We start from the raw sequence: 250,746 nt of genomic DNA, 5'->3' as shown, positions 1-250,746 counted from the left end.
TAAAGAGTGCAGGAGACATAAGAGAATCCCTGGGTTGGGCAGATCCCCTGGAGAAAGGAATGGCAACCTACTCCAGTATTCTTGCCTGGAGAATTCCATGGACAGAGGAGCCTGGTGGGTACACTCCATGGGGTTGCACAGAGTCTGACATGACTGAAGAGGCTTAGCATGCACGAGGCAATTTCACATGAAGCCAGAAAAGGGTATTTCCTGTTCTTAGGGGTGGCTAGGGATCATAGAGGCAGCAGAGAATGATGAAGTGGAGGGAAAGTTAAATACAGATTGAGTTGTTGTTCAGTCGCCCAGTTGTTTGCGACCTCATGGATTGCAGCAGCACACCATGCCTCCTTGTCCCTCACCATCTCCTAAAGTTTGCCCAAGTTCATGTCCATTGTATCAGTGATTCCATCCGGCCATCTCATCCTCTAGCACCCTCTTCTCCTCCTGCCCTCGGTCTTTCCTGGCATCAGGGACTTTTTCAGTAGGTCAGCTGTTTGCATCAGGTGACCGAAATACTGGAGCTTCAGCCTCAGCATCAGTCCTCCTTCCAGTGAGTATTCAGGGTTGATTTCCCGTAAGATTGACTGGTTTGATCTCCTTGCTATCCAAGGGACTTTCAGGAGTCTTCTCCAGCACCACAGTTCGAAGGCATCGATTCATTAGTGTTCTGCTTCCTCACGGTCCAGCTCTCACAGCTGAACGTGATTGCTGGCAAGACCATAGCCTTGACTATACGAATCTTGTCAGCTTACTCTGCTTTTCAGCACATACTGAGTTAGGTGGTAATAATTTATTTTATCAGATAAGGTACAATCAAATGATCTAACTTTGTAAAGAATTAGGAAGACCCCTTCTGAGATAGCAAAGAAAGGCTTTTGAAAATATACACATTTGGATGAAGGGAGGAAAAGTTGAGAAGCAAAGTTGGGAGTTGCACACAATGGTCTTTATTACAGCATTAGCACACATCAGAGAAATAATTACCTATATGGTCCAACTTCTAAGAGTCTTTAACAAAATGGATGGAAAGATTCCTATTGAGAATAAAACAGTTGTGGAAATTAAAGGAAAAACCATATTATCATAAAGTTAAAATGTAACTTTAATGCCATCTAATGCATATAAATATAGACATTATTTCCCTGACTTCCCTGGTGGCTCAGGTGGTAAAGAATCTGCCTGCAATGTGGGAGACCCGGGTTCATTTCCTGGGTCTGGAAGATCCCCTAGAGAAGGGAATGGCCATCCATTTCAGTATTCTGGCCTGAAGAATCCCACAGACGGGAGACTGGTGGGCTACAGTTCACGGGGTCACAAAGAGGCAGACCCAGCTGAGTGACTAGCATTCAGTGAAACCGAATGCAAAAGGTTCCCCCAAATGTAATTTTTTTTTTTAGTAAATCCATCATATTTACCCATTTTCTTTTTTGGGTTAAAATTAGCAGAGGAAGTACAAATAGTATTTAAGATGTTTGAATAAAAAGATTCATACTTCTTTTTTTAACTCAAATCCACCAGGTGGCAGTAGTTTTTATATGTAAGCACAGTTCATGAAAACTTAAACATCTGTAAAATTCATAAAATTATAGCGTAATAGAGGTGGCTGGTTTTGATTCCAGCCTCAGCCTTTTTCAAATAAGGCAGACAAACACACTCTTCTAGCAAGTACTCATGCTTGCCAGTGTAGATCAGTACTACTTCATATCCTACTTCATTTATGCATTCTCATTTAAGTGGGGTATAAGTATTTGTTAGAATGTGGGGAAATTATTTAATAATGTGTTTCACATTTTATTGAATGAATTTTTGTGATTTTTTGGGAAATTTTAAATATTCAAATGTTTTTGATCTACAAAAATGGGTATTTCATATAACCTTCGTAATATTTTTCTCTATTCCTTTCTGCCAACCATTGAAACTCCCTCTCCTGCTTTATAGTGCCTATTTTGTCAAAGTATGATCCTAGAATCAGCAGCATCCCCAGGGAGCTTGTTAGAAATGCAGTCTCTGGCCTCATCCCAGACTAGCTGAACAGCAATTTTTGTTTTAATGAGATCCTTAGGTGATTAAGCAGCACTGGTAGCAAGTCCCCTAAAGACATCTTGAGCATATTCTTTAACTCTTCTTTCACACTTTTGGTTATTAAAAGTCTGTCTAGTTTCAAGCTCCAATATCAGTTCCCAGGCAAACGTTCTCTGGCTGAACTTGTGATTCAGGAACTCAAGAGGGAAGGTGGAGTTGTTTTTAGCCAATTATTTCCTTCTCTTTTCAAGACCCATCCTCTGTGGTGTTGGGGACTGGAAGGGAGATTAGGGAAGAAAGGCATACAGTTCTCTTAACTAGGTAAGTACTCTCCGTATTGCATCAAAGTGTTAGCTCTTTAATGGGCACATTGAGTTCTCCTAGAAACTCGGAGGCAGCCTCTCCACCACACAGTTCCTTGACATGGAGATCAGTCTGCGGCTCTCTCTCTTGATCTCTCTCAGTTCCCACTCCTTGAAGTATATCCTGCCTCTTGTTGCTAGAATTTCTTTTCCCAGTAGGTGTCAAAATGGTTCAAACCTGGACAGTACTTTCTACCAGCATGGATAGACTCTGTAGAAACTTCCTTGCCATGCCAAACTGTAGGAGTACGCTTTAGCCCACTTCCTCCAGTTGTTTCTCCCCAAGTCCCTATCTTCCTGTTCACACAGGTAGATAGATGCAGGGCGGATCAACAAATCTGAAAGGGAAGAGACACCACCAGTCTCTCCTTAGTCACTCCAGTTTCTCTAGCCGATTCTGTTGGAGCCTTGTTTACTTAACTTGGAGTGAGCTGTGCTTAGTTGCTCAGCTGTGTCTGACTCTCTGTAACCCCACGGACGCCAGGCTCCTCCATGGAATTCTCCAGGCAAGAATACTGGAGTGGGTTGCCTGCCCTCCTCCAGGGATCGAACCCAGGTCTCCCTCATTGCAAGCAGATTCTTTACCATCTGACCCACCAAGGAAGCCCAACTTGGAGTGGGGTGGGGGAATAAAAAGGAAAGGAAAAGCCACAGGACACTCCAGGAGCTTTTAAAGTTGTGACTCCAATGATTCTCTCACCCTCCTCTTCCCTTCTGTTTTACTTATATGGCCTGAAAGTAGGGGTTGGAGGTTTTGACCATGTTAAGTCCAGTTTTGTCCAGCTTTTGGTCCTGACTGAAGGAATGTGCGTGTGTGTCATTCGTATCCGACTCTTTACAACCCCATGGACTGTAGCCTGCCAGGCTCCTCTGTACATGGGATTTCCCAGGCAAGAATACTGGAGTGGGTTGCCATTTTCTTTTCCAGGGGATCTTCCCCACCCAGGGATTGAAACCATATCTCTTGCGTCTCCTGCATTGCAGGCAGATTCTTTACTGTCTGAGCCACCAGGAAAGCCGGGCTGAAGGAATATCTGCTTCAAATGTAGGCAGCTGTTTAGAGGGTGAGTGCTGCATGCTCTTGTTCCCTATTGTGGACCTCACTCAGCAGTCTCATACTGCTGCTGCTAAGTCACTTCAGTTGTGTCCAACTCTGTGCGACCCCATGGACGGCAGCCCACCAGTGTTTCACTATTTTCAGTTTATCTCTCCTTTGTACTTTAAAACACATTGCTAAGTTTACCTCCTGACAAGACTACAATCTGCTTACAATCACAACTTGGAATATAAGAGTGATCCTAAAAATCTTCTGGCACGTTTTACCTTTCAGTTCATTCATTCTTTCGTTTAACTCGAGCATTGAAATGAACGCTGCAAAAAAAAAAAAAAAAAAAAGAAATGAACGCTGCATGTACAGTGAAGAAGAAAACACATGGTTCTTGACTCTTGGGATTTACCATGTGGTGGCAGTGGGGCGGGGTTGGGGGGGAAGATAGTTAAGAAATATTAAAAAACCACCCACAGTAATAGAGAATAATTGTGGGCACCGTGTTGGTGGATGGCAGGTGAGAGGCAGGAGGGAAACATCTTAAATAGGGTAGTTAGATCTTTGAGACATGAAGACTGAAGAGGAACCAGCCAGGAGAAAAGGTAGGAGGGTGGCCCAGGTAAGTGCACAGCATGTATCAAAGCTTGAGAATACAGAGATTAGCAAGAAACTTGGGGAAGTTTCTGGGTGGAAGTGTTATGGGAAAAGAGAAAAATGGTAGGACATGAAGTTGGAGAAATAGAGGGAGCTAGATCAAAGAGGTATTATGGCCACAACTAGGAATTTAGATATAAATGGGAAATAATAGGGATTTTAAGTAGGAACACGTGGTTTCATTTATATTTCCAAAAGAATATTCTTGCTGCTTTGTGGAGAACAGATTGAAGGGAGCATCCAAGGTATTCGAGATATTCAAGAGGAGACATTGGTGAGACAATTGGAGATGTGTGTTAGGAACCCAAAGGTTAGGTGTAGGCTGTAGTTACAAATTTGTGAGTCATTTCAACCATTCCTAGAGTTCCAACCACAAAGCATAAAAATCTAAAGCCGCCATCCTTTTCAGCTAACCTTTCTGTAGTGGTTATAATTTACATTTGATCATCACAATTCTGAGATGGCTTTTTCTCACTTTACAGATAAATACCCCAATGCTCAAATAAATAATTTAACTTGCTCAGTGTGTCTTAGTATTAGTTAGGATTGAAGCCTAGACCTTTGATTACAAAGCCTTCAATATCACATCATACTATTGACTTCTTTCTATTTTAAAGGATCTAGAAAGGATAAGAATAATTGACTAAAACTTGAAGAATTCTTAAAAAAAAAAACCGTGACAACATATTCCCTATTATGCATACCAAGCTTCCCATGTTCCTATTTACCTTAAACTGTAGTAGTAAAAGTAGAAACGTCAAGGAAAGGGTGGATAAGAGTGGTATTATGAAAAAACAGAAAGGACATAGGGTCTAAGAGAACTAGGGAAAGAAACTGAGCAAGAGATGTAAGAACTACACAAAAAGCAATATCATTAATAGCCACTACTAATATGGGATTTTTTTATGTACCAGGTACTATCACACACACACACATTCCATCTACCTGTTCTATCTTTTCTCAATTATCCTGAGACATGATTGTTATTACCCTCATTTGACAGATGTGGAAACTGAAGAACAGACTCAAAGCCATGCAGATATTAAGTAGTGGGGCCGGGATAAATCCTGGCAGTAAGTTTCCAATTCTGTTTTTTAGCCACTATGCTATATTGCTTCCATCAAGACATCAACTGTGGAAACCAGTTAGGAATGGAGTTGGAAATGTTCCTTTTAAATTATAGCAAGGCAGACAAGAAGAAGTGAGCAGAATATTTGAGTTAGATAAATTGTGTTCAAGGAGAGGATTTAGGCTAGGGGACAAACTGAGGCAGGGTTTTTGTTTTAGGGAAAAGTGGAATCTGGAAGTTGGAAATGTGATTAAAAATATGTGGTACAGTTTTCTTCTTGGAGAGTATGGGGAGAAGGATAAGTTGTGAATTGAATCATGGGAAATGTTTGAGTAGTGGCAGAAGACTGAGCAGAAAAACGGGACTATCAACAGGTGTTGGTAAATGATTAAATACAGAAAATGAGAGAGGAAGGAGTCAAAGATGAACATGATGTGTTTCTAGTGACTAAGAGGACCATGGAACCATTAAAAGGGGCAAAGGTATTTTTGAAGATACGATACAGAATATGAAGAGAGATCACTTTCTCTAGAAAATCCAAACATCCACATCCTAGGAAAAGCATTCAAAGCCTCTTGTCTAACTGAAACCTTCCTCCTCTCTTGCTACCACTGTGAGAATTCATGATTGCAAGTGACAGACAATCTCTCACTGGTTTAAGCAATGAATACGTTAAGAATTTATTGACTAATTTAACTGAAATTTCCAGTTATCTAGTCCACAACGGATTCCATGCATCCAATGTGTCTCCAGGCCAAATCTCCATTTTTGAACCTGCCTTATTCCACTTTGACTTCTTTCTCAGAATCTGTGAGTAGGAAGATGTGTTCAGGCTTCCATTTTTGCAGACTTAACTTCATTGGAAAGGAGATCATCCTTCTTAGTTAAATCCAAACTAAGGTAGAGGATTAACTCAAATGTGTTTTCCTCTGGAGTCCTGCCCCAGCCAAATAATCTGAAAGTGAAGAATGGATTGTTCTCCAAAGGAAATGATCAGAATAGGGAATGAATGATAAGCAGGAAAAAAATGTCTACTAAAATCTTGTCTGCTATATGGTGACTCTTATCACGCTCTCCCATTCGGGGCAGAATCTTCTGGGGAATGATCAGGGATCTGAATAGTTCAATTTCGATGTTTTTTTTTCTCTTGAGTACACAGTAAGAATCTGAAGTGTTCACTGAAATGAATGTTACCTTTGAGGATTTTATAGTCACAACAGTTTATTTTTTGAAAGAAGCGAAAACGGTTTCTATTTCAAATTCAAAGAACAATCATTAAAATATGAAAACTACTAGGAATTAGGACTGTAGACTTTTTCCCAATAATTTTTAGCTACTGAAAGGTGCTTTCCCTTGTGGACCAACTGTCTTAACCGTCAAGGAAAGTAATTTCCCCCCAAGGTAAGGGGGAAAACATTCACACGTTTTTCTACAAGGGAAGAGGTACAAGCTAGGGTTCTGGTTTATGACCAGTGCTTCATCTCCCATCTTCCTTAAGGCTAGATAAAAAAAACTCCAAAGGAGCACGTCCGTTATCTTCTTCGGCCTCGGCCCTGCAGCCAAGGACTCACGTCCGGTCTCCCCAGGCCCACTCTCCAAAAAGAAGCGACTAAACCAGTGCACTTCCAGGAGAAGAGAGGGGAGGAGTCTGGAGTGCCAGTCACCTTCACAAACGCCCTCTTCCCGTCCCAAGAGACGAAACGCAAGAGATGCCACTGGATGGGGGGTAAAAAGTCTTTTCGCCCGCCCGATTTTTTTTCCCTGGCATTGGCAAAGTGATTTGCATTTCGAGAAAGAGAAGGTCCCCTTTTTTGGCTTCGGGATCCCTCATACAAGAGACTCTCCTCTGTCCTTGCTTCCCGCATCCAGGGTAAAAGCCAAAGCCACCCTGATCTAAACTCCCGGGACCGGCCGCACCCTCCGCAGCTAACCAGGCCCCGCCTCCCTTGCTTTCCAGTAACCGGTGCGAGGAAGGGGGCGCCGAGGAGATCTCGGCTTTCCTGCACGCCCGGCGGCAGCCGCGGATCGCGCAGACGCGTAGCCCTAGGGAGCAGGAGTCTCCTCCCGCGGCCCGGGATCCCCATCGCAGCTCCGAACTGCCTAACGGGGCACATCGCATGCGCACCGAGACGCAACGGGGAAAGGGAGAGTGAGGGGAGGGAAGAACGAAAAGCGCCGGCAGTCGGAGCCCGCAGGGGGTCACTGACTACGCATGCGCCGGGCGGGAGCGCAATCACAGACTCGTCTTGCGGCTACCGGCTTAAAAAAGGAAACCCCCGAGACCGAGCGCGCGAAGGAAATCTGGCCGCCGACGCGTGCGCGCTCCCGGTGAGTGGCGCCCCGCCGGGTGGGCCTGGGGCCTGACGTCCGCCGGCTGGCTTGCCGGAGCGGCGCATGCGTGGTCCCGGTGCCGGTGGAGGAGGGGAAGGGAAGGGAGGGGGAGGAGTTGAGGGCGGCTGTAGCGGTGAATTTTTGGGGGGTGGGTTGGGGGCGCCACTCAGCCCCAGGTGCTGCTAGAGCTGGGAGCCGCAGCGCCTTCAGGACGCTGCAAGGCCAGTGGTTCCGAGTCGCCGCAGCTGGACTCCAGGGTGGGGGAGGGAAGAAGCCGGAGCCGCCGCGAGCCGCACGGTGAGGGCGCCGGGAAGTGGGGGGAGCAGGAGGGCGGTGTGAGTGGGGCCGGGGGGCGGCGGCCAGGGGAGGGGCTGGCTGGCGCTGAAGCCCAAGTTTTGCTTATCGCTCGAGTGCGTCTTTCCCCGGGAGTTGGGGTGGAGGCCCGCCCCGTTTGAAGGGCCTTTCGGGACAGCTGGGGTTACCTGCGGGGCAGGGGCGGGATTGGGGTGCGCGGCGGGGCCGGGTGGCCGGAGCGCGCCCTTGGGTTGAGGCCGATTCGAGCGGCAGAGCGGCGGGGAGAGCCCAAGAGCCGGTGCGGAGAGGGCTTTCGCTGGGGACCCGCTAGGCCTTGTGACCCACTTTATTCCTGTCACAACTCGGGCACGTTTGGAGCGGCGCCCAATGGGGCGCCGGGACGGCCAGCTCCTCCGGGGAACCCCCGCGCTCCCGGCACCCGGCCCGCGCGCCGCGGCCCGCAGTCCGAGTGGCGGCCGCCGCCGCCCGCGGGCTGGTTCCGTTAGTGGTCGCGGTTCCGGGGCTGGGTCCCCGGGGAGCGCGCTACTCCTGGCGTCCGACTCGAACCGCTGCGCGGGTTCGAACGCTCCCGGGGCGGCGCCGCTCTTCCTTCCGTGAGTCCACCCGCGCCCGCCCGCGCCAGGTCACCGCGGCGGCGGATTCTTAGGGAAACCTTTTCGCCTGCGAAGCTGGACTCTAGCTGGTCCTGGCGTGCTGGTCCTGGGAGTGCAATTTCCGACGCGTAGCGCCGCAGAGCTTACATTCTTGAGTGCGTTTTCGCTGGTGTACAAGTCCTGTTGCTAATAGCAGAATCCTGAAAGGTAAAAACCTCGGCCTCTGACTTGGGGAATGAAAGATCGAATCAGGTGGCGGTTGCTTCCTATTAGAATGCCACGCTATACGACTTGAAGGCTTTCTAACCTTAAAAAAGAAAAGCAACAACAACGTTTTCTTTTACAGTGAAAGAAAAGCGCTAGAAGGAACTTTTAGTCATTGTTGATTTGGCTGTTAACGCTGATGCCCCCATCAAAAAAAGGTAATTTCACTTGAAGTCTGCATTCTAATTTGTACCTTCATTTTAAGTGATAAAATTGTGCGACGTTTTCCGTCTACCTGGTTGGAAAATAAACGTTCTAAAAAGGATGTAATTTAAATAATGAGTTGCTTTGTTTTTAGATCTTGGAGGGAGAAACTTAACTCAGGTGTTAAGTAGTTAACTGTATATAATGTCATTAAAGTTTAGCCTGAAGAAGATAGATGAAAGTTGTGGTAGTCATAATCAGCTGTGAAAAAAATGAGGAAACTTTGTGTGTAATGACATGGAAAGATCTCCAAAGTACGTTATAAAGTGAAAAAAACAGGATATAGGACAGCGAGAATAATGTGCTACTTTGTGTGATAACGAGGCACCCATGGAATAGGAATATAAATTTGTGTTTGTTTTTATAAGTATAAAGAAATTGGCGGGGGAGGATAGTGGAGAATTGATAATGGTTGGGTAGACGGAGGAGTAACCAGATGAGGGGATGGTGGGAAATGACACGTACACTGTACCCCTTTATAAAGTATTTGTGACTATATTATGAATTCATAAACTAGATTAAACAAAAATCCTTCTTTCCAAAATAATTTGCTCAAAATAATTTATTTCCTAATTTGTAGTAATTTTGGCCATTTTTAATATGGTTTCTCTTAGTTTTTTTTTTAAGGGAAAACGACCTAAACTTGACAGAAAGTTTTAAGTATGGCTATCTAGGCTCCAGTTTTTAAGATGCTAATGTTACAAATTTAACTTTTAGAAATGTTTAGTCATATTTTGCTTTGCTGAAATACATGACATTATTTACGTTTGACATTTTGACTCATGCTGTGTTCAGAGCATAGTTTTTGCTGCTGCTTTTTTCCCAGAAATCCTAGTTGTATAAAATTTTACTTTTACTCTTTTTAACCCCAAAGTTGTGATGACAAATAGTTGGAGAATATGAACTCTCCATTAAAATGTAATGAAATTGATTGTCTAGATAGTTCACTTTTCAAATGGGGAAATACTTTCTCAAGGCAGTCAGACATGAACTACATGTAAATTTATATGTGTGTGTGTTTAGAGAGAGCGATATATATACTGTATATAGATACAGTACTTACAGAGAATTAAAATTGAGAGTCAATGTTCTGTTGGTGCAAACGCTAACATTTTTTTATGACTTAATGGATTGCTGAAAACAGTATGTAATTTCATGGGGGAGGGTACTCAAAATTCCTCTAGTGGCTAATATCGTATAATCAGAGAAGTGAATGTTGAGTAGGGGGTGACAGTTGCTGTGGGCATTTTTGTTGTGTTACCAGCATTCCTTTTTATTTTGGAGGATAGGATAATTTTGTTATTTCTCTTTAATCTGTAGGTCTTTGGTAGTCAGATTTCTGCAAATGGCATTTAATTTTCATTTAAATTCCATTTAGGTCTGTTCATTCTTTTTGAAAAACATTAGAGAAGTAAGTCAATGTTCAGGAAAAATTTAAACAATGCAATGTATTTATAATAGTTGAAAACGCTTTTTACATACTTCACTTCTATCTCACATCTCTCCCCAGAGATAACTACTGTTACATTGTTATAGAACCTTTGAGTTCTTTTCCTGTGTATTTACATAGATTTTTAATCTCAAACATTAAGTTGTCTTGATTGTCTGCTTTGCTAGTTTGTCTCTACTGTGAGAGCTCTGTTACTACTCACAGGACAGGGAAATGACCTGGTTTGGATATGTCAGAAAGTTAAGCAACTGAGTCTCTCCTGGTCCTCTGACGTGAACCTAAGCATGCTTTTTCTTTAACTAAGAGACGTTGATTTACTTGGAAGGAATCCAGCAGGGGAAGCAGGAGAAGAAGCATTTTCATCTGGTTTTTGCTCTAATGACAGCAGACAAGTTGTGTACATACTTCTTCTCAGAACATTACCTTTCTAATAGTTCCAGAGATGCTTTTTGGTTGTTGTTTTGTTTCATTTTGTTTTTAAACTGAGCTGAGGTTAAACTAAGACTTCATTCTTTTTAGGTGATAGAGAGTTGGCTATTAGTCAGGACTCTTTACTAACCTGTGAGATACATAGAAGGATGCAGTACAGTTGACTCTTCCCTGAAGAGTTGGACATGACTGAGTGCACACACACCCTTAAAAAGAGCATGTGTGTAATGATTGTAACACGAGATAGGAAATGATAGATTCCAGAAGAAAAACGTACCCAGGTTTGTAAGAGTAAGACTGTTTCCAGCTTTTTATTTTTGTGGGCATGGAGATTGAATGGAGAGTAGAGATATATCGTGACATTTAAAATAGTTAGGAAAGGATAGAGCAAATTTAGCTTGTCTTAGCTCTTAAGGGGTAAGAAAGTAAGGAGGTAAGTTGTGTCCTCATAGCAGGCACTAATTGATAGCTTATTTTTGTTTTTTTACTCTCTCCCACTAGAAAGAACCATTTGATGTTTTACTTGATAATTATAATACAACCTGTCTGAGATTTCAGGATTTGGAGAAGTAATAGGAGATGTAATTCTGCCGGTTAACTGTGGTCTGCCATCTAATGTTTCAGGCAGTGTTAGTATTAAAAGTAAATTGTTTTTTCCTATCATTTTATTCCTCAAAGCACATATTTAATGTACCTGCTCCCCCATATTTTTACTTCTTGTGCTGTGTCAAATAAAATACTTATTTTCTGGGATATTTTAAACTATGAAAGCAGACAGCATTATGATGAAAAATCTGTTAAAGTTCCTCATTACAGCAAAATTCCCTTCTATTGTTTGTATTTCTTTCCAGTTCTTTGAAGATGCATAAAGTTAAAAAAAAAAAAAGAGAGAAACTTTCATAATTTCTTGTAGGCATTGTCCCAGTATTGTCCTTTGTATTTTATCCTTTTCTGAGTCTAAAATTCCAGGTGGAATTGAATGAATTATAGAAAACTTTTTAGTGTCAGTACAATTTAATCTTACTAATTGACTGTAATTGTTAAAATGGCATTTATATTTATAGGTTACTTTACAACCATCTGTTAGTCATTTTTATAGCTCTGTTGGGTGTAACTCCTGTGAATTAGGTGGGTAAGAGATTTATGTTGTTGTCTATGTTTTTGATTATATGAATATTGGATTACCTATGCTCATCCTTGTAAATATAATGTCATCTTTGAGTTATTACTTGTTTTAGGTGTATATTTCACAAAGATGTAATTCTAGTTACTATTTTAAGTGTTAGAAGTTTACAGAAAAATCATTTTTAAAAAATAAATTTTTAATGTATTATTTTTAACCTTTATAAGATAGTGTTTAGAATGTGATTTACCTTTTATTTTTCAGAAATATTTATGAAAAACAGGGTTGGTACCTATGAAGCAGTTTGAACACACTCCATTAAAATTTAAGCTATAATATTTTTTACAGAGAGTTTGTTTGATAGCTTCAAAACTTCCTTAAAAGGAAAATCTTAATATTAGGAAAGAATACTTTCACCCAAAGAATTGACATTACCTTTCTGTAGGATTTCTTTGGCATTTTATACAGCTCTTAGGGATCTGTATCCTCTAGATTAAGTCAGGGAGAAAAACTGCTTAACCTATTTTCAATAGAAAATAGATATGATGTTAAAGCTCAGTGCAGTTGTTTTAATATGTCTACTGTTGTCATTTTTTTTGGAAGTTACATGTTTTCTCAGGTTTCTGTGACTATTCTGATAGCAACTGCTTTTTACTTTTTTGTCACAAAAATAGGAGGTTTTTAGGTTTTTATTTCTTTCGTTCATTTATTTTCAGTGACATGATCAGATCATTAAAATATCTGGTCTTATGTTGAATAAAGATTACTTATTCCCTGAAATTTAATAACAGCAAACTATTTTAACAAGATCTCCATTACTTAGGTTTGTAGCTTAGTGTACTGATTAAGAGTGCAGGGCTCTACAGCTCGCCTGCTTGGCATTCACATTCTGGCTTTGCTACTAGTGATTGGACAAATGTTACCTCAATTTCTCATCTATTAAATGACAGTAATGCTAGTTCATAATATTATGTGAGGATTAAACAGTACATGCAAATTACTTAGAACAATGAGTATCATATAGTTAATTGTTTAATAAAAAATGTTAGCTGTTATTATTTCTGTTGTTTTGTCACTTTCATAGTGTGTACCGAACATGGCTCTTATTTTTTGGGAGGGGAATCCTAATTTCCGTAAGTTGCTTAGAGTTTTGTTTCTAGGTAGAGAATTTGAGAGAGAGTGTGTTAAGTCACTTCAGTTGTATCCGACTCCTTGCGACCCATGGACCCCATACCTCCCAGACTCCTCTGTTCATGGGATTCTCCAGGCAAGAATACGGGAGTGGGTTGCCATTTCCTTCTCCAGAATTTGAGAGTACTTGACCTTTTTATGTAACTTAGAACAATGAAAATGTTATTAGAAAATGTTGCCAAGATGCTTGGTATTGCATATTTCTCTGAAATCCCTTTGCCAAGTAGTTTTGAAAGACTGGTGATTTGTTTTTCCTATGTTGAAACTTAAATTTTAGTTGAAATAATATTAGAGGTTACTTTGGAAAAAACCCACGAATTAAAATGCAGAATGTTAGAACTCAGATTTTATTTTATAACTTATATAGTTCTATAGAAATTTCACAGATTTTTATTAGAAGCAGGAACAGAAATGAGACTAACATTAATTAATGGAAAAAGCTGTTTTCTTACCTGATAATTTTTGTCTCCATCAGAAGGGGTTGATGATGTAATGTATTTGTCATTATAAAGGTGCCTGTTTCACGTAGTTTGTGTGAGACAAATTTATATTGTTTAGCCTCTTTTTAGACTTTATCACATTATTATATATTTTTTTGAGTCTTTTACTTGTCAGAGATGATCATTGTTAAGATTTTTAGTTTGTTTTTTTTGCTTTCAAAATAGTTTTGTGGTTTTTATAAAAATGAATCTTGTTTCTTAGAAAAGAGTTTAAAGTATTAAAAACTACAAAGAAAATCTATGATTAAAAAAAAATTACCCCAAATCCCAGGGATGAAGCTCTCTGTTAATTTTTTTTTTCCAGCATTTTCTAAGGTAGTTGGGGTGTGTTTGTGTCTATACATGTATGTGTTAAAATTTTATAGCAAGTGGAATAAAATGCATTTTTATAAACTATTTTTTTCCTCTCATCATGTTTTCTGGATATTTTTTAGTTGTAAAGTCATATTTTCATTATTTTTTACCTTTGTTGTTGTGTAGTCACTGAATTGTGTTTTCTCTTGCAACCCCATGGACTGTAGCTGCCAGGCTCCTCTGTCCATGGGATTTCCCAGGCAAGAGTACTAGAATGGGTTGCCATTTCTTTCTCCACGAGATCTTCCTGATCCAAGGATCAAACCCAAAGTCTCCTGCATTGCAGGCAGATTCTTTTACCACTGAGCCACCTGGGAAGGCCTTTTTTTTTTTTTAATTTAGTTTTAGGTTTTTACTTTGTTTTCAGTTGCCCTTTGAGCAATGTGGCAGTTAGGGGCGCTGACTCTCTGCATGATTGGAAAAGTAAAAAATCCATGTATAACTTATAGTTGGCCCCTTTTGTGGTTCCTCAGTATTCAGTGTTCCCCATTCTTTGATTCAAGCAATCACAGTTCATATGTTACTCAAGTATTTATTTACTGTTGGGAAAAAATCTGGGCACAGGTGGACCTAGGGAGTTTAAACCTGTGTTACTCAGGGGTCAATTATAGTTGCTGCTGCTAAGTCACTTCAGTCGTGTCCGACTCTGTGCGACCCCACAGACGGCAGCCGACCAGGCTCCGCTGTCCCTGGGATTCTCCAGGCAAGAACACTGGAGTGGGTTGCCATTTCCTTCTCCACAATTATAGTTACATTTTTGCTAATCATAGCTGAGTTTGAGTTCTCTTTGAGTCATCTGTTTTGCATTCCTTTTTATCACTCCTGTTTTGCTCTTTCTTGTGTGTTAATCTAATTTTTTCCCCATTTTTCCTATTAATTCGTTAGTTATATATTACCATTAAGGGTTATTCTTGAGGTTGCATACAATAAGCATACTTGACTTACAATGCAAATTATTTATAATACAGATAGTTCAAATTATTACTTTTACCATTCTCCAATAATGACTGTTTCTTACACATTAAGTCATCAGATCAGATCAGATCAGTCGCTCAGTCGTGTCCGACTCTCCACGACCCCATGAATCACAGCACGCCAGGCCTCCCTGTCCATCACCAACTCCCGGAGTACACTCAAATTCATGTCCACAGAATCGGTGATGCCATCCAGCCATCTCATTCTCGGTCGTCCCCTTCTCCTCCCGCCCCCAACCTTTCCCAGCATCAGAGTCTTTTCCAGTGAGTCAACTCGTCGCATGAGGTGGCCAAAGTATTGCAGTTTCAGCTTTAGCATCAGTCCCTCCTTTTTGCATTATTACCATTCTATATTTTATTTATACTTATTTTAAATGCCAGAGAACAGTATGGTTTTGGACAATCAATTTTTGTTCATATTTACCCTTTCCAGGGTTCTCCTTTCTTGCATTTTCTGTGTTTTTGTCTGGGTTCTTTTTCCTTCTGTCTGAATAGCTTCCTTTATTAGTATGTGTTTTAATACTGGTCTTCCTACTGACAGTGAATTTTTCCGTTTAGTTTGTCCAAAAACATCTTAATTTCACTTTTTTAAAATAATATTTTTACAGGGTATAGAACTCTACGCTGGTAGTTATTTTATTGTCTTCTGGCTTTCTGTTAAAGTTTTATTGAAGGTAATGTATCAGTGTATGTCTTGCTAATAATAATGTCTTCTATTTTTCTCAAAGAACTTCTCAGACTGCTTTTTCTTCTCTTATTTTTTTAGCAGTTTGACTGTGATGTGTTGAGGTGTGGTTTTCTTTGTATTTTGCTTAATGTTCCTAGAGCTTTGTTGAATATGTAGCTTGGTGCCTTTTAGTTTTGAAAAGTTCTCTGTCATTACATCTTCAAATATTGCTTCTGCCTGTCTCATCCATAATGGATTCTAATTTAAACATTTATTACACCTTATCTTCGTGTTTCAAATGTCTCTTAAAATTTTTTTTTCTCTCCGTACTTCAGGTGGATATCTTATAGTGAACTACCTTATTTTTCTCCAAGTGAAATGTTAATTTTACATTATAACTTTGAGTTCTAAAACATCCATTTGATCCTATTTTATAGATTTTTTAAATAAACTCCAGTTCTCTTGAACATATTGATTATAATTGTGTACATACTTGTCTATTAAATCATTTCAGTATCTGCATCATCCATTCATCTACATACATTGTTTTTCTGTTGATTGTTTTTCATGTAGTGTGGGGTTCTTTCTCTCTGTAGGTTGACAGGTTTTTCAAAGAACTTGCCCATTTCGTCTCAGTTGTTGAATTAGTAAAGTTGTTCATATCTTAAGTAAGTGAAGTCACTCAGTTGTGTCTGACTCTTTGCGACCCCATGGACTGTAGCCTACCAGGCTCCTCCATCCATGGGATTTTCCAGGCAAGAGTACTGAAGTGGGTTGTCCTTTAAATAACTGTAGAATATATTATGAGTATAATATCAGTATAATCTACAGAGATTTGGTGTCATTTCTGATGTTGATAATTTGTATCTTCTGTCTTTTTTCTCTGATCTTGAGATTTATTAACTTTTATTAAGATTCTTGAAGAGCCAGCTTTGTTTTAACTGATTTCCTCTAGTTCTCCTGTTTTTTGTTTCCTTATTTCTTCTCTGATCTTAATTCCTTTCTTTAACTTACTTTGAACTTAGTTTGTTTTCTTTTTCTAGTTTCTTAAGGTAGAAGCTGAGGTCATTAATTTGTGATCTTTTCCCCCTAATATATGCGTGGTATAAATTTCCCTTAAATATTGTTTACCAGTTTTAATATATTTTTATATTTGTTATTTTCATTCAGTTCAGAATATTTTTAAATTTAATTTTGATGTCTTCTTTGGCCTATAGATTATTTATAAGTTTATTATTTAGTCTCCAAAACTTTGAGGGTTTTCCAGAGATCTGTTATTTTTAAGTTAACTCTAAAACAAAGATCATGGCATCTGGTCCCATCACTTCATGGGAAATAGATGGGGAAACAGTGGAAATAGTGGCAGACTTTATTTTTTTGGGCTCCAAAATCACTGCAGATGCTGATTGCAGCCATGAAATTAAAAGACGCTTACTCCTTGGAAGGAAAGTTATGACCAACCTAGATAGTATATTAAAAAGCAGAGACATTACTTTGCCAACAAAGGTCCGTCTAGTCAAGGCTATGGTTTTTCCAGTGGTCACTTACGGATGTGAGAGTTGGACTGTGAAGAAAGCTGATCACCGAAGAATTGATGCTTTTGAACTGTGGTGTTGGAGAAGACTCTTGAGAGTCCCTTGGACTGCAAGGAGATCCAACCAGTCCATTCTAAAGGAGATCAATCCTGGGTGTTCATTGGAAGGACTGATGCTAAAGCTGAAACTCCAATACTTTGGCCACCTCATGCGACGGGTTGACTCACTGGAAAAGACTCTGATGCTGGGAAAGATTGGGGGCAGGAGGAGACGGGGACGACAGAGAATGAGATGGCTGGATGGCATCACTGACTCTATGGACATGAGTTTGAGTGAACTCCGGGAGTTGGTGATGGACAGGGAGGCCTGGCGTGCTGTGATTCATGGGGTCGCAAAGAGTCGGACACGACTGAGCAATTGAACTGAACTGATTGTGAGGAAAGAATATACTTTTATGACTTGGATCTTTTTAAATTTGTTGAGATTTGTTTTATGGCCCAGAATATGATCTTAGTAAATGCTCCATGTGTACTTGAAAAGAATTTGTATTCTGTTGTTGGGTGGAGTGTTCTATAAATATCAGTTAGGTCAAGTTGGTTGATTATTTTTGTGTATGTCCTGTAATTTTTGATTGAATGCCAGACATTGTGAATTAAAAAACAAAGTAAAGCAAGCATTACCAAGTATATTCTGCCAGAGGGTGTTTACCTTTTCTTTCAGGCAGATAGAATAGGGAGCCAGTCACTTTAATTTATGTGAAGGCTGGGTTGCTATTTGAGTAGTTTGGTGATACTCTTCTTTATGTTATTTGTAGGGTGTGGTTTTCTAAGACTTTCATTTCAAAGCCTGGTAGTCTTTATCCCCTTGGTAGGGCCAAAGATGGGAAATTTCGCTTTGATTCTCAAGTTTTTCAGTTATTATTTAGCTTTTTAACCTTGCATTGTTTAAAATTAAGCGAATATCCTTGAGTTTGAGGTCCCTACAGTTTCCATTTTTGTTACATCAGCCTTGTGTGAACACCACAAGCTATCCTGACTTCTTGGTTCCTTAGTAGCAGCATTTCATACAGGCCAAATCTCAAGTTTTTCAGCGTTCACCCCATCCTATAATCTGGAAATACCCGCTGGGGAAAGACAACTGCAGATCATCTAAATACCTTGAAAAAATTTCCCCTTCTCTGGAGTTGTAGACCTTCTTGTCTCCCATGCTTTAAGGACAACTCTGTACTGCCTTTAAAAATATGATTTTGTAATTTATTAGCTTTTCTAGTTGTTCTCAAGAAATATATTGGCCTGCTGCGAACTGTCGCATCCTACTCGAATGCAGACAACTTGTTGTTGTTGTTGTTTTAATATTTTGGCTGTGGCTTGTGGGGTCTCAGTTCCACAACCAGAGGTCAAACTGAGGCCATGGCAGCAGTAGTGCCAAATCCCAACACTAAGCCACCAGGAAACTCCTTCCCTGTTGGTGTTTTTCTTTAAATTTATTTATTTTATTTGGAGGCTAATTACTTTACATTATTGTTTTGGTTTTGCCATACATTGACATGCATCTGCCCCAGGTATACATATGTTCCCCATCCTGGTCCCTGTTGGTTTTTAAAGCTTCACAGAAGAACTCAGTTTTCATGAGTTGTATTAAACATTCTTCTACAAGGCTTTAGATAGTGGGGTTTTAGTTTCAGACCTAGTAAAAAAGCCAAATTTATTTTAAGAAAAGAAAGCAGATTTATTGGGATATAATTTTTATATGTTAAAATTCACTCAGTGTGAGTATACACGTTGAGTTTTCATCGATGTGTACGCTTTGTAACCGCTGCCACAGTCAACATACAGAAGGTGCTGTCAGCCTGAAAAGTTCTCTCCCCCTTGTTGCTCAGTCGCTAAGTTGCGTGACTCCATGAGCTGCAGCATGCCAGGCTTCTGTGTCCTTCACTGTCTCCTGGAGTTTGCTCAGAACTCACGCCCACTGAATCAGTGATGCCATGTAACTGTCTCATCCTCTGTCACCCCGTTCTCATCTTTTCCTCAGTCTTTCCCAGCAACCACCTCTCCCCCTGGGAACCACCAGTCTGTTGTCTCTTAATACAGTTTCCTTTCACACAATGTAGTATAATTGAGATTAATACAATATATGGTCTTCTGGGTCTAGCTTGCACTTGGCATAATGCTTTTGATATTCTTCTGTGTCAATAGTTTCTCTTTTTTTTCCTGAATACTTTTACATTGTATGAGATATGACATAATTTGTTTATAACTATTAGTTGTCGAACTTTTAGATTGCTTCCTGTTTTTGGCTATTATAAACAAAACTGCTAAGTATTTTGGACACATATTTTTATTTCACTTCAGCAAATGTAGGAATAGAATTGCTGGGTTATGTGATAATAAGCATATAGTTTAACTTTGTAAGGCACTGAGGATCTGTTTTCTAAAGTGGTCATACTATTTTACATTCCCTTCAGCAATGTGAGATTTTCAGTTGCTATACATTCTTGCTAACACTTGGTATTGTCAGCATTTTGAATTTTTGCAGTTCTAGTGGATGTGTAATATTATATCTCATTGTCATTTTAATTTACATTTTCCTAGTGACTAACATATTACATATGTTTACATGTGCTTGTTGATCATTCATATATTTTCTTTTGTGAGATGTCACCTCACATCTTTTGCCCATTTAAAAAACTAGGTTGCTTGTTCATGACTGAGTTTTTTTTTTTTGTTGTTTTTTGTATTCTGATATGAGACTTTTATCAGATATTAGAATTGTGAAAGATCATCATGGCTGCCCTTTATATCTTCTTAATGGTATCTGAAGAATAAAATTTTAAATTTTGATGAAATCTGATTTATTAATTCTTTAATGCATCATTTTTTTGTGTCCTATCTAAGAAATATGTCTATGTCTATCTTGAAGATTTTCTCTCCTGTGTTCTTGTAGGCATTTTATAGTTTAGCTTTTAAGTTTATGATTCATTTCAGTTGATTTTTACATATGAAATGACGAAAGTGTTGTGAGGTTCTTTTTCCAGTTTTTTAAATTTAATTTAAAATGATCTATTTATTTATTTTTGGCTGTGCTGGATCTTTGTTGCTGTGTGGGCCTGTCTCTAGTTGGGTGAGTAGGGGCTACTCTCCAGTTGCAGTGCAAGGGCCTCTCATTGTAGTTACTTCTCTTGCTGTGGAGCGCGGGCTCTAGGTGCTCATGCTTCTGTAGTTGTGGCACGTGGGCCCAGTAGTTGTAGTTCTAGGCTCTAGAGCACAGGCTCAGTAGTTGTGGTGCACGGGCTTAGTTGCTTTGCAGCATGTGGGATCTTCCCAGCCCAGGGATCGAACCGCTGAATTGTGTCCTCTGAATTGGCAGACAGATTCTTTACCATGAAGCTGCCAGTGGGGGAAGCCCTATGGTAGAGATTCTTACAAAAATTGTTTTTGCCACATAAATGCAGTTTTTCTGCACCATTAATTGAGAGACTATTCTCTCTACTGAATTACTGTGTTACTTTTGTCAAAAATCAATCACTTGTGTGTGGGTCTTTTTAAAAACTATTTTATGTAATGAACATATGTCTATCCTAACATCAGCACCTTCAAGTCTTGATTACTGTAGCTTTAAACCTGGTGATGGAAGTTCTTCAGTACCATACGCACAGTATAATTCTGCATTTACTCAGGCCTTTAATTTTTGAATATACTTTCAGTAGTGGACTTACCCTGTTTGTTCAGCAAATTCCTCGTGAGCATCTGCTGTGTGCTGGGCTCTGTTTTGTTGCTGGTTGTTGCAACAGTGAACAAAGAATGCAAAAAGGCCTCCCCTTGGGGAGCTTATATTCCAACTGGGGTAAACCAGATGAGAGACATATGTTGGATGGTGATTAGTACTATGGAGGAAAACAAATCAGGGTGTAGGAGGTTTCAGTATGGGGTTGGGGAGGGAGGGTTGTGTAATTTTAAGGTGTGTGGATAGAGAAATTTCTTCGGTGAGAAATTGATATTTGAGCAGACTTCAGCCTGCTGTATATCGTGTAATGAAACAGTGAATAGTTTCAGAAAGAAAGGGGGAAAGAAGGTAGGAGCTTGAATGTGTGCTAAGTAAGCTAGTTGCCTCCTAGGAGTACAAAGCATTTAAAATCAACAGGTGTTGTAATAGAAGTATACCTAACAGCAGAAAGGTAGACAGTAAAAAAAAAAAAAATCATGTTTTTGGTGATGAATCTGCTGATGAGAAAGTGTATCTTAATATATTAACATAGCTTATGGTAGAGAGCTAACAGATAACATGAATTGGAAGACTAACTTCATTACATGTGGATATGATTATAAAAACATTTTAATAAAAACCTCATTAAAATAACTATTGGTAAAGAGTAGCTTCCCTGATGGCTGAGTGAAAAAGAATCTGCCTGCCAATGCAAGAGGTGTGGGTTTGATCCCTGGGAGGGGAAGATTCCCTGGAGAAGGGACTGACAACCCACTCCAGTATTCTTGCCTGGGAAGTCCCATGGACAGAGGAGCATGGTGGGCTGTGGTCCGTGGGGTTGCAAGGAATTGGACATGACTTAGCTCTAAATGGCAGCAGTCGGTAAAGTGTAAATATAAAGAGAAGATGAAATTAAATAAGACAAAGATGGGTATTTTGACTGTGAAGTTTATAATTTACAATGAAGAAATACCAAATACATGTGCAAAAATAGTATAACGTTAATATTCAAAAAGTAAAAGTGATCCTGGAAAGTTATTCAGATCAACTTTACTGGTAGACTTTATAGTGACTCTTGGACTGAAGTTAGCAAGTGAACAAAAAATTAAGGCTATGGAACAGCTAAATGTCCTAATAAGCAAAATTTGATAGATAAGCTGAATCCTACTGTCAAAAATAGAGACTATACCTTATTTTCAAGCACTTATAGAACGTATACAAAAATTGATTGAGTGCTAGATCATAAAGAAAACTTTTGTACATTTCTAAAGATAGTCATATCTGAATGGTCTAGTCGTTTGCCCTACTTTCTTCAATGTAAGTCTGAATTTGGCAATAAGGAGTTCATGATCTGAGCCACAGTCAGCTCCTGGTCTTGTTTTTGCTAACTGTATAGAGCTTCTCCATCTTTGGCTGCAAAGAATATAATCAATCTGATTTCGGTGTTGACCATCTGGTGATATACATGTGTAGAGTCTTCTCTTGTGTTGTTGGAAGCAAGGAGGTCAAACCAGTCCATTCTAAAGGAGATCAATCCTGGGTGTTCATTGGAAGGACTGATGCTAAAGCTGAAACTCCAATACTTTGGTCACCTCATGCGATGAGTTGACTCACTGGAAAAGAGTCTGATGCTGGGAGGGATTGGGGGCGGGAGGAGATGGGGACGACAGAGAATGAGATGGCTGGATGGCATCACCGACTCGATGGACATGAGTTTGAGTGAGCTCTGGGAGTTGGTGATGGACAGGGAGGCCTGGTGTGCTGTGATTCATGGGTTCGCAAAGAGTCGGACACGACTGAGTGACTGAACTGAACTGAACTGAAAGATAGGAATAATTTAGAACTACCTAATGAACTCCGGAAGTTGGTGATGGACAGGGAGGCCTGGCGTGCTGTGATTCATGGGGTCACGGAGAGTCGGACACGACTGAGCGACTGAACTGAACTGATCTAGTATGATAGCCACTAGCCACGTCTAGCAATTTAAATGCATTAAAATTGAGTAAAATTTAAAATTTAGCTTCTCAGTCTTACTAATTACGTATCATATGCTCAAATAGGATTGATTGCTCTTTGAGTGAGGAGAGAAGAAAGCAGACTGAAGATAGTACATGTGAACTAAATCCTTCTCTTCAATAGTAAGAAGTCAGTAGACAAAATTTGAAATTAATCAAGGAATACAGACAGACATGTTATCTATAGTTATTGAGATAAATGTAAAAACTATAACACATAAGTGAAAGTGATTGCTTATAGGGAACAGGACTACAGTTTTTTACTCTTTGTTTTAATATGCAAGTTTTAAGAGACTAGGATACACATACAGAATAAAAGCAGCTTATAAACTCTTCTGCATAATAGCTTCTTATTCAATAAATGTTATGTGTAACTTTATTCCTTTGCATAAAGTGAAAAGCATCCTAATTTTTAAAAAATTTGACTATAGTTAATTTATACTGAACGTAGTCATTTTTTTCAGGCATCAGTTGCCAGTCTTCTCTTCCATTTACAAATGTGGATAGCAAGCCAAAGTATGTGACTTTGGGCGTATACTATTTATCTTTAATTGATAAAAATAGTTAATTTGATTTCAGTAGTTAGTAAAAGATTCATATAAAATATTTGGAGTACTTTAAGATTTTAATCTAAACATCTTTCAGACAACAAAAGGGCACAGGTCAGGAAATAAAAATCAAAGCTTATACTCACAGAAAGTGAAGAGAAACGAAAGGTCCTCTTGATGAGGGTGATGGAAGAGGGTGAGAGAGCTGGCTTAAGACTAAATGTTAGAAAAACTAAGATCATGGCATCCAGCCCCTGTTACTGCGTGGTAAATAGAAGGGGAAGGGGTGGAAGTAGTGACAAATTTCCTCTTATTGGGCTCCTAAATCACTGTGGACAGTGATTGCAGCCACGAAATCAGAAGACGATTGCTTCTTGGCAGTAAAGTGATGACAGACCTAGACAGTGTGTTGTAAAGCAGAGACATTACTCTGCTGACAAAGGTCTGTGTAGTCAAGGCTATGGTCTTCCCAGGGGTCAGGTATGGTTTTGAGACCTGGATTGTAAAGAAGGCAGAGCGCCAAAGAATTGATGCCTTCGAACTGTGGTGCTGGAGAAGACCCCTGAAAGTCCTTTGGACAGCAAGGAGATCAAACTAATCAATCTTAAAGGAGATCAACCCTGAATATTCCCTGGAAGGACTGATGCTGAAGCTGAAACTCCAGTATTTTTGGTCATTTGATGTGAACAACTCATTGAAAAAGTCCCTGATACTGGGAAAGATTGAGGGCAGAAGCAGAAGAGGGCTCCAGAGGATGAGATGTCTGGATGCCATCACTGATGCAATGGACATGAACTTGGGCAAACTTCAGGAGATGGTGAGGGACAGGGAGTCCTGGTGTGCTGCAGTCCATGGTGTTGCAAAGAGTCCGACATGACTGGGTGACTGGACGACAACAACAGAAGATTCATACGAAATATTTGGAGTATTTTAAGATTTTAATCTAAATAAACATCTTTCAGAGCAGCAGCAGCAGACAACAAAAGAGGACTTACATGGGTCAAGAAATAAAAATCAAAGCCTATACTCTCATCTCCTGAGAACTGATGATATATTTCAAAGGTAATTTCTCTGTAATTTCTAGGAAGTATAATAAATGTAAGTGAAGAATGACATCTGTAACAAGGATTTATGACAAATAATTATATGAAAATTTTACTGCTTATGTAGTGAAGGTATTGGCTATTATTTAAGATGCCAGTTAATATTGTATTATTTGCTCACAATGTATTACCATAATTATTATCTCTTTTCAGATTACTACATCTTTTTGCAGATTCACTATGGAAGAGGGACTATAGATAAGGGTTGGAGAAAAGAGAAGTTTTGCCTTGTGATTTAATATTACTTGAAAGCATATATTAGGCAGAGTAGTTCACAGTGTCATTTGTTGAATGTGTATAATGTTTGTTCTCAAGTTTTCCAAACAGACTGGCCAAGCCAGTTTTTATAACTTGACACTCTGATACTGTCAGTATATTGTAGTTTCATAATTTACATAACCTTACACATAAATAAAATTAAAATAGGAATTAAATCTAAATACTTAGAGGAACAGTATTACATAGCAAATCATCAAAAAGAGTGAAAATCGCTACCCATTGTAGTGAAAAATTTAGAGAATATGCCATTACTAATTTATCTTTATTACAGTCTAAAAGTCTGGGTCTCCAAAAGCTTTTCCAGCATTTAAAAATTCAATATTTTAGAAATAATGTTAGGTGTTTTTTTTCCTGCCTTGGAGTGTAGTTTAAATGATTTTAATGACTAAAGCTCTTTATGATTATACTTAAACCAATTACAAAGTGCTTGCTGAAGGTGTAGCAGATTGGGGACTTCTCTCCTGACTTTAAGACACAGTGTGAAACTTTGCTTTTCAATACATCTTTGATATTTTGTCTGTCTTAAAAAAAATTAGTGCATGTTTATAAAAATCAGTAATGAAATGTTCTATAAATGTGTTTTATTAGCACGTTTATAGATTGTACTACTTTGATTACCAGCCTTAAAATAATTACTACAGTGATATGGTTTACAGTATGCAGCAAAAGTCTGATGGCATCACTGAAACAATACCCAGCCTGAAACTAGTGCTTATTCTGTTCTTTCAGCTTCCATCAAGCCGTGTGCCTGTATATGTTTGGAGGAGAGTGTCTTTTCATCCCTAAGCTAGGCTCTTTCTGTCTCTCACTACAGGGCTTTTGGAAAGCCTTGATATTTTAAAATTCTTTAAGATGTTGCTAGTGAATGCTTTCTGTAGATTTTATAAGAATGAAAATGAAAATATTATGTTGCTAACATAAACCACAGTTTCTAACAGTAGAGACTTCGTCTTGTTCACTCATATAGCCGTAGACTAAAATGCCTGGCCGTAATATATACCCAATAATTTTTTTAACATAAGTAAATGCAGAAACTACATATTTAGGGAATATGCTATTATTAATTTGTCCTTAAATACTAAACTGTAAATTGGAGTGTTCAGTTCAGTCGCTCAGTCGTGTCCGACTCTTTGCGACCCCATGAATCGCAGCACGCCAGGCCTCATGTCCATCACCAACTCCCGGAGTTCACTCAAACTCATGTCTACCGAGTTGGTGATGCCATCCAGCCATCTCATTCTCTGTCGTCCCCTTCTCCTCCTGCCCCCAGTCCCTCCCAGCATCAGAGTCTTTTCCAGTGAGTCAACTCGTCTCATGAGGTGGCCATAGTATTGGAGTTTCAGCTTCAACATCAGTCCTTCCACTGAACACCCAGAACTGATCTCCTTAAGAATGGACTGGTTGGATCTCCTTGCAGTCCAAGGGACTCTCAAGAGTCTTCTCCAATACCACAGTTCAAAAGCATCAATTCTTTGGCAATCAGCTTTCTTCACAGTCCCAACTCTCACATCCATACATGACCACTGGAAAAACCATAGCCTTGACTAGACAGACCTTTGTTGGCAAAGTAATGTCTCTGCTTTTTAACATGCTATCTAGTTGGTCAGAACTTTCCTTCCAAGGAGTAAGCGTCTTTTAATTTCATGGCTGCAATCAGCATCCTCAGTGATTTTGGAGCCCCCCAAAAATAAAGTCTGACACTGTTTCCTCTGTTTCCCCATCTATTTCCCATGAAGTGATGGGACCAGATGCCACAATCTTACTAGTTTTCTGAATGTTGAGCTTCAAGCCAACTTTTTCACTCTCCTCTTTCACTTTCATCAAGAGGCTTTTGAGTTCCTCTTCACTTTCTGCCATAAGGGTGGTGTCATGTGCATATCTGAGATTATTGATATTTCTCCCGGCAATCTTGGTTCCAGCTTGTGCTTCTTCCAGCCCAGCATTCCTCATGATGTACTCTGCATATAAGTTAAATAAGCAGGGTGACAATATGCAACTTTGACGTACTTCTTTGCCTATTTAGAACCAGTCTGTTGTTCCATGTCTGGTTCTAACTGTTGCTTCCTGACCTGCATACAGGTTTCTCAAGAGGCAGGTCAGGTGGTCTGGTATTCCCATCTCTTGAAGATTTTTCCACAGTTTATTGTGATCCACACAGTCAAAGGTTTCGGCATAGTCAATGAAGCAGAAATAGATGTTTTTCTGGAACTCTCTTGCTTTTTCGATGATCCCGCGGATGTTGGCAATTTGATCTCTAGTTCTCTGCCTTTTCTAAAACCAGCTTGAACATCTGGAAGTTCACGGTTCACGTATTACTGAAGCCTGGCTTGGAGAATTTTGAGCATGACTTTACTAGCGTGTGCAATTGTGTGGTAGTTTGAGCATTCTTTGGCATTGCCTTTCTGTGGGATTGGAATGAAAATTGGGGTATTACTCCACATTATAACTTAGTTGCCCCAGTGCAGATTGTCTAGATTGTGCCAGTTGAGAGTTTTCACTCATACTAGCCTACTAATTAGCCACTTAAAATTAATCCTCTGATAACTTTAGTTGGTCAGACATCAATTCACAAAGAAAGACAACAAAAGATGAAGAAAAGAAGTGAGGGAACTACAGAATGGGTAGAAAACATTTAGTAAAACGTCATATCCTGGAAAGCATTGCCAAGTTCAATGTCCTGAATTTTCCTCTATGTTTTCTTTTGGGGCTTTTATAGTTCTATATCTTATGTTTAAATCTTTAATCCATCTTGAGTTAATTTTTGTGTGAATATTCAGGTTTTCTATCACCATTTGTTGAGGAGACTGTCCTTTTTCCCTTGTGTAGTCTTGGTACCCTTGTTGAAGATCATTTGGTCATATGTGCAACAGTTTGTTTCTGGGCTCTGTATTTTGTTTCAGTGGTGTTACATATCTGTCATTGTACCAACACCACACTGTCTTATCACTTATTGCTTTGTAGTATGTTTTGAAATTTGGACGTGTGAATCATCCAGTATTTGTTTTTTTCAACATACTTTTTGGGCTATTTGGTATTACTTTGGGAAACTTTGAGACTCCATATGAATCATATGAGTGGTTTTTTTTCATTTCTGCAAAAAATGCTAGTGAGATTGTAATAGAAATTACATTGAATCTATAGAGCACTTTGTATAGTATGAACATTTTTAGTTCAGTTCTGTCACTCGGTTGTGTCTGACTCTTTGTGACCCCGTGGACTGCAGCATGCCAGGCTTCCCTGTCCATCATCAACTACCAGAGCTTACTCAGACTCATGTCCATTGAGTTGGTGATGCCATCCAACATCCTTATCCTCTGCTGTCCCCTTCTCCTCCCGCCTTCAATCTTTCCCAGCATCAGGATCTTTTCCAGTGAGTCGGTTCTTAGCATCAGGTGGCCAGAGTATTGGAGTTTCAGCTTTTGCATCAGTCCTTCCAATGAATATTCAGTACTGATTTCCTTTAGGATGAACTGGTTGGATCTCCTTGCAGTCCAAGAGACTCTCAAGGGTCTTCTCCAGCACCACAGTTCAAAAGCATTAATTCTTCGGCACTCAGCTTTCTTTATAGTCCAACTCTCATATCCATATGTGACTACTGAAAAAACCACAACTTTGACCAGATGGACCTTTGTTGGCAAAGTAAATTCTCTATGGGGTTGCAGAGAGTCGGACACAACTGAGCGACTGAAGTGAACTGAACTGAACTGAACTAGGTTGGTTATAACTTTTCTTCCAAGGAGTAAGCGTCTTTTAATTTCATGGCTACAGTCACCATCTGCAGTGATTTTGGAGCCCCCCAAAATAAAGTCTGTCACTGTTTCCATTGTTTCCCCATTTATTTCCCATGAAGTGATGGGACCAGATGCCATGATCTTAGTTTTCTGAATGTTGAGTTTTAAGCCAACTTTTTCACGCTCTTTCACTTTTATCAAGAGACTCTTTAGTTCTTCTTTGCTTTCTGCCATAAGGGTGACGTCATCTGCACATCTGAGGTTATTGATATTTCTCCCAGCAATCTTGATTCTAGCTTATGCTTCATCCAGTCCTGTATTTCTTATGACATACTCTGCATAGAAGTTAAATAAGCAGGGTGACAGTATACCACCTTCACGTACTCATTTCCAAATTTGGAACCAGTCTGTTGTTCCATGTCCAGTTCTAACTGTTGCCTCTTGACCTGAATACAGATTTCTTAGGAGGCAGGTCAGGTGGTCTGGTATTCCCATCTCTTTAAGACTTTTCCACATGTCTTCCAATCCACAAACATAGATTGTCTTTTGATTTCTTTTAGCTATATTTTATAGTTTTCATTGTACACTCTCTTGTTAACTTTATTCCTACATTTTTTTTGGGGGGGTGCTATTGTAAATGTAGTTGTCTACTTAAATTTCCGTTTTGGATTTTTCGTTATTAATGTTTAGCAACAGAACTGATTTTTGAGTGTTGAGTTTGTATTGGGCTGCTGCTGCTACTGCTGCTAAGTCACTTCAGTCGTGTCCAACTCTGTGTGACCCCATAGATGGAAGCCCACCAGGCTCCCCCATCCCTGGGATTCTCCAGGCAAGAACACTGGAGTGGGTTGCCTTTTCCTTCTCCATTGTATTGGGCAACTTTGCTAAAATAATTTATTTGTTTTAACCATCTTTTTATGTGTGAAATCTTTAGGGTTTTCTGCATATATGATCATATGATCTGTAAACAGAGGTAATTTTTTGGTTCATCCTTCCGTATTTGAATGACTTTTGTTTCTTTTCTTGCCTAATTGCTTTAGCTAGGATTTCCAGCTCTATGTTGGATACAAGTGATGCAAATAGGCATCCTTGCTTTGTCCATAATTTTTCAGTTTTCTTTCAGTCCAAAAGCTTTTATTTTTTATTATCGAATATGATGTTAGCTATGACTATTTCATATATGGCTGTTGTTATTTTGAGGTGGTTTGCTTCTGTTTCTAGTTTGTTTGTTGTTTTTATTGTGAAAGAATGTTTGATGTTGTCAAATGCCTTCATTACTTGAAGTCATCTTCCCCACCATCTTCATTCGGTTGATATGGTATGTGACAGTGGTTGATTTTCATGGTTTAAATCATCCTTGCATTCTGGTATTTAATGTGCTATTGAATTTGTATGTTAGTATTTGGCTGAGGATTTTTGCATCAGTATTCATCAGGAATATTGGTCTGTATTTTTTTTGTTGTTGTGTTTTTTATGCTTTTGGTATCAGGGTAGTGCTGGCATCATGAAATGAGGTGGAAATGTTCCTTCCTGTTTAATTATTTGGAAACTTTTGAGGAGGATTGGCATATTATTTTTTAAATGTTTTGGAGAATTTTTTCCTGTGCAGCCACCTGGTCCTTGGCTTTTTCTTCATTGAGATCTGCTTTTATTTCTTGATTTGTTGTTGTTTTTCAGTCACTCAGTTGTGTCCAACTCTTTGCGACTCCATGGACTGCAGCATGCCAGGCTTCCCTGTCCTTCACCACCTCCTGAAGCTTGCTCAAACTCATGTCCATTGATTCAGTGATGCCATCCAACCATCTCATCCTCTGTCATGCCCTTTTCCTCCTGCTTTCAATCTTAGCATCACGGTCTTTTCTAATGAGTCAGCTCTTCACATTAGGTGGTATTGAAGCTTCAACTTTAGCATCAGTCCTTCCAATGAATATTTAGGATTGATTTCCTTTAGGATTGACTGATTTGATCTCCTTGCTGTCTAAGATTACTCTCAAGAGTCTTCTCCAGCACCACAGTTCAAAAGCATCAGTTCTTCAGCGCTCAGCCTTCTTTATGGTCCAACTCTCACATCCATACATGACCACAGGAAAAACCATAGCTTTCACTATATGGACTTTTGTCTGCAAAGTAATGTTTCTGCTTTTCATTATGCTGTGGTAGGTGTGTCATAGCCTTTCTTCCAAGGAGCAAATGTCTTTTAATTTCATGGCTGCAGTCACCATCTGCAGTGATTTTGAAGCACAAGAAAATAAAGTCTGTTTCCATTTTTTCCCCATCTATTTGCCATGAAGTTATGGGACCAGATGCCATTATGTTAGTTTTTTGAATGTTGAGTTTTAAGCCAGCTTTTTCACTCTCCTCTTTCACCTTCATCAAGAGGCCCTTTAGTCCCTGTTCACTTTCTGCCATAAGGGTGGTGTCATCTGCATATCTGAGGTTATTGATATGTCTCCTGGCAATCTTGATTCCAGCCCAGCCTTTCTCATGATGTACTCTGCATATAAGTTAAATAAGCAGGGCGACAGTTTATAGCCTTGATGTACTCCTTTTTCAATTTTGAACTGGTCCATTGTTCCATGTCCAGTTCTAACTGTTGCTTCTTGACCTGCATACAGGTTTCTCATGAGGCAGGTAGGGTTTATTTCTTGATTAATTCACTTTAAATTAGTCTCTTGATTTTGCTGAGAGCGATGAGGATTTAGCTTACTTTTGCTGTCCTTAATCACTCGTCTCTCTTCATCCCAAAGTTTGAAACGGTATAATTAGTTGTTTCATTTGGTACCTGTGCAGTTGTAAATAAAATGTTTCTTAGACATTATATTTTAAATCCCTACTGTGTAAGATAAGGATAGTAGGGCCTTTAGGACAGTAGGGCCTTTATCCATTTCTCTCTCTTGTCTTTTCTGCTCCTTCACTTTCATTTCTACCTTTTCTTTTGTGTTTGACCAGATTGATCACATAACATTTTTATTCTTTTGTGTAATGAGATTTAAGACATTGCAGTGGTTAAGACTCCACGCTGCCATTGCAGAGGGCACAGGTTTGATCCCTGGTTGGGGAACTGAGACCCTGCATACTGCATGGTATGGCCAAAACAAAACAGAAACATTCAGGCTTTTCAGTAGGTTGATTCTAAAAGCTGAACACAATAAATTACAGTTACTCATTGAGCTGTTTGTTTTTCATGAGTACAAAGTTATAACAGAACTCAAAAAATATGATATCAAGGTAAGTTTGGTTATCTTAGGGCAAATTTTTTCACAATCATGCCACTAGTTTATCTTATATTCTGACTTGTTTGTTTAATCTTGTTCATCTTCCCCCCCGCAGTCTGTAATTACCTTGGTAGAAATGTTTGCTGCTTGAATCACAGTATCTTATTTGTTGGAAGGAATCCCTGGTTTTCCTAGAGACATCCCTTTTAGAGTTTTCCTACTTCTTGCTTCAGTCTTCTTAAGAAGGAAGCCTGCTGAGTATCTGACATTCTGAGATTTTTTTCACTGCATTTCTGGGTTAGATTTACTGTTCCTTAGATGTCACATCTTCCTGTTTCATGGCATTCTCCTTCTTTTTGCTGGAATATGTTCCAAATTACCTTCAATATATAGGATACTTAAGATGTAGACATTCTTGAGTGCCTAAACATGGCTTTCACCTGGTTCATAATTGCTTGATAGTTTTAGTGTAGAAATTTAGATTCAGAGTGAATTTCCTTTTGAACTTACGAGCTTTTCTCTGTTCTGTTTAGATCAAGATGGTAGGAAATCTGATGCTACTCTGAGTCTTGTTACATTTTAATAACCCTTTCCCTCTCTCTCTTTGGAAACTTTAGTATCTTACTGTTGTCTTTGTAGTTCTGGAATTTTATAGTTACATATCTAGGTATATGCCCAGTAGTTCACTTGTGTCTGACTCTCTATGCGACCCCATGGGCTGTAGCCTGCCAGGCTCCTCTGTGCATGGAATTTTCCAGGCAAGAATACTAGAGTGGTTGTCATTTCTTCCTGCAGGGGATCTTCCCAGCCCAGGGATTGAACCCACATTGCCTGTGTCTGCGGCATTGGCAGGCGGATTCTTTGCCATTGTGCCCTCAGTGAAGCCCTGTGTCTCAGTGTGAGTTGTTATTCTGTCCGAACTCTCTGAAGTTGATAGACCTTTTCCGTTGAAATGCAGGTGTTTCTGTTCAGGTATGGGAAATGTTCTCACTGTTTTTTGGTAATATTTCCTGGTTTTCTATGTTCTTTCACTTTGGAATGCTCATCAGCAGAATATTGGCTTTCTGGTTTGATCTTTATGTCATATCTCTTATATAAGTGTTCTGTCATTGCCTTTTTATTCCTTATTCTTACAGATTTCTTTAGCTATATGTTCCTGCTTTTCTGTGAATGTCTGTAAGCAGATTGTAAGTATTCCAGTATCTTTACTTATTTTCTGTTTGTATTATTTCAAGAGGCAACATGGTATAGTTGTTAAAAGCATATACAATGGAATTAGACTTCTAGACTGTGTCTGTTAAGATCCCAGCTCCACTACTTAATAATCATATGACCTTCAGTTCAGTTCAGTCGCTCAGTCATGTCCAACTCCTTGCGACCCCATGAATCACAGCACGCCAGGCCTCCCTGTCCATCATCAACTCCCGGAGTTCACTCAAACTCATGTCCATCGAGTCGGTGATACCATCCAGCCATCTCATTCTCTGTCGTCCCCTTCTCCTCCTGCCCCCAATCTTTTTAACCTTTCTGTGCTCTGTTTCTGAACTGTGAAATGAGGATAACTACTTTGTGGGCAAAGGAGCTCATATTTTTAAAATATTTACAATAATTCTTGGTGTTGTAAAATCTGTATCGTTGTAGCATTCTGTTTTTGTTTTATTGAATGCAGTTTCTTTGGGAGTGTCTTAAGGATATTTTGATTGTTTAATCCTTTTCTTCTGTACCTGAAAACTTTGTGAGACTTCAGGGTTAATTTATTATTTACCTTTGACTTTTTCTAGCTGTGGTTAGCTGTGTGTAATTTCCACATATGAAATTACATAGTTGACTCATGTATATTGCTACAGGAATGTCTTGATTACTTTCTGTAGCTACAGTGGGGTGTTTTTTTCTTGTTGGATAGGTGGATTTTTTTCCTAATTGCTTTCTCTGTTTGAAAAGACTGGTTGGTAATTCTTAGTACATAGATGGAGTGTCTTGTCTGCTGGCAAGTTTAGGTTTAGGGCAGAAGAGCAGGGAACCTGTTGTGATTCTCAGGAGCTTTTTATTTGTCGTATTGACAACAGACTTGCTGGACATTTAACATTCCTCTGGTTTCTTTATGAGCAGTTTGCCAGATTTCTGCTAGATTTCTTTAGAGAAGAGTGGCACAGTTTTTGGCTTAGGGGTGCCACTGGGCCTTACCTAGCCAAGGAATGGGTGCAGAGAAAGGAGACAGGTACTTTTTCCTAGGTCACCAGTATTCAGCCTCTTTATCTGCTAACTTGAGTCTAGAGTCTCATAACTATTGACTCAGGCCTCCACGTAGTTCTTCTGTGTGTGAATTTTGCACTGTGTTTTCCCTAGTTTTGGTTAACCTGTTAACCTACTTTGGATCTTTCTATTTTCTGGAAATCTACTGTGTCATTTCATCTCTTCATAACTTCCTACTCCATTCTTTTCATTGTTTTATAGATCTTAAACTTTTTGTACTTCTGTACTGTCTTACCAGTAGGCATTCCAAAGGGGAAAGTGAGACAAAACTGTCACCATTATCTTTCATTCTCCAGGTTTTCTTTTTTTAAGAAAAAAAAAAAAAAAGAATGAAAAGAATTGTCACTTCACTTCTAAATACTTCTGTAGGTAAAAAGTCTGATTCAAAGAATATAAAAAGGTATTTTTTTTAATACCTCTACGTGCTAGCTGCTCGGTCGTGTCCAACTCTCTTGTGATCCCACAGACTCTGTCCATGGGATTTCCCAGGCAAGAATACTGGAGTGGGTAGCGATATCCTTTTCCAGGGGATCTTCTCAACCCAGGGATCAGACCTAGGTCTCTCGCGTTGTGGGCGGATTCTTTACCGCCTCAGCCACCAGGGAGGGTAAAATACTTCCATATGTTTTTTTAAAAAGTAAAGATATTTTCTTATATAAACTCTATCATATCTAACCAAATTAACCATAGTTTCTTAGTATTATATAATACCTAGTTCTTATTCAGATCTTCTCCAGTTTGAAAAATACCGTTTTATATTGTTTGAATCAGAATTCAGATGGGATATTAGCATTTAGCTGTTATGTTTCTACAGTCCTTTTTTTCTTAAGAGTACAGTTTATTCAGGAGAAGAGTGATACCGGTTTGTCGATCACCTTTGATAGAAGATGTTTGTGCCAGCTATATATTGCACAGTTCTGCTCCAGTTTCTTAAGAATTCAAAATCTTCCTCAAATAGCACACGCATTTGTTTTAATGGAATACATATGCAACGGTAGTGCAGAATGATGAACTCTCAGCTTTAATAACTATCAGCTCAGGACCTGTCTTGTTTCATCTGTACCTTCAGCTGTGTACCTTCTCCTGAATCTGTTCGAAGCATATTCCACATGTAATTCATCCGCAAATATTTCTAAATATATATATATATATATATATATGTATAAGAAACTAGGTCAGTTCTATAGAATATTTCTCATTCTGAATTTATCTGGTTGCTGCTTCTTGATGTCATTTTACTCCTTTTCTATATTGATTTAAATTGAAAGTTTGATCTAAAGCAGTGTTTCTCAAGCTTTCTTTTATTATTATTACTCCTTTAAAGGCCCTTTTTAGATAATTTTTTTTTTCTTTACTGTCTACTCCATGAGACCCAAGAGTAGAGCATTATGCTTTGGAAGGCAAGTATCCATTTTAATTTCTATTAAAGATTTTTTTCACCCCTGGATGTGACAGTGCAGCTGTTGCTGCTGCTGCTGCTAAGTCGCTTCAGTCGTGTCCAACTCTGTGTGACTCCATAGACAGCAGCCCACCAGGCTCCCCCGTCCCTGGGATTCTCCAGGCAAAGAATATACAATATAAAGATTTGATTCTGTAGTTTGACACTTTGTTGTTGTTGTTTAGTCTCTAAGTTGTGTCTGATTCTTTGTGATCCCATGGACTGCAGCATGCCAGGCTTCCCTGTCCTTCACTATCTCCTGCAGTTTGCTCAAACTCATGTTCATTGAGTTGGTGATGCCATCCAGTGGTCTCATCCTCTGTTGCCCCCTTCTCCTCCTGCCCTCAATCTTGCCCAGCATCAGGGTCTTTACAGTGAATTGGCTTTTAACATCAGGTGACCAAAGTATTGGAGCTTCAGCTTCAACATCAGTCTTTCCAATGAATATTCAGTGTTGATATCCTTTAGGATTGACTGGTTGGGTCTCCTTGCAGTCCAAGAGACCCTCAAGAGTCTTCTCCAGCACCACAATTCGAAAGCATCAGTTCTTTATCTCTCAACTTTATTATGGTCCCATTCTCACATTTGGACATGATTACTGGAAACACCATAGAAAAACTGGAGAATGCAAAGAGTTTGACTCTGTCCATAAGAACATTTTATAAGTAGGATATGTTATAAAAACATAATTGCTAGGGGGTATCAGTTTTCACTTCAGTGAGTAAAACTCCATGAGGGCAGGAATTTGGTGCTTTCCCCGCCTTATCATTGGATATGTAGAACCTATCGTAGTAAGTGAATGAATGAGCAAGGAACAGAATTTCCGACTCCTTGTCTAACGGAACTGCTAGTTAAAAGAGAAATAGCCCAATTAATGTTGTGAAATCTTTCATTTTTGTTAATCCATCTTTAAAATAGTACTTTTCCCATTGAAGGGTAATTAAAATTCTTTTCAGTTCAGTTCAGTCGCTCAGTCGTGTCCGACTCTCCGCGACCCCATGAGTCACAGCACGCCAGGCCTCCCTGTCCATCACCAACTCCCGGAGTGCACTCAAACTCATGTCCATCGAGTCGATGATGCCGTCCAGCCATCTCATTCTGTCATCGCCTTCTCCTCCCGCCCCCAATCCTTCCCAGCATCAGAGTCTTTTCCAGTGAGTCAACTCGTCGCATGAGGTGGCCAAAGTATTGGAGTTTCAGCTTTAGTATCAGTCCTTCCAATAAGCATCATTAACATTTCTAATAATTTTCATTTCAGTTGTTAATAAAAATTAATGATGATCATTTGACTGTTCATAAAACCATACTGGAAATAGAGAAGAATAAAAAGCACCTATCTCATAGGGATGTTGTGAGGATTAAATTAGTTAATACATGTAAAGCACTTACAGCTAGACTTCACACATAATAAAATGCTTGACAACTATTCATTAGTAATTGAGGATGGTGCTGGCATTCTTCTTTCCCTTCATTTTGCAAGAGGGCTCCTGATGGTTAGTTGATCAATTCTTCCATTCATAGTGAGGTTGGCAGTTTTCTCTCAGGCCTTTGCAAAAGCTCCATGAAAGGATCATCCTCCTTAAGACTTTTCATCAAGTTTCTTTCCAGGGATCCTTTTCTAAGACCCTTGATGATAGAGGACTGAAATGAGCTGCAGAATGGTTATTATATTGCAGTCAAGTGGTGAGGGCTTAAAATGAACCTTGCCTGTTAGCTCTGTGTGACTGAGTGATGCAGGGCAAATTGTTTTAACTCCTTACTTTCTTCCTTTGCCCATATCTCATCTCAGAGAATGACCTTCTCATCTCTTTTCTTACTCTGAGCAGCCACACTTGACTTCTTTTACTTTCGCACAGATGCCATATCCTCTCCTACATCTGCCTCTTTGAACATGCTGTTCCCTTTAATGCAACATATTCTTTCTCTCCCCTCCCCAGTTGCTTTATTTGGTCAGATCCTACTCATGCTTGCATTAATTGCCTCTTTTTTAGGAGACATTTTCTAACAAATTCCCACCAGACTAGTTTGCATCTCTGCCATGCTCCCTTTCACACCATCATGGTTTTAAAACCTTTCATCCCATTTGGATTAACCCTACAGACTGAGCTCCAGAGGGATTGATAGAATCTGACATGTTCATTGCTGGATCCCCAATTCCTGGCACATAAGAAACCTCAATTAATGTGGTATATGTGGATGGAAAAAAAATACTGGCAGTATTGTTACTTAGAATTTGGTTACCATTATTTCCACAGCTGCCCTTGTTTCATGGATTTTTTATTTATTTATTTATTTTTCCTGTAAAGCTGCTGAAACTTAGAAGCTGATTTTGTCACAGTGTAAGATGCCTTTGGAAAATTCTGCATTCCTTTTAGATGAATCTTTACAACTTGGTGAGTTTCACTAGATATTTTCAGTCTTCATTTTGAGCTCAGAAGTATGCCTTCTCTTCTTTTTTTTTTTTGACATAAATATTGGGTACAGTGAGGTTTGCAGTTTCCTTGCAAGGAGCGTAGGACAGATTATTAGAAAAGCATTTAGAGCATAGCCTGATGGCTTCTTTGATAGCTTTTATTTATCTTTAGAATTTTTATTCTCAAGAGAAGTGAAAATTATTTATTGAAAGATAATTGATATCCAGATGTATTTCAGCAATTCTTGAAATTCTTCAAAATTACCATCTGAAAGTAAGAACTACAGCTTGTTTTTTTTTTGAGAGAGAGAGAGAAAGGTGATTTGCAAATGAATGAAAAGTAGAATAAGAATTATTTCATGTCAGGTTATAGGTTTAGAGATCAGTTGACTGAGGTAAAGATGGGCTAGTCACCTACTACAACTCCAGCTTATAAGCAGGTCTGTCTATCCAGGGTTTGAACGCTACCAAATCCAGTCTACTGCCTGTTTTGTGTGACCTGTGAACTAAGAATAGTCTTTACATTTTTAAATGGTTGGTGGAAAAAAATCCTGGAAGAATACTACTTTGCAATATGTTGAAATTGTGTGAAACTCAGGTTTACTGTTTATGAATAAAGGTTTATTGAAATACAGCCAATCTTATTTTTTTACATATTGTGTATGGCTGTTTTCAGGCTATAGAGGCAGAGTTAGGGAGTTGTATCAGAGACCTTAGGGCCCAGAAAGCCAAAAATATTTACTTTATGACCCTTTATAGAGTAAGTTGGAGAAGGAAATGGCAGCCCACTCCAGTATTCTTGCCTGGAGAATCCCAGGGATGGAGGAGCCTGGTGGGCTGCCCTCTATGGGGTTGCACAGAGCCAGATACGACTGAAGCGACTTAGCAGCAGCATAGAGTAAGTAAGCTGACCTCTGCTCTATCTAGTTGGAAAAGTATTTATAGATTGAGTGCTAAGATAAGAAATGAGTTGGGAAAATTAGAGGGAGATCACTGGAAAAGACTCTGATGCTTGGAGGGATTGGGGGCGGGAGAAGAAGGGGACGACAGAGAATGAGATGGCTGGATGGCATCACCGACTCGATGGACATGAGTTTGAGTGAACTCCGGGAGTTGGTGATGGACAGGGAGGCCTGGCGTGCTGTGATTCATGGGGTCGCAAAGAGTCGGACACGACTGAGTGACTGAACTGAACTGAAGAGTTCATAACCAATTCTCAGTGACTGAACTTACACTTTTTTTCTATCCTGGAAAGTGTAATCCATATTCTCATTAGACCTGTGTTGCTGTTTTCAAGCAGGCAATAAGTTGATTCTGGTATGACTTTTCTTCTAAAGTGAATGTAAATGGGCATATTAGGAAGAAAATTAAAATAGTACTCTCAGTTTTTTTACTAGGTTTTAGTGTTACCATAATGTCTTAAGCAGTGCATGCGTGCAAGTCGCTTCAGTTGTGTCCAGCTTAGCAACCCAGTGGACTATAGCCCGCCTGGTTCCTCTGTCCATGGGATTCTCCAGGCAAGAAGACTGGAGTGGGTTGCCATGCCCTCCTCCAGGGGATCTTCCCAACTCAGGGATCGAACCCATGTCTCATGTCTCCTGAATTGGCAGGCAGGTTCTTTACCACTAGCACCAGCTGGGAATCCTGCTTAAACAGACTGTCCTCTAAATTATGATTAAAAGAAGCAGATATCAAGCACACAAAAATAGTAGGTCATATTGCCTTGCTTAAGCCACACCCTCATGGGAAAGAGCAGTGATAAAAATTAAGCCATGAATGAAAATTGGACTTAGTTATGTTATTTAGGGTTGGTAAATTTTGTGCCAGTCACCGCGGTCATATGATTAACTCAAATTAATAGAAAACCAGTGTAAATTGTGTTAAAGAATAATAAAAAAGTTCTAGCTATAGCTAAAATTAAAATAAACTACCAAAGTGACTTTAACAGTTCTTGATCACACGACAGCTAAGACTCAAACCAGGATTAGATAACCCATTATGCTTAGCCCTAAACTCAGATAATTACACTAACAAAATTATTTGCCAGAGTTCTATTAGCAACAGCTTAAAACTCAAGAAACTTGATGGTGCTTCATACCCCTCTAGAGGAGCCTGCTCTGTAATTGATAAACCCTGATAAACCTCACCAACATTTGCTAATTCAGTCTGTATACTGCTGTTTTCAGCAAACTCTAAAAAGGAATAATAGAAAGTGTAATTATTACACATAAAAATATTAGGTCAAAATGTGACTTGTGGGATGGGAGGAAATGGACTATATTTTCTATTTCAAGAACATATTTCTTATTATACGAAAGTTTTTATGAAACTAAAAACCAGAGGCGGCTATGGCAATAAATTAAGAATAGAGTGCCTAGTTGAATCAGGCCATCAAGCACCCTTGACTTGACTCCACCCGTCACCCTCCTCAATTATTAATTACCTTTATAACCTCTTAGCAAGTACCAAACACGTGTGAGGAGATAAAGTCTTAATGAGGGAAGCATACTAGAAAGTGTGCTTGGATAAATCAAAGGATAGCGTAAATAAAAGCACCTAGTTTATTTTACCCTCAGGAGTTTCATAATTTATGGATACTTTAAATCTGTCCCAAATCTCCCACAAATTCAGCTGTTATAAGCAGATTAAATAAATTGCTCACTCAGTGTTTAAAGTATAAGAGATGGAAATTTAAAAATTTGGGGTGCTATGTAGACAATACTGTAAGGGCATGATAAAAAAAAGCATTAAAAGTAATTAAAAAAACCTTTCCCCTTTTATCTTTTGTATAATGATTTAACTAGGAAGTTTTTAACAAAGAGAACCTAAATCCCCAGAAGCCAGATGAGCTCCTTACAAACAGTTTATTAGAACAAACTCATCTATACAGCAAAATTCTGAGAAGATTTATAAGTCGAGGTGAAAAGATTAACAAGCCTGATGAGAGCTGGTTGTCCAAAAATAAAGAATCTTAGATCTTAGTTCAACTGTACAAACTATTAAAAAATCAGAAATTTTAATGTATTTTTAAATGTTAATCTAAAAAGTTTCAAATCCTTAGAAACAGGGTACAACCATACCTGGAGAGTAAAAATAACACCATAGTTCCCTTAAAAAACAGCCATCGATAAAACATTCAAGCTTGGCAACACATTTACCTTAATACCTACAATAAGTCGAGTCCTAGTTTAATACTGGACTAATCTATTAATTAAAAGAAACAATAATGTTATTATGACTAACAGGAAATATTTCTTCTTGCATAAGCTTATATAAGTAATGGAATCACTGGTAGTTAACAAATCTAAGTCAATGTTAAATTATTTATTAAAATTACTCTTAACCTGACAGAGGTATGCACCTCCCAAAAGATTTTAAAAAAGTAAAAGGAACTCAACAAGTACAAACCTTGCCTATTTACCGAGAGTATCACGTTTAGCCTGACTAGTATTAGAGGCACTGCTTGCCCAGTGACATCTATTATCCTACCATGCAAAGGTAGCATAATCGCTTGTTTTCTGAGTGAAGACTTGTGTGAGTGGCCACACAAGGGTTTTCCTATCTCTTAATCAGTGAAATTGACCTTCCTGTGAAGAGGTGGGAATAACAAAATAAGACCAGAAGACTGTATGGAGCTTTATTTAATTAGTGCCCCCCCCAATGAACTAAATCATCATGGGATAATAAAACTTTTATATGGGTTAGCGGTTTTGTTTGGGGTGATCTCAGAGAGCAAAAAAGTCTCTGAATGATTAAAATTTAGACCAAATAGTCAAAATGTTTGATCCCTTACTGATCCAAAAAATTGATCAATGGAGCAAGTTACACTACAGATGACAGCATAGTCCTACTCTAGAGTTCATATCGACAGTAGGGTTTAGAATCTTGATGTTGGGTCAGGACATCCCAATGGCATAACCAGTATTAAATATTCATTTATTCAATAGTTAAGGTCCTATGTAATATGAGTTTACACCAGAGTAATCCAAGTCAGTTTCTATTATATATTTCTCCCAGTACAAAAAGACAGAAATAAGGCCTACTTTTCAAAAGCACCTTAAAACTAATTAATGATATAATCTTAATTCATGAAAACACCCTTCCAGAGAACATGGGTTAGACTGGAGAGCCTAGTAATTGTATAAAAAAATCGTTATTATTAGAGGTTCAATTCTCCTCCTAACAGAATGTTTAAAATTAACATTCTAACACTCTTCATCCTGTTTCTTCTAGCCGTGGCATTCCTCACGCTAATTGAATGAAAAGGTATTAGGTTACATACAGCTTTGAAAAGAACCAAACTTCACGGACTCATTTGGCCTACTATAGCCTATCACCGACACAGTTAAATTATTAAAGAACCACTATGCAGAACCAGCCAGTCTTCAATTTGCATATTTATTATCACATCCATTCTAAAAGTATCTAGTAGTATATACCTTTTGTGCAGTTTCTGCTTTTTTCTATGTAAGGAGTATCTGTAAAGGACATTATCTGTTTCTATGTAAGGAGATATATCTGTTATCATATTTTTATGTAAAAGTACTAATATATTATTTGGAAAGTAGTTGGTGACTGACTCAGTGGAACAAGTCTAGTATGTACATTGGGGATTAAGGAACATGGTCCCTTTTGGAGTCAATGGGATAGATTGGAGGATATTTTTAAGGAGTCTTCCGCAGCTTGACAGAGGCAAATTAAGTCCTCTATTAGGAGATTTAAGACCACAATTTTAGGATCTACCTTTCTTATGCTCTTCTTTTCTGTGGTTTCCCTGGTGGCTCAGATGGTAAAGAGTCCGCCTGCCATGTGGGAGACCCAGGTTCTTTCCCTGGGTTGAGAAGATCCCCTGGACAAGGAAATGACAACCCATTCCAGTATTCTTGCCTGGAGAATTCCATGGACAGAGGAGCCTGGCAGGCTACTGTCCTTGGGCTTGCAAGGAGTCAGACATGACTGAGAAACTTGTGTCTAGAACATTTCACAGTTCTGTGCAGTTTGACACATTTACCACTCTGCATCCTCGTTGCTTTATTTTCAGAATAGAGAAAAATAATTCCTGTCTGAAAGCAGGAATCTTAGGTTTGCTAAATTATAAGTTTCTTAAGGGTGAGTACCATGCCTAATTTTTTTAAAATTATTGATCTCTTTGTAGCTATCATAGATCTTGCACATAGTTGGCACACAGTCAGTGTTTGCTGAGTAAAAGTACACGATATCTTGTATCTCAAATAGCTATTATTTCTATGCATGATCACAATAATTCCAGTTCATTTAAAGATTTGCATACTGGGATTAGGTGTCTTTTTGTTACTTTAGGAGAGAATTTTGATGAAAACAGTAATTTTTTCTGAATCCATTTCTGAATTCATTCCTTACAGATAGCTATCAAATCATTGGCCAGATTTGTCTGTTAATTAATAATTTTTAATTTGTCTAAGTTATAATAATTTTTTGGCATCTTGAGGGATAAGATTTAACAGTATCAGATCTAGAAACCTGTTGATAATAAAGCTTTAAAAAATATATATATATACTAAAGTGACTCTTGAGTAGGAAGTTTTATATATTCTCATCTAAGTCTTCTGAAACTTTTCCCAACTCTTCAGTTGAATCTCTTTTTTAATGAAACTTCCCTGTTTGATTTGCTCAAGAACCTGTGTTTAAAATCGTGTCTTGCAGAATACCTTATAAAGACAAGACGGTTTAAAAGGTGTTTCAGTTCAGTCGCTCATTTGTGTCCAACTCTTTGCGACCCCATAAACTGCAGCACACCAGGCCTCTCTGTCCATCACCAACTCCTGGAGTTTACCCAAACTCATGTCCATTGAGTCGGTGATGCCATCTAACCATCCATTCTCCGTCGTCCCCTTCTCCTCCTGCCTTCACTCTTTCCCAACATAAGAGTCTTTTCCAATGAGTCAGCTCTTCGTATCAGGTGACCAAAATATTGGAGTTTCAGCTTCAACATCATTCCTTCCAATGAACACCCAGGACTGATTTCCTTTAGGATGGACTGGTTGGATCTCTTTGCAGTCCAAGGGACTCTCAAGAGTCTTCTCCAACACCACAGTTCAAAAGCATCAATTCTTCGGCACTCAGCTTTTTTATAGTCCAACTCTCACATCCATACATGACCACTGGAAAAACCATAGCCTTGACTAGATGGACCTTTGTTGACAAAAATATTCTGTCTAGGTTGGTTATAACTTTTCTTCCAAGGAGTAAGCATCTTTTAATTTCGTGGCTGCAGTCACCATCTGCAGTGATTTTGGAGCCACAAAAAATAAAGTCAGCCACTGTTTCCACTGTTTCCTCGTCTATTTGCCATGAAGTGATGGGACCGGATGCCATGATCTTAGTTTTCTGAATGTTGAGCTTTAAGCCAACTTTTTCACTTTCCTCTTTCACTTTCATCAAGAGGCTTTTTAGTTCCTTGTCACTTTCTGCCATAAGGGTGGTGTCATCTGCATATCTGAGGTTATTGATATTTCTCCCAGCAATCTTGATTCCAGCTTGTGCTTCCTCCAGCCCAGTGTTTCTCATGATGTACTCTGCGTATAAGTTAAATAAGCAGGGTAACAATATACAGCCTTGATGTATTCCTTTTCCTGTTTGGAACCATTCTGTTGTTCCATGTCCAGTTCTAACTGTTGTTTCCTGACTTGCATTCAGGTTTCTCAAGAGGCAGGTCAAGTAGTCTGGTATTCCCATCTCTCAGAATTTTCCACAGTTTATTGTGATCCACACAGTCAAAGGCTTTGGCATAGTCAGTAAAGCAGAGATAGATGTTTTTCTGGAACGCTTGCTTTTTTGATGATCCAGCGAATGCTGGCAATTTGATCTCTGGTTCCTCTGTCTTTTCTAAAACCAGCTTGAACATCTGTAAGTTCATGGTTCACGTATTACTGAAGCCTGGCTTGGAGAATTTTGAGCATTACTTTACTAGTGTGTTGGAGAAGGCAGTGGCAAGCCACTCCAGTACTATTGCCTAGAAAATCCCATGGATGGAGGAGCCTGGTAGGCTGCAGTCCTTGGGGTCGCTAAGGGTCGGACACGACTGAGCGACTTCACTTTACTAGTGTGTGAGATGAGTGCAATTGTGCGGTAGTTTGAGCATTCTTCGGCATTGCCTTTCTTTGGGATTGGAATGAAAACTGACCTTTTCCAGTCCAGTCACCACTGCTGAGTTTTCCAAATTTGCTGGCATATTGAGTGCAGCACTTTCACAGCATCATCTTTTAGGATTTGAAATAGCTCAACTGGAATTCCATCACCTCCACTAGCTTTGTTCGTAGTAATGCTTCCTAAGGCCCACTTGACTTCACATTCCAGGATGTCTGGCTCTAGGTGAGTGATCACACTATTCGTGATTATCTGAGTCGTGAAGATCTTTTTTGTATAGTTCTTCTGTGTATTCTTGCCACCACTTTTATATCTTCTGCTCAGGAGATACAATGGCTAAATCTAATACATGACTAAACTGAATCCTAAACTGGAGGAAGAGGGAAGCCCCAACGGACTTTATTTACTCCTTTTAAAAAATAGACATTAGATTATAAAAGGATATCTTTTAAAAAATAGACATTAGATTATAAAAGAATATCTTTGTTCTTAGGAGGTACACATTTAAGTATTTGGGAGTTAAAGGGCATGGTATATGCACCTTACTCTCAAATGTTTCAGAAAATATGTTTATTTGTATGTGAAGATGATGATACAATTGTTAAAATTTGGCAGACTGGATAAAGTATATATAGGAGTTCTCCTAACATAGTTAAATAGTAGTATAATTTAGAACTTTAAAAAAAATCTTTAGTATAGTTTATTAAAGTTTCATCTGTCGTGTACTTTTGTTCACTTCAGCTTGTCTCAATAAAAATCTATTTAAGTTTTCCCTTAGATCCATAAATATTTTTTAAAAATATATCTATTTTTTATTATCTTAAATATTTTGAAGGAAATTCAAGAGTAAGGATCTGTCATAATGTTTTTTAAACTGTGTATAAAGAATTGCAGACTTTTTGGTGGGCATTTACATTGTGATATGCATTATTTTTAAAGCACTTTACATTTAATAATTCATTTTATTTCAGAGCAGCGTTATGCTTACACCTTGTTTTGATATGCTTTTTTCAAGTTTGGCTTCCCTTGTGGCTCAGCTGGTAAAGAATCCACCTGCAATGCAGGAGACATGGGTTTGATCCCTGGTTTGGGAAAAACCCCTGGAGAAGGGAAAGGCTACCCACTCCAGTATTCTGGCCCGGAGAATTGAATGTATAGTCTTGGGGTCGCAAAGAGTCGGAGACGACTGAGAGACATTGACTTTTCAAATTTAGCTAGACCAGAGCTTATATGCTAAGCCTCAGAAGCTTTGCATTTTCTTACCTCCTTTTTTCCAGATACAGACTGTGGGAACTGGTGATTTGGAGCTCAATATAGAAAATTGATTCTATATATATTGAGAAAAAATACTATCTTAGAATTATCTAGTTTGTACATATAAGTCTAACTTCAGGGTAGACTTTTGTTGCCCTCATAATGTGGGAAGGATCCACAGATAAGACTATTCTTCAGTAATTGTCCAGAAAAAGAAAGTAAATAAGACTTTTAGTACCCAAGTAGGAGGCAGACTGTTAATAGAAACCTAGTTCTACTAGACTTCAGTTTCACCAAGTAAAATAACCAAAAAATTAAAAATAGAAAGATCAAGGGACTGATGTAGTATTGCTAACTTTTAAATGCTTTTATTGAATTAAAACATGCATATTATACAGTGCATAAATACTGAGTGTCATTTTGATGAAATTTTGTGAAGTGAACACTTGTTTAACCAATACCAAGGTCAAGATATAGAACATTTTCATCAATCCTGGAGCCTCCTTCATGCGCCTTGACAGTCATCATGCTTTCCCAGAGGTAACTATTATTCTGGCTTGATTCAGTATTCATTGGTATTTGCATGGTGTGTGGTAGGATTCATGGTTTATTTTGTTTTCTAGTTGGAAATTCATTTGGTTCAGCATTATTTATTGAAAGGACTATACTTTCCTACAGAATTCAGTAGTTAGGGTGACTGTTTATTTGTGGGTCTATTTTTGGACGCTGTTTCTGTTCCATTGGTCTCTGTTGTTTTGCCAGATCCATACTCTCTCAATTATAGCAGCTTTAAATTCTCCAACCTTTGTTATTCAAAATTGCTTTGGTGGTTCTTGCCCTTCTGAATTTCAGTTAGGATTTTATACTCAGCCTGTCAGTTTCCTAAAGAAGTAAATAAAGAATAAATCCCTATTTAATATTAAGCATATTAAGTATTTTTTATTTCTTATTATTATTGTCCAGTTTAATGTTGAATCTGTAGATGGATTGGAAATATTAAATATCTTTCCATATTGAGACTTCCAATACATTAATCATAGTTTATCTCCCATATATTTAGATCTTTTAAAATTACTCTCAGAAATGTTTTGTTTTGTGTGTAGAGGTCTTCCACATCTTCTAACTTTTAAAGTTAGTGATATTGTGATTATGTTTTTTTTAAAGTCCTTACTGTTTATAAATTCATACTAGAGTATTTACAGATGAAATAATATAGTTTGGGGGATTTGATTCAAATAATACAGAGGAAGATGGGAAGGAATGGGGAAGGGACAGAATAGGTGAAACAAGATTGACCATGATTTGATAATTATTGAAAATAGGTGATGGATACATGAGTTAATCATTATTCTTTTTTACTTTTGTGTGTATTTGAAATTTTCCATAACAATAGGTTTAAAAATACGTGTTAACTAAAGACTGAAACCCAAGAATTCAAAAGTTTATAATAATTATTTAAAATAATTCTTATTTCATTACTCTGGAATCATTGGGAAGTAAAAGATCATTTATTTTTTATTTTCTGCACAGACTTTATTCCAGGATAACCAAATAGTTCAGAGGGAAATTGACTGTTATAGAAGAATCAGAGGTAGTAAGAAATGCTAGGAGAATGATAGGATTAGAAACGCACTGCAGTGCAATTTCTAATAGAATTGTGTTCTAGATAATGACCCGTTGTGTGGATGCATGCTTAGTTGATCAGTCATGTCTGACTCTTTGCAGTGCTGTAGACTGTAGCCCACCAGACTCCTCTGTTCATGGCGTTCTCCAGGCAAGAATACTGGAGTGGGTTGCCATTTCCTCCTCCAGAGGATGGAATCTTCCTGAGCTGGGGATTGAATCTGCATCTCCTGCATTGGCAGGTGAACTCTTTACTGCTGAGCCACCTTTAAGTACTAAAGCCATGTGGTGAAAGTCTGTTGGGAAATAGATATAATACAATGAGTAGGCCAAAGTGGAGTAAGCCTCTGTCTGACTGATAAGAAGGAAATACTCAATAGAATACCAAAAGCAGCTAGCTCTCTAAGGACTCTGAAAATTAATAATAGGCAAATTGAGAAGTCATAACTTGAAAGATAGCCTGTATATTGGTGAATATGCCTTTTCTCTCTTTCTGTGACTCAGCTTTGACCAAATAGGGGGCTGAACTAGGGAACTGCACAGTGGGTATGGAAGTTTACAAAAACCCCAAGAGAGGACCCTTAATTCTTACCAGAAGACAAGGAAAAGGAAATCACCTTCCCTTTTTTTTGCTTTTTCTCTGCTCTGAGACCATCTCTGCCTGTAAAGTGCCATATTGGCACAAACACTAAAACTGAGAGAAAACCGTTTTTCTTGTCAGAGGATTTGGGGAAAAGGACTCTGGAAATTGGTGCATGCTGGATAAATCTCACAGGGAAGAGGGCTAATGTGAAAGGAGACTCACAAAGGTCCCACCTTACTCATGAACTACACATGCATGGACAGACCCAAAGAAACACAGAAAAGACAGAGAACTGACCTACGATGTAAACCACTGTTCAAATCCTAAGCTTGCTGGAGTGATGCATGCAGAGGATGAACCCAAATAACATAGTAAAGACTTTGAAAACTGAGCTGACAGTAGTACTACCACCCTTAGAAGGCAATATATAACTTGTAGTATAAACTTAGGCAAAAAAAAAAAGATTGTCCAGAAGATGTTAACAGAATCTAATTTCATAAACCAATATTCAGAATGCCTAGGATATAATACAGAATTATTTTACATACAAAGAAACAGGAAAACCTGACTATTTTTTAACAAGAAAAGAGAGTAAATAGATGCCAACCCTGAGATGATTCAGATGATGGAATTATCAGTAAAAGACTTTAAAGTAACTGCTATGTTATATCCCTGGGCAGTGAGGCAAAAGTGAACATTTTTGAAATGAATAGAAAGATAGTTCTCCTCTGATATAGAACCATATAAAAGAATCAAGTGGTAATTTCAGAACTGAAAATATATGAAACGCAAATTTACTACATGGACACAATAGCAGACTTGAAGATAATCATCAGTGGAAATCTCAAATCATGTTTCTTCTGTATCAAGGGTATGTCTCTCTTCTATAATGCTTGTTATGTCTAGGTTGCATCCTGTGAAGCCTGGTCATAGGCCTTCTAGCTGTGAATTAGCATCCATTTACATATCCTCTTTTATCCTTAATTATTCTTACATGAAGGGCTTCCCTGGTGGCTCAGCAGTAAAGAATCTTGCCTGCAATGCAGAAGATGTGGGTTCCATCCCTGGGTCAGGAAGATCCCCTGAAGAAGAAAATGGCAACCCAGTATTCTTGGCTGGAAAACCCCATGGACAGAGGAGTCTGGTGGGCTACAGTCCGTGGGATTGCAGAAAAGTCGGACATGATTTAGGTACTAAACAACTCTTACTTGAATACTGAAAATGTGTCTCTATCAAGGGAGTTCCAACTCCCTTGGAGTATCAAGGGAACAGATTCAGATAGGGTCTTGGCCTGTGATTTTCCCAGACCATGTCATTTCAGGTAAGGTTCAAGCGGCCAGTCAGTGGATTGAAAAAATAATAGTCAGCTAAGGTACTTAATATATCCATGTAGTTTTGTTTATTTGAAAGCTTTAAAAGTAAATAGGTATAGAAAAGTGGAAACGGACAACATATACATAAATCATGCACTGTAAAATCTTGCGATTTAAAGGAAATTAATTTTATCTTGTTGTGTCTGACTCTTTGCGACCCCGTGGACTATAGCCTACCAGACTTCTCTGTCCATGGGATTCTCCAGGCAAGAATACTGGAGTGGGTTACCATTTCCTTCTGCAGGGGATCTTCCCGACCCAGGGATCAAACCCGGGTCTCCCGCATTGGAGGCAGACGCTTTAACCTGTGAGCCACCAGGGAAGCCCGAAAATAAATGTAGATAAAATAATTTTAGTGAAGAAGAAATACATTGATGATGACAGCTTTCTGAATAATCAGTGGTTCAGAATGGATCGAAACTTATTTGACATAGTTTTCAGATGATTGTGAACTTGCTTGACCTACTTGGCTGCACAAAAGCAGCTTGGTAGTTTACCAAAATTTTAATAGTTCAAAACAACTGTCTTTTTTGTGAAGTGATTGCACTGCAAAAAGAGGAACATTTGTGGCCTTGACAGTATAAGTTTTGGTAGTATTTATGTGCATCTGGTGGCCTCATTGATGAAGTATATGTCAAAACGTTGTTATAAGATTTATACATATTAGTTGTAAGTCATGAGCTGACCGTAAACCTATTATTTTTGTAGTATTACTTAATCAAATTTCTTGACAAGTCCCTGTAGTTTTATAGCACTGATAAAATTCTGTACTTCTTTTGAGTTGATATAATTTACTCTCTCTTCTTCTGGAGACCCATCTCATAAATTTACATAAAGTGCCTTTTAAAAATAAAACATTCCAGAAAGGGTGGAATCTATCAATCCTGTTAGACATCTGTTTGATAGTTACAGATTATGCCATTTTATATGGTGTAGCCCATTAAATAATTGTCCAAAAGGGAAATCTGCTGTCATATTCATTTGGATATTAAACTAAGACTTTGGCCATTGAGAAAAGCTTGCCTTGAGCCTTTTGCATATAGCGGTAAAGTTAGATATTTGGTTGCATTTGAACTCATGCAACTGGGATTCTCATCTATAGTGTTTCTTGGTTCCTTTCAAGAAAGACAAAAGGAAAAGAGTTCAGGTAGTTACAAAGTTCTGAATGGTGATACAGTCTTATCTATTGGTGGATCAGATTATTTAATGTTTACCCCAGAAGATATTTTGTATTCACCAGAGAGTTTTCTTGGGTCATAGTATGTGGTAGGCAGAAAAATGGTCCTTCAATGATGTCCATGTCCTAAGTTCCCAGAAACTGTGACTGTTAGGTTTGATGACAAAGAGGAGTAAAGATTGCTAATCAGCTGACCTTATAATGGGATCATTATCTTGGATTACCTGTGTGGGCCCAGTGTAATTACAAGTGTCCTGATAAGGTAGTTCTGTTCAGTCGCTCAGTCGTGTCCGTGTCCATGTCTGACTCTTTGCGACCCCATGATTCACAGCATGCCAGGCCTCCCTGTCCCATCACCAACTCCCGGAGTTCACTCAAACTCACGTCCATCGAGTCGGTGATGCCATCCAGCCATCTCAATTTCTGTCGTCCCCTTCTCCTCCTGTCCCCAATCCCTCCCAGCATCAGAGTCTTTTCCACTGAGTCAACTCTTCACATCAGGTGGCCAAAGTATTGGAGATTCAGCTTTAGCATCAGTCCTTCCACTGAACACCCAGGACTGATCTCCTTTAGAATGGACTGGTTGGATCTCCTTGCAGTCCAAGAGACTCTCAAGAGTCTTCTCCAACACCACAGTTCAAAAGCATCAATTCTTCAGTGATCAGCTTTCTTCACAGTCCAACTCTCACATCCGTATGTGACCACTGGAAAAACCATAGCCTTGACTAGACGGACCTCTGTTGGCAAAGTAATGTCTCTGCTTTTTAACATGCTATCTAGGTTGGTCATAACTTTCCTTCCAAGGAGTAAGCTTCTTTTAATTTCATGGCTGCAATCAGCATCTGCAGTGATTTTGGAGCCCAAAAAAATAAAGTCTGCCACTGTTTCCACTGTTTCCCCATCTATTTCCCATGAAGTGATGGGACCAGATGCCATGATCTTAGTTTTCTGAATGTTGAGCTTTAAGCCAACTTTTTCACTCTCCTCTTTCACTTTCATCAAGAGGCTTTTGAGTTCCTCTTCACTTTCTGCCATATTGGTGTCATCTGCATATCTGAGGTTATTGATACTTCTCCTAGCAATCTTGATTCCAGCTTGTGCTTCTTCCAGCCCAGCGTTCCTCATGATGTACTCTGCATATAAGTTAAATAAGCAGGGTGACAATATATAGCCTTGATGTACTCCTTTTTCTATTTGGAACCAGTCTGTTGTTCCATGTCCAGTTCTAACTGTTGCTTCCTGACCTGCATACAGGTTTCTCAAGAGGCAGGTCAGGTGGTCTGGTATTCCCATCTCTTGAAGATTTTTCCACAGTTTATTGTGATCCACACAAAGGCTTTGGCATAGTCAATGAAGCAGAAATAGATGTTTTTCTGGAACTCCCTTGCTTTTTCCATGATCCAGCAGATGTTGGCAATTTGATCTCTGGTTCCTCTGCCTTTTCTAAAACCAGCTTGAACATCTGGAAGTTCACGGTTCACATATTGCTGAAGCCTGGCTTGGAGAATTTTGAGCATGACTTTACTAGCGTGTGAGATGAGTGCAATTGTGTGGTAGTTTGAGCATTCTTTGGCATTGCCTTTCTTTGGGATGGGAATGAAAACTGACCTTTTCTAGTCCTGTGTCCACTGCTGAGTTTTCCAGATTTGCTGGCATATTGAGTGCAGCACTTTCACAGCATTATCTTTCAGGATTTGAAATAGAGGGAAGCAAAAGAGATGATAATCTGAGAAGGATGTGGCCCGCTCCTGACTTTAATCATTGGGGAGGGGATCCCTGAGCCAAAGATTGCAGGCAGCCTTTAGAAGCTTGTAAAGACTGGGAAACAGATTTTCCTGTTCAAATTTCCAGAAAGAAATGTAGCCCAGCTGACGCCTTGAGTTCCGCCCAGTGGTAAATGGTAAGGCCTGGAGCGAGAGAACTCCTGGCGAAGAGAGATCTGTTGGGGTGGGAAATTGGAAGAGAGTGTGCAAAAATAATATTGAGGAAATAGGATGTTTTGCTAATGATAATATGTCTAGAGGACACAATCAAAGGATTTTGAGAATTGGGAAAAGTCTAGGTGGTGTGGGGTGACCTGAGTCTTGATCCTCTCCTGGTGACTGATCTGAAGGAAAGTAGGGCATAATGGGATTAGTCCCTGTGGTTTCCTAGGTAGATTATTGTGACTATGGAGGGAGAAAGGGTTTGGGAAAGGCAGATTTATCAAGAGCAGCCAGAGATTTTAGACCTGTATTAAGTTTCTATTACTGCCATAGAATGACAAACTTAGAAAGTACTGCAAACTTAATGGTTTAAAACAGAAGAAATTTATTATTACTATCTTACAGTCATGCAGCTCAGAAGTTTCAAAGGAGTCGCACTGGGCTAAAGGCAAGAGGTGTCAGTAGGGCTGCATTCTTCCTGGGAGCCTCAGAGGAGAGTAAATGTTTCCTTGTATGTTCAAGGTTCCAGAAGCTGCCTATATTCCTTGACTTGTGGCTGTCTTCTTTCACCTTCAAAACCAGCCATATTGCCTGTTTCTCTTTGTCTCACATCGCTCTGACCATGGACAGGAAAGGTCCTCTGCTTTTAAAGACTTGTGTGATTACAACGGATCACCCAGATAATCTGGCATAAACGCATCTCAAAATCTTTAACCTTATTGCATCTATGTAGTCCCTTTTTGAAATGTATTTGCTCATTTTGGGGGTTAGGGGATGGTCCTTTTAGTGGGGCCTTATTCTGCCTACCACAGGGTCCCCTCTTTCTTCCTGTGAATACTAATGTAGGGCTTGGTGCAGGATGGTATCCAGGTTTAGGGTATGGTACCTGGTTCAGTATGTAGTTGATGCTGAGTCTTGGGCTTGAACTCTTGCTGCACTTCATATCTTCTGTGAGACGCATTTGAGGCTGAGGACAGTCTCTGGCCTCACTCTCATCTCAAAAAAGGGTTAAGGTGCTCATGTATTCTCTGGACCAGATCAGTCTATCACATGAAGAAGGAAAATGAAAGTGAAAGTTGCCCAGTTTGTCCGACTGTTTGCAACCCCTTGGACTTTCCATACAGTCCATGGAATTCTCCAGGCCAGAATACTGGAGTGGGGAGCCTTTCCCTTTTCTGGGTGATCTTCCCAACCCAGGGATTGAACCCAGGTCTCCCACATTGCAGGCAGATTCTTTTTTTTTTTTAATTTATTTTATTTTTTTTTCTCTCTCTCTTTTTTTTTTTTTTAATTGGAGGCTAATTATTTTACAATATTATATTGGTTGGTTTTGCCATCCATTGACATGAATCCGCCCCGGGTGCACATGAGTTCCCCCTCTTGAACCCACCTCCCACCTCCCTCCTCCCTTTATCCTCCCTCTGGGTCATCCCCGCACACCAGCCCCGAGCATCCTGTAACATGCATCGACCCTAAACTAGTGATTCATTTCACATATGACAACATACATGTTTCAGTGCCATTCTCCCAAATCATCCCACCCTCACCCTCTCCCACAGAGTCCCAAAGACTGTTCTATACATCTGTGTCTCTTTTGCTGTCTCGTATACAGGGTTATCATTTGCATCTTTCTAAATTCCATATATATGCGTTAGTATACTGTATTGGTGTTTTTCTTTCTGACTTACTTCACTCTGTATAATAGGCTCCAGTTTCATCCATCTCATTAGAACTGATTCAAATGCATTCTTTTTAATGGCTGAGTAATACTCCATTGTGTATATGTACTACAGCTTTCTTATCCATTCGTCTGCAGATAGACATCTAGGTTGCTTCCATGTCCTGGCTATTATAAACAGTGCTGCAATGAACATTGGAGTACATGTGTCTCTTTCAATTCTGGTTTCCTCGGTGTGTATGCCCGGGAGTGCGATTGCTGGATCATATGGCAGTTCTATTTCCAGTTTTTTGAGGAATCTCCACACTGTTCTCCATAGTGGCTGTACTAGTTTGCATTCCCACCAACAGTGTAAGAGGGTTCCCTTCTCTCCACACCCTCTCCAGCATTTATTGCATGTAGACTTTTGGATAGCAGCCATTCTGACTGGTGTGAAATGGTATCTCCTTGTGGTTTTGATTTGCATTTCTCTGATTATGAGGGATGTTGAGCATTTTTTCATGTGTTTGTTAGCCATCTTTATGTCTTCTTTGGAGAAATGTCTGTTTAGTTCTTTGGCCCATTTTTTGATTGGGTCATTTGTTTTTCTGGAATTGAGCTGCAGGCAGATTCTTTACCGGCTGAGTCACAAGGGAACTCAGACATTATTTGAAGAAATAAATTTGTTGAATAATTGCAGTAGTCTTGTGTGCTACCAAGAGAGCTGTATTAATCTTTCAGTTTTTGTTTACTTAATGAGGCTTCAAAAATGCTTCACATCTAGATATTGACAGGGTAGAATTTTGATAGCATTTGATGTTTGTCTTGAACCGGATTGATTATTCTTTGGTTCTAAGAGGTCTGGATCGTGACTCTGATTTAGGGTGTGTTTCTTGTTTTTGCTGTCAATTTTAGATTTAAATTGGTGTTACAAACTACTGTAGAATCAAGAATTTTTTATCATGCTAATGTTTCATATCCACTGTGGAAGTGAACTAATGTTCCCATTCAGTACTGAATAAATTGAGAACTTTATTTCATTGAGAACTTAAATTTCATCTTTACTCATTCATTAAATAATTTTAAAAGTATTTCAGCCTTTCTTTATAAGTTAAAATTGTTCTCTTAGAAATAATTATCTTTTTAACTATAATACAAACAGTAATCTGCAGAAGCAAGTTTGACTTTTTCATAAATGATGATAAACATAGTTAAGGATTGTTGGGTTTTGTATTATATCAATTAAATTTCAGCACTACTTTTAATTAATGTTTATATCAATAGATCCCTCAGTCCCAGAAAGGTCTGTGATATCAGATTTAACTAACCTAAATTCCAAAGTAGGTCAGTAGGTCAATAGGTTATTAGGTTAGAAAAGGATTTATTGTAGTTTCCATTTTTTAAACCGAGGTTCTTGAGTTAAACCTTTTAAATTAGTAATTTAATATTAATAATTAGATGAAATAAAATGCTCCTTCTTTAAGTTACAGGAGCAAGTACATAGGAGGATGGTCTCTTTTACTCATGTTTGGTAATAGTAGCGTGTTACTTGGTTAATCATGTTTTTTTCCCCTTAGCTCAGGCTCTAATGTTGGACAGTTAAAAGGAAATAAACAAGAAAAGGGAAGCAGTTAAGGTTTCCTTGTTATAAAATAATACATGTTCTTAGAAAAATTTTAGAAAATGCTAAAAAAAAAGTAAAAATGGAAAAAATCCATAAGCTAATTACTCAAATAACAACAGTTGATATTTTGACATATTTTGGATTTATGTTCAATATATTGTTACTGTTACTGCTGTTGGATGTTTAAATCTTTCTAGCTTTACTGTTTTAAATAATAAGGCATTCACTGTCAAACTTTGGATACATCTCTGATTATTTCCTTTTTTTTCCCCCAAAATGAGATTACTAGGTCAAAGGACTTAAGCATTTCAAGTTATTGACATTTCTCACCAAACTTTAAGAAAGGGTGTCCTCATTTACTCTCTTAAAGCATCGTTGAGTGTCTATTTCATTTCTCTGTCACAGACTTCTCAGACTGTTCTTAAATACGATAGAAACTTGAGAGTCATTTTCTTGTCCTCAGTGCACTGTTGACATTGTCAACTTTTCTTTTAATTTTAGTGACAAATAATCCTTCATGGCTTCCTTGTTTATCTTTGATTGGTCCTTTTCCATCTAGTTGATGGTCTTATTAACATTAATTATACTTTATCACTCATTTGTTGGGTTTTGTACATGCTTTTTCAAACATGTATTGTAGCTGATCCTCAGAACAGTTTTATGGGCTAGGTACTTCTGTTATCTCCATGATCCATAATTCACGTTCAGGAACTGTCTCCGAAGCTCATTTCTTTACATTTTTTTGCTCTGCCTTCTCCCCATTTTATTGTCTACTCTTCTGCTTGTCTCTGAAATGTTACTCTTTACATCAGATTTCAGCCTTAGCCTTTTTTCTCCTTTTGTATGTTTTTTTTTCTAGAGAAGTCCATCTAATCATTATCTTTAATGTGCATATTTACTTTGATGGCTCCGACTTTACATCTTCACCCAATTCTTTCCTGAAAGCCACAACCATATTTCCAGCAGCCTGCACGACTGAAGAGACTTAGCATGCATGTATGCATTGGAGAAGGAAATGGCAATCCACTCCAGTGTTCTTGCCTGGAGAAGCCCAGGGACGGAGCAGCCTGGTGGGCTGCCATCTATGGGGTCGCACAGAGTCGGACACGACTGAAGCGACTTAGCAGCAGCAGCTTGACATTTTTCCTCTTCCATGTCCCGTAGATATCTTAAGCATAACGTGTATAAAACTGTATCCATCATTAGAAGTATTTGTGAGGTGTTTGTTTCACAGTGATAAGAGCATGCTGCTGTGTGCTGTGCTTAGTCACTCAGTCGTGTCTGATTCTTTGTGACCCCATGGACTGTAACCTGCCAGGCTTCTTTGTCCATGGCAATTCTGCAGGCAAGAATACTGGTGGGTTGGCATGCCCTCCTCCAGGGGAACTTCCCAACCCAGGGATTGAACCCAGGTCTTTTGCATTGCAGGTGGATTCTTTACTGTCTAGCTACCCAGGGAAGCCCAAGAATACTGCAGTGGATAGCCTATCCGTTCTGCAGGGGATCTTCCTGACCAGGAATCGAACCAGGGTCTCCTGGATTGCAGGCGGATTCTTTACCAGCTGAGCTACCAGGGAAGCCTGATTAAGAGCATAGTTCAAGCTAAATAATTGGGTTTTATATCTTAGCCTTACTGCTCATCTTGGCCAGCTAGCTTACATATTCTCTTTGTGTTTCAGTTTCTGCGTATGTAAAATGGATATAATAATAGAGCCTACTTCATGTGATTGTTGAGTCTTAAATGAGAGAAAACTTTGAAGAATGCCTGGCATGTAGTAAATGTTCAATAAATGTTAGCCAGTGCTTTCAACATCATTCCCTCCCTCTCTTCTCCAGTTTACTCCTCCAGTATTACTCGTCTACCCCACAGATGTGTCCAAGTCAAAATCTGAGTGATACTCTTGACTTCTACCTGCCCCCAGCTTCTGTTAATCAGTCACCAAATTCTGTCTAGTCATCTCAGTATCTATTAAAATTCCCATTTTTTAAAATGATCTCTGCTTCTGTATTGATTACCTGAACTGTTACAATACTATACTTCTACCATTCTAATTCTAGTCCTGGCTCCTTATATTCTGTTTTCTGTGTTGTAACCAGATGATGGCTCAAAAGAACAAGTGTCTTTTAATGTCAGTTTCCTGCTTAAAACTTTTCAATGTCTTAATTGGGGAGAGTGGGGTCGGGAGTTACCTTCATGTGACCTTTCATGATCCACTTACCTCATCATTATCATCTCTTACTGCAATCTGTGTTACCCCTGGTCCCTAGGTTTTTGCTCCAGTGAATAAAGTACTTGGTAGCATTCTAAAATCACAGTTCCTTCTCATGTCTCCAGACCTTTGTGTACATTTTCTCTTACATTGATGAAATTTCTCTCTTTGCTGAGTGAAATCTTATTTTATTCTTAAGATCTCAGTTTATGTGTCGCTTCTTCAGGAGACTTCTGTAACTTCTGTGTCACTCCCAGAGTGTTCAGAGAGCATTTTGTGCCTTCTCTGGGAAGCACCTCAAATGCAGTGGCTGTGTCTATTTCACCATTTCAAAACTACAATCATTGTACTATTGGACACTTGTATTAGCACTCAGTAAATATTTGCTGAATGATAAATATATGAAGTAGAATTTTTAAGGAATCACTAATATTTAACTATGTTTTTACTTTGCTTCTTTGATTTCTGTTGAAAGAAAGCGAAAGTCGCTCAGTTGTGTCAACTTTTTTCCGACCCCGTGGCATACAGTCTATGGAATCCTCCAGGCCAGAAACTGGAGTGGGTTGCTGTTCCATTCTCCATGGGATCTTCTCAACCCAGGGGTTGAACTGAGGTCTCCTGCATTACAGGCAGATTCTTTACCAGCTGAGCTACCAGAGAAAGCTCCTTGCCAGAAATAATTTTTACATTTATTAGCTGTTTGTTTTCTTCATGGCTCCTTATTTAGTCATACTTTTTGTTGTTGTTAGTTTTGTTTGGGTTTTAAACTCTTTTGAATAACTTTTAGGGATATACTTAATACGGTAAAAAATACTATTTGTCATACTGCAGATGTTTAAGCCTTTTATGTTGGTTTTAAAGGGGGAGTTTCTATTTGTGTTTATTTTGTTAATTGGTATCCCTACATATCCTTTAGACTTCACAACAGCTGCCTTAGGTAAGAATTCCAAGGCTTAGGATAAGTAAGTTAATTGTCCTAAAGATTTTCATCCATGCCTTTCTGACTCTAAACTCATGGTCTTAACCTCTACTTTCACTCCTCCAGTATGCTGGGTTTATTAGGTGCTTTAATTATGACTGACTCTATCCCAAAATACTTAAAACCAAATGGGACACTAGGAACTGGCTTCTGAATTTGTTTCATGCACATTTTAGGAATTCAGTTCTATTGCTCTGGTGCTTTTGATTCAGACCTTTTATATTTATTCGAGTCCCTAATCTCCAGGGATATCTTTTGTTGTTGATATAAAAAAAGAGTCTCTTTTTGTGCTCAAAAATACCCCATCTTTTTCTGCTGTCATATTACATACATAGCATATTCTTGGTTTTTTAAAAATTATGTAAAATGGACATTGCATATTTCGGATGCAAACTATAACTGTAAAGTTTTGCATTAACTTTGGCACAGTTGGATTGGTCTTGGTTAATTCAGTTATTTATTATTGAGTTTTTGTTGTTGTAAAGTTGCTAAGTTGTGTCCAACTCTTTGTGACCTCATGGATTGCAGCATGCCAGGCTTCCCAGTCTTTCACTATTTCCTGGAGTTTGCTCAAAACTCCTGTCCATTGAGTCAGTGATGCTATTCAGTCTTTCCCAGCATCAGGGTTTTTTTCCAGTGGGTTGGCTCTTCGCATCAGGTGGCCAAACTGTTGGAGCTTCAGCTTCAGTATCAGTAATGAATAGTCAAGGTTGATTTCCTTTAAAAGTGACTGGTTTGATCTCCTCGCTGTCCAAGGGACTCCCAAGAGTCTTCTCCAGCACCACAGTTTGAAAGCATCAATTCTTCTGTGCTCAGCCTTCTTTATGATCCAGCACTCATATCTGTAAATGACTACTGGAAAAACCATAGCTTTGACTGTACGGATCTTTGTTGGCAAAGTGATGTGTCTGCTTTTTAATATGCTGTCTAGGTTGGTCATTGCTTTTCTTCCAAGGAGCAAGTGTCTTTTAATTTCATGGCTGTAGTCACCATCTGCAGTGATTTTTGGAGCCCCCCAAAATAAAATCTGCCACTGTTTCCATTGTTTCCCCATATATTTGCCATGAAGTGGTGGGACTGGATGCCATGTCTTTAGTTTTTTGAATATTGAGTTTTAAGCCAGCTTTTTCACTCTCCTCTTTCACTTTCATCAAGAGGCTCTTTGGTTCCTCTTCATTTTCTGCCATTAGGATGGTATCATCTGCATATCTGAGGTTGTTGATATTTCTCCTGGCAGTCTTGATTCCAACCTGTGCTTCATCCAGCCTAGCATTTCACATTAAGTACTCTGCATAGAAGTTAAATAAATAAGCAGGGTGACAATATACAGCCTTGACATAACTCCTTTCCCAAGTTGGAACCAGTCCGTTGTTCCATGTCCAGTTTATCTCTTGACCTGCGTACAGATTTCTCTGGAGGCAATTAAGGTGGTAGGGTACTCCCAGCTCTTTAAGAATTTTGCAGTTTGTTGTGATCCACACAGTCAAAGTATAGTCAGTTAAGTCCACGCAGTCAAAGTATAGTCAGTTAAGCAGATATAGGTGTTTTTCTGGGATTCTCTTACTTTTTTTTATGATCCAGTGAATGTTTTCAGTTTTGATCTCTGGTTTTTCTAAATCCAGCTTGCACATCTGGAAATTCTCAGTTCAATTACTGTTGAAGCCTAGCTTGAAGGATTTTGAGCATTACCTTGCTAGCATGTGAAATGGGTGTAATTGTACCTGTATTTGTTTTATCTTCCTGATAAATTTGATGCTTTTATTTTTATATAATGTCTTTTTAATCTCTTGTGACAGTTATTTACTTAAAGTCTGTTTTGTCTGATACAAGTATGGCTATTCTTGCTTTCTTGGTTACCGTATGCATGGAATATCTTTTTCCAGTCTTTTACTTTCAGTCTCTGCTGCTACTGCTGCTAAGTCACTTCAGTCATGTTCGACTCTGTGCGACGCCATAGATGGCAGCCCACCAGGCTCCCCTGTCCCTGGGATTTTCCAGGCAAGAACACTGGAGTGGGTTGCCATTTCCTTCTCCAATGCGTGAAAGTGAAGTTGCTCAGTTGTGTCCAGACTCCTAGCGATCCCATGGACTGCAGCCTACCAGGCTCCTCCGTCCATGGGATTTTCCAGGCAAGAGCACTGGAGTGGGTTGCCATTTCCTTCTCCATCAGTCTCTGTGTATCCTTAAATCTAAAGTGTCTCTCATAGAGAGCATATAGTTGGATCTTGTATTTTTATCCATTTACCTCCTTTCTCTTTTGATTGGCAACTTCAGTTTATTTTCAATTAAAATAATTACTGATAGGCAAAGACTGTTAACTATTTCGTTCATTTTTTGTCTGTCTTGTAGCTTTTTCCACTTTTTTCCTCTGGTCTTCCTTTGTGTTCCATTGATTTAAAAAAATTTTTTTATAGGGTTTGATTCTTTGATTCTGCTTTGATTCTTTTCTCATTTCCTTTTTAGATATCCTCTATAGGTGTTTTCTTTGTGCTTACCATAATGTTAATAATATATTTTAAGCTGATAGCTTTAAAAACTCTACTCTTTTACTTCTCTCCTCCCCACCACATTTGACCTCTGTTACAAATTAGATCTGTTTAAAAGTGTCTGCCTCCAATGCGGGAGACCCGGGTTCGATCCCTGGGTCCGGAAGATCCCCTGGAGAAGGAAACGGTAACCCACTCCAGTATTCTTGCCTGGAGAATCCCATGGACGGAGAAGCCTGGTAGGCTACAGTCCACGGGGTCGCATAGAGTCGGACACGACTGAGCGACTGAACGGAACGGATATTCATCATATATGAGTGTTTTCTAGCACATACATATGTATGTTCATTAACATACTTTATAGTTATACTTATTTTTGTACTTTTGTCTTTTAACTTCTGTAGTAGAATTAAAAGTGGTTGTAGTTTTTTAAGGTTCTTTTAGAAACAATTATTAGTGTTTAGCGTTTCTTATATATTGTTTTGTGACAAAATTCTAAATTTTATGTTTCAAAATTATTTTAAAACTTATTTTATGATAAATGTCTATATAAGTTGAGTAAATCTAACAAAATTTTTTCTTGTTTAAACAGAATTCTGAGACTGATGGTCAGCCATACAGAAGAATATATTGAACTTACAGTTTTCTGAAGAATCAGTTCAAAGATCTCAGAAATAAAAAAGGTAATGAAATGATTGTGTCTTGAAATGTAATTTGAAATGACACTTCCCTAGGAAAATGAGTTGGGGAGAGTCAGTGCTAAATTATTATTTTTCATAGTGGAATTCAGTAGATGATGGGCTAAAGATAAACTTTTTGGAGCAGAAGCAAGTGCTTTTAATAATTACATTGGGACTACTCGAATAAATTGGGATTGTGTAGTCACCCCACCTAAAACAGAAAGAATCAAGAAGTAGTAAGAGATATTAGAGATGTGCAGTTAACTACCAAAGGAAGGAGTTAATGTGATGAAAGGTGTTGAAGGTAGAATATTTGGATCAGAGAACTTTGGTTTTTTAATAAGTCTTGTAAAATTTTTTGGACACTTTAAACTTTGAACAGGTATACATTTGTGAAAATCAACACTAAGTTTTAAAACAAGAGAGGGGAATTAATTAAAGATCTTGAAATACCAGCTGTACACAATTGACAAGTTGCTTTTCTGTGAAAGGGAGCAGAAAAGGAGGACGGTACCTGAAGGAGATTGGTGGGTCAAGGAAGTTTTGTGTTTCGTTTTTTCTTTAAGTAATACACTAAGATTTTGATCAGAGTAATGCAGTTTTGGAGGGAGAAATTAGTGATGTAGAAAGGGAAAGCTTTGAGAAAGAGAGCAGATGGGATTCAGAGGACAATTATGCATATCATTAGATACTGCATAATTTATTTTTAGTGCAGAATGTGTTACATTGTATATGAATTCTTTTCCAAAGATGGACTGCCAGGTACTGAGATTTTCTGTTAGTTACCTGTAATGTTGTGTGCTGAATTTAAAACATACCTGCTTCCATATTGGCAAACTGAATTGCTTATACAGTTTATTAGTTATTAATAGCTCCCCATTTGATAAATTTTTTTAAAAGTTGTTTTTAAAATGATGTTTATAAAAAACTTATACCATCCTGCCCTCTGTTGTGATAAAATAGTAATGTGGTGATTACTCAGCTGGGAATTCATATCACTGAATGACTTCGCGCTCAAGTTGCTTATGTAAAGGAGCGTTCGATTCCTAGTTGTAACTTGATCCTTTACATAATTTAATTTGTCCCAACTACTGTAACTGCTCCTTTTAAAGACATTTTATTGCATACCATACTGGTCTATTAATGTCAGTATTTAAGAAAAAAGAGTTTTAACAATAATATTTAATATGTATTAGAAATTCCTTGCTATGAGTAGGAACTTCACATGACTTCTAAAAATGAGTCCTTAGAATTCATAGCATGAGCATGTGTAAACTATACCTAGTCTTTTAGTACTGAAAACGTGGGTCCTAGAATGGTCCCGACACAAGGCGTATGGCTGCTCCCACATTACCACTTTGTTTTGTTAATAAAGGGGAATCTTCTAAAAGTTACTTTACTTAGTTGGGCCTACTTAACTTCTTCCTTTTATCTTTCCCTTAAATATAGCATGCCTATCAATTGGCTGGACAAGTAGAGAAAAGATCTTGGACTAAGCTGTCAGAGATGTAATTTTATGTTGCTCAATTAGTTGGACAGCGAATAGTGTTTGGAAAAATTCTGTTAACCAACAATAATAAAATAGCTTAAGAAAGCATCAGTCTGTCCTCTAAAGCGTTTTAGATTCACCTCCCTTAGAGTCAGCATGGTCCCTCCTGTAATAGTCTTTAAGTCCTTATTTTTTGGGTCTTTTTTTTCCCCTCTAGTTTGCCCTATTCTGTCTTCTCATAATTAAACAGGTGGATACTTGGTGCCATATAAGGCTCAACTCTGGTCTTGTAACTTTAAACTGAAACTGTTCTTTTTTTAATTCACCCAGGTTGGCTCTGTTACCTTTGGAATGTTCTTTTTGTTGTAGTGATAGAACCAACCTTTGTTATTATCATGATGATAAGTATGTCTGTTGGACTAGAGGGCTGTACTTAGGTGATCTTTAAAGTCTCTTCTAACTCTGAAATTCTGTAATTTTGTGTTGTATTTGCTGATGTTGACCCAGACACTTAAAATCTGAAGTTAGTTCTTTTTATTTTTCTTAACCACCGTCCCCCCTCCCCCCGCCCCATTATCCTCCCCACTATCTTTTAAGAACTCTTAGCCCTGCACAGTTCCACTTCTGCAGCCATAACCACATAGGCAACCCAGCATTATTTATCAAGAGTTATTGTCTTCCTCTCACGCGTGTACATTTGAAAACAGTGATTGAGTATTTTAGAATCCCATGTTCTTTAATATTCTCTGGTTCAGAGTGACAGATCAATTTACACTATTTTCTAAATTTTAAATAAAGTTTCTTTTGGCTCAAAACTGTTAGGATATTAGAAGTAAGGTATTTATTCAATATTTAATTCATGACTATATCTTTTATGGGTAAAACCTGCCTTCTACTTTAGAAAAACTGTACAGAATATAGAGAGAAATTTTAGGCTTATGACTGAGTTTTAAAGCAGTAAATTTTAATTCTTCTGGTGTGAATATGGAACTTTATAATAAGGCTGTTCTTCAGTGTACTTGCCTCACCCCCTTACTACTTCTGTTGTCTCTTGCTTTATACTCTGGTAATTAAAACTTTCAGTTGTAATATACCTACATTTTTCTCTAAAGAGAAAAGTTCCTCAAATATGATGCCCTCTCATCTCGTAAAGGCCTGTGCCTTTGGGTGTTGCTATTCCTGTGGCCTGGAATCCTGTCAACTATTACCTGTTGTCCTTTAGCCTGTTACGTCTGAAACTTAAATGGTCATACGGATCACATAGGGACCTTGTTAAAATGTGGATTCTGCTTTACTAGTACTAGAGCTGATCTCAAGAGTCTGTATTTTAACAAGCTCTCTGATGATGATGTTGGTCTCAGGACCACATTTTCGGTAACAAGAATCTCTGCTGCCTGACAATATGACTATCATCAAGGATATTTTCTCTGACTCCCCCCGTATACCTTCGGTATCCCTGTTTCTGTAATTATTTAGTTATCTGCCTCCCTATTTAATTGCAGATTTTTGCCTATAATGCTTGTATCTCTCATCCTTGTATTTCCAAAGCTAACTGTACTGTTTAATAGAAAATAGGCTTTTAGCAAATGTTTATCACCCGTTAGCTGGTGTTCTTAAAACTTACTTATCGAGACTGACATATGTAGCCTACTTAACATAGTTATATAGTTATAATCTATACTGAATATAGTGGCTTTTTGATTACTTTATTATAGAAAGGAAATGGATTATGATCTTCAATTTTTTTTTCCTCTGTAGCTCTTTTTATAGAAGAAAACAAAACAAAACCTCAAATGTGCCTCAGCTAAAGATTATTTTCTTGAAAATAATGTTCTAGCCCTTTGTAGAAACAAAATATTTTGAAATCTCTATGATAAACTTATAGTGTTTCTCAAATTATTTAATACTGTGTTTGTAGAAATAAGTTTTTTGGAAAACTAATGACCATTTATTTACTTTTCCTTCCACTCAAGGAGAAGTACAAATGTCTACCACAAGACGAAAACGTAACATGTTATGTTGTTTACCGTAAGCTGTAGTAAAATGAGCTCACTTGTTGACAGGTATGTTTTTAGAGACTCATTTATTTTGAATTATGTAAAGCTATTTTAAAAATTCACTGTTAGAGTAATGGTCTGTATCACTGAAAAAGAAGTATTATGCTTAATCATTAATACTATCATACTTACCTTCTGTATTGAGCAAATGACATGTAATAGTAAAATGTATTATCTAGAGCCAAAGTCAACAGCATGTGGCTTGTGTTCTGAATGGATCTTGAGCTGTAATTTTGAGTGATTTGGTCAGAACTGTTCTGAAAGGAATTATGACAGTTTCAGGGGTTTCCTTGGCATTTTCTGGAATCATCTATCTCCTTATCTATATTGGTCCTAACTTCAGCCCGTTAAACATATTAGCATGTGTGACTTATAAGAGTTAACTGTAATTATTAATAGGATTTCGTTAGCTGGAATTATAATCTTTATTTTTTTTTTCCTTTGCAATTTTATTTTTATTTTTTTTCAAAACAACTGTATGTAACAAAATTTTGTGAAAATCTAAAGAAAATTATATAGAAATATGAAAGAGTAATGATTTAACAACATCAACATGGGTCACCAATACAAAATTAAATTGCCAAGACTTGGGGAATAAAAAAGAATATAACAGAATGAATTTTAAAATGTATTGAGAATGCATTACCTGAGTTATTTCCTCTTATATGAATATGTGTGGATTTCTATTTGTTTTTTTTTTTTTTTTGAACAGAGGAAAATTTATGCGTCGAACCTGGACTGGTCACTTATGATAATATACATGCTACAATTCCATTCTCCCCAATCATTCCACCTTCACCCTCTCCCACAGAGTCCCAAAGACTGTTCTAAATGCCTATGTCTCTTTTGCAGTCTCTTATACAGGGTTCAGGTTACCATTTTTCTAAATTCCATATATATGCGTTAATATACAGTATTGATGTTCTTTATAATTATAATCTTTAAATCTTACTCTTAGTAAAGGCTAGGCCGCCTTGTTTCTTGGATTTTAAGACTTCTTTAACTTTTTTTTTTTACCTTTTAACATGTTTGACACTAGAATTCATCTTAGAGTAGGCTTATCAGAGTTTAATTGGTAGTAGTTTTAAATTTCTTAGTGGACATAATAATGGACTTCCCTGGTGGCTCAGACAGTAAAGCGTCTGCCTGCAATGCAGGAGGCCCAGGTTCAGTCCTTGGATCGGGAAGATCTCCTAGAGAAGGAAATGGCAACCCACTCCAGTATTCTTGCCTGGAAAATCCCATGGATGGAGGAGCCTGGTAGGCTACAGTCCACGGGGTTGCAAAGGGTCAGACACGACTGAGCAACTTCACTTTCACTTTTAGTGGACATAATAAGTCTTATCATCAGTGGTATCTTAAATTTGATGAAATACAGTGACAGCTTTTTAAAAATACCTACTCCGACAGCTAACATACAGAGCACTTTTTGTGTTTTAACTTCGTTTAACTTCACAATAATTCCATGAGATTTTACCGATGAGGGATCTGTAGGTCAGAGAGGTTAAATAGCTTGTTTTAAGGTCACATAGTAAATGATACGGAGAAGGCAATGGCAAGCCACTCTAGTACTCTTGCCTAGAAAATCCCATGGATGGAGGAGCCTGGTGGGCTGCAGTCCGTGGGGTTGCTAGGGGTCGGACACGACTGAGTGACTTCACTTTCACTTTTCACTTTCACACATGGAGAAGGAAATGGCAACCCACTCCAGTGTTCTCGCCTGGAGAATCCCAGGGATGGGGGAGCCTGGTGGGCTTCCGTCTGTGGGGTCACACAGAGTTGGACACGACTGAAGTGACTTAGCAGCAGCAGCAGTAAATGATAAGCTGGAGTTATGACCCGTGTTGATCTCTCTGACTCTAAAGTTCCTGTGCTTTTATTTTACTATACTGTGTGATTTTTCCTTAGGGGATCGTTTAAGAATTTTATAGCTAGACTTGTTCACAGAAATGTCTTTTGACATCTAGAGGCAGCTTCCTTCCCTTTTCTGTGAAGTAAATAGTGAAGGTACATACTTTATCAGAGCTTAAGACCTGAAGGGCAAGGAGTTTCCTCAGGGAGCCCTGCCATAGATTTGGGCTGTGCAGTAGTTTCAAGTGGAATCTATGTGTAGTATTCTTCTCAGAAAGAATGTTTCTTCACTATTCCTGAGGCATTAAATATGATTTCAGTGTTGTGCTTTTGAATGATTTCCAGTTCCCATTCTAGATCGTATGACATCTAGGGATGACATCAGAGTATTCAGACATAAAGCAGTGGTTCTTAATATGAGTTCATTTTCTCTCTGAATGTCATGAAAGTTAATGGACTCTCTCCTCAATGATGTGCATTTACATGTAGAATTTTTTATAAATTTTAGTGTTTACATGGAACCCCAAAACTTTGCTATGATAGAAGATTTGTAGATGATCTCAATTGTGGGATTCATAGGCACTTTATAGGCCACAGAGAGATGAGGTTAAAGGAATCAATAGTGAGTTCATGTAAAAGATCAGAAGTCACTTGAAACTATTTAATATTGCCCCTTAGGTTAAGGAGTTAGGGACCTTAGATTGGGTGGTCTAGGGACCACCAGGTCTCTAGATTTCAGAGAGACTTTTGTTAGAATGCTCTTCCCTTCGGTCTTCCCATCACCAACCCCTTCTTGTCTTTTAGATCTCAGCTCAAATGTTCCCACTTCAAGTCCTTCCCTAACCACACAGACTAAAATAACCACTCAGTAATAAGAACATCGCTGCTTTAAAAGTAAAAAACAGCTCATCCGTTTTCATGTTGATTTGTTTTTTTCTACTAGAAAGTAAGCTGTAGGGGAGCAGGGACCTATGTCTTGCTAACTGCTTGGTAGCCACGTCTAGAACAGAGTGTGGCACGAGAGTGCTAACAGCAAAAAAAATGTTTGTCAGATGAATCAGTAGTAAATGAGGTTGTATCAGTATGAGTTTACTGCTAGGTACTGTGATGTTTCTGAGTGAGTTGTGTTTTATAAAGTAAATATCTGTTTTTAAAATGTGCTGCTATGATTTTAAGTGAATCATTTTTATAATGGCAAATACACTGATTTTCTCTAGGTTTTCACTAGTTACCAAAAGTTTGAAATAAGATATTTAACTTTTGGTTAAATTCTTGTTTATTCTGATAAACTTTTTAAAATGTAAAACATGGTTGAACTTTGTCTGTATTAATAGTTATTGGGTTTGAATTTGTGCAATCTGTAACTCTACAAAGATCCTAGGCTGTGACTGATTGATTTACGTTTTGTTTTAGTATTGCTGTTGCTTAGTGAATCTGCTCTTATTTTCTGTTTTTTTCTTTTTCTTTTAGAGATAATGGTAGTATTTTTGATGGGTTGGTGGAAGAAGATGACAAGGACAAAGCAAAAAGGTAGTTAAACTTATGATGTAATATAGTAAAAAAAGAAAAAAGTAACAAGTAAATGTAACGGTAAATAGTAAATCAGTGATTTCCAAAAGCTGTCTGCCTTGAGAACTTAGATACGTTAGAAAGTAGAAGAGCTGAGGATATAAGTATGTAGTTTATAAATTAAATAAAATTTTCCTCTATAAGTGCCTTTTTCACCACATCACATTATGGCACATAGTATTTACATGACATCACTGGGGATGTAAGCCTTCAGTCACTTGCTAAGGGAGGGTTTGCCTAGAGTCATCATTGTAGTTACTATTTTTCCTTAACCTACTCTATTCTTTGGAAGCAATTTATCTAGTATAGCACACCTTCAGAGCAGAGATGGGAGAATTAAGTTTCACCTCCCGTGGGGGGATCTTATACTCCAGTGCTGTGTTATTTATTCAGTTGCTTGGTTTGTTCCAGCTTTGGCATTTGGAGGTCTTTCAGGGTTGGCTTCTCTGTGTCTTTTGACATGCCTCCATTCTCCAAGAGAAGGGAAAATAGATGATGGGGGAGGACAGGGAGAACTGATGGAGAGGTGTCATCAAGTAGGTGAGTGGATGGCGTCTGGAGCCATGGTGGTGATGGTGAGGGTTTAACATTAACTATGGGCCTGGATGGTAATTAAAGTAGCAGGAGGGAGGGTCCAGATAGCATTCCAGCTAAGTTTGTAGTCATTGAGAGTGAGCAGTACTTTTCTGGGTTTTTCCCAGACATATTGAACTATGTGGTTGCTTAGATGAGGGTAGAGGGTGTTGTAGCATTACATTCAGAAACAAAAAATAAACATGTAATAAATAATACTTCCTAAATGTCTGTTTTAGCAAAATAAAAGGTACTGAGATAAGGAAAATTTTGAGGAAAGCTTTATAACTTTATTCAAGTAAAAAGACCTGTACTTGAAGCTAAATATATATAGGATAACTCCTTTCCTTTCAGTCTAGTGGGAGAAAGTTTCTATAAAATATTTTAGGGTAGAGGTAAAGTCACTCTGATGCTGGGAAGGATTGAGGGCGGGAGGAGAAGGGGATGACAGAGAATGAGATGGCTGGATGGCATCACCGACTCTGTGGACATGAGTTTGAGTGAACTTCGGGAGTTGGTGATGGACAGGGAGGCCTGATGTGCTGTGATTCATGGGGTCGCAAAGAGTCGGACACAACTGAGCGACTGAACTGAACTGAACTGAAAGTCACTGTTAAGGTGGGAATAATCAATCTTGCCTGAATGAAGAGGCAGAACTTTGAGGAGTTAACTTGGACAGATTTAAAGGCCAGATTTATAGATAGATAAGGTGAGCTAAGGGTTTTCTGTTTGCAGAGACTTCGAAGGTTTGATCATATTTCTGGGGGACCAAAAATACTGTGGTTGTGGTAAATCTTGGAGAAAGAAGACCTCATAATAATGCTGTCAGAATTACCCAGACTGCATTGGGCTCTGACATCTATGAGCTGTTATTTTTGAGGTCATCACAAGGGCTGAGTACTTCCAACCTGAGTGTAACATGAAGTAAAGTTGCTTTAATGAGTGTGATCCAGTGGTAGAATTGGCAGTGATATTTGATTTCCATGTATTTCTTACACTTGAGTTAAAATGCCGGTTTTAAATGATTACTTCATGGTAACTGTATGATCCTGGGCATATTCTCTTTTATGCCTGAGTTGTCACACCTATAAAATGAAAAATAATAAGATCTACTTCATAGGAATTAAATGAAATTTCATAAATGTTTCCAATAATGCCTAGCATATAAATATACAATAATGGCTCTAAATTTTACCTTCTACACATGTCTTCAGATATTTCATGGATACTAATTTTCTGGTGCTTATTTCCTGCTTACTCCTTTCTAGAGGAGTAGAACTAGATCTGACTCACTTCCTCTAGTATATGTCCTTTAAAATGTCAAACAAGCAATTTCAGCATATTTAAATTCTCCCCAAATCATCTCTCCACCCAAACTAATATCTCATGTTTTATTGCATGGTAACTTGGAAATTCTTTTCGATTTTTCTTTTGCTTCCTCACTCCAAATCTGATTTACCTAGAATTGCTAGTTCTGCCTATTAATCCTCAGACCCACACTGCTGTGTTAACACTGCCACCACAGGTTTATAGCCTAGGATATTGCAGTTGCCTCCTAAATGGTCATCTGGCCTTCAGTCTTGTTTGGCATACAGTAACTTTTCAGTAGCTTTTGTTAAATGAATTGTTTTACCAAGCATTGATTCTTTCATTACTCAGTTGCTGGAATGGTCTTACTAACAATCAGTTCTGTTCATGGCATTTCTTTGCTTAAAACCTTTCAGTACCTTTCACTATTTAATGACTTTCACTAAAACTAAAATCCTTTTGTGTAGCATAAAAACTTAATGATTTTTTTTCTGAGTAATTATTATTCTGAACTGCCCACCACCCACACCCCCGACTCCAGCATACTTGGGCACAGAAAGCCTGTACTCTAGCCACATTAGCCATGCTGAGCTACTTGTGATAGGTTTTCATCTTTGTACAAGTTTCCTGTGTCTGGAATGGTCTTCTCACACACCAATACCACCCCCGCCCCCTTTCTCACTCAGCCTTCATGATTCAATTTAGCACACTTAGGAGTTTCCATAGGATTTAGGTGAATTTCTTGAAAGGGGTTATCTTTGTCCAGTATTCCTAGCCCTTGTTAGCACAGTCTCTATCATTGTAACAAAGAGTTTAGTGTTTGGTGAGGGGGTCAGTTAATTTCTATTATGTTTCTTAAGAGGTTTTTTTGTATTTCTTCCCAGTACTAATATGGAATAAATGCTCTTTCTTTACTGAAAAAAATTAAATTAATAGAATTATCCTCTGACCTTTTGGGAAAGTAGTATACTTTGTTTAAACAAAAACTGAATTCTAAAGTCTGACTTCACAAAAGCATAGTTAGAAATGTTACAGAATGATTAGTTTCTCTGTAAATAATTGTATTTATCTTACAAGTTCTCAGTGCAACTAAGCATTTGCTCCTGGTTACTGCTTCACATAGAACAGTGGGAATTATTCATTTAGCACATATATTTTGAGCACTTACTGTTTGTTAGGTATTATGCTTAAGTGCTTAGATGGAAAAATTTGGGCTCTGCTATCAAGAAGCCCACAGCCCAGTGAAGAGATAGCTATGTAAGCAAGTGGTTACAGCTCTGTATTAGAGGCTGGGATAGAGGAGTAAAGAGGACGAATGTGTGGGTAAGCCTGAGGGTAGAGAGATTTTCATCTTTAGATTTCTGTTTATAATTTAAAGCTTACAGGAGATAACTTTCTCCTATTCAGTGATTTTTAATAATTTGTATTTATATTTTATATGTACTTTCACAAACTATCTCAGTAATAATAATAATAGCCTTGTAAGGGAAACACAAATTCTTGATAATTATTAGATTCAGTAAAACTTGAGATTTGAATATCATTTGTCTTAAAAACAGATATGCCAGGTGCTTAATATGTAAAAGTTTCTTTAGTGGTTAAGCCAAGAAGAAAAATTACTGTCCTAATTAACTATATTGTTGGTAACCTAGAATATGAACATTCTTTACCATTTGTAGTCACAGAAGTATGTGCTCTGTGGTCATGTCCATATTGAGCATTGTATTAAACTATTTGTGTAGTTAAATGGATTGTTTGAAAGCTGCTTATGTAATTTTTTATTCCATCAGAGTATCTAGAAACAAATCTGAAAAGAAACGTAGAGATCAGTTTAATGTTCTCATTAAAGAACTGGGATCCATGCTTCCTGGTAATGCTAGAAAAATGGACAAATCTACTGTTCTACAGAAGAGCATCGATTTTTTACGAAAACATAAAGGTACATTTTTAACTTTGTAAAATGGATTTTTTAAAAAAAATAACAGACTCTCTCTTAAGGCATAATGTGATAGAATCTTGTCAGTGATGCTTGAGACTGGATGCTTCCTAACCTTTTTTTAAGAGAAAGAAACAATTGCCTTTTAATGATTCCCGGGTATGATCTTTCTTTCATTCAACAAACATTTATTTAGTGCCTACTATATCCTTGGCTTCCCTGGTGGCTCAGGTGGTAAAGAATCTCCCCGCAATGCGGGAGACCTGAGTTCAGTTCCTGGGTTGGGAAGATCCCCTGGAGGAGGGCATGGTGACACGCTCCAGTATTCTTGCCTGGAGAATCCCTGTGGACAGAGGAGCCTGGCGGGCTACAGTCCATGAGGTTGCAAAGAGTCAGACATGACTGAGCGACTAACACACATAGCCTAGATTCTTGTGGTGCAGGGTAATAGTTCTGACCCTCAAGTAACTCAAACCAAGGGAGACAAATAATATATAAATAGCTAATTACAATGCAAGTAATTATAATATGAGTGGTGCTTGTAAAGAATATTTATGTGAGAATACAGAGGAAAGAATGTGTCAGAGAAGTCATAAAACCAGTTGATTTTTCAACTGAGTCTTCCTTTTATCTTAAGGAAAACAGCATTTCACATGGAGGGAGTAACGTGTAAAACCAGAGAAGCAAGGAGAGGTCAGTTTAACTGGAGCATAGAATTGAGTTGGAAAGTTATGAGTGTATTTGGAAGAGAATCGAGTCAGATCATGAGATATGTAATTTAAACAGATTACTTCAGTGACTAGGAAATAAACATGGTGTTAAAGTGATTATTTGTTAAAGAAAATCACTTTGAGTAAATACGTCATGGAAAGGAAATTTTAGAGAATAGTAAGTATTTTGGTACTTAACAGATGCTACTTAATAGAAAATAGGTGAAAAACTTGTAGAAGGACATTTCCTTTTTCAGATGCAAATAAACTACAGAACTTCTCAAAAGAGAATTTGTAACTAGTGCTTTTGTTTCTTGCTAGCTCACTCTGTAATATATTACTAGCCTGGTGTATGCTTCACCACTGTTTAAAATTATTTTTGTTAATTTTATTAATACCATGACCCCCACCCTCTCTGCTGCCAGTAAAGCAGTAGCTCTTTCTTGTACCTCATCCTCTTCTGCATCTCTGAAGCACTGGAAATTTTTACCTGCCCTCCACTGGCTTTCTTTTTCCTTTTTCTGAGATACACTGAACTTCTTCATTCACCTCTCTCTCCCAACCGAGCTAACTTCTTTCCTCTTTCTGCCCTCTGACCATGACGTTTCTCTAGGTCTTATCTTGTATTCATGCTTTCTCTATGCTCTTACCCTTGGTTTTGCCTCTCTGTTAAACTCCTAAGTCTGTGTTTTTAGATGCAGACTTTACAGTTTTTCATTTCCAGGTAACTTCTGGATCTTTGGTTTTGAATGTTCTTAGACTCAACGCATCTAAAATTGAATTCATTTTCATTTTGTTGAGTCATCTCTTTCTTTCAGTTTTCCATTTTCACTCCATAATCCTTTCACTCCCCTGGGACTCAAACCTGAGAAGAGTTTTGCATTTTTTCATCTTCTTTAGTGTACAGTATCACAGTTGCCACATTTTGTTGATTCTTCTAGTAATGTGTCAAAATTGCTGGTGTTCATTTTTACTGCCTAAGTTGTCATTACATTCTATCTCTACAAATGGTATTCTCACTAGTTTCTTTGTCCTTTGTTAGTGCACTCATTCCTCAAACATGTAGCAGTTCAGTAAATGATTGTTGAATGAAATGATATGCATGCATAATTATTTCCCCCTGACAATAGAGGACTAATTTTGGCATTCAGATTTTTTTTTAAAAGTTGGCCTTATGGTTCTCACGAAATTAAAATTTACCTGAAATTGAAAGGTAATTCTTACGTACTTATTACTCTAAAAATAAACCTGGGTTTAGCTAAACTTGATGGAATTTGTTTATGGATTTAAGTCCTTTTTTCTAAATGTATATAATTGATGTGAATTTGAAAAGCATGATTATATTCTACAGAATTAGTAGCTGTAATTATTCATATCTAATACAGACATTTCCAATATGCCAAATTTGAGGTGCCAATTTTTTATGCTATATTTATATATCTGGTAATAGAGAAATCAAAACAACTTAGTCCATATTTTCCACTGCAAGATAGAGTATATTTTGTGGAGTAAAATCTATGATATGTATTTTAATTTTACTTGGTTGTTTTAATATGTCTGCATTTAAATTTGAAAAAATATTGCCTAAGTACAGATTTCATCATTTATGAATAGCTTTTTATAACAATCCATAAGAAGTATGTTGCAAAATAAACTATAATAATTGTGTTAAAATATGTGCCGAAAGTGAGGGTATCTCCAAATTTTGACCAGCTTCCTACCACTAAGAAAACATGACAGAGGACACAGAGCAGAATCACTCTGGGTTTATTACTATAAGGTTTTTGCCTAGAATTTTAATTTAGTCTCTTTGATTAATTAAGAATACAACACCTTAGACTGGGAAGAATCTCTGCCTGGCAATAGGCAGGCCTAAACTAATTCTTTTTTAAAAGCAGACTGACTGATCTCCTTGGCTCCTTTCCTCCAGGTTTATGTCCTTAGGTCTGTTCTAGGTACTGCTGTTTGAAAGGGAAAGAAAGGGGAAAGAATGTATTTCTAATGATTGATCTAGTCTGCTTATTCTGATTCTTATTTGATCATTGTGTAAAGCAGGAAGCAATCGCAGGACAGTCAGGAACAAAGATTCTCAAATTTTCTCCCCAGAGAAAATTCAGAGACTGGCATTTTCAAGAAACTAGTCTTAAAGTTATCCAAATTATTCAAGCAGATGACCTGCTACATTAGCTCAAATATTTCATCATACCAGAATTTGGAACTCCTGATACCTACCTGGACCAATAAATGTTATTGACTATGGCTCTCCTCTTTAATTAGTGCCACTAATGTGTCAATCTGTTTACAGAAATCACTGCACAGTCAGACGCTAGTGAAATTCGACAGGACTGGAAACCTACATTCCTTAGTAATGAAGAGTTTACACAATTAATGCTAGAGGTATGTCCAGATTAATTTTTGAAAAGTTTTATTTTCTTAAGAAATCACAGGGGTTACCAATTCTAGTATAGATTTAACAGTATTAGTTAATACTGAAAAATCTTAATTCAGTGTAAGTCAACCAACTATTCATTTAAGTTAACTGATGTAAGTATTGTAATAACATAGTACTGTATGTGGTAAAATAATGCCAAATCTTTGTGCTTTCAATATCATCTGAATTTTTGAGAGGCTTAATAAGTCATAAACCTATAACTAACAAGTTCTCTACCTGGATAACACTAACATTTAAATGAAAAATAAAATATATTATTCATCACATAGTAAATATTATGAAATTATTTTATTGGACAGTAGGATTTTTTTCAACAAATTAAAATCCACCTAAACACAGCATAAAATGATACTAAATGAAGTATTTTGAAAATATTAAAATAATGAAATATACATTGAAAGGCAACTCTTCTCATTTTAAATAGAAACTTCTAAAAGGTTTTCCTTCTAAAAGTAGATGTTCTTCCATGACAGAATTAATTTTGAATACAGTTCAGATCATATTTACTTAGAATTGCAAAACTTAATATGGTCACACAATCAGTTATAAAATCCACAAAAATTTTGAGTCACTCATACCTATCAGGTTTACTTTTTAAACATTTCCAGTTTAGATTAATAAGGATATCTTCATGCACACAAAGTACAGAGTTCAGTATCAGATTTCTATGAAAGCTTTTTTCCCCCCAAAAAAACTAATAATAAATAAAGGTGGTGTTATACTTGGGTGTTAACAGTTAAGGACAAGAAAAGTAGATAAGCAAAAGAAGCCAGAGACAGAAGGAGTAGAAGAAAACAATTGAAGAGATTGTTAAATAATTGGCATTTCTTATTCTGTTTGTTCAGGTTTGTTATTTTAGACTTTAAGCATGTATCTCTGTGGTATATGTGTATGTAAGAACTATGTCTCACGTGTCTTTGCATGTTCACTAAAGTCCGAAGCAACAGTCCTTTGCTGAATTATTTTTCTGTTTTTACTAGGTAGAACAGTTAATTGCTGGATTGTCTTTATATATTCAGCAGAAATGTCACCATATGAAAATTTATTTGAGTGTAAATACATTGTATATATACTTAAAGCCATGCTTAAAATCTGAAAAAAATAACTGAGCACATCTTGCTGCTGCTGCTGCTGCTGCTAAGTCACTTCAGTCGTGTCCGACTCTGTGTGACCCCATAGATGGAAGCCCACCAGGCTCCCCCGTCCCTGGGATTCTCCAGGCAAGAACACTGGAGTGGGTTGCCATTTCCTTCTCCAGTGTGTGAAAGTGAAAAGTGAAAGTGAAGTCGCTCAGTCGGGTCCAACCCTTAGCGACCCCATGGACTGCAGCCTACCAGGCTGCTCCATCCATGGGATTTTCTAGGCAAGAGTACTGGAGTGGCTTGCCATTGCCTTCTCCGGAGCACATCTTACATACTATTATTACCTCACTGAATCCTCACAGTAATCTTATGAAGATATACTATTAGTATTCCTTTCTTACTTTCAGATGAGGAAATTGAGCAAAGGGATTATGAAATTTGCTCAGAATAAAACTAATCCTGAGCCAGGATTCTTTGCAGGGAAACTAGCCTCTGATCCCTGTGGCCCCAGTCCCTGTGCCCACTGCTGCTCATGGCACTTCTTTTCAGTGAAAGTGAGCTGTGGGACAGAACTTTGAGCTTGGTAACCAGCAATTAGCTCTTTAAATTAGTGGACACAAGTTACAAACCAAATAATAGTTCCAATTAATTTTTTCTTCTCTAAAAATGAGTTTGACATTGTCCAAAATTATCTCTTTAGATTAAGTAATACATTTATGAAAGGGTGCAAGCAAGCTAATGTTTGTAACCCCAAGAAGAAATCAACTCATTTAATTGTTCTTTAAATTTTTCTTTATTTCTCAGTGCCATGATTCAATACCATCTGTGTTATCATAAATCCTTTTAAAAACCTTTTTGTTCATTTGGTTGTGTTGGGTCTTAGTTGTAGCATGTGGGATCCTCTTTGTGGTGCATGGACTCTCTAGCTGTGACATGCAGGCTCTAGGGTGCAAGGGCTCAGATTGTGGCTAGCAAGCTTAGTTGCTACCAGGCACATGGGATCTTACTTCCCTGACTAAGGATTGAACCTGTGTCCCCTGCACTGCAAGGCAGGTTTTTAACGACTAGACACCAGAGACGTCTCAGTCATAAACTCTTTACTTACCCTGCATTATTGGTGTGAAAATTTTCTTTTTTTTAATAATTTTTCTTCATTTATTTTTTTTGACCTTTTTTGCCACACTGAGCAGCATGCAGGATCTTATTTCTCTAACCAGGGATCGAACCCGCACCCCCTGCAGTGAAAGTGTAGAATCCTAACTGCTCGACTGCCAGGAAGTCCCCCCAAATTTTCTTATAAATTTTATAAATTAATGTAATATCTATACATTACATTATAGATATTGTATAGATATCTATAATGATATAGATATCAGAAACTTAGGAAGGTAAATTACCTATTCAATAATAAGCTAAATCAAGAATAATTGTCTTCAAATTTTTCTTTACAGTGAACAGATTTTAACTTAATTGTGAAGACACATGTAGTACATATGTAGTATTAAAAATAACTAAATCAAAGAGTCTAGAGTTTATAATCTTATATATAACAGAATATTTAAACATGTTAATTTTGAAACTATAAATTAGTTTTCTCATGATTATCCTCACAGCTTTTGAAATTACATTCCTGAAAATTATTACATTTACTAACTTTAATATGTGAAGCATATTTTTGATTTTTAGTGAATATTTGCAACTGCTAAGTAGGCATTTTAATGTTCATATGCCAAGATTGAAGGATATGTATAATTGTGTGTATTGTAACTTGGGTTCAGCTAACCTAGTTGTGTTGTTGTTAGTTTATCATGTTGATCAGATTACAGTTAGGCAGTCTGGATGCCCTTTTCAGCAGAATTTCAGATGTAGGTTGTGTCTAGGAATGTTAGAGCCGCTAGCAGAAGAACTGGGGTCATCCAACTCAAGCTCTTCATTTTATGGATGATGCCTGGAGAGACTGTAGCTTGTCCAATCAGCTAATTAAAGAACTGAGGCTAAGATCTTAAAATTCACTTATACCTTGTGTGTTGGCTGTCTCTCTTCATTCTTGCATTGCCACCCATCCCTCTCCCTCTTGTTTCTGATGCTTAAGGAATATTCTTTTCTACCCATGTTGGGGATGTTGAGATTGACCAAGGAAATAAGGGCAATTTAGCCTTACCATACCTCTGTACCAAGTTCTCTCTGCATGGAGTCATATCCTGGTACAAAGTTCTTTCCTCTTGACAGCTGGCAGCTCTCCCCAGTACTCTACAAGGGAAGGGCCAGGGCCCTGCCTTCCTCATCTCAAGGAGGTTCTGTTCCCTTCTTTGGGACTTCCATTCAGTCTTGCCAGATTAAGTACTCACTAAGTAAACAACCAAGATGTTTACGGGCCTCTTGATATATGCAAAGTAGATGTAGATGTCAAATAGTAAGATGAGTTTTAACTAATGAGCCCTTTCCCTCCTATCATACAACGTGGACAAGGGATAACCTTCACAGTCTTCAGCCTTGAGATAAGGACTTCCTTCTGTCTTGTTTCACATCTCTCGAGTCTTCTTCCTCAAAGCCTCTCCTGTTTTGGTGTATGTACCTACCTTCTTGGAAAATTACATCCTTCCATTCAAAAGAAGTTTGAACTCTGGATCCTTTCTTGTGTTGAGACTTGGCGAAATGCTGATGCAGGCCTTTCTCTGCTGAATCTTTACCTGCTTCTGAAGAGAAAGGGGCAGGCTCTGCTTCTGGGAGTGGGATCAGGTCATTAAGAGTTCTGATTTTACTTTATCCACCTCACAGAAGAGAGCTGCATCCTAATTCCTAGTAGGTCTCCGAGGAACAAGTAGAGATTATCAAGAGATCATCATAGTAATTTGCTTTCAAAGATGACACAGTCTAGCTTCATGTGAGAAAAGCGTGTTCTTAACATCATTTTGACCCTTTTCCTAAGGAAATAATACTGGCTTAATTGTACTAAAGAGTTTTTGTGAAAATTTCATGCATTTGCTTAACTTAGAAGGTTTCATCCCTTCCCCTTACATTAGCCAGGAATGAGTTTGTCTGAGCCATTCTGGAAGGCAGGCGTCTGCTCAGATTAATTACTTTCTGATGCCCAGACGTCTTCCCTCAGTAAAGGGGAGGTGGGGGGATGCCTTTTTCCATACGTCCACCATATTCCTCAACAATTACTTACAATTAGAGGGAGGTTGCTCTGACTCTCAGACACATGAGTAACATGAAAGTATTTTTTATTTGCCGTGTGTCACCCATTTGCCAGGTGCTGCAGATATACAATAGTGCAAATACAGTATAGTTCTTACCAGAATTGTATCCTTTGAGAGAGCCCTGTACTTACACAAGAAATTCAGATTTAGTGTGATGACCATTTGATAGAAGAGGAACTCCTCTTATGATACACTTTATCTGCTCTGTATCTCTAGTATCTTTGTTTTTTTTTTACGTTACTCATTTGTTTATGGCTGCTCTGGGTCTCGGCTGCTGTGTGCTGGCTTTCTCTAGTTGCAGCGAGTGGGGACTGTGCTCTAATTGCAGTGCATGGGCTTCTCATTGCCATGGCTTCTCTTGTGGAGTGTGGGCTGTAGGTGTGCAGGCTTCAATAGTTGCAGCATGCAGGCTCAGTAGTTGTAAAACATGGGTTTAGTTACCCCATGGCATGTGGGATCTTTCCTGCCCAGGGATCAAACCCATATCCCCTGCCTTGGCAGGCGAATTCTCAGCCACTGGACCACCAGGGAAGTCTTCAACATTTTTTCCTTTGGATCTTCTTTTCCTCAGCCTGAAAATATATTTCAGTTACTTTTTCTAAAAAAATGACTTCCCTTGATACTTTGTCCTCTCAAAATGTGTCCTTTCATGACCTTGAACAAAGTGTTGTATAATAGCCTTCTGATGATCCACCCATCTCTAAACTCATTGTAGTATGACACTCCTTCCTGTTGACATAACTCTTGAAAGTCAGCAAAATTCAGTCCTCATTTTTTTATTCCTTGTCTTGTTTGATCCCATATTTTACTGAACCATCCATTTTCCTCCTCACTCACTTTCTCATTCTTTCCTCCATTGACTTCATCAGCAGCAGTGTATTCTGTCCTGTCTGTCATTTTCTCTGGCACGTTCACTCTTCCTCATACCCGTAGATAGATAATACCCCAAACATTTGTCTTTGGCATCCTTTTCATTTTTGCAGATCTCATTTCTTCAGCTTCCACTTTGGTGCCTAGGATTCTCAGATGGAAAAACTTTGTGAGACATGAATAGAGTATTGCTTTTTGTTAAGTATTGTTCCCCTGTGCTGACTCCTTTCCTGAATTCTTAACATCACATTTCCTAATGCTTGCCTAAGTCCTTTCTTCTCTGTTTTTACTGCTACTAATTTCATTTGGATTCTCCTTAACCTCTCTGATTATTCCAAAGGCCACTGAAATTTTCCTCTTAATTCACTTTTTCCTCAAAATCCATTTTACACATTGCTTCCAGACCACTCTTAAACAAAGTTCATATGTCTTGCCCTGATAATTCAAAGCCTTCCATGATCTGACCTCACTCTATTTTTTCAGTTTATTCCCTTTCAGTTTGTTCCCCATGTATCTCCCTGTGCTTCAGTCATACACTTTTGTTAATATTATATATGTGATGGTGATAATGTGTTCTTTTGTTGGCCAAAGACATATTGTTGATGGCATCTGTGCTTTGGAAATATTAACATCTTCAAATAAGACCCTCGTTGTATAATAACATATCATAAACGTAGAACATTAAGTCTCTGTCTTTTACAAACTTGCCATCCAGTAATGGTCATAGAGTGATATATTTCTTCCAGAAGCATCTTAAAATGCTCTAAGATAGATACTAAGGTATTGTAAAGGGGAAAAGCTAATATTTTGACAGTACTCTAGAAATTTCCAGTTCTTTGTGATTTATCTTAGATTTTTATGTTTGTCCTATGAAATACTTTTTTCTTTTCATTTAACTGACCATTGTGTTTAATTTCAGGCTCTTGATGGTTTTTTTTTAGCAATCATGACAGATGGAAGCATTATATATGTGTCTGAGAGTATAACTTCATTGCTTGAACATTTACCGGTAAGTATAAAAATCCTGTGATCTCTTTCTCACTTTAAAAAAAAATTGTTTTATTAATATGTTTATTTTTGGAGGATAATTGATTTACAATATTGTGATGGTTTCTGCTGTATAGCAGCATGAATCAACCATAGGTATATATATGTCCCCTCCCTCTTGAACCTCCCACCCCATCTTTCTCACTTAATGCCTATTTTTAAATGTTCTAAAACCTAAAGAAGTGAAGCCCCAGAGCACTGTTCAACAATGATTAGAGTGGGGATGAGACCTCTAAGTATGTCTTCATTTTAGTATGGCTGTATTTTTTCAGGTCAGTCATGACTGTCATATGTAACAACTAAATATTCAACTCCTACTTTAACCTCTATTCTTCCTGTCTTTATTCTAATGCTGAGTTTTCAATATTAACTTTAATCAGTGTGGTGGTGATGTCACTTATTCGTTGAAAATATCTTGGGAATAACTAAATTTCTACTGAGATATTTGTTGCAGCTAAATAATAATTTTCTCAAAAGAATGACTTACAAGAACTTGCTGAAAATAATAGATAAGAACTTTTGTGCTCTGTGGCTTGAGTTGATATATTTTAATTCCCATATTCCATTTGTTCTTAATATGACCCAAAGGGTAGATAATCAGAAAAGAATTATATGTAAATTTTGATTAGAATGGTGAGTACCTGAATTATGCGTTTGCTGTTTTACTTAACATATATTTATTAAATAAACATCTATGCTACCAGATACTATGCTAGGTGCTATACTCCAGTTGACAGTTTTTATGAATTTAAAGTTTTTGTTGAATATGTAATATTCTCATATAAGGTGATGTTACACAAAAATGGGTTTGCGTCTTGGTGGATGTCAGGCTGTTAGACACAACCAAGCCAAAGATTAGGAGAAGAAAGGATCTATTATTACTTGCAGCAAGTAAGAACACCGGTATCTTTCCTAAAGCAGTATCTCTCCGAACAGCAAAATTCGGGAATTTTTAAGCTAAGAGTACATGCATATTCATGAAGGGACTTGAGCAGAGGAGAATTCAGTATAAAAGTAGGGCAGAGGTCAACAGCGTCTAAGCTTTACTTGATTGAAGTGAGAAAAGGTCATACATCATCATCATATTCTCCACTTAGCAGAGGGCCTTGGTTTCCTATAGAACTCTGGCATATTTTATATATATCCTTTGAGGAGGAACTGGAACTCTGCTTTCACTGCACTGTTGTTTGCCTGCCCTTTCTCTGTTCCTGTATTCCTTTGTTCCCTTAAGATCATTCATTCCGTTCCGTTCCATTCAGTCGCTCAGTTGTGTCCGACTCTTTGCGACCCTGTGGACTGTAGATCATTCATTACTAATTAATATTCCTTCAAGGGCTAGCATTGTGGCCAGGCTTAGATTACAGAATGGCTTCTCTTATGTCAAGAAAGCTATTTCTGGTTCTCTTTCTCTGGGAACCCCCTAACTTATTGGCTTAAAATTGGGTTTGGATGTAAATATTTTGAAGTTACTTATAAATTACTCTTAAAATGCCATCTCTTGAAAATGTGTAACAATACAAAGTCATCTATTCTGTAAAGATTTCTTTAAGGAGTTTTTGAAAAGCAGTATCTCCTTCCCTCTGATTACGCTAGTTTTGTACCTTATGAAGAGAATTTATACTTAAAAGGCCAAATTCCAGAAGGGTACTTTGTTTCTGAAAGCTAGGCAGTAAATAATTTTCTGATTTCTGTGTCACACAGAAAATTACTTGGCTTTACTGCTTCTCTGGGGCAGACCAAAGAACAGACTGATAACTGAATTTTTCTGGACACCTGTTTCCTTAAGAAAAAATTTGCATAGTAAGAAAAGCCAGGGAAAGAAATCCTTTGTGGGATTATGATATGACTAAGATAAGATTAATTAGAGATTATTAAGATTAATAAGAGGTGGCAAGAATACACAGAAGAACTGTACAAAAAAGATCTTCACGACCAAGATAATCACAATGGTGTGATCACTCACCTGGAGCCAGACATCTTGGAATGTGAAGTCAAGTGGGCCTTAGAAAGCATCACTACAAACAAAGCTAGTGGAGGTGATGGAATTCCAGTTGAGCTATTTCACATCCTAAAAGATGATGCTGTGAAAGTGCTGCACTCAATATGCCAGCAAATTTGGAAAACTCAGCAGTGGCCCCAGGACTGGAAAAGGTCAGTCTTCATTCCAATCCCAAAGAAAGGCAATGCCAAAGAATGCTCAAACTACCGCACAATTGCACTCATCTCACATGCTAGTGAAGTCATGCTCAAAATTCTCCAAGCCATGCTTCAGCAATATGTGAACCATGAACCTCCAGATGTTCAAGCAGGTTTTAGAAAAGGCAGAGGTACCAGAGATCAAATTGCCAACATCCGCTGGATCATGGAGAAAGCAAGAGAGTTCCAGAAAAACATCTATTTCTGCTTCATTGACTATGCTAAAGCCTTTGACTGTGTGGATCACAATAAACTGTGGAATATTCTGAAAGAGATTGGAGTACCAGACCACCTGACCTGCCTCTTGAGAAACCTGTATGCAGGTCAGGAAGCAACAGTTAGAACTGGACATGAAACAACAGACTGGTTCCACATAGGAAAAGGAGTACGTCAAGGTTGTATATTTCACCCTGCTTATTTAACTTATATGCAGAGTACATCATGAGGAACGCTGGGCTGGAAGAAGCACAAGCTGGAATCAAGATTGCCGGGAGAAATATCAATAACCTCAGATATGCAGATGACACCACCCTTATGGCAGAAAGTGAAGAGGAACTCAAAAGCCTCTTGATGAAAGTGAAAGAGGAGAGTGAAAAGGTTGGCTTGAAGCTCAACATTCAGAAAATAAAGATCATGGCATCTGGTCCCATCACTTCATGGGACATAGATGGGGAAACAGTGGAAACGGTGTCAGACTTTATTTTTTTGGGCTCCAAAATCACTGCAGGTGCTGATTGCAGCCATGAAATTAAAAGATGCTTACTCCTTGGAAGGAAAGTTATGACCAACCTAGACAGCATATTAAAAAGCAGAGACATTACTTTGCCAACAAAGGTCCATCTAGTCAAGGCTATGGTTTTTCCCGTGGTCATGTATGGATGTGAGAGTTGGACTGTGAAGAAAGCTGATCGCCAAAGAATTGATGCTTTTGAACTGTGGTGTTGGAGAAGACTCTTGAGAGTCCCTTGGACTGCAAGGAGATCCAACCAGTCCATCCTAAAGTAAATCAGTCCTAAATATTCATTGGAAGGACTGATGCTAAAGCTGAAACTCCAATACTTTGGCCACCTCATGCGACGAGTTGACTCACTGGAAAAGGACTCTGATGCTGGGAAAGATTAGGGGCAGGAGGAGAAGGGGACGACAGAGAGTAAGATGGCTGGATGGCATCACTGACTCAATGGACATGAGTTTGAGTGAACTCTGGGAGTTGGTGATGGACAGGGAGGCCAGGCGTGCTGTGATTCATGGGGTCACAAAGAGTCGGACATGACTGAGCGACTGAACTGAACTGAAGATAAGATTGAATAATAAATAAAAGAATGAATATAACAAAACAGAAGCAGACTCACAGATAAACTAGCAGTTTTCAGTGTGGAAGTGAATGGGAGAGGGGTGTGATGGGGGAGGGGATTACCATGCGAGGTATAAAAGCCAAGCAACAAGAATATATTGTCTAGCACAGGGAAATGTAGCCATTATTTTGAAATAACTTTAAATGGAGTGTAATCTATTAAAACAATTGAATCATTAATGTTGTACACCTAAAACTAATAATACTATAAATCAACTGTAATAAAATAAGGTTGAGTAATTTGAATAAACTTATAGGGTTTTAAACCTATAAACAATTTTATTGGATTTTCTTTCAGTTATGTATTTTTAGAAACTATATAATCTTTAGTCATAATCAGGGTGTAATTTGCAGTGTAGTCAGACTTTTAAAAAGCCTGCTTCGTGGGCACTTTTCCTGGACTTCACTGAGAATCAGATGCCTTTTCTCTCTGTTCTCATGTTACCTTATACCTGCTGCCACCATGACACTTACAGTGAATTGTAATTTTCTGTTTATTTGGATAATATAAGCTTTCTAAGTGCAGGGACTTTATCTCTGTATCCACATAGGCTGGCTAATTTCTTAATGAGGCACTTAGTAATTATGGATGGAGTACAAGAAAGTGAGTAGATTATTTGAAATAGATGCTTTAAAGATTCCTTCCTAATGCCACACTGGATCTTTAAAATGGAATATTTCATGGCATATTGAAATAACAAACGTGTGCAACAGACCTAGTTAGGACCCAGGACCCAGGTGTTTGATAATTAACATTCTCCCCTCAATGAAAAGCTTCATGACCTTCTCATTGCCTTCTGGATTAAAAAAAATTAATTTTGAAGCTATTTTTACATTTATAGAAAAATTAAGAAGATAGTACAGAGTTCCTATATATGCCTACCCAGTTTTCTCTGTTAGTAACATCTTCTGGGTGTTTTTAACCGTTGGTGTCACCCAAAGCATGTAGAGACCAGGAGGTGAGTTTTTGGGCAGAAGAGATTGCTGCTTATATAGCAGACCCATTTCATTGCATACTGAGTTAATAGTATCCTTTAGTAAAACAGATTTGGTTCTTTTTTTTGTAAACTGCTCTCCAGTTATGATGGATACTTTCCCTCACATCACTTACATTGCTATATTGTATTGTTTATTTGGCTGAGCTGGTTCTTAGTTGCAGCACCTAGGATCTTTCTTGTGGTATGCAGGATTTTTTTTAGTTGTGGCATGTGGGATATGGAGAAGGCAATGGAAACCCACTCCAGTACTCTTGCCTGGAAAATCCCATGGACAGAGGAGCCTGGTAGGCTGTAATCCATGCGGTTGCTAAGAGTCAGACACGACTGAGTGACTTCACTTTCACTTTTCACTTTCATGCATTGGAGAAGGAAATGGCAACCCACTCCAGTGTTCTTGCCTGGAGAATCCCGGGGACGGGGGAGCCTGGTGGGCTGCCGTCTATGGGGTTGCACAGAATTGGCCACAACTGAAGTAACTTAGCAGCATGTGGGATATAGTTCCCCGACCATGGATCGAACCCAGGCCCCCTGCATTGGGAGCATAGATTCCTAGCCACTGGACCACCAAGGAAGTTCCCAGAAGGATGTTTTGATAAAATGAAATAAAACTTAAGGGAAAAAAAAGTGATTTTTCTCTTTTCAGTTCAGTTCAGTCGCTCAGTCGTATCTGACTCTCCGCGACCCCATGAATCACAGCACTCCAGGCCTCCCTGTCCATCACCAACTCCCAGAGTTCACTCAAACTCATGTCCATCGAGCTCGTGATGCCATCCAGCCATCTCATTCTCTGTCGTCTCCATTTCCTCCTGCCCCCAATCCCTCCCAGCATCAGAGTCTTTTCCAGTGAGTCAACTCGCCACATGAGGTGGCCAAAGTATTGGAGTTTCAGTTTTAGCATCAGTCCTTCCAGTGAACATCCAGAATTGATCTCCTCTAGAATGGACTGGTTGGATCTCCTTGTAGTCCAAGGGACTCTTGGCCTGCCATTAGAGGAACTCAAAAGCCTCTTGATGAAAGTGAAAGAGGAGAGTGAAAAGGTTGGCTTGAAGCTCAACATTCAGAAAACAAAGATCATGGCATCTGGTCCCATCACTTCATGGGAAATCGATGGAAAAACAGTGGAAACAGTGTCAGACTTTATTTTTGGGGGCTCCAAAATCACTGCAGTTGCTGATTGCAGCCATGAAATTAAAAGATGCTTACTCCTTGGAAGGAAAGTTATGACCAACCTTGATAGTATATTAAAAAGCAGAGACATTACTTTGCCAACCAAGGTCCGTCTAGTCAAGGCTATGGTTTTTCCCATGGTCATGTATGGATGTGAGAGTTGGACTGTGAAGAAAGCTGATCGCCGAAGAATTGATGCTTTTGAACTGTGGTGTTGGAGAAGACTCTTGAGAGTCCCTTGTACTGCAAGGAGATCGAACCAGTCCATTCTAAAGGAGATCAATCCTGGATGTTCATTGGAAGGACTGATGCTAAAGCTGAAACTGCAATACTTTGGCCACCTCATGCGACGAGTTGACTCACTGGAAAAGACTCTGATGCTGGGAAAGGTTGGGGGCGGGAGGAGAAGGGGATGACAGAGAATGAGATGGCTGGATGGCATCACCGACTCTGTGGACATGAGTTTGAGTGAACTCCGGGAGTTGGTGATGGACAGGGAGGCCTGGAGTGCTGCAATTCATGGGGTCGTGGAGAGTTGGACACGACTGAGCGACTGAACTGAACTGAACTGAACTGAACAGATGCTAAGCAAAAGATTTAAAACAGTGTTGCCCCTTTCTTTCTGTTTTAACATACATACCTTTTTATCTAAAATATATTCTTGACTCTTGTCCCAAGGGGAAGAAACATTAGAAAATCTCTAAATATAAAGCTTTAGTGTTTATAATTCAGTTCTGTTAAGAAATTAAAATTTGTCATCTTAATCAGTGGTCAGTATGACTTAACAGTTTTTAACTTAAATTTTAAATCTAGCTATAAAATTGCATGTCTGATTCTCTAGGTCTTGGAAAAAATTTTTTCTTAATTTTGTCGTCGGTCTTATAAAACTAATTTAGGTAAATTTTAACCTATTTGTGGCTACTAATCAGGAAAGGAAATTTATTGGGTTTTTTTGGTTGTTGTTCCTGATGTGGTTTTTAAAATGATAGGGTCATACCACCTCCAGAGCAGAAGGGATTTTAGACATTTTTTGCCCAGCACCTTTGTATTTGTTAAAAACATATATGAACCCCAGAGAATTGTGCAATAATTAAGTGGAAATATCAAGACATAAAGTCTCTCAACTGGGAACTTAAAATTTGTAAAGTTTTACAATTCAGAATTGCTTTCCTCCCACTTGCTTAAATGTGTTCCTGAGAAAAGAGTATGTTAAATTTGTTAGCATGTAATACAGGGAGGAAGATTAACCATGTTACATAGCCTGACAGAGTCCAGGAATAACACTGCTATTATTAAGATATTGTTTGAGCCTTTCATTATCTATTTTTCTTAAATTGATAATTTTGAAATATAAACACAAATGTGTATTAAGAAAGTCAGTACAATGTTTGGTGTAAAGGCAGTATGCAGAAATAAAAATCTAGAATTTTTAAAGTAGTTGTATGATTATTTGGACTTCCCTATTTGCAAATAAATATTTTAAATAAGAAAACAAATATTTGAAATGAGTAAATAAAGCCTATGTAAAGGGCCAGAATCTTTGTTCCTTATGCTCTGTCCATAGCTCTTCAGGGACTCTTACCAGATCTGATCCCTTGAATCTATTCATCACTTCTGTGGTATAATCATAAGGGATTTGATTTAGGTCATATCTGAATGTCCAAGTGGCTTTCCCTACCTTCTTCAATTTAAGCCTGAATTTTGCAATAAGGAGCTCATGATCCGTGCCACAGTCAGCTCCAGGTCTTGTTTTTGCTCACTGTATAGAATTTCTCCATCTTGGCTACAAAGAACATAATCAGTGTGATTTTGGTATTGACCATCTGGTGATGTCCATGTGTAGAATCGTTGGAAAAGGTTGTTTGCTGTGACTAGCACATTTTCTTGACAAAACTCTGTTAGCCTTTGCCTTGCTTCATTTTGTACTCCAAAGGCCAAATTTCCCTGTTACTCCAGGTATCTCTTGACTTCCTACTTTTGCATTCCAATCCCCTATGATGAAAAGGACATCTTTTTCTAGTATTAGTTCTAGAAGGTGTTGTAGGTCTTCATAGAACTGGTCAACTTCAGCTTCTTTGGCACCAGTGATGGGAGCATAGACTTAGATTACTATGATGTTGAATGGTTTACCTTGGAAATGAAACGAGATCATTCTATTGGTTTTGAGGTTGTACCCAAGTACTGCATTTTGGACCCTTTTGTTGACTATGAGGGCTACTCCATTTCTTCTAAGGTACTCTTGCCCAGAGTAGTAGATATAATGGTCATTTGAATTAAATTCACCCGTTTCCATCCATTTTAGTTCACTGATTACTAAGATGTGGATGTTCACTCCTGCCATCTCCTGCTTGATCACTTCCAATTTACCTTGATTCCTGGACCTAACATTCCAAGTTCCTATTATTAATAACAACAGTACTGTTATTTATAGCATTGGATTTTACTTTCACCGCTAGACACATGCATAACTGAATATCTTTACCACTTTGACCCACTTCATTCTCTGTGGTTGTTCAGTTGCTAAGTTGTGTGCAACTCTTTAAAAACCCCATGAACTGCAGCAAGCCAGGCTTCCCTGTCCTTCACTATCTCCCAGTTTGCTCAAACTCGTACATTATGTCGATGATGCCATCCAATCATCTCATACCCCCTTCTCCTCCTGCCCTCAGTCTTTTCCAGCATCAGGGTCTTTTCCAGTGAGTTGGCTCTTGGCTTCAGGTGGTCAAAGTATTGAAGCTTCAGCTTCAGCATCAGTCTTTCCAGTAAATATTCAGGGTTGATTTCTTTTAAGATTGACTGGTTTCATCTCCTTTTTGTCCAAGAGACTCTCAAAAAGAGTTGAAGAAGGTAGGGATAACCACTAAGCCATTCAGATATAACCTAAATCAAATCCCTTATGATTATACAGTGGAGATGATGAATATATTCAAGGGATTAAATCTGGTAGACAGAGTGCCTGAAGAACTTTGGACAGAGATTCCTAACGTGGTACAGGAGGCAGTGACCAAAACCATCCCCAAGAAAAAGAAATGCAAGAAGGCAAGGTGGTTGTCTGAGGAGGCATTACAAATAGCTTAGGAAAGAAGAGAAGTGAAGCAAAGGAGAAAGGGAAAGGTATGTGCAGCTGAATGCAGAGTTCCACAGAAGAGCAAGGAAAGGTAAAAAGGGCTCCTTTAATGAACAATGAAAAGAAATAGAGGAAGACAATAGAAAGGAAAAGACTAGAGATCTCTCCAATGAAACTGGAGATACGAAGGTAACATTTCATGCACGGATGGGCACAATAAAGGACAGAAATGGTGTGGACCTAACAGAAGCAGATGAGATTAAGAGGTGTCAAGAATACACAGAAGAACTCTACGTAAGAGATCTTCACGACCTAGATAACCATGATGGTGTGGTCATTCACCTAAACCTGGACACCCTGAAGTGAGAAGTCAAGTGGACCTTAGGAAACATTACTGTGAATAAAGCTAGTGGAGGTGATGGAATTCCAGCTCAGCTATTTAAAATCCTGAAAGATGGTGCTTTGAAGTGCTTCACTCAGTGTTTCAACAAATTTGGAAACTCAGGCCACAGACTGGAAAAAGTCAGTTTTCATTCCAGTGTCAAAGACTGTTTAAACTACTGTACAATTGTGCTCATTTCATATGCTAGCAAGACTGTGCTCAAAATCCTTCAAGTTAGGCTTCAACAGTTATGTGAACCAAGAACTTACAAGTTGGGTTTAGAAGAGTCAGGAACCAGAGATCAAATTGCCAACGTTTGTTGGGTCATGAATAAAGCAAGGGAATTCCAGAAAAACATCTAATTCTGCTTTATTGACTATGCTAAAGCCTTTGACCCTGTGGATCACAACAAACTGAAAAATTCTTCAAGAGATGGGAGTACCAGACCACCTTACCTCTTTTCCGAGAAAACTGTATGCTGGTCAAGAAGCAACAGTTAGAACCAGACATGGAGCAAGGGACTGGTTCAAAATTGGGGAAGGAGTGTGACAAAGCTGTATTCTGTCATTCTGCTCATTTAACTTCTATGCAGGGTATATCATGTAAAATGCAGAGCTGCATGAATCACAAGCTAGAATCAAGATTACCAGGAGAAATATCTGCAGCCTCAGATATGTACAGAATACCAATCTAATGGCAGAAAATGAAGAGGAAGTAAAGAACCTCTTGATGAGAGTGAAAGAAGAGAGTGAAAAAGCTGGCTTGAAACTCAGCCTTAAAAAATGAAGATTGTGACATCTGATCCCATCACTTCTGGGCAAATAGAAGGGGAAAAAGTGGAAGCAGGGATAGGTTTTATTTTGAGGGGTTCCAAAACCAGTGACTATAGCCATGAAATAAAAGACTTGCTCCTTGGGAAAGCTATGACAAATCTAAACAGCGTATTAGAAAGCAGAAACATCACTTTGATGACAAAGGTCCATATATTAATAATCAAAGCTATGGTTTTCCTAGTAGTTATATATAGATGTGAGAGTTGAACCATAGAGGAAGCTCAGCACCAAAGAATTGATGCTTTTGAATTGAAGTGCTTGAGAAGCCTCTTGAGAGTCCCTTGGACAGCAAGGAGATCAAACCAGTCAATCCTAAAGGAAATTAATCCTGAATATTCATTGGAAGGACTGATGCTAAAGCTGAAGCTCCAATACTTTGACCACCTGATGTGCAGAGCTGACTCATTTGAAAAGACCCTGATGCTGGGAAAGATCGAAGGTAAAAGGAGATGGGGGCAACAGAGGATGAGATGGTTAGATAGCATCACTGACTCAATGGACATGAATTTGAACAAACTCTAGGAGCTAGTGGAGGAGTGAGGAGCCTGGTGTGCTGCAGTCCATGGGGTCACAAAGAGTCAGACATGAGTTAGCAACTGGACAACGAACAGCAACAGTGCAGTTAAAAGACATGTTTTTGGAGGAAGTAATTTCAGCTGGTCCTGTGAAAGACAGAAGAGTACAAACATGTGGTGAGAGAGGGGAAGATTCCCTTCATGGGCTGTACCTTGAAGGCTAGGGAAAGGACTGAAGAAAGTATGTATGGCTTGTGTGAGAGTGGTAAACACCCCTGTCCCACCTCTTACCATCCTCAGTGGCTCTCTCTTTTTGGTTATTGTTTGAGGTTTTTTGTTCTGAACAATCTTTAAAATATTTGAAATGGGAAAGTGAAACTACTTAGTGGAACCCTTAGCCCTGTCTTCACAGTTTCTTTTCACCTCCCTTGCCTACCATAGTCTTGGAGCTATCCCTTCATTATCCCCAGGATTTCACAGAGCAGTTTGAAATGCAGAGAAACCAAGTAGACAGGATGGGATTTGTCAGGAAATGTAATGGTCAAGAACTCATCTGCCAGTTCCGGAGACATGAGATGTGGGTTGGATCCTTGGGTCAGGAAGATCCCCTAGAGAAGGGCATGGCAATCCACTCCTGTATTCTTGCCTAGACAGTCTCATGGACAGAGGGGTCTGACAAGGCTGCAGTCCATGGGGTTCCATAGAGTCAGACATGACTGAAGCAACTTAGCATGCACACATACGTGATCTCACTAAAGTTTTATTGTCCATGGTTCTTATGGACTGGCACTGTCCTATTTACTTTGGATTCCACAGCCATGTCACATTGTAGGCAACCTCTTGCTGGTCAGATTACTGTTGATTAAAGCCATATCTTAGCATAGATTATAATGCTTAGCATGTAAGTCGTCTTTTTCGGGAAGAGGTTGTTTATCTTAAAGCATGACTTTTTGACAGTGGGATACAGGTTAGATGACTGGAAAAGATGAAATAAAGAAAGCGTTTTCTCTTCATGTAGCCTGTGGCTTGTCCTGTGGCCCTTTATTTGTAGTGTATACCCCACTCACCAGAGGTTGGTATGTATAGTAAGGCTACATCTGGTAGCCAGGGATTCTTCTAATAAGCTTTCTTAGTCCTGTTATATTTTACATGTTCATATATGGTGAAACTTCCGATTTACCAAACTTTGAAAGGTCATATTGATCATGAATCTGATGATGCTAGTATCAGAGACAGTGAGATTATGGAAACTGTTTGCACCTTCTCAGTCTTGTCTTTTGAGTTATACTCTGAAACTTGGTATTTGTCACTGTTTACAGATAATGAAATGTCAACGATATGCTCATCTGATGTTTAAGAGTGATTATATATTTTTAAAATAAATTTCTCTTGAATCACTGTAATGTTTTAATTTTTAAAAATTTGTTTTTCAGTCAGATCTTGTGGATCAAAGTATATTTAATTTTATCCCAGAGGGGGAACATTCAGAGGTTTATAAAATACTCTCTACCCATCTGCTGGAAAGTGATTCATTAACCCCCGAATACTTAAAATGTAAGTAGTACTTTTTTTTAAATTTATTTATTTTAATTGGAGGCTAATTACTTTACATTATTGTATTGGTTTTGCCATACATTGACATAAATCTGCCCCGTAAGTAGTACTTCTTAAGCTAAAAGTTAAACGGATTTGGTTGCATTGTTCTTTACTTTTGTAATTTTGTGACAGAGATAAGTTTAACCAAATTAACACATAGCATCATTCCAAATCCCCTATTAGATACTTTTAAAATATTAAAATATGATGGAATTAAGACCATGTTAAAAGTCTGAACTATATTCCAGAATACAGTGAAATCTCATCTGATATAATATGCCATAAAACTATTTTACAGAAAAATGGAACTCAGCAATACACGCTTATTAATTTTTATATAAAATCTTACTATAGTAAGAGAAAATTAAGGATTTTTATTTTCACCATCACTAACCAAACTGAACACTGAACATGAGACAAAACATGTTTTTTATAAAATGACTTAAGCAAAGAAATTTTGTGCTCTATTAAGCAGAATTAAACAATAATTTATTGGATATGTCTAATATGCCAGATGGGAATCCCCCTGCCAATGCAGAGATGCAGGTTTGATCCCTGGGTTGGGAAGACTCCATGGAGAAGGAAATGACAACCCACTCCAACCCACTCCAGTGTTCTTGCCTAGGAAATCCCATGGACATAGAAGCCTGGCGTGGTACAGTCCATGGGATCGCAAAAGAGCGGACATGACCTGGCGAGTAAACAACAAGGCAGCAGTGTACCAGACACTTGTGCTATATAATAGAAATGCCAAGAATAGGGAAATATAATCCCTGCCTTTAGTAAGTATAAAATATTGTCGTATAATCTGACTTTTCTCCTAGCTTCATTGACCAGAATGCCTTGTTTTCTTTTAGTTTGTTTTTTCTTTTTAAACTGGAAGATAATTGTTTTACAATGTTGTATTGGTTTCTGCCACACAGCAATGTGAATCAGCCATAAGTATACCTATGTCCCTTCCCTCTGGAACTTCCCTCCCACCCCTCGTCTTCTAGAATAAATTATTCTGTGTAAAGTATGAAATCATGACAGCTCTACATTTGGCCATTAGCTTTTCAATGTCTTCTTTAACTACTTTTCATGGTTTTTAAATTTTGACTTTTCTTATAGTGGTGATGGTTTAGTTGGGAAGTCGTGTCCGACTCTTGCAACCCCATGGACCATAGCCCACCAGGCTCCTCTGTCCATGGGATTCTTCAGGCAAAAATACTGGAGTCGGTTGCCATTTCCTTCTCCAGGGGATCTTCCTGACCCAGGGATTGAACCCAGGTCTTCTGCACTGCAGGCAGATCCTTTACCAACTGAGGTACAGGGAAGCTGACATTAATCATTTTAAAGGTTCTTCATATTTTGAATCTTTGATTATATAGAATACTAACTGTTCAACGGTTGAGATACACATACACACACATGTAAGTATGTGTGAATGTATGTTTTTGATAAGAATAGACAGCCTTTCAGAAAAAGTTGAGAAGAGTTAAGAGACCAGGAGAATACATTTGAAGCTTATTTATAATTGTTAAAAAAACCACATTCTTATGACATGACTAAGGGACTATTCTAGTCTTTCATCTAGGGGAAAGATTTGGGTTGGATATAATGATTCAGAAGCCAGTTATACGCCTGTAAACAACAGTATTTGAAGTCAGTTCAGTTCAGTCGCATTCCACTCTTGGCGACCCCATAGACTGATATACAAAGTAAAGTTATTTCCACAGATGAAAAGGATATTTCATGCCAAAGGAATGAACATGATTTAAGACAGAGGGGAAATTGCTAGGAAAATTCAGGATTCTCCAAATAAGTCATTTTTACCATAATGAAGGAAAGGTAGTACAAGTGATGTGTTTGTGTCTAGAGAAGGAAATAAAGCCTAATATTTCATCCTTAACAGTTTGGTTTTTATTTTTTACTTAGTGAGAAGCCAGCAAAAAGGGGATTTTGGTGGTTTTGTGGGTCAAAAAGAAAATCTCTCAGGTGGAAAATTTTGGTAAAATGACTAGATTTGAGATGAAAAGGATAGCAGTAGAAGTAAGGATGGAGAGGAAAGCATGCCTGTGAGTGTTGAGGTGAACTCAGTAGGACTTGGTGTTAGGCACTGGTGTCAGAACAGCTAGAGATTGTCAGTGGGGAAGGTTTTAGGAAGAAGGTAAGAGTTTGAACCTGCTGAGTTTAATGATAAAGCCATTGCTGATTGTAACAGAAGAGTATGCGTTGGATACTGTAAGTGAAGAGAGGTGGTATTAGTAGTCCTTGAGCGCTGAAATAATAATGATGAAAGTAATACTAATCTGAGAGTAGTAGGCAAGGCTGAGTCTGAGTGGCAGGAGTATGGAGGCAGAGAGAATACATGTTTGCAGTTACCTAGATGCAAGGTCATTTACATCAGTACCAAAATGGTGGTACTGGCTGCTCATGTGGAAAAGATGACTCATCGGAGCATTCTTGGTGTAATAAACAGCAGATCCTGGTTACAGATTTAGTTTTTGAGCTGGTGATACAGAGAGAGAGCAAACTGATATTATTTCTGACTAAGGAGATAGGACAGAGGGGAATGACAGCTGCCTTAGGAAGAAAGAAGGAAAAATTCACTTTCAAGTATTTTGAATTTAAGTTACTGATGAACAGTCAGGTACAAATGTCCTGAAAAATAGTGATATGAGACTTGGTCTTACATAAAATGTTAAAATTGGTGAGAGAGATTTAGGAGTAAATAAGTTTGTCAGTGCTGGTAAGTTTGTAAAGCATAATAGATTACAATCAAAAGAACTTTTGTGAATGTCTGTGGTTTGTTGACTGATTAATAGAAGGGAGAGAAATAGTCAATAAGGTAGGAAGGTAAGTTTCATGCTATGGGAATGAAAACTCGTGAGTTTTAAGAAGAGGTAGAAACAATGAAGAGTAATTTCTGTAGAAGTGTGAGGGCAAAAGCCCTAATAACATGAAAGTAAGGAAGGCGAACATATGGAAACTAAAGCACATAATGAGAAGGAAGGAGATCTGTGTTACTAAAAAGAACAGCATGAAAAAAGACCTGAGTAAATTTAAAAGTAGAAAGTAAGGGCCCGAAGAAGGACATGTGTGAATGCTAAAGGAATGAACGGTTCTGATGGTCCTAGAGAAGGAAGATGGGAAAGACTGTTTAAAGTAGAGATAGAAAAATTGGAATAGGAAGCAAGACCTTTCTTTGAGATTAGAGTGGTAAATGACAAGGAAGGACAAATGAAAATGGAGGAACATGGAGTTACTTGTATCAGAAGATCTGTCTTTTTTTTCTTTTTTGTTTATTGGAGGCTAATTATTTTACAATATTATATTGGTTGGTTTTGCCATACATTGACATGAATCCGCCCCGGGTGTACATGTGTTCCCCTTCTTGAACCCCCCTCCCACCTCCCTCCTCCCCATGTCCTCCCTCCAGGTCATCCCTGTGCACCAGCCCTGAGCATCCTGTATCATGCGTCAGACCTGGACTGGTGATTCATTTCACTTATGATAATATACATGTTTCAATGCCATTCTCCCAAATCATCTCACCCTCATCCTCTCCCACAGAGTCCCAAAGACTGTTCTATACACCTGTGTCTCTTTTGCTGTCTCGTATACAGGGTTAAGGTTACCATCTTTCTAAATTCCATGTATATGCATTAGTATACTGTATTGGTGTTTTGGACTAAACACAATGTCATTGAGGACCTCTTTAAGAGAAAATAGTAATTGTAAACTTACACAACTGTTAGAATCTTACTTTGTGTGACTTATTTATGATAAATCACAAAATATCTTATATTTTTTCTCTTATTTCAGCAAAAAATCAGTTAGAATTTTGTTGTCATATGCTTCGAGGAACAATAGACCCAAAGGAGCCATCTACTTATGAATATGTGAAATTTATAGGAAATTTCAAATCTTTAAACAGTGGTAAGTTAAAATGCTTCTCTTACAGTGTATTTTCACTTGGTATTCTTTTAAGCTCTTAAAGACAAATGTTTGAGTATCAGTAAAAACTAGATTTTTACTGGAGAAACTGATGATATTTATTTCCTTATTGCTTTAGTGTCCACTTCAGCACACAATGGTTTTGAAGGAACAATACAACGCACACATAGGCCTTTTTATGAAGATAGAGTTTGTTTTGTAGCTACTGTCAGATTAGCTACACCTCAGTTCATCAAGGTATGTTTCTGTTTCCTAGAGGGGTTTCACTTCATATTATGGGACCTATCTGTTTTTTTTTTTTTTTTATTGTTTCCAGATAATTCCTGTAAACATTAAAGTAGTAATGGCCATAAGTCATTAAACATGTATGATCATAATATTTTTGAAGCAAATAGTGAGTTATCAAAGACTCATCAAATTATAGAACTAATTTTTTGATGATATACCTTGTGTTGGGTTGGCCAAAAATTTCATTTGGGTTTGTGAAGTTTTTGGCCGTTAACCAGTGGTTATATATCACCATCATGGTGCTTTTGTTGTATAGTTCACAAATACATTAAAGGAGAAAGGCCAAAGATTTCTTTTGAAATACACAGGTGATCTTTTTATTACATTTAATTTACCTTTTCATTTTAAAAGTCAATTAAATAATTTTATTTTTATATCCTGGGTCCAGGAAGTAGATGATTAGTAGGAAAGTCAGAAAATGAAAGACTTCAGTCACTGCAAAGTGGCTGAAAATAAGCCAGGCTAAGATTTTAAATTTAGGGAAATGCCATAGGACAAAGTACTGAATTAGCAGTTAGAGGCTCTTAAACCAGTCTGACTCTACTTGTTTTGATCATAGGAAATAATGGCAGTGGTAACATGCTTTTTGCATGCTTACCACATGCTGTTTACGTGCATTATCTCATTTAATACTTACAAATGGTGGTATGATCACCATTTTATATATAAGAAAAATGTGGCTTAGGAAAGTTGCTTACCCAGAGTCACAGCTATTAAGTAGTAGAACTGAGATTGATTCTAATTCCTTTTCTTTCTAAACCCAAACTCTTAATCACTACGTTGTGCTGCAGAAGGTCATTCAAGAACATGGGCAGATTGGAATACATTGTTGAATATGACTAGAGTCTAGGGTTACTGTGAGTGGAGGGAGGGTAGGGATGTTGAGAGATGAGGTTAGAAAAGTAAGCAGATGCTGGCAGTGATATATGTTTCTTTCTTTCTTTGTTTCTCCTTGTTTAGATTTTGTCCTGATGGAATGAGCAGCCATTAAGATTTTTCTGTCAGGGAAATTATACAATCGTGTTTGAGTATTTATAAGGTCATTGTGGCCAGAATAGAAGATGAGTTGAAGGACAAGGAAACTTGTTTGGAATATTTTGCAATAATGTGAGCCAATGGTGGCAACTAGAGTCTAAACTAAGACCCTGAAGATGGATGGGATTGAACAGATTTTTTTAAAAAAAACTTCGAAGGTGAAACTGAAAGGATTTAGTAGTGGCCATTTAGATGGTGAAAGGTGAAAATGAGTGTATTGTGACTATTAGATTTTAGACTTAATGGCACAGTACAGGTATGCCTCCATTAATGAGATGGAACATTATGTAACTGGATATGAGGATTAAAATAGTTGGTTCATTTTAGGACATGTTGAGTTTGTGGTACATGGGAACATCCAAACAGAAATATAGAACTATAATTCAGGAGAGAGATTAGAATGAGACTTTATAGGCATGTGAGTGAATAGAGAAATGTGTGGAGTGGAAAGTACTCCCCCAGAAGCCTGCATGTGTTTATTGCCACATTCCTTAGTACTAGAAAATAAAAAAAATTTTTTTAATGTTTAGGGGAAAGTTAGCTAAAAATGACTTATGCAGCTAGCAATATTTAGGAATTTGCTGAGTACACAGAAAAGTATTTCTCAATTTTAATTATTTATTTGTAGGAAATGTGCACTGTTGAAGAACCTAATGAAGAGTTTACATCTAGACATAGTTTAGAGTGGAAGTTCCTATTTCTAGACCACAGGTAACTCCCGTTTTTAAATTCTATAAAAAAATTAATCATTATAATTCTTGAAATTATTGGATTTCAAAGACAAACTTTTTCTCGGCAGAATGCTCACACTCATTATCCATTATTTAAACAATAAAGTTTCCTCCCAAAATTGGTTTGTACTTGAGTACTTTTTATTAATGGAAAAAGTCATAATATTGATTGTTTTATATGTAATTTAGGGCACCACCCATAATAGGATATTTGCCATTTGAAGTTCTGGGAACATCAGGCTATGATTACTATCATGTGGATGACCTAGAAAATTTGGCAAAATGTCATGAGCACTGTAAGTAGATTTTAATACTTCAGCTGGTAATACTTTTTTTAATCTGTAAATAACTATCATATTAATAGAAGGTGGTAAAACAGACCATTTTTGTATTTTTGAAATGTATTGGAAAAATTTCTTTTGTATGCATAACTACTTCTAATAGGAATCCTAGATCAAGTCTAAATTAAACTTCCTCCCATTTTACATATTTCAATCTATAGTAGTAAGTACAGTTTTATAACATGGCATCTAATAAACCTTGTTTTGAAGTATAGAAGTTCTATATCCAGATTAGGAGAAGTAGATTCCTTTGAAAATTGTAATATTAGAACACTATTTCATGAATTTTTATTTCCAGGCATGTGAGTCTGCACAGGAAGTAATGCCACATTTAAAGAATCTCTTTTAGAAAACTCAGTGAGTGCTTCGTTAATGTTACCTGCCATTGTTATATTAACAGAAGGAACATTATCATCTCATTTTGCCCTATTTTGAACAACTTACATGTATTATTTTCATTATTCATAGTCACAGTTGTATAATAGAAAGTAGGTACTGTTACTATCTCCACAAGTAAACTGAGACACAGAAAGGCTAACTAATTTACTTACAGTCCCATAACACTGGTGTCAGACATCAAAAAGTCTACAAATAATAAATGCTGGAGAGGGTGTGGAGAAAAGGGAATCCTCTTACACTGTTGGTGGGAATGCAAACTAGTACAACCACTATGGAGAACAGCGTGGAAATTCCTTTAAAAACTGGAAATAGAACTGCTGTACGACCCAGCAATCCCCCTGCTGGGCATACACACTGAGGAAACCAGAATTGAAGTACCCCAGTGTTCATTGCAGCACTGTTTACAATAGCTAGGACATGGAAGCAACCTAGATGTCCATCAGCAGACAAATGGATAAGAAAGCTGTGGTACTTATACACAATGGAGTATTACTCAACTATTTAAAAGAATGCATTTGAGTCAGTTCTATTGAAGTGGATGAAACTGGAACCTATTATACAGAGTGAAGTAAGCCAGAGAGAGAAACACCAATGCAGTATACCTATATATATATATGGAATTTAGAAAGATGGTAACGATGAGTCTGTATGTAAGACAGCAAAAGAGACACATATGTAAAGAACAGACTGTGGGAGAAGGTGAGGGTGGGATGATTTGAGAGAACAACATTGAAACATGTATATTACCATATGTGAAATAGATGACCAGTCCAAGCTCAATGCATGAAATAGGGCACTCAAAACTGGTGCACTGGTACAACCCCGAGGGATGGGAAGGGGAGGGAGGTGGGAGAGGGTTCGGGATGGGGAATACATGTACACCTGTGGCTGATTCACTCCGATGTATGGCAAAAACCACCACAATATTGTAAAGTAATTAGCCTCCAATTAAAAAAACAAAAAACATTGGTGTCAGAGATAGGATTAGAGTCTGGACCTCCTCCTTTACCACATGCTATTTGTTCATTCTTTGTTTCGGAAATTTGTCTTAATAGGTTTCATTTGCCTCTCTGATCCTCCTTCCCAAATCTTTCCATCTTGAGTGTCTTCTAAAGCTTAATTAGATATTTAATATACCTTCATGTCTTAGGCTGGTTTATAAACCTCTATGAAAATAAATCATGTTATATAATATCACAAAAGAAATATTTTTCACTTCGAGTGATATGGGCACTAGGCTCCGTGATGTATTTAAAAAATCTGACACCTCTATTAACTAGCTTTATAATTTTCAACAAGCAATTTCAAGTATGTAGACTTTGATTTCCTCATGAATAGTGACGGGTTGGAGGAGAGAGAGCGAACACGATTCCAGTCCAGCCTGTCTTAATGTTTTGTCCACTGAATACCAGTCTATTAAAAATGAATTTTATGGTCAGAGAAAATTAGGTAAGAGTTCATAATCAGCCCCCATCTCCCCACCACCAGAGTTTTGACAGATTAGCATACTCACGGCTTTGAGAAGAACAAATTTTCCCAAGTTAATTTAACACAGAACCCATTTTTTGCATAATATCTGCTAAAAGACTTTTGAACTTATCATCTTCAGGGAATGTTTTGGGAAATACTGCTTGAAATACTGTTTTGGAAAATCAGCTACTTGAAATAATTTTTTCTGATTTTGGTAAATTAAGGTTTAGAAGTAAATGCCTCAAAAATGCTATACTTGGACTTCCTGGTGGTCCACTATAGAGGACACAGGTTCAAGTCCCTGGTCTGGGAAGATCCCACATGCTGCAGGGAAACTAAGCCTGTGTACCACAACTGTTGAAGCCCACGCACTGGAGCCTGTGCTCTGCAATGAGAGAAACCATTTCAGTGAGAAGCCCACACACCACAACTGGAGCGTAGCCTCTGCTCTCCCGAAACTAGAGAAAGCTTGGATGTAGCAACAAAGACCCAGTGCAGCCAAAAAGTGAAAGATGCTGTATTTGCAGAGGGTGAGGGGTAGGGATGGGGAGTAGAGCTCAGGTGTGATTATTTATTGCTGTAATCCTCAATATATCTTAGCAGGAGAGAGTCAGTATGTGAATAATTTATTCTCAAGTATTTGGACATTTATTGTGTATGAAAAATACCTATGATTAGCAATAACAGGCTATAAGTTGGGCGCTATGGAAGATTTCATATACTATATGTTATTGAAAAGCCAGAAGAATTTTATATATATTTATATAGATATAAATGTGAATGATACCTTTGGGTAAAAATCTAGTAATACAAATCAAAAAATATTTTTTTCTTCTTAGTAATGCAATACGGAAAAGGCAAATCTTGTTACTATAGGTTCCTGACCAAAGGACAGCAGTGGATTTGGCTTCAAACTCATTATTATATCACTTACCATCAGTGGAATTCAAGGCCAGAGTTTATTGTTTGTACTCATACTGTAGTAAGGTAATAATTCTTTTACAGAATTTATGAATATGGAAACATTCATAATGATTCTGGAATGTAGTTTTATGTATGACTTATTAAGAAGTACAGAGTGATTTTTCCTCCATTTGTTCATATATATATTTTCAATTTATTATTAAATTTACTTATAGGCATTATATAGAAATAAAGATACATAATTTCTGATATAAGTTTTATGGTTTAGAGCAGATGTTGTAACTGTCTTTTGTATACCACAGTCAGTCATGTAAAAGAGCTGGAGTAGATAAAGCATACTGTTTCTTTATTTAATTCCTCTTGATTTAGGTCCTTTGTGGTTACAGATCATTTATAGTAGTACATGAAACTTTTTAGATAAGTAAAAAAATGAAATTTGAATTAAGATACACTCTGTGTGTATATATATATAGTGCTATATATGTGTATGTTTTAGTGTTTTTTTGGTGCATAGAAAATAGTCTGGAATTTGTGATGAACAGATGAGATACATAATGAACGTTGAATTGTTGCACCTCTGCAGTGATTTAAATGAATGATCAAACACTGAAATTCTGTTTTTTTCCACTTGTAGTTATGCAGAAGTTAGGGCTGAAAGACGACGAGAACTTGGCATTGAAGAGTCTCTTCCAGAGACAGCTGCTGACAAAGTATGTATATTACAGGTTTTTTAAAAATTATTTCTTCTCAATGAACAATAAGACTCAATAATTTATAGAAAAATTGTTTTTCAAATATTTCATTTACTTGTAATTATAACTATTGTATTTATTTTTATATTTAATATTTTAAAACCTCATGTATTTTTAAAAAAGATTTGAAGGGCCTGCTATTTAGAGATCACTGTATGAGAGACATGTATAATCTCAGAATTAAACACTTATTACAATCTGCTAGGTTCTGGCTTTTATATGAAATATGAAATGTCATTTATTCCTCAGACATCCTTATCTGGATATATCCCCACTTTGAAAATATTAAAACTGAGCTTAAAGACTCACGACTGGAAAGTTATAGTCAGATTTTGAACACTGGTTTCTCTTTTCATTATATCAGGTAGAAATATAGTGTATTAACTACCTGTTGCTGTGTAACAAAACTTAATGATGTAAAATAACATACATATATTATCTCAGTAGTTTCTGTGAGTCAAGAATCCAGACACAGTTTAGTTGGACACTCTGCTTCAGAAGTGGTCATGGGTCTGTAAGCAGGGTTTCAGTCCAGGGTCCCTCCCAAGCCTGTAATCAAGGTGTCAGTGGAGCCACAGTCATCTCCAGGTTCAGAGTCTGTTTCCAAGCTCACTTAGTGGTTGAAATGCATATGAAAACCACAACAGGGTATCACTTCGTACCTGTAAGAATGGCTGTTATCAGAAAGGCAATAAGTAGCAAGTATTGGCAAGGATACGGAGAAAAGGGAACCCTCATGAACTGTTGGTGGGATTGTAAGTTGGTGCAATCACTACAGAAAATAGTATGGAAGTTCCTCAAGAAATTAAAAATAGTATGGTATAACAGTTTCACTTCTTAGTATTTACCTGAAGAAAACAAAAACAGTTGTGAAGATTTATATATCCCTATGTTCATTGCAGGATTATTTACAATAACTAGGATACAGAAACAACCTAAGTAAAGATGTGGTTCATACATATAGTAGAATACTATTCAATGATAAAGAATGAAATATTGCTATTTGTAACAATACGGATGGATCTTGGGGACATGATGCTAAGGGAAATAAGTCAGAGAAAGACAAATTATCTCACTTATATGTGGAATTTAAAAAACAAAACAAATGAACTAGCAAACCAGACTCATAGAGAACAAACTGCTGATTGCCAGAGTGAGGCATTGGGGTGTGAGATGGGGCAAAATAGGTGAAGGGGGTTAAGAGGTGTAAACTCTGAGTTGTAGAATACGCCATAGCATACAAAATACGGTCAGTAAAATTGTAAGTGCTTTCCTCAGAAAATATCTTTCATTAAACATCATGGATCTTTTTCCTCTAAGGCGTCATAGTCTTTTTGGAAAAATTCTTCCATGTGGAACCCATGAGAGCAGAGAACTTGTCAGTGTTATTTGCTGCTATATTCTCAGCATCTTGAGCCATGGAAGGCAATTTTTAAATTGAAATATAGAAGATGCAAAATTTATTAGTTTTAGGTGTACAACATAGTGATTCAGCATCTAAATACATTACAGAATAAACGTGTGTCTAGTCCCCATACAAAGTTGTTACAGTCTTTTGGAATTGAAACAAAAATAAATGGGACCTAATTAAACTTAAAAGCTTTTGTACAGCAAAAGAAACCATAAACAGAATGAAAAGACAACCCACAGAATGGGAGAAAACACTGGCAAACGAAGCAACTGACAAGGGATTAATCTCCAAAATATGCAGATAGCTCATGAAGCTCATTATCAAAAAACGAATGACTCAACCAAAAGATGGGCAGAAGATCTGAATAGACGCTTCTCTAAAGAAGACGTACAGATGGCCAGTAGGCACATGAGAAGATTGCTCAGCACCGTGCATCATTAGAGAATTAAAAATAAAAACTACAATGAGGGTGTCACCTCACACTGGGCAGAATGACCATTATCAAAAAGTGGCCATCACTAACAGCTGGAGCGGATGTGGAGAAGAGGGAGCAGGCCTACACTTTTAGTGGGAATGTAAATAGGCACAACCACTAGGGAGAGCAGTATGGGAGGTTCCTCAGCAAATACAAAGTAGAGCTCCCGTGTGATCCAAATCCCCCTCCTGGGCATATACCTGCAGAAACCATAATTTGAAAGGATACATGCGCCCCAGGGTTCAGTTGCAGCACTGTTTACAATATTCAGGATATGGTAGCACCCTAAGTGTCCATCAGTAGATGAATGGATAAAGCAGTTGTGGTACATGTGTACAGTGGGATATTACTTAGCCGTAAAAAAGAAGGCAGCAACATGGATGGACCTAGAGGTTGTCATACTAAGTGAAGTCAGTCAGAGAACGTATCATATATTGCTTATATGTGCAATCTAAAACATGATACAAATCAACTTATTTACAAAACAGATATAGTAGTCTCACAGACTTAGAGAACAGACTTGTGGTTACTGAAGGGGAAAGGTTGGGTGGGGGGCTAAATTGGGTTGGGATTAACATATATGCACAGTATTATATATAAAACAGATAATCAATAAGGACTTACTGTATAGCACAGAAAACTCTACCCAATACCCTGTATAACCTATGGGATAAGAATTCAAAAAAGGATGTATATACAAAAATCACTTTGCTGTACATCAGAAAGTAACACAATGTTGTAAATCATCTATACTCCAATTTAAAAAAAATCAGTAAGGACAGTACTGATCCAGGAGTAGAGAAACTTTAATTCAGCGACTTAGGAGTAAGCGCAAGGTGACTAAGTGACTACAGCGAGGGGAGGGAGGGAGTTGCATGGGGGGATAACGTGGCGTTCGTAGCTGTGAGTTTGGGGGAAGGTGGGAGGGAAAATGCGCAGGCCAGAGCAGTAGAAGGACTTCTGTTCTACCTCCGGAGCAGAGGTCTGAAGGTTGAGAGAAAGGAAACTGCCTAAGAGACCTCCAAGGAAAGTGGTATCCTTTGCGGGGGTGGGGGGGTGGGGTTCTGGGTTTTAATTAGAGGACTCCAGTGAAGGAGTATTCATCAGTGAGGTTGAAAATACAGCTTTTGCTGCTTAGGGAAACTGAAGGCAGGCAGAAGGGTTTCAGGAGCTGGGCGAGGGTGGGAGATGGAGACAAAACAGGATGTGAAGAGCGATTAGAGTGCAGGACAGGGGGTATTGTGTCACATAACCCTTTTTTTCCTTTTGTGATAGTAGTAATTTTGAAATCATATTTATTTATATCTGTGTATACACACACATTGCCTTCTATGTAGCTTTCCTGAAATAGGGAACAGAGTATTGTTGCTTAATTCACTGTTGCATATGGAGGTTCTTTGACGGACCCTCTCTTTGACACTTCGCTCCACTATAATGAGCAAACAGAAGATGGGTATATTTATATACCTGGTATGTTAATAGGTGGGCTTCCCTTGTAGCTCAGCTGGTAAAGACCTCGCCTGCAATGCAGGAGACCCCAGTTCAGTTCCCGGGTTGGGAAGATCCCTGGAGAAGGAAATGGCTACCTACTCCAGTGTTCTTGCCTGGGAAATCCCGTGGACAGAGGAGACTGGCAGGCTACAGTCCATGGGGTCACAGAGTTGGACATGACTGAGTGACTAAGCACAGCACAACATGTTAATAGGTAGAGTTACATATATGGTGGTGGCAGGTATTTTCATCTATATAAGACAGAGCTCTCTGTGGAGAGAGAGGGAGAAAGAGGTTTAAGAACTTTTGGAAAGTATGGAATAACTGTGGAGAGTAGGAAAGTGAGCTCACTAGAAAACGTAATGTTTCTGCTTAGTGTTATGGATAATTTTAGCTTGGTGATCATTTTAGGTTGACTGTAATTGTCTCCAAAGGAACAAGTGAACTGGAAAGCTCAGACAGGGAAGTGTGGTTTAAAGTTGGCTTTTAATTTGTGTTTTTAGAGGCACTGCAGTAATCTCGTAATGAAGAGTAGAGATTAAATCAGGTAGAGTAGAGGAAGAGGTTATTGGCAATGAGGAATTCCTCGAAAGCTGAGAGGCCAGGACAGGATATTGCATGAATCATCCATATAGATATTGAAATCTGGAGGAGGTCAGAGTTGGTGTGAAGAAGATGGTTTTGAGCAGTCAAATGCTGGGTTCCAAAGATACTTACAGTGCCTTTTTAAACTAAAGTGTCTGTTGGTGGTTCTTTTTTTTTTTCTGATTTGAAATATATGTAACAAAATTTACCATCTCAAACAGTTTTAAGTTCAGTGGTGTTAAGTACATTCACAGTGTTGTGTAAGCATTACCACCATCTATCACCAAAATTTTTTCATCTTTCCAAACTGAAATTCCTTACCTATTGAACAGCAACTCCCCATACCCTCCTCTCCAACCCCGGGCAGCCACCAGTCCACTTCTGACTATGACTTTGGTTCCTATAGGTACCTCATGTAAGTGGAATCATACAGTATTTGTCTGTGATTGACTTATTTCACTCAGCTTAATGTTCTCAAGGTTCATCTATATTGTACTATGTCAGAGTTTCTTTTTGAAAGATAAGCAGTATTCCATTGTGTGTATATATACCACGTTTTGTTTATTCATCCATCCATCGATGGACACTTGAGTTGCATCCATCTCTTTGACTGTTGTAGTTAATGCTGCTAGGAACATGGCTTACCAAATACACATTTGACTCCCTGCTTTTAATTCTTTTGAGCATATACCCAGAAATGAAATTGTTGGCTCATATAGTAATTCTATATTTAATTTTTTGAGGAGCTGTTACACTTTTCCATAGTAGCTCTACTGTTTTATACATACTTATCAGGCTTCCCAGGTGGCTCAGTGGTAGAGAATCCACCTGCCAGTGCAGAAGACACAGGAGATGTGAGTTCAGTCCTTGGCTCGGGAAGATCCCCTGGAGGAGGAAATGGCAACCCACTCCAGTGTTCTTGCCAGGAGAATCCCATGGACAGAGGAGCCTGGAGGACTACAGTTCGTAGGGTCGCAAAGAGTTGGACATGACTAAACAACTGAACACCCCCACCCCCATTGGCACTGCACAAGGGTGCTAGTTTCTTCATATCCTTACCAACACTCGTTATTTTCTAATTTTTTTGGTAATAGCCATCTTGATAGATGTAAAGTGGTATTTCTTGGTTTTGATTTGCATTTCCCTAATGATTAGTGATATTAAGTATCTTTTCATGTGTTTATTGGCCATTTATATATCTTCTTGGAAGAAATCTCTATGCAAGACTTTTGCCCATTTTTTAATTGGATTTTTTGGGTTTTCGGGTTTTTTTTTTTTTCTGTTTAGTGGTAGGAGCTCTTTATATATTCTGGGTATTAATTCTTTATCAAATAAATGACTTACAAATGTTTTCTCCCATTCCTTAGTGCCCTTCCACTTTGTTTATAGTGTCCTTTGATGTACTACTGTTGCCTGTGCTTTAGTGTCATATCCAAGAAATCGTTGCCCAGTGCAGTGTTATAAAGCTTTCCCCCTTTTTTCCCTAAAAGTTTTATAGTTTTAGTTCTAATGTTTAGATCTTTGATCCGTTTTGAGTTAACTTTTATATATGGTATAAGGTAATAGTCCAACTTTATTCCTTTGCATCTCTTGTTTCTTTCAATAGAGAAGGAAACCAAAACTTTCTGGCTATAAAAAATAAATTTTCACTTCTTTACCTAGTTATTACACAGGTACACTTGCCTTGTTATGGTTGAAAACTGATTTGGGGGAGGGGAAATTAGCAAGCTATATGCTAATTTGGGGCCTCCGAACTGAACCACAGAAGACATTTACTTTACTCTTGTCTCCTTAGAGCCAAGATTCTGGGTCTGATAATCGTATAAATACAGTCAGTCTCAAGGAAGCATTGGAAAGGTTTGATCACAGCCCAACTCCTTCTGCTTCCTCCCGGAGTTCAAGAAAATCATCTCACACAGCAGTCTCGGACCCTTCCTGTGAGTACCCCAGCTTGAAAGCAGACTTCATTTAATGATGTCCTTCTAAATTGTTTGCATTGTTGTTACCAGCATTTTTCATCAGCTGCCACTTTCAAATGATAAGTGTTTACATTTCTGAAATACAGTAACTTTTTCAGTGAGCAGGAGGCACAGTGCTCACCTTTAGCAAAGAATTAATTTATCAAGTAACCTATGTAATATGTAGGTAGTAATTTTGGTATTGGTATTTTTAATCATCCCTCAGAAAGAAAGCAAAACTATTACAGTAATTCCTTTTTTATTGATAGAACCTGTAAGTATTCTTAGTTTGCTTTTTTGAAAGTGTTTTCTGTGTATTTTGTCTTTATGAAGACATGTATAATTGTCATTAAATTATTACCCTTTTAAATTCTTAAAAAAGAATCTAGCACTTTTTATTTCTCAGCGTACTAAAACTGTATATAATGAAAAAGAAACTTGTTTGAACTATTCGACATCTACATAATGGGTGGAACATCAAAGTGGTTAAACATAGAATATCTGAGATTTTAGGAGGGAAAATGTCCTTATTATAGCTATTTCTTTCTTTTTAAAGAAAAAAAAATTATTTTACTGTTGTAAGAAGACTTAAAATGAAATCCTTTAAGTGTATGATACATTATTGTTGCCTATAGGTATGATATTCTACTGCAGATCTCCAGAGTTTATTCATTGTGCTTATCTGAAACTTTATGCCCACTAATTAATAACTCTCCATTCCCTGCCCCCCGCCCTTGGCAGTTACCATTGTGCTCTTTGTTTCAATGAGTTTGACTATTTTAAATAGCCTCATATCATTATGAGATACTTGTTTTTTCTGTCATTACCTATTTCATTTAGCATAATGGCCTAAAGATTCATTCGTGTAACATATTGTAGAATGTCCTTCCTTTTTCAGGATGAATAGTAGTATTTCATTGTATGTATATATCACATTTTATTAATCCTTTCACCTGTCAACAGACATTTAGATTGTCTTCATACGTTGGCTATTGTGAATGGTACTGCAGTGAACATTGGAATGCTAATATCTCTTCAAGATGCTGACTTCAATTTTTTTGATAAATACTCAGAAGTGGGATTTCTAGTTCATATATGGTAGTTATAATCTTAATTTAAAAAAAAAAAAAACAGCCATACTGTTTCCACAGTATCTGTATAATTTCCCATCCCCATCAATAGTGTGCAAGGTTTCCAGACCTTCACACAAGTTCTCACCAACACTTGTTTTTGGATTTTTGTTTTGAACAGTTTATAAGGTTTGTTTTTTTTTTAGTTGATTTACAATGTGAATTTTTTGATAGTAACCATTCTTTAGAGGTAGAGGTGATATCTCATTGTGGTTTTGATTTGCATTTCCCTGATGTTTAGTGGAATATTGAGTATTATTTCACATACTGGCTGGCCATCTCTGTGTCCTATTTGAGTAAATATCTATTCAAGTCCTTAGGCCATTTTTTAATTAAGTTACTGTTTTTTTCCATTATAGAATTGTAGCGGTAGTAACCATTTTATATTTGAAATTTTCTTATTTCAGATATTTTCTTTATCCTTAAAAAAGAGGTAATTAAATCATCTTGTTGTCATAGACTTAACTTTTATTGAATAATTTAGAAAAACAACTCTTTTACAGACCACGTTTATTCACTGGAAAGCATTTTGAGATTGATCTTTGAAAATTGTATTTTTCAAGTATTAATGCTGTTGTTTCTGTTGACCAACCTTAGCTACACCAACAAAGATCCCAACAGATAGCACTCCTCCCAGACAACATTTACCAGCTCATGAAAAGATGGCACAAAGGAGGTCATCATTTAGTAGTCAGGTAAACTCTTCAGCTAGTATGTTTCTGAATAAAGATTTTTAAAGGGGTGGGGGGAATCATCTAAATATTCATAAATTCATTGATTCATTATCCCTTTCTATGAAATTCAAAATAGTTGTTGATATACAATACTTACTCAAAGTCTTCATTTTTTTGTGAAGTAGTAGTCAAACATACAAGTCCTTTTGATTATTTTTCAGATAAAATGTTAGGTGTTTTTTTTTTTTTAATTATGGAAAGCTGATAATTTAGAGCCATTTTATATCTAATTTCAAATACCAATCACTTTCAGTAAAGTTCAGGCAACTTTTATTGAGAGCGCATGCAAGATAATGTGACAGATGCCTTGAGAGATAAAAAGATAAATAGGGAATAAGCATTTCCAGTTTAGAGGGAGAGACAGGCCTGTGCTCATCTAAAAATGTATGAGGCTCATCTAAAAGCTGTAATTCAGTTATAAAGATGCCATGGTGGTATTTCTGGTGGGAGTATTCATGTATGGAAATGATTGTCACCCAGTGTTATTTTTTATTTTGCTTCTAGTCTATAAATTCCCAGACTGTTGGTCAGTCATTAACACAGCCTGTGATGTCTCAATCTGCAAATTTACCAGTTCTGCAAGGCATGTCCCAGGTATTTTTATTTGTTTCTGTTAAATATTTTTAAATTATAAATAGTCTTTAAGCTACTAGTGGGGCTTCTCTCATAGCTCAGTTGGTAAAGAATCCGCCTGCAATGCAGGAGACCCCAGTTCGATTCCTGGGTCGGGAAGATCTGTTGGAGAAGGGATAGGCTACCCACTCCAGTATTCTTGGGCTTCCCTTGTGGCTCAGCTGGTAAAGAATCCGCCTGCAATGTGGGAGACCTGGGTTTGATCCTTGGGTTGGGAAGATCCCCTGGAGAAGGGAACAGCTACCCACTCCAGTATTCTGGCCTGGAGAATTTCATGGACTGTATAGTCCATGGGGTTGCAAAGAGTCGGACACAACTGAGTGACTTTCACTTTCAAGCTACTAGTGATTTTTAAAAATACAGATGCAGTAAATCTCATTTGTGAATGTTTAGAATACCTGGGGATTTTTTGATTGTCAGTTATATTGGTGTGCCTCTGGTACTTTAGCTGTCTTTTAGGGTTCATGGTAGTTTTGCACAACAAAAAGCTATCCTGATTAATCCCTGTTGAGAAATACTGTGGTGGCTCAGATGGTAAAGAATCTACCTGCAGTACGGAAGACATGGGTTTGAGCCCTAGGTCCGGAAGATTCCCTGGTGAAAGGAGTGGCTACCCGCTCCAGTATTCTTGCCTGGAGAATTCCATGGATAGAGAAGACTACAGGTCTATAGTCCATGGGGTCACAAAGAGTTGGACATGACTGAGTGACTAACACTTTCACTTTTCATAGAGAAATATTAAAGATGAAATGTAGTTGTTCATTTTGTTCTTCCCATGGATATTGGAAGAATTGAGTAATTTTATTCATATATTCATTTGTTTATATATAAGCCATATCAGATATTGCAGGTGCTGGCAAAGCAAATATATCTAGACTAGTACATCTAGAGGGAATGATAGATAACTACAGATAGTCTATGCTCAAGGTCTAAAGCTTGACTGCAGACTGAGGAAGTGAGAGAGAACTTTCTGGAAGAATTGTTACTTGGGCTGAGTCCCAAAGGAGGCTTAAATATAAAAGCTAGCAAGACAAAGGAGAGGTATTACAAAAGTGACACTTTTGATTATAACTTCGCAATTTTAATTTATGACTGCACTCAGTCAGTGCCTCAGACAAGAGAAAAATAATTAGTTATGCTAGAAATAATCCGAAATTTTCTGTTTTGTTTGATGTTGAACCTATCTCCACATTGTCTTAATTTCAAATAATGTTAACACTAGGTATCTAAAAATACCTTTATCTTATATGGTTGTTACTTAAATTGTGTTTAGTTGCTCAGTCACGTCCGACTCTTTGCGACCCCATAGACTGTAGCCCGCCAGACTCCTCTGTCCATGGGGTTCTCCAGGCAAGAATACTGGAGTGGGTTACCATGCCCTCCTTCAGGGGATCTTCCCAACCCAGTCATCGAACTCAGATCTTCATTGCAGGCGGATTCTTTACCATCTGAGCCACCAGACATATATAATTATAGCTATTATATATTATGATACTTGTACAAATATATTGACATTGCTGTAAACTGTCATAATCTAAATAACAATCTAATTGTCATAATCTTGACTTTTAGCAACACATAATTGTGTAAGGTATTTATAGCAACACTATATTATTAAATAGTATCTGGAGTTGCAGTAGTTTTTATCAGCACTGAGTCCTCAAATAAGTATTCAAATCTCATTTCATTCAGTGATAAAGCCAAACACTTTTCCTCTTAATTCTTTGATATTATTTCCCATTATTCTGCTTTCTGTGTTTATTTTTATTTTTTTATTTGTATTTAATAGAAATTCTTTAAGTGGTGACAGTACAATGTTTACCTAAAGGTATAAAGAACTTTAGGATACAATATATTTATATGGTATAAATGTAAAATTTCAAATAATAAAAAATTAAGGCATGAGGATATTAAATTTGTAATATTTTTTCATACCTAGTGTAATCTGATATTTGATCTGGTTATTGTCAACTTCAGAAGTTAGAGTTGTATACTTTGAAAAGTAATGTTCAGTATTCTCAAACAAACTTTTGAAGATAGGGTAAAATAGCTTTTGGGGTGTCATTTGCTTTTACATGCATTGTAGGACTCTTAAGGTAAGACGGATTTCCAATGAAGTGAAATTCTTTCTGCTTTTATACTGTATCCTGTGCTGAATATTCCTGGAAATAAGTAAATGAGCCTATTTAAACTTAAGTGGTGAATCACTAAATGTGCTTAGTTTCAAGCAGTAGTAAATAGAAGCTGTCTGTAACTCAGGTGAAGCAGATATAAGTGAGATTGAAAACCTTACTCTGTAAGTAGAATAACTGTGCTTTTGTTCGCATATGCAGCATTCACTTATAATCACTTAGTCTTTAAAAGCCTAGGTTTTTGTATTTGAGAACAATTTGTTGAAAATGTTATGGTTGGTTAATCTATCAGATTTTTATAACTTTCTGATGACCTACACAAAGAGGACATTCTTGGGATTTCAGAATTTTATGTGAATAACTCTAGGTGCAGACTACTTTTTCATTTGTTCAAAGATCAGGAATGAAGTTCAGTAACTAGTTCTATCAAGTAATAGCGCCACAGTAGGAACTTAGGTCTTTAAAAGCCAGTGTTATGAAGTCATCTTGTAATCAGTCAAGCTCTAGTCAGAAGCTGGACAAGAAATTTGAACAGGGATGGTATAAAAAATCATTAACTGGTAACAGAGATTGACTACTGAGAGCAGTTAAGAGAATTCAGAAGGATACAGGGAAGCCCGGTGTAGAGAGCAGCCACTAAAGGTGAGTGAAAGGGAGAGTTGCCAAGGGGAAACAGCTCAGAAGACTCCTTCCACACTCCTGAACTGCTCCTCCAGGCCAAGCTGAGACTCAGGTCCCACTGGGGCTGATGTGGCTGTAGCCACTGGATGGTACACACATTCACCGAAGGGCCACAGACTTGGGCTGGGGAGCGAGCAGCCACTTGCTGGGATACCAGTAAAATTTGCTGGGAAGCTGCCCACTAGCACGCCAGTGAGACTTGCTGGAAAGCCAGCTGCTGGATGCTGATGACATTCACTAGGATGCTACCCGCTGGCATAAGAACAAGAAGGAAAAGCACTAGAATCAGAGAGGTAACCCATTCTCCCTTTACAGTATCCCTCCACATCATCACTGACATGACTGCTGGTGCCTGCTGATTAAGGAGAAACATTTATAGGGTCCAGCTGTAGTACCACAAAGCTGAGGAAAGATAGGTGAATTAGGTGTTGAGAAGCAATAAATTAGTAACTGGCATGACATTCTTAATTCATGATATACTGCTTGCATTTCACATTTTACAATTATGAGAAGTGATTGTAAAATGTGTTACACTTTTTCCATCCACGATACTTAAGTTTCAGTTCTCAGCTCAGTTAGGAGCCATGCAGCATCTCAAAGACCAGTTGGAGCAACGGACTCGGATGATAGAGGCGAATATTCATCGGCAACAAGAAGAACTAAGAAAAATTCAAGAACAGCTTCAAATGGTCCATGGTCAAGGGCTGCAGGTAAGTTACTACATTTGATTACAAACAAAGCATGCCATTTGTATTTTGGCTTCTTAGGAAATTAACTCTTCTTAATAAAAAGTGAGATGCAAAAGATACGTTTCATCCATTTAGTTCAATAAATACTCATTGGTTATTTACTCATTATGATGGCATTTACAGTCGCTAAAGATAATTGATTCTCAAGAGTGTTTCCATCAGCATTTTTGTTTCTCCAAATTAGAGTCATCTTTTAGCAGTCTAATTATTAGTAAGATTAAATTCCCATAATATCAAAATAATACTTTACATAGACTTTTAGGTATATGTAGGTACAGAATTTAAAATTAATCATCAGTAATTTTTTGAATAACTTACTGGTAGGTATGATTCAAATTATAGTCTTATTTGGTCAACCAGCAGGGCCAAAGTTATGTCTATCTGATGCAACTAGGACTATAAATGATGAGTAATGCAGAGCTTCCAATCCATAGACCTTTGTGTAGCTGAGTTAGGGTAACAGTAGCATATATAATCAGAGAAGGCAATGGCAAGGCACTCCAGTACTCTTGCCTAGAAAATCCCATGGATGGAGGAACCTGGTAGGCTGCAGTCCGTGGGGTCACTAAGGGTCGGACATGACTGAGCGACTTCACTTTCACTTTTCACTTTCACACATTGGAGAAGGAAATGGCAACCCACTCCAGTGTTCTTGCCTGGAGAATCCCAGGGATGGGGGAGCCTGGTGGGCTTTCGTCTATGGGGTCCCACAGAGTTGGACACGACTGAAGTGACTTAGCAGCAGTAGCAGCATATATAATAATCCTCAACATGTAAAGTGTCAAGCAAGTAGAGGTTTTGAAATTTAGAACACTTTTTCTGACAATTAGAAACATGATTAGGGGATTGAAAGAATGAAAATGAGTATCATTTTTTTATTCAGTAATTATTTATTGCTCATTGTTCATTCAGAATGACTTAGTCTTCTTGTTACTTGCTTTTAAAACTTAATTTTTAGCTATTTTTGCTAAAAACGCTCTCATTCTTTTTAATTTAAAAATATCATTTTAACGTAATCTTTATTTTTAAAGATGTTTTTACAACAGTCAACCCCTGGATTGAATTTTGGTTCTGTTCAACTTTCTTCTGGAAATTCATCTAATATCCAGCAGCTTGCACCTATAAATATGCAAAGCCAGGTTGTTCAAACTAACCAGATTCAAAGTGGAATGAATACTGGACACATTGGCACAACTCAGCATATGATACAACAGCAGACTTTACAAAGTACATCAAGTCAGGTAACATTATTGAGTACAGTGGGCTAGGGAATGTTCAGTGATTGAAATGTGTGGTGTTGCTAAAACAAAAACAAAAGCTTCATTTTGAACAATACCATATGTAAAACTTTAATAGTAATAATTAGAAACTATAGTATTGAGAGTGATAAAGTATTTTGTGCAAAATTGTTTTTAAATTGTTGAATGTTGCATGCTTTCTGTATTTCAGCATTTAGAAAATTTTTGCAATTTGCTTGAAATGAATATACAGACTACTTCTGTGTGTGGAAAAAAAAAGAAAGTTGCAGGATTCTGACCAGGACATATGTTACCATATGTGAAGAATATATTTTTTAGGGCAGTGATGGCTTAATTAACATTGTAGGAAATTTTGGTAATTGACATGCATCTGTGATTGTAAATCTCAGGACTTCGAATGAAATACATAAAATTGTCAAATGTCAGTTACTTTGGGTGTTTAGTAGTTCTTCATGTATATTTTATGTCATCCTTGTTAGGATCATGCCCCTTTTCAAAAATCATAGCTTACCTTCCAGCAAGATATTGAAGACTAATTCATTCTCAGTTATTGCAAGTTATTTCCTGATGGTTCAGTTTCTCCCAGGGTAGTATGTTCTGCCACTTCTTTTTCTGTCATGTCAACTATTGTTAGAATGATTAGTAGTAGAAGTATACTTCCTGAATAAATTTTTTCTATCTGTAAAATCTTCTCTTTTCTAGCAGAGTCAACAGAATGTACTGAGTGGGCACAGTCAACAAACATCTCTTCCCAGTCAGACACAGAGCACTCTTACAGCCCCACTGTATAACACTATGGTGATTTCTCAGCCGACGGCCGGAAGCATGGTCCAGATTCCATCTAGTATGCCACAAAACAGTTCCCAGAGTGCTGCAGTAACTACATTCACTCAGGACAGACAGATCAGGTAGTTGTCATGTTTCCAAAGATGTCAGTTGTTTGATTATAAAACAATACTTGGATTTTTTAAATGAGATTTTAATTTATTGCTCACTCTAGAATTTGAAATAAAAACAATGTATCCTTGTTGAAGTACTTTATAATAAAAGAGTAATAGCAAATTTTATTTCATTTTATTTCATGTTCAAAAATGTGCTAACATTTGGTTGAATCCAAATTCTACACAAGTTTTATGATAGGTTTTGTCTGTATCACTGTAAAACTTTTATTTTTTCAATACAGCCACTCTTGTGTTGTCAATGTAGTAGCGATGGTTAAGGTGTATGCTGCCATAGTTTATATGTGTTATGGAGTAAGTTTAGCTCACCTTTCTTGAGTTTTGTTAAGTACTGTACTGAATGCTCAAAGTATATTATCTCATTTAATTCTTATTAAAAAAAATGTGTGAGGGTCTTCATTTCCCAGAAAGAATAAAAAATTTGGTCAAGGGTCTGAAGTTCTGAAGGGAGTGAAGAAGGGGATCTGAATTCAAAACTGGGTGTCTGATTTCAGAGCTCAAGTGCTTAAACATATACTACACTAAAGTTTTATGGGCAATTCTAGAAAAAATCGCCATCTGTGACTAATTTTAGTCTTCCAAAAAGCTGACCTAGAAATAGATATTTTTAAAAAATAACCTTTTCAAATATTAGGAAGAAAGGTGTCTTTCAAAACTATAGGATTTCTGTAGTCTTAGAAATTACATTTTAAATGCATTTTATTTTTACTTATTTTAGTGCAATATAAGTAGACTGCTACTTTTATAATAAAATCTTGCTGTTGTATTAGACTTTGTAGTAGATTTTATTGAAGCCCTATTAATTAATAATTTCCAGAGTGTAAGGAAGCTGCTGGATTGTAGAAACAATAAGATCAGAGAGAAACTCACTGCTTCTTTTTGGATCTCAGTTCCTTCAAGTTAAAAAGTCCAGCTTTCGAAGGAAGTGTTATGAATATACTCCATAGAAATATTATAAAGGGCTAGATTTAAAGCCCAAGGGAAAATCCATTCACATAGAATGTTGACATGAATTTTAGAGGACACAGTTTAGCAATTTTTTGTAGACAGCTGTTTTGTGAAGGGGAAAAAACAACTTCAGCAAACATTTGAGTGCCTGCTTTATGAGTATGGCACATTCTTTATCCCAGAAGAAAGATCAGACTAGTCAAAGTTGTAGAAAGGTGAATAAATCAGTATTATTTGATGTGATAAATACTTTGTAGATCTTTAAAAAGGAGGAAGTGAGCAGTTTATGGGTTGAGGCAAGCTGGTGAAGAGAGGAGTGTTGTCAGGGAAAATTTCAGGGAAGAGATACTTGGCCTGTGTCTTAGAGCATTGCTTTAGATGTGTGTGTATCAGGGAGTCACAGGAGGGTATTCTAGGCAGAGGGAGCAGTGTATACAAAAAAAGAAGTTAAAGCCAAAGTCAATTGCAGAATGTCTTTTGGTGCCAAAGAGGAATGAGATATTCTCATACTCAGCAGTGGGAAGTTGGGCAATTCAGATACTAAATTCTTTTAAGATTACAGAGAAATTAGTGCTTAGCATTTCTGTGATTAAGCCACTTTGTAATGTTATTTGTTTGTAAATTTTTCATTATATATGTTTTTGCATTAAATAATACCTTTAATCCTAAAGTACATAATATACAATGCTTTATTTTTAAGATTTGGCATGGATTCAAAATAGAATTGTTTTGTCTTGTGGAACATTTAAACTGTATAGATACGCTAAGTGTAGTTATAATTACCTACCTTAAAACAGGTTGCAGTTGCAGTTATGCCATGTTAAGTCTACAGTAGTCTTATCTCAGTTTCCTCACTGTAGTGACCAACATTAGAAGCTAACTTCGTCTCACAGAAAAGGCAGATTGAAATGATATTTTTCCCTGAAGAGGCATTGTTTTTTGTTGTTGTTCTTTTATTAAAGATTGTGGAAGCAGGAAGGTAGTGGGTGGGAGGGAATATTAGTGAATTGTAATACAGTGGGTTCTATGCCTCTTGATAAGTTTGTAAATTGAGGGTACTTTTATATGCTGTTAGAATGTCTTTAGTTTTGAAACATAAATGTCATTATGTTTATAAGACACAGCTTACAATGTAGACATCTATAAACTTAGAGGTTTTTTAAAAATTCCTTTAGGACAGGTTTAAGTTTATTTTGATTAGCAAAATGAACCATGTATCACATATATCTAACTCCCAAGTACCTAGTTTTATAAAAAGAAAAAAGTTGATATTTTTAACAGATTAAAAACTTTTTCCATGCATGCGTTACCTTTTTTTGTGTGTGTGGTGAAATACACATAACAAAATACTCACTATGTTAGCCATTTTCACGTGTGTAGTTCACTGACATACGAGTAGGTTGGCACCATTGTGACAGTCACTACCATCGATCTCCAGAAATTTTTTCTTCTTCCCAAACTAAAATTCTATATTAATCAGACAATATTCATTCCTCTTCCCCCTAACTCTTGGAAACCACCTTTCTACTTTCTAAGCACAGAAGTCTGTGAGTTTGACTACTCTAGATACCATATGTAAATGGAATCATATAATGTATGTCTTTTCTACTTGTTATTTCACTTGCCATAATGTCCTCAAGATTCAGCCATGTTATAGCATGCATCAGAATTTCCTTCCTCTTTAAGGCTAAGTGAAATTCAGTTGTAATGTATATACGACATTTTGTTGACCCATTTGTCTACTGATGGACACTTGGGTTATATCCATCTTTCGAAAATTGTGAATAACTGCTATGAACATTGGTGTGCAGCTGATTGAGTCCCTGTTTTCCATTCTTTTGAGTATATGCACAGAAATGGAATTGCTGGAGCACATGGTTGTTACATTTTTAGTTTTGATGAAAGACCACCATACTATTTTCCATAATGGACAAATCACCTTATATTCCCACCAGCAGTGCACAGAAATTCCAGTTTCTCCACATCCTTGTTGACACAGTTACTTTGATAGTAGCCATCCTAATAAATGTGATGTGTTATCTCATAGTGGTTTTGATTTGCATTTCCCTGATGATTAGTCATATTGAGCATCTTTTCAGTGCTTATTGACCAATTGTATCTAGTGTGAAGAAATATCATTTAGGACCCTTGGCGGTTTTTTAATCAGATTGCTTGTTGCTGTGTTGTAGTATTGCTTTATATTTTCTAGTTATTAATCCCTTACCAGATCCATGATTTGCAAATATTTTCTCCCATTCTGCAGTGCCCTTTTACTGTGTTGGTAGTATCCCTTGCTACATAAAAAATTTTAAATTTGTTTTTCAGTTTATCTATTTTTTCTTTTGTTTTGTATGCTTTTATGTTATAACCTAAGAAATTATTGCCCAAGCCAGTGTCATGAAACTTTCTCCCTATGTTTTATTCTAAGAGTTTCAGTTTTCGACATTTATGTTTAGGTCTTTAATCCATTTTGAGTTAATTTTTATATAATTTTTATATGATGTAAAGGTCAAATTTCATCCTTTTGCATGTGGATATCAAAAAAAGAGTTTGTATTTTTGTTTGTGATTGCTTCATTTTGCTCTGTACATTTCTGTTTCACTGGTATCCCAAAGGGAATCTTTAAAAACATGAAACAAAATTGGAACATATGGCTTTTAAAAAGCTAAATTGGTAATATCATGGGTATTATCTTAGAGAAATATTCAGCCCACTGCCTTTCATAGTGTATACTTGTACTTCTGACTCCCCTTCCCTTTCTTTCCTCTTAACAGATTTTCTCAAGGTCAGCAACTTGTGACCAAATTAGTAACTGCTCCTGTAGCCTGTGGGGCGGTCATGGTCCCGAGCGCTATGCTCATGGGTCAGGTAGTGACTGCCTACCCTACCTTTACTCCGCAACCACCACAGTCACAGACACTGTCAGTCACGCAGCAGCAGCAGAGCTCCCAGGAGCAGCCGCTCCCTTCAGTGCAGCAACCATCTCAGGCTCAGCTGACTCAGCCACCGCAGCAGTTTTTACAGGTAATTCTCCCTGGGGAAGAATGTCCCAAACCTTTTTATAGTGAAATTAGGGATTAAATGAACAGTTCTGTAAATGAGCTGAAAACTGCAAAAACTTATTGTACAAGTTAAATTTCTATAAAGACAGAAAGCTTATCCCAGTTAGCTATTTTTTCTTCTCTTAGGAAACTTTTAGTCCTGCTGTGGAGATACCCAGTTATCTAAATAGGTGGATACAATATGTGGCTGCTTCCTACCCATATCAAGGCAATTTACAGAGAGCTCTCTCTGGCTAGAGTTTCTGGAACTCAAGCAAAGGCACCTTTCTCTCTTCTCTTGTTACCCTCAGTTCAGTTCAGTTCAGTTGCTCAGTCGTGTCCGACTCTCCGCGACCCCATGAATTACAGCACACCAGGCCTCCCTGTCCATCACCAACTCCCAGAGTTCACTCAAACTCATGTCCACAGAGTCGGTGATGCCATCCAGCCATCTCATTCTTGGTCGTCCCCTTCTCCTCCCGCCCCCAACCTTTCCCAGCATCAGAGTCTTTTCCAGTGAGTCAACTCATCGCATGAGGTGGCCAAAGTATTGCAGTTTCAGCTTTAGCATCAGTCCTTCCAGTGAACACCCAGGATTGATCTCCTTTAGAATGGACTGGTTGGATCTCCTTGCAGTACAAGGGACTCTCAAGAGTCTTCTCCAACAGCACAGTTCAAAGGGGCCCATCAAGCTGTACTCTCTACAGATCATAAGTATTGAAAGGTTTTTTCTTTTTAAAAAAAAGTAACTTTAGGCATTATGTTAAATTATTTTATTGAATTAAATTTTATAATAACTTTTTGGTTATAAATTAATATTGGAAGAAAAATACTGTGAAGGCACAGGCTGTTCTGAGATTGAGTTACTGCTTCACCACACGCTGTGTGAACTTTGGCAGTTTTCTTGCTCAGATCCAGTTTCCTCATCTGTAATATGGAGGTGCTGGTCGTTCATATCTCATGAGTAAGACGCATGTGAATCCCTGAGCCTAGTATAAGATATATACTTAAACACCTTATAAGTATAACTTGCCTTCATAAATGACCACTATCTTGAATAATGTAATAGATTACTCAGATTAACCAAAATGCAGACACAGATCTCTTGTGGGTATATCAGACAGGATCTGCTTATCTAGAGGATGCAGGACAAAGTCACCTAGATTGGGATCCTCAGCAAAGCAGCAGGCAAATTTCTGGACCTCAGTACCCTCTTTGGGGGATCACAATAGCAGATTGTGACATCTGAAAATCCAGCTTTTTCCTTACTGGTCTAAGAGGCTGGCACTTTTGAATATAGGCTAAGCCACGATTTATGGTGGATACCATTCCACAATTCCAGGCAAATATCATCAGTTTTTAAGTTATACAACATATGGTATAATTAGAAGATTTCAGTATTATACTATATACTCAGGCATAAATAGACTGTTAGTTCATCATCATTGGTGTTCTGGTGCAAATATATTTCTTAACTTGATGATGTGCTAAACTAAAAGAGGTTAGTTACCTAATTATCTCTTGAGAGTCATACAGCCCCTTAGACATTAAGCCATTAATGACTGGGTTAGCTATTGTTATAAATGAATTAATGACAGGAATTTATAATAAGTTAGAAACTCTTCTCTAGGGGAAATGTATGCAATGAGAATTAGGCAGAAGCTTAGAAAGGAAGAAGACTTGCCTTAGGAACTCAGTTTTCTGAGTCTCTCAGAGAACAAGGGCGCTTAAAAGAATCAACATTCTCTTCCACTTCTGGGGAAAAAACATTTCAAAGAAGCAAGATAGGCAATACCCTTTAGAAATCCACTAATATGTAGATGGAAATACACAGTTTGTCTCTCCTGATTATGTAATACCTAGTTCCAAAGTGTACTTTTGTTGTAACCCTATAAGGCTCATAAATACCCTGAATTCTTTATCTTACAAAAGCTTTTCCTAATAACAGTGAGAAAAAGAAAATGTCTCCAAGTGCTTAGCAAAGCTTAGTGGCCTTTAAGTTTCAGAGATCTATTCTTCTGTGTGTTTGTACAGGTGTCTTTCATACACATTTGCAGAAATCACCTATTACAGTTCCTTTTTAAAAGTATGAACCCTGCATCAAGACATATTGTCTTTAGTGAAGAAAGATATTAATTTTAAAATTCCGCTTTCTTTTGACTAGTTTCCTCTATCTCTAGGAGAAATGAGGCCAAAGAAACTGAGGTTCATGGAGCTGACACTTGCCCAAGGCCTAATAAATACAGAGCAAAACTCAAAGCCAGGGCTGCTTCTGATTTCAGATCCTGTGCTCTTGTTCTGTTTTGTTCTTTGTTACATCACACTGTTACATAAAGGACATAAGTCTGTAATTGTGTCCTCAGTTTTATGGTACTTTTAAATAATAATATTTAATCTTTGTAAAAACCCAGAGTGGGAGGTATTCTGATTATCCTTATTTTATAAATGAAGAAAATGAGGTCCAGAGATGTAAATAGCTTGACCAAGTTACACATCCGGTAAACTGGGCAGCAAGAGTTTGAACCCAGGCAGTGTACCTCAAGGCCCATTCTCTTGGCCACTGCTGCTCTGACCAATCAAAAAGCTGGTGCAGAAGGCATTTTCTGTTTGACCACAGATTGTTCATATGTTGAATGCTCTTAGCGATGCTGTTTAAAAATGTGGTCTTTAGGACATAAAGTGAAAGAGTATGTGTGGTTTGTCTCAGGACATAGATAGCTTTCTGTATCATCTTATCTCTAGCTCAATTTCCTTCTAAAAAATGAAATTCTGTTATACTTCAAAAAGAGGGAAATGCTCATAAGCATTTTCCGGAATACTATTTTTAAGTGAAAAAAAACAAACACAAGATTTATGTACAGGTTTTGACCCTATGGAGAAGTGGAAAACTTGAGTAGTCTTAATGTACACAGTATAATTGTGTACAGTGAAGCAGTGTTGCATAATCCACTTGTCTTTTTAGACTTCTAGGTTGCTCCATGGGAACTCTTCAACTCAGCTTATCCTCTCTGCTGCATTTCCTCTACAGCAGAGCACTTTCCCTCAGTCACATCACCAGCAACACCAGTCGCAGCAACAGCAGCAACTGAGCCGGCGCAGGACTGAAAGTTTGACGGATCCTTCCAAGGTTCAACCACAGTAGCGCACATGCATCCTCTCTGCCCTCAAGGGAGGATGGGGGTGGTCCATAAAGAGTTGCTCAGGTGACCTAAGGATATGATGAAAAGTTCCAGCGGTTTCATGGGATGCAATACTGAGTGTTCTAGTTCCTGGAATTAGTTAGCAGGGAAAATGCTGCCTAGCACTGCAGATGTACATTAAATACCAGCCAGCAGGAGGTGATCATAGGGCCACAGCCAATTATGACAGTGTTTTACTTGCCCAGATATTTTTTAATGGAAAAAGAGTATATTGCCAAATGTTAAGAAGCTCAGCTATGAAACAGGCATCCAGTGAATCAGAAAGGCACTAACAACATTAGTAACTTTGAGTGATTCTTTGCCTGTTTTCAAGTGTTACAGAGGACACACCACTGCCATCCATGTCAGGGGTTTGCTTGCGATGATGCCATGAAGACAGTCCAGTAGACTCAGTAGACCCCCTTCCCTTTTCAGATAATGATGGAATAGTAATTAATTTCAGAATGTTGTGTGGGTTCAAATTCTCTATGTACAGATGCTGTAAAAATAATACTATGTATATGTCTGGATAAAAGGAGAGAAAGCAAAACATTTTGTATGCTGCATGAAAGCATTATCTCTTCCTTTAGGTATGAGTACATTTCCTTAGATTCTGATGCCATGTGCAGAATAACACATCCTCTTTTCCCTTTTGTTTACAGAACGGTAGTGTTCTATTCACTCTTCCGGGGCACAAGTCTTTTTTTTTTTTTTTTGGTTCATACTTTGACTGTGATGTCACAGTTTGTTCAGTGAGGTATGATGTGCTGCTGGGAATGGAGTTTTTGTTTTTTTTTTTTCAGGTTAAATTATTTGAAACAGGACTTTAAAGTTACTCAGAAATATCCCTCATTTCATTATTCTTCAATTATGTTTAAGAATAGGATTTGCACTGCTTTATTTTAAGATGGTTGGGAGTTTTGAGCACATATTTTGATCTAGTTCCTAGTTGGAAATAGTTGTGTAAATGGTTTTTAACAAGCTTGACAGTTATTTCAAGTATGTTTCAGTTATAGGAGTGAATTTGCACACAAAATATTTTAGGCACTTTTTAATGTTCTCACTGGTGGGAATTTTAACTTTTAGGATTTGTTGGAATCTTTTTATTATCCTCCACAGTTTCAGTGCTTCTTTTAGTCAGAAATGATTCAGGGTTATTTAAGGAAAAAAAAAACCCATAGTGCCTTGATTTTCATTCAGGTGATTACTCACCATCTTGAACTCATTGTCTAGTTTCAGTAGCAGTTTTGAAATCTTGGTACATTTTTAATAGCATGTGGGTGTCAGCACCATTAAGTTCCTAATGAAGACTCTCTGAGTCTCTTGGATCAGAGGTACAAATAATTTCAAAATAAAAGATAACATCTTAGTGACACTATCAGAGTTACTCCTGTGATCACAAAGTTGTTTTTCTAAATCAGTATTTTCCTTAAGGAACCACCAGTAAATATTTTCTCAATGTGATCTTAAAATCCTGCAAAGACAAAAGAAGGGTTAGGGATTGGCTTTACCTTCACTATAGCGCTAGAATCGTGTAACTCACGTGCTTTATAAACATGAACTAAGATTTCATTTGGTGATACGTATTCTAAAGGTAGTAAGTCCCAACCAGAATTGCATACATTAAAAAAAGCATTTTATAGATTCTATGGTACTAATAATTAAATTTATAACTAGAGAACAAAGGAAAATTAATGGGAAAATATCTTATTGGTATCAAAAATTATTACTGAGGAAAGGGAAGATAGCAAGCTGTAAGAAATCAAAATTAACCTTAAAAGAAAACATGTAACAGAATTGAGGTTGTTAAAAGATTTTGGCAATGAAAATAATACAGAATTGCTAGATAAAGGTGTCAGGGGAACTCTCAGTTGGTTCTTAAGACTTTTTTGTCCTTAGCTTTGCTATCCTTAAGGGATATACTTTATCTTTCTGTGGAAAATCATACCTGGCCACACTTAAACTAGAAAATTCATGTTGAAAGAAAACAACCAAAGAAAGTTGGTACCTACCCTTCTACAAAAGAAGTGTTACTGGATGCCAATCAGTACTTAACATATCAAGGAGCTCCTCTTCTAGCTAAATGACCATCCAGAAGAGATTTCTGACTTTGTCATGAATGTCAAGAGTAGATGGCAGAATATGTGTGTACTTAAGCATATGCCCACAATGGACAACATTGATGTTCTAGAGTATGGCAACAGTATTTTTTTTCCCCTTCAAAATTGCCTTTCCTAACCTTATCATGCCATTCCATATATTCTGAGTTGTGCCTCATCTATTTATTGGCAATATATAGTGATACAGCTTTAGCAAACAAAAGGTATGAAGAACTATTATATTACGGTTTATCCTCCAAGTCCCATATATGAAAAGAAAGATAGTGAACCACGAGTACCGTGTACTCAGTTTAACACAAGCAAAGCATAAGACAAGCCGCAAGGTAAATTTGTAGATGGTTCATTTACATTTTCCTCTCCCTATCCCTTCAAGTATTTTTCCATCCTCAAATATTTAGGAAAGCAAATTAGACAAGATTTTTCTTTATAATTCCTGTTGTTCTCACAGCTAACTTTTTTCCTGCTTAGAAATGGTTGCTACATTTAAAGGAGCAACTGGCTGCTTTTCATTTGCTGTCAGAACGAAGTGTTGTGTCAGAAGAGCTAGTAACTAACTGCCTCTCAGCTCCTTCTTTGTTTTCCTCCTGCTTCCCTGGAATTTGGACTGCAGAGCGGTTCCTGCCCCCTCCTCCATGAATCGAGACTTGAGCATCCTGATGGAAGATTCAGCAGTTGCCTGTAATTCTTTCCTTTCTGTAGCCAAAGCTGTTAATTGAAATCCAGATCTCAGTCATGAAAAAATACCAAATAGGAACGCTTTTCAGCTACTTAAAAATCTTCTCTTCCCTCTTCTTTACTCTCCTAGATAGTCCCTTTTTCTTATAAAAAAAACACTTTTTTTCTGGGTGGCAATCGTTAGGTGTTAGCTGCTTTGAAATGCTGTGGCCCTGGGTGAGTCACTATTGTTTTTAAACTACCAGTGAGGATTAAAAGGATTAATAAAGTTGCTGCTGAGAGTGGTGTCAAAGCAGACTCAAGACACTTAAAAGTACTTTATTATTTGAGTGAAAATATTGGTGGAAAAGCATATGCGGGGGACAGGGGGTAACATGTAAGTAAATAACTATAGTTCGGTCTCCCAACTCTGTCCCAAGTTGAAGGGGGAATTTGAGTCCTGTGCTCTTTCACTTAAATCTGGTTTAAGAATGTACTAGTAACAAAGGGATGCCAGTAACTTTGAATAGTTTGTTACAGAGTACTCAATGCAGATTAGTGAAAATGTTACTGGAATTTTTCAAAAGTGCTCGGGTTGATGGTCATTGCCTTAAAGCATTCTGCTTGCAGTTAGTTAAGGGCACTGTGTGTTGAAGGGAGATGAACCCTTGTTCAGGAAGCCTTAGAAAGGGGCCCCTTAAAATAGAACTCTTGTTTGCCTGCTCTACACAGACAGGGGAAAATTATTTTAAACTGGATATTACTCAACAAGTTTTAAAATATTTCCACTACATTGAGGTAAACTTTTTTTTTTTTTAAAGTGGACTGCAAATAGCATTTTGCTCTGGTATTGCACATTTTTACTTTTTTTTCTGTATTTCTTTGGTGATTGAAAGTTTGTTGACGAACATTTATGTAAAACTCATTCATGTCTATAACCTTTCCAATATTTGTGACCCTGTTCTTAGTCCCTCGGGAGTCAGTGTTGGAAGGTATACACACTGGATATTACTATTGCTGAGTGAGTCTAGCCAGAAATAAGCTGATGGGAATTTTTAAATGGAGGAAAAGAAACAGCACAAAGGCACTTGCCATTTTTATAGTGATCAGAGAAAAAGAGTCTTTTTTGTTTGGGGCGGGTGAGCATTCTTCTAAAAGGAGCTTCTGAAGTAGTTGCAAAGGAAAAGAGTTGACTATTTTTATAGTATATTTAATATATTTGTATATAACTATGAATATAATAGGAACCCTTCACATGCCTCCCACTTTTCTAGTTTACTTCCCCTTTTGCCATAGTACTAGCATAGCCTCATCCGCATGGGTACCGTGCCTATTGTCAGCCTACCAAAAGATAGTGCTGCTGCTTTCTGAGACAGGTGAGAAGACCCAACTCTCATGCCTGGGGATCCTTTATGTAGGAATAGCACACACTTTGCAGATAACACACCACAGTCGAAAAGCATCATTTTGAAAGGTAACAAGCACTTTATTGCAATTATTCATTTTGATAAAGTTTATTATCTTAGATATTACCATTTCTAAAGGATCCCCAACTCATCACTTAGGTGAAATTTTTAAATGACACATTTCTGAGAAATGTTTAGATCCAGTGAACCATAGTAGGTTTAAGGGAGTGATTTCAAGGTAGCCAAATGAACTTTGACTTTTGTTTTGAATGTGGTAGAGTCAAGGGATTGTAGATGCCTAGTTTCATTTAGACACTATTGTAAACCTATCTTGCCTATTGTGTGGCCACCAAAAGAGACCAATGAGCCTGTTTGTTTTCAGAGGTCTAGGAGAATTGCATCAGTGTGAAATAGATGTATAGAACTAACCTAAAAGTGATTGGTAGTCATATTTTAGAATACAGTAATTTCAAGAATTATTCTGAGTGTTTTAAATGTGCTCTGAAATGTTGGCATGTCATTTCAGTGTTTCCATTTGAATTGCTCTTATAATGTTTTTGCACAAAAAGGACTGAGAAATACTACTTTGGTTGAAGAAAAGGAAAAAAATAATTTGGTCGTATTTTAATGTCTCCTGTGGAAACACTGGGGGTGAATTTTGTTGGTACAGTTATTTTCAGGATATTTGAAACAGTATTGAACAGCTCACAAGAAATTAAGCAACCGTGAATGGATTGAAAAATTAAAACTCTTTCCATATGACTGTTTTCCATACTTTATCCCCATGTCATAATTTAACACTACATTCCTTGTTTTTCTTAAATAAAATAACTTTGCGGGTTCTGTTTTTGAGTATTTAGCAAGTTATTTTCTAAGCTGCCCGGGTTTTCCTAGGGAAAACGTTCTTAGGTGAAATAGGATATAGTTTATGAAAAGACATTAAGTGAAATCCCGTCACCACCACCAGCAAACACTGAGGTGCTGCATTAAGTGACAATCAAAATAGTATTTATAGGAGAATTGAGAAAAGGGTTTTTAAAGAAGCAGTTGCTTTGAAAGTAGTTGTCTGGGTTTCTTGAATTAAAATGGCTAAATGTATTTATTTATATTTTTAAATATCTTTGCGTTCCGTTTCCTCATCAGCGTGATTTCAGTGTCATGTATTTAATTGTGGTTTGTTTTGTTCTGCCTCGTAATCTTCTGTGCAGAGGACTGGCTCTGCCTCCTGAGGTGCGTGTGATCCTTCGCCCTTGTGATGCCTCTTGGTGGCGCTCCGAATCTGTTCCACTTCAGCACAGCAGTGGAGCCCATCAGGTGCCCCCAAGGCTCCCCTCCTGTTCTCAACTTAGTTAAGAAAAAGTAAAAGTAACTCCAACTTTTTTCTAGTTTCACTTGCTGCCTTTTCAATTTTATGGGCACTTTTTATATAACTTCCCCAACACAGCCAAAGGCCAGTATGACAGAACCCATGGCACACGTTGCCTCTGTTTTGCCCATTTGGAAAATGTTATTAAAACAATCAGCATCTTCTAATGGCCATCACTCATATCCATATTAAAGTCCATCTAATCCTTAAATATAGATGGAACAATGTATAAATACTGCAAACTCTTCTACAAAGAAAAATAATGTGTGCTGTCTTTTATATATAGTGTAACGTTGCTTGGTCCTTTAAAACCAAAGCCAAACCAAACCTTCCTACACAGCACCGTCCAATAAAAGCAGTGTTTTGAACATCTAAAGCCTAGAAATTTGAGGATACTTTTATTGCTGGTCTGCATTGGAACAGAATTCTCCACCTTAGGGCTCTTGAGTCCCACAGGCCATGTCCTGAGTGCACTCTAGCTTTGGGATCCCTTAGAGAACGGTAATTAGAACAAGTCAACCACAAGTTGGGTTTAATGATGTAAAAAGTGTTTCTTGATTCTTTAAAAGAGGGTTAAATTGGAGAGCTCATGTTTTTAAATGTATGCTTTTAAGTTTCTGAGGAAACAAACTGTGACATCGCTTTAAAAGTGACATTCAGGTGTTTTATGGTGTGTGTTTTGAGTTGGCCTGCACTGGTGCAGATTCACCACTGGCAATGGCTGTGCTTAAAGAGTTACAGTGCAGGAGAAGCTATATTGTGTTCAGGTGGATATATTATGTAACCAGACAGTCATCAAGCAAAAAGAAAAAAAACTGGCATATAGATGTCAGCCAGCCAGAACAGCTGTCATTTAGATCATCCTGGAGTCACTTTGAAGTCTGTTTGATCTTGGTGTAAGTTGGGGAAGGTCCTCAGTATGGCACTTGCACATTCATTCTATGTAAAGACTGAAGCCCAAAGATGAGTTAAATTCAGTGCTGCATTGAAACCAGTTAGTGCGCAAAAAAAAAAAATTTTTTTTTCTCTGTAAACTTTTAATTGTTAACATCAGTTGGCAGTTGTAAAAACACACACCAAATTATTTCTACTGTTCTGTGTGGTTCTTAGTGCGCTACTCTCGACATTAATATGTCCTCACTGCTTGGTTCTTGGTTTAAAATTAAAATTAGATAGAGCCTGTCATTCTTCCTCCTGAAAGGGTGGAGCTGTAAATGGCTAAGAATACCTATTTTTCCTTAAGCAAACATTTCATTAAAATCCAGACTGATATACAAAAACAGGGGTATGACATTTTCCAAGTAATGTCTTCAGCCCGAATCCTAAAATACACAGAAGCATGATGGGTAACGATGGTTTTAACGGTGCTATAAGTTCTCTGCTGATCTTCACGACCTGTTTGGAAATACAGTATTGTATAAAATGTGGATCATTCTGTTACCAACTTAATATTGCCATTCTAATTTGGTGTTTAATTTGGTTACACTTGTTTCTCAGAGCTATCCTTTGAGAAGAGTGTACAGGGTGTTACTAGCCTCCCTCCACTCAGGCCTCTTGCTGTATGATCATTTTTCCAGGTTATGATGTGCAGTTTTTAAAAATTATTATGTTCTCTATTATAATGCTTTTTCCCATAGACTCCTGTAATGTATTCAGAACCTAAAATGACAGCAAAAAGAGCCAAGCAGTAGCATTTTGTTTTTTTTATAAATGTACAAATTAGATTCACTTTGTTTCCTATTCAGTTTTAAAAATAAAAATACCTCAGTGCTGTGTTTTCCAGTATCACCTACATTTCTCAAAATAACACCTGCTTTATGTGGCACATAACTTGTAAGAATCACATTATTTTGGATTTTAAAGAATATTAAATATTTTAAAATCACTACTAGTGACATTTTTCTCTTTTATTCAGCCATGGAGTTAGCAGCATTTAGCAATTTTTGTCGTGTAGCTAAGCTCTGATCTGCCAAATTCTCTTTGAGTAGTTGTGTCCTGTGACAAGAGTGTGGGGCCTCAGAAAGCCTCACTGTTACTAGGCTGGTGCTGGGATAAGGCTGCCTTCACTGCCAGGTGTACCAGCTACTTTCTAACAACAAAGTAATACAGTTCCTCACTTAATTCTGTTTGTAACAATTTAAGGCAGTATTAGGGATATTTTAACTGCAGAAATTTCTGGTGTAGTCTGGGGACTTAAACCTGAGATTTCTTTGCAGTGTTTTATGGACATTGTTTTTCTACCTTGTAATAACACTTTTCATGGTAGAAAAGTTTCTAAAAATGACTTTTTCAGAAATACGTGAACTGCTACTTTTTAACTGACAATCATGTTTAGATCTCCTCACAATAGTGGTCAGCTGTCTCCCACAAAGTTACTACTGCAGAATGATTGCTGTGTTGAGAATGCTGGGTGATTAACTGGGTTATTTCACAGTCTCTTCAAGTTACCAATGGCCGTACACTGTGCACTTTGTAAGTAGCTCAGTAAACCTGACTTGCTCTGGGCCTGCTATTATATATACTTCACACAAGGAAAACGTGGAGGTTTCTCCAGAACTGTTCTTCAGGTCTGTAGCAGCTTCTGGTAGCAGTGTTACTAACAGCACATGGTAACGGCACATAAGGCTGGGAGAAAGTGGGTATGCTGCTTGGATGGAACATTTGGTACACAAGTTACAACAACTTAAATGACAGTGATTACTGAAATCGCTGTGATAACATGAGGCGGCCTTCACCATAATCAGTGATTGTGGTCTCTAGAACTAAACTGTCCAGTTTGACCCCCTGCTCTTCCAAGAGTTAACCTTTTAAAAAAAACTTTACATTTAGTACTACCTCACAGAACTTTGTAGAAGCTTATTCGGTTGCTAAGTCATGTCTGACTCTGAGCAACACCAGGCTTCCCTGTTCTTCATTATCTCCTGGAGTTTGTTCAAACTCGTTTCCATTGGGTTGGTGATGCCATCCAACCATCTCATCCTGATGCCCCCTTCTCTGCCTGCAATCTTTCCATCAAGGTCTTTTCCAATGAGTCGGCTCTTTGTACGAGGTTGTCAAAGTATTGGAGCTTCAGCTTCAGCATCAGTCCTTCCAGTGACTATTCAGGGTTGATATCCTTTAGGACTGTGAAAGCTAAGATAGTGCTTTAGAATAGTTAACTTCAGAAACTGGTCTATAAATACCAATATGACTTTGATAAATTAGGAAATTAGGAGCTAGCATAACACACAAGGAAAAACAAGCACTGGTCATACCACTTTTATTTATGTTGTATGTTACATTATTCAATATAGAAAAAATATGAATACACTCATAGTATTCTCTTTTAATTTGGTAATTCCACATGGTCAAATATTGACTGTTACTGTATTGGGTTTTCTACCCAATTAAAAAAGAGGAAGAAAGGACCTGGCAAACAATTGTCATGTTAACAACAGCAATACCTTTCTCTTGCTCTTAAAAGACAAATTTTGAAAAGACTTCTGATTAAACTACTGCTTACTGGCTCAGGAAAATGTTTTAAAAGATAGAAATTAATTCATTCTTTCTCCCAGGAAGAATTTTAAGGTAAACATCTTAAAACACCTCGGTTATCCAGGAGAAAATTTATATTCTTTACAAAGGGGGTCAGTCAGTGCTGAAAAAAAATCAAGTGGCAGACCCCCATGAACAACGGTTCTCTATATAATACTACCCCCACCGCACCCCCGGCCAAAAAAAAAAGCAAATAAAATAAAAATGGAGACTTTATATTAACATAATTATGCTGGAGAAAAGGAAAAACTCACACAAATATCAGGTTTCTTTTAAAACTCCATTTTGCAAATAGAATCAGTGATTATTTCTTTTGGACATAATACTTCCATTTAGTGGGTCAAACTCACAAATCAATGCTACAAAATACAGTACTTTCCATCACTTTTAGTTATAATATACACTATGTACATAAAGTTACCTATCTTAAACTAAATACAAATGAACAATAGCACGTTAAAAACCAGAATCGGGACTTATAAATAGTGCAGAAAACGCAAATGCCAAAAATACGATGCCTCCTATGATCGTCACTGTAAGAGAACAGAAAAAAGTTAGAGGCAAATTCCTCTAAGTCATGATGTTGCCTATTCTAGTAAACTAACATTAAAAACAAATCAGAAACACTTCAACCTCATTTCCACAGTAAAATACTTAACATGCCCAACTCTATAAACGGTTAAGAATCAGTTTATTTTCCAGCACTGTTTTAAAAACAGAATTATATTAAATTCAGGCAATGCTGATAAGCAACAAAGAACTGTAACTCATCTTAAAACCCAGTTATGGGGGTTGAAGGGGTGGAAAGTCTCAAAAGGGAGGGAATATATGGCGTGCTGTGATTCATGGGGTCGCGGAGAGTCGGACACGACTGAGCGACTGAACTGAACTGAACTGAACTGATAGCTGATTCACTTTTGTACAGCAGAAACACAATTCAGTTCAGTTGCTCAGTTGTGTCCGACTCTTTGCGATCCCATGAATCACAGCACGCCAGGCCTCCCTGTCCATCACCAACTCCCGGAGTTCACCCAAACTCATGTGCATCAAGTCAGTGATGCCATCCAGCCATCTCACCCCCTGTCATCCCCTTCTCCCGTCCCCAATCCCTCCCAGCATCAGAGTCTTTTCCAGTGAGTCAACTCGTCGCATGAGGTGGCCAAAGTATTGGAGAAAGCAATTATACTCCAATTTAAAAAAATATAAAAATTTTCAACAACTTCTGAACAAGCAAAGAGACTATTCCATTTTTAAGATCAGCTACATAGGAAATTTTCAGCTGAATCAGTAAATATCATCTCCACTTATGATTCCCAATTCTGTATATGTTTTCAAAGCTTAAAGGTTCTCAAATGTCCACATAATTGTTTCACTGACTTAAATATGTTGACAAAAAGCTACTATGAATCCAGTAATGCTTTGACATGACTTTATATTTCACTAACATCTACACATGTGAAAAACAGCCCATGTTTGCAATAGCAGAACCAATACGCTGGACTTCTGATTATCCTAACAAAGACAGTCTACTTTCGGAGACACACACTCTTTCTAACCTCAGTGATTTTAAAAGTTAAATGGTATTTTCTAATTAAAAAATAAAAGACTTACCAGTTCTGACGGAGATTTTTTGCGCTATCATTCTTCCTCCAATGACTGCCAGTCCAGTGCAGAGGCAGTGTCCCACCGTTCCCCCCACTGCTACACCATAGGGATCCTGCAAACAAGGGCAACATTAATCTAAAACCAAGGTGGAAAGTGCTACCTGAGGAAGATAACTACCTTCCAGCCATGAAAAGAGGTCAGTAACACAACCAAAGCAGGAAGAAGTTCTACAAATTCAGGTGTGTCATTTATAAAAATGGGTAATGGCCTGGTGGCTCAGAGGTTAAAGCGTCTGCCTGGAATGTGGGAGACCCGGGTTCGAACCCTGGGTCGGGAAGATCCCCTGGAGAAGGAAATGGCAACCCAATCCAGTCCTCTTGCCTGGAGAATCCCATGGAGGGAGGAGCCTGGTGGGCTATAGTCCATGGGGTCGCAAAGAGTTGGACACGACTGAGCGACTTCACTCACTCACTCACTCATACCTAAGACTAGAGGTAAAAGGAGAATAAACGCAATGTGCAAGATCAAAAAAACCTAATTCAGTCTTTCAGCAGTTGTTAAACCTATCTCACAGGCAACATTTCAACTCCAGTGAGTGCTAAGGAGACTTGGCCTGGACACCTCTTCCCTCAGGCAGTATTTGATACTCTGGAGAAACAATGCCAGCCTTTACAGTGTTGTCTGACGATGCTTCCTAAGAAAAAGAGACTCTGCCTCTCAACCTGCTGAGCTAAAGCACCAGGACACAGGATCATTCAGCAAACACCTGCCACCAAAGCAGACTGGAGGCACTCAGACTAGGAGACCAGTGAAAGTTTTCCAAAAAAGACAGTGCTGAAGGACAAGCTGGATCACCTGACTTGGCAGCAGGCCAGCAGCAGGAGAGAGCCATGGAACACCCACGTGTTTCTAGAGAGAACCAGTGAGTCACAAGCAAGGAGTCCATCATGGTAGGAGGGGGTGTGTCATGAAGCCCCGAGTTTAGACTTTTTAAGACACTGATTGGTTTCTAACTGGGGAGTGACAACTGGTTGTGCTTTAAAAGTTAAGTCTAAAGTGAATTGGAGGGAAAGAAGACAAGATCAAGAGATCAACTGAGAAATTCCTCCAGTAGCCCTGGGAAGAGAATGCTGGTCTGGATTAGCATGGGAGACCAGGCAGAGAAAAGCAGATTGGAGAAAAACTGAAACATGACTGATACATCTTAATGACAGATGACAGGTATGAAAAAAATCAGACTTGACACTCAAGTTCCTCACCCATAATTCTCTAGATGAATTGTAGTGATACCAAGGTAAGTAAAACAGGTAGAGGAAGAAAGGAAAATGGAGAAAGGGTGTGTGGATGCCAACAGAAGTGAAAAGCAGAGAAGTTCAAGAGTCAGTTGGGTTCAAAGGAGAAGCAGCTATGGGACTGAATATAATAATGCCAGGAGAGAAGGGAGGAAAGTGTTGACGATATGATCATGAAGAAGGCAACACTGAAGGATGACAGCAGAAGAGGAGCCCAAGGGAGACTCAACAGGTGACCAAGCAAGTAGCCTCCCAAGAAGACCACGGCAGGACCCATCTGTGGCTGCAGTGAACTTAAAACACCACTGAGTCAGAAACTGTGGAGTCCAACGTGTTTAGTAAGCAAGGAAGTAGAGCCAACTCCTGTTCCCGTCACAGCCAAGCTCTCCAAGACTCAGGGAAGTAGGGCACGAAGAAGCTTTATATTTGAAAGAGAAGTAGAATTAAGGAAGAGGGTAGAACTTTTTTAGATGAAAAAAACTTGTGCATGCTAAAAGGCTAACAAGATTGGGCTGGAAGAAAGGCAAAGATTCTAAGCTTTCAGTGGGAGCATAGAAGGCTGAGACCCGAATAGGCGGGAGAGGACTACCCCTGTAATGGGTGGCAATGAAGAAACGACTTCTTCCCTCCGTAAGTAGGAAGCAGGCCCATTTGCTGGGGTGGGCAGTGTGTGTGCAAACTGGGGAAATGGAGACAACTGGAAATGCTTCCATGCAGAACAGAAGAGTGGGACTGCATTCCGCAAATTCTGTGTATTACAACCTGTAAAACTAACAGAAGATGGTTTCATTCTATTTCAAAATGACACCTGAAAAATCACTGGATTACATTAAATGGTTTCTTTAATACACGATTTTTCGATCTTTGTTATTTTGTATGTCATCTTCAAAACGAAAAACGTTATAGTATTTGCCAAATTTACTGGACCCTGGAACCTTTTTCCTCAACCTTTTTCTTTGTTGTTGTTTAGTACCTATCAACATCTCAGGACACTAAAGGATTCTGTGAAATTCAAAGTGGGAATGCTGAATTATACTGGAAATAGAAATGAAGTTTAGACTAAAATGGAGTGAATTAGACTACAGCATGGATTATACAAAAAAGTTACCCCCTCAATTAAGAATATTAAAGTAACAAAAATAGACCAGCACATCTGTGCCACTGAAGAGCTCATTACCTGCCCCCGTGGTGCTGAGCGTAGAAGGTGGCTAACACCCAGTGCTCCCTGTGTCTGGGACCCTACATGCATCGTCTTGTTTCAGCCCAAAACCACCCAGGAAGCAGATGCTGCAGTAATGTGCTCACAGGGCAAGAGACTCGACCCCAGGAAGCATACGCTGCACTGCTGGTAGGCAGGCAGTTGACCACAGGAACCCAGGGAAAGTTGAGCCTGTCCCAAGTTACCCTGTGCTATTTAGGTGACAGTATTAAGAAAAAAGCAACGATTCTGCCATCATGACAGCTCACATGGCAGAACCACCACCACCACCACCACGAAATGCTCACTTACTTTCAAGTCCCAGTTCTGGCAATCTGAATGCCAGTAAAAAAGGCTATAAATCAAGAAAAATATAGGGCAAAGCCATTAAAATGACATTTTAAAAGAAAGTTTATTTTTAAACATAGGACTCAAACGAAAAATTGAGTTTCCTTCCCCCCCCCAAAATACAGCATTTTTGAGGCTTCTTTGACAAAACTGTCCAGCTTTAACTATTTTAGCCCTGGCCTTCAATTCTTGTTTTATATTTTGAACTGCAGCCTATTGTGAGCAACTTGTTCTTTTATGGTAGATACCTCCTAGGAGTTAAAAATAAATTCAAATCAAGCTTGCAATCTAAAATCTTACCATCTGACTAAAAACAATGTAATTTAATAGATATAAAATCATAAGAAATAGCATCCGTTAAGATCAACAAGAGCTGAAAAGTAGCAGCATTTCTGTCCCACAGCTGTCTCCTCAGCAGATCTTAATCCATGTGAACAACAGACCCTCATATAAACTTTACTATTCCCTTCAAAAGAAGTGAGGATTTAACATTTTCTTTAAAAAGTTATCTTTTACAGAGTGGCACCTAACAACTCTGAACAAGATACAGCAGAAAAGCCTAGAAGGCAGACAGTCTTGGCTCTAGTCCTTGTCCCTGCTACCAACTAACAACTAGCTTCTGTCCTGGTGACAAGCCACCCAGTCTCCCTGGGCCTCAGGAATTGATCCATAAAGAAAAGGCTAAGACAAGATGATCTGAGATCTCCTCTGCCTTAATATCTTAGGACTGAGTAACCTACGGCTAAGACTTAAATTTCCTAAGTAACTTTTGCAACACTCAAATTATTTTTTTTAGCACAAGGAATGGAAACCAGAGATACCTACTTTTAAGGCTTTAGGTATTTATTGCCAAACTGGCCTTTAATAATAATATACCAGTTTATGTTCTCAACAAATATATAAAGCAAGGTTCTGAGAAAAGAAAAAAACAAAACTAAGCCAAAACAACAGCCACACTCATTTTGGCAAAACTGAAAGGAGTCAAAAGAGAGTAATCTGACTGATTGTAGAAACTGGGAAAAGGTCAGTTTTAAAGGTTAACAGTGTTATTAAATCTAAAACATACTGTTAAGCATATGAAGTCTTCCCTTGACCCACCTTGACTCTGTCCAGTGACCTCTGGAGCAAAGTAATGTTAGTTTTAATACAGAAGCAGTTGTCTCCAAGCACCACTCACCTCTCTAGCTGCCAAAACAATTGTAGTCAGTTGAGAGCGATCACCCCATTCTGCTAAGAATGTTAATGTAAGAGCCTGAACAAAGATGGGTGAAATAAAATGCAGCCACTTTTTCTGAGGTATTGTTGTGCTTGTACCCGTTTCAACATCTCCTGGTCCATTTAAGAGTTTGGTTCGTTGAAACTAAATTAAAAAAAAAAGAAAAAGACATTAACCCCAGAAACCAAGTCAGTACAGCCCAAAATGCTTACTCTTTCTTTTAAAGAGTGTTTAAAGTCTATGGGAATATGCTCTCAGAAGCTAAAGTTATGTGATCCCAAACTTATCTTTTGAACCACTGGTCTCACATGGCAACAAATGAAATATGCTCAATTTTTCCAATTCTCTCCAACAAAACATAAATAAAACGTTATTGATCACTTGTTACCCTAGCTGCTGTAGAAAGAAACAGGGAAAATTATAAACAAGTTCCTGTTTTTCAGGAGCTTATAATCAATCTAATTAAACTTGATTACACGTGTTCAATATTTATCCCTGAGGCCTTTGTCTACCACATTTCCACTAACCCAGTCCTATCACAGCCATATGTAAGAATGGAAACCAAACGAAATGAGCTCTTTCTGTGTAGCCCACACATCTCACAGATATGGATGGCCACTGAAAAACTTCTAGACAGTGTTTACTCTTAAGAGTTGAGTGCCTTTTTAACAGCACTCTGACTTACTTCTTCATCTTTTTTCTTTAATTCTGCTTGAACTTCTTCTAGTTCCTCTTGACCTTCATCTGGACTCATCTTTAAGCCTTCCCGAAGCATTCTAATGCCAAAAATGGCAAATAATGCAGTTGAAACATAGTATGTATACACCCTGGGGATGACAGTGGTGGCATAACCAAACAAAACTGCAAGAAAATCCAATGGTATGTCTGATTAATTAGCAGATTATACACCAACCAAAGAAACAGCTAACTTCAGAAGTCATCATTTACCCGTTTTAAAGGGAAAATGGCTCACATTAGAAGCTAACAGGTAAGAACCTTAAATTCTACTTCTTTCCCTCCACTAATATTGAGCCCTTAGGTCTAACCAATGACCTATCTATCACAGTTTAGCAAGAAATAGGTGGTGCAGCCGAAGGTGGCAGAGGTTCCACACAGATCTCTCGTGAGATCTAAAGTTAATCATCTCCTCTTCAGACACCTTCCGCCAAAGGCTAGCTTGCCACAGGTCATGCAGGGCACAGTACTTTAGTTAGGAGAGTAACTCTGATGTACTCTACACATCTCATGATGTTATAACCTGGAAGCTATACGACTGTCCTACGTGATATTTCTTCATCACAGATCTAAATTACAAACCTCAATCATGAAGAATCATGACAAGATTCTCATGTGGTATGATTGAAACTATGCTTCTTTGCAACTATTTAAAATAAATATACTTTACGAAGGAAAACAATTCCATATATATATATACATACACATATATACCTAACAGATTCAAACTTATTCAGTATTATTCTTTCCTCTCATTAAAAGTAGAGGGATAACTGTATAAGTTACACAAAAACCTACACCTGGAACTATATCAAGAACCCAAACCCTAACTGTGAAACACATTCATATTGATAATATGAAGTTAGTAATTAAAAACTATGGCAGGGCCAGAGGGCATTTCCATATATATAATAAATACAATTACTCTTTACTTTACCAGTTCTTTTTTCTAAAATGGGCACAACACTTACAAAACTGCCTAATCAGATATATAACTGCATAGGTGAACCATTCTGATTCATTATATTACAAAATGAAAAAGACTTTAAAATCATGTCTAGAAATGTAAACCTATGCTTCTGTGTATATCAATATATAAGTTATGCATGTATGTGTATATATGTGCCCCCCCCACACACAATACAGACATATTTTCTAGTTCTGTCCACTGAAAAGGCCCAAATGTCTCAGTAACAATGAACCAACTTTGCACTCAGATCTTGATTTCTAATGTGTTTCCCACTAAAAGGCTCTTTAGAGAAACTGCTAATTCCAGGACCGGGCAAAGTAGGTACAAGATGAACCTGCACTATCTTGTTAGAAAGGAAGGAAGAACAAAAACAAATAGCATGGCACGAGGACACAGGAGTCATCAGCCTGGAGGGGTTCCCAGCTGCCCTATCTTGGGTAATTTAAGGAACAATATAGTTAAGCAATTAATTATAAACCACTGAAAAAAAGGGGTTCATCAGTTTATATTAACAAACAGACAAACCAATGTGAGTGGGGAGAGTTCTTTCTTGGAATAGCATATCAGGGCTCACTGGTAAATGTGGGTGGGGTATTGGAATTAGCCATTATTTTGCAAGCATCGAGGTAGAGTTCAGATTATGTAAGAGTCATCAATTGATGCTAAACAATGGGAAGTAGGGTATTTGTAGTGTCTTAAAGTGTCTCCCAAAAGATTACAAATTAACTGTGAGGGGGGATAAAAAGACAGTGTACACTTTACTGGGAGACCAAAACTAACATCAGTGAGGGACAAATGGACGCCACGTGCTTCCAGGTGTGATACTCTTCAGAGGGACACACGTCAGCTATGCAGTGTTCCAGTCAAGAATGCATAACCCCAATCTGGTCACGAGGCAAAACCCAAACAATTGCAAAATGAGGAACTGCCCATTAAAGGGGGAGGGGGATGTATCTTCGAAAAAATATTCTAAAACACCTAAGAAACATTTCCGGAGAAGGCAATGGCAAGCCACTCCAGTACTCTTGCCGGGAAAATCCCATGGATGGAGGAGCCTGGTAGGCTGCAGTCCATGGGGTCACTAGGGGTCGGACACGACTGAGCGACTTCACTTTCACTTTACACTTTCACACATTGGAGAAGGAAATGGCAACCCACTCCAGTGTTCTTGCCTGGAGAATCCCAGGGACGGGGGAGCCTGGTGGGCTTCCGTCTATGGGGTCACACAGAGTCGGACACGACTGAAGTGACTCAGCAGCAGCAGCAAGAAACATTTCAGATTAAAAACTAAAAAGAACAAAATGTACTATCTGACCTAGACTAGATCCTCTACAGGAGAATAGAGACTATAATCAGATCAGCTGACAAAATTAAAATATGGATGATAAGATTAATGTATCAATCTATGTCTATAAAGATGTATACTGTGTATATATACTTTCTCTAGAGATGTATAAAATGTGCATATATACGCACATATATTGTACACCTAGAGATACATAGAAATAGGTCACAAATGCTAAAGCAAATGTGGTAAAAATGTTAACAGGTGAATCTGGATAAAAGGTATTATAGGTATCCTTATACTATCTTATTTTTGCAACTTTGTAAATTTAAAATATTTTCCATAAATGGTTTTTTAAAATTTTAGAAAGAAATGCAGCAAATCTTTTAAATCTCCTCAATTTAGTTTTCCTTTTATCTTCAGATAATCTAAAAGAACTACTTACTGACATAATCCCACGATTTCTGCCTTGACATCTCCATAGAGAGCAAAAACTATCTGGCACTATAACACTGTTCTTCTTCCCCTGGTTACTGTCCCTCTATTTCCTCTTTCTTTGGAAGCCTTTCCTCAGACACTCGAGTACTTTGGTTCTGTGAACAATGAGAGGTTATTTCTCTTTAAGCAAGTGATTTGCATCAAGTCAAAAATTACTGACTTACAAGTAATTAAATGGAAAACACGTGGCACAAGAATATTAACGTTGAGGGGGAAAAAATGGGCCAAGGGTTAAAAACTATGCGGAATGTCAATATTTACGGTACCTTTTTTTTTTCAGAGATAATAACTAGAAGCAGGGGGTGTCTTAGAAACCAAGAGAATAAAAAGATGAGAATGCCCATGAATGTGGTGTGACGGGCTCATTGAAATGAAAACTGAACTCTAATTAGGAAAGCTGATTACTGAAGGCTTTGAAACACAGACTTTCCAGTTTGTGGAAGATGAAGTTGGTGAGATCTATTTGCGTTAAGTTCAACTTCCCCAGGCACATTCCCTTAAAACTCATCTTGCCTGCAGCTGAGGAGCTGCGGGTCCTCCATGCCCACATCCCTTCACAGCTGCCCTCTGCCCCTCTACCAAGATGCCCTTCACCCAGCTTCCTACAGTGCCTTTCTCACAGTACAAAAAGATATCCTAGGGCACCAAAGAGAGGGTCTGAAATACTGATATACCTAGTCAAGGCATCATAAACCAGAGATGGGGCTTCAGGTCTTTCCTGTCCTACACAAGTTTCTGATGTCATGGCATTAAATAACAGCATGACAGGCCCTGGAGACAATGGCCATGGATGAGAAGGAGAGTACTTTGGCTTCAGTAGGAATAATTTTTACTTAGAAACTGTGCTTCTTTCATCCCTCAACCAGGGGCATGCTTTTCCCTAAGGCAGAGTCTTGCTATAACAAAGAGAGCATCACAAAGATACTAAATCTCAGTGGCTTACTTGCCCATGCAGCTCAAGCCTCGCTGGGCTTCCAGGCCCAGTCCCGCCAGCCAGCCATTTTAGAATGAGAATTCTAAACAGACAGTTGCCATGGGGACATATATCATGTTTATTAAGTTAAAAAACCAAGTAAATGTTTTCTGATACAAAATGAGCCTGACTTGGATGGTCTGCTATGGACCAACTGTCATGGCAATTAGGCAGCGTGACAGACATTTTTCATAAATTCAATGAGCTAAATCTGTAGCTCCAAGGCCCCATTAAAGGCCATGTGATATGACACAACTTTAAAATCCCTTATTGATAAAAGTACACTGAAATTAAAAATATTTCAATTTTCTCAACTACTTACTTCTAAATGTATCCAGTTAAACAAAGGATCTCTAAATAAAAAGACTAACATGTATAAGTACAGTCGCTTGATGAATTTTAGAAAAATTTTTTTTGGTATACTTGATATTATGCCACTGTTTTTAACAAAATTGACAGAAGGCCTTATTAAGTTGTCAGTTGGTAAATCACTTAAAATCACTTGGTGATAGACTACTATGCGATTTTTAGCATATAACCCAGGAGTTCAATGAACTGAGTGACAAGGCTATAACAAAATTCCTTCCTGTCTACTTTTGTGAATAAAATATCTTATATTTTATGATAAGCCCTTATATCTATTTTTTTTTTAAAAGATCAGAATTGACTTTAAACCTAGCTTCATTCTAGCAATAAGTATCATCCATGGACAATTTTAAAAGTACAGTTCTATCATCTCATTACGAGATGCATTTCCAACTTTTAAAAAATGTTTACTTAAATTTGTGATATATTTTATTTTGAGCAAGTCTGTCCTAGTAACTATAACTCAATGGATAAAAAAATTTTAACATTTATAGACTTAAAGGAAAATTTCACTATGTTCTACAATTCAATTTAAAGGTGTTTTTGCTACAGATAAATATGACAATGTGATCCACAAAAGATTTTTAAGCAAAAAATTTATTATCGGGATAAAATTCTGTGAGGAAAGTAAATAAGAATTAAAGGAGAGAAAAGAAGGATGTAAATTTCCAAATGTTTATTTATTATTTTTTAAAGGAATGATGGTGTTGGTGAAGGTAAGGATCAAACTCCCAATGGTATTTAGATTCCACTGGTTGTATCTTATTTTTGGCCACATCTCAGCATATGGAACTTCACTCACCAAGGATCAAACCCACATCCCCTGCAATGGCAGCACAGAGTCTTTACCACTGAATCACCAGCAAAGTCCACCATTGGGTGTGTTTTAAAAGAACAGGGCAAGCAGACCCAAGACCTGGGACAACTGGCGCAGGCCCACTCTGGCCAAGTCAGGAAGAAAATCAGTGGTAACCTTACAGCTGCCTCTTGTTGTTTAGTCGCTCAGTCAGGCCCGACTCTTTGCAACCCCATGGACTGCAGACTGCCAGGCTCTGCTGTCCATGGGATTCTCAAGGCAAGAATACTAGAGTGGGTTGCCATTTCCTTCTCCAGAGGATCTTCCTGACCCAGGAATCAAACCCAAGTCTCCCGCATTGGCAGGTGGGTTCTTTACCACTAGTGCCACCTAGCAAGCCCACAGATGCTCAATCTCCCAGCTCATCCCTTTGAGGCCCTCATCCAGATCTGCCTTGAGTTTTCTTTGGTCGCTCCTCCCAAGGAACAAACTCACAAAAACTGAGAAGCTGCCTCTCTTGATGGGTCTGAATTTTAGTGAGAAATTTTGAAAAAAGCTAAAGACAAGAATGCCAGATGGAGGCTGTTCAGACATCAAGCTCTCTTCAGGGTGGGATGTAGGAGGAGGAGACATTCTCAGAACCGCTGTATTACCCAGCAGCCCACCCACTTCCACCAGGCATCCCTGGCCACAGACCCAACACACTTCTAGGCAAGCAGTTGGTTCTAAACAAGTATCTATTGAATTAATTAGCTTTTATTGTAATTAATGGCTTCCCTAAATGGCTCAGCAGGTAAAGAATCAGCCTCCAATGCAGGAGACACAGGAGACTCAAGTTCGATCCCTGGCTGGAGAAGATCCCCTGGAGAACCGAAATGGCAACCCATTCCAGTATTCTTGTTTGGAGAATCCCATGGACAGAGGAGACTGGGGCTACAGTCCAAATCCAAAGGGTCACAGAGTTGGACACCACTGAGCAACTAAGCATGCATTGCAAATAATGTGAAAATATCCAAATAAATGGTTCAACAGTTGTGTCCTGGGCACAGCTGGGCCATACCTAGATGCAAAACCTTTTTATGATAAGGAGGAAGAGAACTAACAGGTCTAGAACTAACCAGATGGCTTACTTGTTTTACTTCATTTAATCTTACTATTCTTTAAGGATGGTGCTATTATTATCCCGAGTTTACAGCAAAGATTCTCCAGGGGGTTAAATTAAATAACTTAGAAAGTCATAATGGAGTAAAAATATAATTATTTTTCAATGACTTTTTAGCTTCAAACCTTTTCCCAATAAAGTCTTAATTATCCAACAGATGAAAGTAAATTTTTCTCAAAGGAAATACTGGGGGCCCATAGTTCCCCCGACTGTGTAGCCTCCAGGCTTCATCCACCTCCCCCTGCAGAACCTCTTATCCTGAAGAAAGCCATCAGAAACCCTTGGATTCAGAGTCAGACACAGCTGCCTCTGACTCTAAGCTCCACTGCCTGTGAACGAATGGATAATATGTCCCTCTCTCTGTCCATCTGTAACAGGACAGGGGCTTGTCCTAAAGAGGGCCTGAAGTGTCATGCACACAGATGGTGCTCAGTAAACAGCAGCCATGTGACCTGCTCCTGTTTGCATAATGAGCAAGCAGTAGAGGCTGGATTCAGCCCCAGGCTCAAGATGTCAGATTTCATGCCTTTCCTGCCACTTGCACCCTCCAAAAGCAGCTCCAGGCCCCTAAATAGAATGCAGAGAAAGGGCTCAGGATGCAAAGGCAAGCCAGTTTAGGAGCAAATCTGGAATGTTAACAAGAAAAAACACACTGTCAAACTGGAAATTTCACAAAGGAAAGCAATATCCCCACACTTGCAGACTGCTGAAATTCCCCAGCGCTGAACTCAACCATCTAGGGTGCATCAGCTGTGTGGACAAGGCTAATGAGAAACAATGTGGCAAACAGATCTGAGCCGTGAAGCAGGGTTTAACCTACCTTGAAAGACTGTGTTAAACGTGTATGACATCAGAGATTTCTTTTGTTTTGGAATTTCTTTTTTAATCAGTTTGCAAATGTAATATGTATTTAAATACTGTGTAATGTTAAAACACTTATAAGATAAAAAAATACCAACAATTTAACGTTCAGCTTACCAAAAATTACATCTTTGAAACTTCTTGAATTTAAGATGAAAAGTGAGAGGGGGCACATAATCTTTCAAAATGATTTAGATATACAGGGAAGAGGCTTGAAGACCACTGATACAGCCTGTTCCTTCAAATAGTCCACATGAGAGGACTGTCAGTTCCAGCAGTCAGAGGGAGACAGGCCAAGGGTCAGGACAGAAGAGATTAGCCCTGCCCAGAGCTAAGGGAAAGGAGCTAAACCCAAGCAGAGGTGGGAGAATGTATGGAGCCAGGTTCCAAGGAGGGAATGGGCAGAGAGGACAGTCTTCCAGTTGTCCTTAAAGATGGAAGTTTCAAAAATAAAATCTCTCGTATTATTCAAACTCATTCCAAACAAGTGACTTCACCATTTACAACCTGCCCCACTTAACCTATTTCCTAGAATCAGAATTTGCTTTTGAGGAGAAAGTTGTTTTTATTGTGAAATATGAATAATGCTAATGCTAATACCCAAATATGAAAAGTAATGAATTTTTTAATTCAATACAATACTCATTATGATATGTTTAAAAAGACAGACTTTAACAAGCATCCAAGTAGACAGTAACAGAACCTGTCTTGTACTGTGTTTCATGAGAAATCTGCGGCAGGCTGAAAGAGAAGGGTGAATGGGTACTTGAAATATAAGAGCTCGTTTTAATACAAACCACAATCCTATGAAGCAGTTATATACTATCTCCAGTTAGCAGATGGGGGATTGAAGCCCAAAGAGATTAAGTAACTTGTCATTAGGTTAAAACACGGCAGAATTAAACTTTAATCCAAATCTGATGCTAAGGGGAAACCCATTCTTTTTCACCCAACTACATGGCTCAAGGTAGCTTTTGAATCACAGGCTAAAATATGTTCAATTATTTAGTGTTAGGTTTACATTCTCTTGGTCTTAATTTTATTTTTGAAAAATTGAAGCCTATATAATAGTAACTCAAATAGTAACACACACTAGGACTCTAAGAATGTTTCATTCCTTTACTAATAATGGGTAAGAACAGCTTAATAGAACACAATACACTGAACATGACTCCTCATTATCTGATTACCAAATGTCCATCAACAGGAAACACGCATTTCTCTGTGGTGGCTTAAGTCCTATTTCTTAGATATCAGATATAAATCAATTTATCTGAACTTAAAAAGAAAAAAAGAAAGCAAAAATATCCGTAGCGAAAGTAAGGATCAAGGTACTGACAGCTCCTTTCACCTGGACTAGCTAAAGGAACAAGCTGTATTGGTGATCTTCAGACCTCTTCCTTGCATATCTCTAAAATCATTTTGAAAAACTACTTAACCCCTCTCACTTTTCATCTTCAGTTCAAGGAGTTTCAAAGATCTAATTTTTGGTATATTGGGTAAAATTGTTATAATTGTTTTTTTAAATATTTGTCTTATAAGTGTTTTAATATTTATTACACAATATTTAAATTCATATTACATGTGATTATTAAAATCTTTTTAAACATAATGAGTACTTTGAATCAAATAAATAATTTTACTATTTTTTCCATTTGGATATTAGCATTAGCAAATAAATGAGTATGTATCTTAAGCAAAGTGGTGCTGGGAACACTGGACAGCTTACATGTAAAAGAATGAAATTAGAACACTCCCTAAACACTAGACACAAAAATGAACTCAAAATGGATTAAAAGCCCTAAATGTAAAGACTGGGGACTATAAAATTCTTAAGAGGAAAACATAGGCAGAAGATTCTTTGACATAAATCTCAGCAAGATCTTTTCTGATTCACTTCCTATAGTAATTAAAAACAAAAATAAACAAATGGTATCTAATTAAGCTTAAAAACTTTTAGCACAGCAAAAGGAAACCATAAACAAAAGAAAAAAACAATCATTGGAATGGGAGAAAATATTTGTAAACAAAGCAACTGACAAGGAATTACTCTCCAAAATATACAAACAGCTCCAGCAGCTCAATACTAAAAAACTAACCCAATCAAAAAATCAAAGACCTAAACACACATTTCTCTAAAGACATACAAATGGCCAAAAAGCACATGAAAAGATGCTCATCATCACTGATTATTAGGGAAAAGCAAAACTACAGTGAGGTATTACCTCACACCGGTCAGAACAGCCAATCAGCGAAAAGTCTATAAACAATAAATGCTGCAGAAGGTGCGAAGAAAAGGGAACCCTCCTACACTGTGGGTGGGAATATCAACTGGTACAGCCACTATGGCGAATTATATGGAGTTTCCTTGAAAAACTAAAAACAGAACTATCATATGACCCAGCTGGGCATATACCCAGAGAACACCGTACCTCAAACACATATATGCACCCAAATGGTGGCTGCAGCACACAGCAGCCAGGACAGGGAAGCAACCTAAATGTCCATCAGCAGAGGAGCAGATAAAGAAGATGTGGCACATACATACAATAGAGTGTCACTCAGCAGAAAAAACAAAAAGAACAAAATAATGCTATCTGCAGCAATATGGATAGAACTAGAGCCTGTCATACTGAGTAAAGTCAGTAAGACACAGAAAGACAAATACCATATGACATTGCTGATAGTGAGTGAGTGAAAGTCAGTCAGCCATGTCTGACTCTTTGCAACCCCATGGTCTATCCATGGGAATTCTCTAGTTGCTTGACTAGAGTGGGTTGCAACTCCCTTCTCCATGGGATCTTCCTGACCCAGGGATCGAACTCAGGTCTCCTGCATTGCAGGCAGGTTCTGTACCGTCTGTGCTATCAGGGAAGCCCATACGTGGAATCTAAAAAAATAAAAAAAGGGTAGGGGTACAAATGAACTTATTTACAAAACAGAAGTAGAGTCATGGATACGAAAAACGAGCTTATGGTTACCAGGAATAAGGGCAGGGGGGAGGCTGGGTGGCAAGAGATAAATTGGGAAAATGGGACTGACATATACACACTACTATATATAAAACAGGTAACTAACAATAACCTGCTGCATAGCACAGGAAACTCTACTTAATACTGTGTAATGGACTAAACTGGAAAAGAATCTTTAAAAAAAATGAGCAAGTACATGAACCAAATTCCAACATAACTGTTTGAACGATCCAGTGATTCAATGCTATCATATGCATGTGTGCTTTGTCACTAAGGGAGGCCCTCAGTGCCACCATGCTTTCTCTTAAATTCAATAAACTCATCAAGAGGAAAAAGCACTCACCTGATAAACATGTCATTAGGCCCAAGGCAAGCATAGCACCAGCCAATACTGTCAAACGGTTATAGCGCATTGCCATGATGGCTGCTATAAAAAATGTCTTATCACCCAGTTCAGATACAATGATAACTGATATGGCAGCCACAAATGCATGGATGAATCCCAAATTAGTTTGGGTAGCTGGATCTTCTTTATTGGTATGAACTGGAGCAGCTGGTGTAAATCCTTTCTGAAATTAGAAAATACATATTAGCTATTTTTAAAAAAAGTCATTATTTTAAATTATTTTACTTGTAGGTGAATTGAGATTGTTTTTCTATTGTAGTCGTTAAAACTTATTTACTGTCTAACCACTGCCTTAGTGATGACAGCAACCTCTGATTGATGGTTGCTGAAATGGAAATCCAAGCACAAGTCTACAAAACAATTTAGAAAAAGAGCAGAGACCAGCTATAGCCACAAATTCAGTTCAGTTCAGTTGCTCAGTCGTGTCCAACTCTTTGAGAACCCATGAATCACAGCACGCCAGGCCTCCCTGTCCATCACCAACTCCCGGAGTTCACTCAAACTCATGTCCATCGAGTCGGTGATGTCATCCAGCCATCTCATTCTCTGTCGTCCCCTTCTCCTCCTGCCCCCAATCCTTTCCAGCATCAGAGTCTTTTCCAGTGAGTCAACTCGTCGCATGAGGTGGCCAAAGTATTGGAGTTTCAGCTTTGGCATCAGTCCTTCCAATGAACATCCAGGATTTATCTCCTTTAGAATGGACTGGTTCGATCTCCTTGCAGTCCAAGGGACTCTCAAGAGTCTTCTAAAGCACCACAGTTCAAAAGCATCAATTCTTCGGCGATCAGCTTTCTTCACAGTCCAACTCTCACATCCATACATGACCACGAGAAAAACCATAGCCTTGACTAGACGGACCTTTGTTGGCAAAGTAATGTCTCTGCTTTTTAATATGCTATCTAGGTTGGTCATAACTTTCCTTCCAAGGAGTAAACGTCTTTTAATTTCATGGCTGCAATCAGCACCTGCAGTGATTTTGGAGCCCCCAAAAATAAAGTCTGACACTGTTTCCACTGTTACCCCATCTATTTCCCATGAAGTGATGGGACCAGATGCCATGATCTTTGTTTTCTGAATGTTGAGCTTCAAGCCAACCTTTTCACTCTCCTCTTTCACTTTCATCAAGAGGCTTTTTAGTTCCTCTTCACTTTCTGCCATAAGGGTGGTGTCATCTGCATATCTGAGCTTATTGATATTTCTCCCCCCAATCTTGATTCCAGCTTATGCTTCTTCCAGCCCAGCGTTCCTCATGATGTACTCTGCATAGAAGTTAAATAAGCAGGGTAACAATATACAACCTTGACGTACTCCTTTTCCTATCTGGAACCAGTCTGTTGTTCCATGTACAGTTCTGACTGTTGCTTCCTGACCTGCATACAGGTTTCTCAAGAGGCAGGTCAGGTGGTCTGGAATTCCCATCTCTTTCAGAATGTTCCACAGTTTATTGTGATCCACACAGTCAAAGGCTTTGGCATAGTCAATGAAGCAGAAATAGATGTTTTTCTGGAACTCTCTTGCTTTCTCCATGATCCAGCGGATGTTGGCAATTTGATCTCTGGTTCCTCTGCCTTTTCTAAAACCTGCTTGAACATCTGGGAGTTCACGGTTCACATAATAAAATTACCTTATGTTCTAAATGCATGTGAACTGAGTTCTTAGCTATGCCTCATTCAAACCTTTATTCATAATTCAGGTGTAAGACCCAAGATATCCTTATCAAACTTTCAAGTAACAGGAAGCTGAGAGAAATTTCATGAACACTTAAGAGAACAAAGCAATCCAGAAAGCTCTCAGTAGGCTAGAGGAAGAGCTGGCTCTGGCTAAGCTGAGATCTAATATCGCTGGATATATGGATGGTCCTACACCAATACTCTAGGCTGTAACACGACTTAACAAAGAAGTTAAGCTGAGTCTTTGTTGCCATTAAGGCCATTCTGAATTTAAAATGTGACAAAGTTCCAAAAAAGCACCAAGCACTTTAAAGAGGTAATGACAAGTCCATCTTCTGTGCCTCACAGCCCTTACCCAAAGTTCTGTACTGGCTCTGAGGCACCACATTTTAAGAAGGCACCACTGCCCTCTGAAGGTAACCTCAGACAGAAGAGACTCTCAAACCAGGGACTGGCAAGCTACTGGTAAGAGTTGATCCAGCTGAAAATCATTTTTTCATTTTTTATGGGATTGCAAAAAAAAGAAAAAGGAAAGGAGGGAGGGAGAGGGTTGGAGAGAAGTAGGAAAGGAACATTAGGCAACAGAGACCTTAAGGGAGCCTACAAATATGTGGCCAAACCTAAAATATTTATTATCTGTCCCATGACCAAAAAAAAGGTTTGCTAACTCAGGCTCTAAAACAATCACGTAAGACTGGGCGCCTATGTTCCAATAACTGAGAAAGTCTATATGAAAGTCTCTGTGGGCCCAAGAGGTAGAAGTAAAAAGTTACAGGTGGCAGGTTATATATCGCTTAACACAGAGAAGAGAGTTCTACCCCATGAAGGTTTCCAGTGGTTGAAATGGACTTCTAGCCTGCATGCATTTTCAGTCATGTCCGACTCTCTGAGACCCCATGGACTGTAGCCTGCCAGGCTCCTCAGTCCGTGGGATTTTTCAGGTAAGAATATTGGGAGTGGGTTGCTGTTTCCTCCTCCAAGGGGCCTTCCTGTCCCAGGGATGAAACTAGTGTCTCCTACATTGACAGGCCGATTCTTTACCCCTGAGCTACCTGGGAAGCCCATATGACAAAAACTTGACTCCCAAAGTCCACGATAAGGATCAGAAAACTTTATTAAAGCATTACTCAGACTAGACCTCTAAGGTAAAGATTTGGGAAATTGAACAATTCAGAAAATATTTGGCGTTATGGCTAAATCGAAAGGGCAGCCTTGGAAGGCCAGCTCATGATTAACCAAGTACCATTTTAAGGGATTCTAGTTTTCTCTCCATCATCATTTTAATTCCAACTATGCTGGTTTTCCTTTGAAAATCAGTTTACTTTCTATTTCAATACCCTAAGAGCATTAAACATGATAAAAAATAAATGCATTTTCATTCAGTTTTCACTAATGCAACATTTTCCTCTTAGAAATACTTTTTGTATGAAAAAATTTTGTTGCAAAATATTTAGGACCTGAAATCCAAGAAAATATTTTAGGAATAAATATACACCATTTATAACCAATTTCAAACAGAAAATGTTTACTTTTAAAAACAAACACAATAGTGATCAAAACACATATTCTCATAGTTTCTTATTTCCCAGCTATAAAACAAAGGCCACATTACTTAGCCTCTCCATTCCTCTATGAAATTATGAGGATAAAATAAAACTTGCCTTATAAGCACAAAGCAAAACAAAAACTGATGCTTGTGAACTGTGGTGCTGGAGAAGGCTTTTAAGAGTGCCTTGGAAAGCAAGATCAAACCAGTTAATCCTAAAAGAAATTAACCTTGAATATTCATTAGAATGACTGTCGCTTAAGTTGAAGCTCCAATACTCTGGCCACCTGATGCGAAGAGCCAACTCACTGGAAAAGACCGTGATGCTGGGAAAGACTGAAGGCAGGAGGAGAAGGGGACGACAGAGGATAAGATGGTTAGATGGCATCACCGATTCAATGGACATGAGCAAACTCATGTTTAAGCAAACTCAGGGAGATAGTAAAGGACAAGGAAGCCTGGCATGCTGCAGTACATGGGGTCACAAAGAATCAGAAACAACTCAGTGACTCAACAACAGCAAAACAAAAACTATATATTCTTAAAATCTTTCTATATACAGAGCATTAAAAAAAAACAACTTACAGTTTTTGTTATATATTGAGCTGGTCCTGGACAGCCCAAATTAGTGTTAAATAGCCACCAACCATGGTGTGATTAAGAATTTAATACAAAAGTACCAGGGTATTATGAAGATGTGTGTGTTTGTGTATGTGCACACTCACTTGTGTCCATTTGCGACCTCATAGACTGTAACCCACCAGGCTCCCCTATCTGGGGAATTTTCCAAACAAGAATATGGAGTGGTTGTCATTTCCTCCTCCAGGGGATCTTTCTGACCCAGAAACGGAATCTGCATCTTGGGCAGCTCCTGCACTGGCAGGCGAATTCTTTACCACTGGGCCACCTGGGAAGCCTACTATGAAGATAGAAGATTTAAAAACTTAAAATGTTAATAAACGCAGAAAATGATCAATTACTATTCATTCATTTGTTGTCAATTGGGTGTTCACTGGAAGGACTGATGCTAAAGCTGAAACTCCAATACTTTGGCCACCTCATGTGACGAGTTGACTCACTGGAAAAGACTCTGATGCTGGGAAAGGTTGGGGGCAGGAGGAGAAGGGGACGACAGAGAATGAGATGGCTGGATGGCATCGCCGACTCTGTGGACATGAGTTTGAGTGAACTCCGGGAGTTGGTGATGGACAGGGAGGCCTGGCGTGCTGTGATTCATGGGGTCGCAGAAAGTCGGACACGACTGAGCGACTGAACTGAACTGAACTGAACCCAAGTAATTACTATGTGCAGGGACCAGCTTCTTTTCCTAGTTCATCTTCAGAGGGGCAGAATGTAATGGTTTAATACATGGGCTCTGGAATCAGAGTTCATAGCCAAGGCATTACTGGTTACTGTATGACCTTCGGCCAGTAAGTTTACCTCCTTGTGACTCAAGTTACATCTCTATGATGAGGGGTATCTATCAAAGATTGATAAGGTTGTTGTTAAGATTAAATGAATTACTACACATAAAGCCCTGAGAATGGTGCCTAATACACAGTAAACACTCAGTTACAGCTAATTACTAAAGCACACCACAAACATGACCAGTTAAATCATCCCAAAACTAATTTCATCATGACCTTCTTAAGCCTAGAACAAAATATGAATACTTAATTCCGGTAACTATACAACATGTCCCATGTAATCACATACTAATTCCCAAAACGAACCTTACATTTCCTAGTGAAGGATGGGCCAGAGCAACACTGTCCAACAGTAAATAATGCAAGCCACATAATGCAATTTTTTAATTTCTAGAGAATTCTTTAGCAGTCCAGTGGTTAGCCAGATATTAAAAAATAAAAACAGATAAAATTATTTTTAATATTATTTTATTTAACCCAATAGACCCAAAATACTACTCTAGGAATATTTTTCAAATGACTAATGAGATATTTAACCCTCTTTTTTTTCTTATGAAATCTTTCAATGCCAGTGTGTATCTGCTCACTGCACACATCTCATGCACCTAATTAGGATCCACCACATCTTTTCAAGTGCTTAAGAACAGTCACATGGATCACAGCTGTAGTACTCAACAGTGCAGGTCAAGAGTACGAGTTTTTGGTAACCACAAGCTTTCTATCATGCAGTCCTACTTCCTTCCCACTGTCCTATTATCTTCCTATTTATCTAGATTCCTCAAGCTCCAACTTCTGTGGAATCTCTTGAGCAACGCCTACCCCAATGACTCCAGCCCCTAAGGATCCCACTCTCCTCAAACTGAAGGCATGCTGTGGGCAATGAGTCATGGCAAGTACATGACTGAAACAGTTTGAGATAGGAACACTCAGGGAGTTAAACTTTTTGTACTAGAAACAAGTATAAACATATTGTTATCATTTGTAATAGTTAAGAGACAAAATAACTAAATGCCCTTACACAGGGAACTGGTTAATAAATGGTAGCTCCATTTACTGGAATATTATGGGCTAAAACTAAGAATGTTTTCTATACACTAATAAGAAAAAAAATCACTAAGACATTTTTAAGTTGAAAAAAGTATGTCCTATGTATGTGGTCACTGTATTATGTTATGGGGCGGAGAGTCAGGCAGGTTTATAAAGTATACACACAGTTGCTAGTGCTCAAGAAATCTCAGGAAACAGTAACAGTGGCCAGGGAAGGAACCAGGATGACTAGAACAGGTGTGGGCAAACTTTCTCTTAAAGGGCCAAATATTTAACCTCTTGGGCCATAAAGTTTCTTTGGTAGTTACCCAACTGGTGCTATGGTCTGAGACCAGCCATTCAGTTCAGTTCAGTCACTCAGTCGAGTCCGACTCTCTGCGACCCCATGAATCACAGCACGCCAGGCCTCCCTGTCCATCACCAACTCCCGGAGTTCACTCAAACTCATTTCCACAGAGTCGGTGATGCCATCCAGCCATCTCATTCTCTGTCGTCCCCTTCTCCTCCCGCCCCCAACCTTTCCCAGCATCAGAGTCTTTTCCAGTGAGTCAACTTGTCGCATGAGGTGGCCAAAGTACTGCAGTTTCAGCTTTAGCATCAGTCCTTCCAATGAACACCCAGGACTGAACTCCTTTAGAATGGACTGGTTGGATCTCCTTGCAGTACAAGGGACTCTCAAGAGTCTTCTCCAACACCACAGTTCAAAAGCATCCATAGGTAATACTTAAATGAATGGCCTAGCTCTATTCTAATAAAACTTTACCTCCAAAAAGAGGCAATCAGTGGTAAACTAGTTTGCTGACCCCTGAGCTAGTACAAGAGGAGACACACTTTGCATTCTCCATTCTTCTGTACCTTTTGGATTTTCACCATGTTCATGATTAAAGACACCTATTGTGCACCACTTCAAAAATCACTTGACCCAATCTCTTAGCCCAGCCATGGATGATCAATTCTGTAACTGGCTTCAGGCAGATCCAACCAGAAAGTAACTGTTCTGCACACCCTTATTCACTACACTACCCAGAAGTGTGGAGGAGTCAAACCCTATGGGGCAACCTTTTACCAATGCAGAGGAATCAATTCTGAGGTTCATTTCATAAAGCTCCTGGAAAGTCTCAGCAGGATGTATGCTAGTCACTCATGGAGCAGATAACTTGAAAATGCATGAGGTACATCGACCTCCTTCCCCGGACTGACAATTTGAAAGAAAACAGGCTTTATTCTGAGAACAGGGAGTAAACCATCAGATGAATGACTGGAGTAAGATAAGAAAGATAAACTGGGCCAACACTGAAAAGCTTGTATGTTTATGGATCAGCTCAGAGGCAAGGGAGAAGCCTTTGAAAGTTTCTGAGTAGAAGACACAAACGTAATTAAGGCACTGTGACTAATAGATCAGGACAAAAAGTAAAGAATACCAGCCATTGAACCAAGTAATTAGGAGGTTTACTGCACAAGACTCATGTTGAAGACAAAATAAAGGAAAAAATCCTGTACATGATGAGAAAGAAAAATAATAGAATTTTTAAAAGGCAAAGAATCAAAGATGCTATTCATATTCCTCTAAGGTTTAAGGGGAAAGAAGAATAAAAATAAGGGGCCTGGTTTCACACATGTTCGACTTGAGGATAAAAAGCATTTCAAATAAAGATTTCCAAGAGGTTTGGAAATCCAAGAGATTTCAGAAATGAAACACCTGAGTTTAGGCCAGCATAATCTCAAGGTATGTATTTGGTTGCTGGCAACCTGAATTTATCAGCTAGAGCTTTGCAAGACTAGATTTCTAAGGGAAAAGGCAGAAATTACACTGAAAAAAACGAGCTTCAGACAATGTCTATATTTAGGGAAGAGAGGGGAGGAGGGAAACAAAGAGAAAATTGTCTTGGATATTTAGAGAGGCAGGCAGAACACCACAGATGGTCAAGTAGGGGCAATCATCATTTCACTGAACTACTAACTAAATGCCAGGGATTTTCATATACACTGTTTTATTTGATACTCAAAAACCTTAAAGCTGTTATCCCAATTTAACATAAAAGAAGAAACTGAGAACCAATAGGGTTAAATAACTTCCTCAAGTTCATGCAAACTGAGGTAGAGTAGGGCTCTTAAAAATGTAGAGTTAACAGTGTTAAAGAAGAATTGAAAAAGAGCCCTGGATTTAGCAATTAATTAGGTTACAGGTATCCTTCAAAAATGAACTTTCAATATAAAGACATGGGATGATGCCACATAACAAAAGACGAAAGCAAGGTGAAAAAGCAGCTAATTCTCTAGTTAGAAATTTCATTTATAAAGCTGAAGAACAGAAACTAATGCAATCAAGCAGTTAAAACAATTGCCTTTCCCCTCACCCCGTCCAAACGGGAGAAACCTGTGGGAATGTGTAAGCAGATAAAAAGGAACCAAAGAAAAGGAGAGAATAAAGGTATCGAGGACGTAAAGTACTAGAGGTCAGGAGTATGGGCACATGAACAGAGGGGAGGTGTGGAAAGGGGGACAGTTTTGTCCACTACAGAAGAAAGGCAGAAAGTACTAGCATAGAAGCAAATATTTAGACTAGTACAGGAAGGTCAGAGGCAGTGACAATAATTCCAACTTTGGCATTTCACTGGTCAGATACACAGCGTTAAAGTAATGAAATACACTTTTCTCCCCAGTACAAATACCATTCTTGCAGATTTGGGTCTAAAATCCAAATTATTTACATCCTGAAAGTAGGGTCAATCAATAATTTATAATTAAAAACCAAAGACAAAAAACTTAAAAAAACTCTTCTTTACTTAAAGTTAAAATTAGTTTGAAATTGAAAAACTGTGAAAAAGCACCCTCATTTAGAGACTAACCTTTTATTCTTTAGAATAAAAATATTCTAAAAATCTAAAGATTCTTCTCTTTATCTTCAAGAAAAGGAAGAAAATAACAATGAAAAAATAATTTCTATTCTAGTTCCAGAGTTCAAATGAACACATATGTATTAAAACTGATACAGATAGCTGCATCAGAATCTCCATCCACACATAATGAAACTAGAGATGAAGATGCTTTCTTTTAAACAAAATCTACAGCCTGCTACTAAGAAAAAGACTGATGTCCCTGCAAAAACAAAAACAAAGTCCCTCAACAAGTTACCACACAAGAAGTGAGATTATTTGTAGATAAAGGAGTTATAGGAAAGCGCTTAAAACTGGCTTACAACTGTCTCCTTGCCATTGCTTTACTGTAACAAGTCAGAAAAACCTTTCCAAAGTTGGAAAACTGTGTGTAAAAATATATGTGTAACTTAAACCGTGACACCATTGATAAACTTGGTTTTAAAAGATGGCATTAAAATAAATAAAATTACATTTTATTATAAATATTCATGATCATCTTTTTATTTGTGGATGGCTTAGCTTTTTAAATATTTTTTATGAATTTACTCTTAATTCATATTAGAATAATATATTTAACGATTACATTTTTATCTTAATGTTTATGTTTGCTTTTATAAATGTTATGGTTTTGCAATGTGTTTATAAATTTTGACATTAGAAATGTATCGTTTCATTGATTTTTTTTTTTTTTAATTAACTGCTCTGATAGTAGAGCACCAACAAATAAATGCAGTAACATCAGATCACTACATTCTGAAGCAACAACGAGTTAAGACAAGGGTCTTCATGCCTGATGGCTTCAGTCCTAGCTGTAAAGAGGTTAGAACTGGGAGTTTGGACTGGATGGAGCTGGACTGAAACTTAATGAAAACAGAAAAAAGTTTAAAATAATGTGTGAAAGGCCTTTGTGTTAAAAGATACTACATAAAAGAAATGCCAAGAAATAGTAGAAATACAGTATAGAGAATTTGTTCTGGGTCAAGTGGTAGGGCTTCTGTGGATTTATCAACAGTGCTTTGCAACCAGAGCAGTCCTTCTTTAGTATTCCAGAATACACAGCAAATTACAAATTACCTCTACTAAATCTATCTGAACTCCCTGACTAATGCTTCTTGGAGTTCATCCTCTGACAGGAAAGGAATAAGAAAAAAACTGACTATGTCACTAGAGGTAAACTGCATAAATGAAAGGATCCCAGTGATCAACAGTGCTTTTTTCATGAGTTTGTGAAATGGGGTTTATTTTTAACTATAAGTTCAGAGTAAACTCCCCAATGTTTTTTTACCTGATTAGAGAGAAAGAAAAATCCAATGTGGAAAATCCTATTAGAAGTTCAGTAAGTAATCGTGCTTCAGAGCACCATATAAAATACAACGATATTTTTACATCTTACATTTGAAAGGTTCCTAATAAAGGAGTTTGTTTTTTTCCTCTCCATTTTCAAAAGAGGAAACTAACATAGAGGCACTAACATAGTGGCATGAAAACATATATTTATGTATCCTACACTTTAAAAAGATCTGCTGGATGTAGTTGCAAAGCAAAACAGTTGAAACTTTTTGATATTCGGTGATGCTGAATCCTTGCCTACATGGCTATTAAACTGAACTCTGATCATATCTTACTTCTACCAAGTGGACAAAAAAAAGCAAATGATACTTACATTACATAGTTTAGAAAATATGTGGAAAAAAAAAAAACTCTTCCAACATACTGTAATACAAGAAGAAAAAAAAAAACACTTTAGCCAAAACAAAAAGTTACATGAAAATTAAAAACAAAATAATTAGATTCTACTAAAATACAGAAAAATATCCTAGTGTCTGAGAAGAACCACCAAGAATATATCAAAATAGTAAAAACAAAAATTATATTGTGCCTGTCCCTTCCCTCCACACCCCCAGTTTTAAAGACAGGATTCTTAGGACACTTAAATATGGTCACTGGACACTATTGTCTTTTTTTTTTTACACAGCTATACTTCTCCCAGTGGTCTAAAAGGGTATCAACCGGCATATCTACCACTATTTGTATCTCAAAAATCACTATATGACCAAAAGTTTAATGTAAGACCTGGAAAATTACATAACCCAAAATACTTATTGCTTTAAAATAAACTTCTGATAAAGACTGAAATGACAGAAAGCTAAAAGATGAACATTAAGAATTTCATGAATCAGCATTTCAGTTCAAGCCGCAAGCTGGGTCAGCTGGACCCAGGAGTCACAGGCAGGAGAGAGAAATCACTCTAAGTCAGGAAATTTCAGGGAGGTCTTCAGAGAGGAGATAACCTGCTGCTTCTTGAAAAGTGGGAAAGGTTCTGATCAGTGGGCTTCAAGCTCACTAAACCCCTTTTACTTACAGGTCTTTGTTGGAAAGCAACAGAGCACATGGCAGCTCTTGGATGTGAGTACAGTGGTATGACTGGGAGTGGGGCTAAAAAGCCTGCAGGGGTTGACCGCAGTCAGATTACCAAGAAACCTGAATATCCAGATGAAGAGGCTGGACTGAAATCATTAAGCCAGGCAACTCACTGAAGGTTTCTGAGAAGGAAAATGCAAATCAATGGTAGGAAGGTTAGTTAGGTGAGGAAGGCTGGAGGTAGCCTGAGGTGGAAATGTGATGGTTGAGTACCCATGTCCTCTACTAGAAAAGACTACAGAGGATCTAAGTTCAGAAATCCAAACTGGAAACCAGGAGAAAGCCCAGGACCCAGAATGGGATTAAATATAAAAACGCTGCTGAGATTTTGAGCACCAGTCACTGAGTGATTTTATTAAGATGTTAATATCTACTTAGTGAAGGCCAAAATGCAAGATTCTGGTACACTTATAAATTTAGTCTTTGGCATCCCACACTGCTTGCATACACAGACAGACTATTCCTCTGCATTCCTCGGCGTTAGTTCCTGCAAGCCAGAGCACGTTTTTAACAGTCACCCTTCCTTATCCACATATATTTGGCAAAAAATCACAAGTTGTGCAGAACTGAATTTGGTAAACAGTTCGGGATAAGCTGTTTCAACAATGAAATGGCAGATGTTATTATTCTCAGAGAATACGAAAAGCCTCCCAGCTGCCCTCCATTAAAAACTTTCTACTTGGGATGGGTATTTCCAGTTCTCTAGGATCCATCTGATCAACAAGATGCCCCCTTCCTCAGCAGCATCTGCATCCTCCCGAACTAAAGGTTTACAGTGGCCTCCCAGCTCTGTTCTCCCCTCCCCCATAAGGAGCCGGGCGAGGCCAGGGCCCACCCGGGAAGGGCACACTCCCCGGTCTTCCACCCCGGGAAGCCGGGGCCGAGGTCCCCTCCCCGCGCCGGCAGCCTGACTCGAGGGCGGCGCTCCGGCAGCGGCGAGCCTGGTACCCGGCGCCGCCGGCTCCGCAGCCTCGCCCTCCCGGGCCCGTCCCGCTCACCTCGACCCGGGCCGGTTCGGGGCCCTGCACGGCCGCGGGCTGCGGCTGCAGCTGCTGGGCAGGCGCCGGCGGGTCCTTGTTCCGGTGGCTGAGGGCTTCGTCGGGGACGGCCCGGACCCCGGCCGGGGCCCACAGCAGAGGAAACAGCAGGAGCAGAAACAGCCCGGGCGCAGATGCGCGGCCGCTGCCCCTGGCCGCCGCCGCCATCCCGCCCGCCGAGACGGCCGCGCACCGGCGTCTCAGGAGGAAGTGCGGGCGACTGGAAGCTTCGACCCCGAGCCGTTCCCGGACGCGCCCCCCACGCCTCGCCGCCGCGGCTCAGGGAGGAGCCTGCAGCATGCGGGAAGTGACCGACGGAGGACGTGAGACAGGGCGGCCCGGCGTCGGCCGCCGGCGACTGGACCTGCCCGCGCCCTGACCACACGGCTCTGCCAACTGTCTCAGCGCGGCCCGGCCCAATTCCTCCGGCCCCGCCCCTGCCTGTGCCGGCCTCCCATTGGCCCGGCGTCCGCCTCGGCGTCGTGACGTCCTCGGGCAGGTTGAGGTGCGGGCTCGCGCGCTCCTCCCATTGGACCCGGCGCTCCCGAGGGGCTGGGAGTCGCGTGACTTCCCTTGTCTCGCATCCTTCTCGCGCCCCGCTCTGGACCCTCTTCGTCTCGCTGTGCCCGCCGTCCCAGAACCGCGCGGCTCTTTATTTCCTGTTTCCTCCTGAGTCTTCTGCCCTAATATCCAGACCCTCCCACCCCACCCCATCTCTTCTCTTAGCCTTTCCTAAATGTCAAGTTAGTTCGGGCGTCCTGGTTACGTGGCACTTGGGGGAATCGCCACACCTTAGACGGGTTCCTCGCTTCACCGATTCTCGGTGCCGTCTCCGACCTGGCGATCCTACTGAGGACAGTATTCTTCAGCGTCAAGATGAGATTATATGAATAAACCTTTGAAATGAAACAGGAAATAACAGAAGAAAAATTTCAAGCTTTGTTTTAGATATTGTTTGCCTTTAATCACCCCCAGATCAAAAACATCTAACGTTACTCTTTTCCTGTAACGCCTTTTTGTTTTACATGTTTTGGGCCACATCGATCTTAGACTGGCCTCTTAAAATGTTTGTTTGGCTTTTGAAATGGAGTGTTTAGGATTTTTGAAGGATGAGGATTGGGTAGGTAAGAATAGAAAACAGAAAAGAATGATTGGCTGAGAAAATTTTTCCATCTTATTAAAAAAAGTTGAGCTATCAAGTGTGACTAAGGTTGTGCTAACCATGTGCCAGGCACCATTTTCTTTATATATCTTACATATATTAAACCTGTGCATTGTGAAAAAACTAAGGAAGGTTATCAGTAAATACTGGAACAAGAAATGAAGCCACCAAAACAATCTGCAGCAGAGTGGACAAACCTACTTTTAATTCATTGAAGATACCATGTTATGTCATGGGTTAGTAAAGCTTTTGTTCATGCCATTCTTCCTGTCTGTAATTAACTTCCCTCATTCTGTCACTGTAAACTCCTACTCACACTCTCAAATCCCCTTCCAGCCGACCGCTCAGAAGTCTTCCCTAAACACCTCCTCTTACAGAATTCATCACTCCTTGCTTCATGCTACTGTAGCTTATGCATGCTCTAGTACTTTTAGTAACAAGGATGCCTGACAGTTTGGCATACAAGTATTTTACCTCCCAGTGTATCCCTAGGGTGCAAATGTTTGAGCCTCACAAACTAGTAACAGAGAACCCAGAGGTGTGAACTATTCTCCCCCTAACTCCCTCTCCTTCATGCCTACAGCCTAGCAGTGCTTGAGAGATACCTGAAGGGAAGTCTGGTGGCTCAGTCTAATGGCTGAGGCAGAGGATAAATGCAATAAAACTGGCCATGTGTCCCTGATTCCTGGAAGATGCTTGGCTTATTTTCTGGGGGTGGACTCCCACACTCCAGAGCGTTATAACAGGAAGTACTCATGGCTGAATTCCCAGTCACCTCAGCAAGTGTGGCAATGAGGACTTACAGGTTAAGCTGCAGGATGTCAGTGGGTGAGGGGTGGCTCAAGGGCAAGGGGGCAAAGCTATTTAGCAGATGTGAACAGACATAAAGGCTTGCCCTCAGGGGGCACTTGCACAGGAGGTCAGTGCGGTGTCAGAATTTGGCCAGAGTGGGGCCCTATTGGCCTGTTCCAATGTCACCCTGAGTCGGGGGCCCTCAGACTCTTAACAATTTAGGCTTCAAGTGTCAGATTCCAAAGTGATCAGCTCTTTCCATGCCCTTGTGTGATAAATCAAGGCTGGTTCTAGCTTTCACTACCTTGAAGATTTAGAGCCATCATTGTTCTACTCATCACTGGTAACTAACTCCTTTGGAAAAAAAACACCACCTAAAAACAGGCAGTTTCCTGATAATCTTTCTTGCAGACAGAGCTACTTACACGAACCTCACCCAATAAAGATGTTGGATGCTCAATAATTCAAGATGATTTTTTTTGTCCTGGCCTGACACATTGGAGAAGGAAATGGCAACCCACTCCAGTGTTCTTGCCTGGAGAATCCCAGGGACAGGGGAGCCTGGTGGGTTGCCGTCTATGGGGTCACATAGAGTCAAACACGACTGACGTGACTTAGCAGCAGCAGCAGCATAGATGTAATCTCACTAAAATGTAATCACTAGTAGGCACCCGTCTGGCAAGAAACTCTACTACATGGGCATTCCACTGTATTTTAAAGTTGTTGGTGTTGTTTTAAAAAATTCCTGTCTCCTTAGCTTTAAATGGGATTCCCTGGTGGCTCAGACTGTAAAAAATCTGCCTGCAATGCAGGAGACCTGGGTTGGGAAGATCCCCTGGAGGAAGGCATGGCAACCTGTTGCAGGAAAGGGGACCCCCTCCAGGGCCTGAAACTAGGCTCTTGTCTAACACTCGGAAAAGAATTGTCCGAGGAGACACGTGCTGACAAAGCAAGAGACTTTATTGGGCCCCCCGGGTGGAGAGTAGTAGGGTAAGCGAACCCAGGAGAACTGCTCTGCCGTGTGGCTCGCAGTCTCGGGTTTTATGGTGATAGGATTAGTTTCCAGGTGGTCTTTGGCCAATCATTTTAATGCAGAGTCTTTCCTGAAGGTGCATGCATGGCTCAGCCAAGATGTATGCTAGCGAGGGGGATTCTGGGAAGTGGATGGACACGTAGTGTCTCCTTTCCACCTTTCCTGAACTATTCTGGTTGGTGGTGGCTTATTAGTTCTGTATTCCTTATCAGGAGCTCCTGTCATAAAACAACTCATGCAAATGGTTACTGTGGTGCTTGGCCAGAGTGGGCGGTTTCAATCAGCGTGCTTCCCCTAACAAACCCACTCCATTGTTCTTGCCTGGAGAATCCCCATGGACAGAGGAACCTGGCGAGCTATCTTTTCTTTTATATCCCTGGCACCTAACCGATTTTCTAACTTGGTAATAGTGATAGTCATCCTCACAGCAGTAATAGTCATGGCAAATCTTTATCAAATGCTTCTTCTGATCCGTGCAGTGCATTTTGTGTGTTACATGAATGATCTCATGAGGTAGGTACTCTTATCCTTATTTTTACAAATGAGAAACCTGAAACAGCTCAACAAACTTTCCCCAAATTGCATAGTTTGTGTCAGAGTTGTATTTGTATCTGCTTGTTAAACTTAACTGTGTCTTACTTACTGAGAAGCCAAACATATAACACCAGCCAATTAATGAACATTTCTATTATCACTAGGGGAGAATGTCCTTTCTCCACTCCAAGTTTCCATGAGGAGGACTGTTTTCCTGGCTTCTCTCCAAGGCTTAAGCATTTCACCTCTGGTGATGGAAAGTAAATTTGGGTGGAGTAACTGAGTATACCAGGCTTATTTCTGCCACCTTCTTCCTCTTGGGAGATACAACCCACAGGGAAAAACTAATTTCTGCTGCTCTCCCCAGGGCCTGCGTGCTCCCAGCCTAGAGCTGCTTGGAACTGGGTGGAGACAGTCCTTCATTCTGGAATTCAGTAATCGCTCAGCACACCTGGATCCCAGACCTAAAATCACTTCTGGGGGCCGGTCTCACTCTTTTGTTTTCTTCCTCAACTTTTCAGATGTAAGGAAGAGGCCAGCTATTTCCTGATCTATTTCCTCTCTTAGAGACCTCTCCCTGCACCCCAGAATCATCAGAGGGTGAATTTAAGCTTTTCAACTTGAAACAGTCCACAGAGTAAAGGCTGCTTAGAAAAGCCAGGGCACCAGAGTGATGAGGATGGAGAAGGGGAAGCAGAAACTAGAAACTTCCTGCTACATGTCAACTGAAGATGATTCAAAATTAAGGCGAAGGTGCTTGGTAAATTGAAATGTAAATGAAGGGCAAATAGCAATTCGCAATTTGCTTGACCCGCACAATTCTTTAAAGCACCTCTGCTGTGTGAAATGAAGCATCCCATTGCCCTGCTACTACTACTACTAAGTCGCTTCAGTCGTGTCCGACTCTGTGCAACCCCATAGACGGCAGCCCACCAGGCTCTGCCATCCCTGGGATTCTCCAGGCAAGAACACTGGAGTAGGTTGCCGTTTCCTTCTCCAATGCATGAAAGTGAAAAGGGAAAGTGAAGTCACTTAGTTGTGTTTGACTCTTAGTGACCCCATGGACTGCAGCCTACCAGGCTCCTCCGTCCATGGGATTTTCCAGGCAAGCATACTGGAGTGGGTTGCCATTGCCTAGGTGTGCTTAAACCCTTTAGGTGATGGCGATCTGGACCTTGTAGGACACCTCCTCTGCTCCCAAGGAAAGGGGAACTGCCCTTTCAGGTCCATTCTTGAACATGTCCAGGTTTCCACAGGTAGGATGAAAATGCCCAAAAGAACGCTAAACACGTGCTCCATGAATTCTTATTTGTCCACCTATATGCCTGCCATCTCCATCTAGGTGTTTTACAGGCATTTCAAATAAAGCATGGGAAATAGTAGTCCTTCAGTCTCCCATCTCCATGGAGGGAAGCAGCATACCCCTGTAGAGTCCTCTCGTTTGCTCCTGCCTTGAATCCAGTCCCCCTGGCAAGTTCTGTTGTCTCTATCTCTAAAACAGATCCTGAATCTGCCTCTATCTCCACTCTTACCACCTTGTCTATACTAGATGTCATTTCTTACCTGAATTGTTACGATGACTCCTACTTGGCCTCCCCTCTTGCACAATTGCCAATCTATAATCTAACCAGTGTCCAGAAAGAGCTTTCAAAATTAATAAAATCGATGCATCCCCTGTTTAACATGATCTAACAGCTTCCAAATGCCCTTATAATTAAGTCCAGTTAATGTCCTTAGAATAAAGCCCAAGTCTGAATTAAAATTCTGTGTGATCTAAACCCTGCCTTCTGTGTGACTTCATCTCTTTCTCTACCTCATGTGTCCTGCCCAGTCAAGCTTGGTTCCACCTCCGGATCTTTCTGCTTGCTTTCTTTTTAGAATACTTTTTTCAGATCTGGTTTGGGTCATTTAGGATAAATATCTCTTCCTCAAAGACAACATTCTGCCCATCCGTCTAAAGTCAGCCTCTCCAGGAATTCCCTGGTGGTCCAGTAATGAGGACTCTGCACTTTGACTGCTGAGGTCTGGGTTCAACCCCTGGTCAGGGAAATAAGATTCCACGAGTTATGTGGAATGGCCAAAAATAAAATAATTATTTTTTTTTAAAAAAAGAGAAAAACTGTTTAAAACTGTGCAGGCAAAATAGCCCCTATCTGAGAAATCAGGTCAAGAAGCAATAGTTAGAACTGGACATGGAACAACAGACTGGTTCCAAATTGGGAAAGGAGTACATCAAGGCTATATATTGTCACCCTGCTTATTTAACTGCTATGCAGACTACATCATGAGAAACGCTGGGCTGGAAGAAGCACAAGCTGGAATCAAGACTGCCGGGAGAAATATCAATAACCTCAGATATGCAGATGACACCACCCTTATGGCAGAAAGTGAAGAGGAACTAAAAAGCCTCTTGATGAAGGTGAAAGAGAAGAGTGAAAAAGCTGGCTTAAAACTCAACATTCAAAAAGCTAAGACCATGGCATCCGGTCCCATCACTTCATGGCAAATAGATGGAGAAACAATGGAAACAATGATAGATTTTATTTTCTTGTGCTTCAAAATCACTGCAGATGGTGACTGCAGCCATGAAATTAAAAGACGCTTGCTCCTTGGGAGAGAAGCTATGACCAATCTAGACATCATATTAAAAAGCAGAGATATTACTTTGCTGACAAAGGTCTGTCTAGTCAAAGCTATGGTTTTTCCAGTAGTCATGTATGGATGTGACAGTTGGACTATAAAGAAAGCTGAGCACAGAAAAAGTGATGCTTTTGAACTGTGGTGTTGGAGAAGACTCTTGAGAGTCCCTTGGACTGCAAGGAGCTCAAATCAGTCAGTCCTCAAGGAAATCAGTCCTTAATATTCATTGGAAGGACTGACACTGAAGCTGAAACTCCAATCCTTTGGCCACCTGATGCGAAGAACTGACTCATTGGAAAACACCCTGATGCTGGGAAAGACTGAAGGCAGGAGGAGAAGGGGACGACAGAGGAGGATATGGTGGGATGGCATCACTGACTCGATGGACGTGAGTTTAAGCAAGCTCAGGGAGTTGGTGATGGACAACGAAACCTGGTGTGCTGCAGTCCATGGGGTTGCAAAGAGTCGTGCATGACTGAACAACTGAGTTGTGAGTCCAATTTGGGTTTCAGGCTGCCAGTTTGCAATCCTTTGCCTACACTAGAGAAAGAAGGTTGGTTCTTTAACCCTATACACGTATAACAACCCCATACACCCTCCACACAGCTGGAATCATACCTATGTGGTAACAAGAGGTCTGCAGTCCCACCCTTTCCTGAAGACTATACCTAGATAAATAGCTAGTCTCAGGTTTCTGTGTGTGTATGTGTGTTTCTGTTTTTATTTCTGTTTCACTGCTGTGCTGATGGTATCTGATAAACATCCTTTTCTCTTTGACCTTGTTCTAGCTCATTAAATTATTTTCACTGTAAATTCCAAGCTTTCTGGTGCCAGTGGTTTAGAGAGGCACAGGAAGGAAGATTGAGAGGGCAGGAGGGGCATTTTGGCTACTGAAGCCCTGTGACTTTTCCATCTGTTATCAATCACCAGTCACTCCATTCGCTGAGGACCACAAAGACAGAGGAATGCCACTCTTTTCCACACTCTCCTCGGACAGTTCTTTTAAACATGTTTTTGTCTTTCAAAGCTAACTTTGATATAGTCAGCCTAGAAAACAGAAGCCTGCTGCCAAGTCATTTTGTCACTGATTTGTAAGAGGGCTTTACACATTATGAAATTTATTTTCTTATTCTTATATGTATTGCTATTGTTTTTCCTAATTTTAGAAACATTATTTATCATGCCTTTCTCTATAATTCTGTACATGCTTGTAGCTTTTCTCAGTCTATTTTAACATTATAGATACTAGAAATGGGACCATTTAAAAGCATTGATAAATTATATCACTTAGAAATCCATAACTTCTTTCAAAGTCAGAAGGTATAACTAAATTTGTTTTGGGTAAATATGCATCTTCTTTTAAAGTTTTATATAACAATCATAATATAAAATAAAATAATTATAATTAAATGGATCTTTTTTAGCTTTATGGAAAGCAAATTTTATTTATCTGGTTTAGATGATTTTCCCTGATATTTCATTTTCAAATATAAGTCATCTCTATGGTGATTTTGTGACTTCCCTTGTGGCTCAGCTGGTAAAGAATCTGCCTGCAATGTAGGAGACCTGGGTTCAATCCCTGGGTTGGGAAGATCCCCTCGGGAAGGGAAAGGCTACCCACGCCAGTATTCTGGCCTGGAGAATTCCATGGGCCGTATATCCATGGGGTCACAAAGAGTTGAACATGACTGAGCAACTTTCACTAAAGCTTATTGGAAGTTGTCAATTCTGAAGAAGCCTAGGAGGGGAGGGCCCATATTGTGATGCCATCTCTCTGAATTGGGGAAAAAACAGCTCTTCATACTTGAAAATTTCAGAATGCTGACAGGACAATCTGACTGACTTACTGCTTATAAAGTACGAGTTTGACCCTCATGTGAATGGGTGTTTATCCCTGCTAAACTCATGCTTTGGATGGCAAACGCTGTAATTTTAATCAGGATGCCAACCCACTGCAGGCATTGTCCCAAACTGTTTTTTTGTGACATCCATTTTGGATTAAATACAGATTTCTCCTTATGCCAAATTCTGCACTCTGACTCATAGTATTACACAGTTTTCCTCTTAACATAGATAAAATGCCTACCAGCTGATAGATTTTGTATGGAACACATTAAGAACATGCATTTTTTAAATTATTTCTTGCTCTTTTCTATATTCTTAAGCATTCACAGCACAAACTGTCTTCAGTAATGGCTTATGATGAAAAATCTGTTATACTCTTTCTTACCTGACCAAAGTTGGCTACATCATTTGCTTGGTCAGGTGCAGAATGAAAATGTGGGACCCCTGTTCAAAAGCAGGGGAGAAAAAGGGCAGCTAAAAGTACTAGTGTAATAGGAGTAATGGTGGTAAATGGGAAACTGAGTGAATTTGAAAACTGCAGAATTAATATTGGGGGGGTCAATATTCTATATAATACAATAAACTACAATAGTATATTAATATGATATCTTGATTATTATGAACATCGTTTTGGCTCACTTGTCTGCACATTAAGATTTACACTTGTCATTTTATTTTGAACAGGTAAGAAATTCATTTCATATAGTTTCTTTTTCAAGAGCTATGCCTGAAAGCATTAGCAATCACTCAGCAAATGTAAGATCACAACTTATGATCATTTTCATTTTTGAAAGGATCTTTCTGCTGATGCAATTGCTGAGAATATTTTATACACTGTGACAACACTAAGATAAATTTCTAATGACTTATTTTGAAATAGAAATTTTAGTAGTTCTAGTCTATTCTAGTGTTGGTTCTTGCGGGATTATTTTTCTAAACAGATTTAATTTTTCACTTGGATTTATTTCATGTAAGTCTGAGTTTAAAGTATGAATTTACATAATGTCATTTTAATGTTTCCTCAGATATAAGGCAATGTTTGTTGAAACTTGTGGAGGTTGTACAAGTAACTGAAAGTGACTTTGTGATTTGAGTATAATTTGAAAATCTTGTTTACGCTTTCTGTCATTTTAGCTTCAATTACAAGGAAAGAAAATTAATTCCCTATTGCTTTCCTCATTAAAAACTGGTTAATTCACAGGAGAAGAAGGACAGGGTAGGACAAACTGGGAAAGTAGTGATGACTATACACTGCTGCTGCTGCTGCTGCTGCTAAGTCGCTTCAGTCGTGTCCGACTCTGTGCGACCCCATAGACGGGCAGCCCACCAGGCTCCCCTGTCCCTGGGATTCTCCAGGCAAGAACACTGGAGTGGGTTGCCATTTCCTTCTACATAGCTAGTGGGAAGTGCCTGTACAACACAGGAAGCTCAATTCAGAGCTCTGTGACGATGTAGAGGCATGGGATAGGGTGTGGGAGGCAGGTTCAAGAGAGAAGGGATATATGTATACATACAGCTGTGGCTCAGAGGTTAAAGCGTCTGCCTCCAATGCGGGAGACCTGGGTTCGATCCCTGGGTCGGGAAGATCCCCTGGAGAAGGAAACGGTAACCCACTCCAGTATCCTCGCCTGGAGAATCCCATGGACGGAGGCCTGGTAGGCTACAGTCCACAGGGTCGCATAGAGTCGGACACGATTGAGCGACGGAACGGAACAGCTGATTCACATTGTTGTACAGCAGAGACTAACAAAACATTGTAAAGCAGTTATACTCCAAAAACCCCAAAACAACAGCAACAAATGATTCGTTCAAACCTTCAAATGAAAATAGCGTTTTTAAACACTGAAGTATATATTGAAAGCAACTATAGTTGTAACATAGTTTACAACATAGTGATTCAGTAGTGTTATAGTTTTAGTCTATATATAATAACTTTATATATATGTAAATAACAGGCTATATTCCCTGTGCTGTACATTACATTCTTGTATCTTATTTATTTTACACCTAGTAATTACCTCTTAATCCCCTACCGGTATATTGCCTCTCCTCCTACCTCTCTTCCCACTGATAATGACTAGTTCTTTTCTCTGTATCTATGAGTCTTTTTGTTATATTCATTTATTTTAAATTCCACATATAAGTGACAACTACAGTATTTGTCTTTCTCTGACTTAGTCCACTAAGTATAATACCCTCTAAGTTCACCCATGTTGTTGCACATGGGAAACTTTCAGTTTTTTTTCTTTGTGGCAGTTCTGCATGGCATATGGAACTTTCCCAACCAGGGATTGAACCCATATCCCCTGCAGGGAAGCACAGAGTCAACCACTGGGCCGCCAGGGAAGTAAAAAATTTCTTTCTTTTTAGTAAGTATAAGGCTGACTGACTTTACTTATAAAGTATCTTCTTTACTTCTTCTTTATACCACATCTTCTTTATAGTGTTTTCTTCTGTAGAATGTGGATAATCCTTTCATTTCTATTTCTACATGTGTGGTTATTTGCTTCACAATGTGGCAGCAGTTTTCAAAACCAGAGATTCTAAACTCTTTGGAAAGTCTAATTCCCTGATATGCCTCACTGCGATGTTCATGTGTTCGGCACTAACTTACTGATACTGTCTGCTGCCTCAGTGCCAGCAGTTGCTGTCCCAGTGTCAGGCTGGAGAGGTGATGTTTGTGTGATGACAGGGAGTGGCCGGCTGGCTTCCCACTGCAGGTCCTGGTGCTGTCCCCAGGCAGGGGCCCTTCATGTCTGTGGAGCCAGCACTGCCACAGCTGTTGCCTCTGCTTCTGTTATTGCCTCCACCATCCCCCCCGCCGGACTGCACCAAGCTGCTCGGAAGCAGGTGTGTGCATGCTGGGTTGCCTGCGTGGCCTGAGCCCTCTGCACTCAGGCAGGCATAACCTCTGGTCACGTTCTCACTGCTCGCATGTTCCATTGTCCCATCAGACTTCATCTATCAAACACAAGTTCAAAAATAAAATCGTTATGAATTTCCAGACAGCAACAGCAGAGGATTAAACCAAGCATGGGGCCCTTCTGAGAGCATGGCCTTGTGCGACGGCATAGCTCTCTTGCTTATGAAGTCACATACGGTTTCACAGTCTATCAAAGTGTCAGGATCTGAACTGTAAGGAGGAGATCATGAGGTGGCAGGGAAATGATGACACTGATGGACTTCCTCCATGACTTTAACTCAAGGCAACAGGTTGTTGATAAACCTATGTCATCTTCATACTGAAATGTGGGCTTCTTGAGAGCAAGAGTCATGTCTTATATAACCTTGTATGAACCACAGAGCCTACCTCCATGCTTTGCATATAGCAGGTGCTAAATAAATTTGGTTGAATAGATAAATTGCTCTTCTTTTGTTTTTAGGGCAGTAACACATAAAGACCTGGCCACACATAGGTGATCTTTTCGAATAAGGCACTAAGCTGATCAAAGTCGGTGTCAAAAACTCTGGTGACTGCCTGATCCAGGAGGAGGAACATCCTTAGTAAGCATTGTGTTTCCTGTACCAAGTTTCTAAATGTGCCTGGGTGTAAACTTCTGAGTTTGACAGGAGCCTTTCTGTCTTTCCCTGGACTTAAAGAGATTAATCTAATTGATTTTCACTTTTTCTCCATTGTTTACTGAGGGGATTTAATTCTTTTCCTTCCAAGGTTGACAAGAAAAAGTGAAAGTCGCTCATCATGTCCTACTCTTTGTGACCCCATGGACTGTACAATCCATGGAATTTTCTCCAGGCCAGAATACTGGAGTGGGTAGCTGTTCCCTTCTCCAGGGGAATCTTCGCAGCCCAGGGACTGAACCCAGGTTTCCCACATTGCAGGTGGATTCTTTACCAGCTGAACCACCAGGGAAGCCCAAGAATACTGGAGTGGGTAGCTTATCCCTTCTGCAGCAGATCTTCCCAATCCAGGAATCGAACTGAGTCTCCTGAATTGCAGGTGGATTCTTTACCAGCTGAGCTACCAGGGAAGCCCTCAGTTAAGATGGTGTTATTCTTCACCCAGAGTTTCCAAAGATAATTTTATAATTATTGTCTTAGACCTAATGATGAAAGACTGCTGACTAGGGAAATCTAACCTGCAAGTGGGAGATGCTGAAGGGAAAGAGCAAAGTCTATAATTCTGCCTGTGACTTTTTTTTTAAAAAAAACTGTCTTCTATGGAATCCCAAGGACGGGGGAGCCTGGTGGGCTGCCCTCTATGGGGTCGCACAGAGTCGGACACGACTGAAGCGACTTAGCAGCAGCAGCAGCATGGTAGACAAATCAGGGTACAACTGCTCCATCAAGTAGCACAACCATTTGCCTTGTTTCGCTTACTATATAAAAGTTTGAAATTTAGGGTAATAAAAACGGACCTTGTGAGTCATGAAATGGAAGGTAGGCCTTGATTCTGTAGGGCAGGTGCAATAAGTGCTCAGTCTGCCGAGAGCCAGGCCCCTTTGCCAACTTCTACTAATCAAGTTAAGGTCTATCCACACCCCGAATTCCTGTTGATACCTTTATGTTCTATGAATAAGCAACATGTATTAGTTTGCATACCAAAAATGGCATACTCAGAGGTTACTTATTCATTCAAACACACCCTCATACTATCAGGTGCTTCTGATTCTAAATTACAACACATTCCAGAAGATGTGATCTGGGGAATGCAAATAAAATTCATCTGAGTTAAGAGCCTAAGTCTCTCTTACATTAAAGAAACAATAAGAGCAACAATAACACTTTACAGCTTCACAGCCTGGAAAATTGTACCAAGAAGGGAAAAATATTAAAGTGTATAAACTGGGGGAGCACGGGAAGATGGAGGAGGAATAGGATGGGGCGGCCACTTTCTCCCCCACAAAATCAATAAAAGAACATTTGAACGCTGAGTAAATCCCACAAAAAAACTTCTGAATACTGGCAGAGGACATCAGGCACTCAGAAAAGCAGCCCATAGTCCACGAAAGGAGGTAGGAAATAGATAAAAAGATAAATAGACAAAAGAGGGAGGGACGGAGTTCCATCCCGGGAAGGGAGGCTTAAAAAAAAAAGAGAGAAGTTTCCAAACACCTGGAAACACTGGCGACTGGAACCTCAGAGGGCCGGATAACTGGGAGACAAAGGACATAAATAAATAAAACTCACAAAGTGCCCAGAGGAAACACTCAGCGGAGAAGAGGTGCAGACGCCTGCGCCCCCCACTAGCAGGTGGGGGCTGGGCAGGGAGGCGCTGGCGGCGGCGCTTAAAGGGAGAACCGGTGGCGGCGCTTAGAGGGAGAACTGGCAGCGGCCTTAGAGGGAGAACCGGTGGTGGCGCTTAGAGGGAGAACCGGGCTTGAACGCCCCAGGGCAAACTGAGGGCTCGAACTTAAGATACCAGAGCAGAGGTTGCAGCTGAAGGGCGAGAGGGCTGGGAAAAGCCCCAAGCCAGGACTCTGACAGCCCTGCCCACAGAACGGGGCGCTGAGTGGAGCGAGCCGGCAGCGGGCGGCCCAGCCCCCAGCCCCCACCGACGCCAGCGGGGAGGGCCTCCTGCGCCTGGGCGGGGTCAGCCGCGGCCCCAGAGAGGCTTCCCGTGCCAAGCTGCAGGCAGGCTTCCTTGCTGGCCAGGACTTCTTGGGTTCGGGCCGGTGGATATCCGCCTGAGAAAGTGCACCGGTTGTACCCCCAGAAAACCGAGTGGCAGGGACCGGGAAGGCGATAAGTCGCAGTGACCGCGCTCGCCAAACGCCTGGTCACCTGAGCTGCTAGGACCGGGGAAGGCACAAAATGCAGGCCCAGCCAAGTCTGCACCTTTGTCGAGTACCCGAGGACCTGAACCTGAGCCGCTCAGACCTGGGAAGTGCATGCAACCCAGCGCCAGCCGTGGACAGCTCACAGCAGAGCAAACTAAAGCCTAAGCAGCATAAACAGGGAAAGCACACACGCCTCGAGCGGGAGCATTCCCAGTGTAGCCGAGACACTGCGAGCACTCCCCACAGATGCCAGGGATATTTGTTAGCTGTTCCTCCCTCCCCATAGCAGAGCCGGGGGGAAAAAAAAAAGTGTCCACCACCGCATCCTGGTGTCAGGACGGGAATTAGACACTGAGGAGACCAGAAAACAGAAGAGCTTTTTCAACAGAAGGAACTGCCTTGGAAGTAACAGAGGGAGAAGCCTTGAGCCTACTGCAAGAATAAGACTGAAAACCAGAGGCAGAGGCTTAAGGCCAAATCCTGAGAACACCAGAGATCTCCTGTTCCAGAGAACATTAATTGATAGGTACTCATCAAATGTCTCCATACATACACTGAAACCAGGCACCACCCAAGGGTCAACAAGTTTCAGTGAAAGACATACTATGCAAGCTATCCAGAAACACAGGAGAATAGCACTGAGCTTCAATATACAGGCTGCCCAAAGCCACCCCAAACCCACTGACATCTCAAACTCATTACTGGACCCTTCATTGCACTCCAGAGAGAAGAAATCCAGCTCCACCCACCAGAACATCGACTCAAGCTTCCCTAACCAGGGAACCTTGACAAGTCACCCATCCAACCCCACACACAACGAGGTAACTACATAATAAAGAGAACTCCACAAACTGACGGAAAGGCCACCCCGAACACAGCAATATTAGCAAGATGAAGAGGCAGAGAAATACCCAACAAGTAAAGGAACAGGATAAATGCCCAACAACACAAACAAAAAAGGAAGATATAGGGAACTTACCCAATAAAGAATTTCGAATTTTAATTGTGAAAATGATTCAATATCTGGAAAGCAAAATGGAGTTACAGATAAATAAACTGGAGAAAAGGATTGAGAAGATGGAAGAAATGTTCAATAAGGAATTAGAGGAAATAAAAAAGAGTCAATATATAACGAATAATACAATAGATGAGACCAGAAACACTCTCGAGGGCACAAACAGTAGAATAACGGAGGCAGAAGACAGGATAAGCGAGCTAGAAGATAGAATTGTAGAAATAAATGAAACAGAGATGGAAAAAGAAAAAAGAATTAAAAAAAAATGAGGACAATATTAGAGACATATGGGACAATATTAAACGCCCCAACATTTGAATCATAGGAGTCCCAGAAGAAGAAGACAAGAAGAAAGACCATGAGAGAATACTTGAGGAGATAATAGTTGAAAATTTCCCTAAAATGAGGAAGGAAATAATCACCCAAGTCCAAGAAACACAGAGAGTCCCTAACAGGATAAACCCAAGGCGAAATACCCCAAGGCACATATTAATCAAATTAACAAAGATCAAACACAAAGAACAAATATTAAAAGCAGCAAGGGAAAAACAACAAATAACACACAAGGGGATCCCCATAAGGATAAGAGCTGATCTTTCAGCAGAAACTCTTCAGGCCAGGAGGGAATGGCAAGACATACTTAAAGTGATGAAAGAAAATAACCTACTGCCCAGATTACTGTACCCAGCAAGGATCTCATTCAAATATGAAGGAGAAATCAAAAGCTTTACAGACAAGCAAAAGCTGAGAGAATTCAGCATCACCAAACCAGCTCTCCAACGAATACTAAAGGATCTTCTCTAGACTGGAAACACAGAAAGGGTATATAAACTCGAACCCAAAACAATAAAGAAAATGGCAACAGGATCATACTTATCAATAATCACCTTAAACGTAAATGGGTTGAATGCCCCAACCAAAAGACAAAGGCTGGCTGAATGGATACAAAAACAAGACCCCCATATATGTTGTCTACAAGAGACCCAGTTCAAATCGAGGGATACATACAGACTGAAAGTGAAGGGCTGGAAAAAGATATTCTACGCAAATAAGAGACCAAAAGAAAGCAGGAGTAGCAATACTCATATCAGATAAAATAGATTTTAACACAAAGGCTGTGAAAAGAGACAAAGAAGGAAACTACATAATGATCAAAGGATCAATCCAAGAAGATATAACAATTATAAATATTTATGCACCCAACATAGGAGCACCACAATATGTAAGACAATTACTAACGAGTATGAAAGGGAAAATTAACAATAACACAATAATAGTGGGAGACTTTAATACCCCACTTACATCTATGGATAGATCAACTAAACAGAAAATTAACAAGGAAACACAAACTTTAAATGATACAATAGACCAGTTAGACCTAATAGATATCTATAGGACATTTCACCCCAAAACAATGAATTTCATCTTTTTCTCAAGCACACACGGAACCTTTTCCAGGATAGATCACATCCTGGGCCATAAATCTAGCCTTGGTAAATTCAAAAAAATTGAAACCATTCCAAGCATCTTTTCTGACCACAATGCAGTAAGATTAGATCTCAATTACAGGAGAAAAACTATTAAAAATGCCAACATATGGAGGCTGAACAACACGCTGCTGAATAATGAGCAAATCATAGAAGAAATCAAAAGAGAAATCAAAATATGCATAGAAATGAATGAAAATGAAAACACAACAACCCAAAACCTCTGGGACACTGTAAAAGCAGTGCTAAGGGGGAAGTTCATAGCAATACAGGCACACCTCAAGAAACAAGAAAAAAGTCAACTAAATAACCTAACTCTACATCTAAAGAAACTAGAAAAAGAAGAAATGAAGAACCCCAGGGTTAGCAGAAGGAAAGAAATCGTAAAAATTAGGGCAGAGGTAAATGCAAAATAAACAAAAGAGACCATAGCAAAAATCAACAAAGCCAAAAGCTGGTTCTTTGAGAAGGTAAATGAAATTGACAAACCACTAGCCAGACTCATCAACAAACAAAGGGAGAAGAACCAAATCAATAAAATTAGAAATGAAAATGGAGAGATCACAACTGACAACACAGAAATACAAAGGATTATTAGAGAATACTATCAGCAATTATATGGCAATAAAATGAATAACTTGGAAGAAATGGACAAATTCCTAGAAAAGTACACCTTGCCAAAACTGAACCAGGAAGAAATAGAAAATCTGAACAGACCCATCACAAGCACGGAAATAGAGGAAGTAATCGGAAAGCCTCCAGCAAACAAAAGCCCAGGTCCAGACGGCTTCACAGCTGAATTCTACCAAAAATTTAGTGAAGAGCTAACACCTATTCTACTCAAACTCTTCCAGAAAATTGCTGAGGAAGGAAAACTTCCAAACTCATTCTATGAGGCCACCATCACCCTAATCCCAAAATCTGGTAAAGATCCCACAAAAAAAGAAAACTACAGGCCAATATCATTGATGAACATAGATGCAAAAATCCTTAACAAAATTCTAGCAATCAGAATCCAACAACACATTAAGAAGATCATACATCATGACCAAGTGGACTTTATCCCAGGAATGCAAGGATTCTTCAATATCTGCAAATCAATCAATGTAATACACCACATTAACAAACTGAAAAATAAAAATCATATGATTATCTCAATAGATGCAGAGAAAGCCTTTGACAAAATACAACATCCATTTATGATAAAAACTCTCCAGAAAGTGGGAATAGAAGGGACACATCTCAACATAATAAAAGCTATATATGACAAACCCACAGCAAACATTATCCTCAATGGTGAAAAACTGAAAGTATTTCCCCCAAAGTCAGGAACAAGACAAGGGTGCCCACTCTCACCACTACTATTCAACATAGTTCTGGAAGTTTTGGCCACAGCAATCAGAGCAGAAAAAGACATAAAAGGAATACAAATTGGAAAAGAAGAAGTAAAACTTTCACTGTTCGCTGATGACATGATCCTCTACACAGAAAACCCTAAAGACTCTACCAGAAAACTGCTAGAGCTAATCAATGAATACAGTAAAGTTGCAGGATACAAAATCAACACACAGAAATCCCTTGCATTCCTATACACTAATAATGAGAAAATAGAAAGAGAAATTAAGGAAACTATTCCATTCACTGTTGCAATGAAAAGAATTAAATACTTAGGAATATATCTACTGAAGGAAACAAAAAACTTGTACTTAGAAAACTATAAAACACTAGTGAAAGTAATCAAAGAGGACACTAATAGATGGAGAAATATACCGTGTTCGTGGATTGGAAGAATAAATATTGTGAAAATGAGTATACTACCCAAAGTAATTTATACACTTAATGCAATCCCTATCAAGCTACCAATGATATTTTTCACAGAACTAGAACAAATAATCTCACAATTTGTATGGAAATACAAAAAACCTCGAATAGCCAAAGCAATCTTGAAGAAGAAGAATGGAACTGGAGGAATTAACCTGCCAGACTTCAGGCTCTACTACAAAGCCACAGTCATCAAGACAGTATGGTACTTGCATAAAGACAGAAATATAGATCAATGGAACAAAATAGAAAGCCCAGAGATAAATCCACGCACCTATGGACACCTTATCTTCAACAAAGTAGGCAAGAATATAAAATGGACAAAAGACAGTCTCTTTAACAAGTGGTGCTGGGAAAACTGGTTAGCCACTTGTAAAAGAATGAAACTAGAACACTTCCTAACACCATACACCAAAATAAACTCAAAATGGATTAGAGAGCTAAATGTAAGACCAGATACTATAAAACTCCTAGAGGAGAACGTAGGCAAAACACTCTCTGACATAAATCACAGCAGGATCCTCCAAGACCCACCTACCAGAATATTGGAAATAAAAGCAAAAATAAACAAATGGGACCTAATTAAAATCAAAAGCTTCTGCACAGCAAAGGAAACTCTAAGCAAGGTGAAAAGACAGCCTTCAGAATGGGAGAAAATAATAGCAAATGAAGCAACTGGTAAAGGATTAATCTCCAAAATATACAAGCAGCTCCTGCAGCTCAATTCCAGAAAACTAAGTGACCCAATCAAAAAATGGGCCAAAGAACTAAACAGACATTTCTCCAAAGAAGACATAAAGATGGCTAACAAACACATGAAAAAATGCTCAACATCCCTCATAATCAGAGAAATGCATATCAAAACCACAATGAGATACCATTTCACACCAGCCAGAATGGCTGCCATCCAAAAGTCTACATGCAATAAACGCTGGAGACGGTGTGGAGAAAAGGGAACCCTCTTACACTGTTGGTGGGAATGCAAACTAGTACAGCCACTATGGAGAACAGTGTGGAGATTCCTCAAAAAACTGGAAATAGAACTGCCATATGATCCAGCAATCGCACTCCTGGGCATACACACCGAGGAAACCAGAATTGAAAGAGACACATGTACTCCAATGTTCATTGCAGTACTGTTTATAATAGCCAGGACATGGAAGCAACCTAGATGTCCATCTACAGATGAATGGCTAAGAAAGCTGTGGTACATATACACAATGGAGTATTTTTCAGCCATCAAAAAGAATGCATCTGAATCAGTTCTAATGAGGTGGATGAAATTGGAGCCTATTATACAGAGTGAAGTAAGCCAGAAAGAAAAACACCAATACAGTATACTAACGCATATATATGGAATTTAGAAAGATGGTAACCTGAACTCTGTATACGAGAGTGCAAAAGAGACATAGGCATATAGAACAGTCTTTGGGACTCTGTGGGAGAGGGTGAAGGTGGGATGACTGGGGAGAACGGCATTGTAGCATGTATATTATCATATGTGAAATGAATCACCAGTCCAGGTTCGATGCATGATACAGGATGCTTGGGGCTGGTGCACGGGGATGACATGAAGGGAGGATATGGGGAAGAGGGAGGTGGGAGGGGGGTTCAAGAAAGGGAACACATGTACACCTGGGACGGATTCATGTCAATGTATGGCAAAACCAACCAATATATTAATGTAAGGTAATTTGCCTCCAATAAAATAAATTAAAAAAAATAAAGTGTATAAACTGTGATTTTGGACAGGGTAAATCCCAACTTGTTCCACACATTCTGGACAGAGCTGGGTGCCAGTGGTGTGATTCCAGGGGAGCCGTGCAGGCCCCCGTCAGCACACACATGGGATGGCAAGTGAGCAATGGCTAAGCTGTGAATCTCAGGAAGACTGGCCCTGGGAGAGGACTCCTCTAGCTATGTAGAGACCCTAGAGAGGTGTGGCATGTGTCCTGAGCAGGACAGGAACGGATATCATCAGCATGCCCAGGAGTAGTGGTTCCTCTCCCAGCTGGAGTGCCTGGGCCCCACCCACTCCACACTGCAGCTCAGCATAGCTACAGAGCAGACAGGTCCTGGGAGAGGGCTGCAACAGAGGCAGGCAGATCTCTGGTGACAGTGCCGCCGTCTCAATCCCTGCAGCCACAACACCCAGATCCCCAGCTTACCCCACGCCACTGCCTGGCACTAGATCTGGGAAGAAATGCGAAAGGGATGTAAGCTTGGGAAGAACTGTGGACGGGTTTACACCGGTCCTCTGTGATTGCATGGACTTTGCTTCCTTCAGCAATCCCTTCCTTTGGGACATGACATGCACTTGAGGGCAATGGAGCCTGACCGAACCCAGCACTCAGAGCTGCTACTCCAACAACAGTGGAGCAGACCCTGCCCTCGCCAGGGTGGTGACCAGGGAGCCAAGAGGAAGCCCTGCCTCACATCCGGTACAGGCTCTAGTCACCACAGTACCAACCACACTCCCAGCAAGGAGATAACCGCGAGCACAACCTAAGTAAAGATCCATTTGGTCCATTCTGAAACCAGCCCCTGCACCAAAGATACTGGACATACACAGTCTACACAGGGACATTCCCACCTAAAAACACTCCTACCAGACCATAGTAGATAACTGTTCCTCCTAAATTGATAGAGACAGAGAAAGTTAAATAAAATAAAAAGGGAGAGAAACTACTCCCAACTGAAAGAGCAAAGGAAATTCCCTGAAAGAACAAATAAAGCAAAGCTCACAAGCCTACCAGACCCTGAATTTAAAAAATGGTAATAAAAGTACTAACTGAATTAAGAAAGATTCCTGATAGAAACACTGACCACTGTAACAAAAAACTAGAAACTATAAAGATGAAACAATAAACAAGAGACAATTCAACTGCGGAGGTAAAAACCAACCTAGAAGCAATGAATAGCAGATAAAATGACACAAAAGAACAAATATGTGATATTGAAGACAGAATAATGGAAATCACCCAGTCGAAACAGCAGACAGAAAGACAAATGAACAAAAATGAAAGCAGTGCATGAGATCTATGAAGTAATATAATATGTGCCAACCTATGCATAATAGGGGTTCCAGAAAGAGAAGAGAAAGAGGGGAAATGTATTTGAAGAAATTATACTGAAAACTTCTGAAATCTAAAGAAAGAAACTGATATACAGGTACAGGAAGCCCAGAAGGTTACAAAAAGGTGAACCCAAACAGACTCACACCAAGACGCATCATAATTAAAATGGCAAAATTAAGAGAATATTCTAAAGGCAGTGAGAGAAAAACAAAGAACCAGTTACAAGCCCATAAGGCTTATAAGCTGATATTTTGGCAGAAACTTTTGCAGGCTTGGACTTCCCTGGTGGCTCAGATAGTAAAGCGTCTGCCTACAATGCGGGAGACCTGGGTTCAATTCCTGGGTTGGGAAGATCCTCTGGAGAAGGAAATGGCAACCCACTCCAGTACCCTTGCCTGAAAAATCCCATGGATGGAGGAGTGTGGTAGACTACAGTCCATGGGGTCGCAAAGAGTTGGATACGACTGAGCGACTTCACTTTCACTTTGCAGGCTAAAAGGGAGTGTGGCAAGACATATTAAAAATCCTAAAAGGTAAAAACCTAATGCAGCATTCTCTACCCACCTAGATTATCATTTAGAATAGAAGGAGAGATAGACCTGACCCCACACCAGGCCATCTTCAAAAAGTCTACAAATAATAAATGCTGGAGAGAGTGATGAGAAAAATGAGCCCTCCTCCACTGTTGGTGGGAATAAACGGTACAGCCACTATGAAGAACGGTACGGAGATTCCTTAAAAAACTAAAAATAGAACTACCAATTCCACTCCTGGCATATATCCAGAGAAAACCATAATTCAGAACAGTAAGGATTTTGGCAAGGGAGCAAAGGGAGATGAAAACATGAGAGAGACGGTCAGACTGCAACCCTTAAATAAGGACCCAGCTGGCGCAGTGATGGCAGAATCGGCCTGTCAATGCAGGAGACACAAGAGACAGATTTAAACCCTGAGTTGGGAAGATCCCCTGGAGTAGAAAATGTCAACCTACTCTAGTATTCTTGCCCATAAAATTCCATGGACAGGGGAGCCTGTGGGCTACAGTCCATAGGGTCGCGGTTGGACACAACTGAACATGCCACACCATGACACCTTATTGAGAAGGCGGTTGTGGTAGGCAGCCTCTTAGACGGCCCCCACCCCCAGGGGCCCACACCCTCCTGATGATAACCCCGCCCTGTGCAATGAGTATGAGCTGATCTAGTGACTCCCTTCTAACAAACAGACATGGAGAAAGTGATGGGACATCACTTTGAAGATTAAGTGATAAAGCGGTTGCTTCTGTGTTGCGTTTTCTTGCCTGCTCTGATGGGAGGTGGGTCCCGTGCTATGAGCTGCCCCACTGAGAGAACCATGTAGCAGGAAACTAGAGGAGGTTCCCGGCTAGCAGTTCAGTGGCTAACAAGGGACTGAATCCTGCTAATGTTCACATGAATGAGTTTGGAGGAGGGCTCTCCCTCAGGGAGCTTACTGATGGGACTTCAGCCCTGGGGACATCCTGACTGAATGAATCCTTCAGGCAGAGGCACCCAGCTAAGCTGCATCTGAAGTCCTGACCCACAGAAACCGTGAGAGACATTTGCTGTTTTACGTTGCCAAGATCTGAAGTACGTCATTACGCAGCAGTGGATAGCACAGAGATGGTGAAGGAGCTACCCATGTGGCCCTCTGGGGAAGGAGCACTCTACGCAGAGGGAACAACCCGTGCAAAGGCCCTAACACGGGAGCATGACTGAGGTATATGGACCAGCAAGGAGGCAAGTGTGCAGGGAGAGGGAATGAAGGCAAGATTAGGAGACGAGGTAAGAGAGATGACTGGGGTTCAGATCATTTGGGAGACTAGTAACTTTGGAGTAACTTTGGCCTTAATCTGAGAGAAACTGGTAGTTGTTGCGGGGCTTTGGGACAGTAGCAACATGATCTATGTTTTTGAAAGATCACGCTGGCTTATGTTGACAGTGAGCTGTAGAGAATAAGGATAAAGCCAGGAGACCAATTAGGAGTCTGTTGTAACAGATTAGGTGGTTCAGTGATGGTGGGTCAAATCAGGAGGCTAGCTCAAAGAGTTAATATAACAGGGATAACTTCTGGATGCAGAGCCATTGATGATCTGCAGGCCAAGAGAGAAAGAGAAGAGTCAAGGAAGGCCTCGTTTTCAGTATGAGTAAGTAAAGAAATTAAAAAGCAGAGACATTACTTTGCCAACAAAGCTCCGTCTAGTCAAGGCTATGGTTTTTCCAGTGGTCATGTATGGATGTGAGAGTTGGACTGTGAAGAAAGCTGATCGCCGAAGAATTGATGCTTTTGAACTGTGGTGCTGGAGAAGACTCTTGAGAGTCCCTTGGACTGCAAGGAGATCCAACCAGTCCATTCTAAAGGAGATCAATCCTGGGTGTTCATTGGAAGGACTGATGCTAAAGCTGAAACTGTAATATTTTGGCCACCTCATGTGACGAGTTGACTCACTGGAAAAGACTCTGATGCTGGGAAAGGTTGGGGGTGGGAGGAGAAGGGGACGACAGAGAATGAGATGGCTGGATGGCATCACCGACTCTGTGGACATGAGTTTGAGAGAACTCCGGGAGTTGGTGATGGACAGGGAGACCTGGCGTGCTGTGATTCATGAGGTCGCAGAGAGTCGGACACGACTGAGCGACTGAACTGAACTGAACTGAACTGAAGTAAAGAAATGGGAGGGCTGTAGGAGAGAGGTGGCGGATGAGGAAAATCAGAAATTCACATGTAATCACATCAATCGAGATCTATATTACACACCAAGTAGAGACACTGAGTATGCAACTGGATATGAGTTGAGAGTTGAGGAATAATGTTTAGAAGTTGTCATATATTTAGAAGTTATCAGTATATAAATAGTATTTCAAGTCATGAGACTGTTATGAGATCACCATCTAAAGATAGAGAAAGGGACCAAGAACTCGGAACTGGCGCATTCTTACATTCAGAAGTCAGGATAAAGAGAAGGAATTGCAGAAAAACCTGGGAAGCAACAGCCAGGGAAGTAAGGAGGAAAGTGCAAGAGTGTGCCGAGTCTTGGAGTCAATTAGAGGAAGCCTATCAAGGTAAATCTCACATGCTAGTAAAGTCATGCTCAAAATTCTCCAAGCCAGACTTCAGCAATATGTGAACCGTGAACTTCTAGATGTTCAAGCAGGTTTTAGAAAAGGCAGAGGAACCAGAGATCAAATTGCCAACATCCACTGGATGATGGAGAAAGCAAGAGAGTTCCAGAAAAACATCTATTTCTGCTTCATTGACGATGCCAAAGGCTTTGACTGTGTGGATCACAATCAACTGTGGAACATTCTGAAAGAGATGGGAATACCAGACCACCTGACCTGCCTCATGAGGAACCTGTATGCAGGTCAGGAAGCAACAGTTAGAACTGGACATGGAACAACAGACTGGTTCCAGATAGGAAAAGGGGTACGTCAAGGTTGTATATTGTCACCCTGCTTATTTAACTTATATGCAGAGTACATTATGAGGAATGTTGGGCTGGAAGAAGCACGAGCTGGAATCAAGATTGCCGGGAGAAATATCAATAAGCTCAGATATGCAGATGACACCACCCTTATGGCAGAAAGTGAAGAGGAACTCAAAAGCCTCTTGATGAATGTGAAAGAGGAGAATGAAAAGGTTGGCTTGAAGTTCAACATTCAGAAAATGAAGATCATGGCATCTGGTCCCATTACTTCATGGGAAATAGATGGGGAAACAGTGGAAACAGTGTCAGACTTTATTTTTTGGGGCTCCAAAATCACTGCAGAAGCTGATTGCAGCCATGAAATTAAAAGACGCTTACTCCTTGGAAGGAAAGTTATGACCAACCTAGACAGCATATTAAAAAGCATTACTTTGCCAACAAAGGTCCATCTAGTCAAGGCTATGGTTTTTCCCGTGGTCATGTATGGATGTGAGAGTTGGACTGTGAAGAAAGCTGATCGCCAAAGAATTGGTGCTTTTGAAGTGTGGTGCTGGAGAAGACTCTTGAGAGTCCCTTGGACTGCAAGGAGATCCAACGAGTCCAAACTAAAGGAGATCAATCCTGTGTGTTCATTGGAAGGACTGATGCTGAAGCTGAAACTCCAATACTTTGGCCACCTCATGCGACGAGCTGACTCACTGGAAAAGACTCTGATGCTGAGAGGGATTGGGGGCGGGAGGAGAAGGGGACGACAGAGAATGAGATGGCTGGATGGCATCCCCGACTCTGTGGACATGAGTTTGAGTGAACTCCGGGAGTTGGTGATGGACAGGGAGGCCTGGCGTGCTGTGATTCATGGGTCGCAAAGAGTCGGACACGACTGAGCGACTGAACTGAACTGAATCAAGGTGAAGTGGCTGACTGCTTCATCGGTGTGAATACTGAGAAGCAACCACTAGATTTCACATGGTTGCTGGAGGCTCTTTCAGAAGCAGTGTCAGTTGAGTTGTGTGGTATGGAGAGTGACTGGAATGGGTTGAGCGGTGAGAGGAAAAGAACTGGAGTTAGTAAGGACAAAATAAAACTTTGCAGTTTGGCTGCAAAGCCACCAGAAAAATCAGGTGCTATGCGCTAAGGGAAATGGGATTCAGTTCAGTTCAGTGAACTGAACTGCCTTTTCTAAAACCTGCTTGAACATCTGGAAGTTCACGGTTCACGTATTGCTGAAGCCTGGCTTGGAGAATTTTGAGCATGACTTTACTAGTGTGTGAGATGAGTGCACTTGTGCGGTAGTTTGAGCATTCTTCGGCATTGCCTTTCTTTGGGATTGGAATGAAGACTGACCTTTTCCAGTCCTGTGGCCACTGCTGAGTTCTCCAAATTTGCTGGCATACTGAGTGCAGCACTTTCACAGCATCATCTTCCAGGATTTGAAATAGCTCAACTGGAATTCCATCACCTCCACTAGCTTTGTTCGTAGTGATGCTAAGGCCCACTTGACTTCACATTCCAAGATGTCTGGCTCTAGGTGAGTGATCACGCCATCATGATTATCTTGATTGTGAAGATCTTTTTTGTACAGTTCTTCTGTGTATTCTTGCCACCTCTTCTTAATATCTTCTGCTTCTGTTCCGTTCCATTCAGTCGCTCAGTCGTGTCTGACTCTTTGCGACCCCGTGGACTGTAGCCTACCAGGCTTCTCCGTCCATGGGATTCTCCAGGCAAGAATACTGGAGTGGGTTACCATTTCCTTCTCCAGGGGATCTTCCCGACCCAGGGATCGAACCTGGGGTTAGGTCCATACATATCTGTCCTTTATTGAGCCCATCTTTGCATGAAATGTTTACTTGGTATCTCTAATTTTCTTGAAGAGATCTCTTGCTTTTCCTATTCTGTTGTTTTGCATTGATCACTGAGGAAGGCTTTCTTATCTCTCCTTGCTATTCTAAATGGGATTAGGTTTTAAAAAGGTATTTTTTCTGTTGCTGGCAAAATTGAGAAAGGGCAAAACTTTGCTGACTTAATAGGAAGAAGAATAGCTAACCAATGTCCTTAGGTAAACTCCAGTGCCCAAGCAGAGGGCCTTAGCTTCAAGTAGAAACTCAGAAAGACTGTTTTTAGTTTCAGGAAAAAGTTGTAAATGACTTTGAAATGAGTGAAAAAAATATTACTGGTGTCTAGTCTATCATACTCTTCAAGTTATCCTGCACCTTGTCTTTGAACTATTTTATAACTTTGTAAGTCAGACACTTGGTAGGAATGCAAAAAAATCTTTTCTATAGACATACAAATGAATTTTGTCCAATGGAGGCACAATTGATTTTCCTCTCCTACTACATGACAGTTTTGCATATATGAAGCAAATTTATTTTAGCATGCCTTATTATCCATAAGGGCTTCTCAGGTGGCACGAGTGGTAAAGAACCTACCTGCCAATGTGGAGACATAAGAGGTGGGTTCAATCCCTGGGTTGGGAAGATCCCCTGGAGGAAGGCATGGCAACCCACTCAAGTATCTTGCCTAGAAATTCTATAGGCAGAAGAGCCTGGTGGGCTACAGTCCATAGGGTCACAAAGAGTTGGACACGACTGAAGCAACTTAACACGCACGCACACACATTATCCATTTATGTGTCCATTCTTCGAAATTCTTCTTTGAGCTGGTTCTAATGTCTTACTGGTTCCTTCACCACGATTTCAATAGAATCTTTGGCACATGTTCATTTTATGTTTGTATGAGAATCATGATTATATATTCTTCTTTAGAAAGTATCCTTCAACAATAGTAATAAGGGCAGACAAGATACAAGGGCAGATGCTTTAGGTGGGTGCAGTGATGGTAACCTGTGGAAGTCGTCGTCCAGCAGCTTCACTCCCTTAAGTCAGAGACGCGACACAGTCAGCAGAGTGGGAGAGTGAATGGAACAGGGATGTTCACTATCATTGCAGCAGTTTAGACCACTTGAGGTGAGTGGCCATAAATTTGAAGGGGGATGTTTGGGGACTGTATTTCATCAGCCATAGTTCAGGTGCATAGGAGCACACACAAGGAGGGAGGGGTGAATTTAACCAGGGACTGGCACCCCACTCCAGTACTCTTGCCTGGAAAATCCCATGGATGGAGGAGCCTGGTGGGCTGCAGTCCATGGGGTCGCTAAGAGTCGGACACGAATGAGCGACTTCACTTTCACTTTTCACTTTCATGCATTGGAGAAGGGAATGGCAACCCACTCCAGTGTTCTTGCCTGGAGAATCCCAAGGACGGGGGAGCCTGGTTGGCTGCCATCTATGGGGTCACACAGAGTTGGACACGACTGAAGTGATGCAGCAGCTGCAGCAGTACCTTAGTTAAATCATCAGGAAGAAGCAATGCAGGGAGGCAAGAGAGTTAGGGATATTACAAACGGATGATAAGAGTGATTCCCTTAAGTAGGTTAAGGAGATGAAACTTAAGAGGAGAGGTGAAGGACAATAATAATGTCACGATATCAATAGACTGGAGGTCCCAGTGGGGTTGAAGGGCTGTTGGAGTTGCTGTACTAGAACAATGAACTGCAAAGACAGGAGATGGCAATCAGAGAAGCAAAATATTCTACTTGGGACTAGCATCCTACCATCTGAACATTCGACCATTTGAGAGTCACTTACCTGCTAACCACCAAACTGCTCTTTTGGTGGGCAGCAGCAGAGATGTTTTCCATGGAGTGCTTACTTCCCCTTCTCCTAGATTTATTCATATGGTCTTTCTCAGTGAGAAGATTCCATGAAATCACATCTTGTTACTTTAGAGTGAACAGAATCTGCAGAATCAGGCAGCACGATGAGCAGGGGCTCCATGGACCATTGTGCAGTTTGTGCACTGCACAAACACCAAGTTGAAGGATGACTGGGCTGAGATCCGGCTCAAGATCTGCTTATTAAGCTGCAGTCCCATCCCCAGCTGCCTTTTATGCCCACAAAGGCTCATGCCCTGCTCTCATAGGGATGTTCCTACAGTTACGACTTTAATTCACAGAAAGATGCTATGTAGGGTAGGCCAGGGACCCCTGATAAACCTGCACATAGGCTACGAGGTTTTTACCCCCAGGGCTAGACTCAGGAGCTAGACTGGTCTTTCTGCAGAGAAATCCCTTGTGTTCTTTTGTCCACTAAGCACTTCCTGTGTTCACTCTTTTTGAAGGAAGAGACCTGATATTATGTGCATAGGGTAGCTTTTTATAATACAATGTTTATTCAAATAATTTTGTTTCCCTGAAACCAACATATGGCTTTCTAGATCGTCAGTATTTGAGAAAAATGATGAAATACACATCATGTGATTTAGGAACCACTGCCACCTCTACTGTTTCTTTTCCATTTATCAGAAAAACCTTAGAAGGTTAAGATACTGATAAAAATCAGTTGAATATTTTTTTCTGATAAGCAGATACTTCTTAGATATGTAAAAAATTTCTACTTGCTCATTTACTAAGACCTCTTTAATGTTATCAGTTCTAGATAGATTCCTTATCAATGGTTCAGGTAATTTTAGTTATGTCAATGTTTACAGTCTCCTTAGACTATCTATTAAGCTTCATATAAAAATATCAGCAAAGGCTTTTCCTTTTCTTTGGCTAGGAATTCTAGTAATAACCACTCACTGAACTAGAAACGTAACACAGAACAAAGTTTTGTGGTGACAGAATCATCCATGCTCACTGAAAGTTTACTGAAAGCAAATGTTAGTGTAGAGGCTGAGCTACAACTTGGGAGACATAAAAACAAAGGCTGTTTTTAGCAAACTTTTATAGTCAGCTTTTAACCCAGGGAATGCTGTTATGAGGTGGTTCAGTATCATTTCTCCTGAACTTGCTAGTAACAGAAACAAAGAGTAAAGCTGTTCAACTAAGCGAGCAGGTTAAGTCAGGAACCCTGCCCCCAAGCTACTCCAGGACTACCCAAGGGAAGAATCTACAGACTGTCTCTGGCACTCTCCCTTCAGGCACAGAGAATATTTTCACCAATTCAAGAGCATTGCTGATAGCAATCTTGCAACACAGCACGATTTTCAATTATTCTCCATGGCTGAGCTTTCACCAGAGACCACCTTTGTTCTGAACCCCTTTGAAGACAGCACTACTTCCTTTTCTGTTTTCACCTAGAAGTGCAATGTCTGAGCCAGGAAGGGGAAGGGAGAGCAAGAGACAGAAGTGTGGTGAGGGTGGTGTGGGCGTGGGGTGTACAGGGCGGACAGGGAACCCTCTCACAGCCCTGTGGGCTTCCTCGCAGGAGTGATGATGATTTTACTTTAAAGTACAATGAAATTCCAGAGTAGTAGCCAAATTCCTAGTCTAGCCTAGTATGAAATTGCAAGCTAAAAGCAAAATACATTTTTCTCCCCCAATGCTACTAAAATTTATGCCATTTGTGTGGAAATTAAGACCAAAATGCAACAGGCTTCACATTTCTGATGTAGGAAGTTTTGTTCCTGAAGCCTCGTCTTGAGGATGGAAAATCTAAATGATAAATGAAATGAACATGTCATTTCATTTGAACAGACTGAGCAGCTGATGGAAGTAGCATTTGATTGTTGGGGAGGAAATGCTACTTTAGAAGTGTAAGAACTTTACAATATGTGCTGATATACATACACTGAAAGTCAGATTGGAAAGAATCTAACAGCTTTGGTTTATCACTGCAGAGATGTAGGTGGTGAGGACATTCTTAGACTATGCATTTTATCTGTGTTGGGTTAACAATGAGGTGCCTTCCCTTACAGCATGGTATGCTGCTGCTGCTGCCAAGTTGCTTCAGTGGTGTCCGACTCTGGGTAACCCCACAGACGGCAGCCCACCAGGCTCCCCCGTCCCTGGATTCTCCAGGCAAGAACACTGGAGTGGGTTGCCATTTCCTTCTCCAATGCATGAAAGTGAAAAGTGAAAGTGAAGTCGCTCAGTCGTGTCCCACTCTTAGCAACCCCATGGACTGCAGCCTACCAGGCTCCTCCATCCAGGGGATTTCCCAGGCAAGAGTACTGGAGTGGGGTGCCATTGCCTTCTCCCCATAGCATGGTATATCTGAGCACAAAACTTTAGCAGACTATAATAAAACATCTGTATAAAAGAAATAGTTAATACCTTGGCCAATAAGCCAGTAAATCTTATGTTGCACAAATGTGTAGTTTTTACTGCACTGCTCAGACTATGGTATTATTTTCTACTCTCACACTATGCTTTTATAACTACTTGATTGAATGATGGGTATTTTCTTTAAATAAGCTATTGTCAGTATAAACTTTAAATATCTTTGAATTCATTCTATTAAGTTAAAATAAACTCAGGCAGTTATTAATCCAATCTAAACTACTACGTGCAAATAAGGCTACAGCGCTAGCCGATCTGGAGTGTCACTGCCATTCATGAAGGCTTTTTATGTATTAATACAAAAATACTTTATTTTTGATACGTTCACTTTTAAGGTACTCCCTAGAAAGGGATGTCAAAAAAGTATTAAATAAAAGAGGTTTCAAACTTTGTTAAGCTGTGATTTGAGGGGGGAGATGACCACTGATGGTTACATTACTGGTAGTCTTTGTGTAATAAGTATAAAATAACTTCAATAAACTCACTTTCCCCTGAATCCATCAGTGTGAAATTATACACTGCTGTTATTTTCCAGGGCTACTCCGCTTTGACTGAAATGCAATAAGCATTTACTGAGCACCTACTCTACTGCTTATCCTGCTGTCTAGTTAGTTTGTCAGAGGCAAAAACAAAGCCACATGTGAGCTTATCTCTTCCTTTGTATATGGATGTATTTGTTAGATGCTGTTTATATATTCTTGGCTGGTTTTGTTTTTGAAGCAGCTTAAAGTCTCATCTGTTCTTTATTTTTTAGCAGCTGGTTAGTTTTCTAGTGTATCTCAGAAAGCACACACAGCGTTCCCACATCTGCCGGGAGGAAGGATTTCTTCTCTGAAGACTCATTTTCCAGAAGGTATGTCTTTGCTCGCGCAGTGAAGACTTTTGGTAACAGAAATGGAACAGAGTTTCAAGCCATTCCGCAGAAACTGTACTTTGGTCTCCAGACTTCCTTGTCCTTAGGAATGGAACCCGTCACTTGGTTTGCATTCTTTATAACTGGAGGTTAACTTAAAACAGAAATGGCAGGAAAGCTTTCCTGTGCTTCGGGTAGGAGATGAATTTGCTTTTGTAGAATTTGTGGCTGAGGAAAGCAGACAGGGCCTGGCTGAAGAAGACATATGTTACCACGAGCCACCAAGTTAAGTTGTAGAAACCGAAGGTGACAGCCATGGAAATGTAGATCATCAGTTCTGCCAAGTAGTTAGGGGAAGAGACGTATTCAAACCAGTCTCCAAAAGGGATTCGGTGGTTACAGTGAATGACCACTCCTGAAACGGGAAAAGAAGATACCCTTAACGTCTGAAGTTGCCAGAAGGAACCACTTTGCTCCCGAAATCATTTCTAAAAAGTCAATCAGAAAAGGATGTCACAGACCTGTACAAACCACCACGCTGTTACCACCTCCACTGTCAACCTACCACATGTTAGAAAGTCACAGGGTGAAGTTATACTAACTGTAAATAAGCACAAAGGAAAGCCTGTTTTTCCAACAATCCTCCAAGCTAGTGATGAAGAGCTCAGATTCCAGAGTCAGACTGCCTGAGTTAAAACCCTAGCTCTGCCACTTACAAGCTGTGTAATTTTAGGTGAGTTGCTTAAACTCTCTGTGCCCGTTTCCTCACCTGTAAAATCAGGGTAAGACTGTATTTGCCTCAAGCGAGAACTATGACATTACATATAAAGCAACTCAGAACAGGGCTGGCACAAAACAAGTACCTGACAGATGCTGAGTAGCACAATTTTTATTATTTATCAATTTTTATTATTTCAAAAAGCCTAATAAAAACTGTATTTGTGATAAATCAATACAAGCTAACTAAAAAGTTAAGGTTTTCTGCTTTGGTTGGAACGATACTAACTTGGCACAGTAACGGTAGTGCTGACCTGCTGGTTAGACACATACATGCAGTGTAGGCCCCAAAACGCGGGCACAGAATAGTCACAGAATGTCAGGGCTAGATGGTGCCAGGGAGGGCTGTCAGTAAAATGCTCTCACTTTACATATGGGAAGATCAAGACCCAGAGAGTCTTGTCGAAATGAGTATTTGATAGATTGATTAGTCGACTAATTAGGGCAGGAAAGAAAAGAAAGAATAAGTACATTTAACTCCTGAGGGCTAAAACCCCACAGTAAGTGGTTCTAAAAGACATCTTACCTGCTTTGTTTTTCCTGAGATTGCTGAGAATGACATGACATTTATACTGATGGGCAGATGACCAGATGAACATCATCATTCCGAGGATATGGAACCACCGAGCCTGCATCAAGAGATGCTTCCCTATCACATAGACTACAGAAATAAGAATTACCTTGTTAGCCAACTCTGCAAAACTTCAGAGGCTCAGCGCATTAAAAAAATCATACAGCCTGCAGAACACAATTATCCACTTATTCGGTTCCTCATGACTAGAAAACCACCCTGATCATCATTTCCCAAGCACAGAAGGGAGAACACCGTCCCTGTGGATGAAGGAGGTGTGCTCCTCAGCTAGGGGCAGCTTCAGGGCTCACTGGAGGAGAACTCCAGATCGGCATATTCTCCTGCTCCTTCTTAAAGTACTTCAGGCACGGGCACCAGCTCTGTGGGTCAGCTCCCACTCCTGTGATGTACTCTTGTGTGGTGAGACCACTTTGCATTTTTATTGCTAAGCCTGGTTTGATGTCTTCTTTCTTGCAGTCTGCTGTCAGAAAAACACCTTCTGAAGGATCTCACCTGAGCCATTTCTAGGGAAACTTTGAAAACTGACTTGACTGGCTCCAGCCAATGAAGAAAATCACTGGAAGTAAAGGTGAGGGGTGGAGCTTCTCAAAAAGGGAAATGTAAAGCAAGAGAGTTTCAGAAAAACATCTATTTCTGCTTCATTGACTATGCCAAAGCCTTTGACTGTGTGGATCACAATAAACTGTGGAACATTCTGAAAGAGATGGGAATCCCAGACCACCTGACCTGCCTCTTGAGAAACCTGTATGCAGGTCAGGAAGCAACAGTTAGAACTGTACATGGAACAACAGACTGGTTCCAAATAGGAAAAGGAGTATGTCAAGGTTGTATCTTGTCACCCTGCTTATTTAACTTCTATGCAGAGTACATCATGAGGAATGCTGGGCTGGAAGAAGCACAAGTTGGAATCAAGATTGCCAGGAGAAATATCAATAACCTCAGAATGCAGATGACACCACCCTTATGGCAGAAAGTGAAGAGGAACTCAAAAGCCTCTTGATGAAAGTGAAAGAAGAGAGTGAAAAGGTTGGCTTGAAGCTCAACATTCAGAAAACAAAGATCATGGCATCTGGTCCCATCACTTCATGGGAAACAGATGGAAAAACAGTGGAAACAGTGTCAGACTTTATTTTTGGGGGCTCCAAAATCACTGCAGATGCTGATTGCAGCCAGGAAATTAAAAGATGCTTGCTCCTTGGAAGGAAAGTTATGACCAACCTTGATAGTATATTAAAAAGCAGAGACATTACTTTGCCAACCAAGGTCCGTCTAGTCAAGGCAATGGTTTTTCCCGTGGTCATGTATGGATGTGAGAGTTAGACTGTGAAGAAAGCTGATCGCCGAAGAATCGATGCTTTTGAACTGTGGTGTTGGAGAAGACTCTTGAGAGTCCCTTGTACCGCAAGGAGATCCAACCAGTCCATTCTAAAGGAGATCAGTCCTGGGTGTTCATTGGAGGGATTGATGCTAAAGCTGAAACTGCAATACTTTGGCCACCTCATGCGACGAGTTGACTCACTGGAAAAGACTCTGATGCTGGGAAAGGTTGGGGGCGGGAGGAGAAGGGGACGACGGAGAATGAGATGGCTGGATGGCATCACCGACTCTGTGGACATGAGTTTGAGTGAACTCCAGGAGTTGGTGATGGACAGGGAGGCCTGGCGTGCTGTGATTCATGGGGTCGCAGAGAGTCGGACACGACTGAGCGACTGAACTGAACTGAACTGAAACTGCAAGATAAAGACCAAAGCAATATCCCTTTCTGATTAGAGAGAACCCAGTCAAGAGATTTTGTTTCAGGAGTAGAAACACTCAAAGTTCCATCTTCCTTTTTCTTCTCCAGCTACTAAGAAGACAGGAAGAATGAAAGTTTTCTAAGGATTGGCATCAGAAAAGCAAACGAAGGACTTCCCTATGTTCAGCAGGAAGCAGTGAGGGGAGTCAGGGACTTGACTGAAGAAAACAAAGCTGGGTCCAGGCCAGCGGAGGAAACTCCAGGAGAGACACGTCATGCAGACAGACTACAAGCTAGCAGGTTACCAAAGTGCTTTGGAAAGTTCCTTTGGGTGAAAACCTAGGACTGTTCTTCAGGAATGACAGCTCAAATAGTGATATGGGCTGAGAAGAATGCCACAGCCAAAAGCTGAGGGAGGAAAAACTGACTTAAGTTCAGAGAAATCAGATGGAGAGAAGCCAGCTGGAGCCAATAAATAATTCAGGGACTGAGAAAGACTGTCAGTAAGTCGTACTTTAAAATCATTCCTCGAGCCATGGAAGCCTTGGGTGGTCCTACAGCAATAGAGAGAGGCTGATCAAAGGGCAGTTAGCATGGAAATCAAACCTGCGGAGAAGGCTCACTCACTGAGTACTGGAAATATCCAGACCATGGGCTCAATTTACGAGGAGGGGTAGGGCAGCTTTAGGAAACAGAGAGACTTGGGCTCAGAGAAAACAGTTGTGAATGATCTACCCTAGCATGTGTGGGCTGATGGATACTAAGGGTGCAAGATGAAGTTAACCTCAGCACCCAAAATTCACTTCAGTCACCCAAAATGACTTGAATTCTTTACGATAAACATGCACTGTTTTTGTTTAACAAAAACAAACAAAAAAAAAGATGGTCAAATAAGTTAGATATCCAATCCTCCCTCCCCTCCACCACCCCAGCCCCCAAAATCACATTTCATTTCCTCCTCATAAACAAAGGTTGTGATTTTGCTTCCCTCGTCCGAGCAAGTGAGAGTTTCAGAAGTGTTAAGACGCACCTTTGATTTACCACAGTACTCTTTTTGCCCTCCCCTCTCAGGCTGCCTCACTTGAGAAAAACTTCTTTTGTAAGGGGAACCACCACAAGAACTAAATGGCAAAAGAATGGCTCCCTGCTGCTGCTGCTGCTAAGTCACTTCAGTCGTGTCCGACTCTGTGTGACCCCACCCTGCCTCCTCTCAAATCCCAACTTGTCACCAGGAGCTGGGGCCACCCCTTCCTCCTCTGGTGTTTCATGATTTCACACTGCACAACAACTTCACCTTCCCCAGCCTCACCCCTCCACCCCAGGATGACAAGGCTTTGGTGAGACAACTGGGCTGGCTGACCTTTCTCCTGCTCCAGTGAGTTCCCCTGCTTCCTGTTCTACTCCTGACCACACTGCCTCTTTCTTTCCAGACTAACCCACAGACGTTCACTGACTTCAGTCCCACTGAGGGAAACCCCATGGCCCCTTTCTTCATCCCTAAACCGAGCCTCCCGAGGACTCTGCACTGTGCTCTCTTTACTGAAGGCGCTGCTGCTTATGTTGATGTCTCTCGGGTTTCAGCAGGTATGGTTAATGTGACGTGTATCTGCTGGGTCCCCTTGGGCATGCACACTTGTTTAACTTGTAAAATTGTTATTGGGGTATAGACAATGTTGTGTTAGTTTCTACCGTACAGCAAAGTGAATGAGCCACAGATATACATATATCCTCTTCTTTTTTTGGATTTCCTTCCCATTTAGGTCACCACGGAGCACTGAGGAGGGTGCCCTGAGCTACACACAGTAGGTTCTCATTGGTTACCTGTTTTATGCATAGTATCAGTAGTGTCAAACCCAGTCTCCCAGTTCATCCCACTCCATCCCTCTCCCCCTTGGTGTCTGCATATTTTTTCTCTACATCTGTGTCTCTGCTTGCTTTGCGGGTAAGATCATCTATACCATTTTTCTAGATTCCACATATATGTGTTAATATATGATGTTTGTTTCTCTCTTCCTGACTTATAGTTCACTCTTTATGACAGCCTCCAGGTATGTTGCGTTTTCAAAGCTACAATTAGAGCCCAGACTCCTCATATGCCAAGTGGACTGGGCAGGTCTCTTACTTCCCAACTTCCATAGTGCTTGGTGGGGAGAGTCTCTCGCATACTCAGTGACCAGCTGACAGACCCCAGTGACCACTCACCATTCCTGCCGTCCATGGGCACTTGGCTCAGCACAGTTAGGCCAACAAGGATATAGTACACAAGTCCAAAACAGTACTGCACGACGTGGATCATGGCATTGGAGAAGACACTGACGTAGAAGCACTCAAAGAGTCTTCGCAGGCTGTGCAGCCATAAAAACACTAGCACTAAAAATGCAGACAGCGCGAGCTCACCCCCTGCGATTCAGAATGGAACAAGCTCAGCATCGCTCTCTCCAGGAATAATCCGAAGTTATGTCTGTCTGTACTGTTAGGCAGTATTAAACAAGATCAGAGCTGGGCAAGGGTACCAGATATCATCCAGTCTAACATTACCGCTTGTAGTAGCAATGAGGAACTGAGCCAAGTGAAGTCAAGGGCTTTGGCTAGTGACGCAGAGTGGAGACAAACTCAGGTCTCCTGTCTCTACTTTGTGGCGTGAAAGCCATCTGGGTCATGTGGCTGGGAAGAGTCTGTGCTCTCAGAACCCGACTCCACAGTTTCTGGGCCCCAGACATGCATCCCCATTTAAAGATAGTCAGGAAGAGCTCCTGAATGACTTCTGAGCCAGGCCCCCTGGTGGGATGCCTGAGGTCAGGGGGACACGTGACACAGGAATGTATAGAACCAGAGAGGGGCATGAAAATGGAGTGGGAAGAATTGTGCATTTCTTTTCATACTAAGGGGGAAAGAAAAGAGAAATGATACTTTTGGGGGACTGTGAGCCTTGAGATCTATCTTTCTATCTGTCTTTTGCCCCTCTGCCCCAAAAGAAGTCAGAAAAAATGCTGGTTTTTAAAATGACATAAAATCTAGATTTTTCAAAAAATGTTATCATACAACATAAATATACAGTAAGAACACAGCCTAACAGATTTTTACAAACTAAACCCATATGACCAGATCCAGAACAGAAGACAACCAGCAGCTGCTTGGGTTTCCTTCCAGGCACTGCCCCTCCGGACTCTCCGAAGGGTACATTCTATGCAGACTTCTGTCATATTGACTTGGCCTGCTTTTCTCTTTTAAACATAGTAAAAATCTAACTCTTCAGGAACAGGTTAAAACAAAAACCAAATAAAACTCCTCACAATCACCCTCCAAATACCAGAACCCCATGAATGAAGGCATAAAGTGTTAAGTGGTGAAGTGGGATTCGCTCTGGTATCTTCCCCTCCCAAATAGGCTTTGCATACTTTTCTCGTCTGACTGTCATCTTTTGCAAAAAGTTCCTCTGTTGATACAGAAACAGGATTGTTCCTAGGGAGCCAGTGGTTTGGCTGCTGGAACAAAGGACAGAGATAGCACCAGAATAATTTGTTTCTAATTCTTCCCCTCTCCCACTGCCTGACATTAACTGAGGCCATGTTATGGTTTTCATCTTCAATTCCTTACTTTTTAAATAGTTCCGTGTATCCTTTATTCAAGGCACAGTGAGACAAATTTAAAGGCTATTTTGTAATCATCTGGTCAACAACTATTTCCAGTCAATTTTATTATATAATCAAAGCTCCACAGCATAACAAACATTTTTAATCCATGATCAAAAAGTAATTTTCTCTCAAATTTCTGGAGTCTGGAGGCACGATTTTGTTTGGAACTACATATATGATAAATGTTTCAAGGCAAACCTGAGGAATCTTAAAAGCTTTTCCCCTTAACTATAAAGACTTCCATATAAATTTACCAACAGTACTAAAAATATCAGAGGGAGAACGGCCAGTGCTATTCAGCACAGCACTTGCTGGGAAGTCAGGGATGAAGAATCGACTTTCAGCTCTGCCATGATCTCAGTGAAGGACCTGAGGCCTCCTCCTTGGCCATCTGGCTATGATCCACACAGAAGTCTTTCTGCCCCCACCCTTCACCCGCTGAGGAGGAGCCTGAGAGAAGCTATGAAGTACCCAGAACAGCTCGCCGCAGGCAGGAAAGTCAGGAACAGGACACAAGGGTTGGAATTAGCCAGGGGAGTTGTTACCTCGGAACTGCGCAGTCCCAAGAATTCTGAGCAGACCATGAAGCCAGTTTGGAAAAGGCGCTCCCATGAACAGAGAGTGAGTAAGGCTCCAAAGCAGGAACCCGTTCCACAGCACTGAGATGATGTAGAAATGCGAAAAATACCTGCAAAGGGAAAACAGGTTAGATAATGATCAAAGTAGATCCACTTGAAGCCATTACGCTAGAAGACTATTTTTTGTTTCCTCATCCTCTTTTCCCTCATGCTGCAAGCATAGTTTTGCTTTTTTAATAGAACCTGAATCCTACAGATGTTCAGGTTTTTGAAATTTCCTTTCAGATGATGGGACTGGTTAACTCATAGGAAAAAGAGGTTTCCTGAGGTTAATAAGAACACAAATGGCCTTGTTAAATTTAAAGTTAACTATTTGTCTTATCTTCAGGTAACAAAATTGGGCTCAAACTCAAAAATAGAGGGCCCCAGGGCCTGGCAGGGAGAGCCCAGACTGTGCTACCACAAGCCAAACCTGTGGAAGATTTCTAAATCTCAAGTAATATTGCTGCAATAGCCATACAACAGTTACACAAGATTTGCACAATCACAGGCTCATAGGGCTGCAAGAAACCTTAAACAGGTCTTCTGATCTAGTGTCTTCCTAAATTGTGTTGACCTCAATTACTTCTCTGATAACATGACAAATAAGAACTCATAAAACTAGCTATCAACTCCTGATGGGTATAGTCTCCTACAAGTACAGTGTGTATGTGTTGGAATCAACAGAGTAACTAATGAAATAAAACCACAAAAGCAACAAAAATTGCAATTAACAGAGTTAATTTTATGTGAAAGACAATGTTGGTTTGCTGCAGTGACACCACCTGGTATGGTCTGAGAGCCTACCACGGATTTTTCTGAGGTCTCTACCTATTCGTCTACTAGTTTCCGCTATTCAACTTAAAATCTTTCTGACTCTGCAAGTTGCCTGGACGTCACTAGGCCTTCCCTGGTCTTCAAAGCATCACAGCTATATTAAGCCTTCCTTCTTGTCTCATTAATCTGTGATGCAGTCAGACAGCCGGGAGTCAAGAAGACTACACACGGACTCAAGAGACTCCTAGGTGATCCAGAATATGCTTGCATGTCCCAGAACTCACAGTCCCCTAGACCATGCCCACAGTCCAGTCTAACGCTGATCTAAGCTGATCATTCCATAGCAACCCACTTAATTCTCCCACCACTGTTACAAATTCTGTCACCAGATCTGTCCTGAGATGTCCTGTTAATCCTGATTCGGGTCTTCTTCACGCTCAAGAAGTTAGTTCAAGCATGAGTGTCGATTCTGCCCCTCTGCCCCATCCCTAGACCCTGGCCTCTGGTTGCCTACCAAAGTCTTCCCTAAGACACACTTCCTAGAACTGAGCCCAGGTCTGGTCTGAGCCAATAGCTCAGAATGGCAGCAGTGCCGTGCTCTGCAGGCTCCCATGGGAAGAGGAGGGACAGCTTCTGAGGAGCAACTTTAGAGCTACTTTGCCTATTTCATTAAAAAAAATAAATTACTGAGCACTTCAAACCTGCTAAGTGATGTTCTTGGAGCTGGGGATGCAGCAGGGAGCAAACTGACCAGGTGCCTGGCTTGCTGAAGTTTACCTTTCAGCAGAGTCAGCAAATGAATCTGTAGACATCCTGCCTGATGCTGGGTGATCGGACAGAGGTGGTGAGGAGGAGAGGTCATTCTGGATGGGTGGACAAGGATGGCCCTTCTAGAAGTGATGCTTGGCTAGAATGAGTAACCCTTGTGAGCTTCTAAGCAAAGAGTCTTCTAGGCAGAGGAAGCAGCAACCACAAAGGCCCTGAGGAACAATAAAGGACACCTATGTAGACAGTGGGCTTCCCTGGTGGGTCAGTGGTAAGGAACTCTCCTGCCAATGCTGGAGACATGGGCTTGATTTCTCGATCACGAAGGTCCTCTGGAGAAGGAAATGACAACCCACTCCAGTATTCTTGCCTGGAAAATCCCAGGGACAAAGGAGCTTGGTGGGTTACAGTCCAAGGGGTCCCAAAAGAGTCACACATGACTTAGCGACCAAACAGCAACAACATATAGACAGTGCAAGAGCATGAAAAAGGAGGGGCAGATGCTATGGGGTCCTGTAAGGGCACTGGCTTTTAAGTGTGACGGGGAAGCGTTTGAACACAGTGACATGAAGGAATAATTTATGTTTTAAAAACCTCTGGCTAACAGAAAAGTTTTGGAGATGGACAGTGGTGATGACTGCACAACAATGTGAATGGACTTAAAGATGCTGAACTGTACACTCAGGGTTAAAGTGGAAAAGGTTATGTCATGTATATTTCATCTCAATCCAAACATAAAAGGGAGTATGTGAGAGAATGTGTGTGTGTGTGTGTACGCGAGAGAGAGCGCGCGGGCGAGCGAGCAAGCATAGCTCATTCATTTCGGTCATTGTTTAAAAAAATCCCTCTGGTACTTAGGTAAGAGGATCATCTAGTTGTGGAAGACCAGTTAAAGAGTATTCATCTTCCCAACCATCCTGGCAAGTTTATGTGGTTATCTTCATGTGGCAGATGAGAAAACTAAGACTCAGAAGGTTCAGTAACTTGTCCAGCGCCTCCCAGTAAGTGGCAGTGTTTGGCTCCAGACTCAGCCCTGATGACCCCGAAGTTAAAGTCACATGACTGTGCTCCTGGTCATGTGATCGAGACTTGTTTGAACCTACTTTTCCACCTCTACCATTACACATATCAATTTATACCAAATCATGAGTCATTCAAGTCACTCGCATGTTTGATATAAGCTGCTAAGCCACATTTTGCTCTGTCCTACTTGTGCCATAGGGTTCTGATTGACAGGCTGACTTGTTTTTCTTATTCCTACATTTTGCACATTCTCTTTTTGTTTGCCTGATTCCTGCTACATAAAATGTGTTCTACTCTTTATTTGAGGTTGTATCTCTATTTATTTATTTATTTGTTTGTGCTGGGTCTTCGCTGAGGAACTCAAATTCTTAGTTGCACATGCAGGATTTAGTTCCACGAGCAGGGATTGAACCCGGGTTTCCTGCATTAGGACTGTGAAGTCTTAGCCACTGGATTACCAGGGAAGTCCCATATTTTTTTTGGAAAAGACCCAGCTCTAGCCTCAAAAGCAGATTGGAAAACGCCACTTCATTCTGTTCTAAATACTCTCCCTGTTTTTCTTCCATTCGCACTAAGCTTAATTGAAGTGAACTCCTGGGAACAAGGATATGGTGACCCTTATGGTAACACAGGGCTGGGTACCAAGCAAGCACTCCTCTGACTTAATCAACAGTTTGATGTCTGTTATAAGCCAGGGACTGCTCTAGCTTGCGAGATACAGCAGTGAACACAAAGGACAACATTTCCTGTCCTCATGGAGCTTATACTCACAGTAACACAAAGAAGTAAAATTTATAGCATTTCAGTAGGTGATAACTGCTAATGAGAAAACTAAAGCTGGGAAGAGGAATGCTGGGGATGGCAGCATTATATTTTTAAACAGGGTGGAAAGGGCAGGTCTCACTGACAAGGCAGTATCTGAGCAGAATTATATGGAAGTGAAGAGCATATACCATCTGGATATTTGGGGGAACAGCTTTCCAGGTAGAGGAAACGGGCAGCGCAAAGGCCCTGAGGTGGGAGAAAGAACAAGCAGAGAGAGACCCAGAAAACTGGATTGGCGCCACAGGAGGGGCAAACAATAGGACCTCAGTGAGGTGGTGAGAACAAGACTGTATAAGGTTTTGGACTCTTCTGTGAGTTGGAAGCCACTCGATAGTTCTGAGTCAGGAGATATGATCTGATTTAATACATATTTACTGACTGCCAGAACTGATCCCAGGACTAGATAGGGGAGTTACAGCGTTAACTAAGGAAGGAAACTAGGCTTCCTGGTGGCTCAGTGGTAAAGAATCTGCCTGCCAAGCAAGAGACGTGGGTTCAATCCCTTGGTTGGGAAGATCCTCTGGAGGAGGAAATGGCAACCTACTCCAGTATTCTTGCCTGGGAAATCCCATGGACAGAGGAGCCTGGCAAGGCTATACAGTCCAGGTGGTCACAGAGTTGGACATGACTGACTGGACACAAGTGTGAGTGTGCACACACACACACAAAGGAAGGAAACTAATGGTTACTGAGTTCTGCCTAGGTGCCTGGCCTTATGCTATGTGCTTTAATGTCATCACCACCTATATGACAAACAGGTTCTATTACACTAATCCATACTACCAGTTCTTGCCTGGACCATTGTTAACAGCCTCTCATCCAGTCTTTCCCACACAATGGTGAGTCATTCTTTCAAACATAAATCACATAATGCCACGCCCCATTTCCCCATCCTAAAGCTGCTTTCCATACACTCAGAACAAAATCTAATCTCCACCATGGTCCATAAAGCCCAATGTCTGTTCTGGTCTCCTGAAATGAACTCATCTCCTGCCCTACTCCTTTCTGATCATCCTTTCCAGGGTTGTCACTGTCACCCACATCTTGCTCATGATCAAGTAACCAGCTGGATTTCCTCTTAAGCACTTACTACCATAAGAAATGATCTTGCTTGTTTTAAAAGATCTGTTTATATATTTACTGCTTTACAAAAACCAAGGCTCCAAGGAACCCAGAACAGTTCTTGGCGATAGTACATACTCCATAAACATTGGTTAAATAAATGAATGAAAGAGAAGGTACCTCATCCAAAGTTACTCTCATTGAAACTAGTCAAGTTAATAAATAAATCAAACCTAAAATCTTTTTTCTTTGATTCATTCAAAACATTGACTGAGCACTTTATTATTTGTCAGGCATTGAGCCTAGGATATAGCAACAAACAAGACAAATGTAAACGTATGGAGTTTACTGTCCAGAGTAGGGATTCTTGACATTTTTCTTCCACGGACTCCTCTGGCAGTCTAGTGAAGGCAACACGCCCCTTTCCAAGCGTAAAATACAAGGGGATACAAAGGAAACCCAATTATACTGAAGTATAGGTAACACAACCACTAAGAAACATTTGTTACATATATGTTTAATTAATGTATTAAATAATGAGACATAGTGGATAATATAGTATTTTTATATAGTGATGAAAATGTTCTTAGTCTCTTCAATATTTTTAATATACTATTAATTTGCAGGTATTGCCAATTCTGCTGCAGATATTGCTAATTATACTGTGGTTTGTTGATTCCATCATCACTAAGAAAATGGTGAATTACAGCTAGAGATTAGCGAAATAAAGGTGTAATTTTTTCCAATCCAATTTGTGCTGAATTCTATCCCTAGATCCCCTGGATTGCTGGTTAGGATCCCTGAACCCCAGTAGGGAAAGACTGGACGATTCTCTTTGTCTCTAGAGCTGAATTTAATTAAAATGTTTCTATAATATTTTGAAATATTAGAAACAGAAGTACTTCCATATGCACTATGAAAGTCAAGAGCATTGTGACTCATGTTTGAGGTCAAGTATTTATTCAGACTTTCTGGGAAATCAAAACTCCAGGAACCAAAAGAAGACAAGAAAAGCAGTATCACCTTAATTAAAAAAAAAAATCTACCAGACAGGGATTATGGAATCAAACATTCCATGAACTCAATTAAGGTTTAATTCTTTACCATTTATGAAAAAATAATTCCTCCCAAATTAACTTGAGCTCTTAGGTACAGAAACATGATTCACAGCTACCTGTTTGTAAGTGTAAAAGTTATAGGCTTATTTTCATTTTTAAGAGTACTATTGAATTCTGAACAAGGAAAAGTACTTCAATATAACATCTAGACATTTTTGACTTTCATTATTGGCCTCGAATAGTTGTACTTGCTCTAGTATGAAAAGAAAGTTTAGCTTCAATTTAGGAAAAAAAAAAAAGTCAAACAAAACACGATAGGATGGTCCATTCTAGAATTCTGGAAAAAGAAAAAGGTGTAAATTATTTCATAATATAGTAGAAATTACAAGCAGCCCAAAGAGTACCCATTTTGCAATAATGAATAAGGAAAAGGTACAAAATCTGTTTCTTGGCTGCCATATGACCACTAGTAAGAGGTGGGGTATGGGAGCCAAATAAACAGGTAAGTCCAGGGGATGATTTGAAATGTGCCCTTTAATCAGTGACACTAGTATCTTTTTTAAAATTCAGAAAGGAAATTGTTAGAATTCACTCTCAATACAAGTAATTGTTTTCTTCACTTTGTAACATTAAAAAAATGACAATCTAGGAATGTCTCTGCTGTGAAGCAGAAAAGTACTTACTACATTCAAATCCTGATTAAAAATAGGGTTGACAGGACATTTTAGCTTATAAAGAACTTCTAAGAAACAGGTTTAATCACAGCGTTTGAAGCAACTGCTGCTGCTAAGTCACGTCAGTCGTGTCCGACTCTGTGCAACCCCATAGACGGCAGCCCACCAGGCTCCTCCGTCCCTGGGCTTCTCCAGGAAAGAACACTGGAGTGGGTTACTTCGTCCCAGATGGCGCTGGTGGTAAAGAACTCGCCTGTCAGTGCTGGCGACAGAGACATGGGTTTGATCCCTGGGTCGGGAAGATCCCCTGGAGAAGGGAATGGCAACCCACTTCCGTATTCTTGCCGGGAGAATCCCCAAGGACAGAGGAGCCTGGAGGGCTACAGTTCAAGAGGTCGCAAAAAATCGAACACGACTGAAGTGACTTTGCAGGCATATGCTCCTCTTCCCAGGGCCTTATTTCCCTAAATCACCCAGCGCTCGCTTCTCAGTGTTCCATCTGGCGAGCATTTCTGCAACAGTCAGAAGTGGGAAGCCAAGTTTACTTAAACCCTTTCCAATCTGCAGACCTGGGCAACAGCCTATTTGAGCTTTAAACGATAATCGAGGTATTTTAGTACATCAGAAACCCTATCACATTTCTCCATGCTCCTTTCTGAACGCCAACTTAGGCTGTATCTCCAAGAAAACACCACTGCTATATACCTAACCATCAAGAAGTGTTTGGCCGACTCTTCTTATTTATGTTCTAAATCTAGGGTGAAAACACACGGAAAAAAAACCCCGGGCTATAACAAGCCTTACAATTTCTTCAACAATTACATTGAAGGCATAACGACTTAATCTCTCATTTAACTTAGTTATGAAATCTGTTGAGCCATATGGCGCTTAGGGACCACGCTTGCCTAAACGTGCCATCTTGGGCAACTTTCTCCCGGGGCACCTGCCGTGGTGCGGCTGATGGAGGTGGCGTCTGTTAGTGACCAGCGTCTCACCCTTCGTCCTGACTGTTGACGGTGAAGGAGACAAACAGGGGACGAGAGAGAAGGGAGGGCCTGCCTTCGTTTCTAGTGAGTCTCGGCGACCTCAAGTTAGGTTATGAGTCCCTAGAGTGCAGACGGCGGAAAGAGAAATTGGGGACAAAGGAGACTTTACCGCCTGCTGACCAGGCCTAAATTTGGAAGCGCAGCCATTTCCCCCGAAGGAAAGGCTAAGCTGAGGCCGCAAGTTCACGTTCCTGCGCGTGGCTCAGCTGCCTCGGTGTCTCCGGACACTCCGCCCCCAGGGCCGCAGAGCAGACGCGCGCAATTGCCGGCGGGCGGGCCGGGGTAAGGCCGCCTCGGGGAATCGGCCTGGGCCTCCCGGATCCGGTCCGTGCCGCCCCCGTGCCCGCCTCTGCTGCCCCCTGCCGGCAGCTCGAACCGGGCGCCCCCGACTCGCCTTGCCTTGGCAACCAGGACTCGCGCCCGGGCGCGGTTACCTCTTGGGAACATCAAAGGCCCGGCAGGCGGCGGGGCGCCGCGGCGCCCCTTCCTTGGTTTTTCCATAGCGGATCAGGTCCTGGAAGAACGCGCAGCCCGGAAGCAGGCCGGGCGGCACGAGCTGCAGCAGCAGGGTCAGTAGGAAGGTGGCAGCCAGCGTGAACCAAACGGCGCGCAGCGGGTTCAGCGCCGAGACCTCGGTCCCCGCCCCCGTAGCCATAGCCGGCGAGCCCAGCGACTCAGCTCCCCCAGCCCCCGGAAGGCCGTCCACTCGCGTGCGGCGCGCCGGGCTCAGTCGGGCGGGACGTCTGGGCGCAGCGCGGGGCGGGGACGCGCTTGGCCCCGCCCCGCACACGCCCCCTGGGACGGAGGCCCCGCCCCGCCCCGCCGGTTCGCGGGTGAGGGTCACGTTGGTGCTAGCTGGTAGCAGTCGGTATACTATGTGAATCTGGCGTGCTTCGGTGGGACCCCGGGAATATGATTCAACAATATGTTTCAAAGCAGCGGAACGAACAAGGCCACATAACTGCAAGTCTTCACTGTAGCAGTGTTTTCATTCGAAGTGGAAATAATCCAGAATGTTCCATGTTAAGATATTTAGCTAAATTATGGTACAGTAACACATTGGAATATCATGCAGCCATTAAAATAATTATGGAGACTGTAGAAACACGGAAAGCTTTGTGATAACTGGAACTGTAGGTTAAATGAAAAAAATCCAAAATGTAAAATAAAGAGCTATAATTGTGAACAACTATAGTAATATGAATGTAGATGAAGAAGGCAGGTTACACACAAAAGTGAATGGTTGTAGTAGAATGTTACGAATGTGTATAATTTAAACATGTAAAGTAGAAAGTAAAGGCAATTGCAAATACAAAAATGAAAGTGGTAAAAATTTAAAAACTTCAGCCCTGTCCCTTCTAGAGTTCCACTCCTTAGAAGCAAAGTTTTTTATTCCATCTGTCATTTGTTATATTTATTTCCATGTAGTGACAGTGCTATTTTCATTGACTCATCAGTTTTAGACAACATTGTTTTCGGTTAGGACAAATGAAACTTTAAGTCTTTTAGAAAATATTTTATTGAAGCCTTAAATGTATCAGTTCCAAAAAATAGTCCTGATAGCTCAGTTGGTAAAGAATCCACCTGCAATGCAGGAGACCCTGGTTTGATTCCTGGGTGGGGAAGATCCACTGAAGAAGGGATCCGCTACCCACTCCAGTATTCTTGGGCTTCCCTTCTGGTTCAGCTGTAAAGAATCCACCTGCCATGCAGGAGACCTGGGTTTGATCCCTGGGTTGGGAAGATCCCCTGGAGAAGGGCATGGCAACCCACTCCCGTATTCTTGCCTGGGAAATCCCGAGGAGGGAAATCCCAGAGGATCCTGGTGGGCTACAGTCCATGGGGGTGGCAAAGTGTCAGACACGACTGAGCAACTAAGCAACAGCTATTACATGATAGGCATCGTTTTGGACAATGAGGACAGAGAGGCTTACAGGATAATGTCCTTGCCTTTTTGGAGCTTCTTTCTTGAGATGGGGTGGCAGGAGAGGGGTGGGAGAGGGGAGTGGCAGCCCACACCCGAGTGTGATACCCCATATGTGTGTCAAATGAGCATCAGGGAACTGAGTGGGAAGGTGACTGTGTCTTGAACAGTCCTTTGGGTTGCTAAATGTGCCAGCTTCTTGGAGTTTTGCTTCTTTGTGCAAGGACACCGCAGCCTGTACCAGTGACTTGAGAAATATGTGATAAAGGATGATCAAATTGGCCTTCTAGCTGGGACAATGGGGTCTGTTTGTATGACCCAGCGTTTCATCTGTAGGGGTTACCTTTTCATTGTCTCTTCGCTCTTCTTGGGTTGCATATATGTGTGCTAAGTCGCTACAGTCTTGTCAGACTCTGTGATCCCATGGAGTATAGCCCGCAAGACTCCTCTGTCCATGGAATTTCCCAGTACTGGAGTGGATTGCCAGTTCCTTCTCCAGATGATCTTCCTGACCCAGGGGTTGAACCCATGTCTCCTGCTCCTCCTGCCCTTGCAGGTGGATTCTTTACCACTGAGCCACCTGGGAAGCTCTCGTTCTTAGGTTCAGTTCAGTTCAGTCGCTCAGTCGTGTCCGACTCTCCGCGACCCCATGAACCTCTACGGGGTTCTTAGGTTAACCCCGTAGAAATACTGCTAGCCTTTCTAGTACATCTTTCCAGACAATCTATCTGGAAGTTCATTGCAGGGACTAAGTTTCCTGAGTGGGAGAGTCTCTTATAGTTACCTGATCAGGTAAAAGATCACAAAGACAAGATGTGGTGTATGTGTGTGTGTATGTGTCTCATGGAAACAAGAAAAATTGAAGCTGGAGGGAAAAATTATCCCTTATTTTCTGGTTTGGATTTTAATGAGTGCCCAGCTCATATTCACACAAGCCCCTGTAGAGGGCAGTGATGAACAGGAAGCTGCAAGTCAAACCTGACTGGGAGCATTTATAAATGCTTAAATCCTTACTGGAGTTATTTCAAAAGTGGAAAAACAGGCTAATGCCTGTTAGAGACATCATTGCCGATAAATGTCAGTTTTTATCTTTCCTCGTTTAATTACCTACACTATATAATCAACAGACTTCTGGCTTGGCCTGTGGTAAATGACAATGCCATTTTTCCAGTTGTTCAGGCCAAAACCCTTGAACTCAAGCTTGATTCTTTTTTTTGCTAAATATGATCTGTCAGCAGATCCTGTTGGCTCTACCTTCAAAATTTGAAACTAAAATTCAGTCACCTTTGGAGTCAGTGCTTTCCTGAAGGCCTTAGCCAGCTCAATAAATAGAAAAAGAAAGAAAATGTCTACAGATTGCAATGTAAGAAAGGAGCTGTCATTATTTGAAGATAATATGAAACTCCAATGGAGTCAGCAGATATTATAACTAATAGGCTTTGATAAGGCTGGATACAAAAATCAGTTTCTAAATATTGAACTTTTCTATTTCTGAGCAAAAAACAGAAAATAAATGTTTTAAAGATAACATTTCAATGGCATAAACTATTATGTGTCAAGGAGTAACTCTAATAAAAGGTATGTAAGTCTTAAAAGAAAGTGTTTTGATACTAAATAAGACATAGTTAAAAGGTGAACCTAAACTCATAGGTTGGAAGACTCAATATAGTTAAAATGACAGTTCTTCTCAAACTGATATGTGGAATAATAACTGTAGGTCCAATCAAACCCCAGCTTTTTGTGGAATTTAAGAAGCCGATTCTAAAATTTATATGGAAGTAGGAAGGGCTAAAGATGGCCAAGGGACTCTTGAAGATAAAATGATTGGAGGAGTCGCTTCATGAAATATCAAAACCAAGAAGTGTTTTGTTTAATAGGTGTAATAATTATGTCAGGGTAGTTGGAAGGCATTGGAGAGTAATGGAGAGTCCAGAAACAGAACCTCCTCCCACTTCCCACACTCCCTTTATATTTTTCCATTGCCCTTGGCTACTATATGCAATGCCATATGCATTCATTTCTTAGTTTAGGGAGCACATTTGTACCTCCTGCTCTAGGTCAGTGCCTTTCCTGCCCTAAGGTCCAACTTTGCCTTATGCCTTACAGTCCATTCCCTCATGTTGTGGGTTGAATAGTTTCCCACTACAGTTTATATGTTGAAGTCCTAGCCCCCAGTACCTCAGAATGGAATCTTATTTGGAAATCATATTTATTCGTTCTGTATATTTTTCAAGCAAAAGTGCTTTTTGTTACCATCTGCCATATTCCTCATCCATTAAGAATAATCTGCTTCTCCCCCTCCTCCATGGGATATGTTTAAGAGTTTTTTTTCTTGATTAATAGACTTAATTTTATTTTGGCGCAATTTAAGGTTTATAGAGAAATGTGCAGAAAGTATAGACAACTCCCATATACATCTTTATTTTGATGTATAGGATCTGTAGTGATATCCCTTCTTTGATATTAGTTATTTGTATTCTCTCTCTTCTTAGTTAGCTTGACTAGAGGCTTATCAGTGTTACTAATTTTTTCGAAGAACCAGCTTTTGATTTTGTCAGTTTTTGCTGTTGTTTTCCTATTTTCAATTTCATTTATTTCTGCTCTAAATCTTATTATTTCTTTTTTTTTTGTTCTTTCTAGTACCAAAGTGCATTTTTTTTTGGTTTACCATTCTTTTTTTTTCTTAAACACCAAAAGCATTTTGTATTGGGGTATAGCTGATTAACAGTGTTGTGATAGTTTCGGGTGAACAGTGTAATTCTTATTATTTTTTTTGTTTTGCTTACTTTGTGCTTAATTTGCTCTTCTTTCTCTAGTTCTCTAAGGTAGGAATTTAGATATTGATTTTAGATCTTTTTTTCTTCTATGTAGACATTCAATGATGTAAAATTCCTTCTAAATATTCCTTTTGCTGCTTCCCACAAATGTTGATAAATTATGTTTTCATTTTCATTTAGTTCAAAATATTTGAAAATTTCTCTTGAGAGTTCTTCTTTGACCCATGTATTACTTATTATTTTTGACCATGTATTATTTAGAAGTGTTTTAATATCCACATATTTGGAAAATTTCTAGTTATATTTCTGTTACTGATTTCTAGATTAATTCTGTTGTACCTGAGAGCAAATGTATGATTCCTGCTTTTAAAATTTTGTTAAGAGGTGTTTTATGGCCTAGAACGTGGTTTATTTTAGCGAATGTTCTGTGTGAGCTTGAGAAAAATGGAAATGGAGAAATGGAGAGATAGATGAGGGATGGAGAGATAAATCATGTTTCTCATTTTCCTGTTTTTGAAGATCCAGTATTGTTAAGATACTAATGTCTCCTTTATTGTTCTAGTTATTCAACATAACCACAGTTGAAAACCCAGGAAGAGTTTTGTGGAAATTGACAAGATGAATCTAAAATGTGTGTGGAAAACAAAGAACCTTAAACAGCCCAAGATAAGATTGAAGAAGACAAAAGGTAGAGGATTTCAGTGATCATATTTCAAGACTTAATATAAAGCTATAGTAATTAAGACAGTGTAATACTGATGTAAGGATACATAGACTTATGAAATAAAAATGATTCCATAAATAGACCAATTTATACTGGTTACTTGATTCATGATGAAGGTGCCTTGCAATACAATGAAGAAAAAGAAGGGCTTTTCAGTAAGTGGTGCTGAAGTTATTGGGTGTCCACATAGGAAAAAATATATTCTTGACCCTTACCTAATACCATACACAAAATTTATTCCAACTAATTCATAGACTTATTCTTCAAGAATAAGGGGAAATAAAGACTTTCTGGGACAAGTGGAAATGGAGAAAATTTGTCACCAGTAAACCTTCCTGGCAGGAAATGTTAAAGCAATTCTTTAAAAAGAAGGAAAGCAATATAAGTCAGAAACTTGAATCTACATAAAGAAAGGAAGATCATCAAAAGAGGATTAAGTGAAGGTAAAAAAATTTCTGACCTGGTAAAATTTAGTTATTCTAAGAGTTTGTAGCTACCTTACAATTTTCTGTGTTTGCGTTATCTGTGAATAAGAAAAGTTTTGCTTTTTCCTTTCTCATCCAGATGGCTCTTACTTGTTTTTACTGCCTTATGCACTGGGTGAAGCCTCCAGTACAATGTTGAAATGGAAGTGATGAGAGAAAACATCTTTGTCATGTTGCCAGACATTCTTGTCTCATTCCTGATTTTCAGGGCAAAGGAGTCAGTCTTTCATCATCAAATATAATATTATTAGTAGATTTGTACATAAATACCTTTTGTTAGTTTGAAAAACTTCCCTTTTTTTCAAGTTTTATTAGAATTTTTAAAAGTCAGGAAAGGTACTGAGTGTTATATAATTTTAAGCCCTTATTGAGATAATCAATAACGTTTCCATTTACACCTGATCCTTGCACAACACAGGGATTTAGGGACGCCAACCCTAACCCTAATTTTCTGTGAGGCTGAAAATCCATGAATAGATAATTTATAGTCAGCCCATCTGTATACAGGGTTCCTCTGTATCTGCTGTTCCTGCATATTGGAGGGTTCTACCAACTGCAGATTGTGCAGTACTATAATATTCGCTATTGAAAAAATCTGAATATAAGTGGATCCCAGCAGTTCAAACCTGTGTTCAAGGGTCAACTTGTATTCTCTTAATGTAATTAATTTCACCAATTTATGAAAAATATACAAACCTTACATACTTGGGATAAGTCTCACCTGGTTACAGTTTGGCATATATAAATAAATAATAAATAATGGGCTTGGTTTGTTAATATTTTGATAAGGATTTTTTTTTAATGTCTTTTACTCTTGAGGGATACTGGTCTACAAGTCTTTTCTTGTAATGTCTTTGTCAAGTTTTGGTACCAGTGTCCTGGTAAAAACAAGTTGGGAATTGTTCCTTCTTCCTCTAAACAATTGTGTAAGAATGGTTTACTTTTTCATCATATATTAATAGAGTTTACCAGTGATCGCATCTGGGCCTAGAGTTTCTTTGGGACTGAAAGTTATGTTTACTTTTGTGTCAGTTTAGGAAAAGAATTCATCCATTTCTTCAAAGTTTTAGAGTTATTCACAATAATTACATTTAACAATTTTAATTATTTACAGTAATCTTGTATCCTTTTTAAAAATCAGCAGGGATCTATAGTGATTTCCTTTCTTTCTTTTCTGTTATGGATAATATATATTTTCTTTCTTTACCAGTCTTGCTAGTGTTTTATTAATTTTATTAATATTTTCAAAGAATGAACCATTGGATATGTTATTGTCCCTATTTTATATCTGTCTTCTATTTCATTGATTTTTGTTGTTATTGTTGTTGTTCTTACATTTCTTCCCTTGTTTCTAATTTCTTGGCCATAACTGTTAATTTTATTTTGACTTCTTGAGATGGAAACTTAGATCTTATTTAAAATCTTTTTTCCCCTAATGAGCATTTAAATGGGCAATTTCCCTCTAAACACTGCTTTAGCTGTCTCCCACAAATTTTGATACATTATTGTTTGGCTAAAAAATGTTTTCCAATTTCCATTATGACTTTCTCCCTCAGTTCTTTAGTTATCTTTCTTTTAAGGATTTCTGGCTTAATTCTGCTGTGGTCAGTGAGCATTTTTATGTGGTTTCAATCTTTTGAAATGTGTTGAGACTTGCTTTATGTTTGCATACATGGTATTTTGTAAATGTTTAAGTATACTTGAGAAGAGTGTGTTCTATAGTAGTTGAACATAGTGTTTCACAAATACCATTTCGATCAAATTGGTTGATAGTTTTTATTATATGGCAGACTTTTTAAAAAATGCATTCTGGTTTAATCAGCACCATGACTCTTATGAGGTGGTGTTAGCACCCATCTTATGGATGAGATGCCTGGCTTGTCCTTGGCAGAGGAGGTGACCTGGGTGTGTCTATAAAAGGACCATAGATATTAAAGTTGGCCTTACCCCACAGATAGCATGACAGGAGAGAAATGGCTACCTGTTTCCTAGGAAGGACTTATCTCTGTCTGGAATTTAACTCCCTGGATTTTGTTTCTGCAGCCTTTCAATGTCTTAAAATATGATATTTGTTTTGTTTCTATTTTTTTTCTATTTGTTGTGGCAGGAGCCTGCTCCTACTATTTACAACCTAACCTAACACTAAGTAGTGTATAAAGTTTCTCTGTAGCCTTCTATGGTGAAAATATATAAAGGTGAATTAGGAAAGAAATATCTACCCACTGGCAGAAATAGATGAAAAAAGGCTTGTATGTAGTAACTTGGGCTTTGGATGGGAGGAAAAATATCAATGTGTCTGCCTTCTAGGTGTTTACTTCAGGTTCAGTTTCCTGGTCACCAGTTCTGTCTTATCTTTAGCTGTCTTTCTCAGCTGAGAAAATAGTATAAAAATTGGTCTAAGATTTGATACTTCTGCCTAGTACATGCAAATGCCAAAACACTTGGAAGAAATTCTCCAAGAAAAATAATTCGCACTAAAAAGATGAGATCCTAAAAAGAGATAGAACTCATATGGAGACAATCTACTGTGAGTGACAGAAGTCAGGAATATAGAACAGTAAGAAATCGAGATAATTGAACCACACTCTGAAAAACATAAACATGTTTGCAGTGGTCAAAGACACAATAGAAGGGATTAAAATCCTAGAAAAGAATGCACTGTTAGGGAAAGACCAGGCCAGTTTTATAGACCCAAATAGAACTTTCAGAAAAGGAAAAGAAGTGATTGAATAGAGATCACTGACAAGAAACCTGGTAGCTAAATCTAGGGTAGATCCTCAGGAAGTAGTAATGATAGAGATGGGGATGAAAGAAGATAAGAGCAAGGTGGAAGAAAGATAGCTAACATATAACCAAGGATGCCAGAAAGAAAGAAAAGAGAAAATGCAAAACAAAGTTTGAAAAAGTTTCCAAATTGATTAAAATTGTGACTCTTTATATTTAATAAACATAATGAAATAAACAGAATAAATAAAATTAGACATCTAGACACAGAAGTAAACATGAATGTCAAAGACAAAACACACATACACAATCTTAAATGCAATTGGAGATGTGATAGGAGAAATTTTCACTTATTGAGGTATGGGGAAGTCATTCTGGCCTATTTGTGATTTAACTTAAACTTTATGCTAGCCAGAACAGCCTTTTTATGGCCTGTCAGGTATACACTGTTAATCTGATTTAACCATTAAAAGAATGCGTTAAAAAAATAAAAATGGAGTAACTGTGGTTCAGGAATCCAGAAGGGAGCTGGGTGGCCATAGTGGATGTGATTTCAGCCACATTCTGCATCACTGAGAACCTAAATTTTCTGAACTGTATCTGACTCAAGGACACCACCTACTATTCTCAAAATAATAACTGCTAAGCAGCCACCATCTGTGGTCTCAAAGTCTCTTCTCATAACTAGGTAGCCATTTTGTATCCCAGCCGATCCTTGCCTAACAAGCACCCTTATTTTTTTTTACCAGTGATAATTATAAGTCTTGACCAACAACTTATGTAATTTTGTGGGGTTTGCCTTTATAATTCTCCCCTTTTATAGTGCAGGGAACACAATTCAGGTGCTTCTTGAATCTGTGTCTCCTGGGCTATAGTTCTCAGTTTGGCTCAAATAAAACTCTTTTCTATTTCTCTTGTAGTCTGGCTTATTGGTTATTTCCGTAAACAGAAGGAAGACTTTTATCTAGAAAAGTAATATTTAGACCAAACACAGCAATAATAGAATCCAGAAGTCAATGGAATCATATTTTAAATATTAAAACAAAGTAATTGTCAGTTAGAACTATACAAAATAAACTGTCATCCAAAAATAAGAGTAAAAAAACTGAAGAAATATGATTTATCACTCATAGAGTGTTTAAAAATACTTGAACATGTCCTGCAGGAGGAAGGACATTGAACCCAGAAGGGAAGAATGAGATGCAGTAACCAATGGTAAAGAACGTAATGAGCAAATATGAGTGTTAACTTCGATTACCAGGTAAGCACTGACTTCATAAAATAGTAATGACAGATTTGTAAGGTGTAAAAGATAGAGTTGGAATAAAATGCTATGTAACAATTAAAATGGGGTGAATTATAAATTCTTTGAAGGTTTTTGTACTTGGGGGAAGGATGAGAGCTATCATGTTTGACTTCAAGCCTCAAAAAAACAACAACATGTTAACCAGTACAATAGAAATAGGATCCAAACCCGCCTATGTGGTGAGAAAAGAATAAAGAAAATATATAATTGGCCAATAATTGCTTATTGTATTGAATCAAGAGATCCTCGGCATTGTTATCCATCAGCGAAATGCAAATCCAAGACTCTATGAGATGATTGTGATCAAATAAATAATAAATGTTGTGGAGAAATCAGAACCCTCATATACTACTAGTGGGAATGTAAAATGGAGCATCTCCCTTGAAAAACAGCCTGGAAGTTCCTCAAAAAGTTAAATATAGAGGCACTCTTTGATCTAGCAATTTTACTTCTACGGATATGCCCAAAGGATTGAAAGCATATGTTTATACAAAAACTTGTACCTAAGTATTCATAGCAACGTTATTAATAATTGCCAAAGGTGGAAACAATCCCCGTGAGTGGATAAACAAAATGAAGTACATCCTTACAGTGGGATAACGTTTGGCCATAAGAAGGAATGAAAGACTGATCCATGCTCCAATATGGATGGGCCTTTAAAAAAAGTATGTATGCTAACTGAAAGAAACCAATCACAGAAGCCATACAGCAGTACAATGAGATTTGAAGGAGGGATAATTTACCATTCCCCTCTCCCTCTCATAGCCCCCCACGGATAATCTTACTTAGAATTTGAGAACAATCCGTGGAAAATAAAAGAACTCAGAAACTGCTGAGCCTCTGAGTCTCAATTTCCTTTCCCAAACTCGTTAAGTAGGTAAGTCATTCTCTCCCCCTGGGGAGGAGTGAGTGATGGAGACTGGAGAAAGATGCCAGTTATGGTTCTCCTATACATTTTCTTCCTTTTTCTTCTTGGCAACCTTTGTCAACATTGCATGGTACTTTCATTCACTCATTCACCAGAGGGCTTCCCTGGTGGCTCAGAGGTTAAAGCATCTGCCTCCAATGCGGGAGACCCGGGTTTGATCCCTGGGTCGGAAAGATCCCCTGGAGAAGGAAACGGTAACCCACTCCAGTATTCTTGCCTGGAGAATCCCATGGACGGAGAAGCCTGGTAGGCTACAGTCCACGGGGTCGCATAGAGTAGGACACGACTGAGCAACGGGACGGAACGTAGGGAAAATGCATAGTGAAAAATGTAAAGATTGGGCTGCAGCTTTAGGGAGCTAGCATTTTATTTGGGGGGATGACAACACTAAATATTTCAACAGTTTAACAGCAGTCAGCCCCTTTCAGTACTGGATGTTCCAAAGCTCAGTCCTGCAATTCTTCTTGACTTCAATTTCCACTCACTTACTTGTTGACCTCATATCTCAGGACTGAAATAATGCCAAGGACTCAAGCCTCTTGAACTCTGGTCTAGTCTAATTTTTAAAAATGAGTATTTAAAAGCCATCTTAAATTTATCTCTAAAATCAATCTCTGATCTCCCTCCCTCTACCTCTCCCCAACCAAATCTGCTCATGTCTCAGTTTTCCTAGGAGCTGGTATCTCCATTGCTCAAAAAACTTGAGGTTTTGTCTTTTCATGAAACACACCTAATCCACCTGAAAATCCTACTAGTTTTACCTTCAAAATATGTCTAGAATTTTATGCTATTTCATTATATCCACCACTGTCATCCTGGTCAAGGTCACCATCATTTCTTGCCTGGATGATTATGATAATCTTCTAAGTCCTGTTTCTGCCTTGACCCCTAAGGTCTGTTTCCAACACAGCAGCTAGAGTGAATCCTAAAGGTTAAGTCAGGTTGTGTCATATCATGTAAACCCTCTAGTGATTCTTCTTTGGGCTTAAAGGAACATCCAGAGTGCTTACAATGGCGTCCAGTGTCCTCTGTGATCTGGCCCCTGCTCCCTCTCTGACTTCCTCTCCACCTGTTCTTGCTCATGTCCATTTCCCTCCCTTCACATTGGGTTCCACATTGCTCCTCAACCTGCTGAGCACACTCCTGCCTTATGGCTTTTGCACTTTGTTCCATGTGAGCAGGCAGCTCTCCTTCAGATACCAGCATGGTTTCCTATCTTGCTTCTTACGGGTTTCCATTCAAAACTGAGAGAGACTACCCTTAATGTTCCCCACGTCCCTCATTAAAATCTGATGTAATTTCATTTCTTAGGTGTTTATTGAGAACAAGTGCTTCAGGAGGGCAGCAACTGTTTTATTCCTCATGTTTCTAACTAGTGCCGTATGTCAGCATCTGGCATATAAGTGCTCAGTGTATATTGTTGAATGAATGAATCATTTCATATCTGTCCAAGACATCAAAAAAGAAATGTTGTAAGGCAGTGCATACCTCATTGCCAAATAAGTAATATGTACATTTTGGTGATATTATGATATATAAATAATGATTCATATATTCAATATTAATATTATGATTATAATATTAATTATATATTAATACTATATATTAATACATGTATATTATTTTCAGATTTTTTTCCCATTGTAAGTTATTATACTGAATATAGTTCCCTGTGCTATACAGTAGGACTTTGTTGTTTATTTTATATAAAGTAATGTGTATCTGTTACTCCCAAGCTTCTAATTTATCCCTCCTCCTCTTTCCCCTTTGGTAACCTTGAGTTTGTTTTCTATGTTGTGAGTGTTTATGCTTTGCACTCAATATGCCAGCAATTTGGAAAACTCAGCAGTGGCCACAGGACTGGAAAAGGTCAGTTTTCATTCCAATCCCTAAGAAAGGCAATGCCAAAGAATGCTCAGACTACCACACAATTGCACTCATCTCACACACTAGTAGAGTAATGCTCAAAATTCTTCAAGCCAGGCTTCAACAGTGCATGAACCGTGAACTTCCAGATATTCAAGCTGAATTTAGAAAAGGCAGAGGAACCAGAGATCAAATTGCAAACATCCATTGGATCATCAAAAAAGCAAGAGAGTTCCGGAAGAACATCTATTTCTGCTTTATTGACTATGCCAAAGCCTTTGACTGTATGGATCACAATAAACTGTGGAACATTCTGAAAGAGCTGGGAATACCAGACCACCTGACCTGCCTCTTGATAAATCTGTATGCGGGTCAGGAAGCAACAGTTAGAACTGGACGTGGAACAACAGACTGGTTCCAAATAGGAAAAGGAGTACGTCAAGACTGTATATTGTCACCCTGCTTATTTAACTTATATGCAGAGTACATCATGAGATATGCTGGGCTGGAAGAAGCACAAGCCGGAATCAAGATTGCCGGGAGAAATATCAATAACCTCAGATATGCAGATGACACCACCCTTATGGCAGAAAGTGAAAAGGAACTAAAAAGCCTCTTGATGAAAGTGAAAGAGGAGAGTGAAAAAGTTGGCTTAAAGCTCAACATTCAGAAAACTAAGATCTTGGCATCTGGTCCTATCACTTCATGGCAAATAGCGGGGAAACAGTGGAAACAGTGACAGACTTTATTTTGGGGGGCTCCAAAATCATGGCAGATGGTGATTGCAGCCTTGAAATTAAAAGACGCTTATTCCTTGGAAGAAAAGTTATGACCAACCTAGACAGCATATTAAAAAGCAGAGACATTACTTTGCCAAAAAAGGTCTGTCTAGTCAAAGCTATGATTTTTCCAGTAGTCATGTTTGGATGTGAGAGTTGGACTGTAAAGAAAGCTGAGCCACAAAGAATGATCACTTTTGAGCTGTGGTATTGGAGAAGACTCTTGAGAGTCCCTTGGACTGCAAGGAGATCCAGTCAGTCCATCCTAAAGGAAATCAGTCCTGAATATTCATTAGAAGGACTGATACGAAAGCTGAAACTCCAATACTTTGCCCACCTGTTGCAAAGAACTGACACACTGGAAAAGACCCTGATGCTGGGAAAGTTTGAAGGCAGGAGGAGAAGGGAATGGCAGAGGATGAGATGGTTGGATGGCATCACCGATTCAATGGACATGAATTTGAGTAAACTCTGGGAGTTGGTGATGGACAGGGAGGCCTGGCGTGCTGCAGTCCATGGGGTTGCAAAGAGTCAGGCATGACTGAGCTACTGAACTGAACTGAGTGTTTATGCTTTGTAAATAAGTTCATTTGCATCATTTTTTTAGATTCCACTTATAAGTGATATTATATGATATTTGTCTTTCTCTTTCTAACTTAATTCACTTAATAGGATAATCTCCAGGTCCATCCATGTTGCTGCTAATTGCATATTGTTTTTATTGTTATTACCATTCTAATAATTATATGCAATAGTCATCTGTTCATTATTCTATATAACAGGCAAGATTAATGTTCTATTATTTTATTTAGATTAATAACAAAACCTGACATGAGTAATGGATAAAGCATGAGGAAATGGGACAATTGAAAGGAAGAGAGTGGGAGTTAAACTTTCCTTCCTATATGACTTACATCATTTAAAAGAAGTCATCTCATTACTGTGCTTCCTATTCTAGTTAATATATTCAATTCATATAGCACAGAAATTTCCTAAGCCAAATCTATGTTTTCCAGTTGGCATACAAAAAAGTAATTTCTTATGAGAAAAAGCATTTTGGTCATACACGTGGTACAGTGGAAATTGATTAGTTTTGATTAATCTGTCCTGCAAAAATCTTTACAGAAATGAGTGAAAATATTTTAACAGCTTCTGCTTCTTAGAATTACTTGCCAATATTATCTTATTTTACCTGGTACCTCATCTTTCTATATGATGAATTATATTATCATGACCAGAGTTAATATCTGTTTGAATTTTCTGTTAACAAGGTGCTTAATTATGGAGGAATTTTGGAATAAAAGCACTACTGATTTGGTTGTAATTCCCACTTAAGTGTTTTCTTAAATTTCTTTACATTGTTATACAATGTAAAGCAAGGAACATTTCCTGAGATAGAGAACCTAAGCAACAAAAACAAATATGTCCATTCAACACATTTATTCAAAGCTATGAGCCAAACGTATTGTGAGAAACTGAACATTCAAAGAATGAATAAGACCCTTCTGCAAGGAGCTGTATTACAAAATTGACTCAGTGACTGGAGTGTACATTACTGATTTCAAATTCTGACCTTTTTTCATGGTCATGGATATTATTTGTAGGAATAGTTCTGGAAGCACAGGTTTTCTCTGTTCTTATGTAGTGACTTAAAGCAGCTGACTTGCCCAACGACTGAAGAATACCCTAGAATATCCCTGAGATCACCATCTGTTTTTTAATGTATTTGCAATAATATGTTTTGGTTTTTGCTAGTGAAGCAGTAGTCTGTTTTAGTTTTACGATGGAAGGGCCTTCAGGATGATGCAATGTGGGGTGGAGTATTTGGCACTTTCAAGACCGCTTGGGAATCAGGCTTTGGGTAGCCATCTGCTGCTAAGTCACTTCAGTCGTGTCTGACTCTGTGGGACCCCATAGACGGAAGCCCACCAGGCTCCCCTGTCCCTGGGATTCTCCAGGCAAGAACATTGGAGTGGGTTGCCATTTCCTTCTCCAGTGTGTGAAAGTGAAAAGTGAAAGTGAAGTCGCTCAGTCGTGTCCGACTCTTAGCGACCCCATGGACTGCAGCCCACCAGGCTCCTCCATCCATGGGATTTTCTAGGCAAGAGTACTGGAGTGGCTTGCCATTTTCTTCTCCGAGGGTAACCATCTAGGGAACCATAAACAAGTGGCTCTAGGTCTCAGTTTGTGAAAGTTGCTCAGTTATGTCCAACTCTTTGCGACCCTGTGGACTATAGTCCACCAGGCTCCTCTGTCATGTAATTCTCTAGGCAAGAATACTGGAGTTAATGGCCATTTCCTTCTTCAGGGAATCTTCCAGAACCCGGGTCTCTTGCACTGCAGGCAGATTCTTTACCTTCTGAGCCCCCAGGGAAGACCCCTGGGTCTCAGTTTGCCCATTTTTAAAACAAGACAGCTGGGTTGCATCAGCAAGTCTCAAAGTGAATATGCATACCAGTCACATGGGGATTTTGCTAAAATGCAGACTCCTATTCAGTAGGTTGGGGGTGGGGCCTGAGACTCTGCATTTCTAACAGGCTCTCAGGTAGTGAACGCCTCTGCTGCTGGACCATGGCCCACACTCTGAGTGGTCAGGGTGAGAGTAGCAATATCCAATTGAAAGATAAGGTGAGCTATATATGTAATTTTAAATGTCTAGAAGCACATTTGAAAGGTAAAAATAAACAGGTGAGATTAATTTTAATGATGTTTTATTTAATCTTACATAATCAAAACTATCTTTCCATGTCATCAATATGAACATCATGAACGGAATATTTTACATTCTTTTTTCAGCATTATGTCTTTGATATCTGGTGTGTGTTTTACTTACGGCACATCTCAGTTTGGACTAGCCACATGTTCGGTGCTCAGTAGCCTTGTGTGTGCTGCTGTTTAAGACCGAATGGGGCTGGAACATCTCTGCTGCCAGTTTCAGTGCTGGTAACCTTCTTGTCTTCCTTACATTTCTTGACTCTTGTCTCCAGGTGGCGCTAATGTTCTTTGATTCGTCCTTGAATTTTTTTTTTTTTGATAGGAGAGCTCTACAAAAGGTCACTTAACATATTTATTTACTCATCTAGTTCCTTCTCATAATTCATTCATCCCATAATATATGTTTACAGGCTATACTAACGGTTAGTATATTCTCTGAAACTTTATCCACTAACTAAAATGCAATAAAATTATTACTAAGTATGCTAAAGTGAATTACAGAAGGAATGCTTAAAGTCATTCTTGGGGGGCATAGCTATATAAGACTGAGTATATATTTTTAGACACAAGATGGTGACCAGCTGTTTAACAGAACTAATGTTAGAACTGGACATGGAACAACAGACTGGTTCCAAATAGGAAAAGGAGTACGTCAAGGCTGTATATTGTTACCCTGCTTATTTAACGTATATGCAAAGTACATCATGAGAAACGCTGGGCTGGAAGAAGCACAAGCTGGAATCAAGATTGCTGGGAGAAATATCAATAACCTCAGATATGCAGATGACACCACCCTTATGGCAGAAAGTGAAGAGGAACTAAAAAGCCTCTTGATGAAAGAGGAGAGTGAAAAAGTTGGCTTAAAGCTCAACATTCAGGAAGCTAAGATCATGGCATCTGGTCCCATTACTTCTTGGCAAATAGATGGGGAAACAGTGGAAACAGTGTCAGGCTTTATTTTTGGGGGCTCCAGAATCACTGCAGATGGTGACAGCAGCCATGAAATTAAAAGACACTTACTCTTTGGAAGGAAAGTTATGACCAACCTAGACAGCATGTTAAAAAGCAGAGACATTGCTTTGCCAACAAAGCTCCATCTAGTCAAGGCTATGGTTTTTCCTTTGGTCATGTATGGATGTGAGAGTTGGACTGTGAAGAAAGCTGATCGCCGAAGAATTGATGCTTTTGAACTGTGGTGTTGGAGAAGGCTCTTGAGAGTCCCTTGGACTGCAAGGAGATCCAACCAGTCCATCCTAAAGGAGATCAGTCCTGGGTGTTCATTGGAAGGACTGTTGCTGAAACTCCAATACTTTGGCCACCTCATGCGAAGAACTGACTCATTGGAAAGGACCCTGATGCTGGGAGGGATTGGGGGCAGGAGAAGGGGATGACAGAGGATGAGATGGTTGAATGGCATCACCGACTCAATGGACATGAGTTTGGGTGAACTCTGGGAGTTGGTGATGGACAGGGAGGCCTGGCATGCTGTGATTCGTGGGGTTGCAAAGAGTTGGACATGACTGAGTGACTGAACTGAATGTAGAAACAGGAAAATTGCTGACTAGTTTATAAAAGATTTAAATAATAACTTTGTGAAATGGTTGTTTTATGAAAGGGAGGAAGGTATTTCTCTTCCTTTAGTTTTATCTAATACAGGATGACTGATACTCCATAGGGTGATTTCGGTGTTGAATTTTCTGGAAGGGAAATGATGCTTATAAAAACCTTTATTTCAGCTGTATAATTTTGTGTATATGCTGGGCATACTATAGAGGTTACATTTTCTAGAAGAATAATTTTAATACTCAGACTTAGTTTTAAGAAGGTATGTCCAGGTCTTCCCTGGTGATTCAGTGGCTAAGACTCCATGCTCGCAATGCAGTGGGGCAGGATTCAATCCCTGGTCAGGGAACTAGATCCCACATGTCACAACTGAGAGTTAGCATGTGGCAGCTAAGACCAAGTGCTCAGTCATGTCCACCTCTTTGTGATCCCATGGACTGTAGCCTGCCAGGCTCCTCTGTCCATGGAATTTTCCAAGCAAGAATACTGGAGTGGGTTGCCATTTCCTGCTCCAGGTACCTTCCCGATCCAGGGATCGAACCCATTTCCTATGTCTCCTGCGTTGGCAGGTGGGTTCTTTACCACTGCACTACCAGGTAAGCCCTAAGACCCAGCATGGCAAAATAAAATATCCAGGTTTTTTTTTAAAAGCTTGATATTATTTCTTTTGTCTGCTTATGACTCTAATGTTAACTAAAATGTCAGGTATCATGAACAAGTAGTTTAAATGTGTTAGCCTATCCTCACAGTAAACCAGTGAGGTAGGTACTTTTATTTTCCCTACATTTCAAGTGAGGAAATGGATGCTCTAGAGATTAAATCATTTGTCCTGGGCACATGACTATTAAGAAGAGACAGAGTGTGAACTCACATCCAGACTGTTGAACCCTCAAGTTCATTCCCTTAACTACCATACCGTATGGAGGAGACTCTCTTCCTCTGTCTTAAGCTGAATTTGCTGATCATTCTACAAAACAGTCAACAAAAACTACAGTCTACAGTGTCCAAATCTATAATATCCGTAACGTGCAGGTGATTGTCTTTTATAATGAGAAACCATACATGTTTAAAACAAGGTCAGAAGGCTAAAGGCTCAGCTATCTTGGATCTTAGTTCTCATTTGACTAGTAACTGTATATATACTGAGTAACCTGAAAACTGTTTTCTGTGAGACAGAGCAAATGGGGATCTCTTTCACGGTTGAATAGGTTGAATTCATGACATGATTCCATGATAACTCACATCACAAATATAAATTTCTCCCACTTAACCATTGTAAAAATATACTCATCATATTGCTTCATACATGGACTTCTCAACAGTTTTTATCTGCTTTCTTTTTTCTTTTACTCTTTATTTTTTACTATAAAAGTCAGAAAATTAATTGGAGTATAATTGCTTTACAGTGTTGTGTTTCTGCTGTACAACAACATGCATCAGCTATATGTGTGCATATATTACCTCCCTCTCATTCCCCTTCCCACCCCTCTGTGTCATCACACAGCACAAAGCTGAGCTCCCTGTGCTGTCCTGAAGCTTCCCCCTTAGCTATCTGTTTTACTCATGGTAGTGTATTTATGACATTGCTACTCTCTTAATTACTCGCACTCTCTTCTTTCCACACTGTGTCCACAAGTCCATTCTCTACTTCTGCGTCTCTATTCCTGCCCTGCAAGTAGGTTCATCAGTAACATTTTTCTAGGTTTCATTTGTATACAATAATATATGATACTTGTTTTTATGTGCTTTCTTTTTGATGCATATAATATTGATACAAAATTGTGTGTCTGTGTAACAGAGAGAGAGAGAGAGACAGAATTGAGTTCAAATCCTTGCTTTGCCACCCTCTGGCTCTGTTATCTTGGGCAGCTTGGAAAACTGTCTTGGGATGTCAGTTTTCCCAACTGAAAATCGGGGTTGCTGTATTTTTTTCTGAGGATTAAATGAGATGGTATATGCAAAGTCTCTAGCATATATAGCGTACCCTCCAGTTAACACTCAGCAATTTTGTAGAATTTTGTAGAATGATGAGGTAGAGATATCGGTAGGGTATATCCATACCTGTTTACTTTTTAGAGGAACTTGATATCTGCCAACAAATGGAATCAGAAAACTGAGGCTACACCCCAGGCAAAGACAGTCTACTCCCCCCAATTCCCCAAATTCTCAATTTTTTAATGAAATTGGGCCAATTTTATCTAATTTATGCAGCAAACTGCTTTCCTTAGTTACTTCGCCTTGGCAGTGAAAACCAGTCTCTTAAGTCGTCTTGTTGAAGAGCTTATGAAGACATTACGGTATTTGGCTCCCTATCTTATCCAAGTTCCCTGGATGAAAAATTTCTTTCTTTCCCATCTTCAGACAAAGGATTTATAACTACTTTAGCATATTACTGAAGCAAAGAGACACTTAACGGAAACGTGACTCTGGGCTGACTTTTTATAGGTCCCATTTGGATGCATTGGATGCATTGCTTCAAGTTCACTGGTGGAAAAAATACATTGTTTTAAAAATGTCAACTTTTCCTCATATATGAGGAATGATTTTCTTTCTGTTTTGTTTTTTCTTTTCTCTCTTCTCTTCTTCTTCCTGCTCCTTCTTTGTGTGTGTAACTGCATAAAGAACATACAAATCTTGAAGCATTTCACTGGATTCTCGAAAACCAGCTCAAATAATTTTTCCTCCTTATGTATGCTCTTTTGTTGCCGGTCAGGAACATAAGCACCTAAGCCAAGCGGTCACAGTTCACTTCACGCATATGGAGAAGAAAGATCTGTTTAAATTCTCTGAAGATTCAGAGATAGTCTGCTCCTGACACTAGAAGGGGATCTTGGAAAAAACGATTCATGGATAGAACATGATCTCAGAATGTTCTCCAAGGACTCAGAAGGTGCCCAAACAAATATGGAGTATAAAAATTTCCCTGTGTCACGTGTATGGGAAAGGAGTGGAGGGTTGGAGAAAGAAGGAAAACTTTATCAAGGAGAAAGGCAGACAATAGCCAGACATGAATGATATCTTAAAATGGATAAGGGAGATTCAAGCATGCTGATTAGATTATATACAAGGTTGAATTGAGAGAGGATTTTCCCACAAAGGAAGCTGGGATCTGCTGTCTTTTCTGTGGAGGAGCTGTGAAGTAGATAGTGACGTGTGGAGAACTGGTGGTGGGAGACAGTCCAGGCACGGTTTCCCTTAGCTGCTACCCCGCCCCCAACCTGATGTTATTGCATGGCTGAGTGAGGTGCAGAGCTGCGGTGGAAGCGGCATAGGCTTGGTAACCACTGGAGGAGGAATGTGAGTCCCAGCCCTAGTCCTGAGTGAGCCCGGCAGGGCCTCAATTTCCTCCTCTGGAAATGCAAATAATATCTGTCCCAAGAACAGCCAAGTTGTGAGGATCACCTTGGAGGATGCAGGGGAAAGTGCTGCGCAGATTATCAAGTGTTGCAAATGTAGCCTAGTGATAACAGTGACCCACAGAACCGATGAGGCTTGTGTCTGTGGGTTTCTGCAGATATGAGGTTCAGGTTTGCTGATGAAATCTCCTTCCCTTCTCTTGGTCAGATGACAGATGGGAGGGCTTGGTTGGTCTCCATCAGATGGAATTCATCATATAGCAACAGAGAAGAGCTAGGCAGCACCTTGCCCTCAGGCTCTCTTGCCCTCTAGCTCCAGTCAGAAGTTTCCTTATTCCCTTCTGTGCACCAGACCCCAAGCTAGACAACTCACTGAGGCGTTCTTGCTCTGCTTTGTTTGCAGGAGAGGAAATGGAGGATCCAGTAATGAAGACACTTACTCAGGGTGACACAGCTCTTGAACAGCAGGGCCAGCATTCTAAGGCGGGAGCTCTTCCCCCCACGCCAGGGTAAAGGGGTAAGTACAGTTTTTCCTAGTTTTCCTCATCTTACCTCCCCCTTCCTCCTTTTCCTCCGTCTCTCCTCCTTATTATCCTTCTCTCTTCAGCTCCCTCTTTTCTCCTCTTCCCCACTTCTTTTTCTTGAGGTATGAAGCTTTCTTTATTAAATAAACTCAAGAAACTTAAAAAGGAATGGAAACACAGGTGAGGAGGAATCCAGACTCTGCTAAATGTGGCTTTTTGCAGAGTCCTCAGGAAAAGCACTGAAGAAGTAAACTCTTTATTCCTGTCTCTGTAAGAGCTTCTTTATTCAAAAATATCGTTTCCACTAATTTCACGGGAAATACACAGATATATTTTTATTGTAAATTTTAAAAGTTGAACATTACAGATCAAATTAAAATCTCTTTTGACTCCTTTTATTCTATTTGCTACCCCATATATAAATATTTATTACCATTTAGTATGAAAATGAAAGTGTTCGTTGTTCAGTTGTATCTGACTCTTTGTGACCCCATGGACTGTAGCCTGCGAGGCTCCTCTGTCCATGGGATTCTCTAGGCAAAAATACCGGAGTGGATTACCGTTCCCTTCTCCAGGGGATCTTCCTGACCCAGGGATCAAACCCAGGTCTCCTGAACTGCCAGATTGTTTACCATCTGAGCCACTAGCGAAGCCCCTTCATTTTAGTATATATTTTTCTAAAATGGATAAAGTTAATTTTATATAAAAATTATTTTAAATTATCTTTATTAATTTTAAGTATCAAAATTAATTTCATGTTTATATATCTTATATATGATTTTAAATTATATTTTTCTAAAATTAAATTAAAAATTTTCCTATGCATATTTACCTACAAATGTGTATGTATTTTTATGTGAGTGGAGTCAGTTGTACTTATTATTTTATACCTTGTTTTAAACGTTTTTATTCAATAACTTATCTTGGAGATATTCCTATGTCGGGCATATGTTTTTGCCTCTTTCTTTTGTTGTTGTTGTATAGCTGCAAAGTCATGCTCGACTCTTTGCGACCCCATGGATTGTAGACTGCCAGGCTCCTCTGTTCATGGGATTTCCCAGGCAACAGTTCTGGAGTGGGTTGCCATTTCCTTCTCCAGGGGATCCTCCGGACCCAGGGATAGCAGCTGCATCTCTTGCGTCTCCTGCATTGACAAGCGAGTTCTTTCCCACTAGTGCCACCTGGGAAGCCCAGTGTCTGGACGTGTGTGTTTACCTCTTTCTTTTATTGAAGGATAATTGATTTACAATACTGTGTTAGTTTCAGGTGTTGCCTCATTCCTTGACCATCTCATAGTGTGAAACGTTGATAGTTTAAGTACTTTCCTCCTGGTGGACTTTTAGGTGGTTTCCATTCTGCTGGGAACAGTGTTCCAGTGAACAATCTTATACTCATATGTGAGTGCTTCTTTATGGTAGATAGTACAATGTATAAATCTGGATGTCATGAAATTGGTTGATTGGCTTCTATCCTCTGTCTAACCCCTGTTCACAAAAGGTGGTCAGCTAGGGACTTCCCTGGTGGCCCGGTGGCTAAGACTCCACACTCCCAATGCAGGGGGCCAGGGTTCAATCCCCGTTCAGAGAACTAGAACCCACATGGCCCCAACTAAAAGTTTGCATGTTGCAATGGAGATCAAAGATGGAAGATCTTGAGTGCCGCCACCAAGACCCAGTACAACCAAATAAATACTTTTTTAAAAAAGGTAGTCAACTAAAAACCTCTTACCATGATCACTTGGCATTCTCGCATTTCAGCAATTGTCAGTTTTGTATGATCTTTATTTTTGTGGTTTTGTGATATAACAGACTGACTCAAAAATGTTGTTTGCATCACTCTGATAATAAACAACCCTGCCCTTGACATGGTTGAGTTGTGTGTGTGTGTGTGTGTGTGTGTGTACTGTGTGTGTACCCTGCACATGATGTGGTTGAGGTGTGTGTGTGCAGATAAGGAATTAACAGTGTCATCCAAGTTGCCCTCTCAAATGGCTGTAACTATTAATAACTTACACTCCTACCAGCACTGTTCAAAAAGACTCTTTTCCTAAATCTTCACCAACACCGGATATTTTCAAACAAACATTTTGCCAGTCTAATGGGATGGGTGAAAATGCTGTTTTATTGTTGCTTTAATTTGCATTTTCACCCTGATTTCCTTTGTATGACAGAAACGTCCTCCTTAGGGAACTTTTCCATCCTCATTAAACAATGGGGAACCCCTTCCCCCAGATCTCTTCCATCCCAGCTCCCCTAGATATGGGCAGATGGAAGTGCCTAGAGCAGTGGTGTGGTCCACGTTCCACAACCTCCTCTCCCCCAGAGCTCTGGACTCCATACTGGAAATTCTGGGGGCATCCCAGTCCAGCCCTGTACTGTTAGGCTATGTTTAGAAGTTCTTCAGAGATACTGTGAAATGACCACATGTTCACTTTCTCCTTGTTCTTCCTTTACCTATTGAGGGGTTGTATTTTATGCCAAGATGTCAATTATTTTTAAATGTGGAGACCTGCCTTTGCCGTTTTAACAATACGTGTATATTTCTGATTATTAAAATGCCTCATGTACATTATTTAACACTTGAAACAGTTTTAAAGAAGTAGAAGACTACCTTCCACACAGAGGCAACCATGGGTAAGGGGAAAATACATGTCTTGAAAGAAAAGTTTTCAATATCCACATATCTGTATCCAGATTTTACCAGTGTCTGCTACACGCACTTTTTTTAACTCCTCGGAGAGGTCATTTTCTTTTTATTTCCTCTGTTATTTTGTTTGTGAGTATATTCCTGCATTGTTCATTTGAATATATCTTTATACTTACTGTTTAAACCTGGCATGAGGTAGTCACTCCTCTCATATGTCTACTAAAATCTCATGAATCTATGAGGCTGTCTTGGTTCAGCCCCTGAGGGCTATGTCGCCACAGGGTAGAAAGGTCTCTTAAACCACCCTGAGTGATAAGGTAACTTCACAACCCCTAATCTGCACAAGAACCAAGAACTCCAGGGGTTTCCCAAATGGGACAAGTGGTTAAAGAACCTGCCTGCCAGTGCAGGAGACATAAGAGACGTGGGTCTGATCCCTGGGTTGGGAAGATCCCCTGGAGGAGGGCATGGTAACCCACTCCAGTATTCTTGCTGGAGAATCTGATGGACAGAGGAGCCTGGCGGGCTGCAGTCCACAGAGTTGCAAAGAGTCAGACACAACTGAAGCGACTTAGCATGCACACATGCAAGAACCCAAACTATCAAGAACACAAACCCTTTCCACAGCTGCTGTCAGGAAACTTAGACCTTGGAGAAGCCTGAGATGCTGGGAAGAAGTCTTGCATGCTAACTTCTGCTGGAGGAGAGCAGTGTCTCCAAGTTTCCCAGGAGCCGAGCCTGCCCAGTGTCCCAGCTCTCCTAATGAGCTCCCAGACAGTGGGAGACAAAGACACCGTCTCTCCCCGCACTCCTCAGTGCAGCCAAAGGAAGAGTCAGGTGGCTGTTAATTGTGCACTCCAAATTCTTGGAGAGAGAGCTTCTTCCATAAACACAGAAGCTTATTCTTCATATTATGGCTAAGGTAAGGGTACAAGGCTGTGTAATTTTTCGCAGTTGGATAGGAGGAATGTTGAATTAAATGCTCTGCTTCATTTCCGTTCTATTGTGAAAATTATTTGTTGGCTACCACTTGTTTCCTTTCTTGATCCTCCATTTGTTTAATTGACTCTGGACTCTAAGCAGTGATTGAAATGATTTGCTTCAGAACAGATGGTTTCATACTGTTCTATAGAGAGTGCTCTCTGAAAGTTCCTGCTTTATGAAATAGGCCTGTGATTCCTGGCAGCAGTTACTTTAACAATTAAGACTCATTTCCCAATATTTGTTGATGTTTAAAAGTGCTATTATATCTTTGGATCAATTGGCTGAAAACAGTGGTTCCCTGGCTGTGGTGTGTTATTTGCTTAGTTGTGTCTGACTCTTTGTGACCCCATGGACTGTAGCCCACCAGTATCCTCTGTCCATGGAATTCTCCAGGCAAGTATACTGGAGTGGGTAGCCTATCCCTTCTCCAGGGGATTTTCCCAACCCAGGGATCGAACCTGGGTCTCCTGCATTGCAGGAGGATTCTTTACCATCTGAGCCATCAAGGAAGTCCTGGCTGAGCTGCATCCAATCAGTGCATCAAGAATGGAGGTTGATTATATAACCCAGGGGCTAGCTATCAGAAGAACTGATGAAGATTCTTATTTTGCTTGTAATTTTGGCAACGTTCTCAGGAAGACTCAATGTTCAAGACTAAGATGCTTGTTCTGGGATTACCATCCTCAGAAGAAAGCTCTAAATTCTAGGGTGAGCACGGTAGGGTAAGGGTGAGCCAGCCAACTGGATGTCACACCTAGCTGTGGCCTTGGAAGCGCCACCCCAAAGTAGATGAGGGAGTAAAGGGAGAAACAGTGAGAAAGGAGAAAGGGGAGAGAATATGAAAGGGAAGAGGAAGAGAATGGAGGGGCTCAGGGTGGTGAGGTTCAATGTCAAGGCTGCCTAGCACTAGCAAAGGCCTCTGGCTAGGGCAAGTGGGCCCTGAGGTCACTCTGGTTTTACTTACCAGCTAAGTAGACCAGGACACAAGGCACCTCAAGTCCCTAAGAGCCTTCCTAATTCTCAGGAAAGTTCCGTTTAGGCTGGTGTGACCCTGCGGGAATGAGCAATGAAGACCCCTTGGCTTCATTGCTGTGCTCCTTTGTGGAACTAGAGAGTGACCAGAGGTTCAAAGATCTTTATGTCCTTTATGTGTGCATTGGTGGTATAGTGGTGAGCATAACTGCCTCCTAGGGATCTTATTATTATTTTCTGTTACGGACAGTTACGCAAGTATATGTAATACTCAGATTGAGGGCATTTATTTTTTTGGGCTCCAAAATCACTGCAGATGCTGATTGCAGCCAGGAAATTAAAAGACGCTTACTCCTTGGAAGGAAAGTTATGACCAACCTAGATAGCATATTAAAAAGTAGAGATATTACTTTGCCAACAAAGGTCCGTCTAGTCAGGGCTATGGTTTTCCTAGTGGTCATGTATGGATGTGAGAGTTGGACTGTGAAGAAAGCTGATCGCCGAAGAATTGATGCTTTTGAACTGTGGTGTTGGAGAAGACTCTTGAGAGTCCCTTGGACTGCAAGGAGATCCAACCAGTCCATTCTAAAGGAGATCAGTCCTGGGTGTTCATTGGAAGGACTGATGATAAAGCTGAAACTCCAATACTTTGGCCACCTCGTGCAACGAGTTGACTCACTGGAAAAGAGTCTGATGCTAGGAGGGATTGGGGGCAGGAGGAGACAGGGACGACAGAGAATGAGATGGCTGGATGGCATCACCGACTCTATGGACATGAGTTTGAGTGAACTCCGGGAGTTGGTGATGGACAGGGAGGCCTGGCGTGCTGTGATTCATGGGGTCGCAAAGAGTCGGACATGACTGAGCGACTGAACTGAACTGAAGAGCTTTAGAGATACTGACAGAATGGATGAACTCGAGCTCCTGAAATGGTTTCCTGTACTGCAGTTTTCAGCTATTTCAATATAGCTGAGTTGGAGAGCAAACAGAGCAAGGGAGTGACTCTGGTGATATTATCTGTCTCACTGCTTGTGGGTGGGTCCTTATGTGTAGTCACTCCTATATTCACTAAGTATGAGCAAAGTGCACCCTGCAAAACATGACTTGTGGATTCAGAGGGTCTAGGTTTGAGTCACATTATGATGTCTTAAATTTTGTGCTTGTAACACTTGTTATATTTTATCTCTTTGAAAGATTTCCTCATTTGTATGTCATGAGATAGAAAAAATTTTTATCATCTTAATGGTTGTTATGGAAATTCATTTTAATGACCAGCTGTGTCATTTAAAAGTCTTTCTACTGCAAGTGACAAAAAAAGCTCAACTTAAAATGGCCTAAGAAAAAGGGAAGGATTTTTTTGGCTCAGTAAATGAAAAGTCCAGGGATAGGTCTGGTGTATTAACTTCCTAATTGTTGTAACCTTGATGGCTTAAAATAACAGAAATTTATTTTCTCCTAGTTCTGGAGGTCAAAAACCCAAATTAAAGTGTTGGCAGGGCTGCACCCACTCAAGAAGTGCTGGGAGACCTTGCCTCTTCTAGTTCTTGGAAACTGCCTGGGCCTTTGTTGGTGCTCCTTGGAACTGCAACTAGAACCACAGTTGGAGAGGTTATGGCTGTGCCACTCCAGCCTCTGCCTTCATCTTCATACCAGCTTCTCTGTGTGTCTGTTTTCTCTTCTGTCTGCATTTAATTGCCCTATCTCTTATAGAAGTGCACGGGATTGCATTTAGGGCCTGCAAAATCCAGGATAAACTCTTTGCAAGATTCTTAATCACAGTATCTTGCTGCATAAGGCAATACTCACTTTTTGCCGTGTGTTAGTCGCTCAGTCGTGTCTGACTCTTTGTGACCCCGTGGACTATAGCCTGCCAGGCTCCTCTGTCCAGAGAATTCTCCAAGCAAGGATACTGGAGTAAGTAGCCATTCCCTTCTCCAGGGGATCCTCCCTCCTCAGGGATTGAACCTGCATCTCCTGTGTTGCAGGCAGAATTTGTTACTGTCTGAACCACCAGGGAAACCATGTAAGGTATCATTTACATGTTCCAGGGGATAGAAGGTGGAAATATCTTTGTGGCCACCATTTAGCCCATTACAGTTGGCATCAGACGGTGCTGACACCAGGTCCAAATTTCATCATCAAGACTTTGTTTTAAACCATTGTTCAGCTCTCTTTGGTATGTGGCTTCAGTCTCAGGCTCCTTTTATTGCAAGATGATGGCAGCAGCTCTAGATTTTATATCCTCTCTGCTTCATAGCTGTTGAAACCAAATCCTGTCTCCCAGAAGCCTCAGTGAAAGCCTCGTAGAGCACCCTTGTATCTGAGGAGTAATCATCTGTTCCCAAACCAGTCACTGTGACCAGGGGGAACATGAAACTCTTATTGGCTTGGTCTCAGCCATATGGTCATCGTGTCAGCGCTTCTGGGACCATGCACTGGGAATTGGAAAGAAGTGACTCCTCAAATTAAAATGAAGGCTGTTCCCACAAGAAAGGGAAGTGGGTGTTGAGTGGCAAGAAAAGGAAGCAAAACAAAGCAAATTTTGAAACTCCACAAATAGCTACTACTTTAGCTTTGTTGATAAATTGTTTTAATAAGCCTGCTTTTCTTGAAAAAAAAAAAAAAAAGAAAGGTACTCTGTGTAATACAGGAGGGAGAGGAAACTTTCCAGAAGAAGGGTCTGGGGAGTGGAGCAGGAGGAGAGACTCAGGAGAGGGCTAATTTGGATTTTGTAGAGCTGTGTACTGTGTAAGTTGACCCTTCCAGGGGCTTCATGGATCTTTGATAATTCTAGAAATATTTTGATTTGTTTGATTAAATCAATTGGATTTCTCTTTGGAGTGGTGAAAGGGTTGTGTTTGCATCAAGCTTGGGATTTGGCCAAAGTATAATTGGCTCTTCTAGGTGTGAGTAGAGACCTGGGTTATATTTAAAACAGGGCTAATGACCTTACTTTTCCAGGGCTGTTGGGAGTCAATTGAGATCTGTTAATGGGATGTGAAGGCTTCCCTGGTGACGCTAGTGGTCAAGCACCCGCCTGCCAATGCAGGAGACACAAGAGACATGGAATAGGGTATGAAAATACTTTCTAACTGCAAAGGGATGTACTCCTGAGAGTTACCCATGTGGTGTTTTCATGACTTTTCTCATGAGTTCATATCCGCAGAGACCTGTCAGTTTTCCTCTGTATCACCGCCAGGCCCTTATCAGGGACTCAGTCAAGAATGTAGATGTATCTGCTGAAATTCCTCTTCAGAAGACCTCAGAGCACATCTCCACTGGTGGTAAGGCACCTTGGTAATCAGCACTACCATACATAGTTTACTGTGTGGGCAACGGTGTGGGAGCTGGAGTGGAGTTTCAGCAGAGTGGTCGTGTGTTCCCTTACATCAGGGGCCCTGTACTTGGGCCACACACAGGCATGGTTGTATCTGTTGATCTGTGTGTAGAGTGAGTGTGTGTGTGCAGATGTGCTTCTTGTATTGTCCTGGGAAGAGGGTCCATGGCTTTTAGCAGATTCTCAGAGGAGTCATTGACTCTCCAAAGGCTGAGTTCCATTGACTCATATTGTTTACAGCAATGGGACTTTGTTGAAAGGTGAACAAAGGAACTTGAGAATTCTGACCCCAAACTCCGTTGTCAGTTCACTTATTCTGGCTCTTCTCTGAGGCGCTGATGTGCCACTCAAACACTCCATTTTAGGAAGAAACAGAACATTTTGTTTGTGTCTGGATGCTTGTTCCTTTTTGAAAGAGAATTTTGTATACACATTTGCAATTAGAAAGATAATGCTACTTAAAGAAAATTTAGAAATGAAAGAAAAGCAGAAAGATGCTTTAAAACTATTTAAAAACCTTGTGAAAAAGTTTGCTGGCAGAGAAGATAGTGAGCATGGCATTAGGCATCAGATACACTCGAGTTGATGTTCTGTGAAGTTTGGGGAAAGCTACTTGATCTCATCAAGTCTGTCTTCTCATTAATAACATTGAAATAATAATTGTACTATATCACAGGTGTTTGGCATTTGCATGAGAAAATGCATGTAAAGTGCTGAGCACAGTGCTGGAAATGCAGTATGTGCTTAATAAATGATAGTAAATGATATTCGATCATAAATATTATTTTTTTCAGTCTTTTCTACATATTTGAGACCATACTGTGTGTATAGTTTTGTATCCTGCGTTCTATCTCTTCATTATACCATTACACACACTTTCTAGATGTTAGTTTTAATGGCTGCATTGTATTAAACACAGGAAATCTACAGATCTTCTTTGACTTAAGATGGGGTTATGTCCCCATAAACTCATCTTAAAATACTGCAAGTTGAAAGCACATTTAATATGCCTAACTGACCAGACATCATAGTTGAGCCTGCTGCTGCTGCTGCTGCTGAGTCGCTTCAGTCGTGTCCGACTCTGTGCGACCCCATAGACAGCAGCCCACCAGGCTCCCCCGTCCCTGGGATTCTCCAGGCAAGAACACTGGAGTGGGTTGCCATTTCCTTCTCCAATGCGTGAAAGTGAAAAGTGAAAGTGAAGTCGCCCAGTCGTGTTCGACTTGTAGCGACCCCATAGGCAGCAGCCCACCAGGCTCTCCCATCCCTGGGATTCTCCAGGCAAGAACACTGGAGTGGGTTGCCATTTCCTTCTCCAATGCGTGAAAGTGAAAAGTGAAAGTGAAGTCGCCCAGTCGTGTCCGACTTGTAGCGACCCCATGGACTGCAGCCTACCAGGCTCCTCCGTCCATGGGATTTTCTAGGCAAAAGTACTGGAGTGGCTTGCCATTGTCTTCTCCGATAGTTGAGCCTAGCCTACCTTAAACATGGTCAGATCACCTACATTAACCTGCAGTGGGCAAAATTATATAACACAAAGCCTATTCTATAATCAAGTGTTGAGTATCTCATGTGCTCTATTGACTACTGTACTGAAAGTGAAAACCAGGATGATTATAAGGTACAGAGCAGTTGTACGAGTGTCATTTGTTCATCCCATGATTGTGTGGCTGACTGGGAGCTGCTGCCTTGCTCAGCACAATGATGTGTAGAGAGGATTATTCTGCATAATCACTAGTCTGGGAAAAGACCAAAATTCAAGTGCAGTTTCTACTGACTGCCTAGTTTTTCACCATCATAAAGTCGAAACATTGCAAGTCAGGAACTGCCTGTAGTCAGATTTTACTTGACAGTTCCCCTGTTGTTGAATATTGGGAGTGTTTCTGATTTTTATCTGCTGTAAAGGCATTTTGTCATGAACAACTTTTTAGAATTTGTTGGCTTCCTCGTATCCAAATCTGATGGTCCCATTGATGTATTTGGGGCAGATGCAGTTTTGAAACTGATCTGATCATGTAGAGCACTGGGGCTTTTTTCAGAGGATGTGTGTGATTGAAGACAGTTGAAAGATTGGGAGATGGAGAACAATCATGGATTTCACCTGTGGCTGTTCTTTCTGGCTGCTGAGAACTACCAATAATAATAGTTTCAATTCAAGGCAAAAAGAGGGGGGAAAAAAAAACCACAGGAGAGACCAAGAAGTAGCTGTATATGGATATGAGTTTGCCAGTTGAAAGAGACCCTCTAATCATAGGCTTAAGTAAGTTAGAGGTTTGTTTTATCTTTCATGTAATGATTCTGGTAGATGGTCTAGGACTGATGTGGTGGCTTCAGAGACCCATTCTCTTTTCATCTTATTCTCATCCTCAGACTCCAGAATGGCTCATGTATCCAGCTTGTGGGGCAGAAAAATAGGGGAGGAAAACAAGTGTTTACTCTTCAGAAAGTTGTACACATCACTTCAGCTCATCTTCCATTGACCAGAAAATAATCATAGGGCCACACATAGCTGCAAGGGAGTCTGGGATATGTAGTTATAACTCTGGGCATCCTTGTATCCAGCAAAATGTCAGGGGTTCTATTTCTATAGGAGAATAAGAGAACAGATATTAAAGGAGAACTAGCTATCCCTGCCACATTAAAAAGCTATCTCTTTTTAATACAAAAAGTAAACTTGAAAAGATCCACAGTATGGATGATAGTGGGGCAAAAAGACAGTGTAAGTACTGCTACTAGAACGATGAATGTATCAGGGGTGTAAATCACATTTGCCTATATTATCACCCCTCCTGTATCTTGTTAGTTTCAGTTTTTCTTCTAAACTAGGTGACTCTTAGTCACCTAGTCTCCTGGGTCTCCTGCTTGTTCTTTTCATTCCTCATGTCACCCTTCTTCCCACAAACTCCTTTTGACAATGTTTTTTTCATTCATCAAGCACTGAGAGAGTTCTGGGGGTGCCAGGCTATGACACCTCCCATGGAAGTATTAAGGGGCTTACTGTCATAGAGACGATGAAGCATGATTAGTATAACTAAGAGATAGCATATTCTGTGGGAAGTCAGCACAGGGTACTGTGGACACTCCAGGGAGCCAAGGGCTCTTTCTAGCTAGAGTAGAGATGAGGGTTTATTTAGAACTGTTCATAGGAAGGTGGTACTAGAAGTGAATCTGGTTTTTTTTTTTTTATTTTATTTTGGCCATGCCACATAGCTTGTGGAATCAAGGATTGAACCTGGGCTACGACTGTGAATGCACTGAGTCCTAATCACTGGACCACCAGGGAATTCCCTAGAACTGAATCTTGAAGAGTGAGAAGGTGTTTCTCATACCACCAGGGTGTGATAGAATGAAGCCAAGAAAAGCATCCTCCTTGTGTTACTCATGGTTGTAAGATAATAGAAAATCAGTTCAAATGGGTTTAAACATAAAGAGTATATTTGTTGGCTTGCAAAATCTAAGGGGGTGGGAAATGCAGATCCCAGCTTCAGAAACAGCCAGATCCAGGCACTCAAGGGATGCCATGAAGCCTGAGGTTCTTACTTTCTCCAGCTATCTTTCTCTCTGTTGGCTTCATTTAGGCATGATCTTCCCACAAAGTGGCAGAGATGGCAACAAAAATTCAGGTTTCAATCAAGTTTCTGAGCTGCCTCATGAAAAGATTGTTTCACTGCCCTGAAAATCCCCCGTGCTACACATATCATCCTTTCCTCGCTCTAAATCCCTGGCAACCACTGGTCTTTTCATTGTCTCCCTAGTATTACCTTTTCCAGTATGTCAGATAGTTGGAATTGTATAGTATGTATCCTTTTTTTTTAAAAAATGTTTATTCATTTTTTTAAATTCCAAGCTAAGCTAGAACATGAATACATCCAGAACTTCAAAATACTACAAGCAGGTTTTAAGAGGAGGGGTGTTGACAAAATAATTCCTGTGGACAAATTAGTAAAAGGAAAGTTTCAGGACAATTTTGAATTTGTTCAGTGGTTCAAGAAGTTTTTTGATGCAAACTATGATGGAAAAGAGTATGACCCTGTAGCTGCCAGACAAGGTCAAGAAACTGCAGTGGCCCCCTCCCTTGTTGCTCCCGCTCTGAACAAACCGAAGAAACCTCTCAGCTCTAGCAGTGCAGCTCCACAGAGGCCCATTGCAACCCACAGAACTACTGCAACCCCTCAGGCTGGCCCGGGTGTGGTGCGGAAGAATCCTGGTGTAGGGAATGGAGATGACGAAGCACTGAATTGATGCAGCAGGTCAGTATATTGAAGCTTACTGTTGAAGACGTGGAGAAGGAGAGAGACTTCTATTTTGGAAAGCTGAGGAACATTGAGTTGATTTGCCAGGAGAACGAGGGGGAGAACAACCCTGTACTGCAGAGGATCATGGACATTCTCTAAGCCACAGACGAAGGCTTCGTGATACCTGATGAAGGGGGCCCACAGGAGGAACAGGAAGAGTATCAATAGCCTGGACCAGTCGAGCAACATCCGAATTCTTCACTCCAAATCATGTGCTTAACTGTAAAATACTCCCTTTTATTATTCTTAAAGGACTCACTGGTTTCTTTTCATAAACAAAAAGTACCTCTTCTAAAAGTGCACTTTGCAGAAGTTTCACTCCTTTTCCAATAAGTTTGAGTTAGGAGCATTTACCTTGTAGCAGAACAGTATTAACATCTAGTTGGTTCACCCAGGGAACAAAGAGGCTGACCATGGGGCTTATTTTGTGGATGCTGGTAGCACTGATAGCTGGAGAAGGTGGAGACCTCAGTAGAGAAATGTAAAGACTGATCTGAATTTTAAGTTAATATGAAATCTTGGCAGAGAACGTTTTAATAAATAAATGCCTTCAGTTCAGTTCAGTTCAGTCGCTCAGTCATGTCTGACTCTTTGCGACCCCATGAATCACAGCACACCAGGTCTCCCTGTCCATCACCAACTCCCGGAGTTCACTCAAACTCATGTCCATCGAGTCGGTGATGCCATCCAGCCATCTCATTCTTTGTCGTCCCCTTCTCCTCCCACCCCTAATCTTTCCCAGCATCAGAGTCTTTTCCAGTGAGTCAACTCGTTGCATGAGGTGGCCAAAGTATTGGAGCTTTAGCATCAGTCCTTCCAATGAACACCCAGGATTGATCTCCTTTAGAATGGACTGGTTGGATCTCCCTGCAGTCCAAGGGACTCTCAAGAGTCCTCTCCAGCACCACAGTTCAAAAGCATCAATTCTTCGGCGATCAGCTTTCTTCACAGTCCAACTCTCACATCCATACATGACCACTGGAAAAACCATAGCCTTGACTAGACGGAGCTTTATTGGCAAAGTAATGTCTCTGCTTTTTAATATACTGTCTAGTTTGGTCATAACTTTCCTTCAAAGGAGTAAGCATCTTTTAATTTCATGGCTGCAATCAGCATCTGCAGTGATTTTGGAGCCCAGAGAATAAAGTCTGACACTGTTTCCACTGTTTTCCCATCTATTTCCCATGAAGTGATGGGACCAGATGCCATGATCTTCATTTTCTGAATGTTGAGCTTCAAGCCAACCTTTTCACTCTCCTCTTTCACTTTCCTCAAGAGGCTTTTTAGTCCTAAAAGAGATGGGAATACCAGACCATCTGACCTGCCTCTTGAGGAACCTGTATGCAGGTCAGGAAGCAACAGTCAGAACTGTACTTGGAACAACAGACTGGTTCCAAATAGGAAAAGGAGTACGTCAGGGCTGTATACTGTCACCCTGCTTATTTAATTTATATGCAGAGTACATCCTACTGTATATATATGTCAAATTTTGTTTATACATTCACCCTTTGAAGGACATCTTTGCTACTTCCAAATATCAGCAGTTTCATGATTGCCAGTATGTGCACAGGTTTTCATGTGAACATAAATTTTCAACTCATTTGGGTTAAATACCAAGGACAGTAACTGTCAGATCAAACATGGTTTTTTGACCCTAGTACTCTCACAGTCATTAATCAACTTGATTTTCATAGGAGCTGTCTGAAGTTAATTGAGACTTAGATTATTATTCCCATTTTTTTATGAAAAACTGAGGTTCTAGGTAAAACATATAAATTCACATAGTAAGTGAATGTGTAACCAGGCACTTCTTACTCCTATCTTTTCACACAGCCTGAAGTTTACAATAAAGCAATTAGCTTGAGCCAGAATAATTCTCATGATCTCAGCCCAAACCACTCAAACAATGAGACTGGGCCAATCCCAGCAAAATGGGGAAGCAGTTAGGTTCCTTTTTGTGTCTTCCTGGGCCCACACCCAGAGTCTGTCTTTTAGACAGACGTCCTCTGGCCTCCCCAGGATCAAAAGGCATCTTTACTATTACCCTGGAAACTGCCCAATAATTGGACAGGAGTTTAACTCGATGAAGTCATTGGAGTAATTGTTATTACTAATGACTCAGTGTGCTACCCCTCCCAGATAAAATGTGCATTTTTGTAGTAGCTTTTAATATCTTCACTAAAAAAGTTTTAAAAAACGTGGGAATTTTCAGCATCAGGCAGAGCTCGAGGGATGAAATGAGATGAAATGAGTTCTCCCAGTGCCCCTCACATTTAGTTCACACTGAATGTCTCATCCACAGGTAATGACATTTATTACTTCATTTTATTCCTGGATGCAGCGATTATCCCCATAGAATGGGAAGAAGGTATCAATGGGCAAAATGACTTAGATGTGGGCACATGTCCTTCCAGGAATAGCCTTCATTTCCCCATCAGTCATATTGATCAGCCTCACAGGTTCATCATGCTCGGTGGGATATACCACATTTATTGGACAGTGGTGGCATGACAAGAGGGTAGTTTAGGAGTTTGCTAGTTACCTTTCTCTAAGGCATTACAGATAAACATACGATCTGAATAAAAAGTGTCCTAGTTACACAAATGTAACGTCAGTACAAATCTCTTCCAAGCAGGTTGTCATCCATAAGCTTAAGTTTCTTTGTAGAAACTCTGAAGCTGAGATAGTCTCCTTCATAGGATTTTAGAAAATAAATGTTTCTAGCATGAATTTTGACATTATCCCTCAAATGCTGAAGGAATAATGTCTTATTACAATGGGTAGCTGGCCTCCATCCAGCATACTCTATATTTACCTCTAAAATGACTCAAATTCCTTCCTTTTGCCTTCAGAATTTTAGTAGTCAAATTTTTTTTAGGCAAAGCCCTGGCCTTGGGCACTCTGATCTTCTGATTTGGAAAATCTTGGGAAACTTACAGTAAATGAAAACTTTGCTTGCCTGAATATGATTCCTGTGTGTGTTTTTTTTTTTTTTTTAAACCAAGAGTATTTTTGGGTTTCAGTCTACCTGAATGGAGTGTTTACCCCTTTGGGGGAATCTCAACGAAGCCAGCCATCCCTTGCTCTGTACTGCTGCTAGGTGAGGAGAATAGAAATTTGAACCACCCCTCAAAAGACATAACTTTGTAGTGGTAGTGATTTCTTAAAGGAGGTTCCAATTTTGTTCATTCTGAGTGTCAGAATCTGGATAGGTGGGGTTCACCCAATGTGATCATGTCTAGCAATACTGGTGGCGTATTTAATTAATGTATCTTTCAGTGGCTCCCTTATCCAGTTGTTCAGTCGCTCCCGACTCTTTGTGAGCCCATGGACTGCAGCATGCCAGTTTTTTCCTATCCTTCACCATCTCCCGGAGTTTGCTCAAACTCATGTCCATTGAGTCAGTGTAAACTCCTTAACCAGGCTTCAAAGTCATTCATGATGTACCTGTCTAAGCACCTCAATGCTTCCCCTGGCCTGTACTCAGTACTCATGAACCTAAGCCTGCAGTGGTAACTGTGGTTTATCATTCTGTCTCCCCTATGAAACTGAGGCTGTGGACTCCCATTCTTGAGCACAGAGTGTGGAATTCTGTAGCAGTCTATAAATAGCTGCCGAATGAACGAATGAAAGCATTCATGAATGAACTCAAACTATGGGATAAGCTATAAACACTTTGCTAAAGTTTTAGCTTAAACAAATGTCTTATTAAAGCAAAGTCATGATAATAAGTATGTGAAAAAGATGGACCTGAAATTAGTCTCTCCTCACTGTGAGGGCTTCCCTGGTGGCTCAGCTGGTAAAGAATCTGCCTGCAATGTGGGAGGCCTGGGTTGGATTCCTGGGTTAGGAAATTTTCCTGGAGAAGGGACGGCTGCCCACTGCAGTATTCTGGCCTGGAGAATTCCATGGACTGCATAGCCCATGGGGTCACAAAGAGTTGGACACAACTAAGCAACTTTCACAACAACAACCTTCTCACCGTGAATGCAGGAACCCCTTCAATGAAGAGAAGCCGGGGGGAATTGTTCTCCCTGGTTCCATGTGCCTTGGTTTATTTTCTGTCATTGCCTTGTCCCAGAGGCTTTCCTTTGTGCCAGACTCTTCTGTACCCTGTGCTCATGTGCACTGCAATGGGCCTTTCCTTTTTCCGGGATTTTAATGGAAATCACCAGGGTTGCGGACGGTCGGACATGACCGAAGTGACTTAACACGCATGCACACACCAGAACTTCTGTTTGAATGAAGTTGTGCATAGTTTACAGTCTAAGGAGACCCAGTTTCTATAAGCTGGCCTCTTGTTGTTTCTAATTTGTTCTTGCAAGAACTCTCTGTTGCCTTGACCTTAATGAAGCTGGGTGCCATAGTCAATGTTTGTGTTCCCTGCCCCCAATTCATATGTTGAAACCTTACCTTCCAAGGTGATAGTATTAGGAGATTGGGACTTTGGTAGATGATTAGGGCATGAGAGCAGAGTCTTCATGAATGAGATCATTGCCCTTATGAAAGAGACCCTGGAGAGCTGTCTCCCCCTTGTACTGTATGAGGGCACATATGGGCCCCTTGTGCCACATGAGGATGGCCATTTATGAAACAAGTTCTAACCAGACCCCAAAGCTGCTGATGAAGTACTTTAATCTTGGACTTTCAGCCTCTGGAACTGTGAGAAATAAATATTTATCATTTAAGCGCCTGGTGTATTGTATTTTTTACTGTATTTTATGGTGAATGGACTAACAGCCAGCTTCTTTCAAGGTGCCCTCTGCAGAAAGCAGAGGCTGCCGTCCTCTTCCTTGGGCACTCCTTTCTCTGCACTGTTCTGTCTCTTAGCTTTACATGGGAGCTAAATGGCAGTTCAGTTAAAACCACCACCGATGCTGTTACCACCACCATCACCACCATCAGCACCATTAGCACCATCAGCACCATCAACACATGTCACTTACTTGCTCAGCTACAAGACTAAGTATCCCATCCATGTTCATTCATTGAATCCTCTCAATAGCCTTACGGAGTAGGTACCAGTATTGTAATCTTTCTTTTAAAGCACAGAAGGACTCTGATTTGCTCAGGATCACATAGTGTTAAATGACCCTTGTAGTCTGACCCTGGTGCCAGGGCTTTACACCCACCTGGAGTTTTCTTGGGACAACTTCCCCTCTGGACTCTGCATCACTCCAGCAAATATCTTGCACCTTCCCCCATCCTAGCTCTAGCAGCCAGGGTTTTTAATGTTATACTTACCTTCATGTGGACCTTGTAGGCAGAGCCTTGAAAGCAATATGTTTTCCTTTCATGTGGTCTTCATTTCTTTGGTCTGTCTTTCTTTCTTGCTGACAGTCAGCTCTTGACCTTGTGCTGAGTGATCCCTGGGTATTGAACACTTTTTCCAGTAATAAGAGAATCCTGCCAGAGGGAAGATGCTGTGACAGTAGGAAGCAGTGGGGGTAAGTTTAGGGTGGAACATATTGGGGAGCCTTTAGGGAAAAATACATGGCTATGGTCTAACCAGAGGTCATGAATGGTTTCGAGAGCTGGACCATAAAGAAGGCAGAACGCCAAAGAATTGATACCTTCGATCTGTGGTGCTGGAAAAGACTCCTGAAAGTCCCTTGGACAGCAAGGAGATCAAACCATCTATCTTAAGGGAGGTCAACTCTGAATATTCACTGGTGAAACTGAAGCCCCAGTATTTTGGTCATCTGATGCGAACAGATGACTCATTGGAATAGTCTCTGATGCTGGGAAAGATTGAGGGCAGAAGGAGAAGAGGGCGTCAGAGGATGAGATGGCTGAACGGCATCACCGATGCAATGAACATGAACTTGGGCAAACTCCAGGAGATGGTGAGAGACAGGGAGGCCTGGCATGCTGCAGTCCATGGGGTCACAAAGAGTTGGACACGACTGAGCAACTGAATAACAGCAACAGGGAAAAAGGGTCTGAGACCCTTTGGTATAATATTTCAGAGTGATGTAGGCTTCATGCCTTTCATTTCTGTCACTCTTTAGAGTTTTCAAAAACAGAAACTCATCTATCTTTATCGCAGCTGCATGAGCTAGGCAGGTAGGACTTATTGATAAAAGAGAAAACAGCAACTCCCAAAGTGAAACCAGTTGTTGTAGGTTACCAGCTACTAAGCAGGGAAACAGGTCTAGTATTTCTGTCTCTTTGTCCAATTTCCTTTATAGTCCCCCTTTCCTCTATCATTGTATGAGCAGAGAATGAACATAAATGACCACTTTCCATCTTAACAATTTGTTTTATTTAATATAAAATATTTTTCTGAATGTACTGCTTATATACTTTTGTTGCTTCCCCAGGGAACAATGAATGAAAATTTACTTGGTGTCCCTGTTGACTATTGCTTGGCTGTTGCTGCAGCCTTCATCCCCGCTAAAAAATTGCAGCAGGTTGTGTCTAGAAATTGTGATGTGTGATTTCATCAGGGCCCAGACTTTGGATGTTGAACCAAGAATGTTTAAATCCTTTTGTCTGGAAATCAGGCTAACTCTTCCTGGATTTTTGAAGTCAATTGATATGTGAGACTGTGAGGAAGTCACCTGTCTCTTTGTTCCTATTGTCTCCTTTGTCCTAACTGACAGGGGGATTGCTGTACTTGAAGTGTGGAGAAGTAGGAGGAGAAATACTGTCCTAGGGCTTCTAAATCATAGGATTCTTTTTGATTCCACCGTTGACTGTTCCACCCCAGATCTGTGTGGCATCTACCTTTGCTCCTTTCCATCTTTCCCCTTTCCATCTTTCACCAGATTTTAATTTTTCCATAATGAGGATTTATTATTCTTACAATAACAACCAAGAAGTAATATAAATGATGAGCAACAAATTGACTGTTTTAATCCTGAATTGAGCTTACATAGTAGAATGAAGAATGATTCTATTTTCTTCCCAAAATTTTCTTTGT

The 250,746-nt window shown here is 39.6% G+C and overlaps 3 protein-coding genes and 1 pseudogene across 10 annotated transcripts; 2 read left to right on the top strand and 2 right to left on the bottom strand.

The window, feature by feature from the left end:
• The first annotated feature begins 7,264 nt into the window (after positions 1-7,264).
• Positions 7,265-133,300, top strand: CLOCK (clock circadian regulator). 7 transcript variants are annotated; one of them, XM_055434511.2, is made up of 24 exons: positions 7,265-7,483; positions 8,741-8,816; positions 37,676-37,762; positions 62,391-62,481; positions 65,941-66,030; positions 69,346-69,405; positions 73,116-73,264; positions 76,277-76,368; positions 82,498-82,587; positions 94,571-94,691; positions 98,541-98,654; positions 98,791-98,909; positions 100,624-100,706; positions 100,916-101,022; positions 103,776-103,923; positions 104,495-104,570; positions 110,370-110,511; positions 112,260-112,357; positions 112,901-112,990; positions 116,400-116,552; positions 117,623-117,832; positions 118,553-118,758; positions 122,532-122,781; positions 125,761-133,300. In XM_055434511.2, exons 5-24 carry the CDS (start codon positions 65,984-65,986, stop codon positions 125,938-125,940), a joined length of 2,535 nt encoding a protein of 844 aa, XP_055290486.1. In that variant the 5' UTR covers positions 7,265-7,483; positions 8,741-8,816; positions 37,676-37,762; positions 62,391-62,481; positions 65,941-65,983; the 3' UTR covers positions 125,941-133,300. The 7 variants fall into 7 exon arrangements, with proteins under 7 accessions (XP_055290486.1, XP_055290484.1, XP_055290488.1 ...); XM_055434512.2 differs by lacking the exon at positions 7,265-7,483 and adding an exon at positions 7,989-8,601; XM_055434509.2 differs by lacking the exon at positions 37,676-37,762.
• Positions 133,301-134,784: 1,484 nt separating this feature from the next.
• Positions 134,785-164,075, bottom strand: TMEM165 (transmembrane protein 165). Its single transcript, XM_055434515.2, has 6 exons — positions 163,729-164,075; positions 151,678-151,903; positions 141,402-141,577; positions 140,678-140,860; positions 136,669-136,774; positions 134,785-135,590 (listed from the first exon to the last, which is right to left on the bottom strand). Exons 1-6 carry the CDS (start codon positions 163,933-163,935, stop codon positions 135,514-135,516), a joined length of 975 nt encoding a protein of 324 aa, XP_055290490.1. The 5' UTR covers positions 163,936-164,075; the 3' UTR covers positions 134,785-135,513.
• Positions 164,076-173,204: 9,129 nt separating this feature from the next.
• SRD5A3 (steroid 5 alpha-reductase 3) lies at positions 173,205-210,664 on the bottom strand. Of its 2 annotated transcripts, XR_016037452.1 has the most exons (6): positions 210,351-210,664; positions 202,615-202,757; positions 200,637-200,834; positions 196,634-196,768; positions 192,004-195,745; positions 173,205-174,734 (listed from the first exon to the last, which is right to left on the bottom strand). XR_016037452.1 is itself a non-coding variant. In XM_055434516.2 (5 exons), exons 1-5 carry the CDS (start codon positions 210,569-210,571, stop codon positions 195,486-195,488), a joined length of 957 nt encoding a protein of 318 aa, XP_055290491.1. In that variant the 5' UTR covers positions 210,572-210,664; the 3' UTR covers positions 184,765-195,485. The 2 variants fall into 2 exon arrangements, 1 of the variants encoding a protein (XP_055290491.1); XM_055434516.2 differs by lacking the exon at positions 173,205-174,734 and having other exon boundaries at positions 184,765-195,745.
• A 32,681-nt stretch (positions 210,665-243,345) lies between these two features.
• LOC129561670 (microtubule-associated protein RP/EB family member 1 pseudogene) lies at positions 243,346-243,989 on the top strand (annotated as a pseudogene).
• The last annotated feature ends 6,757 nt before the right edge of the window (positions 243,990-250,746 follow it).

This window comes from Moschus berezovskii, chromosome 5 (assembly GCF_049115385.1).
Source record: "Moschus berezovskii isolate FMDL1 chromosome 5, NW_MosBer_1.0, whole genome shotgun sequence".
NCBI lineage: Eukaryota > Metazoa > Chordata > Mammalia > Artiodactyla > Moschidae > Moschus > Moschus berezovskii.
This window is presented reverse-complemented; position numbering and strand designations above follow the sequence as displayed.

Bases quoted from the DNA above. Each gene is read 5' to 3' on its own strand.
- CLOCK (XM_055434509.2), top strand. From the start codon at position 65,984: ATGTTGTTTACCGTAAGCTGTAGTAAAATGAGCTCACTTGTTGACAG. The intron at 112,358-112,900 runs GTAAACTCTTCA...TTTTGCTTCTAG, and splicing joins GGTCATCATTTAGTAGTCAG to TCTATAAATTCCCAGACTGT. The intron at 118,759-122,531 runs GTAGTTGTCATG...TCCTCTTAACAG, and splicing joins ACTCAGGACAGACAGATCAG to ATTTTCTCAAGGTCAGCAAC.
- TMEM165 (XM_055434515.2), bottom strand. From the start codon at position 163,935: ATGGCGGCGGCGGCCAGGGGCAGCGGCCGCGCATCTGCGCCCGGGCTG. The intron at 141,578-151,677 runs GTGAGTGCTTTT...ATTTTCTTGCAG, and splicing joins CCTAATGACATGTTTATCAG to TTTTGTTTGGTTATGCCACC. The intron at 136,775-140,677 runs GTGAGTGGTGCT...CCTTGTTTGCAG, and splicing joins TTGTTTTGGCAGCTAGAGAG to GATCCCTATGGTGTAGCAGT.
- SRD5A3 (XM_055434516.2), bottom strand. From the start codon at position 210,571: ATGGCTACGGGGGCGGGGACCGAGGTCTCGGCGCTGAACCCGCTGCGC. The intron at 200,835-202,614 runs GTAACAACTCCC...TCTGAATCGCAG, and splicing joins TGGGACTGCGCAGTTCCGAG to GGGGTGAGCTCGCGCTGTCT. The intron at 196,769-200,636 runs GTGAGTGGTCAC...TTATTTCTGTAG, and splicing joins GCCCATGGACGGCAGGAATG to TCTATGTGATAGGGAAGCAT.